Source organism: Pipistrellus hanaki (genome assembly GCF_964339955.1).
Source record: "Pipistrellus hanaki genome assembly, chromosome: 6".
Classification (NCBI taxonomy): Eukaryota; Metazoa; Chordata; class Mammalia; order Chiroptera; family Vespertilionidae; genus Pipistrellus; species Pipistrellus hanaki.
This window is the reverse complement of record NC_140508.1, coordinates 34778270-35063521: the sequence shown is the minus strand read 5'-3', so window position 1 is coordinate 35063521 and position 285252 is coordinate 34778270. Positions and strand designations below refer to the sequence as shown.

General features: G+C 48.6%; 9 protein-coding genes and 1 long non-coding RNA gene across 16 annotated transcripts in view; 2 read left to right on the top strand and 8 right to left on the bottom strand.

The window, feature by feature from the left end:
• Window positions 1-1476, bottom strand: part of BPIFB4 (BPI fold containing family B member 4) — a 24501-nt gene extending 23025 nt beyond the window's left edge. The window contains exon 1 of the mRNA XM_084886976.1: window positions 1435-1476. The gene's annotated coding sequence lies outside the window, so the exon portion shown is untranslated. The remainder of the gene's footprint in view (window positions 1-1434) is intronic.
• A 3977-nt stretch (window positions 1477-5453) lies between these two features.
• BPIFB3 (BPI fold containing family B member 3) lies at window positions 5454-25625 on the bottom strand (the record flags this gene model as incomplete). Its single annotated transcript, XM_084888422.1, has 17 exons — window positions 5454-5483; window positions 6278-6354; window positions 6860-6923; window positions 7682-7724; window positions 8923-8990; window positions 10031-10201; window positions 12155-12208; window positions 13491-13670; window positions 13804-13895; window positions 14604-14664; window positions 16504-16567; window positions 17796-17936; window positions 18389-18493; window positions 20508-20664; window positions 21364-21489; window positions 22299-22393; window positions 25534-25625. 17 exons carry the CDS (start codon window positions 25623-25625, stop codon window positions 5454-5456), a joined length of 1620 nt encoding a protein of 539 aa, XP_084744548.1.
• Window positions 25626-29010: 3385 nt separating this feature from the next.
• On the bottom strand, window positions 29011-40789 carry BPIFB6 (BPI fold containing family B member 6; the record flags this gene model as incomplete). Its single annotated transcript, XM_084888421.1, has 15 exons — window positions 29011-29043; window positions 29859-29935; window positions 30356-30419; window positions 31220-31265; window positions 32923-32990; window positions 33708-33884; window positions 34250-34303; window positions 35067-35243; window positions 36031-36122; window positions 36917-36977; window positions 37455-37518; window positions 37675-37824; window positions 38280-38384; window positions 39397-39496; window positions 40690-40789. 15 exons carry the CDS (start codon window positions 40787-40789, stop codon window positions 29011-29013), a joined length of 1368 nt encoding a protein of 455 aa, XP_084744547.1.
• A 6967-nt stretch (window positions 40790-47756) lies between these two features.
• On the bottom strand, window positions 47757-63520 carry BPIFB2 (BPI fold containing family B member 2; the record flags this gene model as incomplete). Its single annotated transcript, XM_084889051.1, has 15 exons — window positions 47757-47984; window positions 49424-49500; window positions 49819-49882; window positions 50621-50666; window positions 50811-50878; window positions 51402-51568; window positions 52110-52167; window positions 52394-52579; window positions 52820-52911; window positions 55126-55186; window positions 56576-56636; window positions 57930-58076; window positions 58809-58913; window positions 60516-60609; window positions 63412-63520. 15 exons carry the CDS (start codon window positions 63518-63520, stop codon window positions 47943-47945), a joined length of 1377 nt encoding a protein of 458 aa, XP_084745177.1. The 3' UTR covers window positions 47757-47942.
• A 4364-nt stretch (window positions 63521-67884) lies between these two features.
• Window positions 67885-80599, top strand: SUN5 (Sad1 and UNC84 domain containing 5; the record flags this gene model as incomplete). The annotated part of the gene is made up of 11 exons (XM_084888420.1): window positions 67885-67999; window positions 69003-69069; window positions 69967-70028; window positions 71009-71058; window positions 72386-72420; window positions 72984-73092; window positions 76001-76079; window positions 77339-77454; window positions 78282-78449; window positions 79377-79463; window positions 80468-80599. 11 exons carry the CDS (start codon window positions 67885-67887, stop codon window positions 80597-80599), a joined length of 1020 nt encoding a protein of 339 aa, XP_084744546.1.
• A 12765-nt stretch (window positions 80600-93364) lies between these two features.
• Window positions 93365-165503, bottom strand: EFCAB8 (EF-hand calcium binding domain 8). Its single transcript, XM_084888547.1, has 28 exons — window positions 164636-165503; window positions 163780-164582; window positions 162821-163528; window positions 156370-156403; window positions 153454-153592; window positions 140028-140131; window positions 137404-137539; window positions 135236-135341; window positions 134995-135079; window positions 134352-134476; window positions 131835-131908; window positions 128816-128946; window positions 121554-121621; window positions 121083-121234; window positions 120016-120153; window positions 118190-118303; window positions 116281-116508; window positions 114695-114765; window positions 113746-113950; window positions 112671-112886; window positions 111413-111547; window positions 107414-107635; window positions 106715-106852; window positions 102377-102545; window positions 96833-96962; window positions 95249-95453; window positions 95021-95119; window positions 93365-94050 (listed from the first exon to the last, which is right to left on the bottom strand). Exons 6-28 carry the CDS (start codon window positions 140111-140113, stop codon window positions 93772-93774), a joined length of 3312 nt encoding a protein of 1103 aa, XP_084744673.1. The 5' UTR covers window positions 140114-140131; window positions 153454-153592; window positions 156370-156403; window positions 162821-163528; window positions 163780-164582; window positions 164636-165503; the 3' UTR covers window positions 93365-93771.
• A 2438-nt stretch (window positions 165504-167941) lies between these two features.
• Window positions 167942-193159, bottom strand: MAPRE1 (microtubule associated protein RP/EB family member 1). Of its 2 annotated transcripts, none has more exons than XM_084888583.1 (7): window positions 192939-193159; window positions 188946-189069; window positions 180763-180908; window positions 178098-178305; window positions 175714-175835; window positions 171990-172142; window positions 167942-169685 (listed from the first exon to the last, which is right to left on the bottom strand). In XM_084888583.1, the coding sequence occupies exons 2-7, from the start codon at window positions 189064-189066 to the stop codon at window positions 169629-169631; spliced, it is 807 nt and encodes a 268-aa protein (XP_084744709.1). In that variant the 5' UTR covers window positions 189067-189069; window positions 192939-193159; the 3' UTR covers window positions 167942-169628. The 2 variants fall into 2 exon arrangements, with proteins under 2 accessions (XP_084744709.1, XP_084744708.1); XM_084888582.1 differs by lacking the exon at window positions 192939-193159 and adding an exon at window positions 192634-192720.
• A 7484-nt stretch (window positions 193160-200643) lies between these two features.
• Window positions 200644-240052, bottom strand: DNMT3B (DNA methyltransferase 3 beta). Of its 5 annotated transcripts, XM_084888550.1 has the most exons (23): window positions 239719-240051; window positions 233997-234133; window positions 227090-227252; window positions 226084-226145; window positions 224450-224557; window positions 223329-223454; window positions 222442-222651; window positions 220866-221024; window positions 218534-218641; window positions 217296-217440; window positions 214205-214330; window positions 214039-214083; window positions 213463-213542; window positions 213071-213183; window positions 212325-212508; window positions 211712-211796; window positions 210033-210178; window positions 209727-209817; window positions 209313-209461; window positions 208370-208455; window positions 205347-205416; window positions 204497-204615; window positions 200644-202775 (listed from the first exon to the last, which is right to left on the bottom strand). In XM_084888550.1, the coding sequence occupies exons 2-23, from the start codon at window positions 234036-234038 to the stop codon at window positions 202634-202636; spliced, it is 2559 nt and encodes an 852-aa protein (XP_084744676.1). In that variant the 5' UTR covers window positions 234039-234133; window positions 239719-240051; the 3' UTR covers window positions 200644-202633. The 5 variants fall into 5 exon arrangements, with proteins under 5 accessions (XP_084744676.1, XP_084744678.1, XP_084744677.1 ...); XM_084888552.1 differs by lacking the exon at window positions 223329-223454 and having other exon boundaries at window positions 239719-240052; XM_084888551.1 differs by lacking the exon at window positions 233997-234133.
• Window positions 240053-254979: 14927 nt separating this feature from the next.
• COMMD7 (COMM domain containing 7) lies at window positions 254980-273829 on the top strand. 2 transcript variants are annotated; one of them, XM_084888595.1, is made up of 9 exons: window positions 254980-255197; window positions 261014-261064; window positions 261164-261266; window positions 270430-270486; window positions 270573-270610; window positions 271080-271170; window positions 271485-271534; window positions 272155-272203; window positions 272705-273829. In XM_084888595.1, exons 1-9 carry the CDS (start codon window positions 255114-255116, stop codon window positions 272779-272781), a joined length of 600 nt encoding a protein of 199 aa, XP_084744721.1. In that variant the 5' UTR covers window positions 254980-255113; the 3' UTR covers window positions 272782-273829. The 2 variants fall into 2 exon arrangements, with proteins under 2 accessions (XP_084744721.1, XP_084744720.1); XM_084888594.1 differs by having other exon boundaries at window positions 254986-255197; window positions 261011-261064.
• LOC311624922 lies at window positions 266096-272697 on the bottom strand. The gene is made up of 2 exons (XR_014795408.1): window positions 271835-272697; window positions 266096-271596 (listed from the first exon to the last, which is right to left on the bottom strand). It is a non-coding gene; the product is annotated as an uncharacterized lncRNA (long non-coding RNA).
• Window positions 273830-285252: the final 11423 nt, after the last annotated feature.

Below are 285252 nucleotides of genomic sequence, written 5' to 3'. Positions count from 1 at the left end.
AGATGAAGTTTTTAAATGAAGTTTCAGGAAAAGAGGTCATGAGGATTTCAACCAGAACAGCAAACTAGGAGGAAGCAGGCTATGGGGAAATCTCTCCAGCATCTACTCCTTTATTAACCTACCCACCCATCCACTCAGCCACTCAGCCAACTCCTGCTCCAACCATCAATTCTCCCTCTCCATCCATCTTTTCACCCATCCTGGCAGCCATCCTACCACTCATTCATCCACTCACCCAACTGTTCTACTGATCCAACTGTCCATTTCCCCTCTTCAGTCATCTTACCCATCTGTCCTTCCATTCATCCATGAGACAGCCAGCCAACAAGCCAGTAATATATCCATCCATCCGTTCATTCTTCCATTCATTCTTCCATCAGTTCATCCACTTATCAAAACATTCACATAGCCACCCGTCCATGCTTCCAGCCAGCAAACACCTTCTCCCACCTCTTTGCAGGAGACAGTTGTATACCACTTGGTTAAGATAAAGGGCTCTGGGTCTTTGGGTGTAATCCTTACACAAGAGACTTTATCTTTCTTTTAATCCTCACCCAAGGATATCTTTCCATTGATTTCTTAAGAAAGAGTGGACGTGAAGGAGGAAGGAGAGAGAAACATCAATCTCTTGCCTCCCACAGCTCCCAAACCCAGGTCATGAATCAAACCTGCAACTATAGTACGTGCCCTTGACAGGGAATCGAACCTGTGACCCTTTGGTCCACGGCCAACGCTCTACCCATTGAGCAAACCAGTGAGGGCAAGACGTTACCTTTTTGAACCTTTGTTTCCTAATCATAACACATTGCATCGGGCATATATCAGACACTCAATAAACAGCATCTAGTGTTACTGTTTTGGGACTCTAATCCCAGACCTCTAAGAAGTGGGTCTTTAGTTATGAGATAAGGGGCTGTGAGTGGAGCGGTGAAGCTGCATGTGTGGGTGAGTTGGTTAGCCTCTAGGAAACTTCATTTTGCTGCCTTCAGTGCCATCCCCCACTTTTCTCACTCCATCATCCTAGCCTACCCATTCTCCAGCCTCCGAGAGTCACCCCCTCACTTCTGGACCAAACTGTGAAATGGTCGGCTTCAGCCCCTCCCCCATATTCACCCTCTTTCCCTTTTCCCTGCTCCCATTTCTCTGGAAGGTCACCAAGCCCCCAAGTGTTTTCCCTCCTCCCACTTCTCCCAAGAGAGTCCCAGAGGCACTCATTTATACTAGAATATGAAGGACTAATATGTGTAAGAACTTTTCTGTCTTCCTCACCTCGTCCTAACCCCACCGCCCATATCTCTGTGTTCAATGAGGTGCCACCACCTGCAGTTAAAAAGATGGGCTTTTTAACGAAGGGGTTTCTGGCATCGGCGAGCAGCAGACCTCAGCTTCCCCCTGTCAGCCTGGACCCTGAAAGGGGAACAGACTCCTCCTTACCCCTGGGATGTCCCTGCAGCTCAGTCCTGAGAGGTCCCGTTCACTGGCCCCTCTGCTCTGCGCTGAGTCTGGGCGCAGGCCCCTTATATAGCGGCTGGAGCCGGAGTCCAAACCCAGGGAGGGAAATACCATATAATTATAAGAGACCAGGCAGATTGGCTCTGCAAATTGGGCACTGAGCCCCAAAACCACAAGGGTTTGCGGTTTGTGGCTAATTCCAAGAGCTGTGCTCAGCCCCGGATGGTGTCACATGAGCTGGGGTTTATCAGCCCCTGGTCTAGGCCTACTCCTGGAGACCCCTACTAGGCCCCTAGATGGGTGAGCTGGGAACATCCCCAAATGCATCTATCTCATGTCCAGCTCCACGGCAGGCCCTGCTCACTCCAGGTGTCCTGAGCCAGCAGGATGTGCCCCGACTGGACTCAACATCAGGCTCAAAGCCTGCTCAATCCCCAGTTCTCCGTATAATTTGAGCCAGCCACTTCCCCTCTCTGTGCCTTTTGTTATTTCCATCTGTTAAATGGGTATGATCCCCACCTCACAGGACTGATTTGAGAATTCAGGGAGATGTATATGGATCTGACCCTTCAAATTTGAGGTTGGTGTGAAGAGAGCAAGCTGGGCTTTTTTTGAGCTGCAGGCTTTCTCCCTGTAATTCATTATGAAACGTTCTTGTCACCTTATACCCACCAGCTACTTCTACCATTAAAACTGTGTTATAATTCCTTTATCACATAGCTATATGCCTATCGGTTAATCCATCCCTTTTTTTTTTTTAATGTATTTCAAAGTAAGTTGCAGACAACAGCACATGTCCCTCTGAACACTTCAACATGTATGCCATGAAGATTCTTTCCTTTAAATGTAAAATTTATGTGCGGTAAAGTCACAAATCTTAAATGTTTATTTGTGGAGTTTGGACAATGTTATACAGCCATGTAGCCCACAGTCCTCTCTCAACATAGAGCATCTCCATCACCTCAGAACACTCCCTCCCGCCCCTTCCCAGCTAATACCTGCTCCCGCCCCTCAGAGGCAACCACTGCCCCTTCGAGACCGCTGGACGCAGCCCAGACCTCTTCCCTGGCACTCAAGGCCAGTCTGCCTTCCACACTCCGTCCTGCTTCTGCCCCAGCCTCCTGCCTCTGGGCCTTTGCACGGGCAATTCCTGCAAGCTACAACACCGTAGCTTGTGCAGAACTGTCAGCTGCTCTGGAAAGCTTTCATTCATCCACTTGATGAATCAAAGTTCCTTGATTCTTCCTCTGGGCCACTCAGGGTCCTGCAGCCCACACTGAGATGGTGTTGTTCTGGGAAAACCAGGCAAAGCAGGCCTGGACCCCACCCCTAGCCCAGCACAGGCACAGCTGCCAGTGCTGTGAATGAATGAATGAATGAATGAATGCTCTTACTCCCACTAGACAAGGAGCTCTCCCAGTTCCTCACCCCCAGCCCCAGCCTAGGTCCTATGTCTGTGTTTAATTGATGCCCCCGCCTCCTGCCCCCACTAGGTCCACCTGAGAATCCCTGGAGTGAGGGGGCATCTCTCTCCCTGCTCAAGTCAGGGGGAGAATAAGTGTGTTTTCCTGGGCTCTGCAAGGAGATCCTTCTCCTCCTTCCCAGGAGGCAGTGGGTGTCTAAAGGCAGGCACGGTTGACGTCAAGTTTGCCGCTGTGACCCCTGGCTCCTGGGCCAGCCCCTCTCTGGAGCCCAGTTTCCTCAGCTGCTGTGGGCACACTATTGGACAGGCCCCGGAGCTGGGAGCTGGGTCTGAATTCGGCTGCCAGTTCTCTCCAAGCCGCTGTTCCTTTGGTTTGAAGACAGTGACAGGAGCAACCTGGCCTCAAAGGATGTCGGGAGGGGTGAGTAACTTAATCATGCAAAGTGCTGGGAGCAGGGCCTTGCACGCAGTAGGTGCTCAGAAGATGGCATTTTCATCCTCATCATCCCAGGTCCTCACTGGCTTCCTGTGGCAGCAAGTCTTCGAAAACCATGAAGGGTTTGAGGTGGCGCCTGGACCACCTTCTGCCCCATCATCTGTGGGGGCTGGAAGGGCTCCAAGGACAGGAACCCCAAGAGTCATGCACTTGTGCTTCCACCCCCACCCCCTGTCCTATGTGACCTGATGGTCACTTCTCCTCCAGGACCTCAGTCTGGCCTTCTGAGAAGTGGGCCTCAGTGCACGTTTCCAGTAGGGTTTTTGAGGATTTCATAGGAACCTTCCAGAATGTGCCCAGAGCCTCATGGAGGCTCAGTAAGCAGCAGCCCCCTTTCATCTCCCCATTGCCTCCCACTTGGTGTGATATAAGTGCTCGTTCAACAGAATATTACCCTTTTTAACTGAAATACAGTACGAAGAGGGCCTTGTGCCTCCTCCACCCTCTGCCCGCAGGGACCAATGCACACTGTAAACTGTAGGGGGCAGTGCACACACAAAGGTGGTAACTGTCAGTCCCCTGAGGCTCTGTACCCATCCACAGCCCCAGACAGAAGGCAGGCCTACCCCCTTGGGCTCCAGGAGGATTAGTGTAACTGTGGCGCCTCAGGGAGGTCACCTGGGCTTAGCGTCCAAAAGGCACCTTTGTCTGCAGCTGGAGGGACGGGGCCCTGGGAGGTGACTCACCCAAAGGTGACTCAGCCCTGCAGGGGGCCACCTGGGGGGCTCAGGGACCAGGAAACAGAATCCGTCCAGCAGCTCCTGTCTCCCCCACGAGCTGTCAGCCTCAGGGCTGCAAGCTCAGCACAGGGGCTCCCTGCACTTCCTGGGTCATGCCCCCTCTCCCCTCCCCAAGTGTGGGTTCAGAGCCTGGGCTTTGAACTCAGAGGCCTGGATTCAAATTCTAACCTCATCATTCCTAACTGTGCATCATTGGGTGAATCTCCTAACCTCTCTGTGCCTGTTTCCTCAACTATAGAATGAAGGTAAAAATAGTTCCTAGACAGGAGGGTTGATTCAAGGAGTCGATGACATGATGTATCTAAAGCGCTCAGAAAGCATACAATAAATGCAGCTAGTACTACTTTGGTAGCATAGCAAAACCCAGGCTTTGGAATTAGGGTCGGAAGGATCTGGTTCGAATCCCGGCTCTGCCACTTAGGAGCTGTCCAAAAGGGGGTGTTCAGCATCTGACACAGTGCCCGGTATACAATAGGCACTCAAAGGAGGTTAGCTGCTCTCATCGCCACTCTGTGCAGCCACAGGACTCACCAGGATGAGGCAGACGCCACCCCTGCTTGAGGGGGTCTTGGTCAGGTGGGGAAATGGGACCAGGGCAGTGACAATCCCATGTGGCAAATACAGTAACGGGCCAGCCTGGGGAACGGCGAGGTTTGCAGCTGCGTGTGCCCGGGCATTGAGGGGTGATAGGTGATAGGCACACAGGGGACAGGGATGCCCCAGGAAGAGGGAAGGGCTGTTCAAAGGCCTGACTACCCATCATGCACATTCACCACGTGCCAGGCACTCTTCTTAGTACTTTGACTGGGAGACAGAATGAAGGAAGAGGTATTTAGAAAAACGGAGTGAGGAGCGGAGAAGGGAGTAAGGAGGGACACAAGGAGCTAGGGGCAGAGGTGGAGGAAGGTGGCACAAGATTCAGGCCAACCAGGTAAGCTTGAGACACAAAACTACAATGGTGAGGCCCCTAGTCCCCTCACCTCCCAGGAGCCCCTGCCTGGAGCGCAGGAGGACACCTGAGGCAGAGACCAAGGTGGCCTGTGTGTGCTGGGGAAGAGACTAGCCAGGAGATGCTGACACAGACAGTTTATTGAAAGCCAGGGACCGGCCACTGTGGCCCCAGAGCTCTCTCTGAAGTAGAGTCCTCTGGCCAGCCCTGCAGTCCCCACCGGGGCCGGGGCACAGCTGCAGGGCCAGACCATCTGGGGGGGGGGGCTGGGTGGATAAGGGACATTTATACTGTCACTGACACAGGCTAGAGACTGGGAGGGAAACTGAGGCAGAGAGGCAGGTCGGCAGGACTTTGGCAGTCAACGGGGAGGGGGAGTGGCCATCTCTCAGCTCAGGATGCCACAGTCAGCACAACAGCGTTCTGCAAGGAGCAACGGTTCTTGGTTAGGCTCTCTGAGTCCAAACACACCTGTCCTCCCACCTCCACCCCATCTCTGCATCCATGTCTGTGCCCCTCCTGTGGCTGAGGTTAGCATGGTACCTGGAACACAGTGAGCACTCATTGAGTGAATGAATGAACAAATGAATGCGTAATGAATGACATCCAGAGTGAGAAAGGTCACTGATTTGCTGATTTTAGTTCTTAAGAGACTGAAGTTCAAGTGCCATTTATCCATTAATTTACTGTGTTGAACTTGGGCCAGAAATCGGACCTCCTTCAGCCTTGGTTCTCATCTGGGAAATGGTTCAAAACTCTGCTCTACCTCCCAGAACAGTTCCAAAACTCAAAGTTGTGCTTGAAAAAGGATTGTGAGGCTATGTCTATATTCCACAAGAAATATAGACATAGCCACGCCTGCCAGAGGCACAGGATAAGGAGGGACAGCACAGGTACATGCCACTCCTGGACCAAGGGAACTGCAATCCTGTGAGTGAATCTGAGATCCCACCCTATAGACCAGACATGGGTCTGAATTGATCAGGAAAGATCTCTGTAATTGACTGGCAATGCCTGCCATGGGCTAGGAAGGAAGCAGTGACAGCACTTGTGCCATCTGTTTGCCATTCCCAAGCTCAGTCGTTTGTAATTCCCTGAGCAGTTTGGAAAACAGTGCGTGGGCAGACCAGATGATGAGCAGAGCACGCCCCTAAGGAGTTTCACGCAAGACTCTCCGCAACACGTGTGCGGCCCATCCAGACGCTCGGGACGCTCACCTCGATGACCTCCAGCACCGCGTTGCCAAAACTGACATTGAGAACGTTGGGCAGGGGAATGCCAGCATCCAGGCCCGCTGCGAAGAGGAAAGGGTTGAAAGCAAAGATATGAGGGGGGCCAGGGTGGGACCTTATTCCCCCACTTTCCTTGAGCCAGCCACTTCTCTTCTTGGGGACTCAGTTTTTCTTATTGGCAGACTCCTACGTGTCCTACTAAACTCAAATGAAAATGCCCCTTTTCTGTATTGCCATCAGTGGCCCCTCGGCAGGGCCTCCCTGAGGTTCTGTCGGGTCCTTGCACATTCTGGGCCATATATTCTCATCAATAGCTTATATGAGCACTCCCCTCTGGGTTGTGAGCTTGAGGAGAGGACCCAGGTCAGATAGCTCTTGGGTGTGATGTAGATGCTAGTCAGTGTTGTGTGAATGGAAATATCGGTGCCTCAATTTCTGCAGCTCAGAAAAGGGCATCAACCCTCTCCAACCTCTGTGTCTCTCAGAACAAGGAAAGAGGCAACAGATTTGGCAGCCCCAAGCTCAGACACCCCACGTGTCCAAATAGACAGCGGAGGCCACCCGTACCGTTGAGCTTCGGCACGTACACCGCCCGGATCACGTCGCTGAGCCATTCTTCTAAGTGGGACGCCTGCAAGAGAGCATAGGGAGGGTGGGAGGTGGCTGTGCAGGGAGCAGCCCGCTCCTTCCCGGGGAGGGAAACCCAAGGTCCAGCTGCCCCAGCCTCCTTCGTGCCTGGGGACACAGCTCCCAGTGGGCACAGGCCGCTGGGGTGGACTATCTACCAGTGACCCCATAGGGGCCTCTGGGTTAGAACAGCTTCCCCCTGGGCCTCGTGGGCTTCGAGGAGCTGCCTTCCTAGAGGAGGGGGCCCGTGCCTGAGAAAGAAGGAGGAGAAGGCACCAGCTCCAGGAGACTCTGTGTGGTCTGATCTTAGGTTCCTACCAACCTAAGAACCCTTAGAATGTTCTAGAACCTGAGAGGATCATGAGAATCCAGAACCACAGAACTATGTGAGAAGCGGAAGACTAAGGGCTCTGTGGGGCTCTGAAACAGGAGAACTTTCTGAGTTCCGGAGCCTTATTTCTTGTGTGAACCTTTGTGGGATTCCGGAAATTTATGACTTTGTAAGGTTCCAAGACATTGATAGGTCCTGAGATTCAGATTCACTGTCCTAAGGGTGATCACACACACACACACACACACACACACACACACACACACACACACAAGCCCTGATGTCTGCTGATATCTGTCCACTCTGGCTTGGGGCAGGGCTCAGACTGGGGCCAGATCAGTCATGTGGCCCATGGACTCATCCCACCTCCTGTCCAGCCCCCCTAGAGGACGCTCACCACTGCCAAGCTGCTCACCCTCCCAGGAACTTACATCAAAGGGGTGGGCAGAGGAAGAGGCCAGCTTGACACTGAGCCTGTTGGAGAGAAGAGGGGTGTTGGGGTCCTAGCATCCACCCCAACACCCGCTGAGCAGTGCTCTGCCCCACTCCACCCCACAGCCTGCCCCACCCCTAGCTTCCCAGCATCAGAAAACAGGGTTATAGGCCCAACTCTGTCTCTATCCAGCCTTAACTCAGAGACTCAGTTTTCCCACCTGTAAAATGGACCTGGAGGGATCGAACCTCCTTCTGAGATACCATGACCACCACCTCCGACTCCGTGGTCTTGGAGCCTCAATCTGACTCTGAGTTGTTTGACTCTGGGCGAGTGGGTGAACCTTTCTGAAGAGTGGCTCTCCACAGACTGAGCACCCAACATGGGGTGCTCTGTATCCAGCGGGCACCCTAACGGCCACAAGGCACTAGTGGATCGCAGCTGGCCAAACACAGGTCCAGAGCCAGAGCCTGGCCAGGAGCTCTATCTCCTGAAGGGCTGAGGCGGGAACTGCCACCAGGAATGGGAGACGAACTCAGGCAGCAGGAGAGGTTAGAAATGGGGCGGCAGTGGAGCCTTGCAAGGGGCATCTGTATGCAGCCTCAGGGGCCGCGAGGGACACTCAAATAGGGTCAGGTAAGCACTGGTGCCTATGGGCCAGGATGGGCAGATCTCAGAGACCCTGGGAAAGCCCCCCCCAAATCCAGGGGAGGGACAGAGAGGCCCAGACCCATGGCCACTGTGAGAGCACTGAGCCTGGAGAATGGAGGCCCCTATTGCAGGCCTGCTCCCAGGGACAACCCACTGTGCCAGCCTGGGCTTTGCAAATGGTAAAGGGCCATTCCCGAGAGGAAGGATTGCTATCAACATCACCATCTTGGTCCTAAAGAAGACCATGAGGCCTAGTTCCCACAGGAGTGGGGAGATTAGAGAAATAACGAATGCACCTGAATAATGAGGCATTTTATAACATCCTGGCAAGTTATCTCTGTGGCCAGCCTCTGGGGCTGATCACTCAGGAGTTTGGACTCCATATCCTGGCAGCGGGTGTATCTCTAGGGCCAGCCTCTGGGCGGTGCTATGCAAGAAGCCTGCTCTGGACCACTTCTCTGAGCCCCAGGTGCCATCTGTGAAAATGGGCTAACACCATCCCCTCCCTGCAGGTCCTGGATAAACGGAAGGAGGTTCCTGTAGGTCCCTCTTCTTGTCCTACAGCCAAGGCCCAGGATCCCAGGTTACCGTTCCAGGGACAGGGAGAGGTGCAGCCTGGTAGCTGAAGGAGCCAGCTGGGCATTTAAAGTCATAACCTGCAGGGGGAAGCAGGCAGAGGTTACTCTGAATCAGACAGAAGGAACTTGAGGACAGGCCAACAGGTGAATCTCTACGGTTCCTCCCACTAACCCTTATGGAGGCCCTGCTGTGCATTAGGATCCTGCTGGGCTGTGAGAAGGTAACTTGAAGGACCTGGTGTTCAAGAAGGGGCATCCGGGTCAGGTGGCTCAGGTGGTTGGAGCATCACCCCGTACACCAAAACGTTGTGGGTTCAATTCCCAGTCAGGGCACATTCTTAGATTGTGGGGTTGGTCCCCAGTTGGGGCATATACAGGAGGCAACCAATTGATGTTTCTCACATTAATGTTTCTCTATTTCTCTCTCTCTCTCTCTTTCCATATCCTCAGGTGAGGGTTAAAAAACAACAACTGATGGTGATCTGTTTATACAAGAGGAAGCTTTGGGGTTGTAGAAGCTTGGGGAGACCCTCAGCCCAGCCTGCTGGGGGGCAAGGGAGGGGGTCCAATGAGGTGACACCAGAGCTGAATGTTGAAAGATGAGGCATTCACCAAGAGAAGGAGAGAGACAGTAGTGCAGGGGGTGGTCCCTGCACACGCAAAGGCAGGGAGGTGGGGCCTGGCAGCCCTGAGTAAAAGGCAGAGGCTGAGCAGGGGGTATGGAATGGGCTAGGCCATGGGCAACCAGGGCAGAGAGTGAGCAGGGGAGGGACCTGCCTCTGCCCAGATGTGTGTTTGGAGGTGGGGTGGAGAGGTAGGGGGGCAGGAAGAAGTCATAGTGTCATCCAAGAGATATCTGAGCACAGAGAGGATGGGGATACAGGGATCACTCCTGGAATCCCGGGGAAGCAGACTGGACAGGCCTTGGCCTGGTCAGATGTGCGAAGAGGGAGTCTAAGTGGGCACCTGGGTCTTAGCTCAGAGGGTGACAATAAAGGAGAGGGACTTCCTGGGTGGTGCCACCCTGAAATCGGGGGAAGGCGCCCTACCCCCCAGTAGCCTGGAAAGGGTCAGCCCGCTCAGAACCCAGTGCCGGGCTCCCTCCCTTAGCCACTCACCCCGTTCAGCTCCAAGAGGGCTTCCGGGGTCCCCGCAGGGAGGTGGGGCAGCACGCGGATGTTGGCTGCGATGGAGACTGTGGCCTTCTTTTTCTGCAGCGAGACCGCCGGTGCCTCCTTCACCTGCAGCCTGAGCAGGAGCTGCTGGCCCGGGGGCAGCTCCCCCAGGACCTGGGGAGAGGCAGAGAGCAGGGCCGGAGGCAGCTTAGACGCCCCACTGAGAGAGTCAGCCAGTGACTCAAGAGAGTCAACCAGCACCCACTGAGCACCCACTGGCACCAGGAACCATGCTGGGTGCGGAGGCGACAGACTGAACCGTGGTCTCAGCCCCCGTGAGACTGACAGTCAGATGGGGAGATACCACCAACCCATGGAACAAGAGAACCAGACTCAAAATCCCCCAAGGCCCACCAGCCCTGCATGACCCCTCCTCTGCCCTCCTCCGTATCTCATCCTACCACTGGTCCCCTCAGTCCTTCCTCTCCATCTCATTCCACCACCAGTCCCCTCATTCTCTCCTCTCCATCTGACCCCCTTCACCACCCATCCCCGTATGCTCTCCTCTCCATCTTACCCCACCACCGGTCCCCACATGCCCTCCTCTCCATCTCACCAGCTCCTTTCTGCTTCTCTCACCTGACAGGCACGCACCCTCCTCAGGGCCTATGCAATTCCTGTTCGTCCTGCCTGGAAATGTCTTCCCCAGATCCTGCACGGTCCCTGCCCTCACCTCCTTCAGCCTCATGCTCAAAGGTCACCCTCAGGGAGGCGTGCAGAGCACCCTGTCTAGGCGCACCATCCTTGCGCTCCTCATCTGCGTGGACCATCCCATTCTCTCCACTCATTTGCCCAATGTCTGCCAGCCCCGTCAGAATGGCAGCTTCTGGAGCACAGGGACTTGTTCTCCTTTTCACCTTCGCCTCTCCTGGATTCCCAGCACCTGGCACAAGGCCTGGCACGTAGAAGGTGCTCAGGGAATGTTGGTTGACTGACTGACTGAGTCACACAATCGGGAAATTCTGAGTCTCACAATCATGAATCATGGAATTATAGAAGCTCTGTAAATTAGAGTCACAGAAGCTTGAAGCCACTTGAATGCCAGAGTCTGGGGACCGATTCCTCAAACCCACCTCCCAGAGATGCAGGATCAGACAGACAGGGAACTACAGATTCCACTCTCAGATTCTGAAGCCACGGACCCAGACATGGAGCTGGGGCTCTGGGTTCTGACATGGCAAGGCCGGCAACTGGAGGACACAGGCTCCAGGCTCCCAGAGCTGGAGGGACACGGCCCAGCTTGCTGCATCCAGGGGTCCCTCCCCCAAGTCCCTCTCCACCATTTATGGCTCCTGCCCTCAGGAAGTGCTTCTGAATGTCTAGCCCCAATCTCATCCCTTGCCTGAGACTCCTAGGCCCTTTAGCCAAGGCCTCGAGCCATGCCCACCAAGGCTGGTTTGAATCACCCACTTCAAGGATTCACAGTTTTTCTGTGTCCCCAAGCTCGGCTTCCCTCTCCATCTGTCTGGTAGATACCCAGATCTTGCGGACCTCTTTCCAAGCTCCGTCAGAATCTGCTATTATGTAAGGACCTTATACAGTAGTAGTATTTCAACCTCAGGATGAATTCAGATTCTCACAGCTGGAAAGTATCTGCTCCAGCTCCAGGTGAATGAACAGGAAAGCTGAGTCCACGCCCCGCAGTCTTGTACTGGGGTCCTCCCGTCCTCCCTGAATCTTCTCCTTCCTCTTCCCCCGCCCCCCTCCCCCAGGGCCAGTGCCCTACATCTTCTCTCGTGGGACAGAGGAGACCAAGACTAAGATGAAGTAAGGCGGCAGGAGGGAGGGGACTCAGTAGCCTGAAAAGAGTCTTCTGTCTTCTCCTTGATAGAAAAGGAACAGCCATAGGACACATGTCTAATTGACTTCTGGGGCAATTAAAGCCTGGTCCTTTCCACTCTGCTGTCAGGAAAGGACACGCTGTTAGCCATTCACACTTGAGTGTGAATTTAGATTCAACATTCCATTACAGCTCTCTGGAGAAATGCATTGAGAAAGAGTCTGGAGTCCATTCAGGCTCATCGGGAAAGTGCTCCAGTGATCAAGGCCATAAGAAGAGTCACTCACCTCAGGGACCAAAGCTGTCAGGTCTGTAGTTGTCATTGGGACATTGCTGGGAACCTGGGCCCAAGACCAAATGAGAGGACACGGTGAACGCAGACACAGGACAGGGACCCCTCAGCACACACAGGCCAGTTTGGTCCACATTCTGCCCCACCTCCATCTCACCAGTCACATGCACATCTCTACAAACTCTCACGCTCCTTCCAGTGGCCGGTGATCACTGAGTGCTCACTGGAAGCCGAGCACATGCCTTTGCTCATTTCACATTTACAACAGCCCAAAGCGGTGGTGCTCTGGTTACTCTCACTCTGTGAGGGGGGAACTTGAGGCTCCTCTCTAGGCTCAGCTGGTAAGCGGTGGCACCGGGATGTGACCTGGGCAGGCTAATTCCAGAACCTTCAAACCCCTCACAGTCTGAAGGCCCAGGGATCTGACCCCGATCAGAGGATTCCCAGTCTCTCCCCCAACACAAGGCCATCACCCCCTGGGGATGGACAGCACTTGAGGATAGCACCTGGCCTCTGAAATCCCTCTCTTGCCTAATTCTCTCTCTCTCTCTCTCTCTCTCTCTCTCTCTCTCTCTCTCTCTCTCTCTCTCTCTCTCTTTCTCTCTCTCTCTCTCACACACACACACACACACACACTGCTTAGGCACATGCATCCTCACACTCAGAGTCTCTTCCTGGCTATGACTGCCACCTCCCTCCAGCAAGGAGACACCTGCCTCCTAGCTCAGGAGCCTGGTCCCGTGCTCTCTGGACCCTACATGCAGGAAGTGCTCCCCTAGGGCCTGAGCTGCAGATGGAGGCTGGGGGGCGGGGAGCATGGAGACAGGTGGCTTAGAGCTCACTGCCTTTGGAGAGGGCTAAGGCCAAGAAAATGCCTCTGGATGCGGCTTCTGAGGGGTGAGCCTTCCAGACATCTGTGAGGCGTGAGGAGCCAGAGTGGAAGCAGAGAGGTCTCAGAGGCTTCAAAACAAGTGTCCAAGTGACCTTTGGCAGAGTTTAAGCCTAGTTTTCCTCTCTCCGACTCAAATCTGCTCTTGAGAAAGCATTAGACATGTTAGTCGTCCACACTTCAGTATAAAATCGGGCTCTCAGCTCTGAAAGGGAGCATCTGATGCCAGGATGAACAGCTGGCTACATTTCACTGCCGGTTCTGAACACCTGAAAGTAACTCCCTGGGAGGAATGACTCGGAAGCCCCATTTAGACTTAGCCGATCAGAGGGCCATTGTCAATCAGCAATTACAGAGGAAGGGGCTCATCTAGGCTATCAGTGCTGATGTGACTAGGCCGTTGGTGTCTTCGGGGCACAGCAGGGGAGGGTGCCACACTCACCAGCTCAGGGGTGATGTCTATGTCAAGGGCACCGTTGGTCTGCAGGAGCCCAAAGATGGTGCTGAAGAAGTACAGAGGCACGGCCAGCTGGGACGTGTGGTCCACCTTGGGAGGCACCTTGATGGGCTTGGGGGGCTTGGGGAAGTCAATGACGTCACCAGCCACGCTCTTCACAATGGACTGCAGGGGGAGGAGACGTCACGGAAGGTCTCAGGGCTGCTCACCCACGTGGCTTTGACCCAGCAGCTCCCACCCAGCCTCCACCAGTATCCTACACCGCCTCCCTGCCGCCCGGCAAGGCCTTCCGACTCACGTTGATGTCCAGCTCTATGTACTGGTTAGAGATGAGAGGCAGTGTGGCCAGAGTGAATTCCACAGACCCAAGAGGCCCCAAGGGCACCAGGCCTGCGTGGGGAGAGGAGGGAGGGAGGGAGGAAGACCCCATGAGCCATGCCCCCCAAAATAACCGGCCCTACTTCCATTCATTGAGTGCCTAGCACTCTACTGAGTATTCGCCTGGGCACCACCGTCGTCCTCACTAAACAGATAAACTCTGAGGCTTGGACAGAAGGCGCCAGCCCACGGCCACAGAAGCCACGCCAGGACTCCCCTTTTCCAGAGCTGGTGTCACTGCGGCCCTGCCTCTCTCACAGCTGCCCCAGCTTTTCTGGCCTCCTCCCGGCCACACCTGTTTACACTTGGCAATGCCCATCTGTGCACACAAAAGGCATCCGTCCATGTCTCCATAGGCTCGAGGAGACAGGTGGCCGCTGTGGCTGTGGGCCTTGGTTTTCTTACTTGAGCTCCCTGGGCCTGTGATCCTCTGTCCAGACAATAATAATAACATCTGCCTCATGTTTCTGACCATGCTGGACACCACAGGTGCCTGAGGCCCCAGCAGAGAGAGAGCTGGGGGCAGAGTGTGAGTCCCCCATCCTGCTGGACCAGCCCACACCCCGTGAGGGCTCCTCAAAGTGGCAGCCTCGTCAGCCTGAGGAGGAAGTGGAAGGTCCCAGCATCCTGTCCCTTCCTCTTGCCCTGGTACCGCCACCCTTCGGGGTAATGGGAGGGGGTAGGAGAAGGGGCCGAGGAGGGGGTGGGGCCCCAACTTACTCAGCACAGCCCCGAGGAGCTCATTCACCATGCTCAGCACACCGTCCACCACGGGGCACAGCTGTGTCCAGGGGAGACGAGTGTTACAGGGCAATAAGAGTGGGCCCAGCCTGGCGCAGGGACAGCTGCATTTTCTATACCCGTTTTGTCATAACATTTGCTATCTCGGGGACCAAGGCAAGGCAGAATGTAGAGAAGGGTGGGGGGACACGCAGAGGCAGGGGCTTGACGTGTTGGGAGGGTGCAGTGGGTGATGTGGAGGGCCAGTTGCATGGGCCCCCCTAGAAAACCCCCGAAGGATGCTGGGGGAACAGGGGAGACCTACTTCAGAGGCCAGCTAGGGGGTGTGGACCAGGCCCTCGCCTGCGGGGACAAAGGCCGCTGTTCCCTCTGAGGTCTCAGGTCCCTGCTGGACCCCGGGAGACCTAGCCTAGGGGCCCCCAGGAAGAGTGCCTCCCCCTCCATCCGGAGAGCCAGGCTCGGGCCAGGCAGTCACTGCACACACTGCATTCACTGCACGCAATTAGCATTCAGAGGCCTGGGGGTGGACTGTGCCAGCGTGTTTCTGAGAACCCCTGTGTGGTGCGGACAGGGAGCAGGTGGCTCGGCTTGCAGAATCCCGAGTCTGCGGATCACAGAACCCGAGTCCACCTGAGCGGGAGCCTCAGGCGGCCCAGCCCGGGCCCTTCGCCCACATCGGTGGCCGGAGAAGAATGGCAGCCTGCCCAGGTCTCAGCTGTGCTCAGGGCGACAGGGAGGGCTGCCTCTTCACTTAAGCCCTGGGGCCTCCAACTCCACGGCCCCTGCAGCCAGGCCTGTCACAGAAATGCGAGGACATCCCAGGGGCTGTGACAGGTGGGGAGCCGCCCGCCATGTGACCTGCGGGAAGGAGGAACCAGACGGCCGGGGCGGCCGGTTGCACAAGAGATGCCAGAAATCGGATCGGTAGGAGAAATCTCCAATCTCTAAATGCTGGTGATTAGCTCTCGTTTTTAAAGCCTCTTTGAGTCACACACATCCTGTGTCGCAGCCCGTCATCCCAGAGACCCTGGAGAGGGGTCACAATTTAAACGCAGCCCCCTTTGTTGAAATCCACCTGAGGTGGGCCTGGTGAGGGTCCTGGCTGCTGGGAGCTTCCCTTCTCCCTCTGAGCTACTTTCTGATCGGCTTCTTCAAGTCCAGGGCAGTTTTGCCAGCCTCAGGCACCCGTGCCCTTGCTACCTCCACAGGTGCCCTTCACAAGGACCCGCAAGAGAGGTCCTGCCAGGGCGAGGGTTCAGGACTGCCCTGGGCTGGCTGCGAGAGCCCAGCAAGCCCTGCCTGCTGTGGCCTCAATGCGATGGGCCTTTGGCCAGACCATCTTCCCTCCTGTGTGGCTCGTGTCCCCTGATGGCTGGGGCCGCCACGGACAAGCATCCTGGAGCAGGGCAGGTATAACGTGTTCCTCTTAGGAAGTACTGATACACGTGGATGCCATTTTCCGACACATACGCCCAGCACCGGGCTCAGTTGAAAATCACCCAGTGACCCAAGTTTTATTCAAAGCGAGTTTAAAGCCAAGTTTAAAGGCAATAATAATAATAATAGTACAGGTGGCAGAGACAGGGCAGGGGCCAAGAAAGGGACATGAATTTGGGAGCAGGAGAGTGAGGTCATCGAAGCTGTAAGTTTAGGATTCAGAGGTCTGGGGATGGATTGTGCCAGCCCCCGCCCACCCCCCCCATCCCCATACACACAGACTCACAGGTGGCACTTGAGCAGTGTGGGCAGGCCAGGATGGATTACCCGGTGGGCGTGGGAGGGAAGGACAGCCTAATCCTGCCTGGCGCCCAGCTGTACTCAAAGCCAGGGGAGGGGAGGGCGCAGCCCGGGCACAGGGTGTGCCTGGCCCCGCACTCACCAGTCCCGGAAGCACCTTGAAGAGCGCCTGTTCCGCCAGCCCCACGAGCGGTGTGGGCAGCAGCCTGGGGGAGGGAGAAGCCTGAGAGTGCGGCCGCCGCCCCGGACGGTGCCAGCCTGGGTCACGGGCAGGGCGCTGGCTGGACTTTGGAGACCGGGTTTACACCTTGGCTCTGCCTCGCCCTGAGGCCCAGGGAGGATTTCCGCTCCCCGTTTGCACAGCGCCTGCCTCCCAGAGCGGCTGCTGCCAAGGTTAAACATGAGTGCCTCCGCACCAGGTATACCGTCCGCTCGACAAATATCTGCTCCTTTGTCTCCTCCAACATTGTACGTACGTGACATTTGAACTTAGAACTGGCTTCGAGTGTGGGTTCAATAAATATTTGTTGAATGAATGAGTATTTGAAGAAGGGAGGAAGGAAGGAAGGAGAGGGAGGCCTGTGGATGGTGAGGTCTGTTTAAGGATTACAGGGGCACAGAGGGAGGGGTGACAACCGCAGAACCACAGCCACAGGACACCAGCACCACCTGGGCTCCGTCCTCTCCAGGGCCCCTGATAGTCCACTGGAGCAGGAGGAAGCCAATGGGATTGAAGGGCCCCAAAAACCCTATCTGGGATCCCCTTATGAAGGTCCTTCTGGAGACAGGAGCAACCCGGGCTCGCCCTGTTCCTGGGAGCTAAGACAGAGCTGTCCGATGACCCATCACTGCTCGGGGCCGCCCCGCAAAGATGGGATGGGATGTGCGATTAGGCCTGGAATGTAGAATCTAACGGGGGAGATACAACTCGTAAGGCAGGGAGGAGGCAGGTGCCCCCGAGGGTGGGTGCAGGGCCCTGGGAAAAGCCTTGGGCCTAATTCCAGAGACCAGCCCACCTCCATCCCTGCCTCAACCTGGTGTGTGACCTTGGGCACCTCCCTGGCCCTCTCTGGGTCTCCGCTGTCTCCTGGGAGGGATCATTCAGCACCGTGGAGGGAGGGCCACTGTGCCTGAACCTGAACCGCTGTGGGAAGAACACACATGAAGTGCCAGAGCCTCCGAAATCATCAAGTACGGGTCCTCGTCATACAGATGGGGACACTGAGGCCCAGACTGGGAGGGGGCTCCCCTGAGGGTCACACAGCAAGTCAGGGATAGCGTTGGATCCCTGGTGTGGGCTGAGCCGGAGTCCCTGTCCGGGGAGGGTCTCATGTTGGGTGGGGGTGAAGGGTGGGGGCAGGCAGGCTGGAGGTGGGTGAGCTCGGGCTCCGGAGAGACCCAGGAGATGCCCATGCTCAGGGCTCCCAGACTCACCCCGAGAGCAGGCTGACGTGGCCCAGGAGCGTGCTGCAGCGCTTGAGGATGAGGATGGGCGTTCCCCGCGAGCTTATGCCCATGGCCACACGCGACGACACGTTCACCTCCGCTGCCAGCTGCAGGAGGCCCCCCAGGGTCCTGCGAGAGGGGGTGCCCGGGGTGTGGCTACGCCTCTAGGCCCCCACCCACCAGGGCCCTCCTTCACCACGCCCGCCCCGGCTTGGACCCTGATGGGCCAATTGGGTGGCCTTGCAAGTGATCTGGTCCCCATGTCCTCCTCTCACCCCCTGCCTCCCTGTGGGTCCCCGTCTTGCACATCCCTGCCCCTTCTTCCCACATCTCTTCAGTGAGCCCCGAACAATGGGGTAGGGTCTCCAGGGAGCATGAAGTGGAAGCCCCTGGGGTCAGTGGGGTGGAGATCATGGGAGGGGTAATGGGTGGCAACAGTAGGGTGGGAATCTCTCAGAGAGGAGCTAGAGTGAGGAAAATAGGGGGCCCTGGAGTGGTGTGGGGGCAGTAGGATAGGGATCCCCAGAGGGCAGTGGCATGGGGTGGGGAGCAATAGGTAGAGGTTCCCGGGGCACACTCACCCGGAGCCTTCCAGGCCCACCTTGGTGTGCAGGCTCAGCTGCACCCCAAACCCCGGCAGCAGCTTCAGCGACACCTGTGGCAGTGTGAGCTCCTCGACCTTCAGCCTGGGGGAGTCAGGGGAGGGCCCCCAGCGCCAGCCTCTCAGTGCCTGGGACACCCCAGCCCTCTAGCGTGTGCCCCACCCCACTTCTAAGCCGCCATTCAAATGAGGGCTCAGGCATCAGGGCTTCGGTTTCTTCATCGTCTGCGGAGTGGGACCATAATGCCGGTACCCGTCTCATAGCAATGTCGCAAAGACAAGTGAGATAAGGTAAGAGCCACGGCTGGTACAGCGTATGCCCAATGAGTGTAGAATCATCATCGCCATCGGAGGCTCAGCAAATTAAACTGTTTGCTTCACCCTTCCCCATGGCCTCAGTCCTGGTTCAGTCTCCGGCCTGGATCATCGTCCCTCCACTCCCACACCCCTGATCACAAGCATGCAACCCAAGTGGTTCCCAAACACAACTCCCATAGTCCAATGTTTTCTCTGTCCTCTCGGTCTTTGCCCAGACTGTTCCTTCCGTCTGAAACACGCTTCTCTTGACTCTCCTTCCATCCCACCGCCACCTTCGGTTAGCAGAATCTCGGCTCTGCTGATTTCCGCTAGGGCATCCCCTCCTCCAGGAAGCCCTCCTCCCTGCATCTCTGACTCGGGCAAACGCCCTCCTCTGCCCCAGTTTCCATGTGCTTCCTGGGCTGCCTCATCACTGCCCTGAGCTTCCAAGATCATCATTGTTGGGCTCGGCCTCCTCTTGGGGACTCTTTGAGACAAGGGCACTGTCTGGTTTGTGTTTAAAGCCTCAGGACCCAGAGGGAATTCTACAGTTGTGTGTGTGTGTGGGAGGGACTAGATCTATTAATAATAATAATAGTATTTATTGAGCATTTAGTGTATGGAAACCTCTATTTAGCTCCTTGACACACATTAATTCACTTTCCTGGCAACGACCCCATGCAAAGCTGGTTTCGTGAAGCCAATAAAAGGCAGCAGTTCAAATCCTAGCTCCACTACTGACTGACTGTGTGACCTTGGGCGAATCACATTGTTGCTGTGTGCCTCGGTTTCTCCATCTGTAAAGTGGGGATACTGACAATACCGGCCACAGTGACACAGTGGTCCTCGAGCAACAGCAATGTCAGCCCTTACCAGCTCCCTTCGGAGACATTTGCCATGTGGGGAGGTGCACATCCATCCCCTCTCCCTCCCCCAGCATCCCGTTCCCTCCTGCAGTGGCTCTCCCCATGCCCTGGCTCTCGGCCTTCCGCCTTCATCTGGGGCCTGTCCTCTGACCTTCCCATGAGTCACTGCCAGCCCTGGGCCGGTCCCAGTGCTGTGGGCAGGCAGTGTGGGCTGAGGTTAAACACCCAGACTCCCCTCCCGCCCTGTTCACTCCCCAGCTGGGTGAGCTTGAGCAGTCTGTTCACTGCCCTGTGCCAGGCACCCAGAAAACACTGGCTAGGTGGTATTGAGTTATTATGTGATGTCATTCATTCAAAGGATATGTTTTAGCATTCATTGTGTGTGAAGCACTATTTCTGATACTGAGGACATGGCACTCAACAGGTCGGACAGAAGTCCCGCTTTTCCTGGGGTATACATCTAGCAGGGGGGACAGGAAAAGGCAGTGAACTATATGGGGTGCCAGGGAGTGGTGTGTCCCCTGGAGAGCTGGAAGGAAGGAAGGGGACAATGAAGGGCTGGGCAGGGCAGGGCAGTTCAGAGCAGAGGCCTGGAGAAGAGGGGAGCGGGAGCCGTGCAGGCGCCTGGATCACCCCAGAGGACGGAGCAGCTTGCCCAGGACACACAGTGAGGAACTGGGTCCAACCCGAGAGCAGGAGCGCTCAACCACAGGGGCTCGCTGCCCTTCCTGTCTTGCCTAGCATGCAGTAGGCTCTTTATTTTCTGACCCGGGTCCTGGGACTCCCTATTCAGGGCTCCCAATATCACCCCCACTGCCTGCCAATACATTAAAGAGACACCATCTCTCCTCTATCCCCTGAACGAAAGGAAAGACCAGCCTTGCTGTGGGGCACACAGTAGGTGCACAGTCAGGAAGCCATGCTGCAGTGACTCACCCGGAGAGCTCCTCCACAACAGCAAAAACTCCGCCGTAGCCCAGCAGGCCGCCTCCTCCGAGCAGCCCTCCGGAACCCAGGAGGCCCTGGTTCACTGACGTGACCGAGCCCAGCACATTCTGCAGAAGGGGACCCCCGACCAGTGAGTTCTGGATGGCTGCAGAGAGGGGGAGGGAGAGAGGTTCCTTTTACACATGGGGAAACTGAGGCCCAGAGAGGGGCAGAGACTTGCCCAAAGCCACACAGCCAATCAGATTTGGTGCCGATAGTATGACGAGGGCTCCTGTCCCCGGGCCACCTTGTAGGAGGACAAAAGCAAAGAAGGGAGCGCACAGCCACCAGGGCTTTACCAAGATGGAGAAGGCAACCTCTGCTCCTCCTGGGCACCCCCAGCCTGACTGTGTGCAGAGGGTGAGCAGGGCAAGACAGAGGGACCGCCTTGTGGAGGTTGGGACAGGGTGGGGGTGGCCTCCCTGAAGCATTTTCTGTCCAGGACTGCTCTACTGCCCATGAGACTGTCACCCGGGGCAGTGGGACCCCAGGAGCACAAAATGCTCCCACACCCCAGGAGCGTGGCACGGCCAACACCCTCCCCTTGACCTCCTCAACCCCACTCGTACGCGTCCCTGAGGACAGCCCCACGGGGCCTCAGCCCAGGTCACCCCGTCCCCCTCTCGGAAGAAAGTGAACTAACCACTCTCCGAGTCTGCGAGCAAACCATATGCCCCTGAATTCTCTCCGCAGCTGAGAATCGCAGCCTGCTCCCTCTGTTCCTGAAAGCAGGCGCTCCGAGCATAAGGATGGGGCCGTCGGCACTGCCGCTGGACCCCTCCCCAGCTGTCCATGGCAGGCTCACCTTTGCCAAGTTCATCCTTGTCAATCCGAGCGAGGGTGCCCACCGTCTCAAGCAGCCCCTGGCACGGAGCCGCCAGACCCCAGAGCAGGAGCAGGGACCACATGCCCAGTGTTGTCAGCAGCACACCTGGCAGGGGCAGAGGCGGGAACGCTGAGGCCCTCCTCGCGCCCAAGCCTGTCCCCTCCCTGGCCCCCTGCCGCTGGCCTGGCGTAGTTCAAGTCCAGCTTCGCTCCCAGAAAGGCCCTCTCCATCCAGATGCAGACGGCGCTAACATGTGCACCCACCGTACAGAGTCAGGGCACGATACGGTCTTCAGGGCACTTTCCAAGCCGCTGCCTCATTGGATCTCATTTCTGAGATGGGAAAACTGAGGCCAAGAGAGGGGAGGGGACTTGACCAAGGTCACAGAGCTAATCAGTGACAGGGCCAGAATCTGAACCTCGAGTCTATGCGACTTAAACTACCTCCTTTCTCTCCTCTCCTGCCTCCATCCCGGATGATGATAAAGAAAGAAATCGGTGGGAAATGAGAGCCTGGCTAGCTTCCTCATTCCTAAGAGGAGCATTTCTCTTTATGGAGTTCCATATCCACCCCCTCAGTCACCTACCTCCCACCCCCTCAGGTTGCCTTGCTTAAACCCCTCTCCCTGCTGCTCTTGGGATAGAACACGGGCTCCTTCCCAGCTCCTGTAGGTCCTGCCTGCCTCTTCCACCTCCTTGGCCTTAACCATGACAGGCTCCTTCCCACCCCAGGGCCTTTGCACAGGCTGTTCCTTCTCTCAGGAAGGCTCTTCCCCTGGTTCTTTGCATGGCTGACTCCTTACCCTTCAGGTTCCCTCACCTCCTTGGACAGCCCTCCCTCCTTCGCCTTGACTAAAGCCCTTGGTCCCTGAACCTCACCCAGAAGTTCAGGCACGTATCACAACAGGTAGCTACCCATGGTGTCTGTGTCCTTGTCTTGCCTTGTAAGCTCCCAGAGGGCAGGGACTGTGCCCGGGCCCCCGGGCATGGTTGTGTGCTGGAGACGGAGCCTGGTGAGGGGCAAAGGGGATGAAATCCAGCCCTCCCTCACTTGCCCGCAGTTTGCCCTGGTGCCATTTGCACACAAAGGCACATGTGCACACATCTGGACCGGCCACAGGCTCGGCAGTGTCTGCCTGCTTTCCCCAGGGAGTCCCCGAATGGCTCTCCGTCACCTCACAGGATACATTCCCACCAGGGGAAGCCAGTTGGCTCAGAGAAAAATGGGCACCTTCAGTCCTCCCGACCCTGCCTCTGCCCCTCTCTAGGCCCCAGTATTCCCATCGGTACAATGAGCTTTACCGCCCGGTACCCCAGTGCCCTTCTAGGGTGAGTTCTTCCTGTGCCTGCCATTCGGACGGGGCGGCGGGCTGGTCGCAGGGTCAGTGGTTGGGAGCTCATAGGGCCTGGGCTGCCACAGCTGCCTTACCCGCTCCTGCAGCTCCAAGACGGGCGGGTGGGGTACCCAGCCTCCTGCTGGATCCTCTGCCCTCTCAGCCTGGGGGAGGCCCTTATATGCCCACAAGGGCTCTGGAGACACAAAGGGGGCACAGCCGCCAGGAACCCGTCAATGTGTCATGTCAGAAGCAAATTGCGGTTTTCCCTGCGGGCCTGGCTAAGCCTTCCTTCTGGAGAAGTGAGAAAGGGGAGCTGGGGCTGGTGTGCTGGGGCTGCAGAGGCGCCATCCTCCCCCTAAGAGCTGGTGTGTGTGTGTGTGTGTGTGTGTGTGTGTGTGTGTGAACATTCAGCCCACTATAGGGTCTCCCGCCAGGGTTCCCAGGGGCCACCCTGTGGCACACAGTCTACCCTGCCTCCCACCTACCCCAACCATGGCCAGGGAGGGAGGAAAGAGCTTAGGCTGCTGGGTTTCCTGACCCTCTGCTGCCCCCACCCCAGGCCTGGCCTGAGGTGGCCCTGGGGCCTGGAGAGAGGAACTCTGGGCCAACTAGGGGGAGGGGCAGCAGCCCCTGGCCCCTTTCATCCCCAAGGCTGGGTGTCCCCCAAGCTCCAGAGAAGGCTGTTCCCCTCCTGAGGCTGGTGCAGATGGTGGTGGAGAGAAATTCATTCATTCTTCAGTGCGCATTTGTAGAGCCCCCCTGTTTGCTAGGAGCCAGGGATCCCACTGCAAACAAAAGGGACACATCCCTACACTGGAGGAGATGAGCAGTAACAACGCAACACAATTAAAATCTATTCTATGGCAGAAACCGGTTTGGCTCAGTGGTAGAGCTTCGGTCTGCAGACTGAAAGGTCCCAGGTTTGATTCCGGTCAAGGACATGTACATTGGTTGCGGGCACATCCCCGGTAGGGGGTGTGCAAGAGGCAGCTGGTCGATGTTTTTCTCTCATCGACGTTTCTAGCTCTCTATCTCTCTCCCTTCCTCTCTGTAAAAAAAATCAATAAAATATATTTAAAATCTGTTCTATGCCCTAGCCACTTTGGCTCAGTAGATAGAGCATTGGCCTAAGGACTGAGGGGTTCTGGGTTCAATTCCAGTCAAGGGCACATGCCTGGGGTTGTGGGCTTAATCCCCAATAAGAGGCATGCAGGAGGCAGCCAGTCAATGATTCTCTCTCATCATTGATGTTTCTCTCTCCCTCTCTCTCTCTCTCTGAAATCAATAAAAATATATTAAAAAATATTTTTTCTAGTAGCTGCCTTTTCTAAAAGATGAAATAACAAGTAAATTAATTTTAATAGTATAGTTTATTTAACCCAAAATATTATTTAATGTTTAATCAATATAGAACTACTAATGAGATAGTCTACTTTTTTTTTCTCTTGTGCTAAGTCTGTGAAATCACTGACAGGACAGCAAATTTGGACTTGCCACATTTCAAGCACTCAGTCACCTCGTTTGGGCATTGACCATTGCATTGAACAACACAGCTCTGGAGGGAACTGACAAGCACATGATATGGTACATCAGAGGCTGGTGAGAGAAATGAAGTAGGGAGGGGTGTATTTTTCGCTAAGTGATCAGGGGAGGACTCTGATTGGAGCAGGAGGAGAAGGCATGGGCAGGTGGCTCTCTGGGGGAGAGCCAGACAGCAATACGAAGGCTCCGAGGCCATGAGTCCAGAAGCCCTGGGGAGGCCTGTGTGGTGGAGGGGAGTGAGGGACATGGGATCAAGGAAGTGACAGGCCCTGCAGGTTACTGTTCAGACTTACAGACTTTAGCTGTTATTGCAATTCTTCTGCAGGGACTGGCTCGGGGGACCCCTCCTCCAGGAAGCCCTCCTGATCCTCACGCTGGCTGTGATCCCACAGCCCTCTGGGGTTTTCTCTCCCTGAGTGTGTGACATGCCAGGTTGGAACTGTGTTTCTGGGTGTTTGTGGGTCTGTCTCCGGCCTGGTGACAGATCCTCAGAACCTCGGGACCCCTAACCATGCAATGCTCATCCCAATGACTTCAGAAACTGAGTCAGGTTACAAAACCCACATACATCTTTAAAAATAAACTTTTAATTAAAATATAAAGCACACACAGAGAAGGGCCCAGATCACACATGTGCAGCTGGACGAATTTTCACAAACTGAGCTCTCCAGAAGCCCCCTGGTGTCCCTCCAAGTCACCGTCCACCAAGGGTCACCATCGCCCCGGCCGTTCATGCAGGGGGCGAGCCCAGGATGCTCCTGAGGGTCACAGAGCGGAGTGGCACCTATGTGCCCTTCTGTGTGCGCTTCCCTCAGACTCACTGTCTGTGAAATTCACTCACGTGTGTGGGACAATGACTCGTTCTTTGCTGTACCTACCTCTGCACTGTGTGAGCACACCCGTTTGTTATCTGTGCTCCTGGCTCAAGGCACCTGGGCTTCCAATTGTTGGCTGTGATGAACGTTCTTGTCAATTCTTTCTGTGGACATATATATATTGTTGTTGTTGTTTGTTTGTTTGTTTTTTAATATATTTTATTGATTTTAGAGAGGAAGGGAGAGGGAGAGATAGAAACATCAACATGAGAGAGAAAATCATTGACCGGCTGCCTCCTCAAGCCCCCTACTGGGGATCGAGCCCGCAACCCAGGCATGTGCCCTGACCGGGAATCGAACCTGGGACCCTTCAGTCTGCAGGTCGACGCTCTATCCATTGAGCCAAACCAGCTAGGGCTGTGAACATATATTTTTATTCTTCGTTCCTCTGGGTACCTAGCCAGGAGCGGGGCTGCTGGGTCGTCATGGGGCACGTTCAGGTTCCGCTTCCCCAGACACAGCCAGGGCTCCGCAAGCGCCTCTGCCATCGGGACTCCACCAGCAGCCTGGAGCGTCACCACTGCCCCACATCCTCACCAGCGCCGGGTGTTTTTAAGGCATTTGTTTGAGGGAGGAGGAGGGAAAGTTAGCACCTAGCAGTTATTGAGCACTTACTGTCTACAAGGCACTGAAGCCTGTGGGTTCATATAGTCACCGCTATCAGCTGTGAAGTCAGCAATGTCGTATCTTCCCAGCTTACACTCAGGAACCAGAACTCTGCAAGGCACAGCCATTGCTCCGAGGTCAGGCCACTGGCTTAACCCTCGTCAGCCTCGCCTCTTAAAAGAGCGGGAGGTGCTACCTAGTTTCTGGTCTGCCTTGTCTTCCCCAGTTCTTTCCGGCTCCCCAGGCAAGGCTCCTCGGGCACCACAGGTGAGTCAGGGATTGGGCCTGGCCATGGGGAGGAATTCATAAAAAAATACACGTCTTTGCAACCCTAACTCAACAGGCCAAGGGTAGAGGGCCTAGGAGCTGCCATGTTTAACAAACCTCTAGCAATCTGATGGAGACCTTTCTGGAGCCCTAGAGAGGGTGCTGGGAGCCACGGAAGGGACTAGAGCAGGAAAGGGATTCGTTGAGGAGAAATTCCCCTGAGCATTAGCTTCTAGAGTGAAGGCTCTGAAGCCAAAACTCCTGGGTTCAAATCCTGACTCTGTTACCCACTATTGAGTGACTTCCTTGCAGAGCCACAGTTTGCTCATCTGCAAAATGGGCTTATGTTAAAGGTGCCCACCCTCACCTGACTAGCTGGCTGTGAGAATAGGCATCCTGGGAATGGACTTTAGAGCATCAAGGGAGGGTGCCACGGGTGCCAGAGAAACTCTGACAACAGCAAGAACCCCGGGAGGCCTTCCTGGGGGCACCTGAGCTGAGCGTGGGCTGGGAAGGGAGAAGGGTGGGTGGTGACGGGAGTGGACACAGATGCTGGGGATGTTGTGTTGTGTTTGTCTTCCCAGGTGTGGGCTGCCTGGCAGGCCCCGAGGGCTTGAGAGCTGTGGTCCCAGGATCCAAGACCTTGAGTCAGACGCACACTCGGTCTGGACCTCGGTTTCTTTAAAGGAGGAGGATGCATTCGCTGCTGAGTGTGATGTGATGGAGCAATGAGGAGACGTGGACTCAGGCAGACAAGGTCCAAGTCCCAGCTCCACAGGTGCCTGTGCGCTGGGGGGCTGGTCACTCCACCTCTCAAAGCTGCCACTTCCTCATCTAAGTTGGGAGAATCTTGAAGGTGACCTGTGCCCATGGGCACAGAACTTCCATCCCTGCCTCCCAGGGGTGAGGTCACAGCGCAGGGCTCCCCTTGCCAGCCTCGCTAGCCCCCAGGTTCTGCCCAGGGTAAATTTGTGACTGACACTCAAAGGATGCTGAAAGCAGATTGGGGGCCAGAGCATCAGCCCCTCTCCCGTTTTACAGGTGGGAGAACAGGTTCCGAGAGCAACTGTGTGCTCCTGCTGAGAAGCCAGGCCGCCGGACTCTCACAGCTCTCTGCCTTGGTTTCCCCGTCTGTGCACTGAGCCTGGGCGGTTGTGGGAGGCTTTAGGTGGCCAGGAGTGTGCTGTATGGACATCTAAGGGTGAAATGGGGAGTGAGGGGGTGTCTCTCATATGTCCCCTGTCAGGCATCAGCCACCCATGGATTACCAGGCGTCTGTATCTGCCGGACCTGTGTCAAGGCTGCCATTGTCCCAGAATCAGGAAAGTGATCATTAAGGGATTAGGGCTGGTGCTGAGGGACAAGGGGGCGGCCCTGGCATCTGGCCAGAGGGGAGGGAGGGCCCTCCTTCCTCTGCAGCGGCGTGGGCCTGGGCCAGGCAGTGACAGGGCAGACCTGCCAGGACCTCCTGAGCTCCAGGAGCACCAGCCCCCTGATGCTCTGCCATACCACCCCCCCTAAGACACCTGTGTGTGCCCAACACCAGCTCCTTCCCCCAGACCCACCCAGACTCCCCACAAAGACACTCACCCCCACAGAGAGAGATTTTGACAAATGCACACACCAACACACAAACATCCCACTCCGGTAACTCCATACCCTGGAGCACCAAGTGATCCTATGAGGCCCGTTTCCATTTCTTGTTCAAAGCTATGGGGTTTTGGTTTTTGTGTCCCTCCCAGAGAGGAGATGGGGCAGATGTGACAAATACCGGGAGCTGATCCTCACATGAATGTCATCGGTGGGACGTGGAAACACCCTCAGTACAGTCGACATGCAACCACCATGGGACACAGGCACACACAGACATGGACAGACACCATGTCTTTTCATGGACAAACCTCCACAGCTGGACACCTGCATCTGCACAGATGTCCCCGGCTGCCCCGATCCGTAGGCCATTTATACTGACACCTGCTCAAAACTGCACATTCTGGCACCGGTCTGGCACAGCTGTCCACACACACACACACACACACACACACACACTCCAGCACAGACATACCTGTTCACATCCCTCTTGGCTTCAAACACTTGCCTGTGGCTAACATTTCTTGAGCTAAGCACTTTGCATTGTTTAATTAATTTAATCCTCAAGAAACCCTGCTGGCGTCAGTACTGTCATTATTCCCATTTTACTGATGAGGAAACGGAGGCTCAGAGACTCTGAGTCAGAGTGAAGTGAACTTAGCCCAGGGCACATAGCAGTGAGGAGGGAGAGTCAGGATTTGGACTGAGGCTAGCCAGCTCCAGAATTCCAATCCCCAGCTCTGACTCCTGGCTTGCCAGGTGGCCTCAGGCCAATTGTTCCACTTCTCTGAGCCTTAGTCTCTGCCCCTGTGAAATGAGGACAGTCTTCATCTCTGAACTGTCCTGTGAGAATTAAAGGAGATGACGTAGGCAGGACGCCTGGGAGCCTGCTGTGTCATTGGCTCCCTCAAGTTACCAAGGTTTGGGGGCAACTAAGGTGGGTGGGGAGAGCTTTGTCACTTGAGAGGGAGTTGACCTCCTTGTGCCTTAGTTTCCTCATCTGTAAAGTGAAGATGATGATGTTGCCCTCTGCATATCCAGTTTTGTGAATTAAATGAGATGGTACAAGTAAAATCCTAAGCGTGACATTCAGCAGGTATTCAGTATATGCTCAGAGCTTCCCCAAGACTGTGACCAGCTTCCCTCAGACCCCAAGCTGGTCTCAGACCCCAAAACCCACCAAAGGGGAAGAAAAGCCACACGTCGTTTTGCTACAAATAATGAGGACAAGACATTAGATGTTTGTAATGGCCTTCCTCCTGTTTATTGCCAAGGCCCCAGCCCTGGCCTGCCCGCTTCACTCCCTGTTAAAGGAAGCAGCCAGTGGTGACAGGGGGCCAGGCTCCGATCAGGGCTCCTCCACGCTGCACTGCCTGGAGTGTGGGCACTGGCAGCTGAATCCTGTCCTGGTCAGTCCAGCTTCAAGTCCATCACCAGGGCATTCTGGTGGGAGATAAAGGGCCAGGTGTAGATGGGTGAGCAATGATGGGGCCACCAGGTGCAGAATGGGATAGACCAGTGGTCGGCAAACTCATTAGCCAACAGAGCCAAGTGTCAACAGTACGACAATTGAAATTTCTTCTGAGAGCCAAATTTTTTTAAATTAAACTTCTTCTAATGCCACTTCTTCAAAAATGACTCGCCTAAGGCCGTGGTATTTTGTGGAAGAGCTACACTCAAGGGACCAAAGAGCCACATGTGGCTCATGAGCCGCAGTTTGCCGACCACAGGGATAGACCAAGCCGTGGCCAGGAAATGGAAGCCAGCATCTGAGAACAGAGGATGAATGAGACCCGCCCTATAACCCTTCACCTCTCTAAGCTTCCATTTTCCCAATGGTCGAGTGCAGACAAGCACCCCTTCCTCCCAGATTGGAGAGACAGAATGTGCAAAAGGCACGTTGAATGCTCTACATGCAATGCTTACCATGGAGTGAAAGCTAATTTTAAGTATCCATATTATCATCCCCATTTCAGCACAGAAAAATCGAGGTGTAGAGAAAGGTGAGGTAATTTGCCTGAGAAGGCAGGGAAAGAGAGTGGCAGAATTCACGTTTCCTTCTAGGGCCTCCCTGGCCAAGAGGGGCCAGGTTCTGAGGGGAGGCTAGGGGACACTGGTCAAGGGATTGGCAAGATAGTATTGCTGGCCACAGCCCTCCTCAGCCCTGCTCCCTCCAGGATGAGAGAGGCAGGCTTATGCTCCTCACTCATTGGCCAAAAGTGTTGACTGGCATGGCCTTGCCCAATTCCTTTCCTTACCTCTACTATGTCCAACTCTGCCAGGTTGTAATTCATGCCCAGAAAGTCTGGAAGTGGAAGTCCAACTCGGAGCACATCTGAGAAATACAGTAAGAGTCATTTCAGCCTGATTACTCTGCAGTTGATTAAGGGAATGGATGCCTGGAGCAAAGGAGTGGGAAATAGTGCCTGTGCTTGATTCATGATGTCTGCCAGCTGCACAGGCATAGAGAGCACAGGCCAGATCACTATGTATTTATATCCCAGGTCTGGGTTAAGATCTAACTCATGGTGTGGGGTCAAGAATCAAGTGTCCAAAATTGTGAGAGGTGCCTTTGTCCGTAGACAGGTGCCATTCAGACTACATTAACCTCAAAGACTCAGCAACGATCATCCATTCCCTGTTAGCCTCCCCCATCTGGGGGCAGGGGAGGGGCTTTGAGACCACCAGGTGGCGTCCTTTCCTGCTCAGAGTGCTTCTGGGCACCAGCAAGACCAACGCCTGCTGGAGCTCTCACCATTGGCGGCTGGGATATAGGCTTCTCGAAGAAAATCAGTGATAAAGCCGGTCAGTTTCTTCTCCTGGAAGAGCGAAAGGAAGAGAAAAGATGCCCACATCCCGTCTTTCAATTCAATTCAATAAAATTTTCAACCCTCTCTCCAGCTGGGTCTGGGGACCACAGGAATGAATATTAGAGACAGCAAACAATTTGTCCAGCTAACATCAAACTGGGCCTGACCCTGGTTAGCTGTAGGCTGATGCCTTTCCCCTCTGCTCAGTCCCATTCAGGTAAATGTGGGCCTTGGGTCATGGTCCAGGCATGGGGGAATTCAGGAGATACTGGGTGGCCTGGGACCCCATTCCTGCTCCTACAGAAAATTTTGATCATTCATTCATTCATTCATTCACTACCTGCCTGTACCTCAGTTTCCCATCTTTGAAAATATAATATAATAGCACCCACTCACATGGCTTCAATGAATTTAAAGCACAGAGTAAGTGTTCAGTGAGAACTATGGTCAGGATTATCATTTCTTGCACTTATTGGGTCAGGTTCTGTGTTGGGCTCTGAGGCTACAGAGACTAATAAAAAGAACACCTGAGTCATCCGAGACAGCTCAGGCTGCTGCTATGCATGGCAATGTTTTTTGTTTTGTTTTTTTAATCAATGGAATGAGATGCCCAGATTCTACCCAGAAAAGCAAACAGGGACTCAGAGAAGCTAAGTGACTTTCCCAAGGTCAAATAGCAAATCGGGATCCCCAAACCCCACAGAGACCTGCTCTATGTACTTTGCCTCCATTTCGAGGCCGGTCCCTGCAGTCCCAAGGGAGAACAAGCCCAGGCTCGCCAGACTAGGCATAACACTTGGGACACTTACCTGAAAGGCACCAACTGATGAGGTCTTCCGGGACAGGCTCAGTAATCTGTGCAGGAGAGAGAAACAAGGTGGGGAGAGGGCAGTCAGAGCCACTGCCCCTGGCCCTGGAGAAAGGGGATCTCAAACACTCCACCCACCCCCATGCAGAGGTTTCCTTCCATGCCTTTCTGTCAGGTGTTTGTGAGTCTATGCTCGCATGCTACCTTTGATGGGGTGCTCACTACCTTTCATTATAGCCCATTCTGTTTCCCACGAGCTCAAGCCACTGCCTCCTCTCATGGGTTCTGACTCTTCCCTCAGGGACCCCAAGTCATGTCTATTGCTTCTTCCAAGGCCACGTATGCAGAGATTTGCAAGCCAACTAATTAGTCCCAAATCCTTGAAAGACACAGAGTTAGGACCCTCCCACCCCCCACCCAGCTCATCCCCTCGACAATCTCTAATAGGCACTACTACATGTTGACACCAGAACAGACCATGAGATGGTCATCTGGTGGCTTTATCATCCCAGCATCTATTCTCTGTTCCAGTAACAAGTGCTCCATTTTCTACTCTTATTCCAAGACATTCAGGTGGGGCTGAATTCAGCCTAAGCACAAGAATCAGACCTGGCTAATCAGAGCATTCCAGTCAGAGCAGTGTGCTGATTAGCTTAGGGTTGGTCATGTGCTCCATGGCAGACCAATAAGAAGCAGCCTTGGTAAATTTGTTCGAATTATTGAACAAGAGGCCTCTCTTGATGTTAGGGTCACTTTGCCATCACCTGGGGAGAGACTGCTCGAGAATTCAGCCAATAAAAAGGACAGCAAGGGCCAAGGGAGGAAGGAGACAGAGTCTTGAGGACTTCATTTGCATACCTAGATCTAGCCATTCCAGAAAGCAAGTCTACCTCTAGAATTTTCGATTACATAAGCCAAGAGATTCCGTTTGAAGCTTAAGTCAGTTAAAGCTGGAATTTTCCCTTACAACTGAAAAAATTCTGGCCTAATGCAAGTCAGATGAAGGATTAAAGCAAATACAAAAATGAATGAACAACTAATAATAAAACTAGAATGTTGGAGTGGAGTAATAAATACAATTTAGGTAGCCAGTGCCTAACATGGAGACAGAGCTCTAAAAATGTTGCTGCTATTTGCCTAAGAAAAAGTTGCCTGGATGAGCTATTATTTGAGCTGGGCACTGATAAATGGCCTTTGGACAGTGTGGACCAAGGCTTACTAAGTGAAAAAAGGAACATGATCTCACCATCAGTCCACTGTCAAGACCCTAATGGAATTGCCTAGCCGGTGTGGCTCAGCGGTTGAGCATCAACCCAAGATGTTGCCAGTTTGATTCCCAGTCAGGGCACATTCCTGGGTTGGCAGCTCGATCCCCAGTGTGGGGCATGCAGGCAAAGCTGATCAGTGATGTTCCTGTCTCATTGATGTTTCTATCTCTCTATCCCTCTCCCTCCCTCTCGCTCTAAAAATTATATATATATAGCAGTGGTGTGAGAATTTGGGAAGAGCTTTGAGTGCCAAGATAAGATCTGAGAGAAAATGACTTAGACAATGGGGAGTCATTGAGGATTCTGGAGCAAGAATAGTGGCCAGATTAACCTGACAGTGTGGCCTGTGCTGGACGGATCAGAGAAAGACCCTGGAGCAGGGAAACCAATGGTGCTGATAATACCAAGGAGGCCAGTGCTGGCAGCAGACTCATACCTGTTCAGAGAGGTGGTCATGTGCAGCCGGTTCTCACGCACTGAGTACTGAATTTCCAGGTTGAAGTGCTGGCATGAGGGAAAGCAGGGAGAAGGCAGTGAGCCCCCATCAGGGCTGGCAAAACCAGTTTTACCACTTTCCCAACACCGCCACTACTGCCAAATCAGCATGGTCTTCCTCTCTGCCCATCCCATCTTCAGGAACTGAGCCCAGCAGTCTCCCCAGGCTGCTCAGCCCTCCCTGTGCCTGGCCCAGGATGGCGCCTTCAAAAATACCTGGCGTGTTTGTAGATTCCTGTGCACATCATGTAATTTCTCCAGGCCTTTGCACATCCTGTAACCTCTGCCTGGAGTGTCCTCCATCACCAGCCCAAGCCCTTTCCTGGCCAGTTCCTGTTCAACTTTCAACTGCCTGCTTAGATATCACCTCCTCTGGGAAGTCCTCTGTGATTTCCTCTACTGGATTTGGAATTTCTTTAGGCTCCCACAGTCCCCAGGTTAAGCTCCTCACTGCCCTTATAAATGTTAATGGGTGTTGAAGGAAGGCATAGGGTGGAGAAAAGAGGAAAAGGAAGGACTAAACTATTGACCCTCCACTTGTTGGTCTTTCTAGCCATTCAAAGTTTCAATGGCAGAGCCAAGGATCAGACATCAGGTGACAATGTCTGAGAAGTTAGGACCACATAATTGAGATGAGCAAAGAGCCCTTCTGCCCGTTACGTGGCTATCAGCTAAAATCCCACCTTCCAAGAGGTTAGGCTTTGATAGGGAAGACATTCCACTCACAACTTCCAGGAGGAAGAGGGACACAGGCGCCTTGCCCCGCCGCCGCCGAGCTGCGAACATCTCCAGAGTGCCGTGGAGGTGCAGCAGGCTCTTGCCTGCCTCCATGGTGACCTTGGGGGGCTTGTTTATCCTAATGTGAGTCACCAAGGGCTTTGGCTTGCGATAGGCCTCCGCCACCTACGGAAACCAGGAAACTCCCCTCAGAGCCAGCCCTCAGACTGATGGCTTCCGTTGAAACCAGGAGTCTGCCATGAACTAGGTGATTCCACCTTGGGCACAGGAAGTACAACATGCAAAGGCTGGGGAGTGTCTATCAGGAAATAAAAGGAACAAGCCAAACCATCTGGCTGTTTCTATATTGACATAGAAAGTACAGCGTACACATGCGGACCCAAAGAGTACTTTATGGAGAGGTACAAATGATTCCACCCTGGACAAGGGAGATGAGCTTGAAAAGCTGCGTCCCTAGTTTCTAGTCCCTTTGACTAGAGGAGAGCAGGGCAGAGCAGAACGTGGGGATTATGGGTAGTCAGGGCACTCACTTCAGGGATGAAACCAGACAGTGTCTTAGTGGTTTGTGGGGGCAGCTCACCAACCTACAAAGTGCAAATCAAGTTTAGGATTACTGAAGCCTTTCTTAACCCATCCTAACAACCAGATAATGAGCTCCTGAGTAACCCAGACTGTGGCTTACACATTCTGATACCCATAGTTCTTAGTACATGGTGAAATACTGAGAAAATGTTGGGTGAAAAGGCAGGCAGATAGAAGGAAATGAGTAGATGTAATGGGGGAGGGGAATGAATGGATAGATAGATGGATGGGGGAAATGGACAAGGAGAGGAGTGAGTGAGTAGATGGGAGAATGCATGGATGAAGACTGTTTAAATAGGAGAATGAATAATAGATGATGAGCAGGGGGGATAGGTGGGTGAAAAAATGAAAAGAATAATGAATAGAAGGATGGGTGGATGCAAAGGTGGTGGAGAGATATGATAAATGGATGAAAGAATGGATGATGTATGGATTAATGTGCATGAGGATGGATGAGAAGGCACATGGATGGATGGTGGATGCATGGATGGGAGGATGAATGAATGGATGAGAGGAGATGGATGGATGGATGGATGGATGGATGGATGGATGGATGAATGGATGGATGAGTAGATGGTGGTTACATGGACAGAGATGGTGGGTGGTGGGGTTAATTAATGATAGAAACCTAAATCAGTTCTGGCATCTTCCCATCCTAGCATTGCCCACAACCCCAGGATAATTCTAAGAATAGACACATCAGACAGGGACTGTCATTACGGGGGGGGGGGGGGGGGGGGGGGGGGGCAGCACTGGACAGATCACCCTGGTATCCTGGATGTTCAAATCAAAGGACTTCTGCAGGAGGGCAAGCTCTGCTGTGAGGAAGGTGGCCGAGAGCAGCAGCTGTGAAGAGCCTTCATCATAATCGTCAGGGAACTCTGGGGCCTCCCTGTCATCAGCAAGCTGGATGGCGTTGCCTTCTCCCTGCTGTACCACAGGCTGTGGGACAGAGAAAAGACAGTCAGCCTTGGGCACTAGGGACTGTGGCTAAGGGTGAGTCTCAGTTCTCCAAACTAATGGCACTCAAGCCAGCCCTAAGTCAGCAAGCCATCAGCTCTTAGTGTCAGAGCCCAACCTGCCCAGGATACAGGTGGGTAGACAGAGGCTGATCAGATAGAGAAATCAGTCATTAAATCACTGGCGGTTTCTCCTAGGATTGCTTAAGTAACCTGAGTTCATCTTACTTTGACTGCCTGAGCCCTCATTTATACAGATCATAGTTTCTGTTTTATTCTCAGAAGAAAAGGGTAAGTGGAAAATAGTACAGGGCCTGTAAGAAATACGCTGGAAGGAGACTTTGCAGTGAGATAATTTCTTAGGATTTTTCTTCCCTTCCTTAAAGATTCATCTCACCTAGTCACCTGCAGTTCTGGAAACGTGGGTGAGGACCCACCTCAGCCACCACCTTACGGTGGGACCTAGCTAAGCCTTGCCTCCTCTTAGGCCCCAGTGTCCCCATCTGTACAATTTCAGGGTACAACTGGGTGAGCCACTCACAGGGAGAAGCAGACAGCCTTGGGAGAAGGTGTGAGTGGAGTCAGCAGTCCGGGGAGATCAGCTAAGGGACTTAGAGTTCAAGTTGAGAGCAGAAAGAGGGAGAGGACCCAGTGTCAGGAAATACTTGCATAGGTGAGCCTGGTCTGCAAGGACCACAGCCCCAGACAGCCCCCACCACTCAGGCCAGTGAACTTGAGGCCCAAAGCCTCTGGTGACCCCTGGTGCTTACACTGAAGTCCACTTGGATGTAGCTGGCTGTGGTGGACGGTATGGCTGTCAGCATATACTTCACGGTGCCCATCTGGCCTATGGGCATGGGGGCTGTGTGAAGAGGAGGTTGCATTTAGAGAGGCACCAACCCGGAAGCAGCTCAGAGAAGCCAGCATCAGCCAACCTCCACCTGAGCCTGACCTACGTGCCAGGAATCCTGGCCCTCTGTGTGACCCAAGGCCAATTATTTAGCATCTCTGGGCCTCAGTGATTTCATCTGTAGAATGGAGGCAATGGGCCTAACCTGGAAAACCGTGCCCGCTCCCATCACTCTGCAGGCACAGAGCTTGAGAGTTTACCAGGGGTTGTCACACCTCAGTTCTCACCACAAAAGGGTGGAGTTAGGATTATCAGCTCTGTTTTACAGATGAGCAAACTGGGGCTTGTTGGAGTGAAGTGACTTGTCCCAGGCCACACTGCTGGGCACATAAACCCACCATCTTCATTCCCAGCTATTGGGCTTTCCTCTCCCCCACACTGCTGAGTCCTGTGAATCCCAAGATGAGGGAGGCAGCAGATGCTCTTGGCAAAGAAAAGAGGTATCACCACTTTCCTGGGGATTGCTATTCAGACTGCAGGGTGTGGATAGCCCACAATGGCTGCTGTCCTTGGAGTCTGGTGTGATGGATAGAATAATGGATGAAGAGCTAAGAGAAGGACCCCAGAGTCCCTCAGGGTCTCAGGTTCCTCATCTGGACAGGCAGGGGACAGACAGACACCATCACCTCAGACCTCCTCTAGTCCCAAGGCTGGGCTGGGGGCACCCACTTGAATGGGAAGTGGGGCATCAGAGTCCGCCCATCCTGATGTCCCCGTGGGAGCAAGACATGGCGAGGACCACTCACCATTCAAGTTGGCCCACTTCTTGTTTACATACACCAGGACTGCGTCAATGGCTGGGCACATCTGGAAGCAGAGAAGATGCTGGGATCAAAGGGCCCCTACGTGGAGGACCTCACTCTTCACAGGTGAATGGTTCTCCATGGGGCGTCCCAAAAGCCCTGGTGGAACAGGGCCTGGAGAGGCAACCGAGGCCACAGTTACATGGAAAGTCAATGGTAGAGCTGGGACTAGAATCCAGATCTCCTGACCCCGGGCTGAAACAGTCAGTGAGGACTCAAGTCTGGGCAGCGTTGGCAAGCTGTGATGTGCAGGCTCTCATTTCTTTCTCCTGAGCTCATGGCAGACATCCCTAGATGATCACAGCACTGTCTCCTGCTGAGCCAGCCACAGACTCAGAATCCTCCTCAGCCACTATCAGCCGATCAGGATCGGCACCTGAGATAAAATCACCTGCTAGCCCCAGTCTAAGCACTCGCGGCCCGCTGGGTGCGAGTTTGACATGCTTGGGGTAGAGGCTTGCTCTAGGACCTAGGTACTCACCAGGCCAGGGAGGACTTTGTGTAGGGTGCTGTCCAGGAACTTGCCGATAACATTAGGCATCATTCTGGTCACAGAAAATGGGGACAGGGGCACAATAGCAGAAAGTTAGGCTCAGGACAAACACGGGCATGGCTAAGGAAGTGCCATGGCTCAGGGAGCGGGTGCTGAGGCGGGTGGCAATGTGGACCCAGCCTTCCTCCCCAGCTGCAGTCCCCCTCACTTGCTAGGCAGGTTGGTCTTCACGCTGATCAGGATGACCTCACAGCCCTCGCTCTTGAATAGGGGGAGGCCTGTCTCCTCGTCCTGCAGAATCCGGTTGGTGGCTGTGATGTTCAAGACCACAGTGATCTCCATGTTCTTACCTATGAAGCTGGAAGAGAGGGTGGGCAGGCATCGTGGGCATATCTGCCACGGTGGCCACTATCCTTATCTCCTCTCTGCCTGCATCCTCTGCAGCTCTGGAAGGGGGAGGGGGTGGGGCACCACCCAGCCGAGTCAGAAAAGCGGATGGGACCTGCCCAACATCACAAAACCAGTCTTTCCTCTTCCCTCTTGCTTTGGTAAACTCTTACACATCCTTCAAAACCCTGCTCATAATCTCCAAAGAGCCTTTTCTGATCCCTTTATCTTGCCAATGCTTCCTCTGTCCTGGGCTAATCATTCCATATGTGATGGTCTGTGCTCAGGTCTGGTTCCCATCAGAGGTAGGAATCAAGTTTGCATCATCGTAAACCACAGCGTCCAGGTGGTAAGCATCAGGTACTCAATAAATGGGCACGTAAGCCTGAGGCGAGGGCACCTCCCCGCCTCCCCTGCCACGCTCACCTCTTGCCTGTGATGGTCATGCCGGTGGACACGCACTGGAAGACGCCCACCCCTGGTGTGAAGCTCAGGGTGATGACAGGCAGCAGCACATCCTTCACCTTCATGCTGGGAGGGACAGACACCCACAGCAATGACAAGCGGGCAGCTGAGACCTTGCCAGCTGCTCAGTCCACTCCCCCACCACCTTGCTTGGGAGGGCTTAGGTAAGACCCTCTCCCATGTCACAGGGATAAGCCTGCCTGGTGGTGCCGTTGTGAAGCAAACAAAAAGCTGGACATGAGCCCGTTTGTACACAGAAAGACGCCTGGCTGACTGTGTGACCTTGGGCTGCTCCGTTCCCTTCTCTGAGCCCCAGTCTCCCCATCGGCAAAATGGGGAGGTTGGCTAGGATCAGGGTTTCTCATCCTCAGCGCTTATGACCTCTCGAGCAGGTTAACTGTGTTGTGGGGAGCCGTCCTGGGCATTGCAGAATGTTTCGTAGCAGCCCTGGCTTCTACCCATGAGAGGCCTCATGGGCACCTCCCTACCCCCACCCCAGCAAGTCATGACAAACCAAAAACGTCTCCAGACACTGGTTGAGAACCACCAGTCTGGGGTTTGGGATAGCATGGATGTGGCATGTCTACCTTTACCCGCCCATCCTGAGCTTTTGGCAGACATTGCTAAGTGATCACAGTCCGGTTTCCTGCTCAGTCCAGAGAGTGCCCCCTGCCCCCCGGTACATCATTCCAGGCAGCCCCTACCCATCAGCTCTGTGTGGCAAAGGAAGGCTATGATACCTTTGGCGCATACCTTCAGTGTGCTCCTGCTGCCGGCAGGCCACTGGAGTCTGACTTTCAACCTCACTTCCTCCTCCCAGTGACGCTGCTCACAACAGAGCAGGAATTGTCCTCAGTGGATGACTGTGGAGGCTGGGACCCAGGCAGGAGCAGTGACGTGCCCAGGGTCCCAGAGCAAGCCAGCAACAAGGCAGGACAGAGGCTCCACACCTGCACTAGCTGTCCCACCTGCCTTCTCGGGTCCTGGCACGGCATTCCTCACCACTTCTGCCCTGGCCACCACCACCACACACACACACACACACACACACACACACACACAGCACTGCCCTACTCACTCCGTGAGGCCCTTGATGGGCTTCACCCCTGGACGTTTCTGGCCCGCCTCGGCTGCCATCTTCTCCAGGATGTGACTCTCGTTCATCGCACTCTGGACCTCTGGAAAGGGGAGGGGTCTGAGGAGACCAGACACGCACCTGGGCTCCTCACTGCTTCCCTGCCCGGGGCCAATTTCTCTGGCCTCCTTGGCACAGGCCACCTACAAGGAGCACCACTATGTGCCGCACAGTCACTGTGCCCCACTCTGAGCTGGGGACCCAGGGACCCAGCGATGAGTCATGCCATGCCCTCCTTAAGCCTCCTGGAGAGGACCCAGTCACCAGCAATGTCAGAGTCACAGGAGCACATGCAGCTAGAGCAACCACAGGAGGGGTTGGGTCAGGGAAGGAAGATCTGAGGAAGGCTTCTAGGAGGAGGTGACCTGTTAGTTGGTCCTTGAGAGAGGACTAGGGATTTTCACCAGGAAGCAAAGGGGGAAAGGGGACCTTTCCAGGCAGAGAGCACAGCAAGGGCAAAGGTGGGGAAGTGGGGATAGAGATGGCATGGTGAGGGAAGAGTGAGAAACACGGCATGGCTGGAGGGTGGGAAGGGACATGACAGACCCCAAGCCACTCTCACACCTGGAACTTGTCTAGGATTTTGTTAAAAATGCAGATTCTGTGCCTAAAGCCAGGACATTCTGATTCCCCAGGCCTGGAGGCCCCAACCCCAAATCACACCTTCGGAAACACCTCCATAGCATTCACAGGCTAATTCCCAGAGGGAACAAATACCGAGCTCACTGGACTGTCATTAGCCCTTTACATCTGGATGTGACTTCGTTTTCCTGGAAGTCACAGAGCTCAAAGGTAGAAAATACATTTGTACTCAAGTCCCCCCGGGTGGTCTTAGCTTCATGTTTATTTGGTCCTGCTCAGTAAAGACGGGCCACCCTCTTTCACATTTCCTTACATTTGCCTTCAGAGGGTAAGTGAATTGCCTGAGATCACACAGCACATTATTGGCTGGCCTGAGGTTTGGTTTATGTCTGTCTGTCACGCACACGGCCTACGCATGGCCACCAAACCATGCCACCAGAGCCAAGGAGGGGCTCCAAGGAAACAGGGTTTTCAGCTGCGCCTCCAACTTGTGGAGGGACCTGGGACAAGTCACCCCATATTGCTTATAAGTGTATTAGGAGGATCATAGGATGCTCGGGGCCAAACAAATATGAGCAGCCACTGCGTACTTACAGTCTACCCCCTGTCCCAGCCACCTCCTCCCCAGCCTCCCACCCAGGCCGACCTACTCACCGTGGTTCAGGATGTCCATGCCCAGCCGCAGCAGCGCCCCGGACTCAGCTCGTGTGCAGGTCAGCAGGCCACAGAGCGCCAGGCACAGGATCTGCAGCATGGCTCCCCCTGGGCCACAGAGCCTGGGCTGGGTACAGCACACCAGGCCCTGTGTCCCCTGGGGACCTCCCAAGCTCCAGAGCAGATCAGCCCCTGGGATGACCTCCAGGGTCCGGGAGCCTTGGGAATCTAGCCCATTAAGCAAACTTCATTACCGCCTCCCAGAGGGGTCAGAGTGTCCAGAGTAAACACAGGACCTCTGGAGTCACCCCTGCAGGTCACGTCCCTCTCTAAGCCTCAGTGTCCTCGTCTGTGGTCATGACGCATTCTGACCAGCCTGCCCTGTGAGGCTGCTGGAGGTTCAGCTGCAGTTTTTCATGAGTTCAGATGTGGCTCAGTTCCAGGCAACTCTGGGGCCTTGAAGGGGATTCCAACCTGGTCTGACTCAGGGAACCCCCTTCCCTCCACCTCCACGCTACAGCCAATGGCACCCCCACTTCCTCCAGCTCCGTCTCACTTCCAGACACCTCAGCTCAGAGCCCCTATGGCCTCTGGGGACATCCCTTTACCAATAAGGAAACTGAGACACATACCCAGGGTCTCACAGCCAGTGAGTAGAGAGCTGGGTGAGGACTTCCCAACCCAGACCCCTCAAAGTTACCTTCCCACCCCAAACCCCCAGAAATCCCTTTCTGCTACTTACTAGTAGCAGAAAGTTCTCCAACCAGAGGTCACGTGTTTAGTTCAGGTGTGAGCTGTGGATGAAAAGAACCAAGGAGCCGGGACCGGTTTGGCTCAGTGGATAGAGCGTCAGCCTGAGGACTGAAAGGTCCCTGGTTCGATTCCAGTCAAGGGCATGTACCTTGGTTGCAGGCACAAACCCAGTGGGTGGAGTGCAAGAGGCAGCTGGTCAATGTTTCTCTCTCATTGACGTTTCTAACTCTCTGTCCCTCTCAATTCCTCTATGTGTAAAATCAATAAAATATATTTAATTTAAAGAAAAAGAACCAAGGAGCGGCCACAGGGCCTGGCCTGTGTTGCCCAGAGAGGGAGAGCTCCAGCTGGGCCTGGACAGCAGCTCAGGCCCCACCGCTCCACACACAGAGAGGGCCGCCTACTTTGAGCTCATGCACTCATTCATTCATTCATTCACTCACTCACTCACTCATTCAACTCACATTTATTGAATGTGACAGGCAGACCAGGCTACAAGGTAGGAATGGCAGAGATAGTCCTATTCCTCCTGAATCTTAAGGAGAAGCAATAGAATGGGATACAGTGTGTGTGTCGAGGGGGTGGGGGTGGAGGTGAGCAGAGAAGGACTCTGTGGAGAGAAGATATTTAGGCTGAGACTAAAGGGTAAGAAGAAGCCAGCATTTAAAAAGCCAGGACAGGCCAGTCAAGCCTACAATCAACATCTGCTCAATCAAAGTATATGTTTCTCTTTCGTCTCACTTATTTTTAAAAGTCTATCTTGGTTTGAAAATAAGCCATATTGGTGTTTTCTCAACCCCTATGAAGACACATATGTGCCATGGGAATGTGCCAAGCCATATGCATGCCCAGTGTCAAATCTCTTTGAAAGCCATGCCCGGAGGGACAGTGAAGTTCAGTGCCAGGGTAACGGAGCTGGGAGGGGCCTGGGGAAGGTCTCCTCTGGCCCCAGATAGTTCTCCCAGTTTGGAAGGCTGAACCTGGAGACTTGAACACCACCCCTGCCCCCCTATTTCCAGGCCAGAACTGATGCCAGGCGGTTAGGCCATTCTGGGCAGGATTCCTTGCCCTCTTAAAATGCCAAGTGGCTTAGGGTAACATGGTCGGGGAGGTGTTTCTGAGACGGTGTCAGCGTTTTGTTTCTGACGGTGCTTGTGCTTTTGCCTACGCTGTCCCTCCCTCATAGAGGGCCCTCCCCGACCACCGTAATCTGCTTATCCCTCAGTCTGAATTCCAGCCTTTGCTTCCCCACCAAGAAGCTTCCCCTCAACCCTCCCACTGCCCCATCCTCAGGATCACAGTTTACACCTGACTGTGTACCTAATCCATTCTACCCCCACAGGAGTGCTCCCTGTCGTCCCCACCAGCGCTCTTTGCTTAACATTTTCAGATGCTCCTAGGTGCACCAAGCCTCCCCTTCATCCCCACACCCCTGCCCCGTCGCCCCGGCTCAGCTCTGAGCTCCTGCAAAGCTGGGCTTCTCTGGTCCTCCCTCGGCCTCTGATGGAGCTCCAGGAGGCCCCTCGGATCTGCTGCCATGTGCCTTGCCCGTCCTACAAACCCTAAAGATTGCAAGGTCCAGCGGCTTCCTGGCAAGTGGGGAGCCCTGGCTGAGGATCAGGACATAGAATGAAGCCCCGGCTTGCTCGCTTGCTGTGGGATCTCAGACAATCCCTTCCCTCCTCCGGGCCTCAGTGTTCTCACCTGTAAAATGGCAGCACTGGCTGAGACCCTCTCCGGGGACCGTGCCGCAGGTGGGGGGCCTGTCCTCACCTCGCTGGGTCTGGGGCGTCCTGCAGATGACTGACCCCTGCTTCTGGATCCCAGGAAGAGGAAGCCCTTATATTTGGGAGCCTGATTAGCTGCTTGAATAATGAAGGGCTTAATAAGGCCCAGATAATTATCTAGAGGCCTGATGCTCACGTGACCCTGTAATCTGTTCCAATGTAAATAGCATGGAGGGCGGCTGGGAAGCCTAGGTGGCTGCAGGAGGGCAGGCGCTAAAGGGGAGGAAAGGGGGGAGGGAGATGGAATGGTCACAGGAGTACGTATCAGGGCTCACCTGTTCCCTCCCCTAGACCCAGTGCCTCCCACAAGGCTGGGCACACAGTTGGTACTCTTACATTCCTTCCACAAACATGTATTGAGCACCTACTGTGTGCCAGGCCTCTGCAGGGCTGTGGGGTTGCTTCAGTGAACAGGCAGTTGAGGTTCCTGTCCTGAGAGGGCTCCTAGCAATGACAGGGAGAGGTGAGCACTCTGCAGGTCACCAACCACAAAGCCAGGTTATTGCTGGGGAGGTGGGAGCCACTGAGCCAGGAGGATGGTGGGAAGGAAAAAACGGGTTTATCATTGGAGCCACGGGCCTCTGACGTAGGGGCTGTTGGAGCTGATGGCTGAGGGGTGGGCAGAGCCAGCTCTGCAAGGCTGGGGAAAGTGTTTCAGGAGGGGGCCATCAAGTGCCAGTGCCTGACAGGGGCAGGCTAGACCATCAGGCCTGCACCCCCTGAGACTCATAAGGGGCACAAGGAGCCACTTGTCTGGTGGGGCCGCTCCTGGAGGAGATGCCAGGTGACAAATGCCGGGGGCTGGGGAGCTCCTCTCTGTGTCCAGAGCTGAAGGGCAGTGAAGGCCGGTGGCTCCATGCCACAAAGCGAGCTGGCCACAGAGCTGGGGCTGGAACCCAGGCCGGGGTGCCCAGCCTCTACTCTGCTCTCCACCAAGCCCTTGGGAGGCCTGGCTAGGGTACTTTAAAGGGGGTGCTTCTGAATAACTGGGTTTTCCTCATCCACCCCCAGGGAGCCCCCAAGTCTGAAAGACTGAGGAAGCTACTGCGCCCATTGTGGCCCTGGGGCCACTGTGGCAGGTCCTGCCTGAGGTCAGCGGGGCTGAAACCAGGATTGGACCGGGGAAGAGGACCCAGGTTGGCCCAGCCAGTCTGCATCCTGAGCTGGGCCCGGAGCTGGAGCAGCAAGTCTACAGACAGCATTGACTTATCCCTGCGGATCCTCACCCAACCGACAGAGGGCCAGCGGGCCTCCCCTCCTGCTGCATGTGCCCAGGTGCCTCTGCTCTTCCGGCCCCGCCCTGCCTCCTCCCAGAGCCAGCCTGGTACTGGGGGTTGAGGGAGAGCAGGACGGATATGGGGTAATGGGAAGCGGGAGAAACCTACTTGCGTGGGTTCAGGGATCTGTGTGGCCCGCTCCCTGACTTCTCTGGACTGTTGTTGTATCCTCTTTATAATGAGGGGGCAGAGGGACAATAGCGAATCTGAGCAGGAAAAGGACAGGCATGCCATTCTCCCTTATCCTAAATTCAAAGTTAAGTGGTCCAACCAAGATCCAGTGGCCAGACACACACAAAATTATTTTAAGGAAACAGAGTTTTCCTGGGGCCAGGAATGAGATCCCTCTGTAACCTGGCAGCCTCAGCCCGGGCACAGCCTTTCCCCCATGCCACCCTTGGGAACAGAGACCACACTCCCACCCCTGGCCCACCCACTCTGAAGGCCTCTTGCCCATCCAGTGCCCCACCCCCTGTGGCAGTGTCCCTGCTGGTCACACACAGAACAGATGCTAAAACAAGCACAACCCCCCTCCTGTCCCAGGGCTCCTCCCTCTCCACCCCCCACCAGTCCCCTCCTTTGCACCTGCTCTCCAAAGGTCTTAGCTGCCCATGCTTTGCCCAGCAGCCATGGGCCGGCTCCAGCCAGGCCAAACAGCAAACTTCTCTGCTCTCCAGGAGGCTGACCGACACCCTGTCCGGGGAGGTCTGAGCCCTTCCAAGTCTTTCCTTCCTGGGTTCTCTCCCTCAGCTCTTGAGTCCCACACAGTTTCCTTCTGGCTCAGAGTCACTCTTTTCCCATGGCTCCTCATTCTTCATACTAAACGTCCCCAGGTTAAGCTGTGTGATTTCTAACTGAATGACTGAGTCGTGCCCCTTAGGGACTAGGCCAGCTCTCTGTCCACAGACAACGGCCTCCTTCTGGGCACAGAGCCTGACTCTGGCACCTCACCCCCTCCTTCTAAAAGTACATTATACAACAGAGTACATCGTGCTGTGTAACATGCAAACAAAGACCTAGCTGGTTGGGAAAGGTGATTGAATAAAAGAATGGCAGGATAGATGAACGAATGAATCCACAAATGGGTGGATGGGTGTGTGGATTGAAAGGTGGGCAGATGAATAGATGGAAGGAAGATTGGATCATTGGTCTGACTGCTTAATAGATGGACCTTAAATATTGAGTTCAGGATCTTCTTATAGGTTGTTACTACCTTTATGGCTGTGTCTGTGTTAGGGCTGTAGGCAATACAATCCTTAAGGGCCATTCGTAAGCTTCCCACCACAGGAGAAGAAGGACCAGGAAAAACTTGCTGGACACCAGGAGTCAGGCCATGAGAGGAACGGAAACTGTCTTGAAGGAACCTGATTGCACATCTGCATTCCATCTGCCTTCCACACCCGCCAGCTCAGCCCCAGACCCACTGACACAGGTTTCCCGCCAGTGACCGCATAGAAGGATGAAGCTCCAGCTCCGGGTGCTGCCATCATGGACCAGTGTTTCCCTGGCTCAGTGCTGTGCACCCTTCCCTTTGGGTGTCCCATCCCTCAGCCCCTTCCCTTAAATAAATTAAATTTTCTTTCATCACCTACTGAGATGGCTATTTAGCCTGCCCACGTGCACCGCCCACCATGCTCACCTTTCACTCCTTAAACTCTCCTGACATCTCTTGGCTCCTTTCGGCATGGGCCTAACAGCCTGTGTCTTAAAACTTTTATCTCCCATATTCCATCTCACCTCAGCCTTGGGCTGAGCCTATATTAAGTCCCAATAAAAGTAGAATTCAGCCCTAACCGGTTTGGCTCAGTGGATAGAGCGTCGGCCTGCAGACTCAAGGGTCCCAGGTTCGATTCCAGTCAAGGGCATGTACCTTGGTTGCGGGCACATCTCCAGTAGGGAGTGTGCAGGAGGCGGCTGATTGATGTTTCCAACTCTCTATCTCTCTCCCTTTCTCTCTGTAAAAAATTGATAAAATACATTTTTTTAAAAAGTAGGATTCATTCATTCATTAACAAGCAACTGGATGAAATAAAGCCATGCTATCCTGAGCGAAAGAATGAGGTTTGATTTTACAGTCCGCCCCTTTCCACTCCTTCAGCCCCATCCCCATTACCCCTCCCCACCAAGCCTCTGGGCTGGTCCAAGCCCCCAGCCTGTCTCACTGAGACTTCAGGGGTGAGCCTATAACGCATACAGGGGGAGAGGCTAGTGTCAGACAGTACCAACGATTTCACTTCCTGATGGTGGAAATTGGGGCGCCCTTTCCTCCCCAGGGAAGCATAAAGCATGAGCCCTGTGTCAAGGAGATCAGCCCATCTCTGGGGAGAAAACCAAGGGCTTTGGTTGCTAGTTTGCATCCCTCGGTCCACCCTGGGCCATCAGATCACATGTGACCCACTGACTTCGGAGAGCTTTCAGAGGGCAAGGGTCTTAGACATGTTCAGTGGGGCCTCAGGCTCAGGAGGTGGATCCTGCCTCCTTCAGACAAAAAAAAAAACTCTCTCCTGACCTGAGTAAACCAAAGATGGAGAAGCCATGTGAGAAGGCAGAGAAGTCCCTATCACCTGAGGCTCATAACTCAAGGACAAGCTCCAGGTGGGGGTGCTGGTGAATGGAAGAGATGACTGGACATTGTATGTGTGGGTTCTAAGGAGATTGAAGAGTCCTAGGGACCAGCCGCCACCAGTGGTGAGACTCTGGGTGCGTTTCTTTCCTCACTGGGCCTCCTTTCCCGCATCTGTGACATGGGACTCCACACCCTGCCTGCCTCACTCACAGGGCTCTGAGGAGGTCCTAGCAGCAAGATGGATGTGACACTGTAGAGGGGGAAAGGCATGGGGCATGTCACCAGGTAGGCCCAGTGCTTAACGGGTCACTGTGGCATTCAAAACTCCCAGGTCATCTGTGTTGCTCTCCAGGGTCCTCGTTCCAAGTATGAGCTCCCCTGGGCAAGGAGGTAATGGAGTCCACAGATGAGGTCAATAGAGATGTGGTCTGATCTTCTTCCTCTCCTGAGCAGTTTTGGGGGCTCCAAGGAGAGACAGGACCCAGGACTGCATGCAGAGAACTGGCCCCCATTATGCAAAGAGTTCTCTGGGCTCGGCTGAAAGTTGCAGCTCAAGGGAAGATGTTTAATGCAAAGGGGGGTAGGTCTGTACAGCCTGGAGAAGCAGTTTGCTTCCACTAAGAAGGGGGTAGGAAGAAGGAGCGGGTAGGTAAGGAAAGAGGGAGGGGAGAAAGGAGGGGGAGGGACAGGATGGGAGGAAGGGAAGGAGGGGAACCCAGGCTTGCAGCAGAGATTGAACAACCCAGCCTGGGCCATCCAGCTGGCTGGAGAGGACTAGGTGTGGCTTTGCCTCAGTTTCCTAAGTAGCTTGAGGCTAGAGAGTCTCCAGGGCAAACAGCTGGCCCACTCCGCCCTCTCGGTGGTCCTGCCTCAGTTTTGGTAGAAGAGTCCGCTGGATATCACCACGTAGCCCTGCAAGGCAGAGAAGACCATGAGCCACGTCAGAGGCCACACAAGGACCGTAGGACCCCCAGCTACCCGTCAGTCTGGCTCTGGGGTCACGCTCTGTCACTCTTGCTGTGTGTCTCTGGGCTCAGTTTTCTCCTCTGTCACTAAGAGCCCCCACCTCAAAAGTGCTACTCTGAGGATGCTGTGAGACCACGCGGACAGAGCCCTCATACATGGTCAGCACCATCTCTGTCTTATGATTGGGAGTCCAGACCATTGAGTATCTTCTCCAAATCTAAGTCTCCCAGCAGAGCCAGGCCCTCCCCATAGGTCCTGCAGAAATGTCCTGGAGGCCCCTTACTGTGAGCCAAGCCCTGTGTCGGGTGCTGGGGGACCCAGGAGAGAACAAGCCAGACCAAGTCCCTACCCATCTGTAGCTCTGATGTGGTCCAATATGGTAGCCATTAGCCACATGTGGGTAATTACATTTAAATTAATTAAAATTAAATAAAATGTAAAAATCAGCTCCTCTTATTGTACCGGCCACATTCTGAGTGCCCAAGAGCCGCATATGCCCAGTGGCTGATGGTGGCCACTGTGTTGGACAGTGCAGAGTTCCCTCCTTGAAGGAAGTTCTATTGAACAGCGCTTGTCTAGGGACCTTTGATCTAAGACCCAGCTGCCAGGACCTGTGGGTCAGCACTGACCATGCCTGTTTGGAGAAGCCTTAGAGAAATCCCCACTAGTAGCCCTGGCTCTCTGAGCTCCTTCTTAGGGAGGTGGCTCACACGAGTGCCTTGGGATCGTAGTTCTTAAGCAACAAGCATGTCCTTTCTGGAGAGGGTCTCACTTGCGGGGGAGGGTGGTGAATAACATACAGATTTGGGGCTTGAGGGACCTTGGCTAAGCTTTCTGTCCCATGCATGCCTTGTTGAGTGAATTAGGAGGGATATTAAACTTTTATGTCCCAGGTGAAACAGAAAGAAGCTGAGGCATCGCACCCAGGCAGCTGTTTTGATTCAGTTTCACTCTGGGCCCACAATTTCTGATCAAGGAAAGTGATTTTAGAAGGTTCCAGAGTTCCTTCTCCCATCCAGCCTGCAGAGGTTTATGTACAAAGCCAGAAGGAGCCCCTTTGTCATCCTCCCCAGACACCAAAGGGGCTAGAGCCACCCAGGGCACAGAATCAATGGACAATGGAAGGCCCCTGACTGTGGCCTGGTATGATGTTTGATGAGGATTAAAGGGTGTGTGAAACCTTCCAGTGTCTCTTGACATCCTGGATTTTCCATCTCATTGCGGCTAAGGATTCATGGGGTGATCGTGGCAGAAGCAGGGGGCACCCCCAGGCCTGGCTGACCTTGAGATCCCACTGTCTGCATTAGCGGGAAGAGAGGGAACGAGGTGGTCCCCGTGTCTCGAAGCCCAGCCTCCCCGCTCTGGTCACACCCACCGTCTCTCACCTTGTGGACAAAGACCTCAGGACTGACGTAGCGGAGGTTGACCACGTTGGGAAGGGCAACCCCCATGCCCAAGAGAGCTACAGGAAGGAAGAGAGAAGCCAAGGTCAGCCAGAAGGCAGGGACAGAGCACTGCCTGCAACCAGGTCTGCGCTGAGGTCCTCCTGTTTACACCCACTTTACAGAAGGGAAAATGGAGTCTTAGGAAGGGAAAGGAATTTAGCTAGGATCACACAGCTGCTAAACAGCAGAGCCAAGATGTGCACAGAGGCAGCTGGACTCCAGAGCCACCCTCTTACCCTCTGAGCCTGGGAGGTGGAAGGGGCGGGAGGGAGCCTGCCGTGGGTGTGGACAGGAGGGGTCTAAAGGGGCCACGCGGAGGGGAGGGCAGGGCTCACCATTGAGGTGGTCCAGCAGGGGCTTCTCAAACACGTTGCCCACGAGTGCCTGTATCTGATCCGTCTGCAGCCGCGGAGCCAGGGAAGTGGGGGACAGCAGGTCCACCCCAGCAAGGGTCCGGGAGAGATGGACAGGCAGGACACACATGAACACACCGATGAGCACACAGATGGCAGAGGCACAGGGGGAGGGAGGAGGGCAGGTCACCCTTGTCCTGGCTTCAGGCAGAGCCCAGCTACCCCCATGCTCGGGTCAGCCTTCTGAGCACTAGGCACCCAGGAACCACCAGCCTGAGAGGAGGCTGAGAGACCACCGCCTGACTGACTGACACTCGCTCATGGTGACTGGCTGCCCTGTTGGTGCTGACTGGAAGACAAATGGACTGACCGATAGATAGGCTGATGAAGCATAGAACCTTGCAGGCCAAGGGACAAAGCCATGTCACGTGACGGACGAAGCAGCCAGCACCTTCGGATGCTGGCTTGTCCAGATTACTATGGTTTCAGTGATTCCTGGGCTGACAGGTCATCGACCACCAGGCAGAATGACAGGCAGGCCAACTGACTGACACTGACCCCACCAAAGAACCAAGGCTGACTGACCAGCTGACCTGCTGACAGGCACCATGGGAAATACTGCCGATGGGTGGACTCTGACTGACCACTGTCACCAAGCATCCCAGGAGGAAGCCTGGTGATGGTGGCACACACAGGTGCATGTGTGCACAAGCACACAAATACATGTACCCCTTTTCCAGGCTCACGGCCTGCCCCACTCTGGAGACCCCGGCGCCATACTTACATCAATGAACCCCACGTTGGAGGAGGCCACAGTGAGCTTGACTTCCCTGAAAGGGAAGCAGGAGGGCTAAGGAAGGGGCCTGGTGCCCACCACCCCAGTACCATGACTGCCACATCCGAGGCTCTGTGATGGGTAGCTGTGAGCCCAGAGGAACACACTGAGGTTGCTAAGCCCAGGAGGCCTCACTTACCCCAACACAGATGTGGTCCCCTGAAGCTTCACCTTGTCCACGGAGAGCTGGAGGCTTAGGTTTACTGCCTGGGTGAGTGAGGAGAGCAGGGTCAAAGGGCACAGGACCAAGGGAGATCTTTCAGCGGGCCACCAGTGACCCCACCTCCCACCCATGCCCCCACTCATTCAGGTCCCCCACTTCCCTGGCCAGCGGTGAACAATAACCAAAGCAACCAGATGGAATCCCTTCAGAGAGCAGTGGTGCAGAGTGGTGGCATGCAGGCAGAGTGGTGGCATGCAGCAGGCTGATAGGGGCCATCTTTCTCAGGATGGTCCCGAAAGGCCACCTAGACCCTAGGTCCTAGAGGAAGGCTACAACGTTTAGGCTGAAACCTGAAAGAAGAGAAGCCAGGCCTAGCGAGAGCCAGGGAAAGAGTATCCTAGGCACAGAGCATTGCCTGTGCAAAGGTCCTGAGGCAGAAATATTCTGGAACATGGAAGGAGACCAGTGTGGACAGAGCAGAGCAAATGAGGAGCCTGGGGCAGGAAGTGAGGTCTCCCTGACAATCAACGCCCTCCCTGCCAGCCCCACCCAGCCCACCTCACTCACCACGTCGAGGGAGAAAAGGGAGCGGAAAGCCGAGTTGGAGGCCGAGGCCAGGACCTCCACCAAGGGCTGCAGCCGCAGGGTGGCGTTGTTGGCGTGGAGCGTGGCCACGGGCGTGCCCCCCAGCCGCACCTTGAGCACCACGGGCATGGGCTCAGGGAACTGACGGGCTACCTGGGAGGAGAGCGGGGAGAGAGGGAGAGAGGAGGCCACCTGGCAGCAAAGGCGGGGTGGGCTCTCCACTCCTCATCCCTTTGATGCTGATCAAGCCGTAGTCTGTACATTACTGGTGCACAGGGGCGGGACCACCCGAGGCCCCTGCCCTCAGGGATGCGGGTCTGAGGGGATAATAAGCATGAAGAGAGCAGAGCCTGTGCCGCCTGTGCCAGGAGGGAGGGGAGGGAGAGGAGCTCCGGAGCCATGGAAGCTCAAGGAGCTCGGTCCTCCTCCAGGAGGTAATTCCCTAGCATGGTTCTAAAGATGGGTAAGGAAATGGAAGCAGAAAGAACATTACAAGCAGGGACAGTGCGTGGGCATTCCTCCGTAGAGGAGGAAAGAGCATGGTGTCTGAGCAGGAGGGGCCATGCCTGAGATGGAGGGGGGCAGCTGAACCCCACTTGGGATAGATAGGAGCCAGCAGACATCCCACAGCCTAGCGAGTCCCCCAGCCCAGTCCTGAGTCTTGACCCCCAAAATGACCAGAAATGTTACTAACCTCGGGGATGATTCGGCCCAGCACAGAGGTGGTCAGCAGGTTGTCATCCGAGTTCTGAAATCAGCCCCCCACGCGTGACAGCTTTGAGGGTGGCAGCTCCCCAAGCTAGCCCATGTCTTGCCTCCCCTCAACCCTCATTTAAACCTTCTAACAGCCTCCCTCCGGCCCCAAAGCTCCAGCCACCTCACCCACCCATGCTTTGGCCTCTGTGGGGGTCTCCCCAGGCTGGGCCACAGGGGCACACCTCCCCCACGTGCCCCAGCAGCAGGTTGGCCCTCACCAGCTGTCCTGTGATGTCCATGTTGAGGGAACCAGCCTTCTGCAGCAGCAGGAGGGCAGAGTCAAATAGGTCCTGGGAGAGGCCCACGGTTGCCATGGCACCAGTGGTGCCCATGGGCTCTGGCAGCGTGAAGCGGGTGGCATTCACGGGCAGGACGATGGGCTTGCCCAGAAGGAAGAGAACCGCCTATGGGGGTGGGGAGAGAAGGAACAAGCTGGGGGGCGTCAGCAGGGCGGTGAGAGGCTCCATCACAGAACCCGGGCTCTGAGATGCCACCCAGCCCAGGATGCCATCTGTCCTGTGCACACGGGGAATGCCATTCCAGGCCTCTCTCCTCCACTCCCCGGCTCTTTTAGGAACCTTCCAGAACACCAAGGACTCCAGAGGCAACCAGTCTCAGCTCAGGGATGACAAGGAGGCACTTACGTTGATATCCAAGGCGATGTAGTCCTTGGTGATGACGGGCTTACTGACCATGAAGTAGCGGATCTGGGACTCGGGCCCCACAGGCTTCAGGCCTGAATGAAACCGGCATGAAGGAGAACAGACGGCACACTTAGCTTCATCTGTCCAGAAAACCCAACCACCTGGCTACCTTGTCCAGCCAGACCCAGGTCAGGGAACAAAAGCGATGGGAAAGCCCCCTGAGTAAGCAAACTAACATTGCAAAGTGCACGCACCCAGGATTCGGCCGCTCGCCACCTGTTGATTCTTAGCTTAGATACAATTCTAACAGTTTTCGTTTCCGCTCTCCCAATCAATGGAAGACTGAAGACCCCAAAGTGGAAGGAAAGAGATGGGTCACACTAGGTACAAACTCCCCCTGCCAAAGGCAATAGGGGGCCACAGGAAAAGAGAATTCACATTTACCAAGGTCTAGACATTAGACTTACACTCTCTCGTTCTGTCCTCACCACAGCCCTGTAAAGCTAGGAGCCCATTTCTCACACACGTACACACACACACACACACACACACACACACACACACACAGGTTGGTGAGTTCAACTGTGTCCAGGATTGTATACCAGGTCCATCCAACTCCAAAGCTACACTTCCTCCCCCTAATCGCACTGCCTCCTCCAGGCACTCGAAAGGCACAGTACCGGCCCCAGGGTCGTGTTAGATGCAAACCCCTGTCCCAAAGGCAAAGCAAACCAATAGCCAAGGGTAGCTGCCAACAGTCACCAGCTCTGGATCCCGCAGTCCATGACGGCAGCATGGGAGAAACACCGGAATCCCAGGCAAAGCCATCGGGCAGGATTTGCTGTGTGCTTCAGACAGGAGCAGCTTTCAAAGAGGCGGGGCGGGGGCGGGGGGATGGAGGGCGGAGGGTGGAGGGGGGCAGGGAGCAAGGGGTGGACAGAGGTAGCCCTGGATTGTGCCCAGGGCTCACTGAGAACCTGTCAACAAGAATGCGTCCCTTGATCTGTGTAGAGATGGGCAGGCAGGTTATTGCCAGATCATTCTTAAGCGTTGATAAATATTCAAACTGCGAAAAAGAAAATGAGGCTGGCCTGCTTTCATAGCTTTTAGTTTCAGATTGTAAGATGAAGTCCTGATGGAGCCTTGCTTAAGGTGACCTGCGGCCACCTTTCTGAGCTTTGTGGCTACCAGCACCTGGGACTTCGTCTGAGGGTGTGGAAGGCCTGGGGGGGGGCGGGTGAGGGTGGGAGAGGGAAGAGACCTATGACTGGTGGGCGTTGGCAGACACTCGGGCAGGATGTTAGAGGTGTGCTGCTCAGTGTCAGTAGCTCCCCCAGGGCAGAGCCTCTCATTAACCGCCCACCCCCCTTGTCTGACTGTTCCCCTCCCCAACCAGCGCTCCTGAACCACCCCCAGAGAGCCACTTCCACTGAAATCCTCCTCTCAGGCTCTGGTCCTGGGGGCTAGCCTAAGACGGGGTCTCTGCTGGTGAGCTCCTAGTACTCCCTAGTAATGAGGACCCGTGGGAAAACCGGAGGTGGGACAAGCCCCTGGGAAAGTGGAGAGAGGGAGCTGTGACTCTGGGTGGCAGTGGCCCCTGAGGGGGGACAGGAGAGGGGCACTTGGGAGCAGAGAGCCTGAGCTCTGTTGAGCACATGCTGAGGGGGAGGAGCCTGTGGAACGTCCAGGAGGAAATGGAATAGAAGGACCTGAGCCCTGAAACGGGGAGAGGTAGAGAGTCCAGCAAAGCATGTGGAAGATGTGGGAGCACACCAGGGAGTAGGGACCTCTGCCTCTCCAGACTGGGGAGGAGGTCATTGCAAATTACATGTACTACCCTACACACACACACACACACACACACACACACACACAACATTCAAAGACATCCTAGAATTTTTAAGATTCCCCCAAATTCCATCAATAATTGTTCAGTCAGCCTGGCCCAAGGCGTGACTCAGTGGTTGAGCATCGACCTACGAACCAGGAGGTCATGGTTTGATTCCCCGTCAGAGCATGTGCCCAGGTTGTGGGCTCGATCCCCTGTAGGGGACGTGCAGGAGGCAGCCAACCAATGATTCTCTCGCATCATTAATATTTCTCTCTCTCCCTCTCCCTTCCTCTATGAAATCAATAAAAATATATTTAAAATAATATCTATAATAGTAATAATAATAATGGTTCAGTCATCCTACAATTGACCTCCCAGGAGTCTACCCTGACCCAGAGGGGGATCTTGATGGGTGATAAGGGCCTCAGAGGGTCTCAGATGCCCCCCTTCCTCCCCCTGGACCCCCAGGTCTTACCAATTAAAGTTCCCAGGTGGACATTGAGGCCCTGCACAAGGTTGGAGACGCTCAGACACATCTGCAAAAACACAGAGGAGCCGGGGTTAGGGCGGCACTCAGGACTGGAGGAGGCAAGGTGGGAGAATCTAGGGTCCCAGCCTGGAAGTCTCCCCAAATTGGCCCCAAGGCTTGGAATCCCTGCCTTCCTCCACCACCAGGGGGCCTCTTCGGGCACCTCCTGTGAGCAGCAGAGAGTCAGAGGGGAAGCTGGGATCCTGGGTATCCAGGAAAGAACAGGACTGTGGATACAGCAGAGGCGGCCAGAGCAGGGCCTGGGCGCTTGAGGCCGAGAGCCTGCTGCACAGAGGACCAACAGGTGGAAGGGGCTACCCGTGGTGGAGGCAGGCCAGCGAGCCCAGTGCCCTGCTGGGCATAGGGGGCAGCCAGAGAAGCGTGTTAAGCTGGGGTCCCTGCGATAGAAGGTGGGGAAGAGGAGAGACTGCAAGGCCGGGGGTGGTCACTCTCTGGTCCCGGCTAGAGCGGGGCAGGCTGGACAGGCATGGCCAGGAGGCAGAGGAGAGGGCCAGGTCAGGCTGTGCCTCCTTCTGCCCTCGAACCTCGGTTTTCTCATCTGCAAGATGGGGGGAGGGCACACAGAGGGTTAGTTTAGTCTGCTCCTGCCTCTAAAGGAGGCGGGATGGGGCGGGAAGGGAGAAACGGAGCACCGGCTCTCTGGCAGCAGTGGCCACAGGCAGCTCGTGACAAGAGCTAGAATAGTAACCGTGACAGTGTCACTCACCCCGCCCAGACTGTCCCAGCTTCTCCATGGGTGTTACTGCACTAACCCCACAGCCAGCCCTCTCTGCCCTGCAGGTGTGGGATCGGGGGCAGAGGGAGGTTAGGCAGCTTGTCCAGGGCTCACAGCTGAGGGAAGAGGAATTCGGACCCGGGCCACATCTGGCTCCAGGGCCCATGCCCTTGTCCATCCTCATTTTCACAGCCACGTGGCCCCCATCCCACCCTCTCCCATGGAATTGGGGCTGGCCCAGAGAGTGAGCCTCCTTCCCCTGCACCCTCAAACCCACCCTTTTTGGGCTTCCCCGTCTCTGTCCTGGACACCTCTTTCCTACTCTCCTGGGGAAAGTCCAGGAGCCCCCTCAGGGCCTTGTGAAGAAAAATAAAGCAGCAACCATTGCAATCCCCCCTCATGCTGCCTCCCCCGGTGCCTGGCTCCCCCCTGTGCCTGCCTCCCCACTGTTCCTGCCTCCCCCCTGTGCCTGCCTCCCCCTGGGCCGGCCTCCCCCTGGGCCGGCCTCCCCCTTGGGCCTCCCCACCCCTGTGCCTGCCTCCCCCGGTGCCTGCCTCCCCCGGTGCCTGCCTCCCCCGGTGCCTGCCTCCCCCTGCATTCACAGAACTGCTGAGGTCAGCGATGCGTTTCTTCCCCAGAGATCCTCCAGGGGTGCTTTACCTTGTTGCGCAGGACGGCTCTGATGTGTTTCTGCACCCGGACCAGCAGCGCAGGGGCCACGCTAAGGAAGAGACACAGACAAGGCCCCTGAGCTCCGGGCCAGTGCCCTTGGGCCTTTCTCTTTCGGCAGAGCCACTGTCTGGGAGCGGAGCCTCTCCCCTCGGTCGGGGCCAGTGATTCCCACTCCACACCTGCCAGGGGCTGGACACAGTGCTGGCACAATTGCCCCCGGAGATGAGGAATCTGAGCCTCAATGATGAGGCCGTTGGTCTCAAGGTTTGGAAGTGCCTCAAGGTTTGAGAGGAGAAAAGGAGGCTACGTTTGGGGGGAGAGACAGGGCGTTGGGCCCCGCCGTGTCCCCTCGGAGCCCAGTGCAGGGGCGGCTGCCTGCTGGGGCTCCAGTTCTCTGAGGCACGTTCAGAAAGCCCCCTCCTGGCTCTGACCCGTCCCCTCTGATCAATGAGAGGTGGGTCTGAGGTGATGTGTCTCCACAGGGATTCCTAGGAAACCTGCTAAGATGTCGCTCCAAGCTGCCGCCCAAATTCACTCCAGTGCCCCTGGGGGATGTGGAAGAATGGCGTCTGTGCTTTTAATGCCATCAGCCTCGGGGTTTCTGTGAACTGCCACCACCGGTGAGGACTGCGGAGGGATGTGAGTTCCCCACGGTGATCACGGGACCCAAGCAGGAGTGAATTTACACCCAGCTCCTCTCTGGGAAAAGCTCACCCGCCGCAGTGAGCCCTGCTCACGCGTGGGAAGGTGCAGGCGTAATGCAGGGGATTCCCAGACAGTAGGTTAGTCAGCCTGTGGGGGGTTGAACACCACGGTTTGCCAGCTGTGTGTAAGTTAAGTCACTTAACTGCTCTGTGCCTCAGTTTGTCGTTCTGCAAAAGGAGGGCAATACTGGCACCCTCCTGGCGGGACTGCTGTGAGACAGAAGGGCCTGGACCCGACCCAGCACACGGGAGGCACTCAGGAGGCGGGAGCTGGCCCGAGCTGTAGGTGAGGACAGGTGAGAGCTGGGCAGGAGCCAGCCCCCCTGAGCCTCAGGCTCCCCGTCTCTGCAGGAGGGGCAGCCCTCTGCAGTCCCCAAAAGAGGCACCAGCCCAGAATCCTTCCAACAATAGTATGTGTGTGTGTGTGCACTGTCGCATGGTGCAGGGCCGGGAGGCGGAGCGGACACGGGCGGGGGCTGCATACTCACAGTGTGACCTCAACAAGTCCTCCCCCCTCTCTGAGGCTCTGAGCTCAGCCATAAAACAGACGTGACCCTGGAGCTCTCTAGGCCAGTGGTGGCGATTGGGTGAAGGCTTGAGCAGGAAGCTCAAGAAATGGCCGCAGCCCAGGCACCCACCTGTGACCGCCGTCTAACACGATGGCGTTGTTGAAGAGTGAGAAGCAGGAGGAGACGCTGACCACGGGGGTCCCGATGGAGCCCTGGTCCACACGGGCATCAGCCAGCAGTACCACGGGCAGGACCAGCTCCAGGGGCTCCGGGACCCTACAGAGATGCCATGCCTGAGCCCCAGCAGCACTGCCCAGCGGAGCCAACGGGGTTGACCAATTGAGATCCTGTAAACCCAGGGGCCAAGCCTGCCCCCCGCCACCAACTCAGCACAAAGTGACCCCACCTGAGCGCCCCAAACTCCACTCAGGCTCACAGACATTACTCAGGGCCACATCTGTACCTGGTGGATAGGTATGAACTCTGGTTCCCCATAACCCTCACCACAAGACCCTGGGCCAGTCATTCCCCATGCCGAGCCTCAGTTTCCTCCTCTGCAAAGTGGACATAAGATGGCGGGTACTGGTCTCGCAGGGCTGTGCTGAGTTTCCCAGGAGGCAGTCATATGAAAACACCCTCCTGCAGCCTGGCCCACAAGGAGCCTAAAATAATGGCAGTATCGGGACAGAGGCATTAGAAATACCAGTAAGAGATCTCTCTGAAGGCCCAGCTCATAGTATGAAACTTAAATGAACAGGAAGTGACTGCTGCACAGAAATAATTCCAATAGTTATGTTTATTGAGCACCTAGCAGGTGCCTTGCACTGTGAAAGGGAGGTGTAATTTTCATTAGAGCAACGAATCCCTTCACTGCAACCCTCATAGTCTTGCTATGAAGATGCATCCCATTTTACAGAGGAGAAAACTGAGGGCTGGAAAAGTGAAATTACTCTGATTGTCCCTGAAAACCCTCCTTCTCTGCCCCCCAAAACGAGGAGACTCACTCACCGAAAGACCTTGATAGTGAAATTGGCCGCTGCGAACAAGCGTACCCCGAAATCATCTACGAATTTCAGCTGAAGGCGGAGCACCTGGACGTCCAGAATCTGGACCCTGCAGGGCAGGAGTGGAGGTGACAAGGCAGGTCCCGTGAATCCGTGGGTTGGACTCTGGGGTGGGTACTCCGTGCCATATCCGTACCCACACTGTCCGTGCTATAAAGAACGCCTTTGGAAGCATGGGGGGAGGGATAGGCAGGGAGTCCTCCGTCTTAGGGGCATGCAAGCCGTGGATGGGCAGCCGGTTGTAAGAAGAAGATGCAGAGAGGACCCTAGCCCTGGACAGGAATTGGGTGAGATGATCTCTCAGTTGGAGGGATTTTAGTGTCTGACTGAGGTCTAGAAAGCTGGGAAGGTGGGGAAAGAAATACTTCAAGGTCCACAGGAGGCAGATATCCGTATACCATTCCAGTCAACCACATAGGCTGGGAGCCCTCCAGCAATGGAAAATGTACTCCCTTCAAAGCTGTCCGTTCTGATTGCTAAGCACTTTCCAACTAGCCTACAATTTCTCTCTTTTTTTTTTTCCTAAAAGAAAGTCATTTTCCCCCTGCATGGTAGTGAGGCGCAGGTGATTCAGACACTACAAATAGTATAAATTTTAAAAGTCACATCAAAACTCTACCCTCAAAAACTCTCACTATGAGCACATGGGTAACATCCCTCCATCCTTAGGCCACAGGCTGACCTAGCACCTGCTTCTTCTCACTTGACAACGCCCCGGGGGTGTTCCCACATTACAAGCAAGGACCCTCAGCCTTGTACTTAAACAGCAGCGCTGTCTGGGGTGTGGCCAGAATACACGTCCTGGAGGAATCCTGATTTGGGGTATTGATGTCGTGCCCAGTTCTCCCAGTACCACCCAGTCTCGGGGCCTCACACTGGGGCTCTCTCCAGCGGCTCTTTTACCCACCCGTGTTTTAAAGTCTTAAAATGTTTAATTAGCTGCCATCACTCAAAGGTTGATAGATTTCATAACTTCTCTTGAGAATCCAGAGATCTGGCGAGAGTGAGTCTGTGCGCCCACATGTACGGGGTCCAGGGGCCCAGCCCCTCCCTGTCTCTGTCAGTGAGTCTCTAGGCACCACATGGGGCTGTGGAGGTAACTCGGGCTCAGGCCTGTGCCCTGCAGTCAGGGCCTAGCTCTCGGAGGAAGTAGCCAAGAGTCCTGCCCACTCTGGGGACCCAGACTTGGCTCCTAGCAGCATTAGTCTACCAATGCAGGGGCACAAGTCCCCTGTGTCTCCACCGGGGGTCCATCTCCCAACTCTCCCTGGGACCACTCACCTAGTGGAGAGGGGTATCTAGCCTGGAGAGGGAAGCACTCCCTGTAGACTAGTCCAGTGGTCGGCAAACTGCAGCTCATGAGCCACATGTGGCTCTTTGGCCCCTTGAGTGTGTCTCTTCCACAAAACACCACTGCCTGGGCAAGTCTATTTTGAGGAAGTGGCATTAGAAGAAGTTTAAGTTTTAAAAATGTGGCTCTCCAAAGACATTTCAATCGTTATGTACTGTTGCTATTGATCTCTGTTGACTAACGAGTTTGCCGACCACTGGACTAGGAGGCTGGAGTTCCCAGTGGTGAGAGCACGTGCCTGCCGGGTGGGACTGCTCGCCTCGTGGTGGGTGTACCTTATCTGAGGGCGGGAGCACTCACCTGGTGGGCTGGAGCACCTCTCCACTCCGGTCCAGGAAATGCGGGACGGTGACCTGCAGGGCCCGCTGGAGGGGGGCTCTCCCCATTTCGGACACTGTGGGGCCAGAGCAGGGCGAGGTTAGGCAGCTCTTCGGAGCCACACGGGGAGCCCACACCACCCGCCATCCACCCTGAGGCCTGAGTGGAGAGGCCTCATAGGCTGGAAGGGGAAGGCTTGTCACGGGGCGGGTGGACGGGGGCCAGCTGACTCCCCACGAGCCCTCCTCAGGCGAACTTCTCACACCAGCCCCGGAGGGCCTGCCTTTCCCCCTCTCTCTGTCTCTCTGAATCCTACTTGTTCTACGCTGCTCCTCAGAAACAGTAACATCCTTTGCCCTTTTGCAAGACTCTGTTGGGGCCCCAAACCAAGGGGCCTCCCAATCACACAGGGGCAGGGAGCTCTGGGGGCTGGAGGCTGAGAACTCTGGAGTCCCTCGGGTTCTGGGTGCCGATCTCAGCTCTGCTGCTCTCTGTGCGGCTGCTCAGTGCCTCCGTGTCCTTGCCTTTAAGTGTGCAGTGATTATAATGGTGCCCATCCCACAGGGTCCTTGTGGTGACCCGGCACACAATTAATGGTAGCTCTCCCCGTTGCTGTGCATTTTGGGGGATAGCAGCGGCTACCATTCTATAGCGCCCCCTTTGTGCCAGGCTGTTCCTCACAGCTCTGTGCCGTAGGTATGATGCCCAGTTTACCCAGAGGTGAGGACACCTGGCGAGGAGAAGTCAGATCAGGGCCGAAACCCCTGACACCCAAAGCCCTGGGTTTCCCTCACACACCTGTACTGCTGGGCGGGGGAGATGCTGACTAAATGTGGCTGGAATTAAAAGAGGGGGTGGAGCTGCGAGAGAACACCATCAAATGAAGGGTTGAGAGGCCCGAACTCTTCTCAGACTCACTGTGGGGCCTGGAGGAGTCCCTGGACCTCTGGGCCTCGGTTTCCCCAGACCCGAGCATAAAGGCCGTGGTCTCTAGGTCTCCCATGCCCCACTCTCCAGCCTGACCCTCTGTGGCCGAGCCGAGACTCACACACGGCCTCTGGACTTCCTCTACAATCCGTTCTTGACCTCTAGGGTTTTGGCAGGAGATGGAGGACCCTGATACGAAGCCACGCGGCCTGGCTGTGGACAGATGTGTAGGGCACAGGCCCCCTGCCAGACTTCCGCCCAGAACAAACTCAGACAGGTGCACCTGCAGGCTCTGGACAAAGGAGCTCCCATGGGCGAGGTGGGGAGAAGGTGGCCGGCGGGGGGCAGGGGCCTCATGTCCCCGCCCGCAGGCATCCGTGCCTTGGACCGGGTGCCAGTCACACTGTAACGGATCACTGACCCCTTTCGTCACCTGCCTGTCTGCCCAGATCCAAGGTGCTGAGAGGCTGTGTACACACCAGGGACCCTGCTGCTTCCCTGAGCCGCTGCCTCCTGCTTCGTGGCAGGGGCCACTGACCGTCATTCCAACTCTCTGGCCTACATCCCTCACCCCGTAGTCTGGCCTCAGGAGAAGCAGCTTCTGATCTCACCCCTCACACAGCTTCCAGACCTCAGAAGCCTCCCAGGGGCAGCTGGGGGGGCAGCGTTGGTCCCTCCCTGGGCCTCGGTTTCCTCACTGTGCCTTTCACAGCGGGTGGGATGGGGTCATAGGACAGAGGCCTAGGTTGGGCCGGGTGAGGGGATAGCTCTCACTGTGAGCCCAGCAGGGATCTAACTCCAGATGCTCCCCCAGTGCTGTGCTAGGCATGCCTCCCCCAGCATGCATGCACACACAGACACCCCCATGCACACTATGGCTTGCAGCCACACACACCTCCCTGCACCATGGCATTTGCACACATGCCCATGGTTAGGCACCCACCCAACACTCGAGTACATATGTGGACACATCTCCATGAATTTTCAAACTTACACACAGACACGCACAAGCAAACGTTGCCAAACTGACCCATGCCTACCCCACTTAGGCCCGTGAGCACAACCACACAGCACACTTGCATATGGGGCAGGACATACGCCCCCCTCGTGCATTCACGTAACATCGGTTGAGAAGTGCTGTGTCAGAAACTGGGAGCCAGGGACACAGTGACAGATAAGGTCCGGGTCCTTGGGGGCTTTTGAGTTCATAGGAATGTTAATGAAAAAAAAACATTAAAACCTGTAAAAAAAAAAAAATTGTGAGTTTATTTGAGCCAAACTGTCAACATATGCCAGGAAGCAGAACCTCAATAAATTGAGAGAATGCTCCGAAGAATGGCGGGTTGCATCTGTATTTATACATTGCAATCAAAGGAGGGACATAGGTGGGTTACATGAAATTCATTGGTGATGGAGTAAGGAGGCGGGATAAAGCAAAGCGGTGGGAAACCCCTAGGATTGGATAAAAAGTAAAATGATGGACACATACTTAGGTGAGTGCAGGAACAATTAACATGATAAAGAAGGAATTTGAGGCATCTGTCCTGGCGACCACCACATTTGGTTGTGCCCAAGGGGCTCCGGAAAAAAGGAAGTTACAAGTTAACCAGACATCTCACAGATATGTTATCTTAGAGGCAAAAAGACAACAGGCTTGGTAAAAAAGATCTAAGTTGATCTTTGTCAGGGAAAATATCAGCGGAGAACATGACCACCCTCTATAACCTGTTTGTTGAATATTTAATTTTCAAACCAATTTGTGGTTATTTTAGGTCTCTGAGTTTGCAAGACTGCCACGCAGGCCTCCCCTGAGCTTGTCAGGTTAGCATGTGGCTCCTTTCGTTCACAGGTACATGCACACACTTAGAATTGTGCATACATGCTGACAGGGACTCGCTCGCACATGCTCGTGGCAGACACAGGTGGGACAGCCCAGGGGCACATCTCTTACCGTAGCTCAGCATCGCCTTGTTGAGTCTGACCACGGTGCTCGGCAAGGAGGCGCCCGCCACGGGCAACAGCAGCGCCAGCAGCAGGCCCAGCCTGCATGCCTGCGCCATGGCGGTCCTTGTCCTGGTCACTGCCCCCCCAAAATCTGCGGGCTGGGGTGGAGACAAGCATCAGGGAGCGTGTCCAGATCCCACTCCCAGCCAGAGGTCAAAAGCCCTGAATGGTGATCCCAGCCCTACTCCGGGCCCCCCACACAGGCTTGCGCCTCTGCACTAAACACCTTCCCCAGCCTGCTTTGTCAGGAACCACGAGGGACCTGGTTTGGAAATGGCCCTTAGGCCCAGAGAAGACATGGCCTAGGAGGATGGGAGACTCACAGGTGGGGCGACTGAAGCCCAGGCCACCACCCTGGGGCCCAGGGCTGGGTCACCTGATGCCAGTGTGACATCTGGGGTCCAGCTGTCCAACCCCAGCCAGGGAGGACCTCGGGTGGCTCCTGTCCCCATCTTGTCCAGAGAGTGGGCCTCTTCACCACACCCCTGGCCCTCCCAACCCCAGCCCAGCCAAGTGGGCAGATCTGTGTCCAATTCGGGGAGAGGACGCGAGGCGGGATGAGGGGCCACTGCTCTGGGTCCCCGGGGGAGCACTTCCCCAGAGCCCCACAGCCAGAGCAGGGACGGGCCCTTCTGCAGAAGGCGGTTGAAAGCCGTGCCCCCATTGAACAGATGGAGAAGTTGAGGTTTCTCCTTGGAAGAGTGCCAGCCCATCCAGAGTCCTACCTCGGGCAGTTTTTGGGACAAGTGGCCTGCCAGCCCCAGACAAGCCCTCCTCTGCCCGGGGCAGGTATGGGAGCAGCTTTATAGGCTCCCTGGTATGCAGGGCCTCCTGGGGAGGATGTGGGGAGGGACAGGTTTGCTTGTGGTTGCAAGTGTTTTCCCTGCAAACATGGCCTGTGCCAAAGCGTCTTACCCCACTTGGGCAGTGGGGCTGCCACGTAGCCTGCCCTGGATGCCAACCACGGCAAGACCCTGGGTTGGGCAGCTGTGGGGCGTTGAATGGCAAGAGATCTATGGACGGAGCTCTGCCCCCAGTGGGGTCCTCTCATCACTCCAGCCAGGCCCGGCCAGGCCCAGGACGGAGAGAATGCTCAGGGGGTGGCTGCAGTAACCTCTCAGGCCCGGTGCCTCCAAGCTGGCCCAGGAACATGGCCCTTTAGGGGGAGCAGGAGGCGGCCTGAGCCCCAGCCCCAGTGACTGGCTGAGCCCTGACCCTTGTCATAAACTGAGCCCTGGTCCTCATCAGGCACTGAGCCCTGACTCAGGAGACAACAGACAAGAGGGGGGGACGATCCAGTCCCCACTACCTAACACCCCAAACTCTCTCCAAATGCAATCATTGGTCATAATTACTAGCATCAGAGGAAAATGAGTTTGTGTGTGAGTGTAAATATGGAATGGGCGCTTGACACATTGGTTTATGGTGTTACATGCCTATGTGTGTACAGTGTGTATATGTGGGCTTTGTATACTGAGTATGCATGTGGATCTATGTGTACATAGTGTTAAGTGTATGTGTGTATGTTCATATATATATATATATCTATATATATATATATATAGCAGACTGTTCCATGGTATTGGGAGTGTATGTGTGTTTGTGTGTATACATACATGTGGACATAGGAGGTGATCACATGACTGCAGGCAACGCCCCTTCATTTCTCTGTATGGCTCACCTAGGATACCAATACAAGGGACCTGAGCCTTCCCCCTCTTCAGAGTGCTCCATGGCTCCCACTGACTCCACACCAGCCCAAAGCCCAGGCCCAGAGCCCAGGCCCACCTGTCCTGGGTCCCCACTAGAGCCCACAGACACCAGTGGGCTTTCCCTTGAGAAGCCAGAGCTCACGTGGACCAGCTAGCTCTGTCTCCAGCCAGGGTCCCTATCCTATCCTATCCAGTGTTTCCCAAACTTTTGACATATGTGTGCCCCTTCTATAATTTTCGTAAGGCTGAGTACCCCTCGTACTCATGAGAACGTAGAATTAGGCGCAGCTAAGCACGGTGCAGTGCATATCCCCACCAAACTCCGGTGCAACGTGTACCCCCACCAAACTCTTCCCGTACCCCTGGGGGTACGCGTACCACACTTTGGGAAACACTTTGAAAGGAATGAGAAGCTCCAGCTGCACACTCCCTAACACCCTGCTCCCAGCCTCCGTGTGCTCACCCGTGCATGCGGCCAGCCCTCCTGGCCCTGACCGTAGCGGAGACAAACAGCAGACGCCGTGGAGAGGGCACAAATATTGACAGGAGCCAATATTTGGTGAACACTTCCTCTCCCTCGGCATTTCCGGCACAGGGGATGCTGAGGGACGGCCAGGAGGCACAGAGAGGGGGATTCCCACCAGCCCCTCCTCCCTACCGCAGGGCAAGCACGTCCAGTGGCTCCCTTTGTGCAAGGTGTCCTGCCTTTACCCTCCCCCCAGGGTGGGAGCCGCTCACTCCTGCGGCCAGTGCCTGGGACATGGAGGTGCTTCGTAAGTATTGGTTGAACTAATACATGAATGTACAATTATTAAGACCCTTGTAACAATGATAATGGCAACATCTCAGGGCTTCCCCTTCACCAAATGTTCTTGAGGGTTCTGTATTAGTTTCCTAGCACTGCTGTAAAAATAACAGCCTTAGTGACTTAAAGCACGAACTTTCTTATGGTTCTGGAGGCTGGAATTCCAAACGGGGTCTCCCTGGGCTGGAATCTGGCATTGGCAGGGCTTTGTTCCTTTCCAGAGGCTCTGTTTCCTTGCCTTCACTCCCTGACCCATGGCCCCTTCCTCCGTCTTCACAGCCAGCAAGCTGGGCTGAGCGGTCCCCGGGCATCCATCTCTCTCCTCCCTCACCTTTCTCTTCCACTTATAAGGACTCCTGACAACCCTGGACCACCTGGACCATCTAGGTCTTCTCCCACCTCAGGGTCAGCTGATTAGCAGCCTTCATTCCATCTGCAAGCTCTAATTGCCCTTTGTGTGGAACCAAACACATTCACATGTTGAAGTTTTAGTACCCAGGCCTCTTTGGGGAGCCATTATTCTGCTCCCCACAGGTACTTAGCCTGCAATTGGAGCAACAGCCACCAGGGGGCAAAGTGAATTCATTTCAGCTTCACAACCCACTTTAGGCTCTCTCCAGAGGCAAGGGGGAGGGTGGGGAGAGAATGAAACCAGACATTTCCCCTCTGTTAGGCCGTTGCTTTTCCCCAGTAAAAAGCAGAACTTTATTCAAACATCAGCCCACATATATTAGTTTGTATCACACAAAATGCCCACCAGCGAGAAGCTCGGCGTCCTAAAATGTATTCAGGTACAGCCAAAGAAAGTGGCAAGGCTGGGAACGTGGGACAAGAAGGGGTCTGGAGCAAGAAAAAGCAGGGCCTGGATATTGGAGCCTCAGCTCTCACCCCTGCCTCGCCCCTGAGACCCCGGCATGACCCTTCCTGTCTCGAGGCCTCTGTTTCCCCACATTAAAGCTGGAAAGTTGGTAGGAATGGCCTCCTCCAATGAGGAAGGTCCAAGGCCAAGCTGGAGACTAGGTAGGCCCCTCCCCCGCCCCCCCCCCTCACCCGCTCTGTGTGAGGTCACAGTGCCAACAGCTCACCTGACCCAGCAGGTTCCGAATGACCCCTTTCAGGGAATGATAGGAGGCTGAGGGAGCAGCCAGTTCCTCTCGCCAACTCCCAGAGAGCCTCCCTCCATTCCCCATCCTAGAGAAGGAAACCAATGCCACGGCCCTCAAGGAGCCCCCGGGACCTGGACGACCCCCTCGGCAATGCGGCCCACTGCAGGGATCCCAGGTCCAGGAGGTGAGGACAGCAGCCCCTTATCCTTTACAAAACGGTGCCCCTCAGCCCTCACCTTGGAGGTGAGCAGGCATTCATTACCACCTGCAGGTTACAGGGGCAGCAGCTGAGCTCAGAGGTTTGACAGGGGCTTCCCTCGAGCCTCCCGGCCAGGAAGTGGTGCAGCAGGCATCCTTCCGGCCTGTGTTTATCGAGCTCCTACTGTGTGCCAGGCACCGAGTGGATGGCTGGGGGCACAGTGTTGGGTTTGGGGTCAGCAGGCCCAGGTCTGCCGCTGATTCACAGGCTGGTGGTCTTGGGCAAACTTCTCGGCAACTCAGTTCCTCAGCCTGGAACACGGGGGCCATGTTTCTTGTGAATTGTAAAATGCCACTGTGAATCTTGTCAGCCCCCGAGTGGTCCAGCGAGGCCGGAACCCCTGCAGAGCGACGGAGTCCTCCTCTCCAAGCATGAGTAAGCAGGGAGGGGAGAGGGGAGCCCTGGGGTCTTCGTGGTAACAAGGGGCTGAGGCTCTGAGATGTCAGATGGGCGAACCAGGGTGACCTGGCAAGGGGCAGGGCATGGGGTGGGGGTGCTCACACCAAATTCTGGATGCACCCAGGTGTCTGCAGGCACCATGGCCCACACCCAGCAGCGACAGGACAGCCCTGTGTTCTCTGCAGATGATGCCTTCCTGTTCCCGCTCCGTCTCAACGGCCCATCCCCGGGCATGGTTCAGTTCGTAATGGGATGTATGTGTAAGTGTATACTGAAGGGCCGCCTCAAGCCAGGCTGACCTTGGAGGTGGGGGAGGGGGTGTGAGCCTGGGCTGGTTGCAGGGGCGGGAGAGAGCACAGGTGGAGCTCTGGAGGTCTTCCCATCAGAGGTATCAGGGTGTCGTTCCAGCCAGGATCTCTTCGGTGGTTAGACAGAGGGACTGGGAGGGAGGCTTGCAGCTTGGAGGAGCAGCTAACTGCCAGCCATAGCCTACTCTGACAGAGGCCTGGCCACTGGGTCAGAAGAGCGCTGGTGAAGTCGTGGGAATGGGTGTGATGCAACTGGCCCTCACTTCAGATTGGTATTCTACTTCTGTGGTCATCCACCCACCCCTCCACTTATTCATCCACGAGGTCCTGTATCCAACCATTTGTCCACCTATCCTTTTGTTTTTATATCGGTGCATTCCATTAGCACCTCCATCCATTCATTCAATGAGCTATCCACACCTTTGTTAATATTCACAACCATCCAGACATCAACCCCTCTACCCTTCCTCTCTTTCCCCATCCACTCAGCCATCTTCCAATTCACCTGTCTTCCAAACCCCTTCTCCCATCCCGCCTGCTCATTGTCCTGATTTCCTACTTTTGTCTAGCTCCATGCTGGGCAGTGCTAGGCACCAGGATGAACTAGACAAAGACCCTGTTCTTGAGGAGCTCCCAGTGTCTAAAAATGGGCATTCACGCATCCTAGGGTTCCTATGTCACTATTAAGTACTTGTTAACTGCCCATTGTGAGCAGTAATCACCTATAGGACTCATACTCACTCCAAGCTGGCACTTACCCATAAGCAGAGCAGGGTTGCCCTGGGCTCAACTAGCAAGTCGAGAGGGTCTCCCAGCTCCAGTTCCTCTCCCCCCCACCCCACCCCGACACACACACACACACACACACACACACACCAGGGAGTCAGAAAGTCATCGGAGAATAAGAACAAGGCTGCAACGACTCACTGGTATTCTGTCTCATCTGCAGCCTGGGTCACCTGCCTGGCCTGCTTCCTGAGGACTCAGGTCCACCAAATTCTATTCAACACCTTCAGGTAAGCAGGGGAGGCGAGGGAAGGCTGATAGGAGTTGGAACCACGCAGCTGGTAACCATGGCAGCCTCCTCACTGGTTTGAACCTCCCCCTTGATCTACAGACCAGACAAGCTATCCCACACCTGGCTTTTTTCAGATACCCTCACCCCAGAACATACTATGGCTCCCCATTGATCCATCACCTCAGCCTGCAGCCCTTTGAAATCCTGCCCCACCTTTCTTTGCGAACTGCCCTCATTCTGCTTCCTGTGGACTCGTTGGGCCAGCAAGGCTAGGGGTTCCCACTTCCTGGACCCCCTTTTTCTATTTCCACCTCCACATCTTTGTACACTCTGTTCTTCCTGCCTGGAATGTCCATTCCGTCCCTTCCCTTCCTGCCCCATCAGACTCCTCTGAATTCCTGAAGAGCCTTCACTTCATTCATTCACTTGAAGTCTACATGCTAACTGTTTCCTTCATGCCTACTTGGGGCTCAGCCTTGGCCCTTACCACTCATGAGCTTCCAGTTGAGTGGGGAAGGCAGACACCAGAAACATTGTGAGTGTGGGGAGTGAAGAGTCTAGAGGTTGTAGCAGGAGGGGCATTTGAGCTGAACCCTAAGGGTGTATTCACCAGGAGAGAAGACAGGAGGGAACAAACAGTATGTAGATGGAGAAAGGGGGTGATGAGAATGCAACAGCCATAGTGAATTGACCTCTGGTGGCCCCAAGTGCTGGGGTAAGAGCTTTCTTCCCTCTGTCGTGCCATGGAGCCAAGGAGCATGCCAACAGCCTGGAGAGGGTGTCACTGCCCTGAGAAGGGTCTGCCCCTCAGGGTGGGGAAGAGCTGGAGGCCAGGCAGGGACTGGCCAGCCTGTGCAAGCCCTGCCTCGCCTTGGCCACTACTTCTGTCTTCCAGATGCAAACCGCTCTTCCAGAAGTTCATGGAAAAGACAGGTGTCCTGGTCCTCTTTCTTTTCGGTGCGTCCCCAGGGCCCTGGCCCATCCCAGGTGGAGGAATCCCTAGCTCTCGCCCATTCTGTAGAGGGAAAGACCGGGGGTTCTGGCATTGACTAGGCAACACAGCCCCTCTATGAGCGCCAATTTCCCATCTGTCTAATAATGAGTGTTGCTGGGAGGATTAAATGTAATAATGACCAAAAAAAATTTTTTTGAAAGCTTTAAAAACTGTAAAGCTTTTTCCAAACCATGTTATGATAATTATTATTCCCTCTCTCTGGATTTCTGTGACTCCCTTCCAGCCACCACCACCAGCTCCCACATTACAGCTCTGCTTTCTCAAGCAAAGGAATCTCCTTCCTCCCCTCAAATCTATGGGGACAGGGGTGGGTTTCTTAGAAATTCCTAGAACACTTAACCCAACAAAATAAGGCTTTTGAAAATATATGTTTTATTGATGTTTAGAGAGAAGGAAGGAAAAGGGAGAAAGGAGAGAGAAATAAAAACATTGATTGACTGCCTCCTGCACACCCCCTCCTGGGGGGTCAAGCCCACAACCTGGGCATGTGCCCTGACTGGGAGTCTAACCATGACCTCCTGGTATATAGGTTGATGGTCAACCACTGAGCCATGCCAGCTGGCTTGAAGGATTTTATTAATGGCTTAAACAGTAAGGTTTCAGGCAACACAGATATCATAAAATGACTACCTCCTCTTTACCAATTATCCCCAGTAGGATTGGGATGGGGGGGGGGAGGAGACATGGATTATTTGATTTATGTGAGACATATTGCATTTTTTAAATCATTCAGTAATAAAGTAGACATCACTATTATCCCATCTTACAAATGAGTTATAGAAAGGTAACGTAACTTCTCCCAAAGATGCACAATGTTAGCAAGGGGCAAAGTTGGGATTTGAAGCTAGATGCCTTAACTCCAGACCCTAAGCTCTTAACCTTTCATCTTAAATGGTTCCTCCTCATTCCTCTGGCCCCACAGGATTCTGGGTGTTCATGATGCACTTACCATCCAAAGTGGAAGTCTGGCAGGTGAGTGTGTGCTCTCTGCAGGCACACTGCTGACTGACCTTCCCCAGTCAATGTCACCTCCATAAGCTGCTCTCACTGTCACCTCTCCTGGATTCTAATCAATTTCTGACTCACCCCAGTTCCAAGTCTCTGCCTTTGCCATGCCACTCACCTGGAACCCATCTCTCCCACCAAAATCTGACTTTCAAAGACCAGATGCAATATTCTCTCTTCCCGAATGCCTCTCCTGTCACTCACTCCCAGATATAACACATATCTTCTTTATCAAGGCTCCCACATAAAAAGGGATGATGAGGACAGGGATTCTCTCTACTCAAGGCAGTTTGTTCTGCTCTAATAAGATGAGATCATTTACTATGCGGTTCCTGGGGAAGAAGGAGGAGGAAACTAATGACAAGAGCTCCCACTCTGAGGACTGCAAAGAGGCTCAGAAGGCCTAGAGGGAAAGAATGTTTGATGAGCTTGTCCCTCCCTCTTTCTTCTCTTATGAACTCTTTCATCTCCTTCAAAATCCAGCTAATATGTCACTTCCTTCAGAAACACCCAGGCAGAGGTGGTCACATTCCCTTCTCTCATCCCACAATTTTCCATAATCACTAATATGAGTTTCTGTAATCATTACTATTTCCCCAGCTGTACTGCAGCCCTTGAAGGCAGAGTTTATTTATTCCCGCAATATCTACCTCAGGACTAGGCATCAGGTTGCCACTGTCAATGTTGGGTGATAGGATGGCCACACGGGAGTATGAATGGATTGGAGGAGGAGAGTGATGAATGTAGGGGTTGGGGCAACTGTGTGGAGGATGAATGGATGAAAGGAAAGTGGATGAATGAAAAAGAGAATAGGTAGGGAGGCAGATGGAATATATGGGTGGGTGGGTGGGTGGATGGTTGAATGGAAGGATAGATAGTTGGGATGGTGGATGGATGGATGGATGGATGGATGGATGGATGGATGGATGGATGGAATAAATGGACTGATGAAAGGGTTAGTGGATAAGGTGCGGTAAATGGATAGAAATGTAAAGAGATGAAAAAGGTTGGATAAATGGAGTAGAAGGATGGAAGAGGGTAAATGGATGGGATGGTGGATGGAAGGGAGGACAGATGAGTATGAATGTGGAGGGATGGATAGATGGATGGATGAATAAAAAGAAAGGTAAATTGAATTTTGGATAGATGGTAGATCAGTAGATTATGAAAGAGTAAACAAGAAGGTAGATGAATGAACAGATTTATGGTTGTGGGAAAATGGATGGATGAAGCTCTATTGGGCCCAAATTCGACCATCTGAAAGAGATTTCTTGCTTCCTCAACACCCCACCAGGATGACAGCATAAATACTCCACTGCAGAGCTTGAGGTAAGTTCTATTAACACCTAAAAAACAGAGCTATAACGGGGACCTGGAATATATTTACTAACAATATGAGCTCTGAAGTCAGACCAACCTGAGTTTAAATCTCTGCTCCAGTATTTTCTACCTGGCTAACCTCATGCAATACACTTTACCTCTCTGGGTCATTGATTCCTCATTTGTTAGATGAGGCATAACACCCATCTGGATCTGGGTAATTATTGATGTTAAAGAAGATACAAACTGTCTTGAATAATTCCTGGTCTATAGTTAGTGCTCGGCAAAAGACAGCTGAAAAGAATTTTAACCAACAAGATACTACCTGGTGGCATTATCCTTAATTGCAGACAAAATACTTAGGAATATTTGGAAGGAATGAGGTAGATTAAAGAATGTTCCAAGCAGGAGGAAGAGAATGAGCAGTATTTTAGAGATAAGATGGGGATAGGCTCAGGAGAGTAGAAAAATGTGAAGCTAGTTCTTAGTGGGCTGACTGGCAAAGGTAGAAGCTGAGAGTGACAACAGTACCACAGATCAGTCAGTCCATGTTCTCACCCCTTCCTCATAAGGCTGTACCAGGAGAAGGTGCGACATCACACAGGGGAAATCCAGGTTCTCCGAGGTATCATAAATCAGCTCACTGCCAAGCTCCAGGAGATGGAAGCCATGTCAGATGAGGTGAGATGCTGGCCATTCTGCCTCCAAACACCTAACTTCTCTGTTTGATGCCCTGTTTCCTATACCCCAAGTTTGATGAAGTACATTCCCCAATAACTTCCTAAAAAAGAGTGAAATAAGAGGTACAATTTAAAATTTATGAACTTGCACATTTGAAAGTATCTTCATCCACCGAGACCGGTTTGGCTCAGCAGTAGAGCGTCCGTATGCGGACTGAATGGTCCCAGGTTCGATTCCAGTCAAGGGCATGTATGTTGGTTTCGGGCACATCCTGGGTAGGGGTTGTGCAAGAGGCAACTGGTCGATGTTTCTCTCTCATTGACGTTTCTAGCTCTCTATCTCTTTCCCTTCCTCTCAGTAAAAAATCAATAAAACATGTTTTTTTTAAAAAGCATCTTCATCCTACCCTTATACTTGATTGTAATTTGGTATAGAATTATAGGTAGAAAATACTTCCCTCTGAGAATTTTGAAGGAAGCCCAGTATTGTGTTCTAGTTTATATTATTGTGTTCTAGTTTATATTACATATAATATAACTTTTATTATTGGTCCTTTAAGTGTCTTACAAACTTCATGAGAATTTGTAAGATATTCTTTTTTCCCTCAGTTTTCTATATTTAACCACTTGGGGGATGCTGAGTTTATCAGAATCTATGAATTAATATTTTTCAATAGTCTTGGAAAATTCTTAGTTATTATCTCTTAAAATATTGTTTCTTATTATCTGTGTCCTCTCCTGGGAATTCAAGTATATCTATGCTAGACCTTTAGAATTTATTCCACATAACTGTTATGCCATTACTTGATTGGTTTGTTTTTTTATTCTTTTTTTCTAGTTGCTTAAGTTTTTATATTTTCTATTCACATTTCTTTAAGCTAATTAATAATCTTATATTCTTTTCTGTTCAGTCTACTGTTAAATCATTCCATTAAGTTCTTAATTTCATATATCGCATTGTTTAGTTCTAAAACATACATTTGATTCTTTTTCATAGATTTTTAACTCTATGGTGAAACTTCAACATTTCACCTGTGTTGTCCATCTTTTCCTTTACTTTATTTAACACTGGAGGCCCAGTGCATGAGACTCATGCACTGGTGGGGAAGGGGGTGGGGTGTCCCTCAGCCTGGCCTGAGCTCTCTTGCAGTCCAGGACCCATTGGGGGATGTCTGCCTGCCAGCAGTCAGACATTTCTCTCACAGTCCATGGCTCTTGCAGCCTGGGACCCCTCACTCCTTACTGCCTGCCTGCAGTGGAGTCAGGAGAGGCTCTCGCCACTGCCACTGCACTCACTAGCTGTGAGGCTGGCTTCTAGCTGAGCAGCGCTCCCCCTATGGGAGCACATTGACCACCAGGGGGCAGCTCCTGCGTTGATCAACTGCCCCCCAGTGGTCAGTGTGTAGCATAGCAACCAGTCATTCCACCATTTGGTCTATTTGCAATTAGGCTTTTATATAGGACTAGCGGCTCTGTGCACAAAATTCATGCCCTGGGGGGTATCCCTGGCTTTGAACGGAGGCTAGGGCCAGCCAGGTCAAGTGGGAAGCTTGGCTTCCTCCATCGCCGGGGGCAAGCCTCCTGCTCTCTCTTGCTCTATGGCCGCCACCATCTTGGTTGGGCTAATTTGCATACTCACTCTGGCTGGTGGGTGTAGCAGAGTGATGGTCAATTTGCATGTTTCTCTTTTATTAGTGTAGATATACACTGAATGGCCAGATTATTATGCATTCAGAGATCATAATAATCTGGCCACTCAGTGTAGATGTGTATGCTCAGAGATTCTGTGGGTCAGGGATTCAGAAGGACAAAACAAGGACGTTTGTCAGTGTTCCATGATGTCTGAGGCCTCAGTGGGGAAGACTTGAAGGCTAGGGTGACTCAATACCTGGGCCTGCAATTAACTGGGGATGTTCACTCATGTCTGGAGGTTGATGCTGGCTGTCAATTGGAACTCAAGGCTGTTGACTAAAGCACCAAAACGTGGCCTCTCCGCGTGGCCTGGGCTTCTCCACAACATGGCGCTGGTGTCTCCAGAGAACCAGGCAGTGCTGAATCACCCTCGGAGTTAGTTCAGAAGTCAGACAGCATCGCTTCTGCCATAATCACAGTCCCACTCAGACTTATGGGGAGAGAAATTAAGTCCCCCCTCAATGGGAAGAGTGTCAAAGTCACAAAAGAAGAGCTTAGGATGGGAAACCTTGTTATAGCCATTTTTGGGAAGTACAATCTGCAAAAGCTGTAAAAAGTCTAATCAAAATATAGCCATCATATACTGAAAAAGCAGTGGAGTGCTGTGGCTAAGAGCTGGAACTCTGGAACCAAACTGACTAGCTCTGCCTCTCATGAGCTGTGTGACTTTGGACAAGTTATCCTTTTGTGCCTTGGTATTCTCATCTTCAAAATTCTCATCTTCTTAGAGTGAGGAAATTAGAGTGAACGTATGTGGTGCTGAGTAGCCCTGGCACATAGTTACGACTTTGTACCTCAAGTCTAATCCTCACAACAATGGGAGTGGCCATGACTGTCATCCCATCTTACAGAGGAGAAAACTGAGACTGAGATGGGCAGTACCCAGCCCACCACCCCACAGTAGTAAACGTCTGTCTAACTCCAGGGCCCCAGCCCTTCACTTCACTTCACTTCTGAACGCAAATTAACCCACGTGTGACACCCTGTCACCGTGGGGATAAAAGCACTGAGTAAAGCCAGTGGGGGGACTTGGGGGGTGGCTCTGTGTCTCCTGGGTTCCCTCACAATATACTAGTAGTGACTGGGGACCAGCCATGGCTTCCACGGGCAGGGTAAGCAGTTAGGGGAGAACTGCCTGTTCACTGGGGTGAACACACCTGTGGACCACGCTCTGTAAGAACACACTAGGGCACAGCTTATTTCTTCTGCCTCTTCAGCAAAAAATGACTCAGAAAATAATGAAGATGATACAAGGCGATTACATTGAAAAGCCGGACTTCGCCCTGAAGTCCATCGGTAAGTGATCCCCTCCCCCATTGTGCGCCCCTCAGTTTCCTCAGCAACTCTTCCGGGGTGGACCGGAAGTTCATCCTCAGAGCTAACCCTGCGCCCCAGCTGGTTTTCTTTCATGGAGGCTGACGTGGGGGGGAGAGGCCCTCTACCACGCCGCCTCCCACTCCCTGTCCTCCAACCTAGGGGTCAGCAGAGCTGCTCTTGCCCCAGGTGGGAAGACTGACCACATTAAAAAACAATACAGGCCCAGTTACCGTTGGGGATTGGCGCTTCGGAAAAATAAAGCAGGTGGCTGGGAGGGAGGGGAGCCAGGCAGAGGGAGAGCGTTTGGGCTGTAACCTGGTGAGGAAGAAAAAGCATTCCAGACCAAGGGAACCAATTTGAAAGGTGCCCCTGCAAGGACACAGTGGGATGGCAGGATGGTGGGATGGCGGGATGGCGGGATGAAGGGATGGAGGGATGGAGGGATGGAGGGATGGAGGGATGGAGGGATGGAGGGATGAAGGGATGGAGGATGGAGGGATGGAGGGATGGAGGGATGGAGGGATGAAGGGATGGAGGATGGAGGGATGGAGGGATGGAGAGATGGAGGGATGGAGGGATGGCGGGATGAAGGGATGAAGGGATGGCGGGATGGAGGGATGGAGGGATGAAGGGATGGAGGATGGAGGGATGGAGGGATGGCAGGATTGGGATCGGGATTGAGTGAGGGCATGCGAGAGGAAGTGAGGTGGGGCCAGCAGGGCGGATTGCTTCTGCCCGGCAGCCACCAACTGGTCCAAGGCACCCTCAGGCCCAAGCAGATGTGGGGTCAGAGGGTATCAGCTTGACCTTCCAGGGCTGGAGTAATGGGTGTAAGAATTACTGGGTGTAAGTATTACTCGTGTAATTCTTACATCCATTTCTCTTCTGGGAAATGGGTGCACTAGTAAGGATAGCCATAACGATGATGATGACATAAGTGAGGGCTGACTGGGCGCCAGGCACTTCTGGACCAAGTCTGAGGTATTCATCCATTTCAACCTCACCACAACCCTACGAGGTGGATGTTATCTATCATTCCTTCTGTTATTGTTATTGTCATTGTCATTGTTATTGTTATTCCCATTTCCCAGAGAACACTGAGATCCAGAGAGACCCAGTGACTCGTCCAAAGTGCATTGGGCACAGAGTCAGTGCCTAATCAGGGAGGCTCCCCTCCACCAGGCAGAAGTGGGGGGGCTGCTCAGCTGAGACCCTCCATCTCCCCACCTTTCATACAGGAGCCTCTATTGACTTTGAGCAAACATCACCCACATACAACCACGACAAGGCTCGCTCCTACTGGAACTGGATCCGGCTGTGGAACTATGCACAGCCCCCGGACGTGATCCTCGAGGCAAGGGGCATGGGGGAGAGTGGCTGGGGTGAGGGCAAGGGTCTGGGGGTCTTCACTGGAAGCAGAGGTTGAGGATGAGAGTAAAGGGGATGGAGCCTGGGGCAGGGACAAGGCTTGATGCAGGAGGGCGATGGGGCAGGGCAGGAGGCAGACAAAAGTGGCAATTGGTGGGGGTGAGGGTGGGGGTGGGGGTGAGGTGGGGGTGGAGAAATCAGGGGCAAGGGCAGGAGGCAAGAACAGACAGCAGGGCCGAAACCGGTTTGGCTCAGTGGATAGAGCGTCCAAAAGGTCCCAGGTTCGATTCCAGTCAAGGGCATGTACCTTGGTTGCGGACATATCCCCAGTAGGGGGTGTGCAAGAGGCAGCTGATCGATGATTCTCTCTCATCGATGTTTCTAACTCTCTATCCCTCTCTCTTCCTCTCTGTAAAAAAATCAATAAAATGTATTAATAAAAAGAAAAAAGAAAGAAAAAAGAACAGACAGCAGGGACCACTGGGGGGCTGGGCAGCAGCAGGAGACAGGCACAGGGATAGGGGGACAACCTGCTTCAGCTAGAAGGGGCTCCACCTCAAGATGGAGGGTCAGGGAACCCTGAAGGGCCTAAACAGGCCCCTGTCCTCACTGCTCAGGGCTGAGGGGAAGACTCATCTTGCTGCCTGCAGTCAGGGGGGCTTCCTAGAGGTGGGGGCGCTCAAGTCAAGCTTGGTAGACAGGAGGCTCTGGCTCACCCAGGAGGGCAGAGGAGGACTAGGGGAGCAGGATGGAGTACGGAGTGTGTCTTCATCCACCCACCCAGCATAACCTCCTTTGCACCTGCCCCTGCAGCCCAACGTGACACCTGGCAACTGCTGGGCCTTCCCGGGTGACCGCGGCCAGGTGACCATCCGGCTGGCCCAGAAGGTCTACCTGTTCAACCTCACCCTGCAGCACATCCCCAAGACCATCTCACTGTCGGGCAGCCTGGACACGGCTCCCAAGGACTTTGTCATCTACGTGAGCAAGCCCTGGCGGGGAGCAGTGTTTACCTAAGGCCATGGTCGGCAAAATGCAGCTCTTTAGCCCTTTGAGTGTGGCTCTTCCACAAAATACCACGGCCTGAGCGAGTCTATTTTGAAGAAGTGGCATTAGAAGAAGTTTAAGTTTAAAAACATTGGCTCTCAAAAGAAATTTCAATCGTTATACTGTTGACATTTGGCTCTGTTGACTAATGAGTGTGCCGACCACTGCCCGAGGGGATGGCCTTGTAATGGCAGCATGCCAGGCTCTGTGGTAAATGGCACAACTCATGCAGGCGGTGGGCCTGCGTGACGCTCTCTTAAGGCAGGGCATGGCCCGGGTCAGAGTCAGATCACAGCTTTCAAGGACAGGGGATGAACAGCTATTCTACACTATGATCTCTGAACGCATAATAATTTGGCCACTCAGTGTATATCCTATATAATAAAAGACTAATAAGCAAATTGTCCCCGCAACCAGGAGTTCGACCAGCACCCTTGCACGAATTCATGCACCGGGCTTCATGCACACCACACACACACACACACACACTGTGAGTGGCCAGATTATTATGCGTTCAGAGATCATCATAATCTGGCCACTCGGTGTGTATCAGCCCAAGCTTTTCACAGCTAGTTTAGTTCTCAGAGGCCCATTTCACTGATAAGGAGACTGAGGTCCGGAGAAGGGTAGGGAAACACCCAAGTCCTACAAGTCAATGGCTGAGTAGAGGTGGACCCTCAGCCTCCAGAGTCCCAGGCCAGAGCTCTTTTCTATCCATTATTCTGTACTGCAACAGTGTGGTCCCAAAGAGGTAGGGAGCTCCCCATCCTGGGCGGGGTGCAAGTCTCAGCTGGAGAGGGGCAGCGCTCTCTGAAGGTGCTGCCTGTGCATGACACTGTCTTCTCGGTTCTGATTCCTCAGGGCATGGAAGGCTCCCCCAGGGAGGAGGTGTTCCTGGGGTCGTTTCAGTTCCAGCCGGAAAACATCATTCAGACGTTCCAGCTCCAGGTACCTGAGAAAGGCTGCCCTACTAAGTGCACTGTGGGCCGGGCTTTACCCAGGGGACCCCACGGCATCTCCCAACAGCCCCAGGAGATGCACGATTGTCCCTGACCTACCTGACAGAGAAGGAAACTGAGGCTCAGAGAGAGGGACCTGCTGCCGGGACAAGAGTGGCCCCTGAGGAGATCCATGCAGTCGCTGGCAGTTCCCTGTTTCCCTCGTCTGCCCAGGAGCCCTCGAGGATGTTGAGCGGGAAGGGCCCATCAGGCTAGGAATGCTGGGTTCCAATGTAGCCTCTCCATGCTGGCCGGTCCATTATCAGCACCTGGTCCCACCATAGGTGGGGAGGATGGAGGGGAGGGAGCTGGAGACAGAAGCAGGACTCGCCGAGTAGCTGCTGGGATGGTTCTGAGACTTGGTGGAATAGCTAGGCCTGGGAGCTGACATGGGTCCAAATCCTGACCCAACCACAAATTCTGCATGATCTGGGTTATTCCCTCCCTCGCTGGGCCTCAGTTTCCCCTTATACAATTCTCTAGGAGATAAGGACAATCCAGTCTCCTATATCTACTATGTCCCAGGTGCCAGTGAGTCGTCCAGCTCCAAGATCTCATTTCATGCTCACAGCAGCCGTGGGATATGGATGTTACCACTCCGGTGTCACAGGGCAGGGAACTAAAGCCCAGAGAGGGATGGCCATTTACTCAGGGTCCCACAGCATACAGGTGCCAGGGTCCCAAAGCTGGCACACCTCCCTGATCAGTGTGTGTGAGTGTGAGTGTGTGTGTGTGTGTGTGTGTGTGTGTGTGTGTGTGTCCTTCTGGCCTTAGCATCTTCCATCCCAGCCCCTGAGTATCGATTTGCTATGTGGCCTTGGAACGGCCCATTTCCCTCTCTGGGTCTCAGTTTCCCCTCCTATGAAATGGGTCCCTACCACTCCCAAACGCCCTTCTGAACAGGCAAGGGGGGGCGCCTAGGGGAGAGCTGCCCCATGTCTGTGACTCTTTCAGAACCAGCCCACCCGGACCTTTGGGGCAGTCAAGGTGAAGATATCAAGCAACTGGGGGAACCCACGCTTTACCTGCCTCTACCGCGTGCGCGTGCACGGCTCTGTGACCCCACCCAGAGAGCAGCCTAACTGATCCCCCTCCCCGAGAGAGATTAAAGTTTATTCTTCAGGACCCAACCCAAGCCTATGTGTCTTTGGCCCCAAAGATTAAGGGTGGGCTAGCATTTGATGTAGCAGTTATTGATCATGTACTGGCTGCACAGCATCCTCACAACAGCCCCATGGGGCCCCATTTCACAGATGGGACAGGGAAAGCTCCCAGGAAATACATGACTTGCCAGAGGTCACAGCCAGAAAATGGCAGCATCGGGATTCAAACTGCCTGACGGCTGTACGTAAGTCATCTCCCCTGCTCCAAGTCGAGCTCTGCCCTTGACTCAGGCATGACCTTGGGCAAGACCCAGATCTCTCAGCCTCAGTCTCCCCAGCAGAACATTGGGAGAGGATGATGGCTGTTATACCAGATAAGGTGGAAGATGGGAAATCTCAGCCCTGCCCACCTTGGAGTGTTCCAGCATCTTACAGATGGTTCGCTGTGTGGCATTAGGCAGGACACACCCTCTCCGGACCTCAGTGTTTCCAGGTATAAAGAAACATCTGTTTTCTCTTTTGTGCATCAAAAACATAACATCGACAAGTAAAATGGCAACCCACAGGACGGGAGAAAATATTTGTGAATCATATAACTGATAAAAGATGAATAACCAGATTATATAAAGAATTACTACAAAGGAAACCATCAACAAAACAAGAACATATTTCAGATAAGGGTTTAATCTCCAAAATTTACAGAGAACTCATACAACTTAACAAAATGAAGATAAACAACCCACTCAAAAAATGGGCAAAGGACCTAAATAGACACTTTTTGAAAGAGGACATACAGAAGGCCAAGAGACATATGAAAACATGCTCAAAATCACTAATCATCCGAGAGATGAAAATCAAAACAACAATGAGGTACCATCTCACACCTGTCAGAATGGCTATCATCAACAAATCAACAAATGACAACTGCTGGCAGGTATACGGAGAAAAAGGAACCCTCCTGCTCTGCTGGTGGGAATGCAGACTGGTACAGCCACTGTGGAGAACAGTGTGGAGTTTCCTCAAAAAACTGAAAATGGAACTCCCATTCGACCCAGTAATCCCACTTTTAGGAATATATCCCAAAAAAACAGAAATACCAATCAGAAATGACATATGCACCCTCTGTTTATAGAAGCATAATTTACAATAGTTAAGATTTGGAAACAGCCTAAGTGCCCATCAGCAGATGAGCAGATTAAAAAAACTGTGGTACACCTACACAATGAAATTCTATGCTGCTGTGAAAAGGAAGGAAGTCTTACCATTTTCAACAGCATGGATGGAACTGGAGAGCATTATGCTAAGTGAAATAAGTTAGTGGGAGAAATATAAATATCACGTGATCTCATATGTGGGATATAATGATCAACATAATTTGATGAACAAAAATAGATCCAAAGACAAATGGCAGAGGAGGTGGGGGCAGGGGGATTAGAAAGCAATCCAAGGACTTGTGTGCATGCAGATTAGCATAACCAATGGACACGGACACTGGGGCGGAGGGGGCTTGCCCAGGGTGGGAATGGCTGGGGGCAGGGAGTGTCAAAAGAGAAAAAGGAGACATATATAAAACTTTAAACAATAAACAAACAAAAAAGAATTCCTAAAACTCAACCACAAAAAAAAAAAAACTCAGTTCAAAAATGAAGTAAAGACTGTACCAAAGATACATTTCTCCAAAGATATATACAAATGACCAATAAGCACGTAAAAAGATGCTCAAAATCACTGATCATTAGGGAAATGAACATCTAAACTACAGTGAGATACTACCTCACACCCATCACAAATGGCTACTATCAAAAAACAAAATAGTAAGTTGAGGATGTGGAGAAATTGGGACCCTGGGGCATGTGGGAATGAAAAATGGTGCAGCCATTATAGAAAACAGTATGGTGATTCCTCAAAAAGTTAAAAATGCATTACCATGTGATCCAGGAATTCCACTTGTTATATACCCAGAAGAATTTGGTCTCAAGGAGGTATTTGTTTACTCACGTTCCTAGCATTATTCACAGTAGCTAAAATGTGGAACCAATCAGGTGTCCATCAACAGATGGATAACAAAAAATGTACATGCCATGAAATATTATTCGATCTTAAAAAGGAAAGAAATTCTGATAGTTTTATAAGAGGAAAAGAGCTGTGGAGATTAATGCTGGTGACGGTTGCACAATATTATGAATGCATTTAAAACAATTGAACTGGCCCTGGCTGGTTTGGCTCAGTGGACAGAGTGCTGGCCTGCAGACTGAAGGGTCCTGGGTCAAGTGCACATGCCTGGGTTGTGTGCTTTATTCCCAGTAGGAGGTGTGCGGCCAAACAATGATTCTCATCATTGATGTTTCTATCTCTCTCTCCCTCTGCTTTCCTTTCTGAAATCAATAAAAATATATTTTAAAAAATTGAACTGTACACTTAAAAATGATTAAGATGGTACATTTTATGTTACATGTGTTTTACCACAATAAAAACTGGGGGGAAAGTTATACTAGTCACTCATTTTGCATGCTAAGTTAAATAAGTTAGTTGGAGTCCCACCTGTTCTGTATTTGAGCTTACGGAAGTGCTAAAAACAGTCTCTACTGCCAGAATCCGCTATGACTTCACCCACCAGCTGTCAGCTCAGAGCAGGGCGCACAATAGGTGCTGGATGAATGATCACCAAAAACCTGGCCCCAGGAGATCAGTCCTCTGGGAGGGAGTGTCAGGGCCCCAGATCGGGGCAGGCTGGCCAAGCTGGAAAGGGCACGGACTGGAGCCAGTAAGGGAGGGAATTCACTCGGGCAGGGGCAGGCAGAGAGGGAGGCTGGCAGAGGTCCAGCTGGGCATGTGAAGGGCGGATAAATCGGAAATACGCTTGTTTCCCGGCAGGGCATGCTGGACAGGCCCTGCTCCGGTGCAGTACCCACCCCTCTGGTCATTTGCCAGACTCCTCACCAGCCCCGGGACCCTCCAACACCTAGTCCTCCAATGGTCTCCAGAGTGGGTGGGCTTCAAGGGATCACCCCGTTCTCCTGCCTCTCATTGCTCCCCATCCCTCCCCAGCAATCAGTGGGCCTGGGAGCCACACATGCTCCACCTGGCATTATTTCCATAATTTTATAAGAACCATTTTTGTCATTAAAAAGCCACACCATACTGAGATTTGTAGGCAGCCTACTTCCTCCCCAAATGCCCGTCCCAGTCTTACTCCTCTAACTTTTCTTCCCATCATTTGTCCTTTAATTTTGTTTGAAGTGTTTTTGTTCAACAAATCTTTTTTTGAAAAATTTTATGTAGCTAAATCATCCTTTTCCTTTATGGCTGATAACTTGTATACATTGCAGGAAGAGCCTACACAGTTTTAAGATTATAGCAATATTCTCCTATATTTTCTTCTACCAATTTTATCATATATATTATATACTAAGTTCCCAGTGCACAAATTCGTGCACCTTGAAAAGAACTGTGGGCTGTGAGGCTGCAGTGGGCACAGGGCCAGGTCTCAGCCCATCCTCCGCAACCCCACCCGGCCCCTCCTGCCATGGCCCCCAGTCCCCTGTCTGCCGGCAGCCCCACTCCCGCCATTCTCACATGTTCACAGCATTGGCCCTGCTTGCACCTGCTGATGGCAAGGAGTGACAGGTGCTGGCACCATCAGCCATCAGCCGGTGTGAGTGGCAGCTGCTGCCTTGATTCCGCCTCAGGAGCAGGGGGAGGTGGAGAAGTCCAATCACCTCTTGCACCCACTGATGACACCGAGCGATCAGGGCCGGCACCAGCAGCAGGTGTAATCATTGGGTGGGACTACGGTGCGTGGAAGCAAAGAATTTTTATTAACCACCAGAGGCTTGCCCCCTTGCTACCAGCACTCAGTCTTGGTCTGGCACTCCTGCTCACCTGCTCCACCATGCTGCTGCAGCCGATGCCCATCATGTTTCATGCACACCCCCTGGTGGTCAGCGCATGTCATAGTGACCGTTTGTTTGGTTGTTCTATTGTTGGGTCTATTTGCATATTAGCCTGTTATTCTATAGGATAGGTAGAAATGCTCTTTAGGGCATGCATAAAGTGCATTGGATGTAGAAAAACTTTTAAAAATATTTTTATGGATTTCAGAGAGGAAGGGAGAGAGAGAGAGAGAGAGAGAGAGAGAGAGAGAGAGAGAGAGAGAGAAACATCAATGATGAGAGATGATCATTGGTCAGCTGCCTCGCCTCCTGCACACCCCGCACTGGGGATTAAGCCCACAACCCAGGCATGTGCCCTGACTGGGAATCAAACCATGACCTCCTGGTATATAGGTTGACGCTCAACCACTGAGCCATGCCGGCTGTGCTGGATATAGAAAACGTTAATGCATCAGGACTTTGTTTTTGTGCATTCTGGTGTGAGGTAGGGATCTAGTTTAATTTTTGCTAAATTATTGCCCAAAGGCCACACTGCAGTATCATCATTGAATAGTCCATCTTCCTCGGTAGCTTGGAAACAGAACCCATGCACAGCTTCTGGTCTCTTTTCCATGTCACGGAGCCCCTGCCTCCTCCTGCACCAGCATGGGACTCCTCGAGTTTCTCTGGTTTGGGAACATGTGAGAACCATCTTCTTCATTGCTCTGTTTCTCATACACTTCCCTTTCAGGCGAACTTTAGAAGCAGCGTGTCACGCTGCATTTTTTAACAGCTAACCCTGCACTGGTTGTACGGGTTCATGCATGGGGCATACATTCCTTGGCCATGTCAGCCCTTCTCTCTCTGGGAGGCAGACTCTTCTCTCCATGTCCTCTAGTTTTCCTTCATAGGAATCCTGCACTTTCCTTATCAGGTTTAATCCTGGATATTTTACAAGCTTTAGGGGCGTTGTAATGGGATCTTTGTCGTTTTCTGTGGTTCAAGCTGCTCTGTAGGAAACTCGGTTTGATACTCATTTGGCTCTCACCCACCCCACCACCCCCACACGCAGTCTTCACCCTCTTGACTCAAGAGTCTTGAGGGTTCCAGTGAATTCCCTCCACAAGCATTTCATAATGGTTCCAGGTGAGTTCACATCCGCCACCTCTCCTCCTCCTCACTGCAGGAATGAAGCACTGTCACAAATGAGGAAACTGAGGCACGGAGAGGTGGAGCACCTTCCTAAGGTCACACAGTGAGTCCTGGTGCGACTTCAACACCCAGGCCCCAAGGTGCCTGCTCTCCCCTCCAACCTCCCCACAGGCTTGTCAGATTCCTGTAGGTTCAGGTGCACCAACTGTGGAGCTGCGAGTGGAGAGCAGGATCCCTGGGTTCTGTCCCAGCGGCGCCCTGGGGAGCAGGCTGACCCCCACCCCCACCACAGGACCTCTGAGGCCACGTACAGACCACAGGCAAGGGCACGGCCAGTCCACCGGAAGCCTTGTTCCCTCTGAGGAACCCCCCTACCTGTGGCTCAGCCCTGCCTGGGCTACCAGGCTCCCCTTCATTCACCAAAGGCCCCCTTTCACCTGCCCCCAATGTGCACCCCACACCCTACGACCCTGCCCTCCCAGGTCAATAGGCCGTGAGTACGGCACTACAGCTCACAGTGCTGAGAGGAACCCAGTCCCACCCAAGGCCCACATCGGAAGCCGGACAGCGCCGCAGGGGCCTGCTCCAGCCCAGGAAGGCTCTTTCCCGGGGCAGCTTCCCGCAGAAGAAAAAAGGCTGCCCCTAGGCCGCACTCTTCGCCCTCATCCCAGGTCCACAATGCACAAGGCTGGCCGCCTGCCCGCCATTCGGCCCCGCCCGCCGGACTGGAGCAGAGGCGTGGGCAGCCAGCCAGGGTGGGAGCCAGCAGTCTGTGGTGACCAAGGCAGAGCCGGAGGTACTGAGCGCCAAACCACCCCCAACGGCCCCAGAGTGGCGCCTCTGATAATCCTGCCAGGAGCCCCATGGTTTTAGCTAATCTGCTAATCCCTGGACACCAGGCCGGGTAGGGCTGGGGCAGGCAGGCAGGACCACAGCTTCTCTGAGCCTCAGAGATCCTGGACCAGTGACAAGTCAGAGAATTAGGCCCCACCCCTGCCCTGTGCTCCCTTACTGTATGACCTTCAGGGAGTCACCCTTTAGCCTCAGTTTCCCCATATGCACCCAAAGGATGCTAGTCCTCACCTCTTCCGGCCAGAGGTGAATGAAGGTCCTCAAGATCCACTCCTGTTTTTGACCATGGGATCCAAGGGCTTATGGGAAGCTCTAGGTGGCCTGGAAGATGGGCACAGACGCTGCTGCCCTCAGACCCCCACCCACCTCTCCTGAGTCTGTGGACCCTGCCCTTCATTGGGGCACAGAGCCTCCTGCTCTGTTCGGTTCTCAGGCACTGGCCGGGGCAGTTCCCAGGAGCAGGGAGGGTCAGACCTGAGGAAGGAGAGGCGAGGCCAGCCCCTGCCCTGGGCCTGTGAGCTTCTGCCCCCGGTACACAACCCAAGTCCATTGAGACCCTCAGCTTTTTTTTTTTTAATATATATTTTTTAATATATATTTTATTGATTTTTCTTACAGAGAGGAAGGGAGAGAGATAGAGAGCTAGAAACGTGGATGAGAGAGAAACATCGATCAGCTGCCTCTTGCACACCCCCTACCGGGGATGTGCCCTCAACCAATGTACATGCCCTTGACTGGAATCTAACCTGGGACCTTTCAGTCCTCAAACTGAAGCTCTACTGCTGAGTCAAACCGGTTTTTGGCGAGACCCTCAGCTTTGTTGGGGGGTCTAGATGGGAAAGGGGAGGAAGGAGAGGCCTGGTCCACCCCTCAGGACTCAGAAATCATAGCTCGCCAGTGACCCCTTCCTTCTGACACTGCCAGCTTGTCACCATCAGTGCCACCCACTAGCCCTGTGGCCAAGTGAGGGCGTCACCTCTGGGACAGGACAGAAGTCCCCAGATGGCCCTTTCCGATGGACGCAGGTGTGCCAGGCATCGTCCCGAAGGCTCTGAGACCCTGGGCTTTACAAGCTGAGAGAGAAATAAACCTGGCATGTAACTAGCACCCTTCGCTGAAGGCTCGCCATGCTGTGCCCGGGGCTAGGGCTGCTGCATATCCCCACGTCCCCTTCCCCCACGGCCCTGTGAGGGAGGAGGAAATGAGGGGAAGGGGGCTGCAGGGAGGAATTTAAGGTTGACTGGCTGGCTCTGGAGTGGCTGCTGGTGGCCTGTCTGGGGAAGGAGGAGCTGGTAGGGAGAGGGGTCTGTGGCTGTGAGTCCACAGGGAGGGTGAGGCAGGCTTTGGGGCCTCTGCAAGCTGGCCTAGCTAGGCCTTTCCTGTAGCCCCTGTGAGAAGCTAAGGGAGCAGTCCACCTCCTGGGCAGAGCTGGGCCAGAGCGGGAGGCCAACGTGGATGCCACGCAAGGAAGGACTTCCTATCAGCTCAGCTCTGCAGGGACTGAGCCCTCTGCCCAAGGAGGTGGCAAGCCCAGAGCAAGCTGGGCTACTCCAGAGCTCAGGATCCTGTGGATTCTCTAACCCGGCTTCGACGTGGCTCCTTCCTCCTCCTCCCCGAGGGGCCCTCAGCCCTGGACTGTCTATTGAGTGCTACCCACTGGGGTGTTGGCATTTATTTGAACACCAGCAGGGACTTCTTCCCTGATCGCATGTCCTAATGAGCTCCCTGTCACTTCCCATCTCTGCTTGATTAGTTCCTATAACAGACATCAGTTGATCGTTTTACTATTTTCCTTGTTTGTTGCATGTGAGGTCCCTGAGGGCAAGGACCATGTTGGTCTTACCCACACTGTGTCCCAGAGCCTAGCTCAGAGCCTGTCATACACTAGGTCCTCCATCAAACACCCACTGGAGGAACAGACGGCACACCGGAGGGGTGCTGACACCCCGGACTGCCCGCCAGGGTGGCCAGCAGTCTCGGACTCTCGGAATCAAGGACCAAACAAGGACGATATTAGCAAGAGGGCACTGATGTAGCGTGAGGGTCATTAAGGATGAGCAGGGCCGGCTTGGCCTCAGCTCCCCCAAGTCCCAAGGGGACACTCCTTGGTCGTTGTCACAGGAGCAGAGTTCCCTGGAGAACATGGTGGCTCACGCGGGCAGGAGGGAAACAAGGGCTGGAAAGTGGAGGCTGGGACCCAGCCAAGCCCCTCTCTGACTGAGTTATTCCATCTTCACAACAGATCTGGCTGATGAGAGGCAGGAAGGGCCTTTGGAGAATGAGGCACAGGGGGCCAGGTGATATGGGCAGGCTCAGGGTCCGAGGGTGCTCATGCTTCTGGGGCTGGCTCGGACAATCTCCACGGTGTCGCCACCAGCCTGATGTCCAGGACACTGGACAGAAGCATATCTGGCACCAGGCAGCCTACCAGGGCCGAGTATTGGTGCAGGCTGGGCCCAGCTGCCTTGCCCAGCTCCAGACGTCTTCCTCCTTACAAGTCTCTGCTTATTTAACAACCATCTCTCTTGTTCCATCAACCCTCCCTGAACCACCTTTCTCCTCCCTCTCCACATCTCCCCTTCTGCCCCAACCCCTCCCACCCCCCCTACCCCATCCCCACCCTTGCATCTGAAGGTCTCCCTGTGTGTTTGGATTTCACCTGCCTTGCCAACATTTCCTGTCTTCAGATCTGTAGAGAAAAGGGAGCTTTTCAATTAGAGTGTATTGCACCCCCTTACTAAAATGCCCTCAGGGTTCCCAGGCCTGTGCCTTCTCTACCTGGGGGTGGGTAGCAGAGCAGGGGAGGGGCCGTGAGGAACCCAGGCTCCAGAGTACAACCAGCTCTGCCTGTTGACAAACATCAACCTTATGAGAATCCCATTCCACCAGGGGGCGCTCCCTCCCCAGCAGGACTGCCCTGATCATTTATTGCCTTTTTTCTGTTCTAGAATACACCATCCACGGAATGCCAGCTTGCCAAGGGGGAGAAATTCGTTGAATATAACCATCAATCGTGAGACACATCCAATTTCTTAAACCTTTTTTTTTTTTTAATAAATCTTTATTGTTGAAAGCATTACATTCTTAGACCTTCTTAAATTTGTTTTTTAACTTTCTGTCTGAGATAGTAGCCTTTGATTCAATCACCCAGGCCCCAGATTGCTTGTTCTCCCTTCAATTTCCTTTTTTTATTTTTATTTTATTTTATTTTATTGTATTTATTTATTTATTTATTTTTTACATATTTTATTGATTTTCCCCCCTCCCTCCCTCCCACTCCTTTTTTTATTTTTAAGAAAAAATTGTGTCTGAGAACTGAGGAAATCTGATAGTGCTGAAACTGAAATAAAAAGAGGGGGAAAACGATTTTTAATGGAAAGAAGCCAGGGAAACTCCTAGCTCCTCTCCTGCACACCTCAGAGGCTCCCTCAGCCAGCTCGTGGCCATCGGTGTCTGCCGCCCTCTGGGCCAGCCCCCCTCCCCAGCCTCCATCCCAACCCCTGGTCTCCCAGAACCACCCCTGGCTCTATAGTCTATCCCAGTGTTTCCCAACCTTCTCTCATGATGAGAATCACCTGGTGGAGTTGTTAAAACACAGATTCCTGAATCCCAACTAAGAAGTGCTAAACTAGAATTTTTGGGAACATATAGGTAAAATTGTATACTTAACTAGTGCTCTAAGACAGATGTTATATACAGAGCACTAAGTTAGGTATGCAATTTTACCTATATGTTCTCAAAAATTCTAGTTTAGCACTTCTTAGTTGGGATTCAGGAATCTGTGTTTTAACAACTCCACCAGGTGATTCTCATCATGAGAGAAGGTTGGGAAACACTGGTCTATCCCCACGAGGCAGCCAGAGGGGGCTTTTCAATGAGAAAAGGGGGTATTGCACCCTCTTACTAAAATGCCCTCGGGGTTCCCAAGAGAAAGGAGCCTGGTGGGACCCCGCCCAGAGGGCCTCCCCACCAGCCCTTCTTCCCTCTGCCACTCCCCTGAGCCACCCTGGCCTCTTCGCTGCTCTCTGAAAATGCCAGTTCTCCCCCACCTTGGGGCTTCTTCCTGGCCGTTCCCTCTGCTGGAAGACTATACCCCCACCCCTCAAAAAAAAAAGAGGGGGCAGCAGGCACTGGTCTGGAAGCAGCTGTCACAAAGCCCGGGTACCACCACGCACCACAAAAGCACCTGTGCCTGTAAGCTGAGCATCTCCCCTTCTCGAGTCCCAGGCTGCTGCCTTGGGCACTGGACTCGTGAGGGACATGCATGACCCGGGGATCTGCTCTCTGAGCCACCCAGCATACCCAGCAGCCCCCATATCCTCGTGGGCCCCTTGGCTGACTGGAAGGGCCCCACCTGCCAAGCAACTCCCACTGCCCACCCCTCCAAGTGAAGAAGTTGGAACTTGAACTTACACAGAGTTAGGTTTAGTAGATTATGGAAGTATTCTTTTTTTAATCTTCACCTGAGGATATACTTCTTGTTTTTTACTGATTTTTAGAGGATGTTTAGAGAATCATCCATGTGAGAAAGAAGCATCAATTGGCTGCCTCCCAAATGCGACTCAACCAGGGATTGGTGCATTTTCTTCTGGATCATTTGGCGCGATCTGGGTATGTATGTGCCTTGACTGGGAATCGACCCTGCAACCTTTTGGTGCACAGGATAATGCTCCAACAAACTGAGCCGCCCAGCCAGGCCCTGCAGCGTCCGTGCCTGACACCACCCCTTACTCCCCACCACCTGCCAGTTCATGTGTGCACGAGTGCACAGGAAGGCAGAAAAACGATCTAGAAGAAAATGCACCAAAATGTTCTCTAGAAGAGAAAATCCAGATGGTTTTTATTGGCTTCTGTGCTTTTCTATATTTTCCTAATTTTCTATGTTCAGCCTGTGCTACTTTTAGAATCAGAAAAGAGCTAAAATAAGTCGTTAAAAAAAAAATACATCAGCCAAAACCGGTTTGGCTCAGTGGATAGAGCGTCAGTCTGCGGACTGAAAGGTCCCAGGTTCGATTCAGGTCAAGGGCATGTACATTGGTTGCGGGCACATCCCCAGTGGGGGGTGTGCAAGAGGCAGCTGGTCGATGTTTCTCTCTCATCGACGTTTCTAGCTCTCTATCTCTCTCCCCTCCTCTCTGTAAAAAATCAATAAAATATATTTTTTAAAGTAAAAATAAAAATACAGTAAATAAAAAAATACATCATTCTTTAAGGCCATGGGTGCAAAAGGCAGAGAACAGGCAAAAAAGAGGCAAGTGTAGCTGTGCAGGCACCTGGGCCCGGGGAGGAAAGAGGGCAGTGGGGTGACCAGAGAGTGGCAGGGTCTCCAACCCGCTTCCTCACACCCACTCCTGTGTGAAATTGCCTTCTTTGCCCCCCTGGGAATCTCCGCTCCTTCGGACCCGGCTGCTCCAGTTATCTGCCCGGTGTTCAGGAGGGGCCTGGGCCAGGAGGGGCTGGGTGTGGGCAGCCTGAGAGACAGGTGGAACGGATCTTGGCTAAGCTCAGCCCTACCTTTGTCCTGGGGCCTGAGACTCCACATCGTGGGTGCCTGGTGCCTGGAGGGGCTGCCCACAAGTTCAAGCCTGGTGTCCAGACACAAATCTCCACGATGCGCTGCAGCTGGAGTAAGAGGCAGAGTGCAGACTCTACAATTATTTTACAGGCCGACAACGTGCCCAAACGGAAACACGTGGCAAACGCAGTAAGCGGCCGTTGTAAAGCGCTGGGTGTATGGAGAGAGGGCTCCCAAGTCCCAGAGGTTGGCATGTCCTGACCAAGTCAAGATCCTGGGACTTAAGGGGGACCCTGAGCCTCCCTCCCGGTCAGGGCTGTGCAGAGAGGCCTGGTAGTTGCCACGCCTCCTTTTCTCGCCTTCCCCACCTCGACTTTCAGAGGAAGTTGGCTCGGCCAGCCCCCAGAGCTGTGAGACAATACATCTCTGTTGTTTGTGGTGCTTCGTTCCAGGAGCCGTGGAAATGGATGCAGGGTGATATTGGGGTATAGCGTGCAAGTGCGTTTGGCCTCACTGATCCTGGCTCCGGGATGACCCCTGTACCTAAGAGCCAAGCCCTGGAGGGTCTGGTTCTCCGCAGCAGAGAGCACGGTGCCCTGGCAGGAGGCACTGTGAACGGGGCTCCCCGCTAGCGGGCAGAGGGAAGCCGCTTGCAGGCTGGGTACGTGAAAGGGAGAAGCAGTAGGGAGAGATGCGAAGCCCCGCATTCGCCCCGCAGGGCTGAGCCTTGGGCTGGCTAGAAGGGGCCGTGGGAAACAGGAGTCAGGGAGACCTCCAGGAACCCACGCCCGCGTCCACCTCCTGCCGCTCCGGCAAGCCCCCGCTGAGCGCGGCGCTGCGGGCTCCTCGGCACAGCAGCGGTGGCGCTCTGGCTTCCGCAGGCCGCAGGGCAGGTGTCCAGAGTCCGCACGTTCCCCAGAACAGCACGTGGAGCTGCGAGAGGGCTGGCAGCCCAGCAGAGGCCATGACAGGTGCCTCTGGGCCAGAGGGGGACCATGAGCTCAGAGATGAGAGGAACTCCAAAGCCAGGCCGTGGCAGAGCCAGGCCAAGGGGCCATCCATCACACACCCCCAACACCCTCCCTGGCTCCCTCACACAAGGGCCAGACAGGGGATACACACAGGCTTCTCTGCGGTGACAGTGATGGGGGACAGACACACGGCAGGGGCCGGAGACAGACAGGTGGCTGCTGGTCTCACTCTTGTGGGAGACTGAACCAAGTTCCACAGCTTACCCCAGCATCGTTACCCAACCACCACTTCGCCTATCTCAGGCCAGACAACTGCAGCCCATGTCCTGTGGGAGGGACTCTCCTCCCTGCCCCCTGCCAGGGGCCACATGACCCGATCAGAGAGACGGCCTGGAGCCTACGGGGGCGAGGGACGCAGCCCAAACTCATGGACTCCAACATCAGTGAACATTTATTTTCTTTCCTAGGCCTCCGGTGAAGAAGGTCAACGTCACCACGTAGGCAGAGCGCGGACAGCCAGGGGAAGTAGCCTGTCCTCTGGGCCAGGCAGGGGGATGCCAGGGGCAGGCAGGACCTGGTTGTCCTGCCAGAGGACAGCAGAAAAGGCTGCGCCGCCTCAGCACCCGACGGGAAAGCCCTTCTCCACAGAGCGCAGAGGGGCATCCTTCAGAGGCTGGGAGACCTGCTTTGGGGAGGAGGCAGCCGGCGTGGGCATTGCCGGTCTCTGCAGGTTGTGCCTGGACACCTGGGACAGGACTGAGCGGGCCGACTGGGCCGTGGAGACTGACTAGGGCTACTGCGAGGCAGAGGAGGACGGGGGGCCCGGGAAGGTGAGCCTGCTGGCCTGGACCCCAGAGCCCGAGGCTGATGATAACAAGGAAGCGGGGGAGGAGACACTCGTGTGCCGGCTGGCCGTGTCCTTGCTAGGAGGAGGCAGGTCCTTAAAGACGTTGTGGGTCACCATGCGGGTCAGCCGGCCCTGCTGGTCTGTGACCTTCTGCATCAGGAAGTCAGGCTGGTGGGTGGGTGCCAGTTCGTTGAAGCTCAGGTTTTGGTAGACCAGAGGTGAGAACTGTGGGGGAGGGGGGGACAGAGCAGGGCGTGTGGGGACTGGCAGGGGGCACCTGGGCCAAGAGCAGGCTCACAAGAAGGATGAGCGTGGGGTCTTTCCAGGCCAACGAATCTCCAGGGTGCTCTGGCTGCCACGGATGGCCACAGCCTGCTGGGCCCACAAGCCCACCGTGCTGAGGCTCGCCAGCCCTCCTCTTGGAGCTGGCAACCATCCTATGAGGCTGGCACTGGACTGTCCCCATCTCAGAATGAGACCTCAGGCTGGACCCTGCGTGGGGCTCAGGCACAAGGAGCTCTCACGCCTGCCATTGGCGCTCACCAAGATGCCCCTGGAGACGGGGCTCCAGGGGAGGGTGGGGAGGCCAAGCGGTCCCTTCTCTCCTTGACCTCCCACCAGCCCGGGAGAGAGAGCTCCCTCATGTATTCTGAGTCCCCACCACAGAGGCTGGGCACTCCCGTGATGCCCCTATGGCAGGTGAGGAGGGAGAGGCTAAGCGAGGCTGGGATCTGCCCAAGTAAGAGACAGGATGGGGCTCAAAGCGGGTCCCTCCCAAGTCGCCACTCCTTTCTCTCCCCGGGAGAGCCCCCTCCCATTCCCGCTGCCTCTTACTGACTGGGTTCCTGGCGCCATCACACCTGTGTCTGCCCTGGAAGAGCCCACAGTATGGAGGCACGCGCAGTAAACACGCTAACCAACTAATAGCCAGCCCCTGGGAAAGGCTCAGAAGGCTGTGAAGGTGCCAGGCCCATGGAGTTCATCCTCTCGTGAGGCCCAACGAGGCTTGGGCCCAAGGACAAAACCTGAGTCCACGGTTCCAACCGGAGCCGTGGGCAAACAAGGTCACGCTGAAAGGGTCCTGCTCAGAATCCCATTGAAGGACCCATGTTCCCGTCACCCCGCTGGAGGCCCCTGTGGGCACTGATGGGGCCTCCGGCCCCAGCCCCTCAGGGAGCGCCCCACCCAGCCGCACCTGGGACTTCATCAGGCCAAGCTGCACGTTGGTGGACAGGAGTCCAGGACTCCGCAACCGCTCCTTGGGCTTGTACCAGGCTCCCAGGATTTTGCTCACCTGCAAGAGTCATGGACAGGAGTGAAGGCTCAGGACTGAGAGCTGTGGGCCCATCAAACCCCTCTCCCTCCCCCCTCCCCCCCCCCCCCCCCCCCCCCGCTCCACCCCGGGTCCCCTCTCAAGCCTGACCTGCTTGTCCTTGGACTCCCACTTGTGCCAGGTGTTCTCAATGTCTTCCAGGGAGCGCTCTCCAGCCCATGGGGACGTCAGGGTTATCTTCTGCAGGTTGGCCCAAGCTTCCGCCTCCGTGTCTGCTTTCCCGTTCAGCAGAGCCAGGAGTGCCACCTCCTCCCGCCGCTGGTACACCAGGGCCTCAGCAAGATCCCGCTCCTCCCTAAGGTGAGGGGCTTTCCTTCATACGATGCCCTCCGCACCACAAGCCCTCCCAGGAACCCCAAGAGGGTTTCTCCCTCCTGGATCTGATCCTCTCCAGCCTTCTCGTTCCTCCCATACTGCAATCTGCCCGGGGCATACGTCACTGATGTTAGCAAAGCCCAGATTAAGCTGGTTCCCAAAAAATCCTGTGATTCTTCCCATGACCCTGTGCTCTCTCCCGTGGAGGTCTGACACCCTATCCTGACCTTACCTATACTTCCCCTTTGGAATACTTAACTATCCTCTCCCAGGGAAACCCTGCCTCTGCTTGTTTTACATCTTCCCATAGGACTATCAAGACGTATGCCTTGACAGAAGCATAGGAGCCACAAGGACTCTGGATGCCTGGAAAACTTGTACTTACATATCAAAACCCAACTCCCAAATCTCTTCTCCTATGAAGCCTTCCTTAAGTTAATCCACCCAATCAGAGGACTGTCCTCAGCCATCCTTGATCTTTTATTTTAATATATTTTTTATTGATTTCAGAGAGGAAGGGAGAGGGAGAGAGAGAGACATCAGTGATGAGAATCATTGATCCGCTGCCTCCTGCACACCCCACCCTGGGGATCAAGCCTGCATCTCAGGCATTTGGCCTGACAGGGAATCAAACCATGACCTCCTGGTCCATAGGTCAATGCTCAACCACCGAGCCATGCAGGGAAGGCCCATTCCTGTTCTGAATATCCATCACTTATCACAGAGAATAGCAGCCATGTGTTTGCATGTCCACCTCCCCAGTGCACTGGGAGTTATCAGAAGCAGGACTCAAGCTTGGATGGTTTGGGATCTCTAGAACCTAGTATAGGGCCTGGCAACCAGCAGGGCCTTAAAAAATAATTTTCGAATAACCCAAAATTATCCAAGATTAGGTCAGGGATAAGGGTAGAGCAACGGGGGAGGAGGAACCTGTAGAGAAAAGAACAGGTAGCAAGCCTTCTGCCTTCCCTGTGACTCAGAAAAAGAATACAGTGTCTGATCAGGACCGGAGCCCGGGCACTCTCCTGCCAGGGCCCCGTGGCCACAGAGATGGCGCCTGCAGGGAAGCCAGCACTGGCAAACCTGAATCTGGCTCTGGGGCAGGGTCCCATCGAAGGACGTGGGTTTTTATGTGGCAAAGTCAAATGCTCCATCTTTCAGCTGAGCTGAGCTGCAAGAACAGAACCTCAGGCTCTTAGGCCACAGCTGTGAGCCGAGTTTCCAGCAGGTCCCAAGCCTTTGGCCTTCCAGGGCTTTCCCTGAACGTGCCCAGCACCACCCCATGCAGGTGAGGTTGCCTGGGACCTGGAGAGGCTCCCAGCACCCGCTCCGTGGGACAGAGGAAACCAGGTAACTCACGGCAGCCCCGAATAGATCTTCTTGGAGGCGTGTGTGGATTCACTCTTTTTCTTTAAGCTTTTATGTAGTTCGTCATCAATAAAATATTGGACAGTCTTCAGCCTGCTCCAAACTTGCAGGCCAAATGTCCCTGTGATTTAATCAGACCCAACTCAGTGACAATAATCAGACTAGCCTCCCCCACTCTGAACCTCTGCCCCACACCCTCCACCCTCGAGTCAGTCAGCAATCCCTTATGCCTGTCCCACACTTCCTGACGCCCACCATACGTCAGGCATTATGCTGGCGACTCAACAAATACCTGAAGGAATCAGACGCTAGCCCTAGTATATACTTGGAGCTCAGGCCTAAGACATCCTGCCCCACAGGTAGGAGAGAGTACTAGGGCAAGGGCTGAGTGATCCTCTGCTGGGCTTTAAGTAGCTCCTGTATGAAATGGCAGTGACACAGAATGATCAGGGGGACCGGACATGGGGCTGGGGAGGAACAGGCCTGGAGTAGAAAGCAGATCGTGAGCACAGAGACACATGAGTCCGACTACTTCTGGGCAGGGGCAGGGTATCATAGTAGGCCACTGCCCTGCTGCAGACTTTTTTCTTTTTTTTTAATTAAGCAAAACAAAACAGGTATGCTACAAAACCATACTTCTATAAAAGCCATTGGAGAGCTGTAGAAGCAAAGAAAATAGATGAACTAAAATTACAGAAAGGAAAATGTCTTTCCAAGAAGAACTGGAAATCAGGGCTTGCTTTCTTTTCTGGGAACATTTTCTGAATCAGGACACAGGCTGGGTGAGAATCATGCTCAGCTTAGCAGAAGGAAGAGAAACCAACAGAGCCTCTGGCAGCCATTTTGGCCGGCATGATGGAGTAAGTCCAGGGGAGTTCCAAGTGCAGAGTTCCTTTTCCCACCGGACATTTACTTAGTACGGGGGGAGCTGAGGGTCTGGGGTTAGGCTAGGAAGACAGAGTGAGATCGTTGGGGGACAGTGGCCCACTGGAGGAAGAAGCTTACAACAAACACAACAGACTTCACCCCAGAGACCATTGAAGACAGAAGTAAACTCAATCTACCTAAAGATGCAGTTCGGTCCCAACCCAGCTCAGCTCCTGGTTGCATTGGAATGTGCAGCCCTATGCACAGAAAGGAGCAAATGTAATGGAGGAAAATCATTATCAACTTTGCTCTCTACAGTCCTTTATACAAAGTTCAGAAAAGTTTTATTTTGAAGTATTTCTGTTTTGTTTTGTTTTGTTTTTTAATGCATGTGACATGTGAAAAAATAGGAAAATGTAACTGATAATCAAAAGAAGAAATAAGCATTAGAATCAGACCCACAGATAATTCAGACATTGGAGTTCGCAGATAAAGGCTTCAAAATAACTATTATAAGTAATGCTAAATAAAATAAAGGAAGATAGAACAAAATGGAGGAAGAAAATGGGGGGAATTTCAACAGTGAACTGGAATCTATAGAAAGGGACCAAATGAGTATTCTAGAGCTAACAAATGTAAAAATACAAGAATTGATCAGCTAGATTTAATAGCAGACTGGATATAGGAGACAGAATTAATAAACTGGAAGGCAGTCCCATAGAAAAGATCCAAACTGGAATGGAGAGACTGAAGAAAAACTGGAGATGAAAGTTTTGGTGGAAAGAGTCACAGACGTGGGTGAATGCCTTGGATGGATGGGTATAGAGTTAAAACTAACGGGAAAGCTGACAGCCATGCCTGCAGGTCTGATATGTGCATCTGTAAGTGTGCTTGCAGCCAAAGAGAAGAAATTCAAAGAGCAGCTAATGAAACCAGAGAAGCTTCCCATATATACTCCACCACCTCTCCAGTCTAACTATGTTGAAAAGAAGCCTGGAAATTTACAAATGGGTTTTGTTTCCATCTGCACTTTTGGCCAGCGCAAGGATGCTTATGTCTTTGAGAAATATGGGATAATGGAGAAATATGGGAAAAATGAGAATATAGGATAACGGCTTTGTCAACAGGACTCAGATCTGAAATGAAGACCAAATCAGAGTCCACCTCAGGAGCTACAACACAGCTTATGCCTGACCCCAAGCTTGGTGGATCACAGGCAGTCCCACCCAGAAGATGTCGACATTACAGCACTAGAAGCTGAAATAGTGTACAGAGAGAACCACAAGATGTGTGAGATTTCAAATAATAATATAGGGGGATCATGTCATGGGTATTTGTGACACATACAGCATAACAAAGCAAATGTATCCCTTCATCTTCTAATGTATAGTTTAACCAATCACATAAGTGATTAAAACACAAACTGAAATACAATCCAAATGATATTAAATGATTGGTGAAGAGACAGAGGTAGTAGTATCAGGATGCATTTGATGACTTAAGGGTGTTTATAAACAAAAATATAGAGTAAATATGGGAACACCTATGAGACTAAGATCTGAAAAATATATGTATGTGTATATCTCAGTGCTTATACACACATATACTTGCTTTAGCCTTTTCTAATTAATATCAGCTAAATTAGAATGGTTTGTGAAAGGATATGGTCCCTGTCCTCTTTTTTCATTTCCTAGAGCTGTAATAAAATATGCATATTTTGTCCTAACCAGTTTGGCTCAGTGGATAGAGCTTAGGCCTGCAGACTGAAAGGTCCCAGGTTTGATCCCGGTCAAGAGCATGTACCTTGGTTGTGGGCACATCCCCAGTAGGGGGTGTGCAGGAGGCAGCTGATAGATGTTTCTCTCTCATCAATGCTTCTAACTCTCTATCCCTCTCCCTTCCTCTCTGTAAAAAATCAATAAAATATATATTTTTTTAAATGCATATGCATATTTTATTACAAAACAAAAGAAAGAAAAAAATGGAAAGAACAGAGCATGCATGACAAGTGACAAAGTCAAATGTTTTGATATACACGTAATGGAACCACACAATGAGAGGAGAGAGAGAATGGGCAAAGAAATGTTGAAGAGATAATATCTGAAGATTTTTCAAAATGAATGAAGGACTCCAGATTGAAAAAGATCAGTGAACTCCAAGAAGGATAAATATAAATGAAATCACAATTTGCCACATCGTAGTCAAACTGCCAAAAAAAAAAAAAAAAAAAGCAGTCAGAGAAAAATGAAAAATGACCTTCAAAGAATCAACTTACAATTGACTTTTCAAGAGAAAACAGAAGACAATGGAATGGTCTTTTTTAAGTACTGAAAGAAAATATAAACTGTCAGCTGAGAATTATATGTTCAGTAAAATAATAAACTTTTAAGGCAAAATAAGGACGTTTTCAGAAAAATAAGAGCTTAAAGAATTGATCACTAGCAGATCAACTCTATAAGAAATAATAAAGGAAGTTCTCCAGACTAAAGGAAAATGATTGCAGACAGAACCCTGGAACTTCAGTAAGGAGCGAAGAGCAAGAGAAATGGGAAATGTGAGGGTAAATATAACTGCCCACAGGAGCATTAATAACGATGCCTTGTTGGAAGGGGTACCATCTGTAGAATAAAACATAGGGGAGCATTAGCACAAACAACAGGAAAGCGAATGTAAGGTTCTTGCATAGGAAGTGGTATCAGGTCAAGAGTGCATGTTATTATCTAAAGGGTAACCAAAACAAAAACGTGTCACTAAAAACAGGATAATTTTTAATTCTTGGTTAATCCAAAAGAAGACCAAAAAACAAGAAGAAGAAGAAGAAGGAGGAGGAGGAGGAGGAGGAGGAGGAGGAGGAGGAGGAGGAGGAGGAGGAGGGAAAGAACAGATGGAATAAATAGAAAACAAATATCAGATGACAGACTAAACCATGAAAGTAATTTCATTAATATTTCATGGAATTAGACATCCAATGAAAAGGCAAAGATTATAAACAGAATGACAAATAAGGCTCGGTATAAAGAATCAAGAATACTGCCGAAACTGGTTTGGCTCAGTGGTAGAGCGTCGGTCTGTGGACTGAAAGGTCCCGGGTTCGATTCCGGTCAAGAGCATGTACCTTAGTTGCGGGCACATCCCCAGTGGGGGGTGTGCAAGAGGCAGCTGATCAATGATTCTCTCTCATCTATGTTTCTAACTCTATTCTTCTCTCTTCCTCTCTGTAAAAAATCAATAAAATATATTTTTTTAAAAAGAATCAAGAATACAAAGAATATTTAAGAATATAAAGTATATTGACCAGCTGGTGTGGCTGTTGATTGGGCATCATCCGTGCACCAAAAGTTTGCCAGTTCAATTTTCAGTCAGGTCACAAGTATGGGCATGCCGGAGGCAGCTGATCGATGTTTTGTTCTCACATAGATGTTTCTCTCTCCCCCTCCCTTCCTCTCTCTCTAAAAATCTATTTTTAAAAATCTTTTTTTTAAAAAAAGAAAAGAAAATGAGAAATTTCATTGTATAACAGGAATAAATTTAAAATATATGTTTAATGTAAACCCATAAGAGATGAAAATTCAAGAAATCCTAAGTGAATTTAAGAAAGTAATAATCCTGTGGCAGGAGACAAGAGACCAACATAACGCAAGGAGGATGAATCCTCCACAGACGAGATGAGAAGAAACCAGACGTATTTTTAATGAACTTTAAACAACCTCATATGGCATGGCAGATTATAATCCAGAAGATTTCAGCCACAGAGCTAGTCTGTAGCTACTACCAAGCACTTTGAAAGACTGTTTAGCAGAATTTACTGAGACTCAATGTATACACCTTGTGGCTCGGCAGTTCCAGTCCTAGATATATATCCAACAGAAATGCATACATTTGTTCAACAAAAAAATCTGTGTAAGAATATCCATCGCAGTTTTATAGTTAATAGAACAAAAAAATAAGCCAGAAACAACTCCAATGATCACCAGCAGTAGCACAGATGAAGAAATTATGGTATATCAACAACCGATTACTATTGAACAATGAGAACAAATGAACTACTACCTTCCACAAATGGCTGAATTGCACAAACAATAATGTTGAGAGAAAGAAGCCAGACACAAAGGATAACCTGTCACATTGCTTCATTTATACAAAGTTCAAAACCAGACGAAACCAAGCTCTGTATTTGGAAAATAGGATAGTGGTTGCTTTTGGAGGGGTAAGTACAGAGATGATCGGGCTGGGGGGTGAGGGGAGCCCCAAAGACTGGTAATGTCCTGTTTCTTTATATAATGGAGGCTATATGGCTATAAACTTTGTGGAAATTCACCAAGATGAACCTCTAGATTTGGGCATTTTTCTGCATGTTATAATGTAAGAATTAAGTTTTTTTTTAAGAAGAGAAAGAAATATATCTTATCAGATATATGATTTGCAAAAGAAATACAAAGACAAATAATAATGTGGGTGGGTGGACAGATCGTTGATGGATGGATGGATGGACTGTCAAATGTGCAATTGAATAGATTAATATCCGGTAAAACTATTTGAACAAAGAAAGCTGCTGTGGTCGGAAACCCCCATCCCATGGATTATAGGGTTTTTTGTCAATTTATGTTCTAACAGGGAGAGGGACAGGAAGGGCCATGGGGCATGGCTGAACTTCAGCAGGGCCCATACCAATGGCATCGCCGGACAGTCTCCAAGCCTTGACGTCCCGGTCGTGGCCTGCACTAAGCACCAGCTCATAGCTGTCCACATACAGGATGTCTGCCACACTATCCAAATGGCCCTTCCAGGTCATCAGCAGCATGGGGGGAGCCAGGGAAATGGTCTGGCCATCAATGACCTACAGGAGACCGTACAGAACAATTACTTACAGCAAGACCATCGCATCGGCTCATCAGAGGGCACCCGGGACTAGACGAAACAGAGCCCTCAGGGCCAGGAGACACTCCTGCATGAATTTCTGGTGACCTTAGTTAAGTCCCCGCACTTCTCTGGCCCTCACTGCCCCTTTGGTAAAATCATAAAAAGCACTTACAGCCCTAGCTGGTTTGGCTCAGTGGATAGAGCACTGGCCTGCAGACTAAAGGGTCCCAGGCTTGATTCTGGTCAAGGGTACATGATCTGGTTGTAGCCTCAACCCCCAGAAGGGGGTGTGCAGGAGGCAGCTGATCAATGATTATGTTTTTAAGCATTTACATATTGCTATATTATTTTTAATGTTTTTATTAATTTGAGAGAAAGGAAGAGGGAGAGAGAGAGGAATAGACATAATTGTTGAGAATCATTGATCGGCTGCCTCCTGCATGCCCCATGACTGGGGATCAAGCCCACACCCTGGGCATGTGCTCTGACCGGGAATCAAACCCTGACCACTGAGCAACACTGGCCAGGCATATTACTATATTACTTACCAATGCTCTCCCTATAGATTATTCCATTTGAACACAACAACCTTATGGGATGTGTATGAGTCTCACCATTCCACAAAGAAGAGAAGTGAGTCAGAAATGTTCAGTAACCAGCCCAAGCCACATGCCAAGATAGTGATGGGGTTATTCCAGGTCTTCTGAAGTATTTACTTGGGCATTGGTAGTAGAATAGGGTGAATAGGGGATGGCATATCATATTATAGTATGAAAAAAATAAACTGTTCTTTACAGGGAAATTAGTGAAAATATCCAAGGCCATTGTAAAAACAAAAACAAAAACAAACAACAACAAAAAGATTAATTAAGGGGGCCCAGCAGGAGTGGCTCAGTGGTTGAACATCAATCCAGGAACCAAGAGGTCACTGGTCTGATTCCCAGTTAGGGCACATGCCCACGTTGCAGGCTCAATCCCTAGTAGGGGGTGTGCAGGAGGCAGCCAATCAATAATTCTCTCTCATCATTGATGTTCCAATCTCTCTCTCCCTTCCTCTCTGAAATCAATTTAAATATATTTTTAAAGTATTAAAATATGTAATACTTTCAACAATAAAGATTTAAAAAGAAAACACCTAAAAAGGAGAAATAATTATAATAATCTGAGCAATAAAGATTTACTAAATTTGAAAAAAATAAATAAAATATAAAAGAAAAAGAAAATACCATTATAACAACTTTACGCTATTTAAAAAAAGATTAATGAAGGGGAACATATTTTACCATATTCAAGTATATTAAGTCACAATAGTACAAACTTTAAACAAAACAATGGAAGACAATAGAGAGCTCACAAACCAACCCAAATAAAACTTTGGGATATGATAAAAGTGGCAGGAAAGCTGTGGTAATACAGAGCAGGACCCAGTAGGCTATGCTGGAATACCTGATGAACTCCTAAGGGAAACTTAAATTATTGTCATATATCTTACAACTTAATGAACTGTAAATGGGTCAAAGAATTATTTTCAATGAAACCATAAAACATCTAAAAGAAACTATGCGTGACTATTTATCTTACCTCTGAATAAGCTTAAAAGAGAAAATAAGTCTGGAGATTCAAATTTGGAGTCACTAGCAAATCAATACCTTCAAAAATAAAATTAAAAGGCAAATGACAAATTGGGAGAAATATTTGCAATATATGTGACAGACGATGAGTTAATACCTTTTAATATATTTTAAAATAAGTATATGTCATTTACAAAAAGATGGTTACCACAACTGAAAAATGGGCAAAGGACATGAAGAGGTAATTCACAAAATTATACATGGTCAATAAAATAAGGAAAGGTGTCAACATCATTAACAAGCAAAGTTATCTTTATTAAAATCAAAAGAAATCATTTGTATCTAAAAATCAGCCAAAAGTGTTTGGTTTGTGTGGGTTTTTGTGGGTTTTTGTTTTGGTTTTTTTTCACTTCAAACATTTATTTATGTATTGAATGCCTTCTCTAAGCAAGGCACTCTGATTGACCCATCAGTCCTACACTCGGATGAATACCACCAATACCTTACGGTGTGAAAGATAAAGCAAAACAAGCTAGTAAAGTGCAAAATAGTATAAACTTTCTGGAATGCAGTTTGGCAGTATCCACTAAAGGCCTTAGAAAGGTTGATGTTCTTTTTTTCTATTTAATGCTTTTTTTTTTCCAGTTTTCAATACATTCAATATCATTTTGTATTAGTTTCAAGTGTACAGCTTAGTGGTTAGACAATCATACACTTTATAAAGTTTTCTCCCTGGTATTTCCGGTACCCAACTGGCACCATACATAGTAATTACAATATTATTGACGATAGTTCCGATGCTGTAGACATCCCTGTGACTATTTTGTAATAACCGATCTGTGTTTCTCTGTATCTTCACCTTTCTCACCCGGTCCTCCAACCCCTCTCCCCTCTGGCAACCACCATTCCCTTCTCGGTAACTATGAGTCTGCTGCTATCTTGTTTGTTCACTTATTTATATTATTCTTTAAATTTCATATAAGTGAAATCAAATGGTATTTTTTTTTATTTATAATATATTTTATTGATTTTGTACAGAGAGGAAGGGAGAGAGATAGAGAGTTAGAAACATCGATGAGAGAGAGTCATCGATCAGCTGCCTCTTGCACACCCCCTACTGGGGATATGCCCGCAACCAAGGTACATGCCCTTGACCGGAATCGAACCCGGGACCCTTCAGTCCCCAAGTCGACGCTCTATCCATTGAGCCAAACCGGTCTCGGCTCAAATGGTATTTTGTCTTTCTCTGACTGGCTTATTTCACTTAGCATAATACTCTCTAGGCCCCTCCATGCTGTCACAAAAGGTAAAATTTTATTCTTTTTGTATTTCCAAAGTGGAATCACTGGGCCATAGGCAGTTCCATTTAAAATTTATATTCTTCTGCATACTATCTCCTTGGAATACATTACCAGATGTGAAGATAAACAGCTACAAACAAATAAAAAAGATTCATGAAAAAAAAATTTTTTGCTCTATAATTTTATACTATTAAAAACATTTTTATTAAAATATAATTCACATACAATTTACTCGTTTACAGTGCTCACTTCGATGGTTTTTAGTATATTCACAGAGTTTGCCACCACCATCACAATCAAATTTAGACCATTTCATCACCCATAGTTTGTATAAATGGAATCATATAGTATGTGACTGGCTTCCTTCACTTAACATGTCTACAAGGTTCCTCATGTTGTAACATGCATTGGTACTTCCTTCCTTTTTCCTGGAGTGCTGCCCCAGTGCCCCGCCCCCATGGCGCACACGCAGGGCCGTGGAAAATCCGGCAGAAACCACACACAGCAGCCACCGGTCCTGCCCCCACTGCCCTGCCCCCGCTGTGCATGCCACCATCTTGTGACAGCGTTATGTTGTGAGGGTAAATTTGCATATTACCTCTTTATTATATAGGATACTAGCAAATACATGTAAACCATTTATTTCCAATACCAGATATTATTCTGTACAGTATATATACCACAATGTATTTTTCCAATCTACATTGATGGGCATTTGGGTTATTTCAAATGTGAAGTTATTACAAATAGTAATCCTATCAACAGTCTTATTCATATTTCTTAGAGCATCGATTTCGCTTGGTTGTAAACCTAGGAGTAGAATTGCTGAGTTATGGAATAGGCACATCCAGCTTTAGTAGCTATAGTTCTCCAAAGTGATTTTACCAATGTACATTCCTACCAGCAGTAGAAATTCCAGTTGACCTGTATCCTTGCCAACATTTGGTATTGCCTGTCTTTTTATTGATAGTTTTAGTCATTCTAGTGGGTGTGCAATAGTATCACATTGTGGCTTTAATTTGCATTTTCCTGATAATGAAAAGGTGCTCAACTTCATTAGTCACCAGAGAAATACTGATTTTTGAACTATATAAATGTATTCCCTGCTCAAGAAAATACATAAATATTTTTATTATTTTTAAAAAGAATGCATGATTGCCCAATGTGTCCAAACCAACCAGACAACCTGGAACAGGAAACAGGAGAGACTCAGAATCTCAGTGCAAGCATCGTGGCCCAGCCATTTAGTAGAGCGTATCCAATACTCTTCCTACCTCCTTCTGGTCCGAGGGGGTGTTGAATTGGATGTTGGACTGGATCAGTTTAGGAATTAAGAACTGGAACTTGTTTATTGCACTGGGTTGAGGTGACTGTCCCTCAGTGACTGTGCAGTATTCATCGATGTCCCAGACCTGGGCACGAAATGTGAATTAGTGGCCCAGAACCACTTCCCTTTAGCACAAGCTCACTCTGGACCCCTCCCAGACCACTGCTCCTCACTTTAGCGGGGCGGCTCTTATTCACACCTCTAAGATAACCAGATGGTCAGACCCAGAAGGGGCCCAGGGAATCTTCTAGGTCAGACCCCTCACTAGCATGCAGAGAGGGTGGCCCCAGGACAAGACCCTCTTGCCTTGTGTCTCACCACAAAGCATGAAACCCGTCCCTGAAACAACTGGCCTCAGGTAAGAGCATGGCTGAGGGTGAGCGGGCTTTAGGGAGACAAGGACGGCACAGGATTCACTGGGGAAGGCTTTCTTGGAGGGGCCTTTTGAACCAAACCCTCAGTCATTTCCCGGGACGCACCAGCGCAGGAGAGGACTTCTAAGGTAGCCCATCCTATTATTGCCCATTATTTCACAAATGAAAACATACCCTGAGGGAGTAGGGACTAGGCTAGGGCCACCTGTGACAAAGAGGGGGCTAGCATTTGGCTGGCATCAGCCTCTCAGTCTCAGTGCCACCTTCCTCACCTTGATGAACCCTTTACTATCCCCTGTGACAAGAATGCAGTCATTTTCGTCAGTGGCCATGGCACCCACGATCACGTCTCCTTGGTCTTCGGAGTCCACGCGGAACTTCCCCAGCAGGCCTCCGTACCCATAGATGGACCAGGCGTAGATGTAGCCGTCAATGCAGCTGCTCAGCAGGGCGGCCGTCTGTGGCAGGCGAGGCCTGCTTTGCAGGAAGATTATCTGTGCGAGAGAGGCGGGCCTGCTCAGCTGGTCGCTGTCACACGGTGCTGAGGGGCCCGCCTGGCAGGTCACCACACTGAACTGGCCCCCAATAAACTAGATGCCCCGTGAGAATGGTGATGAGGCACCACACTTCCTACCTCACTGGTAACCAGGAACATTTTGCCGAGCTATGAGCTCCTAGATGGCAAGGGGTTGTGTCTGTTTTTGTTCATGACTTTATCCTCAGCAACTAAGATGATGGAATAGATGCTGAATTGTCCTAAGGCTCAAACAAGATTTTCTAAGACCTGTAACTCAACCCAGAGCTCTTCGGAGGATGAGTTCATTCCCTTTCATATATATCACTACCGTGAAACATTTCTATTTTCCAGCCAATTGCCAAAAAAGCGTTTTGACCAAATTCTTCTTCAGGTCTTATTTGGATCATGCCCTTTGCTAATTCCCCCTTGTGCTCACTTTCGCTTACACGCTCACCCCTGTGGCTTACGTGAGGGCCACCTTGCAGAGTTACTCTGTACGAGGAGCATGTGAAGAGAGCTGTTCGCCCGGGACCCGCCTCGCACGAGGCAGAGAGAGCACAGTTAGGGATACAACATAAGTCAGGCCAGGCGAGGGCAACTGGAGGCTTCGCGACTCAGACTAAGTCAGAAATTACAGTGGTGGCTTGTGGGTTCCCACAACATGCCTTCAACAACAACACTAGAAATCTCATTTATTCTCATCCTGGGGTCCAAGACAAAATGCCCAGCCTGCAGGTGCCCGGGTCACAGAACCAGGAGCTCCTACACCAAAGGAAAAGGCAAGCATTTCCCCATCTTTGCAAGTGTACTTGTGCACTGCACAAAACGTGGACAGCACAGGTCGATGAGGAAAGATTAAATCGCCCACAGGATCCCAATAACCAGAAATAATCACACTACGATTTTAATGCATTTCCTTCAGCTTTTTTCTAATTGCATTGTCTATTAAGGCTTTCATAATATCTCTTTAAAATGTAAAACATCCATGCAAGAACAGAAAAATATGCCAATGGAAAAACAGAGAGGGTTAGAAATAGATTATAGAAGATTATCATATATAATAATGATAGAATTTCAAGATAGTAGAGAAAAAATAAACTATTCAACAAATGGTATTTTGTTGAATAGTTTATTTTTTATATTTATATAAAAAATAAACTATTCAACTATAATTATATTTTATAATTAACTGGCTACCAATTTAGAAAAAAAAAATCACACCATACACAAAGTTACTTAGATGAAAAAAAAAAGCTGACTAAAAATATATAAAATCATAAATGTCTAGAAGAGGCAATGGTAAGATCTGTACACATATAATACCTTAATAAAAAAAATAAATGTCTAGAAGAAAATACAAGTCCAGCCGGCATGGCTCAGTACTTAAGCATCAACCTATGAACCAGGAGGTCCCAGTTCAGTTCCCGGTCAGGGCACATGCCCGGGTTTCGGGCTTGAGTGCAGGAAGCAGCTGATCAGTTATTCTCTCTCATCATTGATGTTTCTCTCTCTCCTTCTCCCTTCAACAAAAATACATACATATATATATATATATATATATATATATATATATATATATATATGTGTGTGTGTGTGTGTGTGTGTGTGTGTGTGTGTGTGTGTGTGTGTTTATATATAAATATATATATAAATGTTTATCAATAAATATATATATGTTTATCAATAAAAATATATTTTAAAAGAAAATATAACAAATTTTTCTGTGACCCTAAGCCTCAGTGTGATACCACAAAGGCAGATGAGGTGAAAATATTTTTAATGCACAAGCAGGCAAAGGATTAATTTCTAGAGCATATAAAGAGACCAAGAACTTAATAAAAAGAATTTTAAAAGTAGATGAATAGACATTTATTTCATTAAAGAAATACAAATATATGACAAATATACAGAAAGCTCAATATCACAAATAATCAAATAAATAACCCTCCAAAATGCCGTTTTCCACTCACCAGACTAGCAGAAATGAAAGGCTAATGGCCACCTCCTCTGTGAAGCCACCCCTGACCACCCTATTAAGACAGCAGTGTCCTCTTCACCTCCTATGCCATTCTCCCTGCCTTCTTCCCAGTGTTCTTGTTCCCTGCTGTGCTGGCTCTGCCCTGTGGCCTATCACTTATTTTACTCACTGAACTATTGTAAAATGTCAGCTCCATTAGGGCAGGGGTTCTTGTCCCTCACTGCTGCCCCGACGCCCAGTGCCTGGCACGTGGTACGTGCTCAGTGGGTAACTGTCTGTGCCCCGACAGAACTCAGTCACTGACCCACAAGGTGGGTCCTCTCCCTCAGTCAGAGTCACGGATTGAAAGGACTGGGGTCTGTTGGCAATTCTGCTCCCAGGAATCCATGCTTTCAATATATTCCCGTACATGCACAGAAACGCATATATGAGGGTGTCCGGTGCAGTGCTGCACGTAAGAGTTCCATGCGGGAACTAAGCTGCCAGTCTGTCAGTGGAAGGCTGGCTTCATTGTTTATGATACATTCAGCCTATGGGGCACTATGGCAGGGATTAAATGGCATAAGTCAAAGAATAAGCTGAATCTAAATTACTGCTATAAAGACATATCCATGGTATATAGTTAATTTTTTTAAAAACAGTAAATGGCCCAGACAGCATGACTCAGAGGTTGAGTGTCAACCTTTGAACCAGGAGATCACGGTTTGATTCTTGGATCTCCCATCAGGGCACATGTCTGAGTTGTGGGCTCAATCCCAGTAGGGGCAGGGGGGTTGCTGGAGGCAGCCAATCAATGAGCTGGAAGACAGAGAAAGCAGCCCAGGTCCCTGTCCTTCCTTTCTGAAATCAATACAAATATCTTTTTTTTTTTAAACTGCAAATGGCAGGACTATAATTCAGCTATAATCTAGCTATAATTTTACCTCCTTGGGCTAAAAATAAAAGGCTAAGGCTAAACCAATCCATTATCAGTGACGGCGACCATTACTTTTGGGATGGAATGGGGGAGGGGGGAGGCAGAAAGGATACATCGGGGACCTTTACTTTTCACTTTATGCACACTTCTTTTTCGCTTTTTACCAAAACAAAACCTTTAAAGGAGAGGAAAGCAGGTTCAGGACCCGGCGGAGAGAATGTGTGGAGGCGCGCCAGTCTCCACTCTTGCGCTCAGGACCCAGCTCTGCAGGCCCGGCTCCCCTGCTGGAGGCCCTGGTCCCCTGGGGGAGGAGGCAGCCCTGCCTTTCCTAACACAGCTATGACTCTGGTCTTCACTGGCTCATCGCAGGCATTTAGGAAACCCATACGGTCTCTTAATGACCCCGGCTTTGCAGAGGAAAGCTGGAAGGGGCCTTCGATGACAGCACAGTGGGGGGTGATCAGAGCCCGAAAGGGGAGAGGCACAGGAGGAAAGGAGAACGGATACGACCCAATCCCCCTCACGTGTCATACGGAGCACCTCACCGGAGCACAGGAGGGCATTTAAAGTGGATTCTGGAAATGCTCCTTTTCCTCCCTCCCAGGCCAGCACCCCCAACCAGGAGGGGGACACTGTTCACCTTCCTAGACAAACCCCCACACCCCATACCATGGAGCTTCCCCCCAGACACAGCAGTCCTGAACCCAAATCCTGAGCAGTACCGTCGTCTCCACCACACCTCTCCTGACCCTGGGGAGAACCAGGCTGGGCCCCCGATCCCCCACGGGCACTGTATTTCCCAACCCCACCCCACTGTCCACCCCGGGTCACACCCCAGACCCGGCCTGGGCATGGCCAACCTTCTCCACCGACGCATTGGACTGCTGGAACTCCCTCTTCTGCAGTTCCGCTTTCGTCCTTTCCTTCTCCTGGAGGAGTGACTGTCTCTGGTAGTACATTTTTAAGAGTCTGAGGCTGCCAACACTGCGTTGTTTCTGGGGGGGAAAATGAAAATGGGCCTCCCGGGTCATCATAAGGGGGTCTCTCTGGCTAATGGGGAACAGAGACGAGGCAGGTGCTGAAGGAGCGGTCCCCAGCCCCACGCAGTAGAGGCACCGCCCTGTGAAAGGCACAGCTGGGATCTCACAGGCCCTGAGCCCACGGGCGTTGAGTTTGCCCTGGGGGAAGGCCCTCCCTTTGCCCCGGAAGAGATACCCTGGCTAAAGGTCAGAATAAAGCAGTGTCTGCAGGCCGTTGTTCGAGGGGATTTGAAGATGGTGATGGTATCAGGGCCTTGTGGTGTTATCCAGGGGCTGCCCCTTACAGCAGAACTGACCCCGGGGGGTCATATGGGATCCGGTTCTAGGCTACCTGGTGCCTGACAGGGACTGTGTGCCTCCGTTCCCAGGAGTCAGACGTCAGTGGCTAAAACTATCTGACTGGCTTCCAAGCCCCGTTCAAGAGATTACTGTCTCCACTGCAGGGTCTGAGGCCAAACCACCCCGGCGAGTAGGGAGAGGGCAGCCCCCTGGCTCTTTCTTCCTACTCTGCCCCCCCACACTCCACCACTCCAATAGGACCTTCAGTGAAATCTGGAAGGGTTGATTCTAGGACAGACACCAGGGCTCAGAGGAGGAGGGAAGTGGTTTGCACCTAGGAGTCTGGTCTCCAGGGAGCTAAGGCTTGTTGGCGAGGTAGGGGAGCCTTTATGGCTCATCCCTGCTGGGGCAATAGGAGCTGGAAGACAGAGAAAGCAGCCCAGGATCTAACCTCCAGCTGCAGGTTCTCTGGTTGTCTTGCCTCCAGGTCCTGCCCCTGAGCTTGCAGACATCAGGTCTAGTATTAGCCGCTCTCTGGGAAGGGACGATGGCCAGGCACGAGGCAACAGAGTGGGTTAGATACCATGGGCATAATCAGGGAGGTGTCTGCCCAATCCAGCACACTCAAGAAAAGTGTGTTAACGGACCTAAAGGCATTCTGGGTAAAGTGCCTCCTAATAAGGAATCATACATGCAGGAGGCAAGCTGAGGTGTCTAGAGGTGTCTGTGAGGTCCGAAAGGCTGGCGACCACTGGTCTAGAGAGTAAGGGAGGGTGCCCGGGTCAGTTCTTGCTCCCACCTGCAGGAGCACAGGCTCCTCTTCTGGCTCCTTGATCTTGGGGTGTCTCATCACAGGGGGTGCTGACATCAGGTTCCGCCTCGGTTTGGTGTTGGCCACAGCCTTGGTGCTGTGGTCCAGAGAATACACGCTGGATTTGTGTGCCCACCTTGGCTCCTCCACACAGGGGTCGCTGCTCCTGCAGCCCTCGATCACGCTCCCATCCTCCCTTTCCACCTGTGCCAGAGAGAGAGAGCAGCCCCCGGGGCTGGGCAATGTCCCAGAAGGAAATGCAGGGTCTCCCAGTCTAACACCAACAGCACAGGGCTCTCCAGGTGCCCAGAGCATGCTTCCCAGAAACTGAGCACCCTTAGAGGCATCAACCCAGCACGGGCCAACCTGTCCCTGGGCCAACCGCTAATGCCCCGAGTACCCATAGGCAGGAGACTGCTGCTGCGAGGAACTCAGTCTTCCCATCTCTAAAATGGACAGTGGTTTCCAAATATTTTTTTTAGGATGTTTTTCATCTTAAGGGAAAAGCTCCAAAGTATAAAATAGACAGAAAGCTGGGAGAAGCCTCTTCAATAGCTTCCAAGCATCTTTCCCCAACGTGTTCCAAAAGCTACTGCATGAGGTGACCCCAAAGGCCCTTCCAGCTTTAAAGTGCAAAGATACGGCAATTCAGAGACTGTGTGGGTTTCCTAAGGCCTTGCCATGAGCTCGGTGAGCCCAGAGTGGTCATGTGTTCTAGAGACATGTAAGATGTGAGCCATCTTTCAGGACAGAGTAATCTATGGAGAGAACACGTTACCCCAAGGCTCTGGAGGGAAACTGCCTGGGTTTGACCCATCACTTCTGGCTGTGTGACCTTGGGCAAGATGCATAACCTCTGTGTGCCTTAGTTTCCTCATTTGTCGAATGAGGTTAAGTATAGAAACTACTACCTACCTAGCTCCCAACCTCCTGCAGAACAAGTCACCACCATCCTCTCTACTTCCCAGGAGGCTCCCTCTTACCCTCCTTCCCCGGGTCCAGTGCGATGCTGGCCCACAGCTCAGAGAAAGAGGAGAGAACAGTGTGTTCCTATTGGCCATACCCTCTGAAGCAGCAAGGGCAAGGGGCTCTGAGAGGCGTTGAATTTGAGGATGGGCTTGAGCATGTTGACGTTCCAGAAGAGGATGTCCCCGTTGTAGGAGGAGGTCCCGATGAACTGGTTCTGGTACTTGGACACGCTCAGGATGTCCTCGGTGTGGAAGGTCTCCCAGTGGTCGCACAAGATCACCGGCTTGGCCTTGTGGAACCTGCACACATGGCCAGAGGTAGGGGGGCTGAGAGCTCAGCCTTCATGCTCCATTGCAGGAGCATGGACTCAGGGGAGGGCGCATGGGGTCGGGACAGGGCTGACGCTCTGCCCTGCTGACCTCATTTACTAAGCACCCATCATGCACCTACTGTCAAGGCCCTGTCCGAGGGCTTCACGTAAACTAATCTTACAATTTGCACCACTCAGGCACCTGAGTAAGGACTCAGGTTTAGAGAAGAGGAAACCACTGCCCTGAAAAGGCCCTCTGAGGAGGGAGGGGTCTTGCACGTATGTTTCTCCCCTCTGCCCAGAATGTTCCTCCTATCCCGAGCGCTTAGCTGCTTCAGTAAGACCCCTCTGCTCACTCCTCAGAGCCCACTCCCCTACCCATAAAATCCTCAGGTGAGCTTTTTCTGACCACCCCTCAGGCTAAATCATATTTCTGTCTCCTTCCCATAGAAACCTCTATCAATAGAATGTAGCGTTCCAAATGAAGTTATTTGATCAGCTCAACCCCATAGAGGCTCCAGCAAGATGGAGAATCTATCGTTCTTGTTTATACCCATCCCAGCACCTACCGCAAAGCGGAGAGCCCGTCACCTCAGGGAGTGGTGAACGAACGGGTGGATGAGCAGGTGAAGCCGTGGACGTTACCCACCGCTAACGGCCTGCTGGTGTTCGAACTGCCTGCAAAGCCGGGCATGGAGGAGCCCACCTGCCCACACGCACCCTTGCTACTCACTTGTAAGAAGTGATTCTCTTATTCCACCCGCTCACGTAGAACACTTTATTCATATGGATAATCCCACTAATCTGTGGAAGGGGAAAGAAAACAGAACCCGAAGGTAACTCAGTGAAAACAGTTCTGGGCCTGAAATGTCGTCCTGATCACACCAAGCAACAAGCCAACATCCCCGCGTGAGGAGAATTCTCTAGAGGGGACACCACCACATTTTTCTCAAGGTTTCCTCTCATCCCATCAGCTGACGGACTTGGAGGAAGCAAATCGGGTGGGTATCCGTGTCCCCTTTCTAGGGGATGACTGAAAACAGACAAGGGACTTGGCTAAGGTCAAATGACCCAGTGATAAGACCTGGACTGGTACTCAACCCTTGGCTTCGTGACCATGTGCTCCTTCTGACCTGGTTAGAGGACTGTGCCATAGGCGTTAGGAATGGCCTCAAGTCCCAAAGTGGGACTGCTGGCTTTGGCGTGATGCCACACCCACAAACTGTCTCTGTAACTCTGCCAGGCATTTCTCAAATAGAATCAAGCATGGGTGGCTCTGGATCACCTGCCGCCACTGCTAGGATCCCAAGCTCTCGTACGCATGTACATACATGGGGTAAGAAATTCTAACAAACTGCCGAAACCGGTTTGGCTCAGCGGTAGAGCGTCGGCCTGCGGACTGAAAGGTCCTGGGTTTGATTCCGGTCAAGGGGCATGTACATTGGTTGCGGGCACATCCCCGGTGGGGGGCGTGCAAGAGGCAGCTGGTCGATGTTTCTCTCTCATCGATGTTTCTAACTCTCTGTCCCTCTCCCTTCCTCTCTCTGAAAAATCAATAAAATTAAAAAAAGAAAAAAAAAAGAAAAAAAGAAATTCTAACAAACTAAAAGCCAGCGTGGCGAACATTTGTAGAACACTTAAGAACAGGGGCTAGCCGAAGCCGGTTTGGCTAGTGGTAGAGCGTTGGTCTGCGGACTGAAAGGTCCCAGGTTCGATTCCGGTCAAGGGCATGTATTGTACATTGGTTGCGGGCACATCTCCGGTAGGGGGTGTACAAGAGGCAGCTGGTCGATGTTTCTCTCTCATCGATGTTTCTAGCTCTCTATCTCTCTCTCCCTTCCTCTCTGTAAAAAATCAATAAAATAAATATTTTTTAAATTAAAAAATAAATAAATAAATTCCAACCATAGATTACTATATCTTTAAAAAAAAAAAAAAAAAAAAAAAAAAAAAAAAAAGAACAGGGGCTATCTGGGGGAGATAATCAACCGAAGGACTTGTATACATGCATTTAAGTACAACCAATGGACACAAAACTCTGGGGAGGGAGGGTATGTATGGGAGTGGGGGGGCAATGTTAAAATATGTACACAGATAATAATTTAATTTAAAAAATGTAAAAAAAAAAAAAAAAGAACAGGGGCTATTGCCTTGTCTTCGCCTTCCTCCTGAGGACACAGAGGCTCAGGGAGGCGTGAAGCCGCACAGTCCCCGTGGACAGCCCTCAGGGGGGCATATGAAATAGGGGCCCCAGAGCCACGGGAGTTGTGCTTAGCTTCTCAAGAGGCCCTCTGACCCCATCCGATGGACCAGACTGACCTCCACCTTGTCGGGGTTGGGGAAGGTGAGCAGGCATTCGCCAGTGCCGTAGTTCCACATCTTTATGGTGCCGTCACGCGACCCCGTGAGCAGGCACCGCTCGGGCTCATCCAGGGCCATGGCAGTCAGCTCCACTTGCTGGTCGCGGCTCACCAAGAACTCTATCGTCCTCTTGCCTGTGATGATCTCCCACACACTCACCACGCCGGTCACACTGCCGCTCACCACCTGCGGGGAGCACACCGTCAGGGGCTCCCGCAAGGGCCAGTGTCACAGCGAGGCCTCGCCCAGCCCCCCACCACACACACTGAGAATGAAAAGACAGGCATTCGCGGACCCCGGCTGCCAGATCACCCCCTCTGGAAAACAGGCCTTCCTCGGGGCAGTGCAGCCTGGCATAGCTCCTGAGAAGGAGCCAGTTTGGTGAAATTCCCTTGAACTCAGAAATGGCGTTTATCAGAATCTATCCAGAGAAAACAACCTCTAATTCAGGGGGGATAAAACAAAAAACTTTTACTGAAGGGTCATTAATGTCGGGGGTGGCACAGGAAATACAGTGACTGGCCCATACGAAGGAAGTGCAGAGCGTAGAAGATGGTCACTCCACTCAGTGCAGCCTTTTGCTGCCATGGCAAGCATTCCAGTGCAACGGGAGCCGGGAGCCTATTTGAGAACAGCCCTCCTGCTGAGGACGCCCAGAAAAGCTGGGGTTGGGGGCTATAACTGTGGCAAAGCACTGAGGAGCCCAAAGTATGCAGGATGGTGGTGCCAGGAGCCAAGGTGAGAGGGAAATGCTGAGAGGCGAGCTCTGTGGCACATACAGCCTTCCCTGCCCAGAACCCAGGCCAGAAAGGGGGGCCAAGTAGAAACTTGGGGTCCTTTCTATCCCTACACCTCAGAAACCATGTGCCCAGTTACCCTGACCTGCCCAGAGGTCTCTACTTAGGACCAGGTGCTGCCCGCGGCCTGAGTCTCCCTCCCTTCCCTGAGTGGACAAAGTTGAACTAGGGCAGTGGTGGGCACACTGCGGCTCTCGAGCCACATGTGGCTTTTTGGCCCCTTGAGTGTGGCTCTTCCACAAAATACCACAGCCTGGCAGAGTCTATTTTGAAGAAGTGGTGTTAGAAAAAGTTTAAGTTTAAAATTCTTGGCTCTCAAAAGAAATTTCAATCGTTGTACTGTTGATGTTTGGCTCTGTTGGATAATGAGTTTGCCGACCACTGAACTAGGGCTTCCCTAGAAAATGATGCCCAGGCTGAAACCGGTTTGGCTCAGTGGATAGAGCAGTCAGCCTACAGACTGAAAGGTCCCAGGTTCAATTCCAGTCAAGGGCATGTACCTTGGTTGCAGGCACATCTCCAGTGAGGGGTGTGCAAGAGGCAGCTGATCAATGATTCTCTCTCATCGATGTTTCTAACTCTCTATCCCTCTCTCTTCCTCTCTGTAAAAAAATCAATAAAATATATTTTAAAAATAAATAAATAAAAATAAAATAGTCTCTCCCCAAGAAAGAAAGAAAGAAAGAAAGAAAGAAAGAAAGAAAGAAAGAAAGAAAGAAAGAAAGAAAGAAAGAAAGTGATGCCCAGGAACCCTGCAGAGCAGCCCACCCCTACCGTCCCATCTCACACTCACATAAAGAAGGCTACCTGTCAGAACTGACCTGGGGCAGCGGCCAGGAGCGCACAGGCTCAGAGGAGTCAGGCAATCGGCTGGCCAAGGAGCGGGGCTCCAGTCTCACCGTGGGCCAGCCCCTCTGCAGGGCTGTTTCTCATCCAGACCCCGCTGCCCCACCACACTCCCGGCCACCTGCCCTGACCACCCCTTGGATCTGGACACCCCAGGAGGTGTGGGACCTGCCCCGAGCTAACCAGCTCTCCTGCCAGTCCCAGAGACCAGCTGGCCCGCTCACCTGCTTAAAAACCTTGCTGTAGAGGACAGCACACAGGGGCGCGCTGTAAGTCGTGGTCTTCTCCTCGGTTTTCCCAGGCCCCTCGGTCTCCACGTACCCTTTTAGGATCCCAATCTGCAATGAGGAGAGGGGCAGACAGCTGGGCAGGCCAAAGGGCTCTACCCTCATTGACTGGCCCCACGGAGAAACTTCCAGTAAACTGAGACATCAAGACAACCTAACTACTAGTACGTATAGGACTGAGCCTGGCAAGACTCCTCTAAGCCCTACTCCATGTCACTCTGAGACCGGGGCTCCCAAACCCTAGTGCTCCTAGGACCCCCCAAAGTCCAAGGTCCCTCTTATAACGTCTGAGAAGCATACAGCCGCAGTCCAGTGTCCTCTCTTCCAGGCTATCCCTACCCCAGGCTGGGCTAAGTATCTTTTTTCTGTGCTCCATGAAGCACCTAACAGGGGTCCTCAAACTTTTTAAAGTGGGGGCCAGATCACGGTCCCTCAGAGAGCTGGAGGTCCGGACTATATGAACTACTAATCCCTACTGTAACACCTTGGCTGCGCTCACTGCCCAAAAAACCTGGCGGGCAGGATCAGACTCCCCTGGGGGCTGCATGTGGCCCGCGGACCGTAGTTTGAAGACCCCTGAGTCCTAGCATAATGTCCACCATAATACATTGCATTTTCTACATTTCCTTCTACCCCATAGCTTCCTCCAGGGATTGGACAGTGTCTAAGTAATATATTCTCTGCCCCTAACAAAGAGCGGGGGGTTGATAATGTTTGATGATGTGAAATGACCTTCAAAGGTCTATTTAATTCAACCAACGCTGGCAGCCAGTCTGGCGCTCAGCAGAGATGAAGGAACCCACCACCTCCTATCTCAAGAACCCTACCGTGTGGGGGAGAGCCAGCCAAGGACACAAGAACAATATACGTGTCCCTGGCCAGGGTGGCCTGGCCAACAGAGGTACAAGGCCTCAGTGGAAATACCCTAAGTCTTAGCCACAAATGACACCCTTGTCTCCCTTCCCATCGTGGCTGCTGGTTGTCCTCACAGCTCCCTAAACTCCCATCTTGTCACAGGCCCCAGCGCCACCCTGCACAGGCAGCCCCTTGGGCTTCTCCCGGCCTGTGCTGCCCTCCAGGGTCAGGGTCAAGACTAAGGTGATCAGACGTCCCGCTTTTGGCAGGACAGTCCCTATTTTTAACAATTTGTCCCGTGTCCCGGGATGTTTTTAAAAAAAAAAAAAAAAAAGTCCCGATTTTTTTAAAGATTCTTTTAAATCTTTGACTTTTTTAAAACGCCGCAGGACACGGGACAAATTGTTAAAAATCGGAACTGTTCCGCCAAAAGCGGGATGTCTGGTCACCTTAGTCAAGACAGACTGCACATGGGCAGCAGGGAAGGTGAGATGGTCTCACGTCTGGTCTCTCCTCCGGAGGGCTACTCAGCTGTGGTCCTGCCTTCCTGGAGTTCACAGTTTGTCAGGAAGTTCCCGTAAGCGTTCCAGGACAGAGTTGTAAGGGCTGCAATCACCGGGAGGCACAGGCCCAAGGGAGCTCGGAGGGGGAGCTTCTTACTCAGCCGGGGGGCAGGAAAAGAACAGACGGAGCAGCAACAAAGAGGCTGGCAGCTGGGGGCCTAGAAACAGCTTCCCGGAAATCCCAAGAGATGAGAAACTCATGGGTGAGGCCACACGGTGTCATGAAGAGCTGTCTGGGAGGGACAGTCTGTGCCCATCCCTCGCTGGCCTGTGGGACTTCAGACCCGGCCACAGTGGCTCCCGCTCTGTGCAGCCACGATGCCGCCCCTCCTGCACGGCACTCACTGAATAGGTGCTGCAGATGAGGGTGTTGTCATTCTCCCGGAGGTAGATGCTGGTGATGGGGCAGTTTCCCAGGGCAAAAAGCCTCCCACAGAAGGACTGGATGCATATATACTCCTGCAGGTCCCACACACGGATATTCTAGGAGGTAAAAACAAACAAACAAACAAACAACAAAAAAAAAAACAACAACAGAGAGGCTAAGAGTGGGATGCAGCTGGCAACAGAGGCCTTGGGATGGGAACAGGTCAGGGGCCACTTCCAATGCACACCGTCTGCGCTTAGTGTCTGCAACTGATCCTGACCCTACAACAGAGATGTTCCTGTGCTCTAAGAAGAAACCGTGGCCTCACTCTCTCCCCGTCCCAGCCTTCACCCAGGACCTCCCGCCTGCGTGAGCGGACACCATTCAGTGGTGGAGGACCACGCCAGGCAGCATGCGCCCCTGCAGACCTCACGGCTGCCCCTCCATCCTCCTCAAACACAACCAGGTAGAACGAGGAGTGGCTACCAATACTGCTGCCCCAAAGGCCCACCTGTCCCGACAGGGGACCCATCGAGTTTGTCAGGTTGAGAAAGTGTCCCTCGAGAGGCCCCTGGAGAGCTGGGGGTGCAAATTTGGGTTGGGGGGAGGGTGGAAGCAGGGAAAGACTCACGTGTGTATATACCTACTATGTGCCAGACATGGCATTCCTCCTTTACCCTCCATTTTCCTCTAAGCCACTGACAACCATCCCATGGAAGAGGCATATCTACTCCTGCAGGTCCCACACTCGGTACATGAAAGGGAAGGGTGTGGCCCAGGACCACAGCCAGGCTGGGCACCCGAGAAGCCGGCTCCAGCGGACGGCTCAGAGCTGGGCTCAGGCCCCGCATGGCGACTCCCCCCGGGGCATCTCCCTCTAGGCCTTAGGCCAGGTGAGAGACCACAGGCAGGGCGGTCACACCATTCCCCTGGGCCTCAGGCTCCTGCCAATGGCCAGCCTCCCGGCTGCCCAAGCTAGACCCCTGTCCCCAGGAGGGTGTCTCTGGCGCGGGGGGCGGAGGGCCACGCTCCCCCCGGGCAGCACCTTGTCCTTGGAGATGCTGATGAGGATGTTGCTGTTCTTGGTGTTCACCACCATGTGCATCACCGAGGTCTGATGCCCCCTCAGCAGCCACACGGGCTTTTTCGAGAAGAAGGGGCTCCACATGCGGATGTGGGAGTCATAGCCACCAGTCACTGGGGTGAGGAAAAAAATGAACGTCAGCCACTGGGGGCTTATGCTGGGTCCTTTTCCGCGGGCCAGGGATCAATTCCAGCCAGGCTTGGCAGATGGGCGGGCATTGCTACCAACCAACCCTCTGCTCCCCACCCATGCTAAGCACAGCCTGTGCCACCACATTACCCCCCGCACCCAGGAGTGGGGGCCAGAGTGGCACGAGAGGAGGCCAGACAGAGGCAGAAGGCCACCCTTGGGTCTGATGGCCCTGTGCCTCCAGCAGCCCTCACCCCAGTTCTGCCAGGCCAGCAGACTCTGCATGACATGAAGATGACTTACCCAGGAAGTTCTTGTCTACGCAGTAATCAAAGCAAAGAATTCCTTTTCTTAAATTCAGCACCGAGAACCTGCGACAGCAAAGAACAAAGGCTGTGGGGCTGGAAGAGGTCTCGGGAGCCTCTGAGCGTGGGGTGTGGAAGAAGTGGAGACAGGGCTGGGGGGAGGCCAGGAGAGGTCACTACGACTCCACCCAAGGAGAGGAGCAGCCCCAGAAGCCCTGCCCAGAGCACACCCTGCAGCTGAGTCCGGGCCTTGAGTCTCAGCCCCAAACCAGCCGCTCATGGAAGAGGCACCCGCCTCTCACGTGTAGATGAAAGCAGCCCACAGGAGCAACTACTTACAGTTATAACATTTGCCTCACTCCCCGGGCAAACTTCATCTTCACCTCAACCACAGTGGGGCAGGTGTCTCCCCACCCACAGCACAAATCCAGGGAAGGGTTTCTGGGCCGGGAAAAGGGAAAACAGCTCCTGGGGTCCTGGCCTTGCTCCGTGCTGCTCCCAGGGCTGGGTGCTATCTCATGGGCCCCCTGGGCCCCTCACATAACCCTGAAGAGTGTCATCCGCTTGGTGCCATGATGAAGACATGGAAAGGAGAAGCTAGGGAGCTTGCCCAAAGTCACGTGGCTGGTAGGGCAGGCGGTCAGGGGTCAGAGCCAGGATGGGCATGGCAGGAGGAGGCAGAAGGCTCGGCTCCAGGAAAGGAAGAGGGGTGGCAGGATGGCTGGGGCTTGGAAGAGCCAGGGTGACCCAGGCAGGATTTGTGGAAAGGTCAGACCCAGCAGCCCTCGCAGACCCAGCAGCCCTGAAAACTCAGTGCCTGTGCGCATGCTGTTCCCTCTTATCCATGCATCCTTCCCTGCCAGCTTCTTCTTCTTGAACTCTCCCTTCAAAACTCAACTCAAAGGGCCTCCAACCCGCGAATGCAGCATGCCCTCACTGAACCTCCCTTTGAACTGTCTCCTCCACCGCTCCCTGGGGGTCCAAGCCTGTGACCTGAATATCATTCCGAAGGCTCCCTCTCCTGATCCCACCACATCCCACCACAGCCCTGGCCTCTGCTTAGTTCAGACCCCGCTTCATTTCTGTCAGCCTCCCAGGATTTCTCTAAATTTAGGATTTCTCTAAACCTCCAGTCTTACTTCCCTCCAACCTGCTCTGCTCTCCACAGCAGAAGGATGCCTCAAACAATCAAAATGTCAGGAAGAGCAACTGAATCCATGTATGTCATTTATTGTCAAACCAGATATATCTGTGCAGAGAAATCTTCTAGAAGAATGGTCCCAAAACGTCACTATAAATTACATCAGGCCAATTCACCCACTCCTTCACCAGAGTTACTGGCTCCTATCCCTTCCAGGATTGCCAGAGGCGTGGAAGTGACGCCCCGGTCTTCCTGGGACTTCCTTCTAGAGGGCAGCAGCATGGGCAAGTACATGAACAGAGGTGGGAGACGGACATTTATAGATCATGGCAAGTCCTGCAGGGAAACAAACAGAGGCTTTGACAGGACAGCAGGAGGAGACCAGGTCTGCAGACAGATGCTGCGGTGCAGAAAAGGGCCTGGAAGGTCAGGGGGCATGCAGGGAACAAGACCATTGCAAGCAGTTTAGGTGGCAGATAACAATGGCGTCAATGGGGTGGTGGGGGCAGAAGAGAGAGAAGAGGTGGGAAGCAGGGGAGATGCTGTGTGTCAGTCCACAGTCCCTTCCACCCTGACTCTAGCTCCTCCATCTGATTCACTGCTGGCTCCAACCACCTGGAAACTCAGTGCAGGCTGGCTGCTGGGGAGTCAGACCCGTGGACCCACACTGCCTCAGAGGCTGAGGCCCACTGCAGAGTTGGCTTGGCAGTGCCAGGCCCTACTGCGGAGGCCATGCCCTACGAGGCCATCCCCAGCAACTGGAAACCAGCAAGCAGTCAATGGCGCCACCTACCAGAAAATATGTGTTCTGAGATCAACCAAAGGACTTGTGTGCATACATATGGGCCTAGCCAGTGGCCATGGACAACGGGGTGGGGGGGGGTGGGGGGGGGGGGCGGCGCATATCTAGGGAGGGGTTTGGTATGGGAATGGGGGAATAAGGACAATTATGTGAGACCATAATCAATAAAATAAATAAATAAATAAATAAATAAATAAATAAATAAATAAATAAAAATTTAGAAAAAGAAAAAGAAAATATGTGTTCTGCTAGGAAGGAAGGGGGTGTGTGGGCACCAGTGTATAAATATATTCTCCAACAAGCCCTAAGATATATCTCAAACCCCTCCATCTCCACCCAACTGGTCGACTGTAGGCTGCTATCATATGTATGCTGAATTATTGCAATGGCAGCCTCACTGGGTCCCCATCTCACCTCCTGCCCACATGGACTCCACCTGCCACAGAACAGCAGAAGGATGCTCCTACAGGTCAGACCACGCCACTCCTCTGTTCAAACCCATTCTAGAACCCTGTTTATATATGACTCCAAATAATTGTAAAAAGATATCTTTGAGACACTTGGGGAGAGATTAACTTAGGCTAGGAACCAGTGATATTAAAGTATTATATATTATATAATACTTTAAATTTGTCATCATAGGAGAATCCAAGATGGCTGCACAGGTAAACACCTAGCCGCAACCGCACACAACAATTTCAATAAATACAACTAAAATATAAAATGGACATTACCCAGAACTACAGGAAAGTCGACTGACTGGAAATTCTACAACGAGAAGCAAGGAGAAAACCAGAAGGAAGAGCGGAGGAGCTGTAAAAGCCTAAGGTACGGAGACACGTGGCGCGCACAGAGAGGACGGAGCCAGAGAGGAGGGAGGCTGAGTGCCTGGCTGGCGTTCCCTAGCGGGAAGGAGATAAAACTCCGACTGTGCTGGGCCCCAGTTCTGACTGCTCTGAACCCCAGTTCTAGGCCAGAACCCGGGGACCCAGGCTCAAACAGAGGGAGCTGGGCTGTAAAGCGGAACCCCGGGGGAGCGGCGAGAGGAGGTCCCGGAGGCCCGCACATTGCACGCAGAGAAGGGACGGTTGGCTGTGCCGCGGGATTGCCCTTGCGGGAAGGAGACAGGGGCTCCAGACTGCTCTGAACGTCACCTCCAACTCCAATTCCAACTGAACTGAACCCCAATACCAGGCTCACTGGGGGAGAGCCTAGACTGTTTGGTAGCAGGCGAAAATCGAGGGCACCTTTCTCTCAGAGGCGCTTGCAACGAGTACTGAAGGACCCTGAGACTCAGGAGCTGCATAGGGCGGGGCTGACAGAAGCCAAAGCTGTAGGCTCCACCCTGAAACCCTGCCCCATCAGGGAAGCTGCGAAAATGCCAAGATGAAATAGATCACAAACGAAAGAAATGGAGGACAAAAAGATATAGAGTTCAAATCTACGCTTATAAGGTTTTTCAAGAATTTCCTAGAAAAGAGAGATAAGACCTATGAGGATATGAAAAGGGATCAACTAGAATTAATAAGGAATCAACAAGAAATGATAAGAAATAAAGAATACATTGTCTTCAATAAAAAATATTATACAGAGTCCTAAAAACAGAATGGAAGATCACAAGAATCAAGTCAAAGATTTGGAACATAAAGAGCCAGAAGACACTCCTCCGCAGAAGCTAGAAGGCAAGAGAATCCAGAAAATTGAAGATAATGTAAGAAACCTCTGGGACAACTTCAAGCGAACCAACATCAGGATTATGGGGGTCCCAGAAGATGACAGAGAGCAAACATACTGAAAGAAATAGTGACAGAAAACTTCCCCCACCTGGTGAAAGAATTAGACTTACAAGTCCAGGAAGCGCACAGAACTCCAAACAAAAGGAATCCAAAGAGGACCACACCAAGACAAATTATAATTAAAATTCCAAGAGCAAAAGACAAAGAGAGAATATTAAAAGCAGCAAGAGCAAGGCAGGTAGTTACTTATAAAGGAGCACCTATACGATTGTCAGCTGATTTCTCAACAGAAACCATGCAGGCCAGACGAGAATGGCAAGAAATATTCAAGGTGATGAATAGTAAGAACCTACAGCCAAAGATAATCTATCCAGCAAAGCTATCACTCAGAATCGAAGGTCAGATAAAGAGCTTCACTAATAAAAAAAAAAGCTAAAGGAGTTCATCAACACCAAGCCAGAATTATATGAATTGCTGAAGGGGGTTCTTTCAGAAGAGAAAGTAAATAAAGATAAAAATTATGAACAACAAATACGTAACTATCAACAAATGAATCTAAAAACCAAGGAAATTTAAAAAAAAAATCTGATGAACAATATTAACTGTTGAATATAATAGAATCAGAGGTATGGAAGGGGAGTGAACTGACGATTCTTGGGGAAAAGGGGAGAGGGGGATGTGGGAAGAGACTGAACATAAACTGTGCACCAATGGATGAGGACAATGGGGGGTGGGGAAAGGGCAGAGGGTGGGATAGGAACCTGGTGGAGGAGAGCAATGGGGGGGGGGAGGAACATTTGTAATGATATGAACAATAAAAATTTATTAAATAAATAAATAAATAAATTTGTCATAATGAAAAATGTTTTAAAAAAAACTATTTTTAAAAAAAGAGCATATCACTGGAGAGGAGTGATGCAAAGGCCCTGTGGCAGGAGTGCGCCCAAACCACAAGGGGGCCAGTGTGGCTAGAAAGGTGGAAGGGGTGTGCTCAGGAAGGCAGCAGGGCCTGACCAGAGAAGTGACCCTCCTTATAGCCTCCCGCTGTTGAGACCCAATAAAACAAGAAGCTGATGAAACACATATCACAGCCATGAGATACTACCACCACCAAAGCAGAGAGATGACACTCAGCCGACCAGCTCCAAGCAAAACCCCACCCACAGCCCCACGAAAGGCACTGAAGCACCCCCACCGCATCAGACATTCTCCGAGCCCCCTCCCCTAACCTGCAGTTAGTTCCAGGACTCGGGTGGGAAGGTGCACAGAATACTCTGGTTAACGAGACAGTGGGCTTACATCGAGGCCTGGGACACAACCCCAGCTCAAAGGTCTGCTCCAAGCCAGTCAGCTCCCCTGCCTTCCCAAAGCCTCAGGTTTCCAGTGTAAAATGAGGAGCTGGACCTAAATTAACGCTACCATCCCAGGATTGGATTCCCTCTGGAAAACAACCAGGATAAGAAGGAACAGACAGAGATGGGACCAAAATGGCCCTCATTCTCCACACTGGACCCGACTCAGCTGCACCCCAAATCCAAGCTCAAATCTCCTGCTGTTCCCCCAAGACAAGGGAGCTACAGCTCATTAATCAGCCCGTTCAGGAGCAAAATGTCACAGGCCAAAGGCTCCAGGTGTGAAAAGGTGGGACAATAAGAACTGCGGAGGCAGGGAAACCCAGCTGCAGGAATCCTCAGGAGAAAGTACCTACTGCCAAGTGCCAAGTGCTAGGTGAACTCCAAACTCACAGAATCGGGACTTTTGATAATGGAGTGAGTCAATGGGGTTAGGTAAGGGGAGGAGGGCTGCAGGATTCCAGTTTTATTTATCACGGTTTAACTTTTTACAAGGACAACGTATATACAAACATTTCTGTGGAAAAATAGCTGATTTTAAAGAAGGAAAGGGAAGGGAGAAATTGGGGGGGGGGCGGGTTTGAACTCACTCTGGGGTAGAATAATCTAGAATGAAAGAAATAGACTAGAAGTGTCTCCAAAAAAAATAAGTTCTGCAGTCACTGAACACATGGCACAAACCATGTTCATCAGAATAATCCTTGAGGTAAGTGAAGTGCAGTTTCCACCCTTTTACAGAGGAGGAAACTGAGGCTCACAGGGAAGCTATTCACATTCATTCCTTTGGTCAGAAAATGTTTTTCTGAATGCCTGCTGACACTACATGCAGACTCCTGTGCTGAGTTCTGTATATAAATTGTTGGTAAAAGAAGCCCTATTTTAATTTTGCTACTGGTGGCATGCCAGAATGATGATTAAAACCACACTCCACACCTGGCCGGCGAAGCTCAGTGGTTGAGCATTGACCTATGAACCAGGAAGTCACAGTTTGATTCCTGGTCAGGGCACATGCTCGGGTTGTGGGCTCCATCCTCAGTGTGGGATGTGCAGGAGGCAGCCAATCAATGATTCTTTCTCATCATTGATGTTTCCATCTTTCCCTCTCCCTTCCTCTCTGAAATCAATAAAAAATATATTTTTAAAAATACACACTCCATAAAAGTTCGCACAAGGGAAAAAAGTATAACTGTGTGTGGTGACAGATGTTACTTAGACTTATTGTGGTGATGATTTTGCAATCTATACTAATAAAAGGGTAATATGCTAATTAGACCGGGAGACCTTTCGGACTTCTAGACAAAGCCATGGTGGCAGGGCCGAGGCAGAGGCGGTTAAGGGTGATCAGGCCAGGAGGGGAGGGCAGTTGAGGGTGATCAGGCCAGTGGGGTAAGGGGCAGTTGGGGGCAAGCAGGCCAGTGGGGGGGGGGCACAGGGGAAGCAGTTGGGGTCAAACAGGCCAGCGGGGGGGGGGGGTTTGGGGGCAAGCAGTGGGATGCTGTGGGGGCGGTTGAGGGCAAGCAGCTGGCAGTGGGGGGCAGTGGGGGACAAGCAGGCCATGGGGAGGCAGTTGGGGGTTAACAGGCTGGCAGTGAGGGGCAGTTGGGGGCAATCGGGCCAGCAGGGGGGTGGGCAGTTGGGGGCAAACAGGCTGGCGGGGGAGGGCAGTTGGGGGCAAGAAGGGGGGGAGGGGTTGGGGGCGAGCAGGCAAGTAGGCAGAGTGGTTAGGGGCAATCAGGCAGGCAGGCAGGTGAGTAGTTAGGAGCCAGCAGTCCTGGATTGCAAGACCACAGTCAGACATCCCCCGAGGGGTCCCAGATTAGAGAGGATGCAGGCAGGGCTGAGGGACAACCTCCCACCCCGTGCACAAATTTTGTGCCCTGGGCCACTAGTGTGTGTGTGTATGTGTGTGTGTGTGTATCAAACCATTATGTTGTATACCTGAAATATGTTATATCAATTATGTCTCAATTAAAAAACAAACAAACAAAAAAAAAAACTCAGACTCCGGAGCCCATGTTGTAACAACCCCTGCTGGCCTATGGAACAGGCAGTGCTTCCTTGGGCCCAGTGTGGTTTGTAGAGAATGAGCTGCCCACAAGCAATGCCACTGTCTCAGAGGTGGGCCCACCCTCAGTAGGGATGGCCCCTTTTGAATGAAGTGAAACCAGACCCCTACCCACTTCCCTTCCAGCCCCACCACCGTAGCCTAGAGAAAAGTGCTTTTCTTACCTGGTGGTCTCGGAGGCCTTGGATGGCAATATTGACAGCACCAGAGAGGACTTTGTGATAACTGAGCAGGAGGCCACCAGGTTCATCTCGGGGATGAACCTGACCTGTTGGCACCAGTTGCGATGGAGAGCCTGGGAAGAGAGAGCAGTGGTGGAGTCCCACCCGAGGACAGCCTTTCAGCCCAGCCTCTCTGATGTGGCAGGTGTTGGGGACCGGAGGGGCCTGGGGATCGCTGAGTCCAGTGGCTTCTAATGATCACAGCTCTGACGAAGGGATATGGCCCCTGCCGTAGCCCAGACCCCATGACCAGGAGGGTGTAGCCATTGCTTGTCAGTGAAAAGGCTGCTGTCCTGTGAACACCCTCCAATCATTTAGAGGACAGGTAAGTCAGGCCAAAACTAAGATTGTTTGTCGCCCCCGCCCAAGACAGGAGAAAGGATGGATTTGAGTCTGTGAGTTCTTTCATCTGCAAGAGCCCCAGCACAGATTAAACTCTGCTTCTTGGCCCCTCCACTGCCCTCCGTCTTTGTCAGGACCTGGAGTGGGATAGTGAGACGTTATCTGTTGCACTTGGGCAACAAAGGCCACGACCCACAGATCACGGGGGTGTTCTGGCTGCATAGCCTTAAATACTCCAGCTCCAGCCCTGAGGTCTGACCCAGAGCTTGGCCTCCCCGTCCAGCCATCTTCCTTCCCGGGACAGGAATGGAGGAAGTGGGTTGGAGGGTTGTCAGGCCCTGACTAGGTTTTGCAGGCCTATCTCACTGAGTATCACAGTGGGGCACCAAATCCAAGGCACTACACAGACCTGGGTCACTTAGCAACTTGGAGGGAAACCAAGCCCAAGATGAGAATCCCACAGGAGACGGAGGACTAGCCTGGGACTCTTTCTGAGGGGCTCCCAGGGCCTGCTCGATCCAACCTGCTCCAAAGGAAGCATGGAGGAGCCTGGACCACCCAACGCAGACTTTCCTGAGTGTTGGATTTATTCACTCGTTCGTTTAACAAATGTGCTAGGAGACCACAAGTCACTGGAGATGGATCAGAGAACCAGCTAAGGGCCTTCCTCCAGGAGCTGCACACCCAGGGGAGAGGCAGGACAATACCAAGGTGAGAGGAGGCAGCTGTGATGCTGTGATTCATAATGAGAAATATAAATTCTGGGTTTTCTCCCTGGTTCTGGCACAGAGTTCCTGAAACCCTGGGAATTTCCTAAATAATAAAAGTTATAAAAGGTGCTTTGTAGTCATAGTAAGCCCCTTTCAACCACACCCAAGTTTATGTTAAGGAGGTGACTTTTGGAAAGCACCTAAGGATGGAGCTGGTTACCAGGGGAACCAGCCATGTGACTGGATAGTTGGAGCCTTGAGTTCCAGGGAGAGGAGAGAATGGAGGCTGAATTCAATCACCCATAACCAATGACTGCAGCAGCCAGGCCTTTGTAATGAAGCCTTCATAAAGCGTTCAGAGAGCTTCCGGGTTGGTGAACACGGAGATTTTAGGAGAGTGGTGCTCTCAGAGAGGCCTCCAAGTGCCTTCCCACATACCTCGCTCTACAAATCTCTTCCTGCTGACTGCTCCTGAATTACAGCTTTTTAAAATATAATCCGCGATCTAATAAATTTAATGTTTCTGTGAGTTCTGTGAGCAGCTCCAGAAAATTAATCAAACCCAAGGAAGGAGGGGATCATGGGAACCTACTTTCTTTTTTTGATTTATTTATTTTTTTATTAAATTATTATCTGTGTACATATACCATTCCCCTCTCCCCATATATGCCCTCCCTCCCCAGAGTTTTGTGTCCTTTGGTTGTACTTATATGCATGTATACAAGTCCTTCGGTTGATCTCTTATCTTCCCCAGATCTCCCTACCCTCCCTGCTGTAATTTGACAGTCTGCTTGTTGCTTTACTGTCTCTATAGCTATCTTTTGGTTCATCAGTCTATAATGTTCTTTATTATCCATAAATGAGTGAGGTCATGTGGTGTTTCTCTTGGGAACCTACTTTCTGTAGCCAGCAAGTCAGAAGCACAGATAACACCCTGGACTTGTGACTGGCATCTGAAGTGGAGGGCAGCTTTGTGGGGCGGATCTTCACCTGCAGGAACTGTGTTGAGCTCTAGGACAGCCAGTTAGAGAACTGCATGGTGGTGTGGGAAACACACACACACACACACACTAGTTGGTGTCAGGATTCTGCAGGGTGAAGGAATAAAGGCAGAGGCAGGCAGCAGGGCTGTTCCAGGCAGGTAGGTTGGGGAATTGAAGGAAATAGAGAGGTGGCGTACCGGTACCTAGAGAAGAGCATGCAGCCTGAAGGAACAGCAGGTGTCAAGGCCCTGAGGTAGGAAAGGGCTTGGTGTGTTTCAGAGAGAAGCTACTGGGGATTTTGAGCGAAGCGGTGACATGACTGCATTTCCATCTCATAATTCCACTGGCTGCTGGAGAAAGCACTGAGTGAAGAGAGGACACGGGGAAGAGCTAGTAGCCACTGCAGCCATCCAGGAGAGAGGCGGTGTCTGTGGGAACCAGGGCTGAGCAAGGAAGGCGCTGAGAGAGATGGCCATGCCTGAGACACAGGAAAAGCTGGTAGGATCCAGCTCCACCCATTTCTAGAGACCAAGCCCCACAGTCCATGACTGAACCCGGAGGCCAAATGCACTCTCTGCATTTATTTTTTTAATGCATTTTTAAATCTTCACCTGAGGGTATTTTTCCATTGATTTTTTTTTTTTTTTTTTTAAGAGAGTGGAGGGACGAGTGAAGGGGAAAGAGAAACACTGATGCAAAAGAGACACATTGATTGATTGCCTCCCTCTCACACCCTGACCTGGGACCGGGAATGAGCCTGCAACCGAGGTACATGCCCTTGACCAAGAATGGAACCCATGACCCTTCTGTCCATGGGCCAACACTCTCACCACTGAGCAAACTGGCCAGGGCTCTGTGCATTTATTTTTTATAGACTTGTGTACAAATAATTACCATGGTAACAGGCTGAGGAAAGCTACAACTTACCTTCAGTCGGTAACTTCTAAAAAAAGGGGACTTCTCATTTAACAGCTTCTTTGTGGAAATACTGGTCCAGTGATCTGTTAGGAGAGAAAACCGAGGTCCATGTCACCAGTTCTTCCCCTTTGCCAGACAAGCAAAACCTCAGAAGACACCGGAGTCTGTTTGCAGTTCTATGTATCTCAAGAGCCTTTTCCATCCAAATGCTCCTTCAAACCTCACTGTGTCCTGATGAGTTCATGGGGTGAACGCCACACCCAGAAAACAGAGCCAGCAGGTTAACACTACCGCCCCGAGTCCCCCACCAGCTCACGGCAGAGCTAGAACCAGGTTTCCGGGTTCCATGCTCTCCCCAGCAGCTACAATCTAAACAAGTTGATTGTGTGAGTTTGCGGACGGGAAAATGAATTATGGTCTTAGGTCCTATTCACTCTGAAGACAGTTCTTCGGGGGTTTCCCATCATGCTTCAAACTGCAGGCCCCCCTTTGCCCAGCAAGCATGAGCATTGTAAAGTGAGCACATCATTGGCAACCGCACGAGGTGCAGCCTGCCCTCGGGGACCTTAGGTCTCCTGGCTCTGGACACCTCCCGTGAAGGCTGCTGGGGAGCCTCTGGGGACGCACTCGCCGGCCCCTGGTACCAGCTGCACAGCTGGACACAGGCGGGCGGAGGCAGCAGTGACAGGGGACAAAGCAGGGATTAAGGAGGTAGGTCATAAGGGCCAGAACAGTCTGGGCTCAAGTGTTAGAGAAGCTTGCAGATGGAATGGAGAAAAGAGGGATCCAGGGCCTTATGACAAGCATTTTCTGCTTCCAGGTCACCAGCCCCATCTCGCAAGGGCCGGAAGAGGCTTGAAAAGGAAATCCCAAGGGATGGAGTGTTGCCCACTAAAATGGGGCAGGCCTGCCGAAACCGGTTTGGCTCAGTGGATAGAGCGTCAGCCTGTGGACTGAAAGGTCCCAGGTTCGATTCAGGTCAAGGGCATGTACCTTGGTTGTGGGCACACCCCCAGTAGGGGGAGTGCAGGAGGCAGCTGATCGATGATTCTCTCTCATAGATGTTTCTAACTCTCTATCCCTCTCTCTTCCTCTCTGTAAAAAATCAATAAAAAATATAAATAAAATGAAATAAAATAAAATAAAATGGGGCAGGCCCTGCATGCATGTGGGAGGAAGGAAGCTTAGTTCTGGCTGGGCTGTGCAGTGAACACAGCCTGCCTGTGGCTGCACTAGGCTCCCTCGGCTGGGAGAACCCCAGAGAACAGGGGAGACAGTCATTGCTTGCCATATGCCTCACACTATGTACTCTCTTTCCATCTCACAGCAAAGCTATAGACTGAGTGGATAAGGGAACTGAGGCACAAAGAGGTTAGACAATGGGATCAAGGTCACACAGGGCTGGTCTGTCCGACTCCTTCCAAGTCAGCATGCTGCTGAGCCTACCTTCGTGTTTGTCCCCAGCCTTCAATCAGCATGTGGAATGGAAGGATGCCCGTCCAACACTCCAGCTTCATCTGCTCCCATCCACCACCTAATTTCCCATTCATCACCTCAGCTCAAAGACTACCATGCCCCACCCATGCCAATTCCCAGGGTGGCAAACAGTGACCAGAGCAGAGGCTGATGAGGCAAGAACATAGCAGGGTGCCAACCCACAGCTGCATCCAGAGCAGGATGCATTTTCTGTCCAACCAGGAGGGGCACTGCCCCAACAAGCTTGGCAGGAGGTGTCATTGGGAGCCCAGGAGGATGTCCTGTTCAGAAACTCTGACCGGAAGCCCAAGGGGCCACTCTGGTGGTCTGGATGGAGCTACCTGGAAGACTGACACTGTGAATTGAGGTTTGATCCAGCTCAGATGAGCCCCCAAATGCCCCGGGCCCAGGGCCTCAGGATCTAGTGCCCCTTGGCAGAGCATCCCAAACAGCATCCTTCAATATTTGGTGAGTCTGGTATGCAGCTTAGCAAGTGGTTCAAGTGCAGACTCCAGAGCAGACCGCCTGCTCCGATCTCAGCCACCACTTAGCCCTGTGGGGCCTGTGCAAGAGCTCCACCCTGTAAACCTCTGCTCCTCCAGGGCTGTGGCAACAGCAGCTCCCTCTGGGCTGTGGGTGGGGAATTATAGGAGGTGATGTGCTGCTCCACCCACCCCTAACCACCCAAAGGCAGCTCCTAGCCAAGGAGAGCAGAACCCTCCTCACAATGATGGGGGAAGTTAGCACCATCAGCCCAGGGCCCAGAGCAGGTGAGTGACTTTTCCAAGGTCACACAGCTGGCATGGGTTCATTCTTCCTGGGATGAGGAGGGTCCTGAAGCCCTTACCTGTACAGAATGATTGCCTATCTCCTCAGCCCCTTCCTATCTCCTGCTGTCACCCCATCTCCTTGGTTCCCACAGGCTGCTCTGAGCTGAGCATGTAGTGCCCTGTCGCCTGAGCTTCTGAAGGAGCCAGGGGCCGCTGAGCAGGGAGGTGGGGAGAGGGAAGAGCACCCCAGGGCAGAGCCATTCCCCAATGTGTCAGCTACCCCACTTGGAGGTCCTGGGGAGGATTCGGGGGTTGAACAGCCCATTGGCCACGTTGTCGGAGGTGAAGACGATGACGTTGCCTTTGGTGTCTCCGAAGCAGAACACACCTCTGTGATAGTCAGACCTGGGAAAGAGGGAGACAGAGAAGCCATGGAGCCAGCTGGGCGCACCCAGAGCAGTCCTCCCCCCCTCCCCGTGCTCCATGCCTATGTCCATCCAGGGACTGAGGGCAGTTCTTGCTCTCAACAGCTGATGAACATGGGCCCAGCTACCCAGAACCAGAACATCGATGAACCAGATCCAAAAGAAATCAGCATTTTTTAAAAACCAAAATAAATGGGTCCCTTGTCCTCCAGCTGTTCTATGTCAAGTTGCCCCTAACAGGAGATGTGATGCTTCCAGAGTCCTCACCTGCAGTGGGACAAGCCTCTGACTTGGTGGGAGAGGGAGAGGGAGAGAGCTGACGATGATGCTGTGGTCTGAGTGACGCTGGGAGAGAAGCAGCTCGGGGGAAAGAGGACACAGGCACACAGGATAGGAATCCCTCCAGGACTGTTTCCAGCAAGGCTTTCTGTGGGTTCCAATCCCACTGAGTGCTGTGGCTGCTGCCAAAACCCTGCACCAATCTCCCGGGAGACTCACCAGTAGTCCATAACTAGAGGGCAGCCTTCCAGATCGATGAAGGTGAAGGCCCGGGAACAGTTACGATTTGTAATATCAAAGAACTCTGGGGAAAGATAGGGGAGAGGCATGCATAGAACCCAAAGCCACATCCCGAGGACTTGAATCCGTGCTCAAAGTTGGCTCAGTGACAGATCTCTCCACGTGCAGGTGCATGGCTCCCAATGGCCAAGAGCAGGCGGGGCAGCCACCAGGGACTCACCTATCTTCTGGTCAGTGGATGCAATCGCAACTAGGTTCATGTTGTGGAGACACACCATGTCCATGACCCACAGCTGCTGGTTGTGGAGTGGCTGTATCTGGTTAAGCTGGCCAGAGGAAGAGCAGAGACCTGGGCTGGGGAGGCTGCCCCCGGAGAACCCACCCTGACAGCCAAGGCCCTGGGACCAGGCAGGGACCAGGTCATGGAGCCCAGTGTGACCACCAACGACTAACAATGGCGCTTTAGAAAGACGCCCTATCCTCGCTGAGTCTCAGCTTCCATGTCTATAAAATGGGCTTTAAAAAAACTGGTATCTTTACAAACCCTTTTTAGAGCAGTTTGACAAGCTCGTCAAAGTTTTAAATGTGTGGTTTGTGATCCTGGGATCCATTTCCAGGACACAGCTGTGGACATGTTCACATGTATTCACTGAGATTTATATGCAAGGGACACCACCCAGAGGTTAGCTGTGAGGGCGCTGTGTACATACCAATAAAGAGTAGTTGCCAAGATATATTACTAAGTGAAAAAACAAAGTGAAAAGCACCTTTATAATGGGCTACCATTCGCATATTAAAAAAAAAAAAAGGGGGGGGGGTGGTACATGTACAGGCTATCTAACCATGGAAAAGCACTCAAAACTAGTCACAGCAGTTGCCTCTCAGGAGGAGAATCGGGGTCTGGGGGAGGAAGACCAACTTTCTACTATCTGTCCCTCTGAGTGCCTGATTCTTCCTCCCCCCCACCTCCCACCCCAGTTTTATTGAGATATAATTGACACATAAAAGTGTATTCATTTTGTTTTGTCTGAACCTTATTTACCACCTAGGGAGTCTCAGTGGCCTGCCTGAGGTTGTACAATTCATAGACCTGGCCCCACATCCGTGGGTGTGCAGCTGCTGGTTACGGATGGTGACTCACTCTTGACAACATCCACTTGAAAGCAGCCCCTCAGGGAAGAATGAATGCCCAGCTCTGTTGAACCTTCCGGAGGAGCCTCCCTCTGTCCTCCTTGGCCCTCCTCCCCCGACCCAAGGCTTTGGTCCTGGAAGGACACTAAGGTGACCATGTAGCAGCCACAACCAGGAGCTCAGGCTATGCTGTGCCCCTCTCCCAAAAAACACCCAGAGAAAACGTGTGTGGAGTGCGCCCGAAACTCCAGCCTCAGGAACACAGTACAAACCCCCCTTGGTCCTGGGCTTTGAGCACCCAGGGGAGTCACTGGAAAACCCCTGACGTTAGTTCATAGGCAACTGGGAGGCAGTGGGGGAGACTACCCAGAGCCCTCCTGCCCAAGGCATAACCCCTGATGCAACTGGGAACACTGCAGTTACACAGAGCTGGTAACAGTCCTTACGCTGCTGGCAGCACTCAGTAAGGCTTTATTCTTCAGAGGGCTGTGCCTTCCTCATTGGCTAGATTGGCCTGGCAACACACACACACACAGTGGGTTTGCCTGAGTGTTTTGTCACTCCCTGCACTTGGCCAGAAACTGACGGCACAAAGACCATGGCGAGGTCAGCTTTTGTTCATCAGGCACTTGCTGTGTGGCTTGCCCTGCTCCACGCACCATGCGTGTATCATGTCATTAAATCTTCTCCCTGCCCATGAGAGATTACTACTCCGTTGACAGATGAGGAAAAGGAGGCACGGAGAGCTCTATAGGAACTGGTCCGCGGTCACAGAGCTGGGAGGTGGGGCACTGGGGTTCTAAGCCAGGGAGTCAGGCTCCAGCGGCCAGGCTCACCACCACGGTGATTTCCTGCCTGGGCCAGGAAAAGGATCGAATCTGCAGGATTTGGTGGTGGAGTGGGTGTAACAAAGAAAGAAAAGGGGGCTGTTCTCCAACACAGAAACCTCTCCCTGGGGTGGGGGCACAGGAGAAGCCAGGTGGGCAGGGAGGGCCTCAGTGACATTTAGTTTGGACAAGCTGAGTTGAGGTGTCTGTTGGACATCACGTAGAATGGACATCAGGTGGAATCTCGCTTACAGAGGAGGACTATGAGGCTCATGGTCCCACGGTGAGGCCAGAACTTGGAGCCAGGATGTGAGTGCAAGTGCGGACTGCCTAGTCCTCAAACCCTGAGAGGGAACCACCCTGAACCAGAGAGGGAAGGCAGAGGCTCTCTGACCACCCCATCTGTGCTCCACACGTGGGCCCCACTCACCTCAAAGGAGCTGATCAGAGAGAAGGACTCCGACCAGAACTGCAGGCTCCCCTCCTTAGTGACAGTCAGAAAATGCCCAGTCTTCTTGAACCGCTGTATTAAGAACACCACTTTCACAACCTCACACCCATGATTCCTGTAAGAGGTAATGAGAGAGGGAAGAGCCCAACCAAACACAGAACAGACTCCGAGGAGGAAGGGAAAGCAAGCAGGAGGGCTTCGCTCACATGCATGCATGCATGCATGCACGCACGCACGCACGCACCACGCACGCACCAGGCCCACCACTGAGAAACTCCTGCAGGCTCCATGAGACGTGGGCCCCTGCCCCTCCACACAGGTTGCCTCCATTATCAACAGCGATCAAAAGGAAGACGCCCTCGTATGATGCTGGTATGAGACGGGCTCCCAAAGCAGGAAGCCTGTCCTGTGAAAGAGCCAGTCAGCCTCCCTCATGGAGGGGGAGATGAGACAGGGAGCAGCGGCTTTTGCAGACCTTTTATTGGGAAAATGGCCCACAGAAGGTGAAACGAGTAGGACTTGACTGGAAACTTTATTCCAGCAACTGCTCTAGTGCTCCAGGATGGAGACGGGGAACGTGGGCAAGGTGCTAGGAGGCATCAGGAACCCTTTGCACAGCTCTTCCTTTCCAAGGACCTGCCCTGAGCCCAGAAAACAGTTTCTGGGCAGGCCAGGTCTCACTCAGCCTCCCCAGCAAGCCTCAATGCTGCCTCCCAATGGTTTCTTTCCTGCCGCAAAGCTGGCTAAGCCACAGATCTGACAATCAAAGGGCACTAACATTTTGACTTTCTGACACAGCACGCGCTCTCCCATTTGACGTGCCCTCACTTCTGGGCCCAGCAGGGCAGGTGATGTTACCTCACCTGGTGCTTGGAATTATGTCCTGGTTACCAACAGAGCTGGGACCTTCACCCCGACTCCAGCCACAGCCCTTTCCAAAGGATGTGGCTCATGGCCTAAAAATACCCAGTCACTGTGAAATTCTCCTGTGTAACTACCTCTGCGGAAGGGAGGAAGGTGCTGTCCTCTCCCTCCTGCCATCAGTCCATAGCTCTGTCCAGATCCTCACGAATATTCTCTGTCCATAGCTCTGTCCAGATCCTCACGAATATTCTCTGTCCATAGCTCTGTCCAGATCCTCATGAATATTCTCTGTCCATAGCTCTGTCCAGATCCTCTGACTAACAGTCAGGTATCGCATTTGGTTTAAATTCTTGTGACACACTGAATTTAATTCTTGTGACACGTCTGTCAAGCCCCAGAGTGTGAGGAACAGACACAACAGTGAGGAGCACCCTGGGAAGTGTCACCCCATCATGGAGTCTTGGTCTCCCCACCTCCACAAAGGCAGCACCTCCACCTCCTAGGACTGCAGTGGGAACAAGCCGGTGCATTCGGTGAAGTGGCCCCAGGCTCCCCTTTCATGAAGGTGAGTGAATGTTATTTGGCCATTTTCTCCCACAACCTGGAACTGTCCTCCGGGATTGTGGGTTAAGCCTATAAACAGGAGAACACAGGGGCAAGCTTCTTGGCATTTTGGGTCCAGGCCTTGTAAGCACCCTCCGGAATTCGAATGTCCAAGGAAACAGACTGGTGAAGGCTTGGCTACATTAAGCGAAGTTTCCAGGTCAAAATTTAAGATTATAAAATCTTTCATCATTCATGTACAAGTGCTATTCCTCAATTAAATCTTGACCAAAATTTGTTTAATGTGCCCTTTCGTGCTTTTCATTTAAACCATCTTCTCTATTAAACTCCAGGTTGCTGTGGGCAGGGGTGGCCTTTTAGTTTGTGGTGCTCCCCACGGCCTGCTCTGGAGATAGTCCCCTGAGGACAGACCCACCATGGCCCTTCATGGCCAGGCCACACATGCATGTATCACAGGGCCTGGCTCCTGGCCCCGACACCGGCACCAGGCGGCTGCTGCTCCCACACAAGGGGCAGGGAAGGGAGCCAGCGGCCCAGCACCCCTCACTCTTAGGGTGTTTTGAAGGACGGGGCTAACAGGCCACAGCACAGAGAGAGGATGAGAAGGGCCAGAGAGCACAGCAGGGGAGGAGCCGCAGGAGCATTCATCAGAGGCAGGAGCATCCATTCAGGGTCAGGCTGAATGGAGGCAGGGACAGCTGCTGCTCCAGGAGTGATAGAGGGGCCGACCTCCCCCCGTCCCCAGGCCTGGGCAGGCAGAAGGAGCCGTTTCCTGCTGTGCCTCGTAATCCCTGTCCCCCTGTGTGAGGCAGCTGTGTCCTGTGGATGAAACTGCCAGGTGTATTCAGCCCCGGCCCCAGGAGGAAGCAGGAGGAGCCGTGTTGGAGAAGCTAAAGGCTGAGAGGGGCAAACAGAACCACCCACTACTTCCATTTGACCTCTCTGAACCTCAATTTCCTCATCTATAAAATCGGGACAAATCTCTTACCTAATGCTCATGCCCACCTACCCAGTTGTAAGGCTGATAGGAGCTAAAGGACATCAAGCACCAGGCCGGGTGCCAGCCCCTTGGTGGCCCCACCAAGGTGGCTCAGGGATTTAGGAAGAGCACTAGCTGTGTGGCCGGCAGGGCCTTGTGCAGACCCACCCCTTCGGCCCAGGGAGAGGCTCCTTACAGGGGGATGACCTTCATGGGCAGTTGAAAACGCAGGTGGTACTGGCTCTTCCTCATCAACTCCTTTCTCCGGAACTCGTGCATCATATAATCCACACAGTTCGACTGCCTCGAGAAGAAAGGCGAGGCAGGGAGGGTGTCGGCCCAACGGTCTGGGAACCCAAGCTCAGCTTCCATATCCGCCCCCAACTCTCCCAGCCCCTTCCAAGGCGCTCCGGGAGCCCCCCCCCCCCCCCCCCCCCCCCCCCCGCCCAGGCTGGCAGAGGGAAGCAGCCTAGAAGCAGTGCTGTTATTGCATCTGAATTGGGTGAAGGGCTTATTGGCAAGTATTTGTGAAGACAGCATAGCAGCACCTCCCTCCTTAAGGCTTTTTCTTAAGGCCTGGTCACCAAGTTTCAACGTTTCCATCTCATGGCACACATAAACTAATTACTAAAATTCCGCAGCACACTAAAAATATATATATATATATATTTTTGCCAATCTGACAAGAAAAATAGGTATAATTTTGATTCATTTGCACCGGATGGCTATTGTTGTGTTGGCTGTTGTTTGTTGTTTTTTTACAACCCAAGCGGAAAAAAGGCAGTGCCCCTGACTAACAGTCAGGTATTGCATCTGGTTTAAATTCTTGTGACACACTGGTTGAAATCACTGTGCTATATACATCTTCACGTCACTCCACACCTGGGATCTCATCTGAGTGTTTATTCACCCTACTTTACGGACAATAAGACTGCGCCCAGATAAGTACAGGTGAGTTGCCCCAGATCATCTATCACATTAACAGCAAACGAGGGCCCACAAGCCAGGCCACTAGGACAACTCTAGACTCTACTGTTCAGCCTCGTGAAAATATGGCCAAGTCCAAAACGGGCCCCAGCCGAATCTATGACAAGAAATAGGGAGTTATTAAGAAATATCATTGTAATATTTGACAAAGGAGGCAAGAGCATGCAATGGAGTGAAGACAGTCTCTCCAATAAATGGTGTTGGGGAAACTGGACAAATTCATGCAAAAAAAATGAAACTAGACTACCAACTTACACCATACACAAAAATAAACTCAAAATGGATAAAGGACTTAAACATAAGATAGGAAACCATAAAAATCTTAAAAGAAGTCATAGGCACCAAAATAGCAGACATTCGTCATAGCAATATCTTTACTGATACAGCTCCTAGGGAAATGGAAACTAAGGAGAAAATAAACAAATGGGACTACATCAAAATAAAAAGCTTCTGCACAGCAAAGGAAACCATCAACAAAACAATAAGAAAACCCACTGCATGGGAGAACATATTTGCCAATGTTATCTCCGATAAGGGTTTAATCTCCAACATTTACAATGAGCTCATACAATTTAACAAAAGGAAGATAAATTCCAATTTTTAAAAAAATGGGCAAAGGACCTAAATAGACACTTTTTAAAAGAGGACATACAGAAGGCCAAGAGACATATGAAAATATGCTCCAAGTCACTAATCATCCGAGAGATTCAAATCAAAACAACAATGAGGTACCATCTCATTGGCAAATCTAGACTCTACTATTCAGCCAACAAATCAACAAACAACAAGTGCTTGCGAGGATGCGGAGAAAAAGGAACCCTCCTGCACTGCTGGTGGGAATGCAGACTGGTGCAGCCCCTGTGGAAAACAGTATAGTGTTTCCTCAAAAAATTAAAAATGGAACTGCCATTTGACCCAGTAATACCACTTCTAGGAATATATCCCAAGGAACCAGAAACACCAATCATAAAGGATATATCCACCCCTATGTTCATAGCAGCACAATTTACAATAGCTAAGATTTGGAAACAGCCTAAGTGCCCATCAGCAGATGAGTGAATTAAAAAAACTGTGGTACATCTACACAATAGAATATTACACTACTGTGAAAAGGAAGGAAGTCTTACCATTTGCAACAGCATGGATGGAACTGGAGAGCATTATGCTAAGCAAAATAAGCCAGTCAGAGAAAGATAAATATCACATGATCTCACTCATTTGTGGAATATAAAGAACATCATAAACTGATGAACAAAAATAGATACAGAGACAAAGAAGCATCGAACAGACTGTCAAAACTACAGTGGGAAAGCAGGGGAGGGGGAGGGTAAGGACTAAGAGATCAACCGAAGGACTTGTATGCATGCATATAAGCATAAGCAATGGACACAGACACTGGGGGAAGAAGGGGTGGGATGAAGGCATGTGCCTGGGGTTAGGGGAGCCTGGGAGGAGGTTTATGGGGGGAAAAGGAAACATATGTACTACTATTTGTAATACTTTAAACAATTAAAAAAAGGAAATATCGTATCAATAGCAGAGAATGCTGGAAATATATTTATTGCAGAACTAGAGGCCTGGTACATGAAATTCGTGCAAGGAGAGGTCCCTTCAGTCCAGCTTGCACCTTCTCCAATCTGTACCCCTTGGGGGATGTCCGACTGCCAGCAGTTGGACATCCCTCTCACAATCCTGGACTGCTGGCTCCTAACTGCTCACCTGCCTGCTTACCTGGTCACCCCTAACTGCACTCCTCCCTCCCCCACTGACCTCATTGCCCCTCACTGCCTCTGTGTGCTGACCTGATGGCCTTTAACTGCCACCTGATTGTCCCTAGCTGTCCCTCCCTGCTGGCCAGGTCACCCCCAAATGCCCCCTACCTGTCAGCCTGGCCGCTCCTAACTGCACCCCCCCTGCCAACCTGGTCACTCCCAACTGTACCCCCCCTCCCCCGCCGCCAGCCTGGCTGCCCCTAAATACCCTCCCACTGGCCTGGTCGCCTCTTACTGCCACCCCCTGCCAGCCTGGTTGCCCCACACAGACTGTTTGTTCAGTCATTTGGTCTTCCCTCACTAACCCCCCTGCTGACCTGGTCTTAGGCAGCCATCTTGTGAGGGTGTAAGGGTTAATTTGCTTATTACCTCCTTATTATATAGGATATTAAGGGAAATGAAAGCCAAAAGAAAAAAAAAAAGAGACCCAAAATGTACCCTTAAGCCAAGGGAGGTCGGGTTATGATTGAGAAGTTAATGGATGGACTCTTAAGACAAACTCCCTGGGCCTGAGACAGGCTCACCTGCTAACTAGCTCTATAACCCTGGGCAAGATTCTTAACTTCTCTGGCCTCAGTTTCCCAGCCTGTCAAATGGAGGTCAACAATAGCACCTACCCCATGGGATTCCTGTGAGGTTTAAGGAAAACAATGCATAAAGAGCTTAGCACAATGCCCGGTGTAAATGCTAGTTATCATTGTTATCATCATGACATCAATGACAGACTTTTTTTCTTTTTTGTACTTTTCTGTATTCTTAATGCTGTAAAGTATTTGCTCATTGTAGAAGAGATAGGATTAGAGTAATAAGATGCTCTAAAACCCTGACATTTCTGGATTTAACAGCCACAGATTTGCCTGTGTCTGAGTGAGCGTAAAGGGCCATGAGATGGTTGTGGCACTGGCTGAAATGCCCTGAGCTGAACGCAGGGCTGGTGAGCTGCTCATTGCTGTGCACGCGGTTCATCTCAGGCAGAGACCATCCTGAATCCCAGGAGGGAAATGAGCTATGATAAGCCCCCAAAAGTCTCAGGAGGGCCCCCTGGAGGACTCTGAGGGTTCCCTCCATCCAGCACGTATCCCAGAATCCACAGGAGGCTTTCTAATCTTGTGACTGCCCCCATCATCAACCCTCCATGTGCTTCACTGACCTGCCAAGCCCTGTGCCCCCAGCCTCCCTCCAACTACCGAGGCAGCCGGGCTGCCCTCCTCACCCAGCTGATGAAGCCAGTGCCGTCTACGTCCATCTTGAAAAACAGCGCCTCTATCACATCATCTGACATGTTGCTTAGATTATCCTTCATGGCTTTCATGAAGGTCATCTTGTCCAGGGCTTCAAAAGAGAGAAGAAAGAATATTGTCTACTTTATCACAACCTACACTGACCACAGCGTTTTTGGGTGTCTGGGTGCTGAGGGGGTGACACAGAGAGGATCACATTTGCCGGGTTATCTGTTGCATCGCCTGTTCAACATACAACCGCCCTACAAATACTGGCTGCACACCTTCCACGCAATAGCGCTATGTTGGCCCCACTGCTGGGGGTACAGGGGTGTACTAAAAAAGATCAGATATCATTATTCAACAAATAAGACTGACCAGGCAGTGAGACAAAGAAAACTGATTTTTTTTTTTTTTAATTGCAACAATGAGACATAAATTTAAAAATATAGAGGGGGCCTTGGATCTAAGATGGCTGCTCGGGTAGACACCTAGCCGCAGCAGCTCACAACAATTTCAAGGGAATACAACTAAAATGTAGAGTGGACATTGCCCAGAACTACAGGTAGTCGACTGACTGAAAACTCTACAATAGGAAGGAGGGAGAAAACCAGAAGGAAAATCAGAGGAGCTGAAAAAAAGCCTAAGGTACGGAGACATGCTGCGCGCTCGCACGCACGCGCGCGCGGAGAGCTCGCAGCCGGAGAGGAGGAGAGGGCTGGGTGCTGCCTGGCGTTCCCTAGCAGGAAGGAAATAGAACTCCCAGCCTGGGCTGAACCCCCAAACCGGCAGCGCTGAGCCCCAAGTTATGTGCCAGACCCTGGGGACCCAGGCTCCGGCAGGGGGAGACAATCCTGGGGGACGCGAAATGCGGGGCCCCCAGAGTCGCGCGCACATGGCGCGCAGAGGACTGAATGTTGACTCTGATGCTGGATTACCCTAGCCGGAAGAAACAAAGCCTCCAGCGGCAGCTCTGAGCCTCAGTCCAGACCGCCCCGAACTCCAGGTCTGGGCCAGTCCCTGGGGACCCAGGCTCGGGCAGGGGGAGACGGAGCTGTGAGGTGGAGTCCTGGGAGCGCAGCGAAAGGCCGAGCCCCCGGAGTCGCGCACACTGTGCGCAGAGGACAGTCTGTTGACTCTGATCCTGGACTCCCCTAGTGGGAGGGAGAAAGAAAGCTCCAGACTGGAGGAACGCCACGAGGAGCAGGAGCCCCTGCCGGACACCGGCCAGCCGGGCGCCAGCAAGGAGCCGGGCGACGGGGCCCCCAGGGGGGGGGGTGCCCCTGAGCCTTCGACTGCTGAGCGCGGGCAACGGAGCCAAGGACGGGGGCTGCTTCCTGGGCGGCGCCGACCCCGGCAACAGGCTGGAGCAGCGCGGGAGCCCGCGGAGAACAAAGGGGTGCCACAGGCCAACCTGCTGAGCTCCCAGGACAAGGAGGAAGAAACCAAAGAAGTTCTCAATGTGAAGAAATCAAGTGAGAGCAAATGATAGTAAAATTACTTAAGAAAGAATACAAAGAAGATCTTGAAAAATCAAAGACTAAGTCAGAACTCAACGCACCAGCCAACATTGCAACATAAATGCGTTTTGTTTTTTTTTAAAAAAAGAAAAAAAAAAAAAGAGAAAAAAGGGACAGAATGTTGGAACAGCGGCGACCAGGCCTAGAGTGGCCAGGCACAAGGCAGTGGCAGCTGGGCCCGGAGCAGCAGTGGCCAGGCCCCAGAGCAGCAGCAGCCAGAACAAGAGCATCAACGGCCAGCACTGGAGCAGCCAGACCTGGGGCAGTGGCAGCCAGGCCTGAGGCAGAGGCGGCCAAGCCCAGGGTGGCCAGTCCAGGAACACCCAGACACGGAGTGGCTGGGCCCAGAGAAGCCCGGCCCAGAGCAGCCGGGTTGAGAGCAGCCAGGCCCGGAACAGCAGTAGCCAAGCAGGGAGCATCCAGGCTGGGAGCGGCCAGGCTCGGAGCAGCTGGGTCGGGTGCGGCCAGGCCCGGAGCAGCGGCGGCCAGGCTGGGAGCGGCCAGGCCCGGAGCAGCTGGGTCTGGTGTGGCCAGTCCTGGAGCAGCGGCTGCCAGGCTAGGAGCGGCCAGGCCCGGAGCAGCAGCTGCCAGGCTGGGAGCAGCCAGGTCCGGAGCAGCCGGGTCTGGTGTGGCCAGGCCCGGAGCAGCGGCTGCCAGGCTGGGAGCGGCCAGGCCCAGAGCAACAGCTGCCAGGCTGGGAGCGGCCAGGCCCGGAGCAGCCGGGTCTGGTGCGGCCAGGCCCGGAGTAGCGACTGCCAGGCTGGGAGCGGCCAGGCCCGGAGCAGCCGGGTCTGGTGCGGCCAGGCCAGGAGCAGCGGCTGCCAGGCTGGGAGAGGCCAGGTCCGGAGCAGCAGCTGCTAGGCTGGGAGCGGCCAGGCCCGGAGCAGCCGGGTCTGGTGCGGCCAGGCCAGGAGCAGCGGCTGCCAGGCTGGGAGCGGCCAGGCCCGGAGCAGCAGCTGCCAGGCTGGGAGCGGCCAGGCCCGGAGCAGCCGGGTCTGGTGCGGCCAGGCCAGGAGCAGCGGCTGCCAGGCTGGGAGCGGCCAGGCCCGGAGCAGCAGCTGCCAGGCTGGGAGCGGCCAGGCCCGGAGCAGCCGGGTCTGGTGCGGCCAGGCCAGGAGCAGCGGCTGCCAGGCTGGGAGCGGCCAGGCCCGGAGCAGCGGCTGCCAGGCTGGGAGCGGCCAGGCCCGGAGCAGCCGGGTCTGGTGCGGCCAGGCCCGGAGCAGTGGCTGCCAGGCTGGGAGTGGCCAGGCCTGGAGAAGCGGCTGCCAGGCTGGGAGCGGCCAGGCCCGGAGCAGCCGGGTCTGGTGCGGCCAGGCCCGGAGCAGCGGCTGCCAGGCTGGGAGCGGCCAGGCCCGGAGCAGCCGGGTCTGGTGCGGCCAGGCCAGGAGCAGCGGCTGCCAGGCTGGGAGCGGCCAGGCCCGGAGCAGCAGCTGCCAGGCTGGGAGCGGCCAGGCCCGGAGCAGCCGGGTCTGGTGCGGCCAGGCCAGGAGCAGCGGCTGCCAGGCTGGGAGCGGCCAGGCCCGGAGCAGCAGCTGCCAGGCTGGGAGCGGCCAGGCCCGGAGCAGCCGGGTCTGGTGCGGCCAGGCCCGGAGCAGCGACTGCCAGGCTGGGAGCGGCCAGGCCCGGAGCAGCCGGGTCTGGTGCGGCCAGGCCAGGAGCAGCAGCTGCCAGGCTGGGAGCGGCCAGGCCCGGAGCAGCCGGGTCTGGTGCGTCCAGGCCAGGAGCAGCAGCTGCCAGGCTGGGAGCGGCCAGGCCCGGAGCAGCCGGGTCTGGTGCGGCCAGGCCAGGAGCAGCGGCTGCCAGGCTGGGAGCGGCCAGGCCCGGAGCAGCCGGGTCTGGTGCGGCCAGGCCAGGAGCAGTGGCTGCCAGGCTGGGAGCGGCCAGGCCCGAAGCAGCGGCTGACAGGCTGGGAGCGGCAGGCCCGGAGCGGCCGGGACCGGAGCAACCGGTCCCAGAGCAGCCGGGTCGGGTGCGGCCAGGCCTGTAGCAGCAACAGCCAAGTCCAGAGCAACTAGGTCGGGAGCGGCAGTGACCAGACCCGGAGCAGCTGGTTGTGGAAAGAACCAGAGCAACAGAGGCCAGGCCCGGAGCAGCCAGGCCCGAAATAGCTCGCTCCTCGCATGTACCTGCCCACGGCTGCCTCTCAGACATGGCTGGAAACTTTTGCGGGAACTTGAGGGTCTGCTGAATCAAGTGATAAAGGCTTAGATCTGGATGTGTTGAGTTAGTATAGCACTGGGGTGTTGATCTGTGAGTGCCTTGGGTGGGGCCTGGATGAGGCTGGTTGACCTATTTGAAAATGTCTTTTGTGTGAAGTGTATCATTGGGCATGTGGAGGTATTATTGATATGAGAAAATGCTAAGTAACAGATTTACTATCTGAAAAGGGATTTACTATCGGGGAAAGGGAGGGAGGAAGAGACTGAACATAAAATGTGCACCTAGGGATGAGGACAATGGGGGATGGGGAGGGGGCAGAGGGTCGAGTGGGAACCTGGTGGAGGGGGGAAGAAATGAGGAACCTTTGTAATAATATGAACAATAAAGATTGATTTAAAAAAAAATAAAAATAAAAAAAAATAAATAAAAATATAGAGGGGGAGGTGAAGTGCATCTTTTAAAGGCAAATTATAATATAAACTTGGCTGGAGGGAAAGATGGGGAGAGGTGAGGAGGAGAGAGAAGGGATGAAATCTCTCCTGTGGTCCTAAGGTTCTCTGTCTACAAGTCGATAACCTCTGTCTAGATTTTTTAAAAACAAGCATAGTATTTATAATGTGCTTCTAAAACCCTCTCCAGCCCTGGCCGGTGTGGCTCAGCTGGTGGGAGCATATACCTGGGTTGTGGGTTGGATCCTGGGTGGGGACATGTACAGAAGACAACCAATCAACATTCTCTCAGATCAATGTCTCTCTCTTCTCTCTCTCTCTCTCTCTCTCTCTCTCTCTCTCTCTCAAGTCAATATGCATAATCTCCCCCCTCCCTTTTTCCCCTCTCTCTAAAATCAATATGCATAATCTCAGATGAAGATTTTTTTTAATAAATAACAAATAAAAGCCCTCCAAGTATTTGGAGCCCTTGCCATGGCCTGAAAGCCGTGTATCATCCTGGTCCTCTCATCCTCACCTCCCACCGGAGTCCCCGTGCATTCTCTGGTCCGGCCATGAAGGCCCCACACTATTTCTAAAACCACTGAGCACACTCCCACTTGAGGGCCTTTGCACTGTCTGGTTCCCCTACCCAGGGAAGCCTTTCTGAGACTAAGGAGATCCCCAACCCCCACACCCGATTCTACTGTCCTCCTGGCATTCCTCATCACCACTCCAGCCCTCCATGACTGGTTCCCCCCAGGGTTTCTGCCAGCACGAGGATGTGATGGCAATGACACTGGGGGCCAGTCTCATCTGTGTTTACGCCTCCTGACCACCTAATGAGAGGGGCTCGTGAGGAGACTACAGCACAGAGAGGTCCCGTGCCCAGGGGCACACAGCTGCGAAGGCCTGGAGCCCGAGACTGAGCCCAGCAATCTGGCTCCTCAGGTCCTGTTTCACCCCACTCTATGCTCCTCGGCAATCGTGCGACAGCCATGATTGTGACTGTGTATTGCTGCATTGAGGAACAAAGGAAAGCCTGAACAAAACGTGCCCTGCCTGAGGAAGGATCCGCTATATTTATCTGAAGCTGGAGCCCCGAGGCTCACGCATTTTGAGCGGCTCTTCCCAGTCCTCCCGTGGACAACACGGACCTCAGGTGACGGTCGGCGGGCAGCAGCCTTCCCCGCGGACAGAGCTGGCGTCGGCGTGCCTGTGTGCCGGGCTTAATGAAAACGCTGCTCCTGACAGTGCCCCGGAGATCCGTCTTTTCACAGTGTTTCGGAAACCATAGACACTGTTCACGGCCATGTTATTCTAATGTACTTCTCCTCATAAACAGTCTACCAAATCTTTGAGAAAACAAGAGAGTAGACACAGAGGTATTCTAGGAAGGAAATGCACACTGTGGGGGCCAGCGGGACCCGGGCTCACCACCTCTGAAAGGAAGCACTCGCCAACTTGTCCCAAATGGTTAATTAAAGCTCTCAAAGCTTAAATGTAACAATATCACTTCCCTGGGGAGAGGGGTCACTACTAAGATCAGGCAGGAACTTTGGGATGGGGGGGGGGGGGGGTTCCCCTGACTTCTGCCAGCCCACTCCAGTGAGCCACCAGTGACCTCTAACCAACCACCCGGGACAGTGCCTCCAGCCTCCGGGGGCAACTCCGCCTCCTGGCTCTGCTGCCTGCCCTGCCTGTCACCCTGTGTCTGCCTCTTCTCATCACTGTCCTCTGCTTTGCCCCCTGAAGCTCTGAGTGACCTCATCTATTCGCCCATCTCTCCATCTCAGGAGAGGATTTCTCTCCCATGTCCCTGACTCCATTTCCAAGCCCCCCTGGCCCCTCCAACTCAATGTTTTACATCCAACTTTATCACAAAATGTGCTTCCCTTTCCTGTGTTTGCCTCCTTTGCTCCTGGTGCCACTTCACCCAAGTCACCCAGGCTGAATACCTGAGGGGGGTTTTCAATGTCCTCCCTCCTAAATCCTCCTAAGAATCCTATGGCCCTAGAATGGAGGCACTGTCTTTCTCCCATCGCACAGCTGAGGACACAGAGGCACGGAGCAGCTCAGAGACCTGCCTGAGGACACACAGTGGCGCAGCAGGGATCGAAAACAAAGCCTTCCCTCCTCTCCGTCATAATCTCCACTCCCCTCTGTAGGGCTGGGCCTCTTACAGCCAAGCCCTCCCATATCCATCCCCTCCTCAAACAGGTCTGCATGTGTCACCTCCCGTCAGCCCCACTGCTGGGGGCCAGGGCCCCTCCTGACTTGAGTCTCCCTGCCATGACCCCCTTCCTCCCCACCGAGCCCCGGGACATCCCTTCTCCCTCTAGCACAGCAGCCCCCCTGTCTTTGCCCTCCTCTCCAAGTCCTGGGAAACTTCGACTTCCCCTCCCAGGCAGGCTTCTAGCCATACACACTTCTATTCCCAAGTAGCTCCCAGCACCCTACCCACCTCCACCCCTTTCTCTTCCTTTCTTTGTAATGACTATATTTATATACTTGTAAGTATTTTTTTAAAAATAAATGCTATATGCCCAGCCGCCGTGGCTCAGTGGTTGAGCATTGACCTATGAACCAGAAGGTGATGGTTCGATTCCTGGTCAGGACACATGACCAGGTTGCGGGCTTGATTCCCCGTGTAAGGGAGCACAGGAGGCAGCCAATCGATGATTCTCTCTCTCCCTCTTCCTTCCTCTCCGAGATCAATAAAAATGTTTTTTAAGAGCTATATCAAAACTATTTAAGGAAAAAATGTTGTTTCCTAACCTCCCCTTTGCCCTCTGGGGGAAATAAGCACGTGTCCCACACAGCCCTCCATCGCAGTCACAGACTGGCCCCTCTGCTGCCTGATCCACTCTTCCTTCCCTCACTCTGGCATCTGGGGTGCTACCCATGGTGTGGGGTGCCCACAGAAGCCCAGGCTTTGGTGTCAGAGGCTCACTCCATTTGGGCATGAGAGCCAAGAAAGGGCCAGACTCCTCACACAGACAGCCAGGACACTACCGCCAGCTCTGTAGAGCCCTCATGAGAACTGAGTAAAATCTGACAGGGCTTTACAGCCCAGAATGCCCCAATGCTGATTTTATCATGCCTGGAAAAATGTCTGTTGGGGACCCTGTGCCACTGACATCCACCCAGGAGCACCTGCACTGAAGGTCAGGTCCACACGGGGTTCAGGCGGGGAGCTGCAGGCTGCCGCTCAAGGCTAACCCCCCAATCCCTGAGCAGCCTGAAGGCTCCCCAGGCAGAAGGTGCTGGGGCTGTGGGGACATGGACACTTTCAAAACCTCCCACAGACGGGTCGGCACTCCTCTTAAAGAACCACAGACCCACCCACCTCAAAGGCCTCGGTTCAACCCACAGAAAAACGAAGGCCGGGAAGGGAGCTTGCAGAACAGGGAGGAGAGCCTGTGCTCTCCCCCTTCCCCCGAGGCAGGCAGGGTTGGTCAGGGTTCCCGAGCAAGGCCATCGAGCCCATGCCAGAATCCGTCTGTTTTAAAGACTTCTAACGGAGGAAAACTATCCTATTTTCCTTTACCCTATACATCAGCTAAAGGTGAATTCTCCTCTCTTCCACTTAAAGCCATGACCAGTTTTTTAAAAATGAAGAGCCTCTCTTTTACATTGATCTGAAAAGGTTACCAAGACATAGTAAGTAAAAAGCAAGAGGGGAAACTCTGGTAAAAATTATTTTTTGACAAAGCAAGGAACAGGCAATTGTGGGGATCCTTTTCTAATGTATACCAGTATCAAATCATCACAGTGTACACTTTAAATGCATTAAAATCTTATTTGTCAATTATACCTCAATAAAGCTGGAAAAAAAAAAAAAAACAACAAGTAGAATTATGGGGAGTAGGCTCCCACCACACATTTTTAAAAGGGGAAGCAACTATACCCACTTCTGTGCTTGTCCAGCAGAGGGAGACATTTTTCTCTGTAACAAAAAAGGATCGCAGAAAGGGGCATTTTGAATTTTGAACTGCATGACTATATTACCTATTCAAAACAAACACACTCAAAATCGTGGCCAAAATTGGCACTGTCGGGGTCCTCTGAGACACAGGTGGCCAACTGCTGGCTGCCAAGCACAAACATGAAAGAACTCCAATTAGGAATCATCTCATCTTCCGGTCAGACACAAATGGTCCCTCTCCAGACTCACGTTCCTCATTTGTAAACAAGATTTGCTATCCTTTCCTGCCCACATCACAGTGCGGCTGTAAAACTCAAAAGAAATTGATGGGTTGAGTAGACAGGGCCCTAGCATTGATGTTCATAGTTTAGTGGATATAAATGCCTTTAAATATTCCTACTACTTAATTTTATGCGTATCATCCCAAGGGGGAAAATCAAGGTATAAAGAGAAAACATTTGATACACAAAGGATGCTATTCCCAATGTTTTTAAACTCAATAAACCTAAGAGTCCAAATATAAAGGAAAGGATTGGTCAGCCAGTAGAACACTTGGCGTTTATTGGTAATGATGGCTTGGAAGACCCATAGCAGTATGAAAACGCCCTTAAAGAGTATCAACATTAAGAGAAGGGTCTGGAATTATATATAGTACAATTATAGACATGTAAGCACACACAGCCATATGTGTAAGAGGCCCCATGAGGTCTGCCTCCTAGTGCTCATGCCTCCCTGCAATCCTCTCCCCTTGAGGGTGGTGGGACCTGTGGCTCACTTCTAACCAATATGGCAAAGCTGACGGGATGTACAGGCCCACATGCACATGATTACATTACTATGTGATAAGACTGTAGCACCCATCTTAGAGGAGTTTCTATCTCCTTAGCTGGCTTGAGCCTTGAAATCAGCCATGTTGGAGAATCCCACATGGCCGGGAACTGTAAGCAGTTTTGGAAGTTGAAGGAAGTTGAAGGCAGTTTTGGAAGTTCCAGCGAAGAAACAGAAGCCCTCAATCCTGCAGCTGTAAGGAACTGGATTCTGCCAACAACTTGAATGAGGATCCAGCTAAGCTATACCTAGACTCTTAACCCACTAAAAGTGTCAGATAATAAATGTGGTCATTTAAGTCAGTAAGTTTGTGGGAATACTGTTACAAAGCAATAGGTAATAAGCCATACATATAAAATTATTTGAAAAAATATATACCAAAGTGCTGACAGTGGTTACATTTAGGTATTTGGATTAGGGATATTTTTTTTTCTACATCCCAAGTAGCTTTCAATATGTTTACAATATTTATCCTAATATATAAAAACCCAGGGTCTGTAACATCCAAAATAACTAGTGGCCCAATCCCTAAACCGGTGGTTTGACATCCCCCAAGGGATCCCCAATTGGAGAGGATGTAGGCTGGGCTGAGAGAACTCCCGCCTCTTCCCTCTCCTCTCCCCTTCCTCCCCAACCACCCCCATGCAAGAATTCGTGCATCGGGCCACAAGTTTAACAATAAAGGAGACACTGGATGCAAAAAGGTTTGTCCAAACACCACAGGTACTAGATCCCCCCTATGCAAAAGCCGGGAGACTAAGCCCAGAGTGCAACTTTACCTCTAGTCGAGTTTATGTCGTCCCCAAATATTTTCTTAATCTTGGCCAGGTGTAGATCTGTAAACGGCTGAGACTCATCTTGGATGACGGTTTGGCTAAAGGTGACGGATGACGACAGAGATCTACGTAGGATGGGTGACTGGAACAAATATGACTATAAGACTGAGAAGGTTGATTTCCTACTCCGAATATTTTTAAGCACATCTGATTAAAAGAGAAAGCCTTGCCCTAGCCAGTTTAGATCAACAGATAAAGCCTCAGCCTGTGGACCAAAGGGACCCAGGTTCAATTCTGGTCAAGGGCACATACCTTGGTTGAAGGCTCCTCCCTGGTCCAGGCCCTGGTTGGGGCTCATACAGGAGGCAACCAATTGATGTGTTTCTCTCACATCGATGTTTTCTCTGTCTTTCCCTCTCTCTCCCACTCTCCCTAAATATCCTTGGGTGAGGGTTAACAACAAACAAGAAAAAGAATGAGAGAGAACCTTTGGGAAAGGACAGAGCACGCAGTGTTGCGGTATGTTACTAGCTGGCCACTTTCAGACCTAGGAAGACCAAGAAAGATCTAGCCTGCTACTCCTGACTTTGGCAAATTCCTCTTTTACAAATTCCCCTACGGAGGCTCAGCAAGTTTAGCAGATGTGCAAAGTCCAACCTTACACATAACAAGGCTCTAATTTATAAGGTGCTTCATTTCAGTAACTACATGGTTTCAAATCTTCAGTTGTCAGAATTCAAGCCCCCAAGAAATCCAGCTCTAGGTTCCCCAGACAATTCGATGTGGTTCTGACTAGCCCAGACAATTCATGTGTACACACTTGGAAGCTCATGTGAGTCCCCTCCCTCCATCAGGGACTCACAGCGTCCTCCTACTCCCCTCCCACGTCCCACTGAAAGCCTTCCCCACCCTTCCATCCCTCAACAATCAGCAATGCTTCCTCTCTTTAGCTCCTACTCATTCTGATACTTGGCACAATGCTTCCGGTTACCGAAGGCTCAGGTTCTCCAAGTCTGCTGCTCCCAAAAGACTGTAGGTGTGGACTATGACATGATAACCACTGAGAGCTACTCACTGAGACGTGCTGCCTTTTGGCCTTTTTCGGACAAGAAAACTTTAGTGGAGGTTGGACTATTCACTCTTCCAACCCCAACCCCACCAACCAGGCAAAATGCTCGTCTCCTGTAAACTTTCATCCATTCCCTCAATATCTACACACATTTGTTGAGAGCCAGGCACTGTGGACACATTAAGAGAACAGAGTGGAGACCTGCCTTCATGGAGCCAGGCAGATAAACTAGTTAATCTCTCACCAGCCATGCAGGCCCACAGATTATAAATCTGAGCACCAACTCCAGGTGGAGGGGAGCTATGGGGGAAGAGGGGGGAAAGAGGAACACCTGTAATAATCTGAACAATAAAGATTTATTATTTTAAAAAAAAAAAGAAATCTGAGCACCATCTTTGGCTCTTCCCTCTTCCTCCTACATTCTTACTGCCCCCTCTTATAGTTCTTACTGTGATCCATCTCCTACATCTAAACCTTCCTCTCCTGATATCTCTGCTCCACCCTGAACCTTTGCCTCTTGCTGGAACAAGTACAGTGGCCTCCACTAACTGGGACCAGAATTTGGCTTTCCCTATCAATCCACCTCCCAACACTGGCACCAATCATCTTTCTAGAAGACAAATTTGATCAGCTCTGACATTTCCAGGGTGCTCCCATCACCTCCAACTACTGAGTGTGGCATTCAAAACCCTTTGCAATGCAGCCCTGACCTATCTTTCTAGTTTCAATGCACACACCATGGTCCAGGCACACCAAGAGCTTTCCAACATCCCAACACTGCAAGCATTCCACTTTTACTTACACTGTTCCCTCTATGTATTACTGACCATCTCGCCCAGAGGTGAACTCCTACCCATTCTTCACAGTCTGGCTCAAATGGCACCTCCTCCAAGGAGTCATCACTGCTACCTTTGAATCATATTTTTTTTTTTTTTTTTTTTTTTTTTTTTACAGAGAGGAAGGGAGAGAGATAGGGAGTTAGAAGCATCAATGAGTCATAGATCAGCTGCCTCTTGCACGCCCCCTACTGGGGATTTGCCTGCAACCAAGGTACATGCCCTTGACCGGAATCGAACCTGGGACCCTTCAGTCCGAAGGCCGACGCTCTATCCACTGAGCCAAACCAGTTTCGGCCATTGCCACCTTTGTACTCCTACACTCTTTGTTCATATCTGCCATGCATGTGTTACCCTAGTGCACGTGTCCATACATATAGACAGCATGGGCTAGAATTCTGCTTGGCTCCCTACTTCAGAGCAAATTACCTTGAGCACATCACTCTATGAGCCACAGGTGTCTTCATCGGCAAAAGAGATCCACAGTTCCCACTTTGGAGGGCTGTGGTGAGATTTAAACAACATCTGAACACAGGCAAAGGCCCAGCAAACTGCATTCACACAATAAATGATGGCTCCTGTTATAACTCCTCTCCTAGTGAGCAAGGGCATGTTGATCTTAATTTAATCTTAATTTAATTTATACTAATTATCTCTGTAATTCCCTGGCCCCAAGTTCATAGTAGACACTAAATACTTATCTGGCTTGATAGTAATTTGTACAGCCCATCACACCATTATCATAACTGGGCTGTCGAAAATTAAGTCTAGTCCATGGAGAGGCTGCCATTGGGTAGCCTCGGGTTTGCTGCATTTGGCCTATGCAGTGCTTTAAAAAGGAAGAACCAGCCTGCCTTAGCACACACTGCGGTTTCCTATCTGGCCTTGTAAATATCTGAGTTTGCAACCCCTGGTGAGAGGCCGATAACCAATACAGACTCTATTCTATGCCTATGAATGATGTCTGGGTGGCACTCGCATACCCCCTCCCATCACCAGCTCTGGTTTTCTTACCTCTCTTAAGTCCTCGGAAGATCCTGATTCTGACCTAGAATAGGGAATCATAGTCACCTTAAGTCCAGTCTTTGTAAGGGCCCTGTGGGAGGCTGGCTTAGCTGGGTCAAAGGAAGGGGGCAAGAAGTCAGGGTTAAGGCAGGGGGTGGCTGAGCTGTGCCGATGGACACCCAGCACGCATTTGATGGGCATTCCTTTCCCCATAGGGGCTTCTCTGGCAGGAAGCTTTTCCTAGCTTACACCGAGTTTTCTTCCCCCTGATGGAGAGTTGTCCCTTCTGAAGCCCTGGGGCTTCTCAAGTTACTATACTCCTGGCTTACAGCCAGGGGCTTCCTAAAGGGGTCACTCTTTTTATAGAATTAAGAGGCCATGAGGTGACCCAACTACAATTCATAGATTAGGAAAATAAGGCCTAGTTACAGGCCTGTGTCCAAAGGGTCAAATACATGCATCAGAGCCCTAACCAGTTTGGCTCGGTGGATGGAGCATTGGTCTGTGGGCTGAAAGGTCCCAGGTTCAATTCCAGTCAAGGGAATGTACCTTGGTTGTGGGCACATCCCCAGCAGGAGGTGTGCAGGAGGCAGCTGATCGATGTTTCTCTCTCATCGATGCTTCTAATTCTCTATCCCTCCCCCTTCCTCTCTGTAAAAAAATCAATTAAAACATATATTTTTTTAAATGCACCAGAAGGGAAGCAGGAGGGCCTAACTGTCCACTTCCTACACCTCCCCTGACACTGCCCTCTGATGCCCTCCAAGACAGGACTTCTTTGGGAGAGGTGACAGAACCCTCCTCACAGTAGCAGAGGGTCAGGGGAGAATGTGTAGAGGTGTGTTCCCTGGAGCTCAGATCTGAGAATATAAATGACATGTTTCCACTGGATCAGTGGCACTTTCATGGAAGATGGGAGCTGGTGAGTTCACCTCTTTAGCAAGTCCCACCAGCAGGAACGGAGAGGATGGCAGGGGAATGGCCAGGAAGGAGTCAAGCCCCACACATACCCAGAAGAGCAAATGAGCCAGCTTGGCTTGGCAAAGGGCTCCTGGGGGAGGGGAGGGGAGGGGAAGGGAGAAAGAGTGGGAGAGAAGAGAAAAAAGAAAAATGGAAGTAGAATGTAGCATTTTAAATTACCTTGCCAGGAAGGCTGAATAGGATGAAAGGCAATTATGGACATTCATCAACGAGAGAGAGAGAGAAAAAGCAGGGGGTGGGGGGACTGAAGACTGGCCAACAGAGTCCTAACCTAACAGTGTCTTGGCAGCAGCTCAGATGTAAGGACCAACAGAGAAAGATGAGCCAAAGGAAAGGAGATTTGGAAGCCAAATCTCAGGGTAATTGAGGGAAATGCCAGAAACATTTCTAGAAAAGGAAGCAAAGAAGGAAAGTAGCCTAATGCATGTTATGCTGAACTGTCCAATTAGAAATAAAAAAAATAAAATAAAAAAACCAAATACCTGGAAATATGGGACTAACACTTGAGGAGTGGCTACTTTTAGAGACAGAAAGAGGAGAAACAGACAAAACAGGATGAGTCAGCGAGGAGGATGGGGTGCTCCAAAGTGAGCCAAGATGATAAAACGAAAAGACCACAGAGCATGGCCGTTAAAGGTCCCCAGTAAAAAAAAAGGCTGCAGAAGTGGACTTCTAGTCCACTGCTGTTAAGCATGCGTGTGTTAGCACAAGCACAGAGAGCTCCGTGTGTAATGGCAATTATTTCTGGCAGGTGAAATTACAAAGGATTTCTAAATCTCTATTTTTTAATTCAGAAAAGGTCCATGACAATCTTTAAAATTTATTTCAATGGTGGGTGGCTATTTACTTTACTAACCTGTGAAAGACCATGGTACCTGTAGAATAATTGCTACAGCATTGACCATAGTGGCAAAAAATAAAGTGAATGGCTATCAGAAGAGGGATGTCTGAAAACTCAGTACACCCCTCTTCTGATAGCCATTCACTTTATTTTTTGCCACTCAGATCCTCACCCAAGCACTCAGAGGAGGAGCCTCCAGCAAACAACTAGGAGGGATTTCCATGAGATACAAATAACTAAGGAAAGATGCTAAAGAGTACACGTATGTTACCAATTTTTATACAAGAAAAAGAGGTATAACATGTTTATACCAAAAAGGACACTGTGCACACACACATTATGCACACATTTGTAAATAGGACTACCCTTAATAATTATGGGAGTAAGGCCAGGGAATATAAGTCCACAAAGCAAGTCTCAACACTTTAAATGTCAAGTTAATATACTATTGAATAAAATATTCTATCCTCCTACCTTGATGAATACACTTTCAAAATAACCTGGACAATCAGTTTCAAATTTAGAATTCTTGAAACTCCTCAGCTCTGTGCCAGAATTTGGCAGTGTGGGGAGAGCCAGCCACTAAGCTCCCTGCCCCCCGCCCCAATGCCCTCTCTGTCCTGCTCAAGGGGCTTATGGATGGTGGCATGTACATGGACACCCCAATCCACACACCCACGCTGACCTCCCCATCACCTACACCGCTCCACAGCCACCTCAAGCCGAAGGCGAGCTGCCTCAAAACGGATGCACTGGGAAGCAGACACCCACAGACCCTGGGATCAGGTTCAAAGACATTTGGGTAGAAAATACCAGTAGGTAGAGCTGTGGGGGAGGGGAGCCTCTGGCTGGCCATATCCTCTTGGCCCCCAGGGCTCTTTAACAGGTGGAGAGGGAGGTGGCAACCCACCACCTTCTTGTCTGGGTCTAAGAGAGGGACTGTACTGTCAATACGTTCAAAGTCACGAGTACAAGAGAAAAGCAGGGAAGGACACACACTAGGTGTTGATTTGGGTTATGGGGAGTTGGGGGCTAATGTGGCAAAAGGTGGGCAAAGAATATAGGAATACAAAAGAGTCTGCGCTAACGAAAGGCACATGTATCATCACATTTATATAAAGCAGGAAAGCATGGGTAAGTTTGAAGGAAATAAGCATGTTTTGTTTTTATTTCTTAAAGTCTTGACAGTTAAAGTAACATCGCCAACGAGGGAGCCAAAGGGCACCGCATGCCTCCTGGTGTGCCGCACTCAGGTGGCATTACTGACAAACACGTGTCACCTGAATCAAGTCAGGAGAAATGAGACAAACCGAAACTGCAGGCCATTCTACCAAATAACTGGGCTTTACTCTAAAAATGTCAGTGTCGTGAAAAACAAAGGCAGGCTAAGGAACTGTTCCAGATTAAAGGTGACTAAAGAGAGCCAACAACTAAAGGCAATGACCCGAATTGAATCCCAGACTGAGGAGGACGTGAAAGGGGGGACTCTAAAGGCTAGAGGGGTCAATGGAGATAAAAAGGGGACATATGTAATAATTTCAACAATAAAACAAAACAAAAACCTCTAAGGACCATTGTTGAAAGCTGTGAGTGAGCTCTACATTCTCAGATATTACTGAATTAACATTCCCTGCTTTTGGCTGTTGGGCTGTGGTTATACGGGAATATCCCTGCTGTTAGGAAATAATATACTTGAGCATTTCAGGGTAAAGGGGCAACGTCTGATTTATTCCCAATGGTTCAACAAAATTATATGATGACAAAGCAAGTATGGCGAAATGTTTACAATTAGCCAATATGGGCAAAGAGTTCTTTAAACCATTCTTACATTATTTAGAAAATGCTCATTATTTCAAAACTAAATATATATATATATATATATATATATATATATATATATTTTTTAGAAAAATGTTTTTAATCAGAAGAGAGAGAACTCTATGTTCATGGTCTGAGGCAACAAGTGGAAAAACATATTGGTGGAGGGCAACAGAGATACCCGAGATAAAAAGAAAAAGAGTAAGAAGCCAGAGATAAGTAATCCTCCAATACTGGAGAGAAGGAAACTTCAGATGTAGAATTAAATTTCTCTTTAGAATAGAGAACGAGTAAGATCAGGAAAGCCAACCCCACTGGCCTAAATCTATTCCCTAAAGTTTACCTGCTCTGGGGCAGGAGCCAGGAATGTACAAACCTGGACACAGGAGTGGAGCTTGAACAACCACTAGCACCAAACACTAAGGATGGAAGGAGAATAACTGGGCTGTTGAATAATTAGTTTTTAAGAATCTGTGGAGGCAGTTGACTTAAGGCCAAAGACAGGTAAAGCTGTCCTGGAAATGGGTAAGAAATGCTCTCCTGTTCAGCTTTTGATCTCAGGCAAACGTATGTTAGGGCCCAGGTATACAATCTTTTAGAAATTACTTTCCCCCAAACCCTTACTCACTCTATACCCAAAGTATCTCCCCAGTAATAGCTGAAGGGCACATCTGACAGAAGTTGGCTGGTTTTCCCCTTCCCTTTGAAGAAAGACATCTTGGCAGCTGTCCCTGCATCCAAAGCAGCTCCTCTCGGAAGTCGCCGTGGAACTCCAGGGCTTCCACCTCACTGCGGAGTCAGCCGGCCACGCTGAGAACCAGGAAAGGAGACAGAATTCCATGTGCAGAACACAAAAGGAACAACAGAATCCAGCCCACAAACCATAACAACGCAGCCATTTTTTCCTTCAATTTGAGACAGTCTTTTTATTGATGAAGTTGAACTTACAGCAGACAGTGACAGGAGCTACAGCACACATAGCCAGGACAAGCATGAGTACAAAATGTCCCATAGGACAAATACAGCACAGAATGCCCACTCTCATAGAAAATGTGGAAATGCCAGGAAGCCTTGGGATAAAGCAGGGTTCACCAAAACCAAAAGGCCAACTGGCCCCCATAGGTGGGACAGGAAAAGGCACAGCAGCTCTCTAAACATGCCCTCTGCGTGAGTGGCAATTCTTTGAAAAGAAGGCTACAAGAGATGGGGGTCCTACAAATGCAGACTTCAGAGCAGGCCTGGAATTGGTGTAGCATTCGTCACTCGGTCCATGGCACAATACAGCAGGATAGGTTGGCCAAAGGTCTCTTGAGGAATTTCAACCAGGGACATGGAGTCTGGACTTAAAAGATATCCAGCTAACTCGCATTTCATAGTGACCTACGTGTTACTGACATGTAACTGATCACCACACAAGACACTCCCCAGACCTATACCACAAAGAAGAACACCAACATACAGGAAACAATTCTGCTCCCATTTCATCAATAAAAAAAAAGATTTTGTCACATTGTAGAACACTAAAAGTAGAGTGGTTCAATGAAATGTCATAAAAGATACAGGTCTTTTAAATCAGTTTTACTAAACTAGGTCTTAGTAAGCTAGGGGTGTTTATTTTTTAAAAACAAGGCCGATGGTCCTACATTTGATGTTTACCAGTGTGGTGTGTGTTTTGGCTCAGTGCTTTCATTTCCAATTCAATGTTATCATTTCTACTCACAGCAGTTCCTGCATTTATCAGTATTTTTATAAAGCTAACTATGCTAAATTCTGTCATAATAAATATACTTTTCCTTCCCTGGCACAAAACATGAGAAAAAGAGGAGAAATAGTAAGATGCATTCTTTTAGTTAAGGAAAAGTTCAGAACACTCCCACCTAAAAAGAACGTCAATTTAAATAAAATTTAAAAATTAGAAGAGGAGGGCATTTGGAAGAAAAATCTCCCAGATAAACCTCTGCACAAAAGTAATTCTGAAAATAAGTTGCAAGACTAGTTCGGGGATCAACTGCCAATCCCAAGGAGATTCCGATCCCTAAGAGTGGAGATGGGATGCTACCAGAGGGACAGCTATAGCTGCCATAAGTCATCTGCCCTAGAGATTCTTACAAAGTAATTATCCAGCAAACCTATTATTCTCCTCCCATCCCCAACGTGTGACGCGAGGGCTGCAGGGAGAAGATACAGGCCCCTACTCCAGGGAAGGCACCTCCACTCCCCGCAGCAGCAATGCCAATACTGTCCTCTCCAACTCTACCACTGTGGGTTTTAAAACATTAATACCTGTATTCTAATATACAATTATATGTTAAGTATTTCTCACTAAAGTTTAAAAAACAAACTATATCCTCAACAAACTATTTCCTTTTGCAGGCTGCAACAAACTGCAGGGAGAACTTTGCCAATACATCCAGCTCTAATCGCCGTTAAGTGCAAGAATCAAAGTTTGTAATACACAACTTGGATTGCTGAATAGTTTGTGAGAATTTGTAGGGACAGATGACTTTAGGCCAAAGGCAGTTAAAACTGTCATAAAAATGGGTAGATGCTCTCCCTGTTCAGACTTCGATCTCAGGCAAACATGTTAGCCAAGAACAGAGGCTTTTTCCTTTACAAACACAAACAAGACAGACTTAAAAATGCTGTAATTCAAGAAAAAAGACAGATTCTCCATGTGGCTACTTACCTATCTCCTCTCCCCAAAGAAAGAAAAGTACTTCTTAAAGATGAGGGGTGAGGGGGACAAAGAGTTAAAAATTCTTGGGAAATTTTTAAAAATAATTATTTCATTTGACATTGAATTATTATTTCATTTCTCACCCATTAAAAATTGGCAGGGAGGTGCACACACAGGGACAAACTGGGACAGCCTATAACTACCTGTAGTAAAACACACAAATAGTTTATTCCATTTTTCCAAGCAGCATTTAAAATATCAAAGTAAAAACAACGGTCATATATAATTACAAATGGTTAATTCTCACACTATTTTGTAGAAAAACATATAAAATACCCCCACCCCCAAATGTCAATATTAGGTTAGAAACCTTTAGGATGCTAAAATCCAGACAACTTGAGGTATGCTTAAAATCAAAATATATAAACAGGCTCCTTTAGGAGAAATATAAATAGCAACATGATAAAACAACTGTGAAGCCAGCAAGAGAGAAAAGAAATCTGAAGGTCACTCAAGCTGAAACTAGGATGAATCATGACAGACCTGGGTACAATACATCTAGATTCTTGCACTAAACGGCGATTAGAGATGGATGTATTGGCAAAGCTCTCCCTGCAGCTTGCTGCACCCTGCAGAAGGAAAGCCAAACGTTATTTGTTGAAGCACTTGTTACTTCTGTCAAAGCCTCTTCTTTTAGAGACACAACTTTTATTAAAACACAAAAGCTATACACTTTGCAATTTCATTGTCAGTGAGAATTTTTTCAAAATTTCTCATGTAAAATATATGTAGCTGATGCTGAGAAACACTGGCCTTTGAACCTAATTGTCCTTCAACTGATGAAAATTGGCCTCCGCCGAAACTGGTTTGGCTCAGTGGTAGAGCGTCGGTCTGTGGACTGAAAGGTCCCAGGTTCGATTCCGGTCAAGGGCATGTACATTGGTTGTGGGCACATCCCCGGTAGGGGGTGTGCAAAAGGCAGCTGGTTGATGTTTCTCTCTCGACATTTCTAGCTCTCTATCCCTCTCTCCTCCTCTCTGTAAAAAATCAATAAAATATATATATATATTTTTTTTTTTAAAAAAAGAAAAAGAAAATTGGCCTCCAGAGGCAACAGTTGCCAGAACTAGGCATTCCCCCACTCTTTCCTGGTCCAGTATCCTATTGGCTTTTATAGTCAGAAGTAATTTTTTCTGGCTCAGAAGGGAGGAAAGAGGAACCTCTCACTGAGCCAATGAAAAGCTGTGTTCTGCAGACCAGGGATACACCACCTGCACGAGGACACTGCCTCAGCTCCTGGCCCTTGGCCTCCTGACCATAAAAGTCTCCCTCATTCATTCTGCTAAGGTCAGAGGGCTCTAGCCTCACGCTCCCGTTATATATTCTGTCTATCCACTTGTATGCTTATTTAACCTTGGACTTGACTTGTCTTCACTACAAGTTGTGAATCATTCCTTAAGACTGAATCTTAGAAACTCAACTCTGTTCCCAGTGGGAACTAGTAAAAGCCATAGAGCCAGCTTTGTTAAGACTTTCCCTGATGGACTGAATCTCACCTACCAGCTTCCCAAATCTCATTCTACCACCAAAACTGAAAGTTGAAGACATCAGTAAATAGAATAAATTACTCTCCCTCCTCTTCCTCATACCCATGTCCATCCTATCTCCACCAGTAATAATTCCTGCAGACTGTGAAAACCAAAGTAAACCAGGAAAGAGTTAAGGGATTTTTTTTTTTTTTTTTTTTTTGAGGTAAGACACAGAATTCCAAACTGCTGACAGATCACTTTGCAATTTTAAATCTCTCTCTTGATACAACATTCTCTAGACTTTGGTGGCTAACCTGGTTTGCTTTCAAATGGTCACAGGACAAAGATTTGCCTCTCTTCATCTGCAAAAATATGTCTGTGAAGGCTATCTTCTGTTTTGGAAGGCAGCTATGCTCACCACTATACCACCAACGCGGACTATCTTCTCTTTTGAAAATATTTTTATTGACTTCAGAAAGGGAGAGAGAGAGAGACATCAGTAATGAGAGAGAATCATCCATCGGCTGCCTCTGCATGCCCCATACTGGGGATCGAGCCTGCAATCCAGGCATATGCTTTTACACACACACACACACACACACACACACACACACACACACAAGATCTTAAGATCCTGGATTGAGGGGCCAAGAAATCTGACTCTATGCTAGACCTGATTACCTAGATAACCAAAATAATAAAGCTATCTGACTACAAACTCAACAGAAAGTTTCTATGCTCCAAGAACTAAGGTAACATTACTTTCCAATTCAGATTAAGACCATCACAATCTGGCTTAAGTCTTCGGGTTAATGGTTCTAACTATAGTTAAGTTCGATGTGAAAGTACGGAAACCCTCCCTGGGCTTTCTTTCAGACTAGGACTCTGCATTCTCAGGTATATCCTCACATGGGAAAACTATGTGAAAAATACCAAGCATCAGAAATAAATATGAACTCATCTGGTTTTAAAATTTTATACGTGGAAAGTATGAATTCAAAAGTATGACATATTGCCCTAGCCAGTGTGGCTCGGTGGATAGAGCATCAGCCTGCAGACTGAATGGAACCCAGTTCAATTCCGGTCAAGGGCACATGCCTGGGTTGCAGGCTCGATCCCCAGTAGGAAGAATGCAGGAGGCGGCCAATCAATGATTGTTTTTCGTTATTGATGTTTCTCTTCTTTCCCCTCTAAAATCAATAAAAATGTATTTAAAAATAAAAAATAAATTTTTAAATATATTTTATTGATTTTTTACAGAGAGGGAGAGGGATAGAGAATTCAAACATCGACCAGCTGCCTCCTGCACACTCCCTACTGAGTATGTGCCCACAACCAAGGTACATGCCCTTGACCGGAATCAAACATGGGACCCTTGAGTCTGCAGGCCGACGCTCTGTCCACTGAGCCAAACCAGTTAGGGCTAAAATAAAAATGTTAATAAGTAAATAAATAAATAAATAACCTATTCACTTGAAATCAAGAGCAACAGAGTCAGACCAGCAAAATGCCTGGTCATTCACAAACACCGACCACAAGCTCAGGTTCAGCTTGCTCCAAAGCAGTTACTCCCACTCTGTTAACAGCAGTCAGATTTAGGTCACCCACAGACTTGCAAGCTAATTTGATATAAGTTGACCAGGCTTAATTCCTAGGTTTTATTTGTGGACTACAGTAAACTATGGTAAACATCACAAAAGGAGTTCCTCATTCCAAATCTTAAAAACAATCCTTAAAGAAAAACTTCTCTATTCTCTGGTGGTAGCAAAAAAAAAAAAAAAAAAATACTTTCAAACACGGTATTATACTCTTAAAGAAAAATGCAATTTTTTAAATCCATGAATCTTCATTTAAAAGAAAATAGTTGAGTGTGTTTAGACCTTGATCTCACTTGGAAAAAACAATGAAAATCATTGTCTGAAAAGTGAAAGGAGCATGGCTCATCAATACCACCAAACTGAAAAAGAAACATTGAAAGATCCTATTACTTATTTTACAAATACTCAAAGCCTGTCTTAAGGAATCCTGATTTTTCAGGATACAAAACTCTGCCCTGCTGAGACCAGTTTGGCTCAATGGATAGAGTGTCAGCTTGGGGACTGAAGAGTCCCGGGTTCGATTCCAGTCAAGGGCATGTACCTTGATTGCGGGCATATCCCCAGTAGGGGGTGTGCAAGAGGCAGCTGATCGATGACTCTCTCTCATCGATGTTTCTGACTCTCTCTCCCCCTTCCTCTCTGTACAAAATCAATAAAATATATTTAAATAAATAAAAATAAATTTAAAGAAATAAAAAATAAATAAAAAACCTCTGCCCTAAGCTTTTCTGATCTAGAAACAGAATTTCAGATTGGATCTGAAGAACCCATGCAGGGCCATCTAATGTCATAGTTGCTCTGTCAGCTCATTCTGACCCCAAAAAGCACCCGATGAGGGAAGCACTTCAACATCATCATCTCTGTTTGCAGGTCAGAAGAAGAAGAGAGGTCAATTAGCTCAAAAGTCAGAAAGCTAGGAGCAACCTAGAAGGACTAAACCCCTTACCCGCCCACCCAGCCAGAATCGGACTTTAACTTGCAGGTATATATGTAAGGGCAAAGTACAGGGCTGAGGACTACATCAAGCCCAGGTCACTTGAGGTACATAGTAAAAGGCAGATTTTTAATGTCCTGACTTGAAATTTCTGGGGATGGACTGCAGAAATACGTTGCCAATCAAGTTCCCCAGGTGATCCTGAAGACTATCAGTTTGAGGACCACCAGCATGAATGAATCCTAAATCCAAGCCAGAAAACCTATCCTAAACCAAGCCTAAGCCTATTTGTTTACCTATCCTCCATGCACCACAGAACTTGCCAAGCAAACTAAGCAGCTTATTCAAATTTACAGTACAGTGACCTAACCTGAGTTAGTCACAGCGAAAGGCTTTATGTGTCTCAGCCTAAAGAGCCAGGTCAATGGACTTAGGTCAGAGGTACACAGTTTCAGCTTCACTCTTTCCAAGTTAACCTCTCAGTTGGCATTACACAACAGTATCTTCACAAATTCCATCCGCTCCTGGAGGTATCTTCTTTTAGGTTACCAACACATAAGGTGTCAAATTCCTTCTGAAAATGTATACATAACACCATTAGCTTCTAGATGAAGTAATGTGGGTGTAACCCTAGTCAAAATCATCAAATTGGGTTTATATAACATCCACGTTGTGGTAGGTACTCTCAAGATCATACAAAAACTGCCCTCTTCCCATTAACTTATTTCGTATTGAAAATAGGAGCAAGTCTCCTTTTGAATTCATTTCTTACAGGAGAGAATTTTAAAAAGGAGAAAAAAAATGGTGAAATTTTTCATATTTATTTTATAGATTAAGATTGTGCTCCTGACATCTAAAATATACTTTCAAGAAAAAAAGAAAAAAAAAGTATCTCCCCATGGTCCTGCTGTATATCTCATGAGGAAATAAACCAAAAAGGCTATTTTCATAGGAGTTTGGCCAATCCTTGACTTCTGAAAGAACTCTCACAGTATTATGAGGATTTACAACAGCAGGAGGCTGAAAAATACAATGTGAAGAATAGAGGGGAAGAAAGGAATAGGCTGAGAAATAAGCACATTTGAAAAACAGTGAAAGACTTTTAAAAGATTAATACTAATTTAAGAAAGAAGTATCAGTACCTTATCATTTGAACCTAAAAGAACACATACCAGGGCAAGACAAATTTCAGAAGACATGACACTCTTGAAATACAGAATTTTATTTAGAAACTGCTTAAAGTAAAAAACAAAAACAAAAACAAAAAACCCTGTCAAGAAAGACCAGGTGGAAAATGGGTTCCCAATAAAATGGAATTTTAGGGCAACAAAAGTCTAAAGGCCACAAAAGAGAAATAGCACCACTGTTATTTGAACAATGGCTAGTTACTTGCATTTTTGGCATTGTTAATCACTGAATCTGGGTTTCTCTCTGAATTTCACACAGAGCATGCACTACACAACAATTTATTATAAAATACCTGCTTTCTACACACATTTTAGACAAACTACCACCATCAACAAATCAATACAATTACATCAGGGGCTGAACAAGCTCAGTAGTGGGTGACACACATTTTGCAGAATTCTGCCAAACAAAGGAACTGAATAGGCTGTAGGCAAAGCAAATTAGGGGTGTTAAGGAATGAAATAGTTTAAATATTAATAATTAATTCAGACATGGTACTGTATTTTCTGCAAAAGAAACTAACATTTAGTAACACGCTAACGAATTTCATCTCCAAAGAGATTAGTGCACTGGCAAAGTATTCTGATAACAGTGGAGGGCTGTGGACAGCAGGTACCAAAAACACCCAGCCTTGCAGATCTCAAGGTAGCGATGGCCTTCACTGATCACTCCCTTTGTCAGAAGTCCAAAAAGAACTTGCAGCATGATCACCTGCCTGCTGAACTTTCACTATAAGCAGCAAACTTTAAGGAGCCAAAGAGGAGTCTCCAGTGGGCAAGGGATGCAGAAAAACATGTTAAATGTAAACTTAAAAGACAGCAAAATGGGACACAAACCCCCATTCAAATCCCAGAGATGTGGGCAAGTCCCCAAAAGTAGTTGTTAGATTTTAAAACTGAACACACCTAATTTCCCAAAAAACACAATACACAGAAATTTCAGGGGTAACTTGAAAAATCATCAGAGAAATACTCAATGAATATCAAGCTATTCAACTCAAATATCTCAGGGCTGAAACATACCCTCTATTCATTCTGCCAACAATGCCTCTTGCTTCTTAGCAGAGATGCAATTGGTCAAGGACACCAAATGGCTTTAGAGAGCAACTTTTTAAATTTTCCTTCTGGGCCAAGGTTAGGCCTAGGAAGATTCAAGCAGCCCTGCAAGGCCTGTGAACAGCAAGTTCTAAATGTGCCAAGGTCTGGCCCTTCCTTCCCAGACACAAGGGCAACACACAAACTCTCCTGTCAGGTTAAAATTTATATTTTAAAATATGCAAACGTAATTTAAATACTCTTAAGGCATTCATTTATTAAAACGTTCTCTGCCAAGATTTCACATTAGCTTAAAATTAAAATCAATCTTTACATTTCACTACTGAGGTATTCACCTCAGCATATCACATAAAAACACCTTCTTTAGCAATCAGTTACAGCATCCATATGGTGAGCCCATGGTCAGCCTCTTTGTTCCATAAGTGAACCAGCTAGATGTTAATACTGCTCTGCTACAAGGTAAAAGCTCCTAAGTCAAACTTATTGAAAAAAGAGTGAAACTTCTGCAAAGTGCACTTTAAGAAGAGGTACTTTTTGCTTATGAAAAGAAACCAGTGAGTCCTCTAAAAATAAAAAAGGGAGTATTTTACAGGTAAGCACATGATTTGGAGTGAAGAATTAGGATGTTGCTCTGCTGGTCCAAGCTGTTAGTACTCTTCCTGTTCCTCCTGCGGGCCCCCTTCATCAGGTATCACAAAGCCTTCCTAAAATAGGAAAATGAGAGGAAAAGCTATTACTCAACAGTGAACGATCAGCTTCTAATGTGGGTTCACTTTCCTCAAATGTAAAGTCCTGCCTCTACCACACACACAGCATTTAATGGCATAAGGCCAGGGGACCCCTATTTTATTCCTTAGGCAGAGGAATCACATCTTACAAAATACAAACTCTGAGCACAACCAAATGGTGATGGACGGGTATACATTGGCTTGATTATGATGATGATTTCACGTCAAGTTGTACTTAAATATGTGCAGTTTATTATGTCAATTCTACTTCAGTAAGATTGTTTAAAAAAAAAAAAAAAAAAAAAAAAAAAAAAAAAAGTTAGCCCGGCTGGTGTGGCTCAGTAGTTGGGTGTCAACCCAATCAACTTGCAAAACTTGCAAATCAACCATGGTTGATTCCTGGTCAGGGCACATGCCTGGGTTGTGGGCTTGATCCCCAGTAGGGGGTGTGCAGGAGGCAGCCGATCTGTGATTCTCTCTCATGATTGATGCTTCTACCCCTCTCTCTCTCTTCCTCCCTTCCTCTTTCTGAAATTAAAAAAAAGAAAAGAAAAAAGAAAAGAAAACATGAAGAAAAGGTACCCTCAACAATCCCTAAGGTCACCATAAATTTCAGTACTACCATCACCACTCAAGAAACTGTCTATAGGCAGTTTTTCCTTTATACATTACTTTGACTGTATTTAGAAACCATGCCTGCTATGTAGGAGTGTTGTGGGTATTTTAAGTGTTCTGTACAAAAATAGCTGCAAGACTGACCCAACACTAGTATCATGGGAAATCAGATTTGGAACTCCATCTCACACCAGTTCTAGGGCATTCTGGCATATACTAATGACTATAATAACATAAAAATTAGACTTCCCGCCCTAGCTGGTTTGGCTCAATGGATAGAGCATCAGCCTGCAGACTGAAGGGTCCCAGGTTTGATTCTGGCCAAGAGCACATGCCTGGGTTGTGGGCTCCATCCCCAGTAGGGGTCATGCAAGAGGCAGCCAATCAATTATTCTCTTTCATCATTGATGTTTCTCTCTCTCTCTTTCTCTCTCTCTCTCCCTTTCTCTCTAAAATCAATAAAATATATTTTTTTTAAATTAGACTTCCCTTCAACAATGTTTGTGTTTTTTTTTAAACAAATCTCTATGGCCAAATTTACTTAAGATAGGACTCAAGTAAAATAATACTCAAAAAAATAAATTAAATAAAAGTAATACTCAGACTAGAACAAGAGCCCCTATATCCTCATCTTTGTTTTCATTATCTGGCACAGAGCAAGCCTGAAATAAGAATTTACTTAAAAAATTATTCACTTTTCTGTCATTTTAATCCCTCAAATTCACTTGATATGTTTGGAGAACAGCATTAATAACAGCATGAATCTTATATCTGTACTAGTATACCACATATATACTACAAAGTATTATACTTAGACATATACTATAGACCTTGCTAGAAATTCAGAAAAATTGTATTATGGCCACTAAACAGTGGATACATCAAGATACCAAAACCTAAATTGAAGAAAAATCAGTCTTCCCTGGTCAGCTAATATAATAATATCAGCAGATTCAGCCAGGAAACATGGCTCAAAGGTTGAGCATAGACCTATGAACCTGGAGATCATGGTTCGATTCCCAGTCTGGGCACATGCCTGGGTTGTGGACTCAATCCCAAGTGGGGGCCGTACAGGAGGCTATTGAGCAATAATTCTCATCTTTGATGTTTCTCTCTCTCTCTTTCCTTCTCCCTTCCCCTCTGAAATCAAAATATATCTCAGCAGATTTGGCTGTGTAAACACACAGATTCCCAATAAACCTGAACACAAAGCACTTTGAGGAAATGGGAATCACACAATCTTGGGAGAGAGGAGCAAAGGTACACTCTGACAGCTGTGGGCAAAAAGGACCATGTGCCTGGTTCTCCAGAGCATGCAAGGGGTCCTGATAAAAATAGAGGCAACAACTCAGGCTGAGAGGGGATGGTGCAGCGTGATCATTTGGTGGCACTCATTCCCTATCAGTAGCCACAAACTACAGATGCAGGGCAAACCAGCCACCTATTTCTTCCTATTCCTGCCTCAAGGGCTCACAGACCTCAAGGCAAAGGCTGAAGCTGGCAGAAGTGCCCTCTGGCTGACTTTGAAGAGTCAAAGATGAAGTCCTTTGTGAATGCTATGCTGGAACTCGACAAGCATCAGCAATGAGTTTGCCAAAACCAACCAGATAAAATGCATTTTCTCTTAGGTGGCAAAATGGCAAATATCCTCATGTCAAAACGTACATCTGTAGCATAGAGAATGTCCACAATCCTCTGCAATACAGGGTTGTTTTCCCCTTCGTTCTCCTGGCAAATCAATTCAATGTTCCTTAGCTTTCCAAAGTAGAAATCTCTTTCTTTCTCCAAGTCTTCGACAGTAAGTTTTAATACGTTGACCTGCACAAGACATTAAGAAGGGTGAGAAACTTGGCATTCATGTACCAGTCACATATCACACAAACATATAACCCAAAAGGAGATGTGGTCTTTCATCAAATTTTCTAACATAGACAAAAACCCATTTCAGTTTAGTATCAATTTTCTCCAGCCCCAGATAAATAACATGGGCTTGTTCATGGCCGCCTTAAATATAATAATTCTCACAAAAGGGCAGATACCACCATGAACATCCAGGAACTTCTTAGGGATTAAGAAAGGATCTAGGAGAAGAAACTATGAGAGCATGAGACAATTATAGAAGCAAAATCCATCCCACCAGGACTCAATCATAAATTGAGTTCTTACCATTGGTCAATCAAGTTCATATATTTTTGTATGTGGAAGTCAATGGAAACAGAGGGTCTGGTCTAGGGGACAGGGTAGAAATGGCAAGCCAGGAGAGGAGGGGAAGATGAGTTAAAGATGACTAATACTAGCCAAAAACAGCTAGGACTTAGGGAAGCCTGGGCACAGAAAACTCAATGGTTTTTTCCTTCCACCCCTCCTGTATATTGGGGGGAGGAGATCTTTAACTCAAAAGAAAAACATCTTCTGTGGAGTGTCCTGGGACCCGTCTCTCTCTGAAGAGTCTGGAAAGGGAGAGAAGACAGCGGAGGTAGGCAACAAACCCCACCACGTTCCACTGCTAGCTCCCTCCATTGAGCATCTCATCTGTTCACCACACATGCAGCAGGAGCTTCTAGGAGCTCCACTGAGGGGCTCTCATTTCCACACAGGGACAATAAAGAAATCAATCTCAGTGCTTAGGCCAGGACTCTTAACTAGCCAAGAGTAATAAAAGTCATAATGATTCTCCTGGTCCTTTATGTATTTTAATCATGGTGCAGCTTCATTCCAGTATATTTAAATCTATGACATGTGAATTCACTTTAACTCTCACTAAATGTAAATTACAAGGCTTACTGTACAGCATAAAATCCTCATGGAACTTACAGGCTAGGGGCACATGGAAAACCAAGCCAGGAAATCAAAGGTAAAACAGATGGGAACAATTTGGGTAGCAAGGAATCTGAGAGCCAGAAGGCACGACAGAAATCCAGTCCCAACTCATAGCGGCAAAAACTGAAGTGAACAGCTGATCTAAGCTTCCCTTCAGCCTGATGAAGAAGCCAGACAAAACCAGAGGGATCAATGGTATATGTACAGAGATAATAATTTAATTTTAAAAAAATTTTTAAAAAAAAGAAAAAAAAATTGAGAATTTAAAAAAAAAAAAAAAAAAAAAACAGAGGGATCAGTACTGCCCCTATCTAGTTCACCCTTCATACCCTGCAGTCAAGAATCATCCAGCTGGATCTGGTTTGGCTCAGTGGACAGAGCGTCAGCCTGTTGACTGGAAGGTCCCGGGTTCGATTCCAGTCAAGGGCATGTACCTTGGTTGCAGGCACATCCACAGTGGGGGCTGTGCGGGAGACAGCTGGTCAATGTTTCTCTCTCATCGATGTTTCTAGCTCTCTATCCCTATCCCTTCCTCTATGTAAAAAATCAATAAAATATATATATATTTTTTTAAAAAATGAATCATCCAGAGATGTGGAGCAGGTGATTAGAACCAGCAAGACCATTCTATCAGACTTCTTTTTAATTTCAGAGAGGAAGGGAGAGGGAGAAAGATAAACATCAATGATGAGAGAGAATCATTGATCAGAATCATTGACCAGTTGCCTCCTGCACACCCCACTGGGGATCAAGTCCACAACCAAGGTTTGGCTCAGTGGACAGAGCGTCAATCTACGAACTGAAGGATCCCAGGTTCGATTCCGGTCAAGATCATGTACATTGGTTGCGGGCCCATCCCCGGTAGGAGGTGTGCAGGAGGCAGCTGAATGATGTTTCTCTCTCATCGATGTTTCTAGCTCTCTATCCCTCTCCTTTCCTCCCTGTAAAAAATCAATAAAATATATTTTTTAAATAAATAAATAACACTTCAAGACCTATCTCACTATATTAAAACAAGGAACAGGAACCATAATAACCACAACTGCCATTACCCTGTTTATCCCAACACCATTCCAGGCACCTGACATAACATCAGCTCATGGAATCCACTCAACTATCGTGAGCAAAGTATGATGAGCCCACTTCACAGGAGGCAGTAAGTTCAGAGAGATTAACTGACTTGCTCCAAGTGGCAGAGCCAGGATAGTCCTCAAATCTATGCATCTCAAAGCCTGTGCTCCTCATACAGGACACCAGCTGCGCCTCTACCTCTTCTCCTCAGGGATCAAGATCAGCCTTGGGCTAGTCACCCAGACTCCCCACTAATAACCCTCACTGTTTTTCTGAGACTGCTTCCTGTGTCATCCAGGCCTGAAAACTGACAGTTACAGGGAAGTCTCCTTAGACTCCAGAACTCCTGCACTTCAGTAACAGCACCCAGAGGGGATGCTCAAAGCAGCCACACTGAGGAGGCTGGTGACCCAGTCACCCTGACACTCCTCAGGCACCTGGGTCCATGAGCCACATGCAAATTAGAGAATAAGTTAGAAAGCATGGTCTTTGAGCAGGCTTTTCCATCCTGGTTTCCTAGATGCAGGGTCTGGGTCAGGATTAACATAAAGTTGTGACCCCCAGGTTTTAGGACGTGGCTTTTAGGAAAGTAAGAGAGTCCAACCTCAAATTCACTAAGATAACAAAGCATCACAATTTTATATTCTTATATTTTTATTGATTTTTTTACAGAGAGGAAGGGAGAGGGATAGAGAGTTAGGAACATCGATGAAAGAGAATCATCGATCAGCTGCCTCTTGCGCACCCCTACTGTGGATGTGCCCGCAACCAAGGTACATGCCCTTTAACAGAATCGAACCCGGGACCTTTCAGTCCTCAGGCCGACGCTCTATTCACTGAGCCAAATCGGTTTCTGCCAAAGCATCGCAATTTTAAAACTGGGGTTAATCAAGAGAATCATTCAAAAGCAAACGAACAAAATAACTACCAGGATTCGTGAGAAAATGTTTAAAAATCTAAAATTTGTTCTGATCCATAGACCTGACATGTATCTTCAGGAAAGTAATTAATCCTAAAGAAGACATTTCAAACCACTGACCTACTAAGAACAGAAGAATAGGCTTTTCATATCAGTTCCACTCTCAACTTGGATTTCAGCAGAGAAACTGTAAAATCCTTTTTTAAATATTACTGAGAAAGAAAATCTCCTTTATCTTTCTCAGAGCAAAAAATTTAAGATACTCTGAATCCCACGGAATCCTAACAGCATTCCAGAGACATTCAACAGGGTTCTATTGTACAGGTGGGTTTCCAAACTAAGACATTGGTTTCTGTCACACTAACAGATCTCAGAAAGGCCCGACACCCCTCTCCTACCTCCACACTCACACTGGTCCCCACATAGCACCTGACAGGCTCACACATGTCAGGACCATGACTGTTTCAGCAAGCCGACAAAGTGGGTCTTCCCACAGAACACGAACAAGCCTTTCTGGCTGGTGCAGCGAGTATCCTTTCCACCGACATAACTCCAGTCTGGGATACAGGAGGGACCTACCTGCTGCATCAGTTCAGCTGCCTCGTCGTCCCCATTGCCCACACCAGGATTCTTTCGCACCACACCTGGGCCAGCCTTAGGGGTTGCAGTAGTTCTGTGTGTCGCAATGGGCCTCTGTGGAGCTGAGAGATCAGAGGTTTTTTTAAGAGCAGAAATTTCAAAACCAAAAAGAACCCACCAGCCCTGGCCAGGTGACTCAGGTGGATGGAGCATCAGCTGTACACCAAAAGGTTTCCAGTTTCATTCTCAGTTGAGACACATATAGGAGACAACCAATCAATGTTGCTCTCTCCCTCCCTCTCTCCCAAATCAATAAACATATCCTCGAGTAAGAATTAAAAACAAAAACAAAAACAAAAAAAAAACACCAGATGGCAAGAGGAGGCTGTAACCAACTTCCCTTCACAGTAATGCAGGGACCCAATGTGGAGAGCCCGGCATGTATGACAATACCCCCATGTTTGCCCAAAGTGGTTTTTCATCCTTTAGTCACAATCTCTTGTGCTGGGAATAAGTCCTCCTATGAGGTCTTTTTGTTGCTGTGGTGAATAGAACTATCATTTGAAAGAGGCACACACAGTTGATGTACCTTAATCCAGTTCCAACCAAATCCACCAGCAGGGCAGCTTCATGGCACAAAAGCAAACTTCATGCCAGTAGTGAGCTCACAGTTCCAGCTGCTGCTCTGCACTCACAGTTCCCCACCTGGAAAGTAAGATGCCTCCTAACTCAGAACCTCAGACTCCTTGTATTGGAAGAGCGGGGTGGTAGACTGCTCTTACAAGTAATTACTTCAAAGCCCATTATCTTGCTCACCTTTCAGAAGGTGGTTAGAAGGGTTAGGAGAGAAAGGGAGCACAGTGACCAGGATTTACAAACTTCTCTCAGTGGTACAGACACAAAAGACACATATTCTATGATCCCATTTATATCAGATCATATAAAAATGTAAAAGTACTCAATGTTCTTCTCTCCCTACCAGATGGATCAGCCTTTTTCTCAAGGTATAATGGGACCTTAACTGATATTCTTGTAAAGGAGGCATTAGCATCTGTAGAACATGCAACCTGCCCCCAAAGTATAGGTATCTATATTAATAAAAGGGCAATATGTAAATCTATCAGGATGCCCTCACAGTAACGACTGAACAGCAGGCTGCGTGGGGTGACCAGGCCAGCAGGGGAGTTAGTGAGGGGAGACCAAATGACTGAACAGCAGGCTGCATGGGATGACCAGGCCGGCACTGAGGGCAGTGAGGGGTGACCAGGCTGGCCGAGGGGGTAGTGAGGGGTGACAAGGCCAGTAGGGGCGGCAGTTGGGGGTGACCAGGCCAGCAAGGGAGTCTCTGAGGGGTGACCAGGCCAGCAGAGGGAGCAGTTGGGGGCAACCAGACCGGTGGGGGGTGGGGGGGGGGGGGAGAGGAAGGCAGGCCAGCAGAAAAGGGCAGTTGGGGTCGACTAGGTCGGCCTGGGGGAGGAAGGGGGCAGTTAGGAGCAATCAGGCCAGCAAGCAGAGACGGTTAGGGGCGATCAGCAGGCAGGCAGGTGAGCAGTTAGGAGCCAGTGGTCCTGGATTGTGAGAGAGATGTCCAACTGCCAGTTTAACACTGCCGGTTTAGGCAGACATCCCCCAAGGGGTCCTGCATTGGAGAGGGTGCAGGCTGGGCTGAGGGGACCAGTGTGACTGACAGCTAATTTTTATGAATGTGCACAAATTTCTGCACCGGGCCTCTAGTATTCTATAAATATACTACTACAAACACATTTTGGGAAACCTCCTGGCCAAGACTTTTTAGAGAAGGTCTCTAAAAAATAGACCCCCACCCCACCCCTGCCTCCCAGATTCTGCTGGCATCATAGCAAGCCAAAGCCACTTAACAGCTAAAGTTCTTAGGAGGGCAGGAAAGCTGTAAGTAATGTACAGGAAGCTCATCTGCAGACAGAATAATGATGCAGAGAGCCAAGAACAGTCCCTGAGAGACCTAGAAAGCTCCTTCAGTTCCTAGGAGCTCAGGTTTTACTGTTATTGGGCTCTGTATAATGTCCTTGTGTTCAAAGCTCTTTTTTGTGAGTTAACCTGCCTTGGCAAAACTGCATACAGTAACTTGTCTGGGCCTCAAAAGCAACTCTCTGGGGCACATATTCAAATTCCTGTTCTACATAGGAGGAAACTATAGGGCAGGTCAAGTAGGTTACAGAGACCTAAAAACAACCACAGGTCAGCCTGATGCCACATTCCATGGTCTTGCTACATGGCTGTGACTAATCTTATCCTTAAGCTCCCTTAGCCTATGGCTACTCAAAAATTCTGATTAAATGTTGAATGAATGAATAAATACCTGTAAAACTATTATTTGGAATTGATATTTCTGTATGGTTTTTTACCTGCAGTGCTAGAGCTGAGAGGTTTCTTCGGTTTGTTCATAGCTGGGGCAACAAGGGAGGGAGCCACTGCAGTTTCTTGACCTTGTCTGGCAGCTACAGGGTCATAGTCTTTTCCATCATAGTTTGCATCAAAAAACTTCTTGAACCACTGAACGAATTCAAAATTGTCCTGAAACTTTCCTTTTACTAATCTGTCCACAGGAATTATCTGCAAAGAAACATCAAGACTGTTTAGCTCAAAGCAAGAGGCTTTTGGAAAGTGTCAAACATGTCAATGCATCAATCAGTATAAAGCTCTGCTTACCAAGGAAAAAAAATATAGTTTAGAGGCAAGAACTTACTATAAATAAGCCCCTGAACATTTATAGAGCAAATTTTACCCAGTTTGCCTTCCATAGAATAGTTCTCCAAGTCCATCAAAAAGAATCAGAAATGCAAAAGGAACAAGTGTCATATGTAAGTCCCATACACAATTCCAAGCACATCCTAAGAGATGTCATCCCACTATAAAAAGTAAATCTCCTGTGTAACTTGCATGGCCACAGTGCCTATCATAAAGTTCAAAAATCAGAGCATAAACTAACCACAGGTATCTATAATAAACTGTTTTTTTTAAAAATTGTCTTAAAAGTAGATCGAGACACAAAATCAGTCTTAGGACAGATTTCTACAAAATGGTATACTTTTCAAGTAATTCCAATCCTATTAAAGCACAGTTTATGGATTCTGTAAGTTTTGTTATTATACAAGAATACTGTGTTATCAGGTATTACTTCAAGTCATTGGACTACTAGCCAGAGTTTACTTTCAAGGATTCCAGTTGCAATGGTATTTTTATAAATAATATATGTAATGTGAACTACATCCATCCCTCTGAGCAAATAAATACAAAATTACTTTGTATGGGGTAGAGGTATAGCTGAAACAAAACTAGACAGGAGTCAATAATTGTTGAGGTACATGGGGAATCAATGCACCATACTCTTTTTTACTTTAGAAATTTACCTTATTCAAAAAATTTAAATTCTACAAAAAGAAAAAGATAAATTATTGTATATAATAAGCTGCATCTAGTTACACTATGCATGGTAACAAAATTATATTCTTACCATACACATGAGTATTTTATATAGTGCAGAGACAAAACTAAAATAAAGACTAATTTCAAAGTAAACAAAAAACAGACACACAAACAAAACAATTAGGGGGTGATTACAAGCTTTACTAAAAATGAATTTTCCCCAAGAAATGGCTTAAAAGGAAAAACCTTCAAATGGGTGAGGAGAGAAATTGCTTAATTTTGCAATAGTTACACATTATTTAACCATGGAGATATGCTCAAAGAAATGCATCGTTAGACAATTTCATCATTGTGCAAACAGCACAGTGTGCACTTACACAAACCTAAATGATACAGCTAATTACACACCTTAGCTATATGATATAGCCTATTGTTCCTAGGCTATACGCCTGCACAGAACGTAAATATGCAAAAACCTCACAGATCAAATCAAGCACAAGAGAGAATGATGCAAGAGATGTGGTAAACACAGGATGTATGAAGCTGCTGCAGGCATGACTCAGCATGCTGTTTACAGAGAACTTTTTTAGTAGAAAGAGTTAGGTACACTCTAAAATAACAATTAAATAGTAGTAAATTTATAAACCAGGAACAGTCATTTATTATCATTATCAATGATTATGTATTGCTCATAGTTATATGTACTGCATACTAGACTTTTATACGACTGGCAGAGCAGTAGGTTTATTTACACCAGCACCACCAACTTTAATGCATTGTGCTACATGCTGCAATGTCACTAGGTGACAGGCACTTCTCACCTAGCTTTGTCATGTCAACAGGTGGTCCTTCATTGACTGAAACACTGTTATGTCACGCAAGACTCTAATCTATTATCTGCTAAAACAGGGATAATAGTTGTCCTAATGAAGTCTGGTTGAGGGTTATCTTCAAATAACCTTGGGGGCAAGAGGAAACTTCCCAACCCACAGGCATCGTCCCGGTATCCTGCTTTTACAAAGCAAGTATTTCTAGAAACTTCTCTATGCTTTACAGAATTGAGTCCAGATATTAAAGAGTTAGATCTCAGTAACAGAGATTAAACAACAGGTTGACTCCTATAGATGGTTGCTAACTTCACTATGAAGAAAGAACATAGTAAGGGAACTAGGGTAGGAGAGGATAGAGGAAAACTGTTCCCAGTAAATTCTATGTTAACTAGAGAAAAGAAAAATATATAAATTGGGAAAAGAGCCCTAGCCGGTTTGGCTCAGTGGATCGAGCGTCAGCCTGCGGACTCAAAAGGTTCCGTGTTCGATTCCAGTCAAGGGCATGTACCTTGGCTGCAGGCACATCCTCAGTGGGGGGTGTGCAGGAGGCAGCTGATTGTTGTTTCTCTCTCATCAATGTTTCTAACTCTCACTCCCTCTCCCTTCCTCTCTGTAAAAAAAAAAATCAATTTTATATATATATATATATATATATATATATATATATATATATATATATATATATATATATATATATTTTTTTTTTTTTTAAATTGGGAAAACAACATGCCGAAGTCATGGGCCAGCAGCTGTATCCTTAGTAACAATCACTAGTCAAGAAACAACCTTACATGAAAGAATAAAATGTACCTACTTTGTCAACACCCATCCTCTTAAAACCTGCTTGTAGTATTTTGAAGTTCTGGATGTATTCATGTTCTAGCTTAGCTTGAAATTTCACTTTCTTCAAGGCAATGGAGCCAGGGAACAGCATGTCCATAAACTGACAATAGGCAGCCCCTGAATGAACAACAGAACAACAAAATATGCAATAAGTTATTAAACATTATTATTAAAGAAGCAGGGGGAAACTTACACCACAGTCGCTTAACCCAGGTACAATTTTATAAAGTTATATATATATATATTTTTTAATATATTTTATTGATATTTTACAGAGAGGAAAGGAGAGAGAGAGAGCTAGAAATGTCGATGAGAGAGAAACATCGACCAGCTGCCTCTTGCACACCCCCTACCTGGGATGTGCCCACAACCAATGTACATGCCCTTGACCGGAATCAAACCTGGGACCTTTCAGTCCGCAGACTGACGCTCTACCACTGAGCCAAACCGGTTTCGGCAACCCAGGTACAATTTTAAAAGTTGTAAAGTGGACCTACAATACCTAAAAGCTTCAATACCACTTAACTTTAAAGTCATTTTTAAAATCTATAACAAGACTGTGGTTTTGCCTGATCGGTTCTTCAACACATTTGCAACTTGGAAGACAGTGAAGGGACTTGGAAGGCAATGAGGGGAAAAGAAATATATGTTTCTATGAAATTTTAAAACTACTCTTTATCAGAAACATAATAAAATGACTGCTGCAAATAGATATATATATACATATATATAAACATATATATGTGTATATGTATGTATATATATAAATATATATGTGTGTGTGTGTGTGTGTGTGTGTGTGTGTATATATATATATATATATATATGTATTTTTTTTTTTATTTTTTTTTTTTAATGAATGCATAGAATTGAGAAAAGGGAAACAGAGGCTGACATTCTCTGATTTTTCCCAAGGACATAACCTCATCCTCATGAGCAGGAGGAGGGATTCCTAAGTATTTCAAAGATCCATGTTCTGGTGTTTAAAAGAATTTTTTTCTAAGATGTCCGTCTTCCTGAGCATTTTACATCTCTAAATAAATTTAATTATGTTCATTACAGCATTATTTACAAAAGCCAATATATGGAAGAAATCTAGGTGCTCGTCAATAGAAGAGGCTTTCCTTCTAGGCTCAACCTTAATAACAAAGGCTGGCAACCCAAGCAGGGCTAGAAGAGGACTCCTCTTAAATGGCCACTGTCCCAACTATGTTCCAGAGAACAGGCCCACATAATTTGTGGCCTAAAGATGCAGTAGAACTAGCTGTGTCATGGCATCAACTATCAAATCTCACTAACCTCCACAGCCTCACCCTGCCAGGATCTGTGCTGCAGGCAGAGAACACAAAACGAGGGCACTGTGTGGCCCCTACTCCAAAAGCCCGCAATATTGTCAAGGGCACTGGCTCTCAGCCTTTTTGGGTCAAGGGTCCCTTGGAGAAGTAGATGAAAGCTGCAACCAACACTCTGCACAGAACAGATGCTCCCCTCTCAGAAAGCTCCAGATTAGCCAAAACGGGTTTGGCTCACTGGATAGAGCGTCGGCTTGGGGACTGAAGGGTCCTGGGTTCGATTCCAGTTAAGGGCATGTACCTTGGTTGCGAGCATATCCCTAGTAGGGGGTGTGCAAGAGGCAGCTGATCGATGACTCTCTCTCATCGATGTTTCTAACTCTCTATCTCTCTCCCTTCCTCTCTGTACAAAATTAATAAAATATATTAAAAAAAAAAAAAAGAAAGCTCCAGATTAAGAACTCTCAATGTTTTAACTCAAACACACAGGAAATAGATGACTACTAAATGTAAGAGTATTCAGGCTTAAGGAGTAAGGATTGAGTCATCTTAGAGGATGACTAAGTGTGAAAATAGCCCAGGTGGCCTGGCTTTGTGGTTGAGCTTTAACCTGTGAACCAGGAGGCCACAGTTCAATTCCCGGTCAAGGCATATGTCTGGGTTGTGGGTTCCACCCCTAGTGCAGGGTGTGCAGGAGGCAGCGAATCAATGATTCTTTTCTCATCATTGGTGTTTCTATGTCTCTTCCCCTCTCCCTCCCTCTCTGAAATCAATAAAATGTTTTAATCCTATATAATAAAAGGGTAATATGCAAATAGACCAAACAGCAGAACAAATCAATGCGCAATATGCAAATGATATGCTAAAGCAACTCAACCATTCGCTATGACATGCACTGACCACCAGGGGGCAGATGCTCCAACACTGATAACACTGCTGCTGGGGTCCAGCTGATCAGGACTGAGAGAGATGGGCTGGACATGCTCCGATTGGGCACCAGTGCAGTCCCTCAGCCTGGCCTGCACCCTCTGGCAATCTGGGACCCCTCGGAGGATGTCGGAGAGCCAATTTCAGCCTGATCCCACAGACCACACCCCTTGGGAGGGCACCAGATGCAGGACTCATAGCTGGTGAGCACTGCTGTGGCAGCGTGAGCCTCTCCTGATCCGGACTGATAGAGCATGAGCCTTTGACACAGTGGGCCCAGGATGAACGGGAGCAGCAGGTAGGAAATGCAGGTTGTGTTGGGCTACGGATTTCGGCCCTATCCCTGCAGGCCACCCAGAGGGACCCCACCCATGCACAAATTTGTACACCATGCCTCTAGAGTGGAAATAAAGGACTGTGAGGAGTCATTAATGCAATCATTAAAAGTCATCAAGAAAATTAGCCAAAACCGGTTTGGCTTAGTGGATAAAGCGTCAGCCTGCAGACTGAAGGGTCCCGGGTTCGATTCCGGTCAAGGGCATGTACCTTGGTTGCGGGCACATCCCTGGTAGGGGGTGTGCAAGAGGCAGCTGATCGATGATTTTCTCTCATTGATGTTTCTAACTCTTTATCCCTCTCTCTTCCTTTCTGTAAAAAATGAAAAAAATATTAAAAAAAAGCAAAGAAAATTAACGTAGGAAAAATAATCCTATTTTAATTTTAAAAGTAGGAAACAAAACTGTACGACACGTTTGTATATGTTACTACAACAATCTGTAATACCAACAGATTGGAAACTAAATGTCCATTAACATGAACTGATCCAAGGAAAATTACAATATTCCAGCCATAAAAGAAAGTAGCATGGCATCTGATGATATATGGATATGGCACACTCTCCAGAATATACATTGTGATTAAATATGCTACCATTTGTGAGAAAGAGAGGAATAGGTGCACAACACACACAGACTATACACTCTCTCGAGGCTGGCTACCCAGCTGATAACACTGGTTTCCTCTGGAGGAGAACTGGGTAGCTGGTAGACCCAGTTAAGAGGAAGACATCATTGTTTTATCTTTTTGTTCCTTTTGAATTTTAAACCATTTTAAGACTTTCAGTTATTAAAAAAAATAATAAAAATATATACATTATGTCAGTTAAATTTAAAAAGTATAGGAAAATACTGAAAGTACAGCTAAAATGAGTAACCTTGGGCAAGTTGTTTAACCTCTCTTTGCTTCACTTACCTAAGTGTAAAACGGTATTGATATCCTGACCTCCCAGGTAATAGATGTAAAGCACTTTGGAAAGTGCCTGGCCTATAAGCACTCAATAAATAAAGCCATAACTAAGACAAAATGCAGCTAAAAGATAACAGTAACTGTCACTAACTTGTGGCATTACAGTGGAATATGGTTATGATTTTCTTAATGTTCAATAACAAAGACTTAATCACTTATAATCAGAAGAAAAGTTTTTTGGGAGGCAACTGATCAATGTTTCTCTCTCTCACTGATGTTTCTCTCTCACCCTCTCTCTCTAAAAGTCAATTAAAAAACTTTTATATATATGTGTGTGTGTGTATACACACACACACACACACACACACACACACACACATATGTATCATCCAATGAGGATTAAAAAAAAAAGGTCAGGGGGAAAAAAATGAGGAACATTTGTAATAATATGAACAATAAAGATTTATTTAAATTAAAAAAAAAATTTCTCTTAGAAAGGCTGCAGACTAATGTGGTAGAACAAGAAAGAAGTGAGGGTGGGGGAACTCAGAGGGAACCTAGTGCCCAGTCAGGGGCCACTGTGGCAGCAGTAGGCAAACTGATAAGGGGCTGGATCTGAAACACCCTTCGGAAGACATACAGAACTTTGTGAATTAGACTCAGATGATTCTCAGGCGACACTAGAATGGTGAAATCATGGCCCCCACTAAAGTGTTTGAAAAAGGGAGTCAACTTGAGGAGAAAAAGTGGGGTAGGCCTGGTTAAGAATGTGGTAACACACCCTCATGAGCAAGACTGACAAGCTGTTTTATAGCTGGGGAAAAGGAAATCTAGCATTTGCCTGGGAGCATGTGAACTCTCCTATTCTGTGCAGCACAGGAACAATGGAGAGGCCAGGCTGGAGAGGAGAAGGCAGAAGAGAGGGGAGCCAAGAACTCTTTCAGCGAGGGACACTCGGCATGTTCAAAGCACGTTGCTGGGCCCCTGGAAAAGTGCAGAGGGGCCTGAATATGGAAATAGAACTGAGGAAAAGGGAATGGGTGACAAAAAGCAACCAGTATCCCTTTTTGAAACAAGCAATCCCTCATCAAAATCCTTCTCTGTGATCAGGTTTCTTTTCTTGAGGTCTAGCTTGCCAAAGCAGGGAACTACAGAATGTAGTGAATCTTGAACAACCTACCAACTCTGTCACTGAAAAGTTATCCTCACCATATCTCACTACAAGATCCAAGCCAATGCTCATTTCACTGATTGGGGGAGGGGAAGGAGAGTCCATGATACTGACAAAACTCAGCCATTTCACAGGCAGCCAGTACATTAATAGTATAGGCACCCCAAGAGGAAAACCTATTCCTACCTTCTAAAGCTAGGGTTTGGCAGGGAATTTAAATCTGCTTGATCCTCTTCTCATCAGAGCTAAGAACAGGAGGAACTAGGCGCCAGAGTTAAGGACTCTTGGGATTCTGCTTTGGCCTCAGCGCACACAAGATCTGAGGAGCCTCACTTTTTCCTAGACTCCAACTCCCTGGCAGCAGGCCCTCTTCAGGGACACAACAGTGTCTGTCGCTTATCCTATTGGGTCTCTGACTGGAAGCTGAGACCAGGTTTTCTAAGCATTAACATGAAACACAATGCAACCATCTACATACTCTGAGAGAAGCCCTAAGCAGCTGACAAGAGAAGAAATGGTATGAATGAATAAACATTTGCTTACAAATCACAGTTAAGTGTCCTGCACTTACCACTTTGTACTGGGGAAAGGCATTTTATCCAGAGCAAGAAAAGTAACAACCAACAGGCAAGTTAAAATTCTTCACATAATTTTTTAAATATATTTTTATTGATTTCAGAGAAAGAAAGGGAGGAGAGGGAAAGGGAGAGAGATAGAAACATCAATGATGAGAGAGAATCATTGAAAGGCTGCATATCCCCTTACTGAAGATGGAGCCCACAACCTGGGCACGTTCCCCGACGGGGGAATCAAACTGTGACCTCCTGGTTCATAGGTCAATGCTCAACTACTGAGCCACACCGGGGCAGGCTTGTCACAGATTTTTAATGAGATAATATTGTTGTAATTAATTATATGTAATCTACATTTACCTCTTTCAAATGCCTTTAAAAAAAAAAAAAAAGATATAATGTGTATACATCAGAAAGAGTGTGGGCTGTGGAGTCAGAAAAATCTGGGTTCAAAACCAGCCATGCCCCATGGACATTCCCCATACTGTAAAACAAAGTCTACACTTACCCCCGGGGTCTAGTAAAGAACCGGTACCTGACAGCTCTTTTTACAGGTGAGCCTCACAGCAGCCCAAAAGGTCCTACTACCCCAGTTTACAAATGAAGAACTAGAACTTTAAGGAACTCCAAAGTCAAAAGGCTCAGAGCAGACCTAAGCCCCGTCCTATCATGAGAGCTTCCTGTCTGAATGAGATAAATCTGGAGCCAGATCAGCACATGCACAACTTATTTACACATGAAAAGAGATTAATTAAGTAAAATATACTTTGGTATATATTTACAGAAAGAAGTAAATTTTAGGGGGAAATTGGTGAAAAGATCAGCTCCAATGAAAAGTAAGATGATCTCATCCACACATTAGTCATAAATCACGGGTCAAACAAGTGCTTTAAAAGCCTCAAATAGAAATGTGGTGATAAAACTGAGGAAACTAATAGGAACTGGGGGGAAAGCAGTCCAGATTTAAAGCTAACAACCTGCACTTCTGACTAACAAAGTAACTCATGTTTAATCAGCATGACTCGGGCACCAGTGTTTCACTGAACAACTTCACATGGAGCTTCCTCTGACCTTCTGTAAAACTGAGATTAAGCTTCACAGGGGAAGTAACAAAACGAGCTAATAAAACCAAGACTAGGACACAGTTAAAAAATAAGGAAGTACAAAGCTGAATAATTTTTTAAAGTCGTATAAATGAGAGCAATAATTTTAAATTGACGCAAACAGCACAGGTCAGTAAAGGAAAAGTCTGGAGTAAGTAGGGGACAGGGGTTGAAGAGCCTGGGCTCTTCACTGGAATGAATGTTCAAGTCTCAATCTTGTTCTTGGCTGTATAACTCTGGACTTATTACTGTTTCCCTAAGCACATTTCCTCATCTGTAAAACAGATTAATAAACATCCCTATCTCATGGAGGTATAGTAAGAATTAAATGAAGATATACTTAAAAAGCATTTACATAACCCGGGAACACAAGTGTTCATTTAAGATTGCTTTCATTTCTAGGAGAATCTAAGGATTCTAATTCTCTATCCCACAAACAATGGAAGAATTTAAGTAGCAGAGAATACATGTCTCATCTTTCTTCTGGCATATTCTTGACCTCACCTCCTATCCTGTAGTAAATTTACTTTTGATAACCCTAACACATTCCTTATGTCAGGTCAATCGGGTAGACAGCAGAACTCTCAAAAGGTGAGACAGTCAGAAGGAACTAACCCTGTCGACACTCTGATTTTGACCTTGAGCTTCCAGAAGTGACAGAATAATACTTTTACTATTTCAAGCAAACAAAAAAAAAGGGGGGGGGGGGGGGGTGAGACAGAAGTCTTTAGAGACAGTAGAAACGGATAAGACCTTTATGAAAAATACCAAGAACCTAAAGTTCATACCCTCTTAACTAGTAATTCCATTTATAGAAATCACTGAGGAAATAAACAGAGATAAGATTTATGCTAAAGGATTCTTAACCTAGTCATAATCACAATGGAAAAATTAAAAATAACCTAAAATGTCCAAAAATTGGTAAAATATTAAACAACTGCAGCATAGCTATAGAAAGAAATATCATATATTCATTAAAAATAACTAATACAACAAGAGTAAGTGACACTAAAGGATATCCACAATACAAAGCTTAGCAGGAAAAGTGGACAGAAAGGTAAAAATCTGAACAGTGGCTTTCTCTGAATAATAAACTACAAGCATTTTTTTTCCTTCTTCTAGTTTTCTAAATGTTGTATCACTCGTATATACAGAAACAAAATGTGTTTTTCTTCTTTTTTTAAATCATTACCTCTCTGCCAAATTTTATTAAATAGAAGTTCAATAAAATTGTGGCTGAAATGGCATTTATCTGACTTTGGTCTTGTGCTACTTGGAATGAGAAATGCCACAGATAAGCCCTGGCTGAGAGGCTAAGTTAGTTAGAGTGACATCCCGATATGCCAAGGTTGCAGGTATGATCCCCAGTCAGGGCACATACAAGAATCAACCAATGAATGCATAAATAAGTGGAACAACAAATCAATGTTCCTTTTCTTCCCCTCCCTCCTTTCTTCCTTACCTGTCTCTTTCCCTAAAATCAATCAATAAAATTAAAAACAAAAAAAGAAATGCTGCTGATAAATTAATTAGAACAATTATAATTACTGTCCTCAAAACATTTCAAATCTAAATGTGAAAGAGCATAAAGGAGACTTGGGGATAAGCTGCAGGCCTCATAATTCAGTTTCTAAGGCTGGAGATGGAGGACTGACAGGCCAGCCAGAAGCGTGCTCTTTTTAAGTGCATTTCTTTCAGAAGTGATACCAGGGCAGGGCTGAGAAGAAATGGGGCAGGCCTAACATAAAATCTGAACCTGTGGCTTTTGCAGTCAAACACAGACATGCACATTCCTGAAGGACCTATAGGCTTTCCTGGAAAGTGGTCTAGTGGATTTCTCTTACCTGAGCACAACTGTTCAACCTTGGTCAGATTCAACTGCAGGGACTCATTAATCCAGGCCAGCATGTCATGTCGACTTAGGTTATCACTGGTGACTGACGTTGAATATACGTTCACTGCCATCTTCTATAGCATGTGAGGAAAAGAAAAGGGTTTGCATTATTAAGCATGCAAAGGAGAGCAAGCATTTCCTTCCTACACATCACACAAGACTTGTGGGAACTCTCAATTTTTAAGTCTCACCTTCTTTCCCAAAAGGCCAAATCAGAGACACCAGCATTCTAGCCATGAGCCTGGACTAAACATGACCTGAAATGACTTGCCCAACAACAGCCAGCCTAAAATTTAGGCCCCATTTTAATGTGATTGATATAAAATTTTAAGCTACAATGAATATTAAGTAAAGGGAAGTTTAAATGTTTTATGAAGGGAGGCTGATGTACAAACAAGAGCATTCTATTTAGAAAATATCAGTTAAAACTTATCCATTAACATATTAAAACTAGAGGCCCAATGCACAAATTCGTGCATGGGTGGGGTCCCTCAGCCTAATTGGCTATTGGGACCAATCAGGGCCAGCTGGCCGGGGGGAGGGACTGAGGGAGGTTGGCCAGCCAGCCAGGGGGTTGGGACGGAGGGAGGTTGGCTGTGGGAGCACACTGACCGGGGGCAGCTCCTGCATTGAGCATCTGCCCTGGTGTCAGTATGCATCATAGCAACCAGCCGACCAGTTGTTAGGTCAACCGGTTGTAATGGTCGCTTAGGCTTTTATATATATACTAGGCACCTGTTGCAGGAATATTCCTGCAACACTTCCGGTGGGCTTCCCTCCCTCCATCCCACCTCTCCCACTGTGGCGGGCAGGGCGGGGTGGGCGGGTCGGATGGGGGGGAGGTGCTCAGAGCAAAATCAGAACCACCATAAGATCCCATGCTGTCTTGTGGCACTTCATTCCCTCCACCCAGTGACCAGTATATGAGTTGTTCTTCCCACCCACCCCTGTCTTTTGTACTAGGCTGCTGCAAGCCTCATGACATAGCTATAGAATGTGAAGGCTGAAGAGATAGAGATCTATCCATTCAACCCCTTTTTATGAGCAGGTGACTGAGGTCTGGAGAGGTAAATGACTTACCAAGTTTGTGCCCTCACATCCCACACAACTCTTGGCAGAGTGCCTTGCATACAGTAAGCGCTCATTAAAAGTTACTTGTTTTTTCAGGTTGACAGGACATTATCAAAGAGGGGAAAAATGTATCTAAATGTTTGCTTCTGAAAAAAATGTAAACTTTTTTCAGAAGCAAACCATCAATTAACACTTTTATAATCTTAAACTCAAATGTTAAAGCTGTAATAAAGAACCAGCAATAATTTGCTCCTGATTCCACTGGGAAATTAATCCCCACATTCCCACAGCAATTCATTCAAACCTCTATGATAGGCATTATTGCACTGCACCATCATTATCTCTTCATTTCTGAATCACTCCAGGACCAGATTTGGGCCAGAAGGCAATTTGCTTTATGCAAAGAACTGAGGATTTCAAGCAAGGACCCGAATTTGAACTTGAGGATGTCATTCATTAGCTGTATGACGTTGGGTAAGTTACTTAGCTTCAATGCACCTCAGTTACGAATTAATGCCACCTACTTGAGAAGGATGAGGTTTAAATGAAATAGGTACATAAAATATTTGGCATGCAATCTGATACAGAATATTAGGTCCAGGGCAGGGAGGGATCTTGTCTCATTCATCCTAACTTCAGTGCAAAAAACAAAGACCTGCCACCACCATCTTTCAGCTGGATCAACTGCCACAGCGTTCAAATTAGCCTCAATCTATTCTTACAAAGCAGCCAGAGATAATTTTCTGAATCACAAATTAGATCAAGTGTCTCCCTGTTTAAAATCCTTGAATGAACAAATAAATTATAAGAATACTGTATTGTGTGTAAAACAGTATTATCAGGTACCAAAGGACACATCCAAACAAAAAAACACGGTCCCAGACTGAGCATTTGTAATCTATTTTGGTGACATTCATACATACATCAGGTAGTGTGTGTGACGTGCTACCAAAAATGTAAGCAGCTGGTTAAGCCACGTGTGACTGCTGACCACACCTCAGCTCAGAAAAACATTAGTGGCCTTTCATCATCATATAATTTTAAACTCTTCATTAGCAGTACATTAATACTGGGTCCTATGTGCTTCAAAAACTCTACAGCCACTAAATACATGAGGTTAGGCACTCTGTGGATGTGCCATAAACATCGACTGACTTAACCAATTAACTGGCTTTCCCAGGCAGTCAATACAGAGCCCAGTTCTTAGAGCTACAGCTCTCCCTTCCTCCATAAGTATACCATTGCTTGGTCTCAATGGATGGACCCCATGACCACCCCATAAACTTCACCCTTAAATGCCTCCTTCAGTCAAGTTTCCTCTTGCCTCACCCCAGAAGCTCTCCTCCTTCACCAGTTCTCCTAGAAGGCTCCCAAACTCATTTTGATCCAATGCTAGCTATGAGCACCTGGAGAAGGAGATACCACCAGAAAAAAAGTGATGTGACCCTGAATAAACACCTCACCTTTTGGATCAAAATGGCTCACCTGTAAAAGGTGAACGATGTCTTCTGCAAAACATTGCAATGAGGATTAAATGAGAATCTAATTGAAAACATTCCAGTGAAAAGTACATCATGTCCTAGGCTTTCCTATGAACCAGAAACGGTGCTAGTCACTGACAAACCAGGAAAAATGACACAATGGTATGACACATGCTCTCTCTAGGTCTGGACCTCAGAGAGGCAGTGGAATATAGAGGTTAAGAGCCTGGAATTGCGAGTCCCAGAAGTGGGTTGGGCCACTTGCTGGACAGCATAAAGCAGATATCTCCTCCTCTAAGAATCTAAGTCCATTCATTTATAAAATGAAGATGCTATCTCTTCTAGACAGAGTGATATATTAAATGACATACAATAATGCCCCATCAAGCACTTAGCACGATGCCTGACATTTAGCAAGTGCCCAATTAGGAAATAATTATTATTATTACTACTCTTTGAGACACCCCATCAGAGGTGGATGCCAGTCCTGGTGTATCCTTCAATGGGACTCAGGATCCTCATCCGCCAAATGGGGCAGAGACCAAGCTCTGCCCTGTAGCACCCCTAGGGCAGCTGTGAAGCAGGCATTGGAAAAGCGCTGTTCATATATTGTTTTCCTAGTAGTTGTATGAAATTATCCTGTCCATGTATGCATCTTCTACTTCCTGTCTCCCCACCACAATGTAGACTCCTAGAAAGGACTTTCAGGCCTTTGCCCTCTGCTCCTGGTGTATAGCCAGAGCTTAGCACAGTGCCTAGTACCTTTCAGGCACTCACCAAATACCCAATTAAGAAAGGAAGGAGTCCATTGAGCTGGCTTGGTTTCTGTTATGCACGGCGTTAGTTTTCTGTATTATCCTTTTCCCCATTTCACAGATGAGGAAACTGAAGCCCAGAGAGGTTAGAGCACCAGCAGGGAATCGAACCCAGGTCTGAATCAAAACCCGAACTTTTAATCATCAGGCAACACCGCCTACTACAGTGGGGGTCCCCAGAGCTCCCGTCAGGCCTCACTTCAACAACACATACCCCCCAACCGAGTCGGCCACCCCGGAACCTCCCGCCACCTCGGGCCCGATTCCACACCTCGGGCCGGATTCCACACCTCCGCCACGACCCAGAAGCCCCCACGCGCCGTGGGGCAGCCCCGCTTCCGGTCCGAAACCCCGCCCCCTGGGGCATAGAGAAGCGCGCGCCCCCCAGTCCGCGCGCGCCGGGTCACGGCCCCGCCCTTCCCCCCCACCCGGCCGAACCGTGCCGCCGCGAGGAGCGGCCCGAGCACCGTCCGCAGGACCCGCCGGCGTCTGCTCAGCCCAAGGCCCACAGAGCCGGCCCCGCGCCCCCTGGCTGCCGCCCCGTGCCCGCTGCCCGGTGCCCGCCTGCCGGCTCACCGGCTCGCGGCGGAACCACGTCCACTGCCGTGCCCGGCTTCGGTTCCGTCTTCGTCTCGTTCAAACCGCCCGACCCCGCCCGCCCGCGCGATGACCTCACACGCACCCTCCCCGTTACGCATCGACGTAAAAGCTCGTCATCGTCCGCCGGCTCCTTTTATAGAGACTCAGCGAGCGCTCGGGGCGGGACCCAGTCCCCTTGATCGACAGCTGAGGCACCCAAGGGGCGGGGCAAGACTGCCGAGTCTTCGCAGCCACGTGGTCTGCCGCATCCAATGATAGCTCTCCTCGAGCGAAGTGTGACTCCGCCTGGAAGGCGGAATCCAGCTCCAAATTCTCCGCCCCGGTAAGCCTCCTCTCCCACCCCCCCCAAAAAATTAGGTTTTACAATGAATTAATACAAAAATAGGTTACTAAGTAAAGATACTTGTTAGGAACTTTAAGGAAAAACTGTAAAAAGCCGCCTCAGGGGCACGTTCTGTCAGCCTGTTATCAACATGCTTTCATTTTCTTGTTAATATAAAGCCATCTTGTTTGTTTATGCCTTTTTGTCTGCCTTTTCCTAAGTTCCACGGAAGCAGAAATCCTCTCAGTCCTGTTCCACCTGGGTCCCAGTGCCTGATACATCGGTTCTTAGAGACTTGTTGAAGAAATGAATTACACCCACTTGACAGAAGAGGAAACTGAGGCTCAGAGGGTCACCTGACTGGCTAGGCATCAGAGGCTGATGCAGGTTTCGAGCTAGTTTTCTGGTCTAGATATCATTTCTTTATGTATTCAACAAACATATACACAGAGTGGCCAGATTATTATGACCTCCCCATCAGTACTTCGTTGGGCCACCTTTTGCCTTCAACACTGCAGCGATTCTTCTTGGCATTGACCCCACTGAGATGTTGAAAGGCCATGCGAGGAATCTGACACCATGCCTGATGAATAGCACTGTCTTCAGGAAAAAAATCACTTCTGTCATGGTAAACAGCCCGCTTCCCTATTTACAATGGTCTGGCCCTCTTGCAACTTCAGCACGAAATTATAGCTATTTTGCCTACAACGTCAGGTGGTCATAGTAATCTGGCCATTCAGTGTATAGTCCCTAGTCAATCGGGTCCTAGTCAATCGGGTCCAATCTGGCCATTCAGTGTATAGTCCCTAGTCAATCGGGTCTAGTTTTTTGCTCACCATCAAATGGTGAGCAAAAAACTAGACAACCTGTGAGCTCTTTAAGTTTCCGGTCTGGCAGGGGAAGCACAAATCATAACTAATGACACAAATCACTGTTTAATTACAAACCAGACTTAGTGTTATGCAGGAGCAGTATGTGGCAAGGGTGATGGCACATCTCTGCATGGAATAGGCTCCTGGAGAGCCCTTCCGGCCAGGTCTCACCCAGTTGCAGATTCCTGGAAAGATATTCAGGGCAGAATGTGAGGTGGGGAGCTGTGGCAGGAGCTGTTTACCAATCAGTCTGGAGGCATTTAATTATGAGTGCTGCTGGTTGTCTGGTATGTAGTACTCTAAGAGTACATCGCAAGGAGACCGAACTTCACCCGAGTAATATAGAAAGGCTTTTCTCAGAGATGATCTTTGCCCTAAAAGATTAGATGTGACCTGGCAAGAACATTAGGGTAGGAAAGAGCAAGCAAGAGGATATAGCAAGAGCCCTGTACCCAAATGATTACAGCAATATTAGTAATAATAGCATTATAGTGAATTGATAGGAAGCATGGATAATCAAGTAAAGATATTCAAATGCATTTAGGAGTACCTTTAGTCAATCACTCATGCTTCCTATCAAAATGTATTATCTTTGCCAGGCCAACATGGCTCAGTGGTTGAGCATCAACCTATGAACCAGGAAGTCACAGTTCAATTCCCAATCAGGACAATTGCCCAGGTTGTGGGCTCGATCCCCAAGTGGAGCATTCAGGAGGCAGCCAATCAATGATTCTCTCTCAACATTGATATTTATATTTCTCTTTCCCTCTCCCTGTCTGAAATCAATTTTTAAAAAATGTTTAAAAAGAAGTGTCCTTATTTTATACATGAGGACATTAAGTTTCCAACAGACTAAGTGAATGTCATAAGTAGCAAAGCCAGCAGGTCCAGGTTCAAATCCTGATTCTGCTAGGAATTAGAATTAAATGAGATATGTAAAGTTCTTGACACTCCTAGAACACTAGCATGTGCTCAATAAATGTTAGTGATTTCTGAGTCCCTTTTGATTAATGTCAGTATTCAGTTAATGGCAGTTATTGTCAGCATTACCTGAAGGACATTTTGGCTGCAGGACAGGACATTAGTGTGGAGGATGAAATCAGTGGAGAAAGCCAAGTCAAGAAGAGCATCGAGCCCTGACCTGTTTGACTCAGTGGATAGAGCATCGGCCTACGGACTGAAGGGTCCCAGGTTTGATTCTGGTCAAGGGCATGTACTTTGGTTGTGGGAAGAGCATCGAGTGCTAGACCAGGAGTTTGGACCTGGTTCTGGAAACACAGCACATCATAGGAGGTTTCTGAGCAAGGGCCTCTGAAGTCAAACTCATCTACCCTCCCGAGAGACAGCTCCCAGAGAGGTGAGACAGGACCATGTGATGGGCTTACTGTACATTCTTGTCCCTGAGAGGGAGCTAGCCAAGGTCATCTGGGTCAGATTAAGCCTTGTCTACAAAGAGCCAAAAACTAAAAAAAAAGAAGAAGAATTTCCATCCAGAAGGAGAAATATAGCTTTAGAGACTGTAATAGGCATCTTTTTTTAAAAAAATATATATTTTATTGATATTTTACAGAGAGGAAGGGAGAGAGATAGAGAGCTAGAAACATCGATGAGAGAGAAACATCGTCCAGCTGCCTCTTGCACACCTCCTACCGGGAAACCAATGTACATGCCCCTGACCGGAATCGAACCTGGGGCCTTTCAGTCCGCAGACCAACGCTCTACCACTGAGCCAAACCGGTTTCAGCTGTAATAGACATCTTTAAGCAAAGTGTTTTAATATGTAACCTCATTATCACAGAAATAAATTGTGAGTCTCCTCTCCAAAAACAAAACTAAAATTCAAGGCCCGAGTTTTCCAAATGTATTACAAGTTTAACTCAAAAATGGTGTTAGGAGGTCTCAGCTGCTTTGAGGAACTCTAGTTTCTTTATAGGACACAACTACAAAAATAAATTTTATATTTACTCATTTATATTTCTTTTTTCTTCTATAAAGGCATTATTGGAGCGATTGGCAAAATGTAAATAAGGTCTGTAGACTAGATAAAGAAGTGAATGAATATTCATTACCTGATTGTGATAAATGTACTGTGGTTATGTAAGACAATGTTCTGGTCTTTAGGAAATAAACAGTGAAGGATTTAAGGGTAAAGAGACCTCATGTCCGCAACTTACTCTCAAATGGTTGAGAAAAAGTTATAGAGAGGATGACAAACCAAAAGTGTCAAAATGTTAACACTTGAAGAATTTGGGTGAAGGGTATTTTTCTGATGAAACCTATATAATTTTATTAATCAATGTCACCCTAATAAATTCAATAAAAATCTTAAAAATAAATTTAAGGGCGGGGACCGGTTTGGCTCAGTGGATAGAGTGTCGGCCTGCGGACTGAAGGGTCCTGGGTTCGATTCCGGGCAAGGGCATGTACCTTGGTTGCGGGCACATCCCCTGTAGAGGGTGTGCAAGAGGCAGCTGATTGATGATTCTCTCTCATCGATGTTTCTAACTCTCTATCCCTCTCTCTTCCTCTCTGTGAAAAATCAATAAAATATATATTAAAAAATAAATAAATGTTATCAAGCATTCAATAGCATGTGTGATAACATTTTTTTTTAAATAAATAAATAAATTTAAGGAATCAATGATGTTAAACAAAAGGTAGAAAGGATGGAGGGAGGTGGGAAGGTAAGCTGGAAGAAAGTAGGGAAGGAAGAAAGGGAAATAGGCAAATTGCATCGCATGCAGCAAAGGTTAGCAAGTGATTTCAAGCTCCAGCAAAACAAAAAATAAAACTACACATACAATAAATAAATAAGTAAACAAACAAACAAATAAATAAAAAAGATGCAAGTAAGACCAAGGAGAAATAGTAATAGATGTTGGCTTCACAGAACAGATTCCGCCTCACGACTCCTTTTCCACTAGCTGGGTGGCTTGGGTTTATTATGGGAGTCCTCAGTCTCAGTTCCCTTACCTATAATCATGGTGACCACAGCCTCACTCCGGGGCTGCTGGGAGGGTGCTCCAGCATAGCAATAAAGCAGTGCCGTTTGCTCAGCACTCTTCTGTGCGCTTCACATATGCTGAATCATTTGGTTCACACATCAGCCTTAAGAGGTTGATATCATTTATCACTGTTTTACAGTTGGATAAACTGAGGCAGAAAGGCTATGAAAACACCTAAGGTCACAACTCAGGAGGGGATAAAGCTAGAATGGGCACCCAGCCAGGCTGCAGAGAGGAATCAAGGACCAGGCGGGGATCAGAGGAAGCAGGTCCCAGAGAGGAAAGGGGAAGGATTAAAAGAGAAACCAGTGAACATGGCGGGGGGGAAGGGGGGATAATAATAGGGAAGGAGGGAGGGAGGCAGGGTTCAGGCTCACAAGGAAAATGTGAAGAGGGGGAGAGGAGAGAGAAGTAAGGAGACAGACAAGGGGAATGGAGGGATGGAGGGAGAGGGGCATGGGAGGTTCAAAGGGAGGAAGGGAAAGAAAGCAGGAAAGAGAAGGATGCTCAAATTGGGTGAGGCCAGGAAAATAGTTAAATAAGAAAAAGAAACAGAATGTGAGAGAGGCGTTTAAAAGGAGGAGTTAGTAAGAAAATTAAGTTCAGGGTGGTTTTTTTTAAATGTAGTCAGACATTCCCTGAGGACTCCCAGACTATGAAAGGGCGCAGGCTTGGCTGAGGCTCCCTCACCCCACCCCACCCCATCCCCGCCCAAATTTCATGCACCAGGCCTCTAGTTAATACATAATAAATAATGAACATGTTAGTAAACATGGCATGTTACCATCACTTCCAGCACCCATTCACACTGTTAATGGCTCGCCATATCACAATACCATCCAGTGCATGTGAGGGCTTGCTCATGCCAGGCACCAGGCAAAGCACTTTCTTTACCCAGATCATGCCCAAGAATGCCCACAGTAGCCCTAGGAAGTAGATAGGATTTATGATCCCCACCTTTTAGAGATAAAAAGAAAACCAAGCAAAAAGTCCAAGCATCACCTGCCCAAAGTGATCCTGGAAACATGCCGGACCCTGCAAGATTGCTTCATAAAAGGCCCTCAAGTGCGGAACATTCATCCCCTTGCCACTGAGCCTGAGATCACTTGTTACCAAGTCTCGCTATCCTGAGAAAACTCATAAAGAATTGCTCCCCTGACCGGTGTGGCTCAGTGGATAGAGCGTCAGCCTTCGGGCTTAAGGGTCCCAGGTCCCATTCCAGAAAAGGGCATGTACGTTGGTTACGGGCACATCCCCAGTAGGGTGTGTGTGCAGGAGGCAGCTGATTGATGTTTCTCTCTCATCGATGTTTCTAACTTTCTGGCCCTCTCCCTTCCTCTCTGTAAAAAAAAATTAATAAAATAATAATAATTAAAAAAAAGAACTGCCCCATAGAACAGGCCTCCCCTAGTCTGCCCCACAAGCAGGTTAGGACCAAGGCCCCTCACCTGGAAGGCTCGTCCATCTCCTCTCTCGGAGTTTCGAGGCCGGGGCTGTCTATTTTGCTTCATCCTGTCCCGGCATTTGGTGCAGCACTGTACACAAGATGGCTTAACAGGGCACTAAGGTCCCTGGGGTCTCAGTACCAACCAGCTCACTAATTGCCAACTGTCTCACCATAGCAACTCACACCTGGGAGAGGGACAGAGCGTTTCAAGCCCCGCAGCATTTAAAAACAATATTTGGTTTCTCATTCTCCACTCCAAATCTGAGCCGTATCATTTAGAAACTCAATCTGAAGGCGCACACTACAATCATGGAGGTGGCTAGGATTATGATCTATTTTACATGTGAAGTAACAGAGGCTCAGAGATACTAAGTCTAAATAATGCTTAACTGATACATCTTTCTCCCTTAAATCTTTGTAGACTCCTTGTCCCTGACTAGGCTAGAGGTAGTGATATTACTGAAAGGGGGCCTGGCCCTTAGGGTCTGCCTAGAGCTGGCCAGTGGTGTGTGGGTTCTTGAATTCATGCAGGAAATATATCACAACAAAAGTCTAAGTTTTTTAAAATATATATATTTGTATTGATTTCAGAGAATAAGGGAGAGGGAGATGGAAACCTCAATGATGAGAATCATTGATCGGCTGCCATCCCCCACTCAGGATCTAGCCTGCAACCTGGGAATGTGCCCTTACCCAGAATACAATCCGGGTGGGAGCCTTCAGTCCACAGGCCGATGTCCTATCCACCGAGCCAAACCAGGTAGAGGAAGTCTTAGTGATTTTGAGGGTAGACTTATTAAAAGGTGGGGAGAGTGAAACAAGGAAGCCTTAGCATAGAACAGGAGAGCCTAGCTGGGCTGCTTTGGTTCTCTAACTTATAGGAAAGAAATGAGCTGAGGCGGGGCTGCCTTAGCTCACCGGGAAGTCAGAGGAAAGGGGGTTATGGAGACTGATTTAGGGGGTTAGCCGCTGCCCATTACTCCCCTGGGGTCCCTTAAGAGTTATAGGGGTGTCGAACTCAATCAGAGAAGGGGCCAAAATCTAAAATCCAGCCTAAATCGCAGGCCGAATGGTTTACTGAACAGTCATAAACTGACAATGTCATAAACTGACAGCGGAGTGCAGTGATGACAGCGCGGTGCGGGCCACATTGCAAGGCCTGGCGGGCTGCATTTGGCCCGCGGGCCTTGTTTGACACATGTGGTTTAGAAGATGCGTACCTGAGGGGTAAGAGGAAGCTTTAGCTCACCTGGGACCTTCATTTTGAGGGTTTTTAAAGGCTGGGAGTTTTGGGGAGGTCTTAGGGAAGCTTAGCTTCTATGCTAAGCTCTTTCATGTTCCCAATAGAATATTCATGTCTTATGCTGATATGCTTAAATGAGACTTATTCCCTTCATCTGTCCTTGGCTGTGGTTGGCACAAATGCCAGATTATTCTGTTATCTCTGAGTACTGTGACTTACGCTATTTACAGATTGGGGAGAAGTACAATATATAAACCATTTACATTTTTAAAACTTACATTTAAAAAAATTTATTTATGCACTCGCTTGTCTGGCTCAGTGGATAGTGTCAGTCTGCAGTCTGCAGATTAAAGGGTTACAGGTTCAACTCTGGCCAAGGGCATATGCCTAGGTTGCAGGCTCGATCTTCCCTAGTAGAGGGTGTGCAGGAGACAGCCAATGGACGATTCTCTCATCATTGATGTTTCTATCTCTCTCCCTTCCTCTCTGAAATCAATAAAAATATTTTCTAAAAAAAGCTTCCAAAAAATTTACTTTTAGAAAGAAAAACATCCATTTTTTTCCTTCATTTGTTCATTCATCAGTTGATTCTTGCATGTGTCCTCACCAGGAATTGAATCAACAACCTTAGTGTATCAGTACAATTCTCTAACCAATTAATTAAACCCATCTGGCCAGGGATTAAGCCTTTGTATTCTTGGTTTAAGGAAGATAGGATTTACTAGATGGATGCAAACTGTCTGGTCATTGAACCGTTTCCCTCTTCCACTTGCCAAGGAATTTTCCTAGCTTCTAACTATCCTATCTCAGTGAGACACCAGGATTATGGTCTTGGGACAACTGGCTTAGTGGCTGAAGACAGAACTACAGAAGGGAGTTGCGATGATAAACTTAGAAGAGCAACAGGCACATTGCTCCTCCCAAAAAGCTAAACCATGGGCAGCTATGTTAGAATCATGGGGCCATCCCAACCAGTCCTTTCCCTGGGCCAAGTCCCCCCATGAATGTAGCCAAACTGTAACATGACAACATGGGAGCAGTGGAAACAGGTGCTAGAGTAACATAAAGACCTGGGAGACAACAAGCCTTTAAGATTCCAGTCACTTATGTTTCAAGCCAAGATTTAGAAACCCATTTACTAGCCCAGTGTGGTCTCTAACCCAGAGGCATGGAATTCTGTCTCCACTATACACATTCAATGATTCGAAAACAAGATGGGTCCCAGAAATCTCTTGAATAAGCCTGCCTGTCGGGGACTACACTGGAGCTTGGAGACCAGGGCCCTAGAGCTCGCCTGCTTAGGCACCAAGGTATTCACCGTGCTCTGGATGACTGACCTACTTCAGCAGCCCACCATCCCCACCCATCTGACCAGCAAAAAAAACACAAAGGACACTAGACCGTTATAGAGAAATACTGATTTTAATCCAACATAAGGTAAACAATAGGCATCCCTTATCTTTCAGCCTAAAAATTAACACAAAACTGTTGAAACAAGGCACAATTTACCCCCATCCTTGTTATGTGACTCCAGTCACACACAAAAAATTTCTATGAAAATGGTAAAACAAAAATAGAAGTCTGAGTTTTAAAAAACGTATTTAAAAAAACGCCCACAAAACCTGTCAATATTATTCCTTATTCTACAAAATAGCACCAGTAAGAAGAGTAAAAGGTGTTAAAAACCATTACAACAGCATTTCTGAAATGCAGCTTGCCCACCTCATGTTATCCCTACAAAAGAATTATCATGGAATAAAAAAGGACTTTAAAAATCTCTGGAAGGAGGGTCACACTTTCATTCGGTTTCCCCCTGCAATCTCTTAGATACGAGGAATGTGCTTCTGCCCCTGGCTATCGCTTCTTCTCTTCTGAGAAAGACCAAGGAGCTAGGGTCATACTTCCAGTCTGGGGGACTTGTATCTGTGAAGTCAGGAAGGTGCATTCGTGTGTGTTTGTGTGGGGGTGGGGAAGTCCTTACCCAAGCATCCTTTCACTCCTCACATGGGAGATAGTGAGAGGCCATACCTACCATCATAATATGACCCAGCCACTCCTTCCTTCCTGAACTGCCTAAAGGGTTCTCTTGCAGTCACTGCGAGGGGTGTAGCTAAGGTGACCCTTCCTTCCTTGTGTCTAGAGGGGAAAATAGCCCTGAAATTATCACCAGTGTGGACAATACTCTCAATGGGCCCCAACAGTGCATCCCAGCCCTTTATACTAAGGTGAGGGGAACATGCTGGGTAAAATTCAAGAATGGCAGACATCATTTCCAAATCTGCCCTAGAAAAAAGCATCCTGGTCCCTTAAAATGGCCCTCAGCTACAACATGTCTACCGCTGTACACTCCTGGAAACAATCTGCTGCAGACGCTTAAAAAATAAAAGTATTGCAGTCACTGTCTCGGTTAACTTTTCAGCCTTAACCTGAGTGTGGAGAGCAGTCAGCACTGTGGTTTTGGTATATTAGCTATTGTTTCTGAGCGGTAAACCCAGGAGGAGGAAAAAAAAAAAAAAAAAAGCAATCTTTACTAACTACTTCAAGTTTCAAAGTTTTAGAAGACAAGATGAGCACCGTGTTTGGCCATTCCAAGAGGGCCAAGTTGAATTGTGCGCAAGGAGGTGGCACCCGGGCACCCCCTGCCAGGAGGGTGTCGGGTGGCTGTGGCCCAAGATCCATGCTGTGGCCCCAACACAATTGAGCTAAAGGACAGAGCCTGGGATGTACCTCCTGGGCCCCGGCTCTGTGCCACGCACCCCAGTGCCCCAGAGTGGCTGGGGGCCTATTCACAGGCAAAGTAGTCCTTCAGGGGGGCGAAGAGGTGTCGGATGACAGGCACGCTCCAGGACCTCCCGAGCAGCTTCTGGCGGGCAACACGGCCCATGTTGGACACATCCGTGTAGTGTACAGGAAAGCCGAAGATCCTGGGGGCACCAGAGTAAAAAAGACAGGAGTCACACCTCCCACCTGCAACTACTTAGTGCCCATGGGAGAGCCTCTCACCATGGCCAAGAAGGCACCAGGCGCCACTCTCTGTCCTTTGTCCGGGCCCACTCTAGGAGCCCTCTTATTTTAGAAAAGACACTTGTTTATTCTTTTTACTTTTTCATTTTTATTAGATTTTTAAAAAATATACCTTTGTCCACTTTACTCATTTGCACATGAGCATCTCCTGACCCCCAGAGGTCAGGTGCAGGGTTCTTTCAGAACACAAATGTTAAGTCACGAGGGGCATGGCACCTCCAGGAGGGTACCTGCTATGTGCATCCCATCATCTCCCCATAACAGGTAACAACCAAATATACCAAAAGCCTCCCTTATGGGATTTTAACAGGCCTGGTAAGGAGGACCTTTTTCTTATCCAGATTTACCTTCTTAACACTAAAATTCTCATCAATGGGCCAATGTTGAATGGGTATCAAAAGAAATATGTATTTGCAGGTCCAGAGGCTTCTGTCTTAACTTGTCTACATAATGGAGAGCCATCTGCACCAATTCTCGTATCACAGGTCTGGCCCGAACATGTTAGGCTTGGGCCTAAAAATATAATAGACCTATGAATAATATAGGGGAGGTTAGGGATGCTGATGTCCCATCTCCATGCAGTTGAAAATCCAAATATAACTTTGAGTCTCCTAAAACATAAATACTGGGTAGGTCAGTGTGTTGTCCAGAAGCCTTACTGATAACATGATCAGTCAATTTTATGTATATAGTTTATGGTAGAAAGTGATAAAATAACACAAGTACCTACATATTTTATTCATTTTTGGCATACCTTTTTTTTAAAAAGTATTTCTAGATTACATGATACATCTGTGATTTTTTTGTCACAAATTTCTGAAAATGTTCCAATACTTATTGAAAATAATCTGCATATAAATGGACCAACAAAGTTCAAACTTATGTTGTTCAAGGATCAACTGTACAGAGTAATCCATAGGACCCGATTGTTTCTACTAATGAGAACTTCTGTACTAAGAACACTACTGTTTAGTAAAGAATAAAAGTGGTTGTAGAATTGAAATATTGGGAATAAAAATACTGCCTATCAAATCATTCAAGACAAAGCCAAAAATGTAGAGGGACCTCTATAGCCCTTCTTATATCTTTAACAGAAATACTCTAACAAAAATAACAAGAAAAATAAAAGGAATGAGAAAAACAAATTGAAACCAGAATAGGAGAACTGAAACTTAGAAGTTGGTTCTTTGAATCAAAATAGATAAGCAACCAAACTTAGCCAAACACAGATTTGTGGCTCCGTGGGAATCAGCTATAGAAGAGCAACTTGGCAGAAGGAAGATTTCTGAGAAAGAGCAATGGCATGTTGGTGGGGTTTTCTTTAGCTGGCTCCTTACATCCTAGTAGTGTCCCAGCATGTTGAGGCAGGCAGATGCATACTGTGCTGGTCTAATGACCTCATGTTTCAGATTCCTCCTCACCACCACCCTTCCGCCACTTATAGCAGGAAATAAGGACTAACTCTGAAAAGGTTTTCCTCCCAGCCCCGCTAACATGGAAGGCCAGTAGGTCCATGTAGCATGAAGGCAAGCAAGGCTAATCTGTGTTGCTGGCCTTGACCACATTTCTTCCCCTTCCTCTCTGCCTGCATCATTCCCTTTCCACATGCAGCCTCGCTCACCTTTCTAGCTCAGTGCACCACAAAACATCTTCTTTGCCATTCATGACAACAGGGAAAAGTTGGTTTTTCCCCTGTCTGATTGAGTTCGACTTGGTGGTTATTGTCTGTACCTTCTTTAACTGGAGAACAAAATGACATCATGCAGTGAGCACGGAATGAAGGATTCTGGGGATGAATCAAGACTCAGAAGCACGAGGGAAGATGGGGAATGGAGGCAGGTGGGAGAAGGTGGCAGTGCTGGGCTCGCAGAGAGAATAAGAAAAGGAGAGTTGGAAGGACAAGGACATTTTGTGCTTCCCACAAGCACCAAGAAGTTAATGCACAGAAAGGATCAGCCTCAGAACCAGAGATAAAAATGTGCCCGTGAATGAGATCACATGGGTGCCAAGAGAACACAACTGATCAAGCAAATTAACTGAAATGTAACAGTTCACCCAAGGTTATAGGGAATGGTCAGCCAAACCAGGATTTTGACCTGATGTAAACATTAAGAATTAAGTTTATGGACATCTTAATTATCTATGACTTGACAGCAGATAATTTTTCCTTTGGGCAAAGTATTAATTACTCACTTCTTGGGAGGACCAGCTAAAATTATGTGTGTGTCTCTATGGCATGTGCATTCAAAATTAGACTAGTTGCCATTTCTCATATAGTGATTATTGTTTATCAAGTACCTCTCCTACTCTGTTCTTAACAGGTAGGACAGAAGAATTATTTGGGGAAAGAGACCCAGCACCAAGGAGTTACACGTGAGGGAGAGGAGACAGGAACAAACGGTACCAAGATCTAGTCCCGCTTGGAGGTCACCAAGTGCATTTTCCGCAGACTGTTTGTGAGCACCTCTTACCTTTGCTGTCCTATTGAACTCCAAGCAGTCCTGCAGCTCGAGTTTATCATTCTTTGATGCTATCACAGGCCTGGGAACAGCCAAAACCCATTACTTTCTACCATCTGCCAATGGGCCTTAGCTAGGCACCTCCCAAGGTGGGAGGAGTGAGAGCCTAAGCCTGCAAAATGTGCTCTGGCAGCAAACTGTTACAAATAAATGAATTAGTATATGGTGGAAAAGATCCTGGCCTAAGCACAAAGCTGTGTGGCAAAGTCAGGGACAGACTAGTTAGCCCCCTCTCAAGGGGCAAGATCAGTGTCGAGGAATAAGTGATCCTCTACCTCATATTTTAATATTAGTCAAATTAGGCTCCCACTGAATAGAGCAGGAATGGGGAAGCACACTGGAGTCAGGAGACCCTGTCCGATCCCATCCCAATTACTAACCAAGTGATGATCTGAGCAGTTAAACAGGACCTAGTGTCTCAGGAGCTTGGATTAGATCTTTGTGGGTCTACATGCTACAAAGAGCATTCAAAGCCATGATTTGGTGGCTTACTACTAGGGATGCAGCCACGGGAGGGTCTCAGGACTAAAAGTGGATGCAGGTAGGAAGGACAGGAGATGGTTCAAAAAACACTAATTATCCTTGTACCTTTAACCAAACAAACCTGCAAATGCAGAGAGAGGCAAACGGGTGCCCAGAGGGGGATAGAGCTTTAGAACTAAAGTGGTTGAGCAGTTCAAGAGCAGAAACCATCAAGACCTCTATATCCACACTTGATCAAAACCTCGGCAACTGCCATGTAAGGAACAACTTCAAGGTCACAAACAAAACAGACATAAGAATGGAAACAAGTGCCCACAAGAGAGGCCATTGAATCATACAAAACATTCCTTTATGATTCAATCTTCCTTATCTTACCTTTCACATTTCCAATGCCACTCTATTCCCATTTCCTGCTTTTCTTATAATCCCAGGGGGCTGAGGGACTTGGAGAAAATAACAGAACACATCTAAGGTTTTCCACCTCCAGGCTGGATTTGGCTCTGTGACCCCTGGTTTGTGCTCGAGTCATCATTCTAGAACCCTATCGCGTCTGCTATAATACTAAAGCTTAATTCTTATCACAGCTCAAACAGAGAACTTTGTGGCATCTTTGCTGACTCTGATTACTGTCTTTTGTTCCAGCACATCCAGTGCCTCAGCAAATCCTGCAAGTCCAACACTCAACATTATCTAGAATCTGACCCCTCCTGCTAGTTTCACAGCACTGGAGGGAAATACAATGCCTCGAGGTGCAATGTGTGTATGAATGGCACTTCCTGGGCCATCAACAATAGACTCCTGCCAAAACCAGTTTGGCTCAGTGGTAGAGCGTCGGTCTGCGAACTGAAAGGTCCCAGGTTCGATTCCGGTCAGGGGCATGTACATCGGTCGCGGGCACAACCCCAGTAGGGGGTGTGCAAGAGGCAGCTGGTCGATGTTTCTCATTGACGTTTCTAGCTCTCTATCTCTCTCCCTTCCTCTCTGTAAAAAAATAAAATATATTAAAAAAAATAATAATAATAATAATAATAATAATAATAATTAGATTCCTCCTCTGAAGGGCCATGACCATCTCAAGTTTCTCTTCATTTCTGCCCTCATCCCACTATCAACTATTTTATCAGAAACTACCATGAATCTAGGACACAACTCCTCAGCTTAAAACTTCTTAGAATTCCAAAAGTAGATCTAAGTGGACCCATAGACCCTACATAATTTGGCCCATACTAATGAGCTCTCTGTCCTCCTCTCACAGCCCTTTACAAATGAGGAACACAATGCCCTGCAACCCCAACCCTTACCCTCTTCCTTTTGCCAGAATGTCCTCTCAAATGACTATGGCTCCATTCCTACTGTAGGTCCTTGCTGGAATGAGAAGCCTTCCCATCAACTCTTCCAATGCCCTGCCTCCTCCAGCCATTACCCTGAAATCATTCTCTACCCATCCCCCACTAGCATGTTAACTCAGAAAGAAGACTTACATCTGATGTGTTCACCAGTAAACCAACAGTTATGTACAACAGTGGCTGCTACAGGAGAGAGTTCAGTGAATGAGCCCACTTCACTCCAAATTCAGCTGGCATTCCACTATCCTATTGAGTGACTACCAAATAAAACTGCAAGATGCCTGGCCATCGTGGCTTAGTGGTTGAACATTGGCCCACGTACCAGGTTGGGCACATGCCTGGGTTTTGGGCTCCATCTCCTGTGGGGAGGATGCAGGAAGTAATCTATGGATGTTTCTCTCTAAAAATCAATATATTTTAATTTTTTTTTTTTAATGCCAAGATGTCCAAGCAGAAATCATCCAAGCTATACCAGTACCTTCTCACCTCTGTCTACATTTTGCTAAATGGCCAGAGTTATTTATGCTTCCAACACTTCCTTCTAAAGGAGAATCTTTATAAGCTTAAAACTTATTTGCCAGTCCGGGAAATCAAATTACCATCACGATTTTGTATCTTAATTAGAACACCACACAGCCCTGAAACCACATATAGAATATAATTAATCCTCAGTTATATGAATGGACTAATAAAAAACTGGGAAAAGTTCTTGGCTAAGAAAATTCAAGGATGCCAGGCTTTAGGCTCCCAATTGTCATCTCAGCTTTGCTACCTGCTCGGTCATATCAGGGAGAAAGGCATATCTAACACCCTCATCCCTTTCCCAGTGGGACAGGCAACAAGAGAAGAGGTGGGGTATAAAACATGAGCATCTCCAGAGGGGAGAAGATGCCTGTCTGTTCCAGCACATGGCACTGTAAGAACCAGGCCCCTGGGCAGAGCAGGAAACAAGTTGGAGCAGACTGAGGAATCTTGGCCCAAGACTTCCAGGTAGCTGTATATCTTAACAGATGTCAATCTATACCAGAGATTGGTCAGAAGCCCAGGGTGGCTCTGTCATATGTGAGTAAACCAGTCAGAGAGAGCTCACACCATTAGATGCATTTCACTTCGCAGTTATCTGTCCCACACAGAGTCCTGTGTTACCTGTTCATCCCGGGCAGGTTGCCCCAGAAGTATCGGGCCCTGTGAGCAGCAGACACTTTGATGGCATCAATCATCACTGGATTACACTGTAGGGAGACAGAAGAACAACTAGCTGCTAGGAGCCCACAGCAGAATCCAGGAAGCAACCAGAGTGGGACAGGTGACAGGGCTATCAAGGACACAAGATTCCTGCCAGCCAACGGACAGACCAATTCTCAGCAAGAATCTGGCTGGAGGCATTGCTAGTGCCCCATATAAATGGTGGGAAAAGAGACCAGATCAGACCTGAAAGTTCTGAGAAGGTATGGGCTGGGGCGCAACTGATTATTATGATGCACAGGTGACAAAAACAGCTCAAAACAAAAACCTGGCAAATCAAGGCCTCAGTGTAGGAATGCAGTGTTGGCAACATGACGCTCTGTGATACCCAACTGTCAGGTTCACACAGCATGAGAGAACTAACTAGCCAGTTCTACAATTGTTCTCACTGATAAGTTGTAAAGCTTTGGGGAAAATTAAATGACGTTGTAAGTGTATAAAAAAGTATAACTACAACACTTAATGCATATTAAGGATTGGATAATGAATTTTCTATGTGCCCTAAAGAAACAATTCTCAGAATAAGGATTAAAAAACTCTCTAGAGTGAAAATCAGAGTCAAATCTCATGAGATCTCTAAAAGTGATGGTTTGTTTCATCATCCAACTTCAATAGGTGCGGGATGAACTCAGAGATCATTTTCTTTTCCCCTCAAAAATATTTGAACCAAAGGATATTGAACAAAAGAGACTCCAACAACTTGACTCCATCATTCTGGGATCCACATAGGTCTTCAGTCAAATTCCCAAACTAAATTCACAACATAGAAATCCCCCACCCTCAGTGACGACAGGGCCTTCCCTGCTCACGTAGTCTTGACCATCAGGACCCTAGGTCCCCTCACCTCTAGGAAACGACAGATGTCCCTCTTGTCGCCAACCTTCATGGCTACCACGTTCTCAAACATCCAGAAGAAGGGCCGGTCGTCACCTTCCTTGGGCCTTGCGTAATTCAGCAGGTGGTAGAACTCGAAGAAAAGTCGGCCTGTGCCCTCTGAGCCCACAAAAGAAGATGGCTGGCTGGGGTCAAAACCACCCCTCCACATTGCAACCAATGGGTTCCCAGAGATCACCTAACCGAGGCTGGTGCCCTACATTCCCTTAATCGGCAGTGCCATGTTTTTTAAGTATCTTGTGGGTCTGAGGCTTCACCGTGTGACATGGACAGAGCTGACAGGTAAGGCTGGCTCAGCGCACTCTTGCACCAACACTCAGTTGACATAGGGTCTTCTGGGGCTACAAAACGAAGGGATACTCACCATATAGGCCTTTCCTGGCGGGATTCACATTTGAGAGGTCATTGCATGGGCTCCCACCAATTACCAAGTCAAAGGGACCCCATTCTTCAACCTGTGAAAGAAAAACAGTATTCTCACAGGAGGACAGGAGCAAGAATGGAGGGACAGACAGCCTGGGTTCCAGGTAACCTGTCAAGATAGCTTGCCTGCTATGACCACAGGTTACCTTTACCCACAACCCTGGGCATGGCTGTGAGGTTGTGTGGGGTTCAGGGCCTGGAGGAGTAGGGTGTTATAAAAGCCCCCAGGGGTGCAGGCTGTCCTCACATTTTTCTTTGTGATGTTCCTGACATCATTCACGTATTTAATATTGCCTTCGTGCTTAACAGTTCCAACGGCGATGGACTCTTCACACACTTCAGAGGCGACATACTTCTCTACTTTGATCCCCAATTCTTTGAGGACTAAGTACCCTGTGTGGGATTGGGGAGACATAAAATACACTCAGGGTCATCTTGCCTCCAGTGATTCTAAGTCATATCCAAGAACTCACACCAGACCCAAAAAGTACATTGTAGCCTCACGTGAAATTCTGCAGATAGCACAAACTCGCTGAAACAGCAGAGTCCTTAGAGGAGAGAGTTTTTTGAAGAAAACATGTATCAACTATTACAGACCACTGATAGAACCTATTAAAACTGACATGTCTAGCACTGGCTGGTTTGGCTCAGAGGATAGTTGTGGGCCTGTAAACAAAAGGGTCCAAGGGTTCAATTCTGGTCAAGGACATGTACCTCATTTGCAGGCTCGATCCTTGGCCCAGATTGGGGTGATGGGAGGCACCAGTGGATGTGACTCTCTCATGTTTCTCTCCCTCTTCACCTTACCCATCCCTCTCACTCTTTTTTTTTTTTTAATATATTTTATTGATTTTTTACAGAGAGAAAGGGAGAGAGTTAGAGAGCTAGAAACGTCGATGAGAGAGAAGCATTGTCCAGCTGCCTCTTCCACACCCCCTACCGGGGATGTGCCCGCGACCAAGGTACATGCCCTTGACCGGAATCGAACCTGGGACCTTTCAGTCCGCAGACCGACGCTCTACCACTGAGCCAAACCAGTTTCGGCCCCTCCCACTCTTTTATTTAAAAAAAAAAAAAAAAAAAATCAATGGAAAAATATCCTTAGGTGAGGATTTAACAACACACACATACACACACACAAAAGAAAAAAAAAGGGGAAAAAAAAAAAAACCTGACAGGTTTACAACCGTTGCCCCAGCACAATCAAGCACAGACACAAGGAGAGGGATCGTCACCAGAACCATGTTTAGAAAATAACCTCAGAGTCAGGGGACAATGGCCAAGGCTCCATTTTCAACCATGGGTTACCTGTGCCAGCATACACAGGTGCGGAGGATGCAGCAGGGCGGAGAAAACAAGCAGCTAGCCATGACCCTGAGGGTCATTAAAAACTGTCTGCTTCAGGCAGCTGGACACTGGTAGACACACACAAGTACAATGATGCTAAATGCATAGCACTTTATCCCCACTGCTTCCTGCTCTGGCAAAATGGAGATATTCCTACATTCCAGAGCAATTTATAGTATTAAATGTGTTGAATTAGGAAAAGCTCCCCAAGGGTGACAGGCTTATTGGATATGCTTATTCTACACATGTGGAAACTGGAGGAATGGGAGGAAAAAAAAATGGATATTAATAGGAGTTGTCTGTTAATCTCCAATATATCCATGTTATCCAGTAAAAATAATTTTCCAAGATATCTACATATAATACAATGTAAGATACGAAATATGTATGTATGACTTTTAAAAGAAACAGGAGGACCAAAGCGGGTGAAATACGTGGTGGAGAGGATTTGAGGAGAGAAACAAGAAGCCATTGGTTTTCTCAAAACTGCCGACTGACAGATAATCCCAGGGGTCTGGCTTGGCACTGAGGACAGACACCTGGACCAGGTGAGCATCCCAAGGTGAATTCCAAACTCACCTGTGGCAATTCCATCAAACAGGGACAAGACTCGAATGGGCCGCCTTCGGGCTGCAGGAATCGCAGGGTATAACTTGGGGGCCTCCTGCCAGGTTAAAGAAGGTCATGGAGGTCAAGGTGCAGGGGGAAAGGCTCAACCTCTGGGCGAGCTGACCTTCCTCTGAGGAACTCAAACCCTGTGCTCTGCCACTTCTTAGCAGGGATCCCCTTAAGAGCTTTGGCACAGACTGGCTAGTCTACCCTTAAGACATGGAACACAAGAGACTTTGAGACAGATGCACACACACAAAAGGACATGGCACCTTAAACATCAAGACCTGGGACTGCCTCACAGACCTGGTAGAATGGAGCCCATGAAGATCCACTCCCACTACAATTAAATACTACGTCACGGGATTCTCTTCCCTTAGAAAATCCACAAAGGAGAGAGAGACCACAGGGGAAGCCTGAGGACTGTACAAAGGACATGTCAATTAGCCCTGTCTCTGAAGTAGGAGCGGCTCAGCCAGTCATTTGTATAATGGACCTCTTTATGAAATCTTGCCAACAGACTTCGAGGGCATTGCAGTCCCGACTCCCGGGGTAGGAGGTGCTGGAGGAGCCCGTGGCTTACGTATTCGAGGTCGGGGTCACTGGTGAAAAAGGACTGCAGGCGAACATTCCAGTCCTTGCGGCGCTGCAGGACCCCGTGACAGCGCTGCGGGAGGCACATGTAGCAGCTCCAGGGCTCTTGCAGCTTGGCATCGGCTGCTGTGCCCGAGCCCACCAGCAAATCCAGGCACTCCACACAAAAGCACCTGCGGCCGGAGCGGAGAGAGGACATGAGGCCTTTCTCCTACATCCAGGAGATCTCCTTCCCAGGTAGACAGTAATAATGCACTGTCTAAAAACCAGCTGCTTCTCCCCATGGGCAGAACGGCCCCACAGTGTGATGTGGGATACACTACCCTCTTTTTCCTAGGATATCAGTACCCTCCGTGCACAGGCTCTGCACAGCAAAGGATCTCTTAACCCCACAGCAAAGGATCTGCTCTGCACAGCAAAGGATCTCTTAACCCCACAGCAAAGGATCTGCTCTGCACAGCAAAGGATCTCTTAACCCCACCCCCCTCCCCAAAAGTGGCTATTCTCCCGGGAGGCTTCCACAACTCAGGCACCACCCTCGGACATTTCTGTCTTACTTAAATAGATGAGAACCACAGCCCCTGCCGAGCAGCAGTAACTCTGGGCCCCTGTCCTCAGGTCCACTGGACTCCCAGCCCCTGGGCCTGAGTGTTTTTGGCTGTAGGAATCACAGACATGACGCGGGAGCCTCAGGGCCCTGCTGGGTCTCACCCACAGGGCTAGCCTGAAGCTCACCGGCAGCAGCTTGTGTTGCTGCACAAGAGCAGCTCGCGCCCCTCACAGCACACGGTGCAGTAGGACTGATAGCCATCGTCGTCATACATGTAGAACAGCTCGAGGAACCGGTCCTGGCGGCCAGAGAGAAACACTCATAAAACAGAGACCAGGGCCCACTAGGCCCGCTGGCTCGAAGGACAGGTCATTGGTGAACAACTGGCTGGGGTGAGCGTGCCACTGCAGATGGCTTCCTCTGTGGCAGCACTGCCCTCAGAGGGGAGGATGGGGTGATGGTGGCCAGGGAGGGCTTCCCTAGAACCTCCCCAATGGCAGGTCCTTTTTTCTGGGGGAAAACAGGGAAGTTGTGTGGAGGGAAGGGGCAATAAAGTCCAGGGAGGGGATAGACTTACCCGGCATGTCTGACAGAGCCCCCCCTCAAAGAGAGGGTGGAAGGACACGGGGTTTTTCCTACCACAGGACAAACAGCTGTCTGTAAGAAAGCATGCACGCAGCTCATGACACCTCAGGACCAGTAACAGCTGGTAAAGCCTCGGGTCTACGGTTCTTGAACACTCGTTCCACGTTAGCAATATACCAAGGTCTCTTCACGCTTTATTCCTTTCAACAATCCTTCCACGCTAACAGACCCACCCCCGACGTGGGACACACACTGAGCAAGGGCCCCTCCAGCACAAGGACAAGCTGCAGAGGCCTGGCACACAGATCTCTGAGACTCTTCAAAGACTAGGACTCTGGGACAATTGGTGGTGACACCAATTTGCTCACTGTCAGATCATGAAAGAACTATCCAATGACCAGACTCTACACACAGCCATAATCACAGTTTCAGACCCCAGGTGGTTAACTATTGGGCTACCCTGACTTCCCTTCATTATCAGCAGGCAGGACAGAGTAGACAAGCAGGCAAGGCCTAGAACTACCTAAGACGGGAAGGGAGGACTTTGAGGGAGGAGTATTACCATTACCTTCCAGACTGCTCTTGTTGTTGGCAACATCCAAAGCCATTTGCTCTGTTGGGAAAAGAAGGTGAGACATGGGGTCAGGGAGCCACTTACTGATCCATTAAGCCCTGCTGAGCTGTCCTCACAATGTGCCCTCCCAGTAAAGGGTGTTCATGGGCCACTGAATCACCTCGAGTCTGGTCCTCCTCTCCTCGGTCTTTGCCATTGTTATAGTTTGTCTTCAGGCGCTTCGGCTGGGGGCAGTAGTCCGTGGAGGTGGAGGAGTCATCAGTGGTGCGTCTGCGCTTCTTGTTCTCTGTGAAAGGGAAGGACATAGCAGCCGGGCTGGTAGGAGGTGCGGGGAGAACATGGGCCTGGGTGACAGATGCTTTTGGGCCATGACAGGGCCCACATTGGGCCCGCCATATGGTCCCACTATGGGACATAAGTCAAAATCCCTCACACATCTAACATGTTTATAGGGTTTTAAAGAGCTTTAGAACAAGCACAAACATTAGGCAAAGGCTAACCCATAGCTGAAACCCTGAAACATTCGTCTCCAATGCCCAACACAGCGGCTGTTGGTCACTTAAAGCTACTGAGCACTTAAAATGTAGGAATTGCACTTTGCATTTAATGTTAATGTAAATTTTAAGATTGCTCCAATTAAGTAAGTTCATTTGGAACTTGGTCAAGTGAAAATTTGGAACTTACACAATTGTGAAAATATAGGTCAAGTTTTTCTAACACAAATTTCACATCCAAATTGAGATATAAAACACATTAAATATGAGATTTTAAAAACAGTACTAAATGGAAATGTAAAAATAACTTAATTTTTATACTGACTGTTAGAAATGCTTAAATGTTGGAAATATTCGACTAAATTAAATGCATAATTATTGGGTCGGCAGCTAAGTAATTGCGGGTTTCACACATATATGGCTTCAGTTGAATTTTTAGGTTTGCAGACGTAGTACAAATGTAAAACACATTTTGTTATTTGATAGTTGGCTATTCAGCTGTTAATCAGTAAAAAAAGTTTTTTGATCTGTTTTGTAGTTTTCGTTTGGCGTTCATTGAAAAATGTAAAATCAAAAGGAACATTTTCGTCATATTTTGCTTTTTTATTTCCGCAAAGGGAAAAACGCATCGCAAGCTCATAAAAAGTTATGTGCTGTTTATGGTGACGAAGCCTTAAAAGAACGGCAGTGTCAAAATTGGTTTGCCAAATTTCGTTCTGGTGATTTTTCACTCAAAGATGAAAAACACTCTGGTCGTCCAGTTGAAGTTGATGACGCCCTAATCAAAGCAATAATCAATTTGGACTGTCACAGTACAACACGTGAGATTGCAGAGAAGCTTCATGTATCACATACATGCATTGAAAATCACTTAAAACAACTTGGCTATGTTCAAAAACTCGATACATGGGTTCCTCACGAACTGAAAGAATCACAGTTAACGCAACGCATTAGCAGCTGCGATTTGCTAAAGAAACGTAATGAAAATGATCCATTTTTAAAACGACTGATAACTGGCGATGAAAAATGGGTTGTTTACAACAATATCAAGCGGAAAAGATCGTGGAGCAGGCCAGGTGAACCAACTCAAACAACATCAAAAGCTGATATTCATCAAAAGAAGGTTTTGTTATCAGTTTGGTGGGATTACAAAGGAATTGTCTACTTTGAACTCTTACCACCCACTGAACGATCAATTCTGATGTCTACATTGAACAACTAACGAAATTAAACAATGCAGTTGAAGAAAAGCGGCCCGAATTGACAAATCGAAAAAGGTGTTGTATTCCATCATGACAATGCAAGGCCACACACATCTTTGGTCACTCGGCAAAAATTAATGGAGCTTGGTTGGGATGTTTTGCCACATCCACCATATAGTCCTGACCTTGCACCATCTGATTACTTTTTGTTTCGATCTTTACAAAACTCCTTGAATGGTAAAAATTTCAATAATGATGATGATGTCAAATCGTACCTGATTCAGTTTTTTGCTAATAAAAACCAGAAGTTTTTTGAACGTGGGATTATTATGCTGCCTGAAAGATGGCAAAAGGTCATTGATCAAAATGGGCAATACATTACAGAATAAAGTTATTTAGTTCCATGAAAAAATTGTCTTTGATTTTCTTTTAAAAATCCGCAATTACTTAGTTGCCGACCCAATAGTACTGTCTTTGTTTCTTCTACTCCTTTCAATATGGCTATTAGAACATTCCTTAAAGTATATGATGTGGAAATTCATTACATTTCTTTAAATTCCACTTATATATATTCTAGCCCCAATATGTATATATACAGTATAACTTATAACTTATACTCTATATATACATATAAGGGGCATGGTTAAATTTGACTCTGTTCCTAGGGAAAAAAATTATGCAGTCATTAAAAATCATAAGGACTCTTTAGTGACATCTGACAGTGCTCGTATGATTAATATCAAGAAGGGAAAGCAGGAATCCAACTAGTGTACAGAAAAAGTTGGAAGGATGTGCACACCCAACAAGATTAACCTGGATGGAGGACTTGTGAAGGTTGAGAGTGAAGTGGGGGATGAGGTTCAGGTTGAGATTTCTTTTCCAGTGACCTCTGTATAGGCAAAGAAATTGAAAGTGCAGAGAAAATAGTGCATAGACAAAGGATGGGAAGGGAATACCGTATTTCCTTGATTCTAATTTCATACTGCCTGCACGACGCACCTTCGACTTATTAACCACTTTTAATGAGGGAGACAAAACAAAACAGAAAACACTATGTTAAATGTATGAATTATCAGACAAATCATGGATTTCAGGCATCCTGGATTTCCAGAAAATGATCATGGGAAAACTATACATATTTTATAATGGAGGAATTGTGCTATTGGTCAAAATGTTAGAATAAGGTTATGCCTCTTTTGGAGGTGGCTCATGGCTTTGGGGTTTTGTAGGTTTTTTAAATACTTTCCAAGTTTTCACCAATGAGCAGAGCTCAATTTTTCCTTTTAAAAGTAAAGGTGCTGGTGAAGATTCCATCTTGATCTCCTGTTGACTCAAGTTTACGGAACAGATTGCATCGCAGACCAGCGAAGCCAGAGAAGGTTGGGCTGCTTGTTTTCCCATAGCCCTGGGGTTCACAGGGTGACAGAGCAGGTCTCTAAACCTGACTGGTTGCTGCAAAGCTGGGGTGGGGCAAGGGGCAGGAGGGGTGCTGCATCTCCCAAGGGTGCTCCCACTAGCAGTGACAGTCAGGGCTGCCACAGGGACCCGTTCCCACCTGTTTGCTTGTTGTTGGGTTTGAGGCCCTCGATCCCGGTGGGCTTGAAGCCCCCATGGGCCCACTCCAACATGGGCTTCAGCTGGTCCTCCAATGAGTCTCCGGGGCTGCTGGGGAAGGTCTTGCCAGCCCGCACCCTGGCTTTCTGGCGAGATAAAGGCGAGTCTGTGATGAACAGCAGGGGTGGGTGCTCGCCAGGTGGCACCCAGGGATTCCCCCAGCGGGGGCCTGCATTCCCCTTCACTCTGGGCCCTTTCATAAGCAGGCAGCTGTCCTGGGCATGGTATGTGACAGGGAGGGGCCTGTGCAGGGGACAGGCGGGAGGCCACGCAGGCACCAAATACGACCTCTTCCCTGTAGAGAACTTGAGTGGTCAGCTCCCTCTCAGAGAGCAGAGGATCAGAATTAGCACTGCTACTTTTAGATATAGAAGTATCACCAACTCTGAGAAAGCTCCAGATTTCTTGATTTATTTTCCTAATGAAGATGGCGAGGTGTCGAGGTTTAGGTCTTATTTAAGAAGCACTAAGATCCCTAACTAAGCAGAGGCTGGTTCATAAGTGCTGGGCACAGGCCACTGATCTTTTCAGTCCTAAGTTAGGGGAAAGAAAGAGCCTGATAGATCCCACCGACAAGGGGAAAAGGCAGCTGTCCTCAATGGCTGCCTGCCTGGAGGTTTTGCCCAACTGGTGTGGCTCAGTGATTGAGCGTTGACCTGTCTGTCAACCAGGTGGTCAGGGTTTGATTCCCAGTCAGGGCACATGTTGGGTTGCAGACTTGATCCCCGTGGGGGGCATGCAGGAGGCAACTGATCAATGATTCTCTCTTATCATGATGTTTCTATCTCTCTCCCCCTCCCCTTTCATTTCTGACATCAATAAAAAAAAAAATTAATAAATAAAGGAACATTTTGCTAGCTCTAGAAAAGCATTATTCACTGTATAAACATTGTCCCCTGCTTTCCAGTGCTCCTCCTCCTTAATTCAGTCAGCAATACTGAGAACCACCAGGGAGAAGCTGAAGTAGTTAGTACTCAGAGTCATACGGAAGGCTTAAAGCCCTTCCTTCCCTTCCCAGTCTGGCCCTCAGGCCAACAGGTTTGCATTCACCTCCTGCCTGGTGGCCCTGTCCCTTCCAAGCCATCCTTGGTTACACTGTGGCCTGAGCTGGCTTTCTGTATGTTTCTTGCCTTAATCCTGCTCTGGGGGCCAGGTCCTACCCACCCACAACCGTGTTACCTCCAGAGCGTGGTACATGGCCTTCCTGTAAGAGACCAGCTTATTGAAGGTTGCCAGATTAAAGTGCTGGCTGAATAGCCCCAAGGCCACCAGCTTATCTGCAGAGACCTGAAAGAGAAAGACATCATCAACATCCACCTACCCAGCATCTGGGGTGACCTATCTCTTCACAGGAGATATTATTCCAGGAGATCAAGTTCAGATTCAAAAAAAGGGGGCCGAAACCAGTTTGGCTCAGTAGATAAAGCGTCAGCCTGCGGACTCAAAAGTCCCAGGTTCGATTCCTGTCAAGGGCATGTACCTTGGCTGCGGGCACATCCCCAGTAGGGGTGTGCAAGAGGCAGCTGATCGATGTTTCTCTGTCATTGATGTTTCTAGTTCTCTATCCCTCTCTCTTCCTCTCTGTAAAAAAAATCAATAAAATATATATTTTTTTAAAAAGGGGTGGGGGGGGAAGGAATAAAAGAGAAAATAGAAATGATGTATACTCCTGATGCACCCAATAGCCAAAAGCATGGTCAACACTCCCAGTGTGAGAAAGTTTCTGCTCCAAGTGGATACAATTAGAAGCACCCTGTATTTGTACATATTTAAAGGGCACATGACCCACATGGTCCCTTGTGTGGGCCCCTGGCAGGTGAATCTTGAAATTCTCTGTGGATGCTCCAACATTGGGGTTTTGCAAATGTTCTTCCCTCTCCTTTGTAAATGTGACAAACAGCTATGATTACTACTTAGCCCTCTATTACTTTGTTAGTTGAACTTACGTTTAGAGAACAGTGTTTGGTACAGTGTAAGGGTTTTATTGTTGTTGTTGCTATCTTCCTTCCACTGGGGCTAAAGATCCATAAAATCTCATGCCCCAAGTTCCAAGGCCATGCAGGAACCAATCGGGAAGGGATGAAACTGCATGTTTGGGGTGCTAATCAGACTGAAAGACGCACATGATGCTTCATTCTCCACGGAACATACTCGCACTCACACACACCTCTAGCCCAAGGTCCCACGAGGTGGGGGTTCCTGACACCAGGCAACTCTACATCCATATCTAGGGCTAGAAGAAACGGGGCTCAACGTAGCTGTACACTGAATGCAAATGCTGCCCCCAGCGCCAGCTGCTCCAAGGTAGCACAAGGGCTTAGCACCAACCTCACATGGCAATCCCTTCCTTAATGCCAACAGCCCCACGCTTTATCTTATTAGCATCAGACTCAGTCTTCCAAAGTGCATTTTATGTCTCATCGAGCCAAAGCAATCACAAATAATCCATGCTTCTTCATTTCACACAGAATTCATTGTCCACATCCCTGCCTTTAGATGCTTCCAGGAGAGCAGAGACAAGGACACTTATCCTGCTCCCTCTGCTGGCCAACGAGGACACCAGCATGCAGGCAGGGAGACTTGCCCTGTGGGAACTTCAATGTGTTTACAGCAAATGGCCCAAATGAAGCTTAATTCCTAGGAAACCAAAACCTCAACGTGAGGCCAAATCCCACAAATGTACTAGAGGTCCTTCATTCCCACATCTGCCTCCGTCTAATTTCTGTATCCTCACCTAATCTTTGGGCATGCTGAAGGTTAAAGAAACATTTCAAAAAGACACCACTCCAGGAAAACTATTGTCTGCAACATTCTACTCAAATCCCGGAGACTTCAGCCCTAGCCGGGCGCTCAATGGTTAGACCATCAGCCCAAGGGCTCGAGTGGGAGGCAACCAATCGATGTTTCTCTCCATCTCTCCTCATCCCTTCCACTCTCGCTAAAATCAATGGCTAAATACCTCAGGTGAGGATTAACAAAACAAAACACACTTGGACATTTCAGAATGTGCCTCCAAATAGATATAAAAATCACAACAGCCTAATAATTCATTTGTCTCTAATACCACTCTTACGACTAACTCCAATAATTGAAAAACCCTGAAATAACCAACGCTGCAAGGTTGATTACCATCACCAGGCAACTCCAGACCATCTCCAGGCTACTCACAGGCGCCTATCTGCCACCTCTGCAGGGCTAAATTATGTTCACCTCCTGTTTCTGCCCCAGGGAGAAACAATAGGGACCAAGTGGCCATGGACCAGAGGACTTCCCATCCATTTGTCTCCTGTAAGGGTAGACTGAGCTCTGGCCCACAAGACCCTGTGTGTGTCTCGTTAAGCCATTTTACAAGGAAGACTTGTTATCATCCCTGGATACAGAGTCAAACCTAGTCTCACCATCTGGAAATAGCAAGGCACAGGCCCTTATCTCAAAAGGCAGCTGCACAAAGAAAGGACAGAGACGCTGTGGGTCTGCAGGCCCATGACAGTCTGCACTTCCCCGGACTCACCTCCGAGAACTTGCCGTCGCCAAACCACTGGACCCACCGCATGCCGGACATGGCCTGGCGCTTGGAGGTGACCTTCCAGGACACGACCATGGCAGGCCACCAGGAGAAGCCCTTGATCTTTCCCCACACAAGGTCCCCGATTCCAAACTCCTTCCCATCCTGCAAGATAAACCACATGAAAGAATCCTAATGAGACAGACTACCTGGGCCAAGAGAAACTCCTGCAGCCCCACCGACCCAATGGCAAGCAACTGCCTGACGGAGCCACCCAGGGCTTCCTTGGCGTGCCTGCCAGAGCGCCTCGGGACATTGCCTACCCACCTCCAACACTTCATGGTAGAAGTCGGAGTGAGAATGGTTTAAAACAAGAGGCAGTGGGCCCTTTCCAGGCAGCTGAGTTGGTTAGAGCATTGTCCTGGTCAAATTTCCACCCAGGGCACTTATAAGAAACAACCAATGAATTCATAAACAAGTGGAAGAAACCAGTTTAAAAAAACAAAACAATCTTTTACCCTCTTTCAACCTAAAATTTAAAATTATCTTTAAAAAATAAAATTAAAATCAAGAAATTTAAAAATATAAGGGGCGCCGGGACCGGTTTGGCTCAGTGGATAGAGCGTCGGCTGGACTGAAGGGTCCCGGGTTCGATTCCGGTCAAGGGCATGTACCGTGATTGCAGGCACGTCCCCAGTAGGGGGTGTGCAAGAGGCAGCTGATCGATGATTCTTTCTCATCGATGTTTCTAGCTCTCTATCTCTCTCTCTCTTCCTCTCTGTGAAAAATCAATAAAATATATGTTTAAAAAAATAATTTAAAAAATAAATAAATAAAATAAATAAAAATATAAGGGGCAATGGATGGGCAGGATTGGTTGTTTGATGGGAATGTGGGGATTATATTAGATCTATAACATTTAACCTAGCATTTAGGCATGCAAGAATGTTGACTGAAAACTAACAGGAAATAAGTCAAAGTCAAATAATCACAATCAACTGGATATTCCACCACAGGCCATCAGATGGGGTAGCACAAAGCCATTAAAATGCAAAAAAATAAAAAATAAAATAAAATTGGCCATTTACACATAGCTTGCCATAAAATGTGAGGTGCCCATAAAAATATGCAATTTATTAAAATATATGGTATAATCTACTCTGAATTAATGTACGGTGAAAAAAGGATGTCTACACGACATGTACTACATAACTAGATATGTACTACATAACTAGACTGCAGTGCTCGAGTGAAAACAAGCTCAGTTTGTTGATTATAGGCATGAAAAGACAACTCATTTTCCTACTGTATGAAAAAAGCCAATTAACATATGTATGTATACTATACAATGATGAACAGAATCATGCACTATGTATAAATAGTATATATATTTCTAGAAACCAGGAATCATGTGCTTGAGCTATCTGGGAGATATGTAGGGTAAAGGATCATGGTACATGTGGGAAATGTACTTGAATCAATTCAAATGCTATGCCAAAAGTGACCCAAAATTGTAGTAATTAGTCCCCCCTCCAGGAACAGTATGCTTCTCTCGCCTAAATTCACCCCTTCCTGGTGGTACCTGATACTCGGTGCCGTCCGTATCTCTGCCCTCTGCATACATCTGTGGGGAGTCCGAGTTCTCCTGTTGGCCGTCCTGAGCCAGGCGGGTGTAAGGGGTACTACTGCTCTGGGGCATCACACTGTCATCTGTGAGGTCGATGGTGGGGTAGGGGCTCTCCGGGGACGGCCATGGGGTGCCTGCCGACGATGCTGTGCGCCGCCTCAGGGACTGTGGACAGAAAGACACACGGCTTGGGCCACAGCACGCCAGGCGGATGACCAGAGATAAGCAGCACCCCGATTGCCTCCCAGGCAAGCAGAGACAAGGAAGACAAAGACGTAAGTTAAAGCAGTACAGAGACCAGTAAGAATGGTTTTCCGTGACTAAATATCCCTTAAGTGGTGGGAGAAAGCAAAGCCACTCCCTTCAAAACACACCATTGAGGGCAGAGGCACAGAACGAGTGATGCTCACGTCGAGGCTCGGAGCCACGCCCAGAGAGGACCACCTACTTCCTAAGTGCTTACACTGTGTGCCCAAACTTGCAACAGGAGCGGAGAGTTGCTGTAACCCCTGCGGGTGTTCTCAAAAGACAGTCAGTGAAGACACCAGGGAGACAAGAGAGTTTTGGAAGTCAGTGGCTTATAGCTGGTTTCCAAGGAGGGGCAAGAACCCAGTCACCAGGGAATGCTTGCATTCCCACCACAGTTCCATCCGGGGTCAGGCCAGAGAGGTCATCAGGCTTTAGAGAAGCCTCCCCAGCACCCAGGAGAGAGAGGAAAGGCAAGACCCTGAAAAGCAGAGGAGTGTGAAGAACAGAAGCCAGTTAGGGTTAGACACGGGGTACTTCCATGGTGAACTTCCAATGAGAGGTGGGGACAGGGGTCTGGGCATCCGGGAACCAACCCTGGTAGTTGAGAACTCCACTGGGGACTCGTCCATGTGATTGCGGCCGGGCCGGCCTCGGGTGGAGCGGAGGGAGAGCCTGTGCCTCTCCCGGCCAGAGGCACTGGTGTTATTTCGGGTTCGGACCTGGAAGCAAGAGAGGATAAGCACGAGGCCTTTGGTGACGGTAGGCATGCGGTGTCGCGCTGGGGCCCAGAGGACTGGGCTCAATTGGCAGTTTCTGTTCAACGGAAGTGCATGAGGGATGTATGTGGGGATAGAGAAGACTCTAGACTGCCAACTTCCACCCAGACATTCCCCAGCTCATGAGATAAGGGGTTAGGATAGCCAGCAGGGCCGACGGACAATCCACAGCAGACCCCACTGCCTGTCACAGCTGAAACTGGCACCTGTAAGTTGGATTGAAAAATAAAATCCAAGTTCACTCTTAACGAAACATGTTTCCCCCCCCCCCCCAAAAAAAGCATTAGAATAATTATTGCATTCTTCAGGAAGGTACTGGATCCTCAAGATAGATGGAAAGCCTTGGGCTTCTTTCTCAAAGTGGCATGAACTTGGGGGGTTGCAGACCTGTGTTGGAATCCTACAGAAGAGTTAATGTTGAACCATTGGTAAGTTACCAGAATCTTCTCTCGTCCGTAAAATGGGGATGATACACATCATATCCTAGAGCAGAGTGTGATTATAAACTGCACCTGCAATGGTCACCAAGGGTTAGCCGGCTGTCTAACACACTGGGTTGCCTGAGACCAAATAATATCTTCCATTCACAGAATCCACCCACAGAAGTGGCTCTCATAGGTAAGTGGCACTGAGCCAACCACCTGCCAACTCTATCACCCTTGGGCACATCCAAGAGTGTTTTAAGAGTTTAAAAACTACCATCTGAAAGAAAACTATGATATTTCATAAGCCTTGCTATCATTTTTCTACTTTCAAAACCGTTTACTTCTCTTCAAAGTCCCCCTAGGACAGTGGTTGACAAACTCATTAGTCAACAGAGCGACAAGCCGCAGTTTGCCGACCACTGCACTAGGAGATCCAAAACATGTTGTTGTTGTTTTTTACCATAGGCTTATGAGTGGTTTGAGATGGTGCCTTGGCTCAGGGGTAGGACTTACAGCTGGGCTTTCAGACCGAGTCCTGGTTTCCCGGAAGAGTTTTGGCATTATTGGAGTGTCGGAGCCATCTCCGTCTTCCTCATCGCCATCTCCATCACCCGTCAGATCCTTTATAAATGAAACATGTGCTTCAGGATATCATGAACAGGTTATAAAACCAAAATAGCTTAAAAATGAAGAGCCAATCATATTAAAAGAATATTAATGTTGGTCCAAGAGGCCTAAAAATATCTTCAACTACCTAACAAATGATATTTGGCTCCAAACAAATTTTACAATAGCTCAAACCATAGGATCATGAGTTCAAGACATGAAAGATAAAACCCCAGTGGAATCAGAAAGCCAAAGACATTGTATGATGGCAATATACATGATGAAGACTTCTTTGTCTACGCCTTAAACTAATTTGGCTATCCCAAGCAGGGAGACCTGAACCCAGTCTCAACTATGTGGCCTTCAGTGTGTCCATTTCCACCTTTAAAATTGGCACCAAAGCCCTGCCCTGGGTGGTGTGGCTCAGCTGGTTGGATCGTTATCCCCTACAGAGAAAGGCTGTTGGTTTAATTCCCAGTCGGGGTACATCCTCAGTGGGGATGTGTATGGGGAGGCAACTGATCAATGTTTCTTTAATACGTTGATGTTTCTCTCTCTCTCTCTCTCTCTCTCTCTCTCTCTTTCTCTCTCCCCCCCCCCCCCCCACTCACTCACCAATAAAAGCATACCTTCAGGTGAGGATAGAATAAAATTGGAGCAACAGTACTTCCCTTATAAAACAAGAGGGTCATAGCAGCACTGAGAAATTGTCCAGGAAGGAGACTGCATTACTATTACTGGTAACTACTGACCAAAACAGCTGCCCTGAGCCTCTCATCCAGCACACTGTCCCCAGCAGCTGGGAGCCCCCCAGAATAGAAGCTGTAATAAAGGCCGAGCTTTTATTTATGCACTTTTATCATGACATTGTCCCTTATGCCTGACACTGGTTCTTTGAAAAAAGTTAACCAAGTTGACAAAACTTTAAAGGATTTAACAAAACAGAAGGCATAAATAATGTCAGGAAGACTGTGACTTGGGGAAAAAAACTGATCAAGTAGAAACTCTGATATTGCAATGACTGTGAAAAAATTCCCTAGAACAAGCCAGGTGAGTTATTTCCAATGTGCATCAAAACCAGACACAGATAGATTATGAGAAATAAAATCATACATCTAACTCATGGAGTAGATGCTAAAACATAAATCAAATTCAAACATAACGTGCCCAAGTTGAAGTTGAACTCATGCCAGGAATAAAAGGACAATTTGCTGCTTTAGGAATTTATCAATTTAAGTAACTGATTATTCAGGTTGAGAAAAAAGTGATTTCAAAAATTACACAGGAAGCAGCTAGTAGAAAACTTCATTATTTGGTAAAATAAACGTTTATGATTTTTTTTAAAAACTTGGCATACAATGGCAGCACATGCCATTCTAAGTGTGAGGCTGTTCAAAGTACTGTGTGCCTAGCAGTCCTCAGACTCATCATTCAACAACTATTTGTGGAGCACCCATTTGGGGGGGCCTTGTGGACCCCACTGAATGAAAGCTTAAGGGGAGTCCGCCTGAATCCTGAAAGAGGCAGTGTAGAGCCCGTACCTGAGTATAACTTAGCAGGCTGGAGACCTCTCTCTTGGACAGTCGTGAGCTTGATCTGCGGCCTGTGGAGGGAAGAGAAATGCAAAAAATGTCTGTTTTGTGGGAGGGGCAGCTCAGGGCTAGTTAGGACCCAGGTCTTCCTTTGCTTCCTCTCTGGGCTGATGGGATCTCACTGCTGGCATCCTCAAGGGTTAACGCCTAACCACTCAGGACCTGTAGTCACCTCCATGTATTCATCAGGCAACAGTGTTCAGGGCCAGGCACAGTATAAGATTCAAAACAAAACTAGAGGTTCTCATGAGAGAAGGCATCAAAAATTCCTCCAGAACTGTGCTGCCCAACTCAGTGGCACTAACTACACTTAGCTGAACAGTCCAGGGCCTCCCCCACTGGCCACAGTTTAAGTGCTCATGTGTGGCTCCTGGCTTTTGTAGTGAACAATACAGAAGGAGAACACTGTCACGCGTGCAAAGTTGTATCAGACAGGACAATGTGAGGAGCTGTCAATAACAGGACGGGGCAATACCGGATCTTTTTTAACCATCTGGGTTAGAAAAGCTCAGGGAGGTGGATCCCAGGTCATCTGATCTGGGGAACTGCAGAGGCAAGGAAAGGAAAGGTGGAAAGGAGCCTCAGCCCCTCCAGCCGGAGTGATTTTCTTCCCAGTCGGTCCCAGAAGAGCCAAACACCCTAGGCTATGCTGCAACCACACCACCGCCCCCCCCCACTGTAACGGGGGGGGGGGGGGCAGGGGGGGGGGGACCAGGGCTGTCGCCTCCTCCAAGTCCCCGCTGAGGTGAGGAGAGGAAGGAGGCCAAGGGCTGTGGCAGGGTGACAAACAGGTTTGGCTCTGCCCACCTATATCCTCCTCTTCCCTTCCCTGGCAGGTCGTTGGGGACCAGACCCTCTCCCCCTACAATCTGCCCGCAGCCTGCCCAAAAGGAGGCTCATGTCCCAGCTGCGGTGCAGTGTCTGTGCCACCCCACCTCCCCACAGGCCCGGCCACCTCTGATCTCCGGGGTGCTGATGGCCTCCAAGATCGGGGGTGACGGCGCGTCCTTGGAGTCTGAAGAATGGTTGCTGCAGTCCCCATTGGTGATGATGGAGTCTTCCCTCCCGCTGGCATCCTCCTCTCTGCTGAGTGGCCTGGTGTCTCCCTTCATTGTTTCCTGTGAGAGGGTCAGAATGGTTAGGGTAGCCATGAAGCAGGGGCTAGAGGGGGCAGCATAGCCCCAAACTGCCCACCTATAGTCCTATGCCCTCGGGCCAAGAGAAGCCCTAGGACATAGGCTCAGGCTGATACTCCTTTCCCAGGACCCCTCCCCGACTGCCCCCATAGCCTGCCCCCCTCACCAAACTCGGAGGCTCAGGACTTGGTTCCATGGGACCAGGCTGCCCGAAGGCTCAGACGCCAGCACCCAGCAGGCTGGGCCTTGGTCTGAGGCTCAGGCTGCTCTGTGCAATTAGCTGGCCACTTCAAACAATGCCATTTAGTAACCGCCTGCCTCAGCCTTGACTGCCGCTGGCCTTGGTCCCCTCTGCCCCCGGCCCCTTCTCCCTGCCCAGCTTCTGTGGGGCCTCAGGAAGCCAGTGCATTATTTTCCCTCCTGACCCCTTTGTTTGCTCTCTCCCTTTCCCTCAATCTCTAGGTCCTCTTCCCACCGCCCCCTCCTCCCCCACAGAACAGCTTCTCTCTTCTCCATGGCAGCACAAGCCCCGCCCCACCCCAACCTCAGGGACCCATTGGTCTGCTTGCCTGTCACTCTCTCCTCTCCACCCTCACCAGCTGAGGCTGAGAGTCCCAAGTTCCCAGGAAGGGAAGGGATAGAGGAAGCACAGGCAAAGGACCGGGACAGTTAACTGGAGGCATGCCCCCAATCTGCTCCAGCCTTACCCCACTCTGGGCCTGTGTCTTCCTACTGCTGCTCCTCCTGGTAAATGCACCATCACTTACTCAGCTAAGACCAGCTCAGGCCAGGTCTTCACAAATGGGATCAAGGGCTATGTGACCTTCGACCTGGCCCACCACCTATAACATGTTGGCAGCAAGAACCTGTACTTTTCATTTATCCCTCCTGTCACTGTGGGCCCATTTTATAGAAGAGGAAAATGGGCACACAGACCTTACTACTGTTAAGTCAAAGATCCCATCTAAGAAGTACAGGGTGAGGCCCTCAGACTGATATTTTTTTTCTTTCTCTCTTTTTCTTTGTTTAAAATATTCTTAATTTTTATTTTATTTTGTTTTATTGATTTTTAAAAATATATTTTATTGCTTTTTTACAGAGAGGAAGGGAGAGCCAGAGTTAGAAACATCTATGAGAGAAACATCGATCAGCTGCCTCTTGCACACCCCCACAGGAAATTGCCCACAGCCAATGAACATGCCCTTGACCAGAATCGAACCTGGGACCCTTCAGTCTGCAGTTCGACGCTCTACCCACTGAGCCAAACTTCCACCAGTCAGGGCAACTTTGATTTTTTTTGAGAAAGAGATTTATTTGTTGTTCCAGTTATTTATGCATTCATTGGTTGAATCTTATAAGTGCCCTGACCAGGACTCAAACCCACAACCTTGGCTTATTGGGACGGCCTTCTAACCAACTGAGCTATCTGGCCAGGGGTAGACTCCTTAGTTTCCCCAAAACAATTCCAGAAGTATTTGGTAGCACACCTTCATGAGGAAGAACCAGGCCTGGGAAAGCTTCCCCAGCAAATACTCTCGCACACCCTCCACTGGGGATGTGCCTGCAGATACTACGGCCCCGGAGCCCTGTCTCAGCCCCAGAGCCCTGTCTCAGGGACTTACCATTTAGTGACAGATTACACAGGAAGCCAGATAACACGAAATGCCCCAGATGACTCACTCTAGCATCCCGGGGTTCCTTCTAGAAGCATCTAGTTATAGAGCTGCAGTGATGACGCTGGTGCCGTGCCCACCAGGGGGCGCCGTAAGGCTCAGTCTGAGGGTCCTATAGCGCCCTCAGGCGGATTCCCAATGTCACTGGGATGGGTTCCCAGATTCCGTCCTCTGCAACTGTCCTTTCCCTAGACATGGGTGTAGGGCAGTGGTTGGCAAACTACGTCTCGAGAGCCACATGTGGCTCTTCCACAAAATACCACCTGCACGCGCAACTACAGTGCAATTGAAACTTTACGACCCATGCGCAGAAGTCTGTTTTCGGCTCTCAAAAGAAATTTCAATCGTTGTACTGTTGATGTTTGGCTCTGTTGACTAATGAGTTTGCCGACCACTGGGATAGGGCAACTAGACCTCTGCTGTTCTCCACATGGCCCAAGGACCAGTGCCCTTCACATCACCCGGAGCCAGTTAGAACTGAAGAATCTCGGGCACCATTCCAGACCTACTAAATCAGGACAGACATTTTCACAAGATCCATGGGTGATTAATATGCAAGGCTCTGGCCATAGCTGGTGTGGCTCAGTGAATAGAGAGTGGGCTTGCAGACTGAAGGTCCCAGGTTGGATTCCAGTCAAGGTTACATACCTAGGTTGCAGGCTCAATCCCCAGCCCTGGTCGGGGCATGTGCGGGAGGCAACCAATCTATGTATCTCTCTGTTTCTGTCTTTCTTTCTCGAAAAATCAATGTGAAGGGAAAAAAAAAATGTCCTTCCACTCTCTCTAATAGCTATAAAAAAATCCTCGGGTGAGGATTAAAAAAAGAGAGATACTGTTCTGGTTATAAATGTATATACTGATAGAGTACAATGTAATATTTACACACACACACCCATTGGTTCTAGGCTGTGCAGGGTCACAGTTCCTCAACACATGTTAAGGAATCTCACCAGCCCCAGGGAAGAGCAATGCCTGACCAGGCCCAATGGGCTGCTTCTCAGTACCTTTCCCTACCAAGCCCTGACCTGGAATTAGAACAGGCTACCTGACCTATGGCCAGTTCCAGGGAGATCAAACAGGCAGAATCCCAGGAAAACTGCTGGAGTGTGGTTCAAAGTAATAATTCCCTGCCTTTCACTCCGGGCCAAACCAGTGAACTAAGTAACCTGGCAAACGGCGGGAGGCTGGGCCCCTGAGTGTGAGACACCAGGAGCCCTGTGGAGGGGTGGACATAGTTTCTAATCAGGAGCTGATAGCAGACCATATGCTGAATCAAAGTGCAGGACTCCTCTCTCATCTGGGGGGACCCCCGAGTTCCTTCAGGCAGCTCCTAATGGGGTCAATTAACTAGACAGGCCCAGGTGAGCCTGCTGCCCGGAGCCAGCAATGATTAACCACCTCAGGCTTCCCCCAGGGCTCAGCGCTGCCAGCCTGTGCACGGGCCTGCCTGAGGGACGTGTGAGCAGAGCACCTTCCCAAAGCCAGGTCTCAGCATTCAGGAAACATCTGCCCCTACAACCAGATCCATGGGACCTGGAGGAGGATTCAGGGAAGAAAACCAACCAGCTACCTGGCTGCCCCGGGGTGAGCTGGGCAGGTAAAAATACTCTTTCCAGTTGCATACCTAATTCAACGTGATTTCATAAAATATTTGCTCTCTGTAGTTTTCATCAGAGAGTTTGCAAGAACATTAACTCCCCTGGCTGCCTTTCTGCCACAACCTGCAGCCAGCCCGTTTCCACTCTCCCTGGCCACATTCTACAAACAGAGCCAGCCTCCAGGTGTGTGCTGCTGCTGACGCCCTTCCATCTCCCTATCGCCTGCCTCCGTATTACTCAGACTTCAGAAACCACATCTCAGAAGCCGGGAAGGTTTCTCCCACAGGCCTTTGCTCCTCAAGTAAACATACAAACCCTCTCACCTGATAATAGACTAACTTTTTCAGTGCTTACTAGATGCCAGGCATTCTTCTGTGCTCCACCTGTATTAATTTATTTCATCCTTACATGTGGAAATACTGTTATCCCTACTGCACAGATGAACAAACTGAGGCTGACGGATTAAGTAATGTAAGACATACTTGATCCATGTGCCTTAAAGTGCAGTAGTCCAGGGACGTTAAATTAAGAAAATACATGCCCTTGGGAACAGGAATAAATTAGCACCAGGGACTGGTGGGTAAGGTCAGACACACTCCTCCCTCACCTCATCCCATCTATCTCAGTTTGGCTTCTGGTGATTCAAGATAGGCCTTTTCCAGAGAAATGCATTCCTCCAACACAAGCCAACTGCTTTATCTGGTGTGATCGTGCCAGGGCCAGAGGAAAAATTGGCTGGGCTACCTCCTTGAAAGAAGTGGCACCTTCCTATGAGACTTTTCCAGAATGACTGGCATACCAGCTTTCCAACTGCACCTCGTCGTCGTCCCTCTGCTGTAGGAACAGTTCCCCCGTCCCTACGTCAGCTGAAGGCAGCACAAACATCTCTCCTCCTGTACCCCATCCCGAGGTAGGTCCTGTTATCCATCTGCTCTCAATAGGCTCAGATTAATTAAGTCACTCAACAAAGTGGCAGCACCAAGACTCATGCTCAGGCAGTCCAGGGCACGTGCCTGTAACTGCCGTACAGGAAACAAGGGCCTGGAGAATATATTATAAAGTTCTAACAATGCATCCTCCATCCCAGGAGCTATATAGGTTTTTTGTGGTTTTTTTGTTTTTTGGCTGAGGGACATGATATACCAACTGAGTGTTTAGCCTGACAGGAGGTGGTGATCTAACCTCCTGAGGCAGGGTGAACTCTGACCCTTTCCCAGAGGCTGGGGTCCAGCACGTGACTGAGGGGTGTGCAGCCCAGCGAGGTGGGCTCCCCCTCAGGGTTCTTCCCGCAAGGCCCTGCCTCATTAGTGAACGGTGCTTGTGTTCAAACCGAACCAGGTCAGATGTGTCCAAACGGGATGTGGCAGACGCGAGGATGAGTGGCACCACCAATTAGACCCTGGGAGGAGGCCCACGAACTCCCCCCGCCCCCCAACCTTCTATAAAGCCGAGAAGTGATGTCATTCATTTCCTGCAGGCTGGCAGCAGCACCTTGTAAATGTTAATTGCATTAATTAAACTCACAATGCAGAAAGGGAGGCCGGAGGGCATGACTAGGAAGTGAGACTCTGAAATAAAAAGGGAGAGGTTGGAAGAGATTAAAACCTATGGGAGGGGGATCCAGCCTTCCCAATCTCCCCTTGAAGGGCTCAGGTCTTTTTTAGCTGTTCCCACAGTCCCAAGATTCCAGAAGAGCAGCAGAGATGGACCACTCATTATGTACCTCACCAAAAAGCAAGCTACTTCTGACTGCATCTCAGAGGAAGCAGGTCAGCAGACCCCCTGTCCAGGCTCACACAGCAACAAAATGATGGAGATTTGGGCCTCATCCAAGGAACAGAACTGGAAAACATCTTTAAAACAATGTGGCAACTATAGTTATAAAGTTAAGCCCAGGGAAGAACACCACCCAGGTGTGTGTAGAAAACAGGGAGGCACCAGGCAGGGGGGGGGGGGGGGGGGGGGAGACTAAGTAGGAAGGCAAGAGGGCCAGAAAGCAGAGCACAAGGTCCCAGCTCACTGCCTTTGCTTGATCAGGAAATAACCCCTAAATTCCAGGAGAGAACAGATTCAAAGGAAAGCAAAAGCCTCCAATGCTGTTCTCAAACCCCAGTGTTATCTATCATCTGTAAAATGAAGTGACCCTGCCTAATTAATTTCCTGGGTAATTGGTGCTCAGGATCCCAACATAGGTGACAAAATCCTGAGACATGGAAATGACGCATCCTCTAGGCCATCTTGCCAGACTTCTCAGCTATGCTTCACATAAAGCAAAGTATCGCTTCATCCCTGATGACTAAGAAGGCATTTGAGAATTGCTCAGTGCCTCTAGGTCTTTGTACAGTAAACATCAGGCCTTGGAATATTTATCAGAATTATCAGATTTATGGATTAACCCCGCCTTAGCCGGTTTGGCTCACCATTGGGTTTGACTCATCATTGATGTTTCTATCTCTCTCCCTCTCCCTTCCTCTCAATAAAAATATATTTAAAAAAGAAAGAAAAGAATGAGGTTAACTGCCCCTTGCCAGCTTAGCTTGGTGGCTGAACATCGACCTAGGAACGAAGAGGTCACGGTTCCATTCCTGGTTAGGGCACATGCTGGGGTTGCAGGCTGGATCCTGAGTAAAAGGTCTGCTGGAGGTAGCCAACTGATGCTTTGCTCTTGCATGGATGTTTCTCTCCCTCTCCCTTCCTCTCTCTAAAAATAAATTTAAAAAATTTTAAATATATTTTTATTGATTTCAGAGAGGAAAGGGAGAGGAAGAGAGAGACAGAAACATCAATGATGAGAGAGATCAATGGTTGGCTGTCTCCTGCACACCCCCTACTGGTAATCAAGCCAGCAAACTGGGCCAAACCGGCTAAGGCTTAAAATATTTTTTGAGCCCTAACCGATTTGGCTCAGTGGATAGAGCATCAGCCTACAGACTGAAGAGTCCCAGGTTCAATTGCTGGTCAAGGGCATGTACCTTTGTTGTGAGTACATCCACAGTAGGGGGTGTGCAGGAGGCAGCTGATTGATGTTTCTCTCTCATTGGATGTTTCTAACTCTTTCTCCTTCTTCTCTGTTAAAAAAAAAAAAAAAATCAATAAAATATTTTTCAAAAAATATTTTTTGAAAAAACAAAAGTTACCTGGTGATAGGGTAACAGGTTTCAGGTCTATCCACCTCAGCAGTGGTACGGCGTAGCAGGCCTGCAGACAAAGCATCTCAACCCAACACGTCTGTGCATCCTACCAGTTCTGTGGCTCCAAGCCCAGTGGAGACTAGGGTCTCAAAGAAATTTAACAGCACTACAATAAAAATTCCTCTCCTCGCCAGCTGTGTGGCCTTATGTAATGGTGACTATTTAATATTAGAGCAACAATGTGTTGATATTTAATATAACTGCTTCTAGCTCCTCACATAACATCCAAGGACAGTTCAAGACACTGGGAAAGGCCATTCTTACCCATTCATCAGATAGGAGGTTCCTGCTAAGCTTCAGAACCATGCTCAGCACTGAGAATCAGAGGCAGATGAAGGCCAGACAGCCCCTGTCTTCATGCAGCTGCCAGTGGGTTCAGAGAGGGTATAGAGAAAAGAAAGCTAGGAGACAGTTACAATGAGATTGATTCACCCCAAAATCTACACTATTCTTCTTACACTACAGATACCCTTTTGCCAAGAGCTCAAGATGAGATTCTGCACATTTGCTCAGAATTTTCTAAATCCTACTACCCAGTTGCACACTGCCTCCCAAGTAACCCAAGAAAACCCAGAACAACCTGAACATCTGTCAACAGCACCTGCCTGTTCAGGCGTCCAGCCTAGTTCACACTCCACTTCTCACCGCATCCCAGGTGAGCTGGTTTCCTTCCTGAGGGCTCCATTGCTGCAGCTACATGGCACTCAGAGCAATGCCCGCTTTTGCTGCATTAGCCAAGTTACAGTACACAGCCAAGGAGCCAGGTGCCAGGGGCCCAGCACCGAGCTGGCTGCTGGAACTGGCCAAGAGGCATTATCCCTTCTCCAGGATCTGGAGTCCAGTGAATGCCTGGGAACCAGCCCCAGTGGTGGCCCAAGCATGTTTACTTGCAACAGGGAGCAAACGAAACTGGAAACAAATATGCTACTTAGGAAGAGGCCCAATTAACCTAACATGGGGCTGCAGGGAAGAATGGAAAAGAAATAGCCCCCCCCCACCCCTGCCACATCCCCCTTCTCCAGCCTGTTCTAGAGGCAACCAGTCCTCCACCCAGCATGCAACAGGGGAAGACTTCTGAAGGCGGACTGAGACCTCCTCTGCCCTCCTAACTCTCCCCCCACCCCTGCAGTACCCTTCCCCTGCAGCCAGGCCTGTACCTCCTAGGCAGGGCACCAGAAGATCCCTCTGCTCTGGGAAATAAGACAGACCCAACAGCCAAGAAGCTCCTTCAGACCTTGGGAAACCAAGACAAGTTCAAGGCATTGTCTCTCACAGAAATCCTTTAGTACTCAAGTCCCAGACAATTTTGGTTGCTCTCAAATACGACGATAGTTTGAACAGTAAAACAAACAAACAAACAAAAAACACAACTATATTCAGAAATAAATCTTAGAACCAGGAGGTCATGGTTCGATGCCTGGCCAGGGCGCAGGCCTGGGGGGTGGCAGGCTCCATCCAGTAGGGGGCATGCAGGAAGCAGCCAACAGATGATTCTCTCTCATCATTGTTTCCACTTCTCTTACTCTCCCTCTCTGAAATCAACAAATGATCACTGAAAATTCCACCAGGCCAGGAGATGCAATATCTGAATAACAATTACAGAATGAGAGGAAGAAGGGGGGAAAATAAATACAAGGAAGATTATGATCCAAGAAAATTTATTCCCTCAACTTTAAGATAGGATCCCCTGCTATGTGGGGCCTTCCTCCCTCCTCTCTCCACGCCCTCTCCATTCACACATCTGATCAGCATCAACCTGCCCCAAAAGGAATGCTATTGGTTAAGAACCTTTCCCCACTGACAACTGTTTATCTCCCTCCCACCCATCCACTCAGACATTTTTTGGAAATGCATTTCTAATTTCCTGCTCATAAATCTTTTCAATGCCTACTGCTCTTCCACAAATTTCAAAGGCTGTAAAAGACAATTTTCTGGAAGTTTTAAGTTTAATTCTTATGTTGCAAAACTAAAAAGCAGAGTGGTTGGGGTGTGGGGAACAGGCAGGGGTTTGCAAGGGCAGAATGAATGGACATTTCTGTGGGTGATGTGACTTAAGCACTTTGGTCAGGCAAGCTGGTCAAAGCTTTGCAGATTCCAAAGAATCTCTTCTCACTGGTACCCAAAACTGCCTTCCCTCAGGCCCACGGTGACAGCAGTGCCTTCTAAATCTAAGACTTCACCCCTCTTCCCCTCCTGTCCTTTCCTGGGTTCGTGTCCCTTCGCGTAGGTAGGGCTCCTCGCCCCGACTACACTGTTCTCCATGCTTAGGAGAAGCGGAGGCCCCAAGGCAAAAGCAAAGCATGAGGTACCTTGGGACGAGCTCACAGGTGATGATCAGAAGGTGAATTTGACTTTCATTTGCATGAAACACAGTGAATATCATTTTTTGAAACATTCAAATTCTCTGCACAAAACAGTCCCCAAATTCTTTATTACCTGGAAAACTGGTGAATGCTAACTAACCGAGACTGCATTTCTTTCAGGAAGTGAATCATAACCACTTACCAATCTTTTAAGTGTTTACTACATAAGCAACTCAATTTATTTAAACTTCAATATCCCTGGGATTGGCCAATTCCCCTATTTTTCAGATGGAACAACTGAGGCTCAGGTCACTGGTTTATAAATGAAACAAATAGGACTCTATATCAAACATCAATTTCAAAGCCCAAACCCCTTTAGTCTATTGTCTGGGACAAATAACACAACCCAACAAATACAGAATCTTTACAATATTTAGAACCCCCTTCTTTCCCCCCCCCCCCAACTTATTGTGAATGAGCAACTACAGTTGCTAAGCTAAAGGGCCCCTAGATTCCATTTAGTCCTCCTAGGCACTCTACTGGGTAGGTGTGTGCTTGTACCCATTACGCAGATGGAAACAAAAATCAACAAAGGGAGGGTTTTAAAGAGCAGGATGCGCTCAGCAGCCCTGTGTGCAGGCTTCCTCTGCCATTTTCCAGGCATGTTCCCTCCCCAACTCTGTCCTGCGATAGTGGCAGATGTAAAAGCATTCTGAAAAGAACTACCAAATTTTGAAAGTGACTGGGTATCCCAGGCCCTCAGTCCCCTCAGCTGCAAACGGGGCCCAGTGAGAGCATCACACTGCCAGAAGAGATGCAAATCCATTCACCACTTTGCAAAGAGGGCGGTCTGCAAGGAAAAGGAGGTATTCTGGACTCTCCAGCCCTGGCCCACCTAGAACCTGAAAATCAAGTGCATGCTTTTATTTTTAAAAACTTGCTCAACACAAGGGCATGGCTGAACTGAGGCCCTGTACCCACTATTCAGGACTCTGGGAAGAGACACTTGCCATAGGGAAGGACCCCAAGTTTCGGATTTAGCCAGAACCATCTCAGATGAAACTGGAAAAGGGATCTGAGCCTGAAGGTGCAGCAACTGACATGAGAGCTGGCCTGAGACAAAGGACTCAATCTCAAGGTTAAGTTTCCCCAGAAGAACTTGCCCAAACCCAACATCAGAAGCCAAGTCTCTGGGGTTGCAATAAGGGGTGACAGGCACTTCTGGGTCACAGGCCCCCCACGTGGCTGGAGGAAGGGAAGAAAGGGACCCAGCATCCCCCAACCTCTTCTCCCTCGCCCCTCCCCTTAGACCCCTGCAGCTCCCATATGCTCTTCTTTCTCCCCCCCCCCCCCCACATTTGCAAGGGGAGAAGATTATGCCCATGGCTTTAAGAAGCAGGATGCAGCTAGCCCCAACCTGGCCCCTTTGTCTCAGCCCTCTCCAGCCCAAAGGGGCAAGGTAAAGGAACTTCCCTAGCTTGAAATTAAGAATTCAAGGCCCCAAGCTGCGGAGAGGAGGAAGATGGGCAGTTTAAAATGTCCCCAACCCATTCAAAGAAAAAAAAGGAGAAAAAAAACATGACTCCTTTCAAAAAGGAACAAAGACTCCTTCCTGCCAACTCCCAAATCAAGGATGATGATTTGGAAAAGCTTTCATAAGTTAACAGGAATACCTTGGTGGAGGGAGACAGGAAAGGAGGGGCCAGTAGAGGGGGCCTCCCCTCACCCTCATTTTTATTAATGGTTACCCTTAAAAGAGGAGCTACAGATGTTAATCTTCACCACCTGCTTTGGCCAAGCACTATCTCATTGAGTCTCCACCCAAGCCTAATACGGTATATGACAGGGACTACTCCACCCATCAGGAGCTTTGGTGGTTAGAGGTTAAATCACTCAAACTGGCTTCATTTACACAATCTGGGGTTATTTTGCATGTTCCCATTTCACAGAAGTAATAGCACAGACACAGAAAACAATGGATTTACTGGGGGCAGATTTAAACACTGGCCAAAGATTCATGCATCCCCCCCAAAAAAAAAACAAAAAAAACAAAAAAAAAAACAAAAAACAGGGCAACCTGCTTAGCCCAGGTGCTAGATAATGATGCCAACAGTGGCAAACTTTTATTGAGGGATTACTGTATGCAATTCCTATCAAAATGGTACCACCATCTCGACTCCAGAAAATAATCAAGTCTTGCACCTGGGGAGGCCAAGGGCCTCTACTCAAGAAGCAAAGCAGGCCTCCGAGAGGGCAGAGGCAGGCCGGCCTCCTGGGCACTTTAAGTGAGAGCCCCAGCAGGAATTTGCTTCCCAAAAACAATTGCCACCAATTGGCAAAAAAAAAAAAACAACACAAAAAAACACAGCATCCAGAAGTCAGGAGGTAGGTCAAGGTTTATACTGTCTTTAATTCTGTTTCATTCATGAACCTCTGGGCTTGAGGGAATGGGGAAGCAGGTGGGGGGAGGTGGAAGCACAAAGGCCCAGCCTACCCTCTCCGCCCAGGGGGTGAAGGAAGGGGGCAGGCTGGAAGCACAGGCCTGGGGCTGGGCCCACACTCCTGCAGCCTCTCCCTCCACAGGTGAGTAACTCCGGCAGGAAAAGCTGGGCCCCGGAGCTGCTCCTTGTTGCTAACTTGCTAAGTCCGCCCTCCCGTCTTCCACCTTCTCACCTGTGAAGTGAGGACTCAACATCCACCTTCCCTCACCCAACAGTCACCCCGGTAAAGAAGCCTGTCCTCTGGGAGGGGGTGCTAGAGAGCAGCCTGGAGGCCTCGGCGTGCAGGTTTGGGAAGTGGGACCGGCCTCATTCCAGAAGAGGGGTAAAAGGAATGGAAAGTGAGCCCCCAGGGCAGGCAGTGGCCAGGCAGGGAGGCGCCGCCCCCAGGCCGCTCCTGCCGGCCAGGTGTGCGCTGGGAGAGGGCAGCCTCCCCTCCCCCGGAGCCCCCGGGCATCCCTGCAGCCCCGCGGCGCCTCACCCCCCGCGGTCCATCCAGAGAGGACCCGGGAGCCCGCCCCTCCCTCCCGGCGGCGCGCACACCCCGGCCCACCTGCTCGCCGGCACCCATCCACACACCCCCCCACACACACACACACACCCCTTCTTTCCTACCCCTCGTGGGGGAAATAAAACTAGTTCTCTCAGCTGAACCCCCAGATCCAAGTCCCAAGAACGGACGCCGGGTGCCCAACTCCTAGGCAGGACTCCCCTCTGTTCCGCTTTCCCCTCTCCCAGGAGGATCCCTCCCAAGCCGAGGCCAGGTAAGGGCACCCCCTCCCGCTGAGCCCCCCTGTTCTCCACGGGGACACCCATCCACCCGGCTCCAGACCCCAGGAAGGGCGCCCGGTCTTCCGCCCTTGGAATTAACTCCTCTCCTCGGGGACTTGGGAGTCCAGCAAGGGTAGCCCTTCCCCTCGGGTCCCTGGGAGACACACACTCCGCCCTGCACCCCGCACCCCCTGTTTTGCCCTCCTCGCGCGCTACCCCCCCAAGCAGGGCCGGGGATCCTCTTCTCCCCTCGCGCGCCCGGTCCCCGGCCGGTCGGGAGCCGCTGTCCCGGCAGACACCCCGGACAGGGCTCCTCCTCGCCGTCCCGGCTCCGCGGGGCGCCCCCCTCCCCCACCAGCTCCGGGACGGGCCAGCCCCCACCCCTCCCCGCTCCCCGCACCTCGGGGCGCTCACCTGCCGAGAGCCCGGCCCGGACGCGGCGCCGAGGTGCCGCCGCGGGTGCCGGCGGGCGGGCGGGGGGCCGGCGGGCGGCCGTGCGGGGCGCTGGGCTCGCGAATCTCCGGCGCCGATCGCGGGGCTGCGTTTACTTGGGCCGCTTAACCCCCGCGCTGCCGGCCGGGCGCGGCCTCTGGCTCGGCGGCGGGCCAGCGGGCCGGCGGTGTCGGGCCGGGATCGCGGCGCTCCACGCGGGCTGCGGCCGGGGCAGCGGCTGCGAGGAGCCGCGCGGGCCGGGCGGGGCTGGGGACGCGCTGGGCCGGGGGCGGCGCCGGGGCCCCTTGTAGCCGCGGCCCGGCGCTCGCCCCGCCCCCGGCCCGGGGCGCCCCCGCCGCAGCCACTCGGAGCCGGGCCTGCGGCGCCGGGGGAGCGAGGGGCGGGGACGAGGGAAATTTGAAATCACTCCGGAGCCTGCTCTCCGCCCCTCCGGCACAGGCGCCGCCTCCTGCGCCCGGGCCAGTGAAGTCACCCACAGGGACACCGAGACATAACGGGGAGTTCGTGGGGGTCCCCCAATACACTTGGCTCCTTCTGAGTCTCCTCTCTGCGCCACCCCCGATCCCAAACACAGAAGTAGAGGTCTGGGTCTGGATACCCTCCGGCAATGGCGCCGCCTCCTGCGCCCGGGCCAGTGAAGTCACCCACAGGGACAGCGAGACTTAACGGGGAGTTCGGCAGGGGTCCCCCAATACACGAGACTCCTTCTGAGTCTCCTCTCTGCCCCCACCCCACCCCGATCCCGGACACAGAAACAGAGGTGGTCTGGGTCTGGATATGGGGGCGCAGAGAGGGAAGCGTTCCCCAGCAGCCAGGTACCCCCACCTCCAGCTGCAAGGTCACCTGGTCGCTGCGGTGCCCCTGCCAGCCAGCCACCCCGTTCTGGACTGGCAGACTAGTCAGTCCTTCCTTCCTCCGGGCTCAGCCTTTATCTGCCATCTTAGAGGGGAGGGGAAGGGAGGGGAGGGAGAGCAGGGGAGGGAAGGCGGTCAGGTCCCCGGCCGCCTGGGTTCTTGGATCTGCTTGCATCAGGAACAGGAGAAGCCTCATTCTGTTCGCAGGTCTCGACTTCCTCTCCTCTTGAAGGGGCACTAAACTACAGGAAAACCGCACTTCCTAGTATTTATCATACCTGGTATTTATACTTCTTACAGAGTGGGGCAAAAGTAGATTTGTAGTTTTAAGTTAAATGAAAGTTTATTCCTGTATTATTATTTATTAATTATAGTAATAGTTTCCATACAAACAACTGTAAACCTACTTTTCCCCTACCCTGTATTTGTTTTTGGATAGGTGTTCTCCCCCCCCCCTCCCCCCCCCCCCCCCCCCGTTTATGTGTATCTACACATTAGACTGTGAAGGCAGGGTCTCAGTGTGTCTTAGCACACAGTAGGTGCTCAATAAATGTGTTGAATGAATGATGACATGACGGCCTTCAAAGCCATATAGCTGGCTCCTGCCTGCCTTTCTAATCACCTCCTACCTTCACCCTCCCTCACATCACTCTAATCTTCTCATCTCTTTGCTGTCCCTCAAACACATTAAGCATGTTTCTAAACATTCTTTGCCCAGATCTCTGCATGGCCAGCTTCTCACCACGATTCAGCCCTCTCCCAAATGTCACCTTCTGGAGAGGCTTTTCCTGACCATGCCACCAGAACAGTCTATCTCTCCATCACTCCAATTTAACTTTCTTTGTAACACTTACAGCTGTTTGAATAATTTTGCATAATTCCTTGTTTACATCCGTTTTTCTTGTTACACACCGACACACACACACACACACACACACACACAATCAACTCTACTTCATGAGGGCAGAAAACACCTGCCTGTCTTGTTTCAAGCTTTATTTCCGGTGCCTACAGGAGTTCAATACAAGTTTGATGAATGAACGAATGAATGAATGAGCACAGGTTTCCTGCCTCCTGGGCTCTCGGCTCTGAGTAAAACCACAGCTTTCTCTCTTCATCTCTTACCAGGTATTTGCAAATAAGTAAATGGCAAACTCTCTGGAAGCTGCAAGTGCTTCCAAACTTACTGGCTTTTGTGCAGCCTAGGAGCCTGAAGAGAAGCTCAGGAGATACAGCAGTGAACGCGCTCAGCAGCCAGTGGAGCCTCATGTGAACGGGCAGCAGGAACTCCTTGGCCTCTGGTACAGGCATCCAAAACTGGGCTCTAGTCAGTTGGTACAGGAAGAAGAGGTATGTCTTTAAGAGGAAATAAAACATATATGAGCTGGTGGGCCTCTGTTTTCTGATCATAAGCTAAGACCTGTCGTGTGGTAAAGGATGTCTGTGCCCCACCAGGAATGCCTGGGAGGCCTAGGTAAGCCTACTTAAGAGTTTGCAGGGTCTAATAAGTTTTGGTGACTTTGGACTTTGGATGTCACCATTTGAACCATGATCTAAGTCATATAGTAAACAGACCCACGTAGGGAGGCGGATGAGGAGGAGGCTGGCACCTGACCAGGAAGACTGGTCATCTGGTGGTCTGGACCATGGTGGGACCAAAGGAAGTGGGAAAGTGACTGGATTTGGGATAGGTGGTGGAGATTGAGTGAAGTGGTGCTGATGGTTCCAGGGTGAAGGGAAGAGTGGGTGATTTACCCTGAGCACCCGTGGGAAGGGAGGTTCACTAACTCAATGAGGAAGGCTCCCAGAATGTGCATTTGGAGGGGAGTTCAATGGATCTGCTTTGGCCGTGTGACTGTAAATGGGACTGTGGAGTCACACCCACTGTGTGCTGGGCTACCGCCCAGGCCCCTGCCCCTCATTCCTAGTGTTCCTCTTTCTGTCTGTGTGGTAGGACATGCCATATACATCTCCCACCCCACATCCTCTCCTCCGGCATGCATTCCTAGAGGGACTGACTCTATGTCCTGGGGGGTGGGGGAAGGCTTTTTATCAGACTGTGGTTTGAATTTCACCTCCAAGATCACATGACTCTGATAAATCACCTGGTTTCTCTGAGCCTCAGTTTACTCAGCCACAAAAAAAAGAATCCTTCATAGAATTGCTACTGGGACAATGGAATGCACTTAAATGAAAACATTGATGCTGGATTACCCAGTTGGGCAGACAAAGCTCCAGCCCCCAAAGAAACACACACACACACACACACACACACACACACAGTATTCCAAAAATATATATATACACTTTGAATAATTAATAATTCCAATGGGTTAAATCTGAAAAGAAACATCAATTGAGCTATCAGCTGTTAAGTGTGTATGTATTTTTTTGGGACACCCTGTATTTTTAATCCTTATCCAAGGACACATTTTTATTGATTTTAACAGCCAGAGAGAGAGAGAGAGAGAGAGAGAGAAGAAATATCAGTTGATTATATCTCATACGCACCTCGACCAGGAATTAAACCCGCAACCTAGGTATGTGCCATGACCAGGAATCAAACCCACAACCTTTTAGTGTAGGGGGCAACACTCCAACTAATTGAGCCACCCGACTAGGGCAGAAATATTTCTATGAAAGATTTTGTTTGTCTGTAATTGGAAAAAAATTTTTTAAAAGAAAGACCTTGCTTTTATTTTCACCGTTCCCCCTCCCCTGCCAGCAAGATTTTGCTTCTTAATGTTCAAAAAATATATTGGTATTACTATATACACACAAAGGCAGCAGAGAACATGGAAAGTTAGAAAAAACTTTTTTTCTAGACTGACTTTAAATATTCCTCTGGTTGCATATTGATAAAATGGCATTTACTTAAAATCTTATTGTAACATCACAATCTTTGTAATTGTGATGGAAATCAATATTTATAAAGGAAACAACAAAAATTCTGTGATTAAAGGTCATTTGTTTCATCACCCAAACACACACAGATAAGAGAATGTCCTTGCTGTTAGGAAATAAACACTAAAGTATTTATTAGGAGTAAGGACACAGGTCACCAAATTTGCCCTTAAATGGTTCAGAAACAATAAGATGCATATATTATATATGGGAGAGGGAGAATATAAAGCAAATGGGCAAAATGTAAATAAATGGTGAATCTGACTAAAAGACATTTTAAGAGTTCCTTGTACTAGTTTTACAACACTTACATAAATTAGAGATTATATTGATTAAGAAGGTACGCATTCTCTTCCCCCCCCTCACCTCCCCACCACCACCACCACCTCCAAATTGATGTTGCCCTGGCCAGGTAGTTCAGTTGGCTAGAACATCTTCCTTATATACCAAGGTTGTGGGTTTGATCCCTGGTCAGGGCACATACAAAAATCAGCCAATGAATGCATTCATAAGTAAAACAACAAAATTGATTTTTCTCTTTCTCTCTCTCCTCCTTCCTTCCTCTCTCTCTCTCTAAAATCAATATACTTTAAAAAAAAAAAAAACTTTTTAGAAGACTCAATATTATCACTGTATTCAAGAGATAATAAAATACAATACAGAGCTGACACTGAAAAATAGTTGTACATAGCCCTGGCAGGTAGCTTGATTGGTTGGAGTGTCATCCTAATGCACCAAGATTGTGAATTCAATCCCCATACAAGTATCAACCAATGAATGCATAAATAAGAGGAACAACAAATTGATGTTTTTTTCCTAAAATGAATACATACCTAAAAATGTTTTTAAAAACTGCTGCTGTACATAGAATTATATAAATCTGCTACCTTTTCCAGAAGAGATTCAATCATATAAACAAAAAAGGGAAACCAGGCCTGGGCGACATGGCTCAGTGGTTGAGCATCAATCTAAGAACTGGGAGGTCACAGTTTGATCCCCAATACCAAGTTAGGGCACATCCCCCCGGGTTGTGGGCTTGATCTCCAGTGGAGGGTGTGCAGGAGGCAGCTGATTGAATATTCTCTCTCATCAGTATTGTTTTCATCTCTCTCTTCCATTCCTCTCAGATCTAAATAAAAAGTATATATATAATTTTATTTTATTTTTAAGAAGAAGAAGGGAAACCAGGAGGGTGCCTCAGTGTTTTAAGCAAGTCCCACACTCCCTTGAGTGGAGATGGCCCTGGGGAGGAGTCCTTTTAGCAGGAGGAGGAGGAGGAGGCAGTGCCAATGTGCAAGCCATGCCTCCCGGCCTGCCAGCGTTCAGCGGTAGGCCTTGTTCACCTCCTGGAGTGCCCAGCACTTGTTCTCAGTTGCCTGCTTGAGGTAGGTGAACTCTTTTACCAGCTCTCATGCTAGTAAGTCAAGACATTGAACTTACACCTATGTTGTGGTTAAATATTATATTTCTGTTGAATTATGCCATCATCTTTGCAACTCTTAGAGCAGCTGCAGGTTTTTGTTTGTTTGTTTTGTTGTTGTTGTCAGTCCTCACCCAAGGATATATTCCCATAGGATTTTTGTGAGAATTATATGAGTTAATACATGTAAGGCATTTTGAACAGTTTCTGGCACGTGCAAAATATCAAAAAAGAGTTTGTTAGATTACAAACATACGTTGTTGTTAATAGTAATGAATACATGCTGCTCTGCTCTCCCGGCTGTCCCAGCTTTCGGCAGATGGCCTTCTCCCTGCCTTCTCAATCTCATGGGCTCCCAGCTGCTTAAGGCAAGCCCTGCTCACCCCTAGGTCTACGACCAGTGTCTAGTATCATGAGCCCGTTTTATAGTCGAGGAAACAGAGGCTCCGCAAGGGAAGGCAGTTTGCCTGGAAGCCACAGCTGGTTGGTGGCAAAGCTGGGACTAGCTGCCCAGCTCCAGCCCCACCCCCCTCCTCGGAGTAGCTCTGAGTGTACTATGCTAAGGAGTTTGGACCTCAGTCATCTCCTCATCTAATTGGAATAATAATAATAATCCTAATGCCTACTTCCCAGAATGACTGAGGGATTCACAGAGCCCAGGGATGTGAAAGGCCCTCATTGTAAAGTACTCAGTCTTAATGGCAGTGTCATTAGAGGTCACGTTCATGTGCAAAGTAGGTTCCTCACCTTTCATTTTTTTTTCCTTTTTTTTTTCTTCTCACCTTTCATTTTCAACAGGAACATCCTGTTAGCCATTAGGAGGAATTCCTTCCTGCTTCATTATTTTAAAAAACTTTTACTTGTTGATTTGAATTTTTTTAAATTGATTTTAGAGAGAGATGAAGGGAGAGAGAAACATTTATCCATTGCCTCTCCGCCACACCCCAACCGGGACCCAACCTGCAACCTGGGCATGTGCCCTGACCTGAAATGAACCAGCAACCTTTGGGTGCACAGGATGATGCTTAACCAACTGAGCCACACTGGCCAGGGCCTATTTATTGATAAGAGAGAGACAGAAAGAGAGCGAGAGGGAGGAAGAGAGAGACATATCAATTTGTTGTTCCACTTATTTATGCACTTTCCATCCTCCTTCCATATATCTTCGTCCAATATGCAATGTATTTACTTACTTATTATTGTCTATCTGACTAGAATAAGTCTTTGAGAGACAGCTTATTTAGATGTTTGACCACTGCTATCTGTTGTTCATTGGGACCTAAAATAGGGCCTACCTCATAGTGCTGTGGTCGGCAAACTGCGGCTCGAGAGCCACATGTGATGCGGCTCTTTGGCCCCTTGAGTGTGGCTTTCCCACAAAACACCACGGCCTTGGTGAGTCTATTTTGAAGAAGTGGTGTCGGTTAGAAGAAGCTTAAATTTAAAAAATTTGGCTCTCAAAAGAAATTTCAATCATTGTATTGTTGATATTTGGCCCGTGGACCGAGTTTGCTGACCACTGTCACAGTGGGTGCTCAGTAAATACTTGTTGGTGAGTGAGAGAACACAGGTTACCTTCTCTAAGGCTTGGATTTCTTCCTTAAAAGGGGGCTCCCAAAGTTTTCCTCATTGTGCTGTTATGATACATTACATGATACGCGGAAATGCATGTTGTAGAATACTGCCAAAGGTTGCTAGTGAAGAGGTCCTATGGCTTAGGACATTGGCTTCTGACACCCGTGTGACCTTGGAAAGGTCATTCAAATTCCCGGGCCCAACTAGTATCTGCTTCAGAAGTTTACAGAGTGTTAGATAAGAAGCCATGTGGAATCTGAACACAATGCCTGATATGCAGTAATATTAACTACTGTCATTGTTGTTGGGGGACTGGAAAGGAAAGATTCCACTTCCTGGATTTGCTGTGGATCCAGACTCTGCCTCCTCTTTTGTTGTGGGATAAAATAGAGGGGATGGACCCCCTAGTGCAGACCTGCCCTTATCTCTCCTGGGCAGGCCCTCTTGCTCAAAGCTTCAGGGAGTGCACATACTCGGCATGCCGATAACCCTGCCTGCAGGCTGGGCTGTGGAAAGGGATTGCAGTAGTGTTCCCCCTCTACTCCCAGGGGATACGTTTCAAGACCCCAGTAGATGCCTGAAACCTCTACTACCATTATACTATGTTTTTTTCCTAGACACACCCATGGTAAAGTTTAATTAACAAATTAGGTACAGTAAGAGATTCTTAGTAACACTGAGAATAAATTAGAACAATTATAATAATATGCTGTAATAAAAGTTATGTGAATGTAGTCTCTTTCTCTCTCTCAAAATACCTTGTTCTATACTCACCCTTCTTCTTCTTGTGATGATGTGAGATGATAAAATGCCTTACCGCTTCCTGAGTCTGAGTAACCAGCCTTTACTTGCAGTAAATTGCTTGGTATCACTCGTTTCAGAGAAACCCTTCCTGAAGTCTTCATACAGGCTTAATGCTTTCTGGTGCAACACATTGCCCTCCATGTCAACACTTTTTCTTTCTTTCCTTTTTTTAACTACCATGCTCTTTATTCTCTTCATTTTCCTCCAGGATTTTAAATAGCTCTACCAAGAACAAGTATTACAGAGTTTATTAATGAAAAACAATGTCTGGGTGCAGGATATCATTATTGTAGATTCCGTATACAGCCTTTAAAACCACCTGTTCAATGGCCAAAGCTTTGAGAAAGTCATTAAAAGCATTTCCTCTTCATGTCAGGCAGGGTTCAATGCTGTCCGAAGCTATTCATCAACACTTTTTCTGTTCATGTCCTCCACCCACAAATGTAATGTCTTTTCTATGTTAACTAACCATTTATTATGTACTGTGGCCATGACTTTTTTGTTGTTGTTAATCCTTACCCGAGGATATTTTTTTTTTTTCCATTGATTTTTTTAGAGAGAATGAAAGGGAGGAAGAGAGACCGAGACAGAGAGACAGCCGCTGGTTTCATCCTGCATGCCCTGATGGGGGGGACCAGGGATCAAGCTTGCAACCATGGTACGGGCCCTTGACCAGAATCAAACCAGGGACTCTTCAGTCCTCAGGCCAATGCTCTAACCACTGAGAAAACCTGGCCAAGGTTGTGGCCATAACTCTTATAGTTTGAAGTACGATAGCAAAACTAACACAAACTTTTCTTTCCTTCTTCACAATTTCAATGATGGATTTATTCTTACCATCGATTTTAGCAACCTCAGCTTGATTTTTTTTCTTTCTCTATTAAGTCAAGAACTTTCACCTTTTCGCCTAAAGGAAGCATGTTATGGCTTCTCTGACATACCTGAATTGCCAGCATTGCTATTCTTGCGCTTTGGGGCCAACGTTACATAAAATGAACAGAAGCATCCCAACGCTGGCTGGCTACTAAGTGACTAAGGGGCGGGAAGCATGCTCAGCCGGGGGATGCTGGACAAAGGGATGATTCACGCCCTGAGTAGGATGGCGGGAAATTTTGTCAGGCTACTCAGAAGGGTGCACAATTTAAAACTTAAGGAATTGTCAATTTCCAGAATTTTTCAGTTAATATTTTTAGACCATGATTGACCATGGGTAACTGAAACCACGGAAAGCAAAACTGCAGATAAGTGGGAACTGCTGTACTCAGTTCTGTTGAGCTGGGGAGTAATGAGAGAAGGCAACATGGCGTGCCCAAGATCCCAGGGCTTCCCTCTTGATTGCTACATTATTTTGTTCAGGGTCTGACAACTCAGTCTGCTTAACTTTTTTATTCATCTTTCAGGTCTACCTACACCTGGCTTCCTCTTCCCCCTACCAGAGTTATGTTTGAACCTGCTCACAATTCCCACTCTCTTTCCTAGCATTTGTCCCTTTTTAACGTCTTCAAGTTCAATCTGTTTCCTCCATTAGCTTGTGAGCTGCATGGGTGAGGAGCAGTAGTCTGTGTGGTTCACTACTGTGTCCCTAGCACCTAGCAACGGGCCCAGCACATAGTAGGTGCTCAATAAATGTGTGCTGCCTGAATGAATGAATGAATGAATGAGTGGACTCCTTCATCTTTAAGATAATGAAAATGGTCTAGAAGAGAAAGTTCTTCAGGTAAACCCTCCAAGGTTATACCCCAAGGTTGTGTTCTCAGCACCCAGCAGCAATTTGCATTGCAGTCTTAATCTGGGCCGGACCAGGCATTCCTGAGGAGAAAAACAAAGCGGACAATAGAGATCTAAGCCGTGATTTTTCTTAGGCAAAGGAGTCCTACCTTGAATTTGAAATAAAGGGTGAGATATCCAAAAGGTTGGAGTCATTATCACCCCCACCCTCCAAACTAGGAATTACCAAAAGGCCCTTTTAAAGAGCAAATTTCTAGAGGGGACGGTTTAAATGTCCGTTGAAGTTTAGTCCAAGGATCTTGAAAAGACTTAAACTTTACTCCAGGAATTACATATCTCAAATTTGTCTCAAGGAGAAATCTTGAGATTTGGAAGAATGTTTTTAAGCAGAGAAGCGAATTCATCACCCCAGCCTATGAAAAAAAATCAGAATTGGAGCTGACTTAGAAATCCAACAATAGAATAGTGTGTGTATTAATTTGTCTGTATAAAGATAAAAAACTAAACATGGAATTGCCTCCTCTTCCTCAGCTTCTAGCAGGCTCTATCATTAATTTGACAGCTCATTAGTAATCTCGCCACAGCTCCATATGATGGTGAATTTGCATCCAACCTGGCCCAGACTTACTGTTTTTATTTTTTTAAACTCCTTTTTTACCTGTCTCATCTCCTCTGCCTAACAGCCTCCCAACAAGGGAGTTTTAATCTGGCTCACTGTTTTTTCCCAGCAGCCAGCAAGATGTGCGGGTGCATAGTAGGTGTTCAACAAAGACATGCTGCATGAATGGACTAAAGTATCTACAAGGCTGAACTCAAATCTTCTTGGGCAACTTGGCAACTCCAACCCAAATGGAAGGTACTGACCTAGCAATTCCATTCTAAGACCGAGCAACTCTATTCATCAGATATCCGTATATGCAGACATGTTCTCTCCAGCATTTGTAATAGTGAAAACCTGGACAAACCCTAAGTGGTTAAAATCAGATAGGACTTTTCCATACAATGAAACACTATGCCGCTGGAAAAGAACTAGCAAATCTGAAAGTGCTGATATCAACTCCAAGATATGCCGCTAAGTGAAAAGGCAAGATGCTATAAAGTGTAAGCAGTGCAGGTATGAGTCCATGGTTCAAAAAAGTAATAATAATATGGAGAAAAAGCTAATCATTCCAGAGTGATCCTGATGTGCCCCTAACCAACAAGTGACTGGATAACACCTCTCTAAGCCCCATCTCCCCTCCTACAAAAAACAAGGATAAGAGTTAACACCTCCTGGTGGTGTTACTGAGGGGATTAAGGGAGAAAATGCATGTAAATGGCCAGCGCCTCTCCCTGACTGAGTACACAAACAGATATTTGTTCAAATAGAAAATGACTTCCCTTATGACAGGATGGGAACAAAGATCATTTCACTTTTTTTAACCCCCACTTTAAAATTTATTTTGTAAATGAACTCAAATTTACAAAGAGTTACAAGAATAATACAAAGTCAATGTCACTAATTGTTAACATGTGCCATATTTGCACTACCCCCTCAATTTTTTTGGAACATTTTATCTTCCTTTACCTTAAATATTTTTAGCATGTATTTATTTATTTTTAAATATGTCTTTCTTGATTTCAGAGAGGAAGGGAGAGGGAGAGAGAGGTAGAGACATCAATGATGAGAATAGCTTGATGTAGTCCTATTTGTTTATCTTTTCCTGAGTTTTCCTTACCCTCGGAGATAGAGCAGAGAAATATTGCTGTGAGAGATAGCTGAGATTTCATTGCTTATGTTTTCTTCTAGGATTTGTATTGTTTTGCAACTTACATTTAAGTCTTTTGTCCATTTTGAGCTTATTCTTGTGTATGGTGGTCTAGTTCCTTTTCTTTCTTTCATTTTTTGTTTGTTTGTTTTGCATGTGCCTGTCCAATTTTCCCAGCACTATTTATTGAAGAGACTATCTTTATTTCATTAAATGCTCTTGACTCCTTTGTCAAATATTAATTGAACATAGAGGCATAGGTTGATTTCTGGGCTCTCTATTGTTTCCCATTGGTCTATGTGCCTGTTCTTGTGCCAGTATCAGACTGTTTTGACTATAATGGCCTTGTGGTATAGTTTGAAGGTGCAGGGATTAGCTAAAGACCATATATGCATACTGCTAGGCCACAGACAATAGTTTGGTGAAGGCCAAAGGAGGGAGAGTTGGGAGTGAATGGAAGTGGGCAAAAGGGGGAAAAAGAGGGACACCTTCAATTTGTCAACATTAAAAATAACATTTTTTAAATAAAAAAAAATACCCTTGGGCAACACGTAGGATCCTTCTGTATATCACCTGTTTCAACGTCCATCTCCTGGTTGTGAGACTGGGTACAGAGACCTCTCTGTATGATTTCTTACAACTGTATCTGAGTCACAATTATCTCAAAATAAAAAGTTTCATTTTATAAACTGTCCTTTGGCCTTTCAGAGTGAAGGGGCAACCCTTCTCCTGGAGAGAATCTGGCCCCTTGGTGAAATTCCCAGCAGGAACCCTCACGCCTGAGAAAGGACTTCTTAATGAACTTCTTTCACTTGCAGGGATTGGGGGAGGGGGGTTCCTTTGCTTTCTCTGGGGACATTTTAAAGTGAATGAAGGGAGCAAGGTCCCTCATTAAGGATGAAATGAGAACTGTTGGGGGCAGGGTTCTTTGGAAGGGTGGCCTGGCCCCAGGTCTGCATTTCCTGCTACAATGTCACATTAACAGTAATCACGGCTCCTTCCTCTCTCCTAGAGTGGACTGTGACCGAGAATGTTGGAAACAGCATTTTTATCTATTGTCTTTGTCAGTTGAGACGTTCTTAATAAAACTGAAAAATCATGTGGGTATGCAGTGGCATTTTATGATGTTTTTGTGCTACGTACAATTGAAGCCAAGAATGGGGTTGTCTGAGATTCTTTTGGAGCACTTGAACTTCTCCCTGGAGCTCAGGGAATGTGGGTTGTGGGCAGGATCAACCTGCTGCCAGGTACCTGCCTGTTCAGGCTGAAATGCCAACTTCTGGGTGTTCTCAGAGAGATCGGTTATGGTCTAGCCTCTCCCTACCTTGGAAGTTTGTCCATCCTTGTGCTGTTTTGAACCCAGAAATTGGGAACATAGTATCCCTTGACCCTTCTAGGAGTTTCTCCCAAAGAAACCGATATGGCAAAAGAATTGTGTACAGGGATGCTTTTTGACTTGTTCTGTTTATAAGATTGGAAAGTTGGAATAATAATAACAAACATGCATTGAGCACTTACCGTGGGCCAGTTGCTGTGCTGTTTTACAAATATTACCTCATTTCATCTTTTCAAATAGGTTCTATTAAATATCTATTTTTTTACAATTGTAAAAAGAAATGGAAGCACAGAAAGGTTAGTAATTTGCCCAAGACAACATAATTAGTAAGTGGGGGAGAGAAATGTGTAAACAACAGCAATAACACAATGTGACAAGCATCAACATTAAAATAGTATGGGCAACAGTAGGTAGGCAATGCAAAGTATTAACATTACACATGCTATATATTTGGGTGCTTAAAATAAAGCCCTATATATGGTAGGCATTTAAAAAAATGCTTACTATTTGTACCTCAAACTTAAATGTTCCCAGTGATCACCTGGAGATCTTGTTAAAAAAAAAAAAAAGCAGGTCCTGAATCAGCAGGTCTAGAGTAGGCCTAAGAGCCTGCATTCCTAACAGATCCCCAGGTAATGTCCTTTCTGCTGGTCCAAGGACGACATTTTGAATTCAGGGCGTGGGAGAGCCCTGAATATATAAAAACAAGACATATCACTGAAACCCCAATGACCTGTCATATGGAAAAAGACTATAAGATAATAGTTACTCATTGCGTGTTGGCCTACAGTTTCACATGAATTTCTTTCCCTTTCCCTGTTTTCTGTCACATAGGCTAATCAAATCCCACAAGTATTTCTTAAGTGGCTCAGCACCGTGGGAGTAGAAATAAAGGAAATCCAGTGGTTTCCTCAAGGATGTTAAAAAAAAAAAAAAAAAAAAAGGCTAAAATAATTTAAAGAATCACACTTAAAATGGGAGTATTTAATTGTATGTAAGTCATAACTCAACAAAGTTGATTTAACACTTAAAGATATAAGTAAATATAATGCTCTGACAGAAATTTTTTTTTAAAGATTAAAAATATTTAAAAATAAAAATTCCTGGATGGTGAGTCAGGAAGTCTGAGTTCACTCCCTGTCTGTCTGTGACTGGAAGGTTTGCTCTCTTCAAGGTGCCTTGAACTTGGAAACACTTTGTACTTCTTGGCATCAGTTAATGATTTCATACACGTATGAATTTCACATGTGTGGGTCTGCCTTCCTGACTAAACTCACTTCTCCCAGGCCGGCTCTGCATCTGGTTTTGTCACAAGGGGTCCCAGCACCTGTCCTGGCATCTGCCTCACTGTAGGCACTCAATATTATTTGTTGAATGAATGCATGAATGAAATAATGATGAGCCGGGACCGGTTTGGCTCAGTGGATAGAGCGTCGGCCTGCGGACTGAAAGGTCCCGGGTTCGATTCCGGTCAAGGGCATGTACCTTGGTTGCGGGCACATCCCCTGTGGGGGGGGTGCAAGAGGCAGCTGGTCGATGTTTCTCTCTCATTGATGTTTCTAACTCTCTGTCCCTCTCAATTCCTCTCTGTGTAAAATCAATAAAATATATTAAAAAAAAAAAAAAAGAAAGAAATAATGATGAAATGCGAGAAGCTGGGCCTCTGGGTAGAAGACAGTTTTAAAATATATTTTTATTGATTTCAGAAAGGAAGGGAAAGAAACATCAATGATGAGAATCATTGATTTACTGTGCCCCCTACTTGGGATCGAACCCCTCAACCCTTCAGGGGGTATGTGCCCTTGTCCAGAATCGAACCTGGGACCCTTCAGTCTACAGGCCAATTACTCTATCCACTGAGCTAAACCGGCTAGGGCTGGGTGGAAGACATCTTGTTCAAACCCTCCCAGAGGTGAAAAAGCTCTTGGGCTTGGAGATCAGGACCTAGATTGCAAGGAGCATGCCTCCATTTTCCAGTGGGGAGCTGGAGAATTCGAGGGGTCCTTGGGAAGAGAGCCTGGGGGTTCACAGGGCTGCAGTGATGACCAACTGTCCCAGTAACCTTCTCTCACCCACCTGATCGCTGCCCTTCCTGGCACTAGCACAGCCCTTGCACTTCTGTGTGTTTGGTTAATCCTCACCTGATATTTTCCATTTTGTGTGTGTGTGTGTGTGTGTTTTATAGAGAGTGTAAGGCAGAGAGAGAAACATGGATGTGTTAATTGGTTGCCTCCCACCCACCTCCAGACTGGGGCCAGGGCTGCCCTTGCACTTGTTTAGGTCAGTTCCTCCACTCCGGAGGTTCTCAAAGTGTGGTCCCCGGGAGCTTGTTGGAAATGCAAATCCTCAGACTCTACCCCAGGCTCTTCTAATCTGACACTCTGGGGCAGGGACCCCGTAATCTGCCCTGGAGCAAGCCCCCCAGAAGATGCTGATGCACGGTCCAGCTTGAGACCCACTGCTCTCCCTGCTCTCAGAAAGCCCTCCAGGGACACGTCCCCACCACAGGGCCTGGCCCCGGGAGACCCTTGCCATAAGAATCTGCAGAATAATGACGATAACGGTAGCAACTAGGACCTCCTGTGTGGCAGGCTGTGTTCTAAACAACTCAGGGGGACTGGCCACCCCAGCGGTCATTTTAGTGAAATTGGGGTTCAGCAAGGCCAAGCTGCGCCCGGGGTGGAGGGGTCTCCCAGCGGGAGAGCCGGTAGGGAATCCCTGGTCTGGCCGCTGACTCCTCAGGGACGTCCACGGCCGCAGTGACCACCCAGGCGCCCCGCCCCCGGGTCTGCGCGTGTCCGCGGGGGCGCCCCGCCCCACGCCCAGGGGCTCGCGCGTGTCCGGGCTCCGCGGGGGCGGCCGCGGGGGTGGAGCGCGGCGGCGGGGGCCGTGGCGAAAGTGCGGCTGCGGAAGCGCGGCGAGGGGCGGCGGCGGCGAGGAGGAAGCGGGGAGGCGGCGGAGCGGCGAGTCCACGCCGGGAGGACGCCATGGGCCGCCTGCACTGCACGCAGGGCCCGGTGCCGGAGGCTGTGGGCGGCGACATGCAGCAGCTGAACCAGCTGGGCGCGCAGGTGGGCGCGGCGGGGCCTGCGGGCGGCCCGAGGGGACACGGGGGGGGGGGGGGATTTGAGGGGCGTCCGGGCGCGTGGTGGCGACTCCGGGGGGGCGGAGCGGAACGGGGTGTGGCGAGCTCGGGGCCCAGGGTTGTGGGAGGTCTGAGGAAGCTGAGGGCACGGGCGGAGGTGGGCTCGGCACTTCCGGGACGAGCATAGTCTGAGGGGCCCGGGAGGGGCTGAGGGGCGCCTGGACGAGGCTGAGGAGTTTGGGGAGCTGAGTCACAAACCGAGGGCGCCGGGGCGCGGGGCCGGGGCCTGAGGGGTTTGGGGCCGGGGCGGGACTGCGGGTCCCAGCTCCCCGAGGGGCGCGGGGCGGGGCCGGCGGCTGGGCTCGGACGCGGCGGCCGGAGCGGCGGGCTGAGGCCTGAGGGTGCGGGCGGGGCCGGGCCGGGCGGGGAGGACGTGCGCCGCCCACACCGGCCGAGGAACCGAACCGCCGGGTGGTCCCCGAGGAAGAAACCGGGACTGTCCGCCCGCCTCGGAGGCTCCTGTCCTGTGCCGGTTGGGGTGATGTCCCAGGGACGCGGGCAAGGCGGCTAAGTAAAAAGGCTAAAGTGACACCTCTCACCACCACCGCGGAGGTGCAGCTCTCCCCCTCACCTGGCCTCTTTCATCTCCACATTCCCCACCAAAAAAAAACAAAACAAACAAAAAAAAACTTACTATTTTCTCATAAAGTAATGCTGACCCAGGCGGTGGTGTCTGATAGAAACAAATGGCAAGCCCGGCTGGTGTTGCCCAATGGTTGGCTGTTGACCTATGAACCAGGAGGTCATAGTTCGATTCTGGGGTCAGGGCACATGCCGGGTGGTAGGCTCCATCCCCAGTGGGGGTTTGTGCAGGAGGTTTCTGGCCTGTGGTTCTCTCGTCATTCATGTGTCTATTTCTCTGAAATAAAAAAATATTTTTTTAATAAAAAGAAATAAATTGCAAGCCACATGTCTAATTTTTCATTTTCTAGCAGCCACATTTAAAAATTAAAAAGAAACAGGGAATTAATCTTAATGTTTTTTAAATCCACTATGTCAAAATATTATTTCAACGTGTAATCCTCATTAAAAATATCAATCAGATATTTTACTTTCTGGTACTAAGCTTTCCATTTATAGCACGTCTCAAGTTAGACTAGCCCTTTTACATATTTTATAGTTGTATGTGGCTTGTCGTTACTATACTGCTCAGCATAGTACTAAGTGTTTTTATGTACATTAACTCATTGAGTCCTTGCAACCACCCTCTCAGGTAGGTACTATTATAAATCCCATTTTACAGATGAGGAAGCAGAGCCACAGAACCAGATTACTTTTTGAATATATCTGAAGGATGTATTTGCAATGAAATTACTAGATCAAGGGGCATGGTCATTTAACCCTTTGCACTCCGCTGTCCCCTCTCAGGGGACATCGGAATTCTAGCATATCACTCAGATGTCCCCTCTCAGGGGACATTGCAGTTTATTAGTGATTACGGGGAATTGAGTTAATTCAACGCATGTTTCGCAAAGTAGCGTCGAGTAGCTGGCAGCCAATGTCCAGAATGGTTCGGAGTGCAAAAGGTTAAAAATTAGATGCAGCCGAAACCGGTTTGGCTCAGTGGATAGAGCATCAGCCTGCGGACTGGAAGGTCCCAGGTTCGATTCCGGTCAAGGGCATGTACATTGGTTGTGGGCACATCCCCAGTAGGGGGTGTGCAAGAGGCAGCTGATCGATGATTCTCTCTCATTGATGTTTCTAACTCCCTGTCCCTCTCTCTTCCTCTCTTAAAAAATAAATAAAATATATTTTTTTAAAAATTAGATGCAGCCCTAGCTAGGTAGCTCAATTGGTTAAGAATTTTGTCCTGGCCCTAGCTGGTTTGGCTCAATGGATAGAGCGATAGCCTGCGGACTGAAGGGTCCCAGGTTCGATTCCTGCCAAAGGCACATGCCTGGGTTGTGGGCTCCATACCCAGGTGGGGGCATGCAGGAGGCAGCCAATCTATGATTCTCTCTCATCATTGATGTTTGTATCTCTCCCTCTCTCTTCCTCTCTAAAAATCAATAAAATATTTAAAAAAAAAAAAAGAATTTTGTCCTGATATGCCAAGATTGTAGGTTCGATCCAGTCAGGGCATATGCCAGAATCAACCAATTAATTCATAAATAAGTGGAACAACAAATTAATATCTCTTTCCTTCCCTCCCGTTTCTCATAAATAAATAAATAAACTTTTAAAATTAGATGCAAATTGCCAAAGTGCCCTCCAGAAATGTTGCTCTATCTATCCTCTCATCAGCAGTGTGTGAACATGTGTATTTCCTTGCACTTCGACCAGAACTGATGTCATCAAACTTCTATTATTTTTAACTTTTATTTTTGAAGATCTCATAAATGAAAACAACAATCATATTTCCGTGTTTTACTAATTTGCATTTCTTTAATCTGGAATGATCTTGAGCATCTTTTCATATGTTTACTGGTGAGAATAGTTAAGATATTGATTTAGTGGATAGTCACAGGCAGGTGAGCATTCCAGGGAGAGGTAGCTATGCAGGTACAAAGGCGAAGAATGGGGGAAAGTATTCAAAGATTTAGTGTATAAATACTTACTGTGCCCTTACAACGTTAAGGTGCTGTGACCTTACAAAGGCATACAAGGAATCTCTGGGAAGACTTGTTCTTGTTCCTTATCTGGATTGAAAATTCTAAGTGCCCCCAGGGAAAGTTCCAAGGGGGAGCCTCAGAGATGAATCCCTTTCTTGTTGGGAGTGTCCTGGTATCTTGTCCTAGGTTTTGCAGGACAAAGAGGGTTTGGGCAAATGAAGATGGGGACAACTGACAGACCAGATTAGCATGAGGCCCCTCTTGAGAAGTGGGGGATGAGACCTCACAAGGGGGTTGAGCCTGACTGCTAGGCTGAGGCCTGGAAATGGAAAAGCAGTTGGAGGGCTTCTCAGCTGCCCTATTTTTTGTTTATTTTTAAGGCCCTGGGTATCAGGAAATACAGTTGGCCAAAGATCTGATAGTTCCACAGATTTGCAGCAGAAATGTAAAGAAATAAAAACTCATGAATAGTTTGAGGACACGTTCTCAAGCCCATCCTGTTGTGTTTACTTTATAGAATCAGCAGTTAAGCAAGGCTATTACCCAATATCACAAATACTGGAGAAAGACAGTGCCTGGATCAACATTGGTTAACATGTTTCCAGGGTATATTAAAATTTCGAGACAATAGACACTTCCAGGATTGTAAATCTGTACAACTTCTTTGCAAGGCAGTTTGGCAAAATTTTCTCAGAATTTAAAAAATGCATATATCCTCTGACCTAGAATATGTTTTAAGAATTTATCTATATACTATATAATAAAAGAGTAATATGCAAATAGACAGAACAGCAGAACAACCAATCACAGGGTAATATGCTAATGATATGCTAAGGCTGCTCAACCGCTTGCTATGATGTACACTGACCACCAGGGGCAGATGCTCTGACAGTAGGTTATTTGCTGCTGGGATCTGGCCAATTGGGATTGAGCAAGACAAGCCGGACATGCCTTGGAGCCCTCCCACAGTCCCTCCCTGGCTGGCCAACCTCCTCTGTCCCTTCCTGGCCCCATGTGTGCACCGGTGGGATCCCTCAGCCTGGCCTATGCCCTCTTGCAATCCAGTCTGAGGGACCGGGCCCCCCCCCCGCAGTGCATGAATTTTGTGCACTGAGCCTTTAGTTTAGTAATACCAATAGGACACACACACACAGAGTTGGGTACATTTATATCTGCTGACATGATATGATAAAATTGAGTGAAAAAAGGCAAGGTGCTGGGAATCAGTTTGTATTTAAAATAAATGAAAATAAAATGATGGGAAAGCCACAGAGATGTTAGCAGTAACTACTTGTGGGGAGAGGGATGGAGGTGTGGGCAGGGAGAAAGAGAAATGTTTATAATCTTTTATACTAGTTGGGTCTTTTCAAAACCTTGCACATGTATTGGTCTTATATTTTTCAAAAGGCTCGTGTGGTGGTTTTTGTTTGTTTGTTTTTTATTAATTTTATAGAGAGAAAGGGAAAGAGAGAAGAAAAAACACACACATTGATTTGGTGTTCCACTTATTTGTGCATTCTGACTGGGGGTCAACCCCAGAACCTTGATATATTGGGACAATGCTTTAACTTAGCTACCTGACCATGGCCTCAAAGACTAGTTTTTAAACAGAATGCATTTTAGAATAAAATAATACAGAGCTATACCAGGGGTTTGTGTGGAATTTAGTGGCTCATAGCAAAGGGTTAAGTGCATTTGATAATCATATTGCATGTACAGCTTTAGAGACTTTGAGCTGAAGTTTCTGCATAAATTTTGTTTAAGTTGCATTGCTTCAGGAAGGTGGATCGAGTGGTATAGTGACTCTAATTATGGCTATGATAATTGTTGCGGTTTGTTTAGCCTCTAGCTTGGCACTGTGCTGGAGGCTTTGCATATGTCACCTTTAGTATGTTCTGGAAGCTATGTATTACCTTTGTTTTCCCTGTGGGGTCTGAGACCCAGAGAGGCTAAGTGACTTGCCCAGAAGCACATGGTGGGGTAAGTAGCAAAACACTGATTCACATCTGGGTCTTTTAAACTCTTTCCCACACTGTGCACACACTGTCCATTGGGAGAGAACATGGTAAAGTTATGGTAAATGTGTCAGTCTGCTTGGGCTGCTCTAACAAAATACCGCAGACTGGGTGGCTTTAACAACAGAAATTTATTTCTCACAGTTCTGGGGGATGTTAAATCCAATCTCTCAAGGTGCGAACAGATTCTCCTGGTGAGAGCCCTCTTCCTGGCTTGCAGATGGCTGCCTTCTCATGTGTGTCTTATAAAGAGAGAGCTGTGGTGTCTCTTCCTCTTCCAAGGAATTTAGGGCCCTATCTTTATGACCTCTTTTAACCTTCTTTACCTCCTCACAGGCTCTATCTCCAAATACAGTAATAAATTCAGCATATGAATTTTGTGGGACACAAACATTCAGTCCTTAAAAGTACAATACCAATAAAGAGAAGATTTACATGCACAAAATAATAAGAGACTGGTCTAAGACAATGTAAAAACTTTACTGTTTTATTACATATATTACAAATAATCTCTCTCTCTCTCTTTCTCTCTCTCTCTCTCTCTCTCACACACACACATACACACACACACACATACACACACACACACACACACACACACACAATCTTTCTATGGGGGAAGCCCCCAGAAATATGGATAGACAAAACAAGAAAATAAAAATTACTCCAAATCTCACCGCACAAAAGTAACTGCTTTTGAAAAGGTACAGAAAAAGTTTATAGAATACATTATCATTTTTTGGGGGGTGGTGGAGAATTTGTATATTTGGATTGGCTTATGTTTGAATAATAAATATGTGTAAGTATAAACAAACAAACAGAAGTGACTGCTATTAATGTTCCAGTGAACTTTCCTTTTAGGCTGTATGTGGGGGCAGGGGGAAGAGTGCTCGTTCCTCCGTATATTTGGAATCTTGAGATGTATGTGTGCATCTGTGCACACACACACTCTCTCAATATATACCTCCCAAGTATCCCAATAAAATATACAAGTTTTTCAGACAATATTGACACATTTTCACTGATGGTGGATATTGTAAATATTTTTTAACTCTAGGATGATCAAAACCTGCATGTTATTCTTTCTTTCTTAATGGTCTGTGGTTGGATGGAATGTGGGAACACTGACTAGGGTAGAATTTTACTGATAGTCTGTGTTATTCTCTTCACAGCAGTTCTCAGCCCTGACAGAAATGCTTTTTCACTTCCTAACTGAGCCCAAAGAGGTAAAGTATTTTGTGATAAGGAGAGTTTCTGGGTGTGGGTCTACAGTCCTGAGATGCTTGGAAAGTGACAGCCTCATTTGTGCCGTGCCCTTTCTGCAGGTGGAAAGGTTTCTGGCTCAGCTCTCTGAATTTGCCACCACCAATCAGATCAGTCTGGGCTCCCTCAGAAGCATCGTGAAAAGCTTCCTTCTGGTTCCAAATGGTGAGTAGCCTCTGTCAGCAGCTGAGGTCAGAGACATTACTTGAACATTCCTTCAGTCCACAGAGTAGGCAAGCGTGCTCTGGGCACTGAGCCAGAGCATTCAGTAGTAAACCAGACATGGGCGGGAATCACAGACAAGGGAGGGAAGCCAGGTCGATAGATAACCCTGGTAGAGTATAATAGAGTTGCAGTTCAAAGTGTAATCTGCATCCCAGCTTCAGTCCCCAAAATGTTATCTAGTCCTCTACACAGTAAACATTTTGAGAGTAGCTTTTAGAAACTTTTGAGAGTAAGCACTTTTAAACTTTTAAAGCAATTTGACAAAGTCTTGATAATTCATCCTCTTCCACTTCTCTCATCCTCTTTCTGCCTGTGCAGTTAGGCCTCACTGTAGAATCATAGCTTATTAGAGCTGAAAGGGCCTCAAGGACCCTACAGATCAGTCTTCCTCAAATTTGTGTTTTATTTTTTTTGTTTTGTTTTGTTAATCCTCAGCTGAGGATTTCTAACTCTATCACTCTCTCTTCCTCTCTGTAAAAAATCAATAAAATATATTTTTAAAAAATAAAACAAAGTGTGTATTTGAGGTTAAATATGGCTTAAATTATTCAACTTAAAAAAAAAAAAGGACATTCTCAGTTTTCACAAATTAACGTGTTCTGGTGATTCCAGCCCTGGAATTCAGTTTTCTGTCTGCTATAGGGTCTAGGCTGCAGGCCTATCTTGTGCTTAGGGCAAAGGAGTCACCAAAGGAAAAAGCTGAAAAGGAAGTTAAGAGTTATAGCCAACTATACTATATTATGAATTCTGAAATTGCTGAGAAACTAGGTCTTAAATGTTCTCACCACAAAAATGAAATGATAATTATGTGACCTGATAGAAGTGTTAGCTGATGTTATAGTGGTAACCATATTGCAATATATACGTGCGTCAAACTAACACCTTAAACTTACAATGTCATATGTCAATTAGATCTCACAAATGAAGGAATGGAAGGAAGAGATGGGTTAAGGGTTTAGGGCTAGCACGATGCAAATATATATATATATATATATATATATATTTTTTTTTTTTTTTGCACTTTAACTTCTTTTTAATAGCAGTACCTATTATTTTGTACAAGTAATAATCAAGCAAATGCAATATTGGAAATATTAATTATCAAATATTTTGGTTGACATGAGATATAAAAAATTGGGTTAATTAAGATGTACAATTATTGATACCTGGTTGATAATTATTATAATTATAACAATTGTACATATTTATAAAATACTATAATCTCATTTTTCCAAATTTTGTCAGATTCATTACCCGATTTTTTTTGTCAATTACACTTTGAGGAAAATGTGAGAGTATCATCATTATCATCATTTTCACCTCCATTTTATTTTATTTATTTTATTATTTTTTAAAAATTTATTTTATTAATTATTTTATTGATTATGGTCTCACATAATTGTCCTTATTCCCCCATTCCCATCCTAAACCCCTCCCGAGATATGCCCCAAATCCCTCCCAAGATATGCCCCACCCCCCCACCCCCATTGTCCATGGCCACTGGTTAGGCCCATATGTATGCATACAAGTCCTTTGGTTGATCTCTTCCCCTTACCCCCATCCTCCCTTTCTTTCCCTCTGAGGTTTGAGAGTCTGATCGCTGCTTCTCTTTCTCTGGGTCTGTTTGTGTTGTTCATTATTTCCTCTAGATGTATGAGATCAAGTGATCCAAGAAATACCCTTGTAAGAAGAACCAAAACTGCAACAAGCCATAATGGTTATGCTGAGAGGCAAATGAATCAGTCTGTAGTGAGTTCCTTTCTGGGCCAACAGTTCTTTTGCGTCCCAATTTCAATGCCAGATGGTTTTTTATGTGTACATGCCAGCCATGATATTTCAGATCTGGTTGGTGGACAAATGGTGGTAATGCAGGTCCTCCCGTCTCTGGTTTGGTCCTGGGCATCCTTCAGCAACCCGCAGCTGCTGTCTGCTGGTGTGCTGAGGCGTCGTCAGCATCTTCCATCTCTGAATTGTGTCTCTTCTGTCTTCATGGCTGGAGCGCTTCTGTCTATTCCTCTCTGTTACAGGATTCCAGATGGTCTCGGAGTTGTTTTCTTTGGATGTGGAGGTCCACGAGCCTGCAGCTGGGGTAGCAGGATATTGGCTGGAGTTGTTGCTGGGTCACGGGGCAGTTCCAAGGCCTGTCTTGGTGGTGGTGTTGCTGGGTTTCTCTGCAAATATATTTTTTAAGAAAGATGGAGGGAGGAACTAGAGGAGGAAAGAAATTAGTTAAGGACTTAGGCCTAGTGTGATGCATATATATTTGTGTTGTTAATCTAATCCAAGGATATTTTTTTCATTGATTTTTAGAGAGAGAACAAGGGAGGGAGAAAGAGAGAAATATCGACATAAAGAGAGACATCGATAGATTATTAGGTCTAGTAATGATTAATGTCGTTTTCTAATACTTTTTAAAATTGAATTTATTTAAACAATACAACAAAATTTAATCAACAATATAGTTGCCGTTGTTTTCTACTACTTGTGCCCAACGCTCAGGAAGCATTTTAATCCCTCTGTTGTAAAATTCTTGTGATTTTGATGCAAAAAATTCGGTCAATGCATTTTTGAGGCATTCTTCATTATTAAATTTTTTTCCAAGAAGAAAGTTTTGCAAAGAACGAAACAAATGGTAATCGGAAGGGGCAATATCAGGAGAATATGCAGGTTGAGGGAGAACTTCCCATTCCAACTGGCGCAGTTTTTCAGCAGTGATTCTTGCAGTATGCGGTCCTGCGTTATCGTGGTGAAGAATTACGCCCTTCTGATTAATCAGCGCGGGTTCTTTGTCTCTTAAAGCTTGGGCTAACCTTTCCAATTGGGCACTATACACTGCACTTGTAATGGTTTGGTTAGATGGTAAAAGTTCATAATGAAGAATTCCTTTAAAATTCCACCAAACACACAACATCACTTTTTTCGCATGCAAGTCAGGTTTTGGCGTGGGCTGCGGAGCCTCATTTTTGTCCAACCATTGAGGCCGCCTTTTCAAATTAACATACAGCACCCATTGTTCATCTCCCGTAACAATTTGCTCTAAAAACGGCGAACGGTTTTGACGAGAGAGGAGCGAACTGCAAATTGTGACTCTGATTACGGTTCTTGTCAGTCAACTCATGAGGAACCCATTTTCCAAACTTTTGGACTTTGCCAAGTGCACGCAATTGATTGGAAATTGTTTTTTGTGAACAATTTAAAGTTGTCGCAAGCTCTTGTTGGGTAATTTGAGGATTTTGCACCAAAAGAGCTTGAAGAGCTTCTTGATCAAAATTGGACACACGGCCTCGACCACTCTTGTCATCTAACGAAAAATTTCCCTCGCGAAATTTCTCAAACCAACGCTGGCATTTTCTGGCGCTAACTGCATCTTGACCAAGAGCACTACAGATGTTTTTTGCAGCCTCACTTGCTTTTCTTCCTAATTGGAACTCGTAAAGCATGCAGTGCCGAATATGCTCTTCATCAGCCATCTTCTTAGCCCTAGTTCTGCAACAGAAACCAAACCAAACACAAACTTTTTCAAGCAAAACTTGTTAATTGCACTTCACACGTTCTGTAGATACCACGTGTTTGAAGGTTGTGTCAATACAAGTCAACGCCAAGCAAGATTTTAAACGAATGTTTAAAAACGACATTAATTATTACTAGACCCGATACCTCCTGTATACACCCCAGTGGGGGCCAGGGATCAAATTTGAAACCCAATCAATCAATTAAAAAAATGCCCTTGACGAGGGAATTAAATCCATGCCCTTCGGTACAACGGCCGACACTATCCGCTGAGAAACTTTTTAAGTATGCCTGGCAGAGGTAATACAGGATGGAAAACTAGCCCTTTGGTCCCTGCAGTTGGGAGCGTTCATACTATCAAGGTATTGCTTCACTGGGATAGCATCTCAGGATGGCGTGTGGAAAGAGCCAAAAGCTAATTGTCTCAACATTTGCCAGCTGTTGTGGCCCTGGACAATTCATTTAATTGCTTTAAAAAAAAAATTCTTTGGGCAGGTCAGAGGGTGTAGGCGCTGGGGTGTCCACCTGGGCCGTGGGCCCGCAGGCCAGGCTCGCCGCCCATGAGGGCGTGGGCGGGTGATGGAGTAATGCGATGGCGCCAGGGAGCCGGAGCCCGAGGCGGGAGCCATGGCGGGGGCGTGGCGGGCGATGGCGCCCGCCGCCGGCACCGTTTGCGGGCAAGAAGGCTTTGGCTTACCAAGCTGCAATTATAATCGTCCTTGAATTCTTTGCTTGGGTCCCATTGGAAATTCCAGTGCTAACTAGAGGAAGAGAGAGGGAGAAGAGATGGAAACATCAATGATGAGAGAGAATCATTGATCCGCCGCCTCCTGCATGTCCCCTGCTAGGGATGGAGCCCACAACCCGGGCATGTGCCCCTGAGGGGAATCAAACCTGGGACCCGTCAGTCTTCAGGCCGACGTTCTATTCACTGACCCAAACCGGCCAGGGCAAATTGTTCTTTAAAAATCATTGGAAATTAGCGGGCACATCCCCGGTGGGGGGTGTGCAGGAGGCAGCTGGTTGATGTTTCTCTCTCATCTACGTTTCTAGCTCTCTTTCTCCCTTTCTCTCTGTAAAAAATCAATAAAGATATATTTTTTTAAAAAATCATTGGAAATTAACTCTTCCCAGTAACCATTTTGTCTTATTCAAGAGAAGCCCTTTGTATACAACTAAACTTTGTTTCCAAAGCAGGTTTAGAAAATACAGAAATTTAGAAAGTAGCTATTAGCCTTACATGAGACTTTGCTATATACTTAAAACAAATATTTTATTGACTTTTTACAGAGAGGAAGGGAGAGGGATAGAGAGTTAGAAACATCGATCACCTGCCTCCTGCACACTCCCTACTGGGTATGTGCCTGCAACCAAGGTACATGCCCTTGACCGGAATCGAACCTGGGACTCTTCATTCTGCAGTCTGATGCTCTAGCCACTGAGCCAAACCAGTTGGGGCTTGCTTATACTTTTAAGATTTTAATTCTTGTGGCATATTTAAAATACAATATGATTAAATAAAATTACAACATGGATAAAACAATCAAAAAATTCTTTGCAAATTATTTTTCTTGGCTTTAGGACCTTTTTATTTATTTTTGAGAGGAAGGGAGAGGGAAAGCCCAATAGAAACATCATTAATTGGCTGCATTCTGCAGGTGCCCTACAGGGGGTTGAGTCTGCAACCCAGGCAGGCATGTGCTCTTGATCGGAATCAAACCTGGGATCCTTCTGTCTGAAGGCCGACGCACTATCCACTGAGCCAAACCAGCTAGGGCAATTATTCTTTTTTAATTTTGTCTTCAATTGCTCCTTTTTATTTTAATTACATTTATTTTTTTAATTATAGAAAAATACAAGAAAGGAAACAAAAATGACTCACAGTTATTCCACCTTAATATTAAAAAGCCTACATGCAACTAGAAAATGCTATTTATATCTTCTTAAATATGGTTTTATTGATTTTTAGAGAAAAAGGAAGGGCGAGGGAGAGAGGAACATCAATGTGAGAGAGAAAATCGATCAGTTGCTTCCGACGTGCATCCCCACCTGGGATTGAGCCCTCAACGTGGGCATGAACCCTGACCGAGAATCAAACCAGTGATCTTTCAGTGCACAGATAAAGGTCAGCCAATTGAGCCACACCAGCCAGAGCTAACTAGAAAAAAAATTTAATGTCACAAAGGAAGAAAAGTCCTACCCAGTCCCTTTCCCTAAAGATATCCACTCTTAAGTGGATATGTTCAGAAAAATGTGCCTTACATCTGCCTACTTACTCCTGGATGAGGATATAATTAAAGCTATAAATAAGGATATTATATTTCTTTCTTTCTTTCTGTCTTTCTTTCTTTCTTTATTTATTTATTTAAAAATATATTTTATTGATTTTTTTACAGAGAGGAAGGGAGAGGGATAGAGAGCTAGAAACATCGATGAGAGCGAAACATCGACCAGTTGCCTCCTGCACACCCCCCACCGGGGATGTGCCCGCAACCAACGTGCATGCCCTGGACCGGAATCGAACCTGGGACCCTTCAGTCCGCAGGCCGACGCTCTATCCACTGAGCCAAACCGGTTTCGGCTATACTGTCTTTATTTACACAAAAGGAATCACACTGTGCAGACTGTTCTTTCCTTTTAATTATATTTTACAAATTGGCACTTGAGAGCTATTTCCTTTTTAAAGGCTACATAGTATTCCATTTGGATTCTTTCATTCAGAATGTTTCTTTAGTGCCAACCAGTAAACATTTTTCTGGGAGCTTGGGACATAGCACTGCACAAGTTCTTATTGAACTGACATTCTAGTAGAAAAATTGATAAATATAGAACAAATCTGGGTTGTTATACCCTGGCCAGATAGCTCAGTTGATTAGAGTGTCACCCCAATATACCAAGGTTGTGAGTTTGATTTCCAGTCAGGGCACATATCAGAATCAAGAGATTAATGCATAAATAAGTAAAACAACAATATGGATGTTTCTCTCCCGATCCCCCTCTTCCCCCTTTTCTTTCTCTTCCTCCTCCTCTGCCTCTGGCTTCTCCTCCTGCTCCTTTTCCTTCTCCTCCTCCTCTTTAAAAATAAAAAAATTAAATAGTTATTATATATGCTGTACAGAAAAGTGCAGCAGTATAAAGGTGCAAGTCAAGAGCAGTTCCACTTAAAATAGAGTGTTCAGGGAGCTTTAAGAGGTGAGATTCAAGCTGAGGCCAGAACCGAGTGAGGGAACTATCCATGTTCTGATTTGAGGAAGAGTGTTCCCACAAGGGCAAATGCCTGGAGGTAGAAACCTGTCTGGGATATTATAGGAAAAGCACAGTAAGCAAGGGAGATAGCTTAGGGGTCCTAGAGGCCACTTCATGCAGGGCATTGTAAGCGCTTTGGATTTCAATGTAAGTGCAACCAGAGCCATTAGGGAATTTTGAGCAGCAGAGGAGAGACATGGTCTGAATTAAGTTTTTAACAAAATCATCTTGACATCTAGGATGCTGTGTGGATGCACCAGAAGCAGCTCTCAGTTCCTGACTTTTTATCTCTTCTACCAACATTGCTAATGAGCTCCTTGTTCTCAGTGTGCTTTTGTTTTTTTGTTTTTTTAAAATATGTTTTTATTGATTTCAGAGAGAAAGGGAGAGGGAGAGAGAGAGAAACATTAATGGTGAGAGAGAGAATCATTGATCAGCTGTTTCCTGCACGCCTCCTGCTGGGGATTGAGCCTGCAACCAGGCATGTGCCCTTGACCAGAATCAAACCCAGGACCCTTCAGTACACAGACCAACACTCTGTTCTCTGAGCCAAGCCAGCGAGGACCTCAGGATACTTTTGGAGTGAATCGGTTGGGTGAATTCTTGGCAGTGCAATTGTTAACTGTGTACATTTTATAAATTTTCTCCTCCCAAAAGCTTGATATTTATGTTCCTGATAAAGGTTTCAATAATGCCCACTTCATAGTATTTGGGATAATCAAGCAGAATGTGGTTTTAACTGGATAATATGAAGGAGTTGTACATGTGATAGTTTGAGTTCATTGGATTGGCTAGGAAGTGACCCCCTTCTTGGAATGCCTTTACGGCCACAGTTTCCTCAGGTCTTGCCTTTTTTTATTTCCCTGTGGCTTCCTTGCTCCCACTGATTTTGGAGATAAAAGATTTCCTCCCTTTGTTTACATGGTTTATTTTTCAGGGTCAACAGCCTTTAGGATTGTTCTTCTGGAGTGAGAAGAGGGTGGGGTGGGATCTTGGTGTTAGGGAATTACTTTAGAGCTCTCCTTATTCTCTTATTCTTTATTCATCTTCTGGAAGATTAAGAAGTGGAAATTTTTAGACGGGTTGCCAAATTGTGACTCTAGGCTGTAGCCTGCAAGTTAAACATTGAGAAATTCATATTGCTGGCAATACTTAGTTTTCAGGAATTGGAGCTTGTGGCAGAAAGAACAAAGCAGCCCCCACTGGGGAGTGTTCCAGAATTTCTGAGGGAAGGTTTGATACGCCTCTTGGAAGGGACTTGTGAATTCTAAAGACCAAATATTGAGCCCATCTGGGTGTACTTCCTGAAAGCTGGTTTTCTAGGGCAGCACTGTCCAATAGAACTTTGTTTCCTTTGTGTGTGTTTTAATATTTTTATTTATTTCAGAGAGGAAGGGAGAGGGGGAGAGAGATGGAAACATCAATGATGAGAGAGAATCATTGATCAGCTGCCTCATGTGTACCCCACACTGGGGATTGAACTTGCAACCCAGGCATATGTCCTGACCAGAATCAAACTGCGACCTTTTGGTTCATAGGTCAAAGCTCAACTACCGAGTCACGCTGGCCAGGCTAGAACTTTGTATATAGATGTAAATGGTCTATAATCTGCACTTTCTAGTATGTATTGTGGCCACTGGAAGCATATGACTATTAAGCATTTAAAATAGCTAGTGGGGCCAAGGAAAAGAATTTAAAATTTTATTTTTAATAAAATTTTTAATGTATTTTATTGATTTTTTAAAGAGAGGAAGGGAGAAGGATAGAGAGTTAGAAACATTGATGAGAAACATCGATCAGCTGCCTCCTACACACTCCCTACTGAAGATGTGCCTGCAACCAAGGTACATGTCCTTGACCGGAATCGAACCTGGGACATTTCAGTCTGAAGGTTGACAACCGGTTGGGGCTAATTTTAATAAATGTAAATAACCACACGTGTTTAGTGATTATATGGCACAGTACAGTTCTAGGTTGTTGCCCCTATGCCCCGCCCAGAATTGAGCTTCCTTCACTTTGCTCCAGGAATCAGTGGCCTTCTTCTTTCCTCAGATCAGGTACCCCTACCTCTAAGTTCACAAAACTCTTTCTTCTGTCTCTAATGTCCTCTATACTTTCGGGGAAGATGGGAGGTAAACACTTGTGTTGTACAATAAACAAAATAGTCTGTCTTGTTCTCCACTTGTCTCGATGTAACTTTTTCCCCCAGCTGAATTGGGATTTTCATGGATCAACTGAGTTTTGCCTGTTCCTTGTGTCATCTGTGTTGTATAAGTTGTGCCTAATAAATACTACTAATTGATTCATTGATTTGTCCTTAGTAACTGATTTCTCCCCTGTTTCCCAGGTGCCTTGAAGAAGAGTCTCACAGCTGAGCAGGTCCGGGCTGATTTCATAACTCTGGGTAGGTCATTACCAAGGTTCATCAGAGTGATAGGCCTTGCAACTCTTTCCTGTACAATATTAATGTCTCCCTATGTTCTTTCATAGGTCTTAGTGAAGAGAAAGCCACTTACTTTTCTGAAAAGGTATCATAATTCCTCTTAATCAAGGTTAATTAAGATTACTTGCTTTCATTTCATGAAAAGAAACAAATGGAAAATGCCAACTAAGGAAAAGTCATCAATCATTATGTGTCATTTCCCCAGCTTAATGTTTTTTATTTGGTTTCATGCAAATCCAGCTTTTTAACTGCACTATTTAACACAAAACATTTGTATTTCTTGTTCATTTTTTAGTGCACCCCACTGATCTGATTAAATATTAATGTCATACTGTTGTTCCAACATGGATTAAACCTGGGAATGAAAGAAAAAATTTATGTTAACTTCTGCACCCTCTACACTCCCCCACCCTCCAGATCTGTGTATATAGACCAGCCCTTGGTTCTGCTTTCTTCTCACTGTCAGTATAAATAACTAAACATTGCTGTGGGGTGGAATGAAGAGGGAGAATTTTTCCCATTGTTCTGACTTTGGCTTTTTGTTTTTGTTTCAGTGGAAGCAGAATGCCCCCACCCTTGCTCGATGGGCCATAGGTCAGACTCTGATGATTAACCAGCTTGTAGATATGGAGTGGAAATTTGGAGGTAACTGGCTAGAGCCAGTCTCGGGTCTTTTGGGTGATGTAGGGTTGGGTTGCAGAAGCTTTTAGATAGCTTCTGTGGGGAAGAGGTGCCCTCCATCCTCAAACACCGTTGGGGCCAGCACCTGCCTCTCGGTATTGCTGTCCATATTCAGCAGCTGTTTCTACCCACGGCTGCTGATATGTTGACTTCCTGAAAAGCACATTTTGCTGTCCTCATATTCATCCCATGTGGCTTCTGCTGCACAACATGCAAGATGGGGATCTTCAGAGTGGGTCCTCCACCAGCCGCTTACTAGTTTTTTCTTTGTATCATAGTGACTTCTGGGAGCAGTGAACTGGAAAAAGTGGGAAGTATTTTTTTACAAGTAAGTCTTCTCTTGATTGTTGAAAATGGGTAGATTTTTGACCTGGTTAAAAATTATTAAACCTAGCCAGGACCGGTTTGGCTCAATGGATAGAGCGTCGGCTTGGGGACTGAAGGGTCCCGGATTCGATTCTGGTCAAGGGCATGTACCTTGGTTGCGGGCATATCCCCAGTAGGGGGTGTGCAAGAGGCAGCTGAACGATGACTCTCTCTCATCGATGTTTCTAGCTCTCTATCTTTCTCCCTTCCTCTCTGTATAAAATCAATAAAAAAAAATATATTTAAAAAAAAATTATTAAACCTACATTGGATTTCTTTAAATATCCAATTAAATTGATGTTCCACTGAAGTGCCTCAGAGCAATGTTGTCAACCAAAGACATAGTCATCAACATGTTTACTTTCAGATGAATAGGATCTAGGCATTATTTTTAAAAGTTTGATTGCTCCTGTAATCATGGGGCTTTTTAGAAGTTTTGGTGGACAATCCAGACTGCTCTTGTAAGCCTTCAAGTTGGAAACTCTGGATGCTTTGATGTTTAAGTGAATGTTCACGTTTCAAAAATTTCTTTGCCTAGTTGTCATTTTAATTTAAATTTTTATATTTCTTCTTTTTAATCAGTTAAAGTTGGTGCTTAAGAAAGGAAATCAGACTGAAAATTTATATATAGGTGAGTTCAAATTCCCATTTGAACCTTTCCCCTTTTTCTCTGTTCTCTTCACTCAATGGGCTCATGTAGAAAAAGTCATTATTAAGTTGTATAACCACTGCCTTTCCTCTCATAAAAGATGGTACAAAGATACTTAATAAGCCACTGGCAGGTTGGAGACCCCAGAATTGAAAACCTTTCTGAAAAAGAGGGGACAGGAATGGCAAAGATCGAAGAGCCAGAGGCTCTTCTAGTAGAAGTCATTGTACATCCTTCTAATGCCCTTTCATCTCTATGCCCTGGAGCTGGGCCATTTTAAACCTTCTTTCTTTTTTTTATGGGGCTGAGAACTTTCCTATATTCAAGGCTCTCAGTTTTTTATTATGATCAATTACTTATCAAAAGCTGCCTGGTTGTACTAAGCCAAAAAAGAAAAAAAATTTCTCTGGGTGGAAATTAATTTTCTTGGATGATTCTGTGGAGTTGGAAACATTTACCTGAAGCTGATTTTTCTTCCCCCAGAGTTAACCTTGCCTCAGTTCTACAGCTTCCTGCATGAGATGGAGCGAGTCAGAACCAGCATGGAGTGTTTCAGCTGATTTCTGTCCCCCTGCATCTCCACCTTTGCCCTCCCCTGCTGCCTCCGCTTCTGTGGGTGACTGCTCTGAGAAGCACCTCGCTCACAGGCTGGTGGGGCACTGATTTGGCCCTCTTTGTGTCTTGGGAGCCCAGGTGCAAAGGCTTCTAAAAAACAACAGGATTAAGTACTTAAAGAGCCCTACACAATTGCTCTGTAAACTCTTTGTTAAGGGAACCTCCACCACCTATCACCCAGGACACTTGTTTGATATTCAGACAGGCTGGCATCTCAGGTTCAGGAGGAAATAAGTGAGTTCCCTCCCCATCCAAGTTCCAGAGCAAACAAATGGTGCCATCACTGAAGATACAGGCTGATCATCTTGTATTTCTATTCTTTCTCCCTAAAAAAGCAAGGGCTTGTTTATAGCTGAGGAAGAGGCCGGCTCTGAGAATGACACGTTAGGAATCCCCAACAAGATTTCTACACATTGTGGTTTTGGTGATGGTGCACTGCTAATCCGTTTTTTGGTGTGTGTTTTTCTTTATTGTTGGAAGTATTACATATGTTGCTAATCAGTTTTTAATAGGGCAACTATGTACAGACACATGTTTGGCCTACTCTGAAAAGAACGGAGGCTAGACTGTCTTCATTTCTGGTTTTGCCCTATTGTGTTGTAATGAAGCAGGCCTTGTTTGAGGCTGTTACAGCTTGTTTTGGTTCAAGCTGACCACCTTTGTTGGTTAGATGATTAATAAAAAAGGTTCCAAAGAAAAGGTCTGCATCCATTTGTCTTTGTGTGTGGAGTAAAGAGTTCTCTGCCTTGCAGAGAGTTACTGATCTGATCTTCAAAAATTACTTCCCTGGTTTTGGTGAAGGCCCTGGGTCTTCAGTGAAATTAGCTGTGGTTCAAGGTTGGAATTTGTAAGAGCAGTTCAGGGGAAACTCAGGTTAAAAACATGAAAAGCAGTGCCTGTCACTGCTTTGTGTTGAGATGACCTTAGCTACCACTCTAGCATGTGACTTCCTCCTATCTCTCCCCTCAGAAATTAAAAAAAAAATTGTGTTGAATTTTATTTATTGATTGATTTTTTTATTTTACAATATTTATTTATTAAATATATTCTATTGATTTTTCAAAGAGAGGAAGAGAGAGGGATAGAAAGTTAGAAACATCAATGAGAGAGAATCATCGATCAGCTGCCTCCTGCACACTCCCTACTGGGGATGTGCCCACAACCAAGGTACATGCTCCTGACCGGAATCGAACCCAGGACCCTTCAGTCCGCAGGCTGACACTCTATCCACTGAGCCAAACCGGTCTCGGCTTGATTGATTTTTTAAAAATATATATATTATTGATTTTTTACAGAGGAAGGAAGAGGGATAGAGAATTAAAAGCATCGATGAGAGAGAAACATTGATCAGTTGCCTCCTACACAACCCTACTGAGGATGTGACCGCAACCAAGTAATGTGCCCTTTGACCAGAATCGACCCTGGACCTCTCAGTCCGCAGGATGACGCTCTATCCGCTGAGCCAAACTGGTTTCGGTGTTATTGATTGATTTTAGGAGAGAGAGGAACAATCAATTTATTGTTCTACTTATTCATGCATTAATTGGTTGATAACTTGTATGTGCCCTAACCAGGTATCGAACCCACAGCCTTGGCAGAGCAGAATGACACTAATCAACTGAGCTACCTCACCAGGCCAAATTTTTTTGAATAGATAATATATACCCATGTTTTAAGAGATACAGTGTAAAGTAATTCCTTCTTACCCTAATTTCCCAGTTACCTAGTTCCCCTCCCCAGCGGCAACTACTGTTATTAGTTTATTCTGTTTTTCTGTAGATGTCATGCATTTGCAGATATATATATAGAGAGAGAGTTTGACTCCCCCCGCCCCCACAAATGATAGTGTGCTATACGCATACCTTGCTTTTTTCCACTTAACTTGGAAATCATTCCACATCAGAACAGAGAAGCAGCCTCATTCCTTATAACAAATGTACCATGTTTCTTCAAATGAATGGTTTATTTAACCAGTTTCCTACTGATCGGTGTCTTAAGTTATTTCTATTCTTTTTCTCTTATAAGCAATGCTGCAACTGAATATTTTTGTATATGTGTCATTTTGTATATATGGAAGTACATTTATAAGATAAATATGTGAATGTGGAATTGCTGAGCCAAAGAATACATGCGCCTTTTTATTTTTATTTTTAGAGAGGAAGGGAATCGGGTGGGTGGGGTGGGTGGAGTGCGGGAGAGAGAGACAGCAATGTGAAAAACATCTATCAGTTGCCTCCTGCACTGGACCTGATCAGGGATTGAACTCACAACCTAGACATGTGCCCTTACTGGAAATTGAACCTGCCATCTTTCTGTGTACAGGACAACACTCCAACCAACTGAGCCACATTGGCCTAAGCTAAATATGTGTTTATCAAAGAGTATTAAAAAGAGGAAAGCAAAAAGGTCTCCCTTTCTTGTGTCCCATTTACTGGGCTCCCCTACTGCCCTCCAATAGGTGACCCTGCTATTAGTTTCTCAGGTGCTCTTCTACAGGGTTTTCCCCACAAATAAGCAGTAGGAATTTAAATTTTTACTCTTTTTTTGTTACTGTTTACACGGATGATTGTATACTATACATACTATTTTGTAAAATACTTTTTATTTTATATATATATATATATATATATATTTTATTTATTTATTTATTTATTTATTTATTTATTTATTTTATTGATTTTGTACAGAGAGGAAGGGAGAGAGATAGCGAGTTAGAAACATCTATGAGAGAGTCATCGATCAGCTGCCTCTTGCACACCCCCTACTGGAGATGTGCCCGCAACCAAGGTACATGCCCTTGACCGGAATCGAACCCGGGACCCTTCAGTCCGCAGGCTGATGCTCTATCCACTGAGCCAAACCTGTTGCGGCTGTAAAATACTTTTTAAAAAAAAATGTTTTTATTGATTTCAGAAAGGAAGGGAGAGGGAGAGAGAGAGGGAGAGGGAGAGGGAGAGGGAGAGGGAGAGGGAGAGAAACATCAGTGATGGCCCAGCTAGCATGGCTCAGTGGTTGAGTGTCAACCTATGAACCAGGAGGTTATGGTTCAGTTTTTAGTCAGGGCACATGCCTGGGATGTGTGGGCTCAATCCCTGGTCGGGGGCATGCAGGATTCTCAGCTGATCAATGATTCTCTCTTACCACTGATGTTTCTATCTCTTTCCCTCTTTCTTTCCTCTCTCTGAAATAAAAATGTGTAAAAAAAAAAAAAAAGGAAATACCAATGATGGAAGAGAATACTTGATCAGGTGCTTCCTGCACACCACTCACCGGGGATCAAACCCACAGCCTGAGCATGTGCCCTGACAGGGAATCAATCTGGCATCCTTTTGATTTGTGGGTCAATGTTCAATCACTGAACCATACCAGCTGGGCTATTCACACTATTTTTAATACGTCTTGGAGATCTTTCCTTTAGTACTTAGAATCTGCACCCTTTTCTGTGATTGCAGCATATTCTCATAGTGAATGGGTCATAACTAGCACTTGAAATTTTGCTAAATAGAGCCAGTATTAGGGTTCTCTAGAGAACAGAGCCAACAGGGGTGTGTGTGTGTTTGTGTGGAGAGAGAGATACTTATCTTTTAATTTATTGATTTATTTTATTTTTTTTAAATATATTTTATTGATTTTTTACAGAGAGGAAGGGAGATGGATAGAAAGCCAGAAACATCGATGAGAGAGAAACATCTGATCAGCTGCCTCCTGCACAGCCCCCCACTAGGGATGTGCCCACAACCAAGGTACATGCCCTTGATCGGAATCGAACCCGGGACCCTTCAGTCTGTAGGCTGATGCTCTATCCACTGAGCCAAACCGGTTTTGGCTATTGATTGATTTTAGAGAGGAGAGAGAGAAACATCAATCTGTTGAGAGAGCTATCCATCTGTGGTTCCACATATTTATGCATTCATTCTTGAGTCTTTTTGTTTGTCATGTTAATCCAAGGAAATATCCTCACCCAAGGATATTTCTCCGTTGATTTTTAGAGAGAGTGGAAGGAAGGGGGAAAGACACAGAGTAAGAAACATTGATGTGAGAGAGAAACATCAATTGATTGCCTCCTCCACCCACCCTTACCAGGGCTGGGGATGGAGCCTGCAACCCAGCTTTGTGCCCTTGGCTGGAATCAAACCCAGGACCCTTCATTTGCAGGCCAATGCTCTATGCTCTATCCACTGAGCCAAACTAACTATGGCTCATTGGTTGATTATAAGTGCCCTCACCTGGGATGGAACCCACAACATTGGTGCATTAGGATGACACTCCAACCAACTGAGCTGCCTGGCCAGTGCAAGGGTTATTTATTTTAAAGTATTGGTTCACATGCTTTTGGAGGCTTCAGAAGTCCAAAATCTGCAGGGAAGGCTGGCCAACTAAAGACCCAGGGAAAAGTTACAGATCCAGTCCAAAGCAGTCAGCTGGCAGAATTCCTTCTTGCTGGGGAAGAAAGAAGAGGAGAGTTAGTATTTGTTTTAGTAAGACCTTCAGCTGATTAGAGGAGGCCCACCCACACTATGGAGCGGAATTTGCTTTACTCTGATTGAAAAGTCTACCAATTTAAATGTTAATTTCATCCACAAAGTACCAGGACTGACCTGCAGATCCTGAGCTCTGGATGAATGGATTACTGTGACACATGTTTCTGTGAAAGAGAGGGCTAAGGGACTGCTTCGCCATTACAACCAAAACAACTCCATTTGCCTACCTCCTTAGACTTTTATTGTAACAACAGTTTGAACTAGTATTAACTATTACATACTATCAAAAGAGTAAGCACCCTTGAGAAAACAAATGTATCTGTACTGTCTTTAAAACAAGGACATTTTAAAGTCTAAATATAAAGATTCTAGTGAAACACTAGACTTAGACTTGTTTGGAAAAGTCAAGGCAGGGTCTGCCGCCTTTGGCAAGATTCACCTAGAGGCCCCTGACCTTTTGGAGATTCCTCCTTACAGACTTTCCAACCAGTCCAATGCTTCCCCACAACAGAGCACTTTCATCCAGAATAACAATTGACCAAACATCTTGGTATAGTAGCCTGCCCAAGTTAATACACAGAATTAACCATCACAGTGCCAAACTGACTTCTACAGAGATTATTCCAATTTATGTAAGATTCCTGTCCACAAGAACCAAAGAAGAACAAATTGGTGTCTTTAGAAAGAGTATCCCAAGAATGCCCATGAAGGTTCTGAGGGTCTCATGTACCTGAGATCACTAGTACCTACTGTAAAAGAATTCATAGAATGTCAGGACAGAAAGGCACCTAAAATACAATCTAGTTAAATTCACTCATAGACTAGAGGCCAGATACCAAGAAATTTGTGCAAGTATTGGCCTTCCTCCCCCGGCTGCCAGCACTAGCTTCTCTCTGCAGCCCTGGCTTCGTCTGGAAGGTTGTCAGGAAGGATGGCTGGTCTATTTAGCATAGTATTATGCTTTTATTATTATAGATGGGGAACCATAATGTGGTCGCTGGCCAATGCTCAATGTGCCCATGACCTGTGGGGTCCTGCTTGGTTCGGAAATGGGAGCCTGAGTGCCCTGGCGGGGACTCAGCCTGGCAAACATCAGGCTTTCATCAGGGTTCTCTGTAAGAGCTGCACCTAGTTGGCCACTGGACAGATTCTGACCAAGGAGCTCCTTGTGCTGCTCAGTCAGGTTCTCCCACCCCATCTGCCTTCCCCTGCTCTTCAGTCGTCAGCCGCAGCCTCTACAAGCTGGCTTACTTCCTGCATGAGCATTCTTACGAAAAAATTTCATGTCAGCTGTCATTCAAACGCTCATGACTGCATTATGTCCAGGGTAAAATCCAAACTCAGTACACCAAGTCCCACTGTGTGGCCCTGCCTATATCTTCGACCACTGCCATTTCCACTGCCTCCTAACAGATGTCCTGTGCTAGAGTATCCAGCCTACCAGATGCTGACAGCTAGCATACCATGAAGCCATATGCCTCTTCTTCCCTTGGCCTACAGTACTTCCCCACACTTCAAGTGTCCAGGGCACTTCTGAGGCCCACCTGGTAGTTCTGCGCCATAACACATTTCTCGGGTCTCCTCCAGACCTCTGCTGCATGGAGGCTCTAGAGTCAGACTGCTTGGGTTCCAATTCTGGGCCCTGTACTACCAACCGTGTGACCTTGGGCAAACTCCTAACCTCTCAAAACTTGTTTCCCCATTTGTAAACCAGGTATAGTTCTTGTCTTACATGGTTATTAGGCAGCTGTTCAACCAAAGCTGAACTATCATTATCAGATTTTTGTAATTCTTTTTTTCAAGATTCTTTTTTTCCACAGCTCAAGAACCCTAACTCTTGGCGTCAGTCAGTTCCACTCCTCCCCATCCCCACCTGGTAATAGACCCTATTGTTGAAATGAAATGAGGCCGTGGGTAGACTATTGTAACATCAGCTTAAACTAGTATTAACTATTAAATACTATCAGAAGGGTAAGCATCCTTGAGAAAACAAATGTACCTCATTTAATAGTCCATGGCAGGACTATTAACACACCTGCGTGGCTTTAGAAGAGTAAGTCTAGGGAAGTTGGTTTGATGGTTGCTCTGTTTTAACGTAGATCATAGATGAGTCTTTAGTGTAAGGCAGCCAGGCTGGGCACCCATCTTCCAAAGGACACCTTCCAAGAGCAATGGGACACCTGCTACCTGACTCAGACATTCTTGGAGCACCTACTTTGGGCAGGGCTCTATTGGGCCCTGGGAGAAGGTGATAAGCTGAGGACAGAGATAACCAACAGTTTGATTTTTATCAAGAGGAGATTATATCCTTACTCCCATTTGCTATATAGTTCAGATCCCATTATGAACTCCGGGAACTATTCCAGCCCCTTCATTGTATCGGAATGTTGTCAGTTATAACCTATTGAATAAGGAGTAAATGATCAGGGCCCGAGAGTGTTAGTGATTTTGCTGCAATTCTGAGGGGTTTGAGGTAGGTTCCTTCTTACCATTAAATGGATGCATGTTGTCTTTGCATCAGTTCACTCTTGCTACTCTTCTGCTTAGAAATCTTCTGGCTGTTAACCTGGTCTTTGGCTGGAGGTTATTATTTTATATTTCACTTACCTTTGGAGCATAGTGTTCCTTAAGATGGCAGTGGTCAGGCCAAGAGAGGCTATTCTCTCCCTGGAGGAAAAAGGACTGTCTGGCTGGGGTTGGGGAAAACGTTCAGTTCTGATACTGTTGTTTCTATTTATTCTGGTGATTATTTTTAAATGTAGGTTATGACAAGGAATTCTAATAGTCCAAATGGCCAGCTGATCCCAAAGGGGACCTAATACATGAGCATTTGCTGGACTGTAGAAATGGAATTTTCAAACACAGATAACCCAACAACAAATACCTTCCTAAGCATATTTGGTCTCTTTTAGATTGTATATATATTTTTTTTTCTTCTAAATACCTCACACCAGGTCTGTGCAGCACTAGAAAGAGCAGTGACTTGTGAGCCATACTCTGTACTCATAATTTTCTTTCTTTTTTTAAATATATTTTTATTGACTTTAGAGAGGAAGGGAGAGGGAGAGATAGAAACATCAATGATGAGAGACAATCACTGATCGGCTGCCTCCTACACCGCCCCCTCTGGGGATCGAGCCCACAACCCGGGCATGTGCCCCTGGCTGGAATCGAACCTGGGACCCTTCAGTCTGCAGGCCGAGGCTCTCTATCCATGGAATCAAACCAGCTAGAGCTGGATTGTATTTATTTTTGCAAATGTCGTATTTCATAGAGGTATTTCAGAATTTTCTGTGAAAAGTGCTTCTGATAATGTACCTTGTATTTGGGCAGCACTATATTTTTATGGGGAGCCATGTTTATTAAGGCATATTTTACATAGAGCAAAATTCACCCTTTTTAAGTATACAGTTCGATGAGTTTTGATAAATTAGTAGTTATATACTACCACCACATTATATATATATATATATATATATATATATATATATATATATATATATATATATATATATATAATATGGAGTGTCCCTGCAGGAGTTCCACCAGGAGTCTGGGAGTGCTATCAATTGCTATGATGTGCATTGACCACCAGGGGGTACACGAAGGAAGGCCCCAGCTGGTAGCTAGAAGGCCCCAATTGGCCCTGATCGCCAGCCAGGCCTAGGGACCCTATCCATGCATTAATTTCGTGCACTGGGCCCATAGTCAAGATATAAAATATCTCTTCTAACCAGTTTGACTCAGTGGCTAGAGCATCAGCCTGCAGACTGAAGGGTCCCAGGTTCGATTCCAGTCAAGGCCATGTACCTTGGTTGCTGGCACATCCCCAGTAGGGGCTGTGCAGGAGACAGCTGATCAATGTTTCTAACTCTATTCCTCTCCCGGTCTCTCTGTAAAAAAATAAAAAATATATATTTTAAAAGATATAAAATATCCAGCACTCCAAAAAAGACCCCTCATATAACTTTAAAGTTAGCCCCTTCCCCCTCGTCCCCAGTCATAGCAACCACTGACCTGATTTCTAGTCCCACAATTGGCCTTTTCAGAATGTTGTATAAATGGAATAATTCATCATGTAGTATTGTGTGCTTAGCTTCTGCCACAAAGTATATTGTTTTTGTGTGTGTTTTTTTCCCCTTAATCCTCACCTGAGAAGATGTTTATTGATTTTTAGAGAGAGGGTAGGGACTTAGAAGAGAGAAAGAGAAATATCAATGTGAGAGAGAAACATTGATCAATTGCCCCAATTGGGAATCAAACCATGACCTTTCGGTGTATGGGACATTCCAACCAACTGAGCCACACTGGCCAGGGCAGCATAATGTTTTTTAGATCCATCTATGTTATTGACATATCAGTAGTTTGTGTTTGTTTTTCCTTTTTAAGCCTGGCTTGTATTTCATAGAATAGCTATATCCCAGTTTTGTTTTTTTATTTACCTGGGTTGTTTCTTGCTTTGAAGATTATGAATAAAAAACAACTAGTTTCTGGCATTTGTTTCATCATATACATAATTTTTTTCCAAATATGTTTTTATTGATTTTGGAGAGGGAGAAAGAGAGAGGTGGGGAAGGAGAGAGAAAAAAAGAAACTTCTATGTGAGTAACATTGATTGGCTGCCTCCTGCATGCCCCCTCCTAGGGATTGAGCCAACAAGCCAGGCATGTGCTTGACCAGGAATCTAACCTGCAACATTTTGGTGCATGGTAGGATGCTCAGCCAACTTAACCACACTGGCCAGTACATAATGGCCATGTACATAATCTTGTTTGAAGATCAGAACCCACTGAGAGTTGGTGTCTGAGAAAAAGCACACATGGGGCGTTACACTTATGTGAGGTCACATGACAGTAATTGGAAAATATATTGTTTGTTTTTTTACTTAGATGTAATCCGCATTCCATAAAATTCCAATTGGAAAGGTTTTAACAGAATTTACATAAATTCAGAAGTATTACAAAATCAAACCCTCACTGAAACATCCCCAAGAATATTTTATTTCTCACCCTGTCTTAAAGCAGGAGAAATCTTAAAATATCATCTCTTGATTCAAATGGGGCTCTTTGGAACCATGGGTAACCCTATAGTGAATCAAATGCACTAGTCCGAAATAAACTAAAATTTATATTAGCAAACATAATATCAGGCAATGGAGGTTTAGTTATATATATACTTTATGGTGTAGGTATATAATGGAATATAATAGGAGACAGCTGGTCGATGTTTCTCTCTCATCGATGTTTCTAGCTCTCTATCCCTCTTCCCTTCCTCTCTGTAAAACATCAATAATATATATATATATATATATATATATATATATATATATATATATATATATATATATATAAAGTTGAAACAACTTTCTTCCCTGCCCCCTAAATTGCTAAGAACATCTATTATTTTTGTAAAAAAAAAAAAATTATTTTCCAAACAAAGCAACTGAACATTATATACCTACACCATAAAGTATATATATAACTAAAATAGCCATTGAAACTAATATTGAAGAAAACAGCATTAGGAAAAGGATCATGATCATAATGTGAGGCTAAGAAAACCAGTAACAAGGTGAGTCTACTCTTGTAAAAAGAAATGTTTACATAGAAATAGCTAAATGGATAGAGTGGATATAAAGAAAAACATTATCGGTAGCTATTTCTGAACCATGGAATTACAGGTTTTTAATATTTTCTTTTGCTAATCAGTAGTTTCCAACTTGTTCAACAAAAGCAAAAATCAGTGTGTTCTATTTATAGAGATAATACCTGAAAGGTGCATAATAAAACATTCAAACTGAACTGAAAAAAAAGATAAAAAGTTAAAACAGCCGAGACCCGTTTGGCTCAGTGGATAGAGCATCGATCTGTGGACTGAAAGGTCCCAGGTTCGATTCTGGTCAAGGGCATGTACATTGGTTGCGGGCACATTCCCCGGTAGGGGGCGTGCAGGAGACAGCTGGTCGATGTTTCTCTCTCATCGATGTTTCTAGCTCTCTATCCCTCTTCCCTTCCTCTCTGTAAAACATCAATAATATATATATATATATATATATATATATATTGAAACAACTTTCTTCCCTGCCCCCTAAATTGCTAAGAACATCTATTATTTTTGTAAAAAAAAAAAAATTATTTTCCAAACAAAGCAACTGAACAACTTCCATATCAACCACCTGAATGCCTTGTTTCTAGGGCTGATCTGGGCCCATACCTGGGAGTCCCACTTCTCAAGGTCCCTCTGGAACTAGCTCATTACAGTTTCTTTTCATTGTCTTGCCCATCTTGACAGTCAATACTAGGTACAGAAAAGCTTTAGTCATATCACTACTTTAATAAAACCCAGAAGTGAGGAAAAGAGGCAGAGGAGAAAGAAAGGGAAAGGAAGGGGAGGGGAAGAGACGATGGAAGGAAAGGAAAAAATAATAGGAGAGAGGAAAGGAGGGAGGGTAGGAAGAAGGAAGGAAGGAAGGGAGGAATAAGCTTTAATTCTTTCCTTCCCAGAACTTAGCTTCCTGCTAAGGTAGAATGAGTTGAGCTTTAAAGTCAGACTAGTTCAAACCTACCTCTTACCACCTGTGTTCACGAATGTGCTCACTCATTGAGAGTACTGGCCACCCGCTGTGTACCAGCTCCAGAGCTAAGCTGTTTGTACCTTGAGGTTTGCTTCACTTTTCTGCACCTTTGAGGTTCATCTATAAAATGCAGAAAGTATTCACCTCACGGGATAATTGTGAAGATTGAATGATGTGGTCTCAGTAAGGCACCAAGCCCAGTGCCTACTTCAGAGTGGTACACCATCACCACTATCACCTATCTTTGGGTCATTAGTTTTAAACCACAGTATTTGGAGAAAAAGTAAAATGAAGCATAATGAAATTTTCACCTCAGGATTAAATGAATGGCTAGACCAGTGGTTTTCAAAGTGTGGTCTCTACACTAAGCATGTCAAACTCAAAGGCTAGCAAGGTTTAAGTTTATGTGGACTGCAAAAAAACAAAAGCTTCAATTTTCATTAAAATGTAGGTTTGTTTAGATAGAGATACTGAATACAAAGAGCTGAAATATGTAATCATTAACAAAGACATAAAACATTTTAATAAAAATTAATATTGTTCTTGAACATTAACTTACCAGACACTGAATAACTGACCAAATTAATAAGTGTAATGCAAATTTTTCTTGTTCTCCAAAAGTGAAATATTTCCTGTTGCCCACACCTATCAAATCAGTCCAAGACTAATGACATGTCAATCAGCTGCTAAAATATTCGCTGCTTGTATTAGTGGAGAGAAATGCTGCGCCTGCATGTAAGGCACATAAGGGAAATGAATGCAACATGATTATAGTAATCAGTCATTAGCGAACTAATTATTAATAATTATGTATAACCGGATATTGTAAAAATTAAGTTACAAAAATTAAAAAATATATACATTTTATTGATTTTTTTACAGAGAGGAAGAGAGGGGGATAGAGAGTTAGAAACATCAATGAGAGAGAATCATCGGTCAGCTGCCTCCTGCACACCTCCTACTGGGGATGAGCCCGCAACCAAGGTGCATGCCCTTGACCACAATCGAATCTGGGACCTTTCAGTCCGCAGGTTGACGCTCTATCCACCAAGCCAAACCGGTAATGGCATGAAATTTTTATTAAAATGTTTCTTACATATAGTTATATTGGCTGGGCTGCAAACATACTCGTTCTAGGCAGCGAGTTTGACATGCTTGCTCTAGACCAGTGGTCAGCAAACCGAGGCTTGCGAGCTATATGCAGCTCTTTGGCCCTTTGAGTGCGGCTCTTCCACAGAATACCACGTGCAGGTGCCCACATACAGTGCAATTGAAACTTCGTGGCCCATGCGCAGAAGTTGGTTTTCGGCCTGGGTGTGTCTATTTTGAAGTGGTTCTAATGCTGAGCCACACTCAAGGGG

What these genes read in the sequence shown, in the direction of transcription:
- DNMT3B (XM_084888550.1), bottom strand. Translation starts at nt 234,038, where the DNA reads ATGGTTCTGAAGCTTAGCAGGAACCTCCTATCTGATGAATGG. An exon ending in GTGACCCCGACCTCGAATAC is followed by an intron (nt 211,797 to 212,324) that starts GTAAGCCACGGG and finishes TTAACCTGGCAG; the next exon opens with GAGGCCCCCAAGTTATACCC. An exon ending in TGGTGCACTGAGCTAGAAAG is followed by an intron (nt 202,776 to 204,496) that starts GTGAGCGAGGCT and finishes TGGTGCCCCCAG; the next exon opens with GATCTTCGGCTTTCCTGTAC.
- EFCAB8 (XM_084888547.1), bottom strand. Translation starts at nt 140,113, where the DNA reads ATGATGCACGAGTTCCGGAGAAAGGAGTTGATGAGGAAGAGCCAGTAC. An exon ending in TCATCTGCAGCACCTATTCA is followed by an intron (nt 118,304 to 120,015) that starts GTGAGTGCCGTG and finishes TCCTCATTGCAG; the next exon opens with ATTGGGATCCTAAAAGGGTA. An exon ending in CCAATGCGTCGGTGGAGAAG is followed by an intron (nt 107,636 to 111,412) that starts GTTGGCCATGCC and finishes TCTCTCGCACAG; the next exon opens with ATAATCTTCCTGCAAAGCAG.
- MAPRE1 (XM_084888583.1), bottom strand. Translation starts at nt 189,066, where the DNA reads ATGGCAGTGAACGTATATTCAACGTCAGTCACCAGTGATAACCTAAGT. An exon ending in GGTTGAACAGTTGTGCTCAG is followed by an intron (nt 180,909 to 188,945) that starts GTAAGAGAAATC and finishes TTGTTCATTCAG; the next exon opens with GGGCTGCCTATTGTCAGTTT. An exon ending in ACATTCTCTATGCTACAGAT is followed by an intron (nt 169,686 to 171,989) that starts GTACGTTTTGAC and finishes TTCCTATTTTAG; the next exon opens with GAAGGCTTTGTGATACCTGA.
- COMMD7 (XM_084888594.1), top strand. Translation starts at nt 255,114, where the DNA reads ATGGGCCGCCTGCACTGCACGCAGGGCCCGGTGCCGGAGGCTGTGGGC. An exon ending in TGAACCAGCTGGGCGCGCAG is followed by an intron (nt 255,198 to 261,010) that starts GTGGGCGCGGCG and finishes TTCTCTTCACAG; the next exon opens with CAGTTCTCAGCCCTGACAGA. An exon ending in GGCTGATTTCATAACTCTGG is followed by an intron (nt 270,487 to 270,572) that starts GTAGGTCATTAC and finishes GTTCTTTCATAG; the next exon opens with GTCTTAGTGAAGAGAAAGCC.